We start from the raw sequence: 288,358 nt of genomic DNA, 5'->3' as shown, positions 1-288,358 counted from the left end.
TTCTCCTCCTCCTCCTCCTCCTCCTCAGGCCATACACGCTGAAAGGATGACAGGCAAGCAGCATGGGTACCCTCAGCAGTGGGCCAAGCTGTCTCTTCCCCCTCCTCCTCATGCTCCTCATGCTCCTCCTCCTCCTCCTCAACGCGCTGAGATATAGACAGGAGGGTGCTCTGACTATCCAGCGACATACTGTCTTCCCCCGCCTCTGTTTCCGAGCGCAAAGTGTCTGCCTTTATGCTTTGCAGGGAACTTCTCAAGAGGCATAACAGAGGAATGGTGACGCTAATGAGTGCAGCATCGACGCTCACCATCTGGGTAGACTCCTCAAAGTTTCCAAGGACCTGGCAGATGTCTGCCAACCAGGCCCACTCTTCTGTAAAGAATTGAGGAGGCTGACTCCCACTGCGCCGCCCATGTTGGAGTTGGTATTCCACTATAACTCTATGCTGCTCATAGAGCCTGGCCAACATGTGGAGCATAGAGTTCCGCCGTGTGGGCACGTCGCACCGCAGTCGGTGCACTGGCAGATGAAACCGATATTGCAGCGTGCACAGGGTGGCAGCGTCCGTGTGGGACTTGCGGAAATGTGCGCAGAGCCGGAGACAGAGGTTGCGAGACAGAGGTTGCGGAGGAGGAGGAGGAGGGTGGTTTAGTGGAGGAAGCATACACCGCCGCAGATACCACCACCGAGCTGGGGCCCGCAATTCTGGGGGTGGGTAGGACGTGAGCGGTCCCAGGCTCTGACTCTGTCCCAGCCTCCACTAAATTCACCCAATGTGCCGTCAGGGAGATATAGTGGCCCTGCCCGCCTGTGCTTGTCCACGTGTGCGTTGTTAAGTGGACCTTGGCAGTAACCGCGTTGGTGAGGGCGCGTACAATGTTGCGGGAGACGTGGTCGTGCAGGGCTGGGATGGCACATCGGGAAAAGTAGTGGCAACTGGGAACTGAGTAGCGCGGGGCCGCCGCCGCCATCATACCTTTGAAAGCCTCCGTTTCCACAAGCCTATACGGCAGCATCTCCAGGCTGATAAATTTGGCTATGTGCATGTTTAACGCTTGAGCGTGCGGGTGCGTGGCGGCGTACTTGCACTTGCGCTCCAACACTTGCGGTAGCGACGGCTGGACGGTGCGCTGAGAGACATTGGTGGATGGGGCCGAGGACAGCGGAGGTGAGGGTGTGGGTGCAGGCCAGGAGACGGTAGTGCCTGTGTCCTGAGAGGGGGGTTGGATCTCAGTGGCAGGTTGGGGCACAGGGGGAGAGGCAGCGGTGCAAACCGGAGGCGGTGAACGGCCTTCGTCCCACCTTGTGGGGTGCTTGGCCATCATATGTCTGCGCATGCTGGTGGTGGTGAGGCTGGTGGTGGTGGCTCCCCGGTTGATCTTGGCGCGACAAAGGTTGCACACCACTGTTCGTCGGTCGTCTGCACTCTCAGTGAAAAACTGCCAGACCTTTGAGCACCTCGGCCTCTGCAGGGTGGCATGGCGCGAGGGTGCGCTTTGGGAAACAGTTGGTGGATTATTCGGTCTGGCCCTGCCTCTACCCCTGGCCACCGCACTGCCTCTTCCCACCTGCCCTGCTGCTGCACTTGCCTCCCCCTCTGAAGACCTGTCCTCAGTAGGCGTAGCAAACCAGGTGGGGTCAGTCACCTCATCGTCCTGCTGCTCTTCCTCCGAATCCTCTGTGCGCTCCTCCCTCGGACTTACTCCAATTACTACTACCTGAGTGATAGACAACTGTGTCTCATCGTCATCGTCCTCCTCACCCACTGAAAGCTCTTGAGATAGTTGCCGGAAGTCCCCAGCCCCAGCCCCAGGACCCCGGGAACTTTCCAAAGGTTGGGCATCGGTCACGACAAACTCTTCCAGTGGGAAAGGATTCGGAACCATTGCTGCCCATTCTGGGCAGGGGCCCGAGAACAGTTCCTGGGAGTCTGCCTGCTCCTCAGAATGTGTCATTGTAATGGAGTGGGGAGGCTGGGAGGAAGGAGGAGCAGCAGCCAGAGGATTCAGAGTTGCAGCAGTGGACGGCGCAGAACTCTGGGTGGTCAATAAATTGTTGGATGCACTTTCTGCCATCCACGACAGGACCTGCTCACACTGCTCATTTTCTAATAAAGGTCTACCGCGTGGACCCATTAATTGTGAGATGAATGTGGGGACGCCAGAAACGTGCCTCTCTCCTAATCCCGCAGCAGTCGGCTGCGATACACCTGGATCAGGAGCTCGGCCTGTGCCCACACCCTGACTTGGGCCTCCGCGTCCATATCCTCTAGGCCTACCCCTACCCCTCAGCATGCTGTATTACCAGTAGTGCAGAAACAGAACGCTGTAATTAAATGTGCCGCTTATTGGCCTGTTGTTGGAGGCTGACTTCGCTTACGGAACGCACAGCAGAGCCAGGAAAGAATTTTGCGCAAGCCTGCTGTAACACTTAGTTGGCTGCGTATGAATTAGGACAACTACCCCCAGCAGAGACGCAGTACAGTCAGGATGGTCACAGGCAGCCCAAATAGATTTTTTTTCCCAAATTCTTTTGGAAAAGCCCACTGCCTATATAGACTGTATATGTCTTTCACTGTCCCTGCCTCACCACCACTACTGGTCCTGGACTATGTAAAATTACTGCAGACTGTTTCACTCTGGACAGGATGACAGCGCTGATGTAAGAGGCAACGCAGAGCCAGGAAAAATTTTTGCGCAAGCCTGCTGTAACACTTAGCTGGCTGCGTATGAATTAGGACAACTACCCCCAGCAGAGACGCAGTATAGTCAGGATGGTCACAGGCAGCCCAAATAGATTTTTTTTCCCAATTTTTTTTGGAAAAGCCCACTGCCTATATAGACTGTATATGTCTTTCACTGTCCCTGCCTCACCACCACTACTGGCCCTGGACTATGTAAAATTACTTCAGACTGTTTCACTCTGGACAGGATGACAGCGGTGATGTAAGAGGCAACGCAGAGCCAGGAAAGAATTTTGCGCAAGCCTGCTGTAACACTTAGCTGGCTGCGTATGAATTAGGACAACTACCCCCAGCAGAGACGCAGTACAGTCAGGACGGTCACAGGCAGCCCAAATAGATTTTTTTTCCCAAATTTTTTTGGAAAAGCCCACTGCCTATATAGACTGTATATGTCTTTCACTGTCCCTGCCTCACCAGCACTACTGGCCCTGGACTATGTAAAATTACTGCAGGACGCAATGCTCTGGACGCAATGCTCTGCACGGCCGATATACAAAAAAAAAAAGTGCAACACTGCAAAAAGCAGCCTCAACAGTACTGCACACGGTCAGATGTGGCCCTAAGAAGGACTGTTGGGGTTCTTGAAGCCTAAAATCAATCCTAACACTCTCCCTATAGCAGCTCCGGCATCAGCAGCACTTTCCCTGATCTCTGTCAGAATGCATCTGTGGCAAGCCGCGGGAGGGGCCGATTTATATACTCAGGACACCTGATCTCGCCAGCCACTCACTGCAGGGGGGTGGTATAGGGCTTGAACGTCGCAGGGGAAGTTGTAATGCCTTCCCTGTCTTTCTATTGGCCAGAAAAGCGCGCTAACGTCTCAGAGATGAAAGTGAAAGTAACTCGAACATCGCGTGGTGCTCGCCTCTAGTAACGAGCATCTCGAACACGCTAATACTCGAACGAGTATCAAGCTCGGACGAGTACGTTCGCTCATCTCTAGTGACTATGTATGTTGCACAATAGAGTCTATGTTGACAGAATACCAGTGAAGGAAGGTCACAGGAAGCACATTTTATCACTGGGTGGATCAATGTGACAATGCCCATGTAATATATTGCCAGTAGGGAAAGTTGATGACCTTATCTATAAATAGCAAAAAAACAACTTAAAAAAATTGTTCTGCACATTCCAAAATATGTGAACAAATAATGAGCAACACAATGCTGCATTTACAAGTTGCATTGTGTTCTTGCATACTATGTATTGTAGTGCGAAATCCATTTAAGCATTTGTTGACAGCTAGACTCAGGGCCATGGCATGAAGTAATGTAATGTAAAAGCTTAGCCAGGACCCACTGTAAACTAGATGGTGCAGAGTATGAGAACACAGCCAGATGACACAGGCGGTCCAGGAACATAGCGAGGCAGGAGAGGGATTCTAGGACATGTTAGTGGAAAGATAAAAGAGTGCATCGCCAAGAAATTCATTTTCGCTGTTACATTCAAACTAGCGTTTTTTCATTGCGTATAGTACGCGAGTAAAAAAGAATGCAGCAAGAGAGGGAAATCTAAGAAAAAAATGAAACCAGAAAGCCTGTGCATGACAGCGTACATGAGATACGCTATCATGCGCAAGCAAAAATCACTGCCATAAGCAGCGATACGCGGGTCCAAACCATGGTAAAATGCTGTGTTATATATGCAGCGTTTTACCACACGCTCCTGTGAGCCTGCGCTTAGTCATAGGCCGCCTGCAGACGGGCGGGTCGGATCCGGCGGCGAGAATTCTTCGCCGTGGGACCCAACCGCAGCACCTGCAGGCAGGAGCGCGTACTCACCCGCGCCCGGCGTCCTCGGCTCTTTCATGTGGCGGCTGCCGGGCAGCCAGCACATGCGCAGACCGGAGCCGCCGGCCGGGTGAGTGAGGTTTCTGTGCGAGGCTCTGCAAGCCCCGCACAGAAATAGGACATGCCGCGGTTTGTTTGTCGCGTGACATTTCGCGCGGCCAAACCACGGCCGTCTGCATAGGAGTGCGTATTGTAATACACTCCTATGCAGGCTTTTAGTGGCGGAAATCCCGCGGCGGGATTTCCGCCCGTCTGCAGGCGGCCATAGGCATAGACACAGGGCTATATATGTGTATTTTACACTATGCAATGGAGATGCAGCGCCCAATGTGGACCCTGTGTGGGATGGTATCAAGCTTCACAAAAATATCCCCTGCTCCAAGGAAAAATGTACTTATAATATATATAAGACCTAGTGCCCAGTTTGGACCCTGTGGGAGGTGGCAGCAAGCTCCATTCCCCACTTCCCAAAAGAAAATGTGAATATATACTTATGTACTGCATATATATATATATATATATATATATATATATATATATATATATATATATATTTTAGCCATCAAGAGGAATATATACTTATATACTGCATATATATGTATACTAGCCTTCTGGATGCTGACTTCTAATAAACTCTATTGTGTTTTGGTAAGAGTGGCAGCCGGTGATTAATGTAAGGCCACCTGCACCCGGGCGGATTTTTGCTAGGGGTTTCACCTTGCGCTCAATGCCGCCGGTGGCAGCAGCGCCAACCCCATTGAGAACATATAGTTAAGATCGCGATCACCTTGTAGGTCCAGGGCAGATGGAGAAGAAAAAGCAAGGGAACAACTTCATACAGAAAGGATATCAAATGTGAGTCACGGGACTTAACTGTACTGTATTCACTTATATAGTCTTGAAAGCATCGGTGTAGAAATGGTATCTACAGTACATTAATTTCTCCCTTAGTCCTCATGTCCACAGGCAGGAGGAATTCAATGAATGGCTGAGCGCTGCCTGTGATTGGCTTAGCGCTCAGCCAATCAGACACAGCCCTTTCAGGAGGCAGGGATTTAAAATCTCTGCTTGCTGAAAGAGCTTCAGTACAATGCAGGGAAGCCAAGCAGCTAGACGCGTCAAGCCTCGACAGCCCCAGAGAGGTGAGTATATATATTTTTTATTTTTATTACACAAGCTAGGGATGATTTTCAGGTAAAGGCTTATATTAAAGCCCTTCCCCGAAAATCACTGCAGTGGTTGCCTGCATCAGCGGTGGTCCCATAAAAAAAAATGGAAGAACATCGCAGTCCTCTGCCACAGCTGTGACAGCTGTTGCAGGCCACCATCACTGAACACTATATGAATATATGATGCAGGGAATGCAGTTGCTCCTGGGCCCAGGACCCATAGGGGTCCCATAAGGCCTATCTTCTCCATATAGTATGCCTTTGTAATATGAATAAAGCATTATTGTTGGGGGCACTGTTACAAATTCCGCATTGCAGTCCAGAAGCTTCAAGTTACATCTCTGATTTTATATATATATATATATATATATATATATATAGTGAGGTACTGAAGGGCGTGATAGTGGATGCTCGCTACATCGCCCCTAGGTTCCGTTATTATGCATAGTGGGACTGGAGGAAGTTCATGTCCCGCTGTTTAAGACATGAAAATCCAGGAGGGCAATGTAATCTCCAGCAAGCAGTTGCTGGAGGTTTTCTTTAAAAGTCTTTGGGCCGGGATTTTTGGAATGGATGTCAGGTTGGTAGTGGGGCCATCCATTCCACTTCCTCCACTCCAGGGTGTGTGCGAGGTCAATCAGCACAGGTGCTAAGGCTGAGCCAGTAGGACGTATGCATATAAATAGCAGTGTGCACTGACACAGGGAGAGTCTGGATGGCTGCTGGATCCTGGCAGCCTGTGATACCTGCTAGAGGTAGAAGCCCTGCTGTGTGTGCACCTGCTGAGCATGACCTGGACAGGCAGGGACGGCCTGTTATCCGTTTGTTGGACTGTTATTTTCTTGCCTGAAGCTAAGGCTGAATTTGTGTTGATTTTTCTGGACTGAAATAAATGCAGGTCACGCCTGCACTTGGACTTTATCCACTTGTTTCCATCTTTGACTGCCGCCAACCCGCACTCTACCGAGCTGTCCTCTCACAATATAATATAATTATATATATATAAGTATTATCATATATGTATATTACATTATGCAGAGGAGAGCTGCAATATCGGATCTTATATTGTCTGCACACTGTAATATATATATATATATATATATATATATATATATATATATATATAATTACATTATACAGGAGAGAGGTCTGCCATCGCAGCTCCCCTCTGCATAGTGTTAGAAACGTGTCGGACCTCAGCCAACAGCAGAGCTATGCAGAAATCTCAATGTCAGACGAGGTCCAACACTGGATTGAAAGGGTTAAGTGCAGCTTCACATGAGTGTATGCATATTTGTGCCTGCATGAACACTGTGTATTGGCGTACCAAACATTGACTTTCTGCACACGCAATGGCGTATATTTTGCTGTTTTTTGCACACGGAAGGCATGCGCATTTTCACATGCAAAAAAAATGCCACGATGCTCCCAGCCACTGAAATGGCTAATTAGTCTAAGGAGTTCAAGATGTGTTCTTTTCCTGCACAATTACACAGTACTTCATGCATCTCCTAACATATTACACACACATTTGCGCATCCCCATTGACTTTATGAGGACTTTTGGTGCTTAAAGGCACAGGAAAATAGAGCATGCTGCGCAATTTTTGCACGACTGAAATGAACAAGGAAAATATTTCAACCATATCCTATTTATTCAACATGTCACTTACTACTAATTTCTCCCTTTGGCCTCGGTCAGACGACCGTTTTTTGCCGCGATTTGCGGGTCGCATGACGGATGCGCATCCGCAAATTGCGTGACCGGGGCCAACGATTCACCGAAAAATCTGCAGCTAGCAGCGTTTTCGGCGAAACGGGCCCGATCAAAGGAGCGCTGTCCGGCCACTGAAATTCAATGCAGCCGGCAATACAGCCGGCTCCATTGAAAGCAATGGGCTGCCGGCGAGCGCAGGATGAATTTTTGGGAAGGGCTTAAACATATAAGCCCTTCCCTGAAAAGCATCCAAAAATGTGTAAAAAAAAAAAAAAATATATATATATACTCACCTTGTCCCTGCAGCCGGAGTTCAGCCGCGGCCGGCCGGCCGGCAGTTCTCCTGAACTGCTCTGTGTAGTATTCAGCAGACGGGGATTTAAAATCCCCGCCTGCTGAATGGGCTGCCTCTGATTGGTCACAGCCCTCACCAATCAGAGGCAGCTCTCACTCACCCATTCATGAATTCATGAATGGGTGAGTGAGTGCTGCCTCTGATTGGCTGAGCGCAGGGACCAATCAGGGGCAGCTCTCAGCTGTCATTCAATAGCTGGAGACCTGCCGGCCGGCCGCGGCTGAACTCTGGCTGCAGGGACAAGATGAGTATATATGTTTTTTTTATTTTTACACATTTTTGGATGGTTTTCAGGCAAGAGCTTATATTTTTAAACCCTTCCCGAAAATTCATGCCGCGCTCGCCGGCAGCCCATTGCTTTCAATGAAGCCGGCTGTATTGCCGGTTCCATTGAATTCAATGGGCGAACATCGTTCTTCTCTGCTGTGGCAGAGGAGAATAATCTTTATAGTATATGTTCTCAATGGGGTCGGCGCTGCTGCCACCGGCCCCATTGGGCGCATATATAGAACACAAGGAATCGCAGAACGCAGATAGGCGCGATCTGCAATTCGTTGTGTCCTATAATTTATCGCATATCCGCATAAGCGGACATGTGACCGATCCCATTGCGAAGCAATGGTTCTATATATGCGCAGGTCGCATGCGAATCCGCAAATCGTGGCAAAAAACGGTCATCTGACCGAGGCCTTAGAGTGCATTCAGACGAGCGTGTGCGTGCGCGTACATTCAAAGCAATGGGCTGCCGGCAACCCCTCCAGTGATTTTTGGGGAAGGGCTTAAAATATAAGCCCTTCCCTGAAAATCATCTCTGGTTGGTGTAAAAAAAAAATATATATATATATAAATATATATATATATATATATATATATATATATATATATATATATATATATATATATATATACTTGCTGAAAGAGATTCAGAGTAGTGCAGGGAGAAACCGCGGCTAGACAGGCCTGAGCCTCGGCAACTGAGGAAAGGTGAGTATATATATATTTTTTTATTTTTAACACATTCTAGGGATGATTTTCAGGCTTTCAATGTGGCTGCAGACGCGCCGGTCCCATTGAAAACAATGGGAGAACATTGCGATCCTCTGCCACAGCTATCACAGGGATTTCTTCAGCCCCACGGGGAGTCCCTTTTTCACTGAACACTGTGTCAGTGCTGTCACAGTGTTCAGTGACAAGGTGACTCCCCGCGGAAATGAAGAAATCCTTGCTTTACTCCTCGGGGAGAGTCCCATTGTCACTGAACACTGTAACAATACTGTCAAGGTTCTGTGACATGGGGACTCCACACTGGGGTATATTGACACGCACCACGGACCTATGGTGCACGCATATCCCATGTTTTGAAGGTGTGTGCGTTTGGATGCCTATAAAACACGGACATGTGAACACACCATAGGGAACCAATGGTTCTAATAGACGCGTGGTTTTGTGCGCACCTATGTATGCACATGCACATGCTCACGCTCGTCTGAAAGCACCCTTAGGCTTTATGTCCACAGGCGGGTGGGATTCCGTGGGCGGATCCTCTGCATGGCCGTGCGGGTCGTCCGTCTTCTTCTCTGTGGATATGGACGGCACGCCCCCGTACATGCGCAGTGGAGTTTATTTTTTTAATCTCCTGCTCTCCCGTGGGATCCACAGCACGCCTGCAGTAACAGTTGGGGGTGTGCCGCAGATCGGATGACTTCCATTGACTGCGGAATCGAAAGCAAAATAGAACATGCTGCAATTTGTTTTCTGGACCATAAGGTCCTCAAAACAAATACGCATGCTTTAATTATGCTGCGAGTGCCCATGATTGTATTATGGGCAGCTTGAACTGTGGATCCTCTGCGCGGGTACACCAGTTCAAATCCACCCATGAACATGAGCCCTTTCATTTTGCAGGAAACAATAATATTATACATCTCTGAGGGCATTTAACATACCAGAGCTATTCATTCTTTCACACTACTCCCTCAAATGCAAGTTTCAAAGATTCTCTGCACACTATAGTCCCTGGACAATGTAGGCAATAACAAAATTGCTGCATATTACTGAGCTGTACAGCAGACGTTGCTATAACAATGCCCCACCCCACTGAACTTTTTAGCTGAAGCTGCACCTCACAGATGTCCTACTCTTTCCACCATCTGCCTTGACTGTACATATAATATTGTTAATATTCAGAGCTCTCATCTCTTTCAGGTAATTTCCACTGCTTTCTGGTCCAAATTCCGAATAAATTGACTAAGCATTGCCCCCAGCCCTATTAGGAACGATAGACCACCTCTATGGTCTGGAAGACCCATTCCAGCATATTTTATGCTGTCCTTGTGTTGTTGTTGTTATTGTTGTTAGCTGTTTGGTTGTTCACGACCTTCGGTGACCCTAAGGCCTCATGTCCACTAGCTAAATGGAATTGCGGAATCCGCAGCGGATTTTGCCCATAGGGAAGCATTGGCCATCCGCGGTCCATTAAATTGATTTTTGCACCCACAGATGGCATTTTAAAAGAATTGCATTTTTCACGCGCAGGAGAAAAAACGCGGCATGCTGCATTTTGCCGTGGATTGGCAACATTGCAATCACATTGAGGCCTTAGTCAGACGGGCGTTTTTTCGTGAATGGGTGTGAGTGAGAGCTGCCTCTGATTGGCTCAGCGCTGAGCCAATCAGGGGCAGCTCTCACTCACACCCACTCACACCCACTGCAGGCCGGCCGCGCTGAACTCCGTCTGCCGGGACAAGGTGAGTATATATATTTTTTTTTCTTTTACACATTTCTGGATAAATTGCAAGGAAGGGCTTATATATTTAAGCCCTTCCCGACAATTCATCCCGCGATCGCCCACAGCGCATTGCTTTCAATGGAGCTGGCTATATTGCCGGCTCCATTGAATTCAATGCGCTGGACAGCTCCGGCCCGTTTCTATTGAAACGTGGCTAGGAGCCGTTTTTTTGGGCGATTGTTCGGCCCCGGTCACGCGATTTGCGGATGCGCATCCGTCATGCGATCCGCAAATCGCGGCAAAAACGCCCGTGTGACTAAGGCCTGATAGCAATGTGTGCAGATATCTGCATGCAAAAAAAATACCATTTAAGGCCGCCTGCAGACGAGCGGGTCGGATCCGGCGGCGAGGATTCTCGCTGCGGGACTCGACCTGAGCGCCTGCAGGGACCAGCGCGTACTCATCCGCGCCCGCCGGCTCCGGCTGTTTGATGTGCCGGCTTGCATGCGCAGACCGGAGCCAGCGGCGGGTGAGCCCCGCACAGAAATAGAGCATGCAGTAATTTGTTTGCCGCGTGATATTTCACGCGGCCAAATCGCGGCCCTCTGCATAGGATTGTGTTTCTTAACACAATCCTATGCAGGCTTCCAGCAGCGGAAATTCCGCCGTGGAATTTCCGCTCGTGTGCAGGCGGCTTAAAGCAAATCCGCACGCTTTGTATTTTTCTAGTGGACATGAGGCCTAAAGCCTCTCCCTCTCCATGTTTTTCGGTTTTGCACTGCTTCTTTCAGTTGTGTGATATCCATGCCACTATCAGCTCTGACAGTATCAGCCATCGTGTCCTTTGGCGGCCGGGTCTTCTTTTGCCACTGATTTGTCCAAGCATTATAGATTTTTCTAGTGATTCTGCTCACATTACATGGCCAAAATACGTGAGTCTGAGTCTGGTCATGTTCTCCTCCAGTGATGTATCGGGTCTTATATGATTCAGGACTTCTCTGTTTGTTACTCTCACTGTCCAGGGCATACGCAGCAGCTGTCGCCAGCACCACAGCTCAAATGCATTAATCCTCCTATAGTTTTTTTTCGCTGTCCAGCTTTCACATCCATACATGGCTATGGGGAAAACGGTGGTTTGCACTATCCTGTGTTAGTTGCTATACTGATATCCCTACTAGAGATGAGAGAGCACGCTCGGATAAGTCAGTTACTCGAGCGAGCATCACTCTTCTTAAGTAACTGCATTCTTGTCTGAGCAGGCTCGAGTGGGCGGCAGGGGTGAGCGGGGGGCGTCGGGGGTTAGCAGGGGGGAAGGGAGAGAGAGATCTCTCCCACTCTCTCCCTTGCTATCCCCCGCCGACTCCTCGAGCCTGCTCGGACAAGAATGCAGATACTCGAGAAGAGCAATGCTCGCTCAAGTAACTGACTTATCCGAGTGTGCTCGCTCATCTCTAATCCCGACTTTTCCAGATTTTGTCCATGTTTAGCCTCATGCTTTCCCCCAATGCTATCCTATGTTTGATCTCTGGCATAGATTTAACACCCTGGTCAATTTTTGAGCCAAGGAAGATGAAGTCTCGTTTGCATTCTATGACCTCATTGTCGCTTTTGCTTTGAATTTGGCTATTTGGCTATCTCACTTTCAGTTTTAATTTTACATATCAGCTGCTTCAGACCTGCTTCTGTTTCGGACAGCAATTCATAAACTGACTGTCCTGCAGTAAAGAAAAATAAATCTTGTTATTTGTATAGCATCAACTTATTCCGCAGCGCTTTCAGGTAATTTTTTTTAAATTTATTACCCCCCACCAAGCTGGGTACTCATTTTACCAACCTTGGAAGGATAGAAGGCTGAGTCAACCTTGAGCCAGATACCTGAACCATTCGGGGATTGAACTCACAACCTTCATGAGCGAGAGAATAGGACTGCACTTCTGCTACCTTAACACTCTGCAACATCTATATCTATGGCTATTGATGCAATGATTCTATGGGTTTCCCCCTTATCACCAAACTTTTATCATCCTTGTTTCCAGGCACCCGTACAATGACCTACTTAGGTATAGCTAAAAGTGATAATAACACATAACTCTACTGTGCCTGCACAAAACTTTATTTGGTCATTCGAGTTTCAGTTTTACCAGTGGCCATTGCCTGATTAATTGGGTGAGTTAGATGGCACACGTGCTATAGTATAATTGATATATCTCCACATAATATGATACTATGCGGGGAGATCTGCTGCCTGACCAAGTAATCTTGTGATAAGTGTTAACTTTCCAACAGGTACAATGATTTTAGGAGTCACTTGCCTTTATAAGAAGTTGCACTAGTAAACAGTCATAATCACAGCAAGGTGGCGATATGTGTGGGGTCCTCACACTTTGCCCTGAACTATGCCACACATCTGTATTGGTATCCATCATATGATTTTGTTGCAATGTGATGCATTATTTTGTCCATATGCCTGCATTTTATGCATTTTCCTATTTCTCAGATTCATTTACATGTGTCATATTGAGAATATGCATTGGAATGTGGCATTTTACTGCTGTTATTATAAGGGTATTTGTAGGCTGTCAGGGATAATCACATTTGTGCTTGTTAAAGGGTTTTATTGTGCTGTTTAGATGTACAATAAAGATGTTATATTTTTATGCAATATGTAGTATTGAGCATTATTATGATCATAGCAGCTATATTTCACACCACCTGTTCTCTTGTTGGCTTAAATAAGCCTGTAGTCTGACACTTCCAGGTCTGTAGGGATCAATTTTCAGCTGTTACCTTTCATTGCCTGTGATGATAATGAGTTAACAACACCTATATTTATATTGTAGACAACAAATGATGCATCATTCACAATAGGTGCTTATCACAGCTTATCCCTCTCCCTGCACCATGACCTCTGCACAGGTCACATAGCATGCCTACAGCTGTCTGGCTTGAGCAGTCTGCCTAGAAGTTGATGGGTCAGCTTCTGACCATTGTGTGAATGGCCAACAAGGCTGCTGCAAAGCATATATCTAAATGCTTTAAGAGCAGCTCAGGCAAGATGGAATCCCTCAAAGTCATGTACAGAGGATGGAATAAAACTATTCAAAAATCAAAAACTAAAAGACAATCCTCGACCTGTCATGTTTGACCTGAATATTTAGCATTTCTTACTCGCACACTACTTTTTTGCTGTCCCCCCAGGCTGTCTCTAGGAACCTCATTTCTATGTATACGTTTTGGCCTAGGGCAGCTCATAAAATCTTATTCTTCTATAACACTGTTACAGTGCTACAAACCAAATGTCCTACTGGCCAGAGTGTCTATTAACTATCTATATCTCCAAGATGCCATTCATGCATCCTCCCCATCAATCCTGAAACTTACTACTGCAAAACATCAAATTTTCCCGAAAAATCTTCTTCTTGCTTTTATGTATTGAAACCCCTCTGTTTTTTCATATGTACAGTACCTGTAAGTTAATGGCCATAATAAAATAGTAATCATTTGTGATTAAAGGAAATGTTGCCATCATCTTTTTGTTGATGATGAAAACAGATATTTATTTTTTTAAATAAAATATATAGTTTTGGTAAAACATAATTTTCTCATTTGCTGACTGTGCATACACTTGTATGACTCATATAAAGGGCTAGATCACACAACCTCCACAACCTTTTCACTCTGAGTCATAGTTGCTGAGTGGGAGTTACAATGTCTCACAGCATCTTTCTGTAATAAACTGAGGACACTCTCGTGACTGATGACAAAAACTCATTTTGTAATTTCCTGAAACATTGAATAAGCGCACTGGGGTCCTGAACTACAAAAATGCTGATGTTTCTGAGGGGGCCTTGATAAGGGCTTACTTCCTGGAATATATACAGTAAGATGGCAAATGCAAAACTCTTACGGTGCCATTTCTCGGAAACCCTAATTATTCTACAGTTTGCTATTAGCGTTCATCGAAAAATTACACTTTAGACAATTACTAAGTACTACATAATGGGAAATTGGTGGGAAATTAGAACTTATTCCCAAACACTTTTTTTTCAGTACAGGCCCACTGTCATATAAAGACAATACTTATAGTTCATTTCATTCTACTTATACAGGCAGATACATCGTTGGCTTGTTCAAACAAGAAATAGTTCAGTCTTTCACATTCTCTGTATAGGTGAATGAGAACAACTGAACGATTGCTCTTTAAACTGATATAGCAAAGTTTTACCAGCAGCACATGTAAAACCCAGCATAGGGTAGGACTCTTCAAGATACAGCAGCCACAATGACAAGGACCAAGTCCAAAGGTCAGGCAGAAAAAGATAGAGTGGCAGCATCAATTGGTGCAAAAATTCTTGTTTTTATTCTCCCATAGCACAGAAAAAATGTAGCGACGTTTCGACCTGCAATTAGGTATTTGTCAAAGACCTAATTGTAGGTCGAAACGTCAATGCATTTTTTTCTGCTATGGGAGAATAAAAACAAAAAATTGAGCGCTGTGTACTGAAAAGTGAAAGAGTAACTTTCAATCCGGGAGCTGGGGGGTCACGTGACCGCCAGGATTGTCTCCTACAGCAGTGCTACAGGGTCATCCTAGACCCTGATTGGTTCTGCCACTGACTAATGTCACTTCAGGGGTTGTTTTCTCCTATAACTGGGGCTCCTATGGATGCTCCAGCCACAGTGGGAAAGTACCAAATGAAAAAAAAACAAAAAACATGTGAATGTCCCCCAGAGGTCTTATATGATGTCATGGGGGACATAGATAGTAAAAAACACAATTACATACACGAGTAAAATAAAATTACAGAATAAAACAGCAATATATACATAAGAAAAAGTGGATTATACCCACCTGATAATCAGGTTTCCAGTAGTCTCCACGACAGCACCAATGAGATTGCCTCCTCCTGGTAGGACAGGAACATACTGAGAGGTTAAAAGCTCCCCCCCTTCCCCACTTTCCTCAGTGGATTCTAACGAATTGCCGGGGCAGGAGCTAAACTTAAATTTTTTCCCCTAACCGGGGTTTTTTAATTTTAAATTTATTATTTTATTTTTCTAGGGCGGGAAAGGTACGGGTGCTGTCGTGGAGACTACTGGAAACCTGATTATCAGGTGGGTATAATCCACTTTTTCCCCCAGTCGTCTCCACGACAGCACCAATGAGACGTACCAACTAAAGTTTATTAGGGTGGGATTGCTGCCGAGAGGACTTTGCGGCCGAAGGCCATGTCCTCGTCCTGCTGCACTTTTACCCTATAGTGTTTAGTAAACGTGTGGGGTTTTTTCCAGACTGCGGCCTTGCAAATTTGCTCGACCGAGGCTGAACTGTGTTCGGCCCATGAGGACGCTACTGCCCTTGTGGAATGGGCTTTAAGCGCTAACGGGATCTCCTTCCCGAGGGCTTTATAGGATTCTATGATGGCCAGGCGGATCCACCTGGCTATGGAACTTTTCGCTGCTTTGCTACCCTTATTTGGGCCACTGAACTGGACGAACAGGTTGTCATCCCGCCTCCAGTGGCTCGTTGTATCTATGTAGGTTAGGACTGCTCTCCTAACGTCCAGGCAGCTTAGGGTTCTTTCCTCCTCGTTTTTTGGGTGGCTGAAGAATGAGGGGATTATTATATCCTGGGACCTATGAAAATCTGACACTACTTTCGGCATAAAGGCCGGGTCTGTTTTAAATATTAGTTTGGTGTCTGTAATTTTCATAAACGGGTGGCGGATGGACAAGGCCTGTAGTTCGCTAACCCGTCTTGCGGATGTAATGGCTACTAGGAAGATGGTCTTGATTGTCAGCGTTCTTATAGGTAGCGCTTTGATCGGTTCGAATGGTACCGCTGTCATGGCCCCTAGAACCCAATTAAGGTTCCAGTCTGGGAACAGGTTTATGGGCCTAGGGCGTAATCTAGCTGCTGCTGTTAGGAACCTGTGGACCCATCTATCGTCTGCGAATTTTGTGTCGCAGATAGCGCTAAGGGCTGAAACCTGGACTTTTAGGGTGCTCGGGGAGAGGCCCATCTCTAAGCCCTCCTGCAGGAATTCTAAGATTAGCGGAGTGTCGGGGATAGAATCCCCGCGATCCCTTCCCTGTCTCCATGAGGAAAACTTTCTCCAGACCTTCTGGTAGATCAGGTGGGTCGTCTTTTTCCTACCGTCAAAGGGCTTCCTGGAGCGCCGCGCTGTAATTTCTGCCGGAGGACGAGGGGGACTGAGGCTCCCGCTTTGAACCCCCTATGGGCCGCCGCGGGAGGAACCTGGCCCGGGGGTTACCACCCTGATGTGGCGTCCCGGGAGTCGTCTGGCTGCGAAGGGATGACAGGGTGAGCCACTGCCTTCCGATCCGCCTGTATGCTTTCGCTGGCTTCTCCACCAGCTCCTCTCATAGATCCTGCCTCCTGGCAGGACAGGAAGACACTGAGGAAAGTGGGGAAGGGGGGGAGCTTTTAACCTCTCAGTATGTTCCTGTCCTACCAGGAGGAGGCAATCTCATTGGTGCTGTCGTGGAGACGACTGGGGGAAAAGAAAGTAACCCAAAGCCGACTCCAACCGAAACCGTCGCTATAAGCGTCCTGTAATCCAAAACCATACATATTATATATCAAAACGTCCGAAACAAAATGAGGAATACGTTACCATACTTTATTTTAGCGTAAATATACTAACAAATTTAATTGCAGAAAAAGATCAATGATAAAACTATCATTTATCAAAATTGTAGATAAATAAAGTGCAGTGGTATTGTTAGTGTTACCTATCAGTGTTGCTGGACCAGCATTTAAGTTTATAATGTATCTGCTGCTATGATTTAGCATGCATTAAAAAATGGCAACATGTCTATGATCCAGGGGAGTTTAGATCTGCTTACAATTATACACAAATGGACAAAAAATTATGTTGTAGGAGGAAATGTTTTACAGAAAATTATTTTTGCCTAAAAATGTTACTAAAACTAATATCAAATACATGATTTAAGAATCTGTAGACAAGTATGCTCATTGTGAAAAAAAAAATCAAGCACCTTGGAGTCGTCAGAATCGAATTAAACTTTCTATGTATGAGTGTAATATTGATATACAGTAAGTAAGTGATTACAATATCAGAGCAAAAGGGTAATTTATTGCTGAAAACTGAACACTTGAAGAGAGGCTCTAGTACAGAGTTGGGCCACCTCTAGCTTGGATACAAGATGTGATATGGGTGGGCATGGAGGTTCCAGTACCCTGTTGTACCGCCTCTAGCTTGGATACAAGATGTGATATAGGTGGGCATGGAGGCTCTAGTACCCTGTTGTACGGCCTCTAACTTGGATGTAAGATGTGATACGGATGGGCATGGAGGCATACAGTTTCTTTATGGTATCCTGTGGCATATCGGTCCACATTTGCTGTAACTGAGCCTCTAGATTGTGCAAACTTGTGTGCTGTCAAAGTTGCTGTCCCAGGTGGTCCCATACATGTTCTATTGGTGGTAAATCTGGTGACTGGGCATACCACAGAAGTGTAGCAATGTTGTGGAGGCATTCCTGTGACACCCTTGCTGTGTGCGGCCGAGCATTATCCTGATGGAAAATGCTCCTTGGAAGCCGCCATGAGAGGAACACATGTGGCTGCAGGATGTCCTGAACATATCGCTGAGCTGTCACTGTCTCTTGTACCACTACTAGGGGTGACTGTCATTTGTGATGGCCCCTCAGACTGTCATACAATCATTGAGGACAGTGTGCCACTCCTCAGGAAAGGAAGGACTGAGGCGCTTACCCCTAGATCATCAAACACTAACACAGTCATCAGTGCCCAAACGAAACCTGGAATCATTGTTGAAGACAACCTGGTTCCACTCTGTAGCAGTTCAGTTTTGTTGTTCACTGCAAACAGAGGTGACATTAGGTGGATGTCATAGGCATTACATGTAGAGGGAATCCTGAGACCAAATGTCCTTCAGCCAAGTGCCTGTAAATAATTTAGACAGACATAGGGGCCTGTAGCAATGATGCAACCTGTCTCTGGATGACAGACAACAAGAAAAGTTGGAGCTGTTCATGCTTGTCAGATGATCCTCTCTACTGGTGGTCTGTTGAGGGTGTCCCGTGCCCAGTTGCCTTGTGTGCTTGCCTTCACGCATCCATTGGTCCCAACACCTCCTATCATTCTACTCAAAACAAGCCAGGAGGCAGACAATTTATTAATCCAACGATCAGGCTTTTTGCATTTCAATAACCTGCCCACTTTTAAACTTTGTTAATTGGGCAAAATCTCTTTAATGACGTCATAGAGGAGTCTACACAAGTGGAAGAAAAAGGTCCACTACTCACAAATACGCTCTGAGAGCCTTTTTATAGGCTAAGGTTGGAACCACTTTTCGGGCCTCAGGTGACAAGACCGTTCATCTAATCACACCACAACTCTAAGCATTTGTATATCTGTTGAGATGTAACTGCATGCCGAGTTTTGCAGCAAAACGACAACTTCTTCTAGGTGCTTGATTTTTTTTGACAAAGAGTGTATTTAGCAGAGCTTACTTAGTGTATAAGCCATTCACATGCCCTGAAGGATTAGTTTTACATGGGATCACACGAAGCAGCTTTAATACTTTATGAAATTAGACACTATCTCATACAAAGAATTCATTGCTTGGCTCTTCGCAGAATTCTCCTCTGTTGCTAAGCCAGTGTAATATCACATAGTCCAAACAAAAACATGAAATATTTGAAAGTAGTTTTTCTTTTTATCTTATGTGTAGCAATGGTGACTAAGGCTATCTTCATCACCTGTGGGATTAGACCTGAGGTGCTGATGTGTTATTACATAACCTGTCTCTAAACTAGACATATCTTTAGATGCATTGCATGAGTTATTAAACAAACATGGGAAAAAGCATATACGTCCCTCAAATGTCTCAATGGATGTTGGATGTCATCTGTCAGATATCCATCTCTCAAAAATTGCACAGATTCAATATATACATTTTTTACTGGATAACTTTGATGGAGGCCTCTGATGTATACCATCTCTTGACCATGCGTTACTCATAGGCTTCCCTTAAAAAAATGTATATATATGTTTAATATATATATATATATATTATTATTTTTTTATACTGAATGGTACAAGGTTGAATTGAATTGGTTACATTTAAGTTAGTAGTTGGAAAAACATATGTCCATCAAGTTCAACCATGGGATGGGAATAGACATGGCTTAAAGGGAAGAGGTCTGAGAAACAAGAATTCCATAAATGTTAAAGGGGTATTCTGCTTGTAAAGCGAGTTTTCAAAAATGTATCCCTTAAAGGGGTTGTCCCGCGCCGAAACGGGTTTTTTTTTTCAACCCCCCCCCCCCCGTTCGGCGCGAGACAACCCCGATGCAGGGACCTAAAGAAAGCTTACCGGAGCGCTTACCTTAATCCCCGCGCTCCGGTGACTTCTATACTTACCGGTGAAGATGGCCGCCGGGATCCTCTTCCTCCGTGGACCGCAGCTCTTCTGTGCGGTCCATTGCCGATTCCAGCCTCCTGATTGGCTGGAATCGACACGTGACGGGGCGGAGCTACACGGAGCTACACGGAGCCCCATAGAGAACAGGAGAAGACCTGGACTGCGCAAGCATGGCTAATTTGGCCATCGGAGGACGAAAATTAGTCGGCTCCATGGGAACGAGGACGCTAGCAACGGAGCAGGTAAGTATAAAACTTTTTATAACTTCTGTATGGCTCATAATTAATGCACAATGTACATTACAAAGTGCATTATTATGGCCATACAGAAGTGTATAGACCTACTTGCTGCCGCGGGACAACCCCTTTAACCCCTTGAGTGGCACGCCCGGAAATTTTCCGGGAAGAGCTCCACTGCTCATAGCGATATAGCCCGCAAGATTTCCGGGCTATGTATCACTATGGGAGCAGCAGAGCACAATGCCACAAGCTGTGACAGTGTGCTCTGCCTGCACAGTCCCACAGAGAACAAAGCAAGGGCTTTGAAAAACCAGCAGAAGATATTGCCGATATGCCGTCAATCTCCTGCTTCTAAGTCTCCTGCTTTGTTTATAGGTTGCCATAGAGACCATCGGCTTGTAAGAAGCAAGCCGACGGTCTCTGTGGCAGGGAGAGCTGGTGCTTGGCTGTTAGAGGACAGCCGAGCACCAGCTCTTACAGCAGGGATCAGAGAAAACCTCTGATCTCTGCTGTGTTAACCCTTTACATGCTGCAGTCTATGTGACTGCAGCATGTAAAGGGCTGTCACCGCAGCATGTAAAGGGCTGTCACCATCGGACCCCCGGAAAGTGATCAGGGGGTCCTGATGGGTCCCTGTGGAAGTCCCCTAATAGGACAAAATTTAAAAAAAGTTAAAAAAACAAAAGTTAAAAAATTATAAACATTAATAAAAATAAAAACACTTGTCTCCCTTTACTTTGTAAAAAAATTAAAATAAAATCACACATGTGGTATCCGTCTGTCGTAAAGGACCCAGAGAAGGAAGTTAGTACATGATTTAACCCCTTAATGACACAGCCTCTTTTTTTCCCTTTTCCCCATTTCTTTTTTTCCTCCCCCCGTTTAAAAAAATCATAACTCCTTTATTTATCCATCGACGTCGCTGTATGAGGGCTTGTTTTTTGCGGGACGAGTTGTATTTTTCAATGGTGCTATTTAAAGTACCACATAATGTACTGAAAAACTTTTCCAAAATTCTAAGTGGAGTAAAATGAAAAAAAAAATGACATTCCGCCATCTTTCAGTGCGTCTTGTTTCTACAGCGCACAAACAGCAACATAAATCACCTGATAACTTTATTCTATGGGTCAGTGCGATTACTACGATACCAAACTTGTATAGTTTTTTTTTTTGCTGTAGTACTTGTATTTTTTTCAAAGACATTTAATTTTTTAAAATTATTTTCCGCTGCATCTTCTGTGCGCAATAACTTTTATATTTTTCCGTCGACGTAGTTAAGTGAGGGCTCATTTTTTGCGGGATGTCCTGTAGTTTACGTTGGTACCAATCCGGAATATATACGACTTTTTGTTTGCTTTTTATTGCATTATTTCTGGGAAACAGGGTGACTGAAAAAGTGCATTTGTGGCGTTCTTTATTTTTTTTTTGGACTACGTTCACTGTGCATGGTAAATAATGCACTACTTTGATCGGATATTTATGGACGCGACGATACCAAATTTGTATTTTTCTTTTAGGATTTAGATTTTTTTTATTATAGATATGGCAAAAGGAGGGTGATTTAAACTTTTATTACTTTTTTTTTTTTAAAGTGTGAAAAAGTCATGAAAAAGAAAAATAACTATTACAATTTGGTATTGGCATAATCGTAGCGGCCTGAAGAATGACTTTAATATATTATTTATACAGCTCAGAGAATGCAATGAAAAATAAAAATAAAAAACATGCCAGAATTACAGATTTTGGTAATGTTGCCACTAGAAAAAATGGAATAAAAAGCAATCAAAATTTTACATGTTCCAAAAAAATAGATAAATGAAGACTAGAGTTCATCCCGCAAAAAACACAGCCTTCTAGAGTGCCAGCAATGGAAAAATAAAATTAATACGGCTCTTGGAATATGGCGACACAAAAGCAAACCTTTAAAAAAAAAAATGCTTGAAAGGTACAAAAATAGCGAAACCTAAAAACTGTATAAACTTGGTATCGCCGGAATCGTGTTGACTCGGAGAATAATGTTATCACACTATTTATTCTGCATGTTGAACGCCGTAAAAATAAAATCTAAAAAACAAATGGCAGAATTTTTTTTTCCCCCAATCTCCCTACAAATGTTTTTACAAAAGTTATGCAATACATTATATATACCCAAAAATGATGCCATCAAAAAGTACAACTTGTCCCGCAAAAAAAAAGGCCTCATATCGCTGTGTCAATGGAAAAATGAAAAAGTTATGGCTCTTGGAACGCAACTGCAAAATTAGTTGAAATTCAATGATTAGACCATTTAAAAAACCTACACTGGTGGGTACGACAAGGTGGTAGGAAACCCGCCACTCAAGCGGTTAAAGACCAAGTGCGATAAATATACAGCACTTGGTCCTGGGCTTTAACTCCGGCCAATACCAAAAGTACAATGTGGGATTAAAGTTCCTGTTCCTACAATCAAGCAGGAGCAGGTCGGTCCTTGGCTGTCAGACACAGCCAAGGACCCAGAGGGGAAGGGAGAAGTGGTTTTATGTAATGGAAAAAAAAACACAGCAAAAACAATTTTCGTAGCTGAAGGGAAAAAAAGGGCAGTAAAACTAGCACATGGGTAAAATCTTTAAAAAGTGTCTGTTCCTTCAGGACCAAAACACCCTGGTCCTTAAGGGGTTATGATATAAAAGGTTTTTGCACCATGTTTCTGCAGAACTGGTTGTGTGTATAAATCATGCAGACATGACTTTCTTATCTGTGAGATTTCTGAACCATTCCTCAAAAACATCACCGACTGTCTGTCCGCTGTCTCTAATACTATGTCCTCCCTTTTTCTCAAACGTAACCTCTCTAAAACTGACCTCCCCGTCTTTCCGCCTTCCAACCGACCTCCACTCAACATCTCAATTCCAGTGTCTGGCACCATCATAACCCCCAGACAGCATGCCTGCTGCCTTGGGGTCACACTGGACACTGACCTCTCCTTTACCCCCCACATCCAATCTCTGGCCCAAACATGCCACATGCACCTCAGAAATATTGCTTAAATACAGTCGTTCCTCACTACGGACATGGTAAAGGTATTTGTGGTCGCCCTCATCCACTCCCGACTTAACTACTGCAACTCGCTATTCATTGGCCTCCCCTGCATTAGACTCGCTCCACTCCAAGCCATACTAAATGTGGCAGCTAGGCTCATTTTTCTATACAGCTGTTACTCAGATGCCTCTGCACTATGCCAGTCACTGAATTGGCTGCCCATCCACTGCAGAACCTAATTTAAACTCTTCAACCTCACCCACAAAGCTCTGCATGGCGCTGCACCACCATACATCGCCTCTCTCCTGTCCATACACCACCCAGCCTGCTCACTCAGATCTGCTAACACACTCAGACTAAACATCCTTCTAATACGAACCTGACATGCTCGCTTATAGGACTTCACCAGAGCAGCACCCATCCTCTGGAACACTCTACCCCAAAGCATCCGGATATTACCCGATGCACGAAATTTCAGACACGCCTTAAAAATGCACCTCTTCAGGGAGGCATACCAAATACCCTGACCTAGTCCCCCGCCCCTCCCTATGGCTTTCCACACCTTCCACCCTACCTATCACATACGACCTCTACCCCTGCACCCCCTTACCGCCCCACCCCGTTTTCTAATAACTGATTTCCACTTGAAATCCTCTACTGTCTGTACCACCCCCGTCCCATTTGTTTCAAACTAATTGTACCTCACATTGTAATTTTTGTATTGCTTGTATCCCATGCTTGAAAGCGCTGCAGAATAAGTTGGCGCTATAAAAAAAAAGATTATATTTCTGATATTTCCCCACATTGCTACTTTTCAAGATGGCTGCCGCATCCCTGCTGATATGCAGCTTGAAACTACATTCATCACAATTCCATGCGCTGTACTTCTCTCCTGTGCACGTCCCTGGCCATTCCTACTGAGCAAGCCCCACCTGTAGAGTTGGAATGCCTACAGGACGTATCCATGGCAACCTGCGAATAAACTATCCTGAAGTGCCAGGAGAAGGTGATGGTTAAAAGAGCTACAGACACAAAATCCAAAATAGAACCACACTGCAAACTTTAATAACATGTCATTAGCATTAATTTGACACCAACTTTGTGTAACTCAAATATCCCTTTACTGTTATTTTGTTCTATAAAATGGTCTAAGCCTTTTGTGAAGCTATGGACTGTTATTGCTGCGACTATTCCACAAACTTACAATCTTTAGGGTAAGGAAGCCTTGTCACCTTAAGCGATTGACCCTTTATTTCTCCAGAGCAATAATAAGTGAGATAGTATTCCCTGTACTTGATAAATTGAACCAGGTGCCCGCGGAGAACTGATTGCAGTCACCCAAAATCCATAAAAAGAATTCAAAGAATTCACTGCACTCATCTTACAGATCAATTACATTTTATTACCTGCAAGAAAATCCAATTTCAACTATTCCATCTATATATGACTATCATTAATTGAAGTATATTCGAATACGAGATGGAATAATTGAAATTTGATTGTATGCAATAATATTTAATCATCTGCAACAACAGTGCAGCCGTTTCTCCAGACCAGATGGTCTTTCTTTCCAAAGGTGCAATGATGTGAGGTGTCTAGTCATGTCTCAGGTACACCAACTATATCAATGTGTTCTTCCAGTACCCAGGGCTCAAGCTCAAACATCTTGTTAGATGTTTGGAATTTGTGAATATACACTTTAAGGCCTCATTCACACGGGCACTTTGTCTTTCGTCCAGCCGCTTCCTGGCTGAAAAACACATGTACGAGAGAAAGACGCAGCTAAATTTCACATTTTTTTGCCCATATATACAGCTGGGTGCAGCGTATATATGCCGCAGCCCGGAATTCTGTCGGCCGGGGAAAAATCCTTCAACTGGCTTAATAGAGCCAGTTGAACAGCGCTAGCTGCTAGTGCTGTTAAACCCCCGCCCTTTGCCAGCAGCTCCTGGCAATAGAAGCTCCCGTAGAAGCCTTTTGAGCTGCCGACAAGGCGAGGGAGTTTAGCAGTGCTCCCTCCCTTCCTCTCCCTTTGCCGGCAGCTCACATGGGCTTCTATTGGAGGCTGATCGTTGCCAAAAGGTAGGGCAAGACCTATATTTTTCCTTTCTTGGAAAAATCGGCCGCTAGATTCTGAGGCGTATGGGCTATCTTTGCAGCTAGACGATTTTATGCAACTAAACATCGCCCATCTGAATGAATGCATTGAAATCTAATGCTTAATATGGCCACAATTTTCGTACAATGTTTCATCACGCCAAAATAGCTGTGATAAAACGCTCGTGTGAATAAGACCTAAAGCTGCTGTCCAATTTTCCACATTCAGTTTCAGGAATGGAAGGTCTTGAAATTTCTCAATTTCTTGATCACATTTGTTTTAGTTGGCTTATAATACATAGATCTTCTTATTCACTGCCCTAGTTCTTCACCCAAAGTCCATTTCTCCACCTACCAATATAGCCTGACTACTTTCTAACTAGAGATGAGCGAACTTACTCGTTTAGGGAGTTTTTGCACTCGAGCACCGCTTTTTCCGAGTAACCGACTACTCGGGCGAAAAGATTCGGGGGGCGCCGGGGGTGAGCGGGGGTTGCAGGGGGGAGTGGGGGGGGGGGGGAAAGAGCTCCACCCTGTTCCCCATTGCTACACCCCGCTCCACCACGCCGCCCCCCGCCCCCCCCCCCAAATCTTTTCGTCCGAGTAGTCAGTTACTCGGAAAAAGCGGTGCTCGAGTGCAAAAACGCCCTAAACGAGTAAGTTAGCTCATCTCTATTTCTAACCTATCTATCCCCTTTTTTTGCCTTCTCCTTAGTTCAAATATTCTTCCACCTCTGATAGATTTCTCTTTGCCAGTACAACAGAGCCCCTCCTATTGAGATGCAAATTATCTGCAGAATACATTTGGTACCCCAATGAGAAATCAGCTCAATGCTCTAGGAACCCAAACCGTTCTAATGTAAACCAAGGCTTAAACTATTTAAAATTTTTAAAAAAGTGTTCATAATGTTTTAAAATAATAAAATAAGCAATACTCACTTTATCAATCCCCACCACTTCCGTTTTGATGATTCCTTGGATCTGCCATTGGTTTCCATACTTCCTGACCTCTGTTGACATGGACATTTGACTGCTGTAGCCAACCACTGCTCATTCTGGTTCTTATTGACATAGATATGTGACTGATGCAGTTTACTGCTATGGTCAGTGATTGACTGCCGCAGTCACATGCCCTTGTCAACAGGGACCAGGAAGTACAAAAACCAGTAGGGGTACCCATGAAACATCAGATCAGGAGCAATGGAGTGTCAGTAAGGCGAGTATTATTTTTTTTGTTATTTTAAGGCATTCTAAATGGTTTTTTTAACCCCTTAGTGACGAAGCCTGTTTGCGCCTTAGTGACTGAGCCAAATTTTGAAAATCTGACATGCATCGTTCAGCATAGCATAACTCCGTAAAGGCTTTACATATCCAAGTGATTCTGACATTATTTTTTCGCCACATGTTGTACTTCATATAGGTGGAAAAAATAGACTGATAGTATTTATGAATATTTATTAAAAGTGCCAATATTGGGAAAATTTTGAAAAAATTGTCATTTTTTCAAATTTTCAACTGTAATTACGCAAATATGTGCAAACATACTGTACAAATTTTTGCTAAGGTATATATTTCCATCAGTTTACTTTATTCTGGATGCACATTTGAAAAACTTTCGTGTTTTTTTAACCATTTAGGAGACGTACAAATTTAACATTACTTTTCAGCATTTTGAGAAACACTTTGTTTTCCTGCACCAAGCCAAGATTGCAAAGGCTCATGGGTGTCAAAATGATAGATACCACAACAAATAACCTGATTTTAAAAAACGACACCCCTTTATGTATTCACTGAGGGGTGTCATGAGTATTTTGACCCCATAGTTTTTTTTCAGGAGTTAATGCAATTTAGAAGAGAAAAATAAAAAATTCACATTTTTGCAAATATGTCATTTTAAAGACATATTTTTTTTCTATAGTGCACATGAGAATAAAGAATGACACCCTAAAATGGATACCCCTGTTTCTCCCGTGTTCATAAATATACCCATTGTGGCCCTAATCTTATGTCTGGATGCACAACGGGGCCCAAAATGAAAGGAGTAGTCAGTGTCTTTCAGAACATAAATTTTGCTTTAAGGCGTTTTAGGCCCCATAGCACTTTTGTAGAGCTCTTGAGCAGCCAAAACCAAAGAGAACCCCCACAAATGACCCCATTTTGAAAACTAGACCCCTTACAGAATTTATTTAGGGGTGTACTGCCCATTTTGACCCCACAGTTTTTGAATGAATTCAAGCAAAACAAAAGGAAAAAAAATGTGATTTTCGTTTTTTTGGCAATTCTGTCATTTTAAAAACTGCTTTTTTTGTACAGCACACACATGAATGAAGACTTGCACCCCAAAATGGATACCCCTGTTTGTCCCGTGTTCAGAGACATTGTGGCCTTAATCTTTTGTCTGGATGCACAACGGGGGCCAAAATGAAAGGAGTAGGCGGTGGCTTTCAGAACAGAAATTTAGCATGAAGGTGATTTAGGCCCCATTGCCCACTTGTAGAGCCCTTGAGTGGCCAAAACGACAGAGAACCCCAACACATGATCCCATTTTGAAAACTAGACCCCTTAACGAATTTATCTAGGGGTGTACTGTGTATTTTTGTACCATACAATTTTTGAATAAATCTAAGCAAAGCAGTAGGAAAAAATTCCATTTCTCATTTTTTTGGCAGTTGTATCAATTTAAAAACTGGTTTTTTTTTGTACAGCACACATAGGAATGAAGACTTTCACCCTAAAATGGATACCCCTGTTTGTCCCGTGTTCAGAACCATACCCCTTGTGGTCCTAATCTACTTAAAGGACACATGGCTAGGCCTATAATGGAAGGAGCACCCGTTGGATTTCAGGGTACAACAGAATAATTTCCAGGCCCCATTGCCCACTTCTAGAGCCATTGAGTGGCCAAAACGATAAAGAACCCCCACAAATGACCCCATTTTAAAAACTTGACCCCTTAACGAATTGATCTAGGGGTGTATTGCGTATTTTGACCCCACAGTATTTGAATGAATATAAGCAAAGCAGAAGGAAAAAAATAACGAATTTCATTTTTTTGGCAATTTTTTCAATTTAAAAACTGTTTTTTTTGTACAGTGTACATAGGAATGAAGACCTTTACCCCAAAATGGATACCTCCGTTGTCCCGAGTTCAGAAACATACCCAATTTGGCCCTAATTTACTTACAGGACCCATGGCAAGGCCTATAAAGGAGGGAACACCCGCTGGATTGCAGGGCACAACTGAATACATTCCAGGCCCCATTACCCACTTGTACGGAATAAAAATTGACACCTTAAAAAAATCCCCCCCCCCCCACACACACACACACTCTGTGCCCTTAGATAAAAGTAATAATATGAACTGTGCAGTATTTCCAAAGACAGGGGTAATTACAGAGGCTGGTTGGGATGGGTACATGGGGCAATAAAACCGGGTATCCCCCGTCCTCTCATGCTTTTTGGGGGTATTTCGTGACCTCAGTAGCGGGTAGGGAGTGTAAAAAGTGGCGCTCTGTGAGGCTCCGTAAGCTTGATGAGGTGCGGCGGTCTCGCACAGAAGACGCTCAACAAGCTGCTCCTGGAACTGCATGAAGGCAAGTGGTCCCGGGGCTTCTTGTAAATTGCGTATTACAGGTAGCAGTCTGAATAACGCCAGGCTCACGCAGCCATAGGTGAAATCCGCTTGCGGAGGCCCGCAGCGGATCCCAGCTGTGAGCCCGGCTGTGACCCTGCGCATGGCCACGTATTGTACTGCGCATAGCTGCCTACTCACAGGCGGTCATGCGCTGTACTTTTTTTTTTTTGTATTTCCCGCACCGTCGCTTAGCGATGACATGGGTACCCGCAGCCAGTATACAAGGTAGTTGCGTATGGGCTGCGGGTATATCCACGTCCATGAAGCACAATGGGTTCTATGTTGCAGATATCCGCGGTAAAGTAGAACCTGCTGCGTTCTCTTTTCTGCGAGTGGATTACGCAATTCCGACCCACTAATGTGAGCGGAATTGTGTAATCCAATGCGATTGATCTGCGTTTTACCGCGGATCAGATGAATGCGGAATCCGTAATTCCTATCCGGTCATGTGAGACCGCCCAAAGGTAGATCGCTACCTTTTTATCACGTGACCGGGGACCGCTCAACAAGATCACTGCTCCAGCCTCACGGCGACCGTTGGTCGCTGGGAGCAAGGAGATTTTAAATTTCTTGGGCTCCCCGACTCCTGCGCATGTGTCCAGCATTTTGCCAGCGGTCGCATGTGCAGAATCCGGGAAAGTTCATGGAGGAAGATCGCGTTGTGGTGCAAATACGGAGGTCTCCAGTAAAAAGTTTCATCTCATCTCACCGATCGCATCGGTGAGGGGAGATGAAACTTCACCTTATTTTTTACTTTTACGTGATCGCCATTATCCATTGGATAACGGCAAACACGTGATCAGGAACCGCTCACCGTGGCCCCCCATGAAATCTCCAGGCTCTCGGCTAAGTTTTGTAGCCAGGAGCAGGGAGATTTTTAAATTATCCTGGCAATCCACGGCTTTTGCGCATGCGTCTGCCACTTTGGCGATGGCCACATGCGCAGAAGCTGGGGTAAGGTCCGCGGATAAATCAGGGGGCCTTAGGTGCATCATTTCATCCTCCCTCACGGATTTAATCCGTGAGGGAAGATGAAATGTAAGCGTTTCAAACTTTTTTTTAAAAACGTTTTTACATTTTTTTTTACTTTAAATGATCACTGTTACCCATTGGATAACAGTGATTATCTCTGCAGTGACAACATCCCTCTGCTCCTGGCTACACATGGCAGCCAGCAGCAGAAGGATTTTAAATTTCCCGGGTCCTGAGCCCCTCTGTGCACGCGCCCGATGATTGACATTGGGCGCGCATGCGCAGAAGGGGACTCAGGTCCCAGAAGACCAGGACACCGCTGAGGACCGGGGGTGAGTATTTTCACCTCCCCTCATGGATCCGATCCATGAGGGGAGGTAAAGTTAACTTTATTTTTACTTTTTTAAAACTTTTTCGTGATCGCCGCTATCCATTGGATAGCGCCGATCGCAATGCTGGGGGGGACTGCCCGCAGCCCGGGATGACAGCTCCATGCTGTCGGCTACCTGCAGGCACCGACAGCATGGAGCTGTCACGTCCTCAGGCAAGTGGGCATTAATCCTAAGACTACGCATAAAACTACGTCCTCTAGGATTAAAGCCCACTTACTGAGGACGTAGTTTCCCGATGGGGCCGTCACTAAGGGGTTAAACACAAATGGTCGAACAACCATTAAGCCATGCATTTAACTCACAAAGCTCCAGCTGTCTTCGCTATGAAATAATGCTTGTGCTATGCACAGCAGAGGATAGAACTTTGGTGTTCCTTCCATTCAGCCGGGAGCCTAGTTTTAATTATTCTGTCGTTATAACACAATCTGTACACAAAAGAACTTTGCTATGTGCAACCACTCAAAGAGTCACAGAATCACACTCAGCGCCCACTTCTCTACAAACCTGGAACCAAGCTCTCCCCCCCCCCCCCCCCCCCCCGCTCCCCCTGCTCACTGCCGCAACTCACCTGTCACCTGCGCCGGCAGCCGAATCTTTTCTCTCGGGCGGGCAGGTACTCGCTAGGGGAAATGCACGCTCGAGCAATTGCCCTTAGCGAGTATGCTCGCTCATCTCTACTCTTAACACATTACAATAACTTTCTATGTCATAGTTTATTATTCACACTTTTAGTTGCTTTGCAATGAGTTGTAATAATATAATAGCTTTTTAATGGAGCGGGTGGTTCTCAGTATCCACATTAAAGGGGTTGTGTCATAAAAAAAATAATGTGCCAAAACACTGTGATCCGCTTGCTCTTTGTGGATATTCTAACGTTAGGGCTTAAACAGATGGGTGAATGTGGTAATGAGCTCGCCGCTGTGTTTTTGTACATGAACCTGTTTTTTTTACTATTTCCATTTCACACTATTGCGCGCAAGCTTAAAAAAAAAAAAGTGGGAAGATGGGTCATCATGCCCTATCTTTTTTCCATGTAGAAAAACTAAGTGTAAGAAAGATAGGGCAAGTCTTACCTTTTCTTGCAAGTAGTATTAACTTGCTAGAATCCCGCTAGTGAAAACAAAATGGTTTTGTTTTGCGGCTGGGATTTTCACGGTCGCAAAATTGGACGAGATCACGTCCATGTGTTTAAGCCCTTGGATGATTTTCTTTTTAAAATTCCTAATGGTCCTACTGATACATTGTAGCACGCAAGGACATTGATATATATATATATAATCCCTTCTAAGTCAATAGATCAGTCATCTTTATAGTAATGTCTTATTGGATCCCATTAATCCAATGCTGCATAAAAAATTACTTAAAGGGGTTGTCTCGCGGCAGCAAGTGGGGTTATACACGTCTGTATGGCCATATTAATGCACTTTGTAATGTACATCGTGCATTAAATATGAGCCATACAGAAGTTATTCACTTACCTGCTCCGTTGCTAGCGTCCCCGTCTCCATGGCTCCGTCTAATTTCGCTGTCTTCTGGCGTTTTTAGACGCGCTTGCGCTGTGCGGTCCTCTGCCTGGTGAATGGGGCCGCTCGTGCCGGAGAGCTGGTCACCGCGTCGTCATCGTAGCTCCGCCTCCGTCACGTGGTGCTGATCAGCCAATGAGGTGGCTGTATCGGCAGTGGAACGCGGAAGACAGAAGAAGAAACTCCACGGTGCACCATGGGAAGACCCGCGGTGCACCGTGGGAGAAGACCGGCGGCGCCATCTTTAAAAGAAGAAATGAAGAAGCTGCAGAACGCTGATGCAGGTAAGCGCAATGTGCTTGTTAAAAACTAACACATGCTTTCTTTTTCACAGGGCATAATGCAGGGGTCCATTTAAAAAAAAAATTTGCTTTCGCTGCGAAACAACCCCTTTAAATGAACATTATTCTGCACTATGAGCATTCTTGTTCTGTATATCTCACTTTCCTATACATGAATTGCCATAAACACGTCACAGAATGATTTACCAGCACGTGCTGGGTTGATTCATTAGTATTGCGTAAAAAAAATAGGGAACAGTATGTGAATTGACGTCATTATTAAGTAATATATACATCCCTCTTTCTATGTGTTTTCCTCTTTCTAACCTTGTCAATGTCAGCTATCTGTGGAAGTTAGAAATGTCAAGTCCTAGTGCAGCTACCGAGGGTGTAGTTATAGGGAGTGCAGAGGCAGCACTTCCAGGTCCTGACCTTAAAGTCCTCAAGTTTTAGATAAGGAATATCATTTTCAAATCATGTTTATTTTGCTTTTTTCTTTAGCAATGTTATTGCTTTTTATTTAAGTTTTTTTTAAATATTTTTATTAGTCCCTTAAACAGACCTTAACATTGAAATAATGTTATATTTAGGTCTCGGTCACACAAGCGATTTTTTAACGTATGTATAGGTGCGATTTTAAATTGCATCTATATAGAACCAATGGTTTTCAATGGAAGCGGTCACATGTGCGATTTTTGCATGCGCTTAAAATTCGCACCTGCAAAGGATAGAACATACATGTGTCAATGGATGTGGTCACGCAATTTTTCTTTACACGCAAAGTGTAATTTTTTTTCACGCACCTATGCACGCGCGTAAAAAACGCCCGTGTGACTGAGCCATCAATGGTAATATGCTGCTGTTATTCTATATGCTGGAATATTTTGTCTATACATAATGATATGCACATGTGGCTGATAAGGCATACCTGCAGCATGCACTACTACACAGCCCTGAGGGCCATTTATTAGATCTTGGGATCTCATGTCATGGAATTCAAATTGGGGAATTAAAGGGAACTGAAGAGGTTAATTGACCAGAATCATCTGTTACTTCATGAGTGCAGGTGTCAATCACAGCCAATGGGTGATCTCATAGGTACTATTAGGAGTAATCTGTCTATAGAGAATAGCTGACACAAATCACATTTTCTTTTCTTTCCCCCTCTGACATAGACGCCTATAGATGTTATCATGAGGCTATGGGTTTCTGCGTAGCTGGAAAGGACCCTTGGACAAGGGTTCCTTAGGCAGATGCTTCCACAGGTATACAGAGACTGGGTATTAGTGTATTTTGACGCCACCAGAATAACGGGTGGAGCCATGATACAGGGAGTTTGACAGGGGGCTGATGCCCCCTGTTAGTGATTGGCTGTCCTTTTTTGTTCCCTGTCTTCGCCAGTAGCCACCAGCAGAGTATATGATGCCGGCCCGGCTGTGCCTCTCCCTGGCTGCAGTCTCCCACCTCCTGCTGTGATTATCCATGACTGATTCATGCCACAGCGGCTGTGCCTTTGGGCAGCGGCAGCGACCCAGCTCCGCGCACCCCGCAGTTGTGATTGCTTCTAGCCCTGATTAGGCTCTCCCCACCGCCAGTCCCCCAGCTTAGCAGCATGCCGCTGGTTTCGAAGCTCCTGCTGCTGGCATCCTCACCTCGCCGGTGTTCGCAGTCCTACTGCTGTGCACGTCGGCTGTCACAGCGAGGGAGGTAACAGCGCGGCAGCCAACCACAGAGGAGCGGAGTGTCAGCGCAGCTATGCAGGCCGGCCTGGTGAGTCCATTCAGCGGAGGAGCGGACAGATGGGCTCTTTCAGGCCGGGCCGCCGGTCACCGCTCCCTCGCACAGCAGCGCTGCAAAGTGCAGATCGACCGGTGTCAGCTTCTTCCACGGCCTCGTCCGCTGCCCAGCACCACTCATAAGTCGCAGTGGCTAGAGAACCTGTGAGGGCGAGGACAGGGAGACTGCAGGACAGCCAATCAGTAACAAGGGGCGTCAACTCCCTGTCAAACGCCTTATATCTTGGCTCCACCTGTAATTCTGGTGGCGTCAAGATACACTAATACCCAGAGACTTTGGGGCTAGGTTCTTCACTTCTGAGTAATGTGATTTTTAGCAAACCAGATTAAGGCCAGCCAGTGATGTAAAAATGCATGAACAGACGCACAAATCTAACGTTTGTGCGCCTGTTTAGGCGGCCCAAACCCAGCGCATATACGCCAACGCTGCAATGCCTTATCTCCCCCTCGGCAACTCTCTTCATCTCTTCTCCCCTCTGGCTTTTGGGAATGGGAGGGGGCGGAACGAGGGTGGAAATGAAATGAAAGCTGAGCTCTGATTGGTTGCTATTGGCAACAAAAATTATAGGGGAAGTCGGTGAGTATTAGATTTTTAATTACGCCAGTATTCATCGCCTGATGCTGAAGAACGCTCATGCTAAATTTCACTCAGATTGGACCAGAACTGTGGATTTGTATACGACAGAAACAAACAGATTTGGCGTTTTATATATAGGATGAAGCTAGCCGTGATTGCCCACCGAACATTTATGGAAGTTGGTCATTAGCAGGTTAATATAATATTACTAATACATACTTCAGATTATTAATAGAGATGGGCGAGCATGCTCGTTTAAGGGTTCCCACGCACTTGCGTTTTTGTTAACGCGTTTGTCAATGGGACTTTCTAATGTTAAAAATGCAACGCAACTTGTGTTTTTGGTGCGTTGCATTTTTAACATTAGAAAGTCCCACTGACAATCGCGTTAACAAAAAACACAGTGTTAAAAAACGCAAGTGTGTGGGAACCCTAAGGGCTCCTTTCCACTGGCGAGGTAGTCGCACGTTTTCAGTGCGATGCTCAGTGCGAGCTCTCGCAGGAAAGACCCACACATATTGTTCTATGACAGCCTTTCCACTAGCGATGTTTAAGGGCAAGCTGCAATGCGAGGGTTAAAAATCGCAGCAGGAGGATTGTTTCAGCGTTTTGCAATTTTCTGTCGCCCATACAGTGTAATGGCAAAACAGATTCTCGCATCGCAACGCAAAAGCTTGTGATTTTGCAGCGTTGCGATGCGATTTTCTCGCAGCGATATTGCCCTAAGGCTGATGCTAGAGCGAGCATCGGTCTTCTCGAGCAACTGATTACTCGTCCGAGCATCAGCCTAAGTGAGCGTGCTCGCTCATCTCTAATTATTAATAAATCATAACAAAATAAATGAATAATCTTCCATTTGTAACATAAATTGTAATAGCATTTTTTTTACATTTCCACATGGAACTTTTTGACTGGTTAACCCCAGAGATTATTCCTTTTTTTAAATTTTTTCCAAGAGCCATAATATTTTATTTTTCTGTTGACATAGCATTACAAGGGCTTGATTTTTGTGGGACAAGTTGTATTTTTTAATGGTACCATAAAATATACAGGAAAACTTTAAAAAACTGTTTAAGTGGGCTGAAATTAAAATAATGCACTTATGTAATTTTTTGGAGGTTTCGTTTTTATGGCTTTCGTGGTGCAGTACAAACGAGATGTTATCTTTATAATGTGGGTCAGTGCAATTACGGCAATACCAAATTTATGTAGTTTATTTATGTTTTACTACTTTTAAAAAGTAATTTTCTTAAAAAATTTTTTCAATCCTCATATTCTGAGACCCATCATTTTAAAACTTTTTTTGTGTTGATTTGATTATTTGAGGGCTCCTTCACACTGGCGAGCTCGTTATCGGACCGTGCACAATTCTCGCATGATTTTCTTAACAGTGTGAAGCAGTCTAAAAGTTTGGGTTTTCTTCCGGACAAGCAGTAGTTTTTATTAGTACCGTTTTGGAATTCATACATCTTTTTGATCATTTTTTAATACATTTTTTGGCTAGCCAGGGGAGCAGTAAAAAAAAATGCAATTCTGTCATCCTGTATTTTTTTTTACGGTGGTCACTATGTAGGATAGTGTGATTTTTTAATACTTCTGATTTTTACAAACACGGCGATTCCAAATAATTGTTTTTTTTTTAATTGTATAGATTTTTAATGAAAAACATGGAAAAAGGGTTTTTAACTTTCGACATTTTAAAATATGCCCTTCTGTGGAGTATTCAGCAGCAAAATCTGCTCTGCTAATGTGCGAATTTTGATGTGGAATTGACTATAGCAAAACTCTGCAGCCAAATCCGCAGTTAGCAGTACGGAATTCTGGGATGGCACATTCCGTGACACTGTTCCGTATGACAGGTCCCTTAGACCTGCAGTGAGTTTTGACATCTAAAAAGTTAAGTGTCGCAATCTGCGCTAACTCCGGTCATGGCGGCTGTTGTGTGTGAAAGAGCAATGAAAAAGGTTTCATTGTAAATTTTGGTGCAGATTTTCACATTCATTTTGTTTCTGCTTTTTTTCCCCAAGTATATCTAAGTATATATATATATGACAGTGTGGGAGACCCTCATAAAGAGCAGCCAGCAGATACTACAGTATGTATGTATATATATATATATATATATATATGACAGTGTGGGAGACCCTCATACAGAGCAGCCAGCAGATACTACTGTGTGTATATATATATATATGTATATATATATATATATATATATATATATATATATATATATATATATATATATATATATGACAGTGCTGGAGACCCTCAAACAGAGCAGCCAGCAGATACTACTGTGTATATATATATATATATATATATATATATATATATATATATATATATATATATATGACAGTGCTGGAGACCCTCATACAGAGCAGCCAGCAGATACTACTGTGTGTATATATGTATATGTATATATATATATATATATATATATATATATATATGACAGTGCTGGAGACCCTCATACAGAGCAGCCAGTAGTCCTATATAGGACAGTGAGAAGTGTGAGGTAGTGACTGCCTCCCGCCGGACCCTGTACTCCCTGACAGGAGAACTGCTCCCCGGTGTAGTGGACGAAGAGCGGTGCAGTCAGTCAGTGTGACATGCAGACATGCCGTGTGTGACAGGACAGAGGAGGGCGCTGGGCCTGACCGCTGCATTGTGGGAGTTCCCACAGCGCCCGCTGCCCCTACATAAGAGCGTCCCGGGGAGAACTCAGCAAGTGTAAGGGCGCTGCTACCTCCCCGGGGTCGTCTCAGAAGCTGCAGGTAAGCAGACCTCATACTCTGCGGTATATACGTAGTGTGACTTACCAGAGGCTGGACACTTATCTTCTAATGGCAGCAACCAGTTCAGGACTCACAGAGGGCGGCAGGTGACTAGAGGTGGCACAGACACAGCTGGTGTAACTGGGCACACTGCATGGCTCTAGTCCTTCATACCTGGTGTAACTGGGCACACTGCATGGCTCCAGCCCATCACACCTGGTGTAACTGGGCACACTGCATGGCTCCAGCCCATCACACCTGGTGTAACTGGGCACACTGCATGGCTCCAGCCCTTCATACCTGATGTAACTGGGCACACTGCATGGCTCCAGCCCTTCATACCTGGTGTAACTGGGCACACTGCATGACTCTAGTCCTTCATACCTGGTGTAACTGGGCACACTGCATGGCTCCAGCCCTTCATACCTGGTGTAACTGGGCACACTGCATGGCTCCAGCCCTTCATACCTGGTGTAACTGGGCACACTGCACGGTTCCAGCCCATCACACCTGGTGTAACTGGGCACACTGCATGGCTCCAGCCCATCACACCTGGTGTAACTGGGCACACTGCATGGCTTCAGCCCTTCATACCTGGTGTAACTGGGCACACTGCACGGTTCCAGCCCATCACACCTGGTGTAACTGGGCACACTGCATGCCTCCAGCCCATCACACCTGGTGTAACTGGGCACACTGCACGGCTCCAGCCTATCACACCTGGTGTAACTGGGCACACTGCACGGCTCCAGCCTATCACACCTGGTGTAACTGGGCACACTGCACGGCTCCAGCCTATCACACCTGGTGTAACTGGGCACACTGCATGGCTCCAGCCCATCACACCTGGTGTAACTGGGCACACTGCATGGCTTCAGCCCTTCATACCTGGTGTAACTGGGCACACTGCACGGTTCCAGCCCATCACACCTGGTGTAACTGGGCACACTGCATGCCTCCAGCCCATCACACCTGGTGTAACTGGGCACACTGCACGGCTCCAGCCTATCACACCTGGTGTAACTGGGCACACTGCACGGCTCCAGCCTATCACACCTGGTGTAACTGGGCACACTGCACGGCTCCAGCCTATCACACCTGGTGTAACTGGGCACACTGCATGGCTCCAGCCCATCACACCTGGTGTAACTGGGCACACTGCACGGCTCCAGCCTATCACACCTGGTGTAACTGGGCACACTGCATGGCTCCAGCCCATCACACCTCCATAGCATTATCCCCACTGCTGTGGATACTGTAAGTCCAGGTCGGTGTGACTAGTTGGCTTCCACTTCTCTGTGCCATGTGTGTAATATACAGTATATAATGTCACAATGGTCGCCTACATTTATCATGGACTGGCTGATTGTTGATGTCATATATTAACATGTCCAACAGTCTGTAGTGTATTGTAGCTCTTATTGATGACCTGCTTTAGATAGCCCTGAGCCCACTGCCTGTATGTGCCCGTGCCTGTATATGTCACATAGATCGCCCTGTATATGATGCAGGTAAGATAGTGATTTGTATATGAGACGGCTCCAATGTCGGTGATGTCATCGCTGGGCAGATATTCTGTCTTCCCGACTAGGTTGAGATTAGACCTCTGTGGCCACTAGAACTGCACATCCGTCAGCTCCATAGTGAGAACTGAGTGCGAAGACTTCTCCGATGTCCGTGACCGGATGTTTTTTGATGCCAACATGAAGTTTTGCTGTGATTTTTTTATTTTTTTTAGCATTGACACATTTGAAAAATAAATAAAAAGTAATGTTCAGCGTTAAAAAAACAAACAAACAAACGGGCGACTGCAAACTGTAGCTAAACAGATGAACATGTCTGGAAAGGTTTGTGCACGCACGCCACTCACCTCTGTAGAACACAATGAAGCAAGGCCATTGATTTTAATGGGGACGTTCTTACAAATGTGTTTCTCGCGCACAATTCCTACGCACCTGAAAACTTAGGAGCTGCCTTAACCCCTTGAGTGGCACGCCCGGAAAAGTTCCGTGAGGAGCTCCACTGCTCATAGCAACATAGCCCGGAAGATTTCCGGGCTATGTATCACTATGGGAGCTGCAGAGCACAATGCCACAAGCTGTGACATTGTGCTCTGCCTGCACAGACCCACAGAGAACAAAGCAAGGGCTTTGAAAAACCAGCAGAAGATATTGCCGACATGTCGGCAATGTCCTGCTTTGTTTACAGGTTGCCATAGAGACCTTCGGCTTGTCAGAAGCAAGCCGATGGTCTCTGTGGCAGGGAGAGCTGGTTGTTAGCTGTCAGAGGACAGATAGGTACCTGCTCTTACAGCAGAGATCAGAGAAAACCTCCGATCTCTGCTGTGTTAACCCTTTACATGCTGCAGTCTATGTGACTGCAGCATGTAAAGGGCTGTCACTGCAGCATGTAAAGGGCTGTCACCATCGGACCCCTGGAATGTGATCAGGGGTCCTGATGGGTCCCTGTGGAAGTCCCCTAAAGGGACAAAAAAAAATAAAAATGTTTTAAAAAATTAAAAAAAAAAAGTAAAAAAATTATTAAAAAAATAAAAAAAACACTTGTCTCCCTTTACTTTGTAAAAAATCAAAAATACAATCACACATGTGGTATCCATGTGCGTCGTAATGACCCAGAGAAGGAAGTTAATACATTATTTAACCCCTTAATGACATGGCCCCTTTTTTCTTTTTTCCCCATTTCTTTTTTTCCTCCCCCCTGTTTAAAAAATCACAACTTGTCCCGCAAAAAACAAGCCCTTATATGGCCATGTCAATGGAAAAATGAAAAAGTTATGGCTCTTGAGACGCAACTGCAAAACTAGTTGAAATTCAATGATTAGACCATTTTAAAAAACCTGCCCTGGTGGGCACGACAGGGTGGTAGGAAACCTGCCACTCAAGGGGTTAATGCTCTGTGTGTTACGCAGAAAGCTGCCATAGAAGTCTGTTATATAAAAGCCACAGAAAGGGAGTAACGTGCGTGTAAGCTGACATGTGGACCGCAAACATTACATTACGCTGGCACGCGCATATCAGCCTGAGTATTGCCATCGCAAAACCTAGTTCATGCGCAAATACGCTCCGTTGTGGCAAGTGTAATTGCACATACTTGTAGAAGCCCTAATACCCGGTTTCCCTGAAAATAAGACATACCCTGAAAATAAGACATAGCATGATTTTCCAGAATGTTTGAGGATGCAAAATGATTTTTCAGGCTTTTTGAGGATGCTTGAAATATAAGCCCTACTCCAAAATTAAGCCCTGCTAACAGTTAATTTAAAAAGTCAATTTAAATAGTGTCCAGGCAGCTATACATGTAAAAAAGGTAAACCGTTTTAAACAAAAATTAATATAAGACACTGCCTTATTTTCGGGGAAACACAGTAGTGATCAAATCTGCAACAAGAACGGCGTTTTACGGGCGAGTTCACGTCTCATTATGCTTTTTGGCTTTCAATTCTGATATAGTTCTCTTAGGTTGAACACCCACTAACATTTTTTTTAACGCTGCGATATCGCTGCATTTTTTTAATGCGATTGTCAATAAGACTTTCTAATGTTAAAAACGCATCGCACAAAAAACGCAAAGCACCAACTTGTGATGCGTTTTTAACATTAGAAAGTCCCATTGACATATGTGTTAAAAAAAAGCGCAGCATTAACGCAGCGTTAAAAAAGCACAAGTTTTTCTTTTTAAATGCATACAAAATTGTGGCAAAAAATGCAACAAAATGCTACCTGTGAATATTTAACACATGGCATTTTTAGGAAAAACACAGCATTTATTCATGCATTCTTTAAAAAATGTGGGCAGATACTCGGTATAACGCCACGGTCATACGGGACCGAAATCCCATAGAAATCTCGCAGAATGACCGCACGGAAATACCGCAAGATTTCCGTGGCAGAAGTGCAGCTTCAAAAGTCATGCAGCCATCTCTCCCCATAGAGAGGAGAGAGGCCGCCACGGAAACGGCGATACAATCGATATGCCGCAGCTTTGGTTTCTGTGCGGCATGTCAATTTTAGCGTGGCTTGGCCGCAGTATGTGGACAAGATTTTAGCAAATCTCGTCCACTTTGCTGCTTTGTCCCGGGATAAAAATTGCAGGCGGAATTTCCATGCAGAAGGTGTGCACAGAAATTCCGCAGCAATTCCGCCCCGTGTGAACCCAGTCTAAGGAGCGAGGATTTATCAAGCCTGGCATTTCATATGTTAGTCTAAGGGCTCTTTCACATGGGCATCAAAATAGCAGAATTTTCCCGCAATTTGAGGCTGGATTCACACGAACGTATATCGGCTCGGTTTTCACGCCGAGCCGATATACGGTGTCCTCATCTGCAGGGGGGGGGGGAGATGGAAGAGCCAGGAGCAGGAACTGAGCTCCCGCCCCCTCTCTGCCTCCTCTCCGCCCCTCTGCACTATTTGCAATGAAAGGAGTCGGGACGGGGGCTTGGCTAAGTCTGAGAATTAGCCCCGCCCCCGCCCCGCCTTTCCCCATTGCAAATAGTGCAGAGGGGCGGAGAGGGGGCAGAGAGGGGGCGGGAGCTCAGTTTCTGCTCCTGGGCTCTTCCAGCCTCCCCCCCTGCACATGAGGACAACGTATATCGGCTGGGCGTGAAAACCGAGCCGATATACGTTCGTCTGAATCCAGCCTGATAGCGCAAAAAAAACGCACGAATGTGCAGTTCATGCTCTCCGATTGGTTTTTCACATTATCGATGTTTTCCCTGATGCTATCTTGCGAGAAAAAAAAAATCGCAGCATGCTCTATCTTGTAGTTTGCAATTTTTTACAAATTTTTTTGTAGCCCATGTTTCCCTATAAAGCATTTTTATTTATCGAATCGCACAAACTCACGATTTTCTTGTGATGTGCTGCATTTTTAACATTAGAAAGTCTAATTAACTTTCATGATAAAATTGCGCAATTCTGCAGTGATATCGCTGTCACCCATGTGAAAGTGGCCTTAAAGCGGTTGTCTAGTTACTGGACAACCCCTTTTCAATTGGGCCCTTGGGATAAAATAATAAACAGAGTGATCCTTACCCCTTTGTGGATGCTGGGATCCAGCACTGCAGCCCGCTGCGGTCCCGGCGTTTATAGCGACAGATGATGTCACAGGAAATCACGTGACTGCTGCAGCCAATGAGAGGAGGCAGTGTCACCGCCAGTTCTTCTTTCGGCAGACAATTTCTGTAGGCTCAGGCTCAGACGAGTGTATCTTGCTGCGAGATATTCCCATACGGCACGCAGTCAGTACACAATGTGCTGTGTGCCGCTCATCACCATGTACTTCTTGGCGCATATGCCTGCATAATACACACATGCTGTGATTTTTCTTGAGCACTTATTTTGTGCATGTCGTGTGAGCGGCACCTATGACAGATTGGTACGTTGTATTTTGCGAATATGCTGTACCGACATGCTCGTGTGAGCCAGGCCTTAATATTACATGCTGGAACAAGATGCGCTTAACTTATGGAGAGCTGCAAGCCTTTTAATGAAGTCGGCTCATCTCTGGCCGCTGTGTAGGCAGTAAAATCTATGCCAGTTATGAGCCCACTTTCCAGAAAAATGGTGATAATTAGAGATGAGCGAACGTACTTGGTAAAGCACTACTCGTCCGAGTAATGTGCTTTATCCGAGTATCTCCCTGCTCGTCCTGAAAGATTCGGGGAGCGTCGCTGCTGACAGGTGAGTTGCGGCGGGGAGCAGGGGAGAGCGGGCGGGAGAGAAGGAGAGAGAGATCTCCCCTCCGTTCCTCCCCGCTCTCCCCTGCAGCTCCCCGCTCCGCGGCGCTCCCCGAATCTTTCAGGACGAGCGGGGAGATACTCGGATAAAGCACATTACTCGGACGAGTAGTGCTTTACCGAGTACGTTCGCTCATCTCTAGTGATAATAAGCAAAAAGTTGCACTGAACAGGCACGGGACAAATTAGGCATAAGACTGACATCACAGGCCTCTCACTAGCCAAGCCAGGTCCTACTGCACACTGATGAGAGGGAAATACCCCGAAACAGCTGTCTGTGTATGGATTCAGGCTTGGTTGTCAATACCCAATCATTGTTATAACGAGTTGTTTAAAGGGTCTGACATTGATTTGCAGGAATACTGCCATCCAGTAGGTGGCGCTGCTGAGGTATTGTTCCATCTTCCTTACTTGCATATATTTCCCATAGGAGCATTCATGGCCTTATAAGTCTCCTCACTCGCCTTCTAGGTGTTCCCCTTAAGGAGTGATGATACCCCTTCTGACCCAAATCATGCCAATGTTTGGAGTCCGTGTGCTATCGGACGGGAGTACCGCCTGAGACTCTCTGACATAACCTGCATTATGGCTGGTGTGCACCTAGCCTAAAGGGAACCTGTCACATTCAACATGGGGGAGAAGTATACCAAGAGTGGCATTTTAAATGCCAGTCTTAATAATATTTCGGCCTGCACATGAGGCACCCACTATATGAACTGTACGTGTTCCTTCATATATTAGGCACATCTCGGCTCCGCCAGGTCCGATCTGGCCTACATTTCTGGTATACTTTACCCCAGTAAATGCGCTGGCCCAGGGCAGACACATTATGGTAGGAGAGGCTGAGCAGAGTGAAATATTTTCTGGAAAAAGAGAAAGTCAAGGACAACACATTTCTATCCAACTACAAGGCTGATGGGGACGGAAGCCATGCAGTTCCCTCCAGGTTTGTGTCTCTATGCCATATTCTGCAACAGAGCTATCGCTGGAGACAAGAACACAGTGTGAACACAGCCTTATGCCCCATTTATGAACAGTCGGCAAACAGCGCCCGACACTCGTCCCAGTGATGCTCGCTGCATGTGCTGTTACACAGGACCGGGTATCTCTGGCATCGCTCAGTCAACGACTGCTATTTACGCTGAACGGCTCGTCGTTCAGTTTTCTGCATGCAGAAGCTGAACAGTTCTCATGCAGCTGCCATCACACGGCTAAATGTCTGACCATTGTCTATGTGTATAACATCGCTCACTCTCCACCTCGCCATACCGTGCACATCATCTCCAGCCCTTTACCTTCTGTATCACCCCATTATCTGTAGTATGTAAGCTCGTTGGAGCAGGACCCTCACCCCTACTGTCTCCATCAACTGATCACTACATGTAACCGCTGTTTTTGTGTCCTTGTTTTTTGTATCTGTTCTCCCCTGTATTGTCAGCTATGCGGAATATGTTGGCGCTATATAAATAAAAATTATTATTATATTAGTCTACTCGGCTCCTCTCTATAACATGCTGCCTGCAGATAGGACAACATATTCAATGTGACAGCTTCCTTTATATAGCAGTGTAGAAAATGCCATTTCTGATTCTGTTATTTACCCCGGTTTGGTGCTTACGTCGGTCATTCACCTTTCCAGCACATTCTACTTTTCCTGCCCATATTTGGAGCATTCGGCTGAGGAGCTCGGCAGCGTGACTAAGCTTGTATCTGACCTGTACCTGTGGGAGACGTGTCTGCCGCCTCTCACCTTATCACTGCCACTGTGTACATCCAATCAGCATGCTGTATAACGTATTTATGGCAGTATGTTATACAGCACAAGGCTTTTTATTAAAGTGACAGTAACCAATAAATTGAGCATAACATTTCTAAATAAATTTCAACAGCTGTGACAATTTTGGGGCAATCCATGCTTTTTGTTTGGTTGACCTTACACAACCTGCATTTCAAGATATTACATGATTGCTATTTAAAATATGTAGAGTTAATCAATATTTACACGCACAATGGTAGTACATGTTTATGCGGATCCTAACGCCCCCTGTCCACGGCAGTTTATTCACCTGTGGTAAACTGCCGGCGAATCGCGCCGGCCGACGCTTCCCATAGCATTGCTATGGAAAGCGTCGGCACTAGAGATGAGCGAACGTACTCGGTAAGGGCGATTTCGCAATCGAGCACCGCGATTTTCGAGTACTTCACTACTCGGGTGAAAAGTACTCGGGTGCGCTGTGGGTGAGCGGGGGGTTGCAGCGGGGAGTGGGGGGGGAGAGGGAGAGAGAGAGGGCTCCCCCCTGTTCCCCGCTGCTACCCCCCGCTGCTACCCCCCGCTCCCCTCTGCAACCCCCCGCCCCACAGCGCACCCGAGTACTTTTCACCCGAGTAGTGAAGTACTCGAAAATCTCGGTACTCGATTGTGAAATCGCCCTTACCGAGTACGTTCGCTCATCTCTAGTCAGCACCTGTCCACAAGCGGAGAATCATTGCGGTGGCAATTCACAGCATGCCTATTCTCCGCGGTCAGCCTAGCTATTAGATAGAGCTGACCGGCGAAGATTTGCTGGCGGCTCCTGCTTCCGGGCAGCGGCGGAGCTTCGCCGCGGGATACCGCATCGCCCATGGACAGCCGGCCTTAGTGCGGTTCATGTCTTCTGTGGACAGTTTTATCATTCAGATATTTAGGAGTCGGGTCTAGACTTGCACATGGCATCTGTTTTTCTAAAAAAAAAAAAGAAAAATTAATGCTTTTTGGTGTTTTTTCTATACTTTTTTGTGCAGTCTGTTTAATTCTTTGAGGTCCCCTTCAAACGTCTGTATTCACAGAATAAGCATGTTCACTTGTGCGCTGCAAGTAAAGATGCACCAACTGCAATGGCTAATTAGTCTAATGACTTCCAGATGTGTTCAGGAGAACTGCCGGTCGGCCGCGGCTGAACTCCGGCTGCAGGGACAAGGTGAGTATATATATTTTTTTTATTTTTACACATTTTAGGATGATTTTCAGGGAAGGGCTTATATTTTTAAGCCCTTCCCGAAAATTCATCGTGCGCTCGCCGGCAGCCCATTGCTTTCAATGGACGAACATCGTTCTTCTCTGCCACAGCTGTTACAGCTGTGGCAGAGGAGAATGATCTTTGTAGTATATGTTCTCAATGGGGTCGGCGCTGCTGCCGCCGGCCCCATTGAGCGCATATAATAGAACACAAGGAATCGCAGAACGCAGATTGGCGTGATCTGCGATTCCTCGTGTCCTATAATTTATCGGACATCTGCATAAAAAGCGGCCATGTGTCCGATGCCATTGCGAAGCAATGGTTCTATATATGCGCAGATCGCATGCACAAATCGCACAAAAAAACGCCCGTCTGACCGAAGCCATAGAGGTTTTTAAAACTTCTCCAGTACATTATATAGTACATTGAATAGTACCAATGGAAAATACAACGCATCACGCAAAAAACAACACGCCCTCAGACAGCGACATTGATGACTTAAAAAAAGAGTTATGATTTTCTGAAGGTGGAAAGTAAAAAAATGCTAGGTGGTTAAGGCCTTGTTTAGATGAGCGTTTTTTTTTTTTGCGCACAAATAGACGTGCAAAAAGATCACTGGTCGCAGGGCAAAAATGGCGTGAACGAAGCTAAAGGCGCGATCTATATTCGCGCATAATTTGTTCGTTCATACCGTGGTGCGTGCTATGTGTTAATCCAGCTCCCATAGGAATTTATGGAAACTCCTGCATGTCACACACCACAGATAGGTCAGCTCCTATCTTTTCTTGCAGCACGCACCTTAGATGCGTGCATTGTAGCCACACATGTCCTATCTTTTGCAGGTACGAGTATTTTGCACATCTAAAAATCGTTCATGTGAACGCTTCAATAGGAAATCATTGGTTCTAATAGACACGCTCTTTTTGCGTGGCCATTTGTGCGCAAAAAATCTTTTTCATGCGTAATAGCACAGAGATTGAAATGTAAAAGAAAAAAAATGTTTTCAGTGGTTCATGCGCAATTCTGCTCTGTAGCAGTGAGCGTATTTGTGCTTATGCCAGTGTGAAGAGGCCCTGAGAGTAAATGGCAATGCTTACCAATCTGTACAGCACAGCCTCTGTATTATGTAACCCGTGTAATGTTGGGTGCGGACTCCTTGCCATAATAACAAACATAGGTTCAGATGACCCTGAGTACATGACATGCCGCACACAGATCTGCAACTCTGTAGCAGTTCCTGTTTTCAGCAATAACTTCATCCTTCAGCTTTAGATAAGAAAAAAGGAATTCAAAACAGTCTATAGCTTCCACCCAGAATCTCACATACTTGGGATTGAAAACCGTAGGTTCAAGGAACTAAAAGTTGGCACTTCCACACACAAAAAATAGATGCATACCAGTTCTATCAATGTTACATGTGACTGTTGACATGGATTTCGGCATGGATTCCGCATCAGGTCTGCGGACAAGCCACATCCCATGCATGTGAATGGGGTTGTGGAACACTCTTCATATGCAGCCGAAAAAATCTGGGCAGGTTTTTGGCATCACTGAGTAGTGGCCTGAAGCTGTGGTGTGGGTGCATGTGAATGACTGTTGTGAGGGGTTCCTGAGTGAGTGCCCCTTTGACTGCGTGAGTGACGTGATTGAACATCTTGGGTTATTGAGAGGCGAAGTTTAATTAGAGAGTTGAGAAAATGTAGTCGGAGGTGGTGGACGTTCCTCTGCAGAGCTAAGCGTAGAGTAACGGGTCGTCTGCCATGAGCAAAAGAAAAGGAAAGGAGCTGAGAAGCCTTAGAACAAAATAGAAAGCTTGAGTGAATGCTGATTACTGAATCGGGAGTGCATACCCCACAGACGGTCTATCAGATAACAGGGACTGAAGACGTCTAGAGTCTTGAGGGAAGAATGTCTCCTAGAAAGCGTGTAATATGGAAGGTATGGAAGAGAAGTGAAAATCTGTAAAGGTAATTTGTGATTTCTGCACAGCATACCACTTGTAGAGGTATCAAAGCTGGAAAAGTTGTGAGTAAAGTGCAACTGTGCACCTCCGGTTAGTTTTCTAAAAATTCGCTATTGGACTGGATTCTATTTCACGCCATGTGAATAGCGGCCTAGGAGAGGCACTGGCGTCACGTGATATTTAAATTGTTCAATTCTACGTTTTCCTTTTCACTGCGGACGCGCGAGCTAGGCCAAGCTAATGCCGCTTGCGGGAGAGATCACAGAGCAACGCATGACATTCATCTTGTTTCCCTGTGGTCTCCACCATCACTACGGGCCTCCCGCTTGGGTTGCCTCATTGCAACTGCAGAAAAAAATCAGCCACAGGAATAACTAACATGCTATTTAATTCCACGGATTCTGCAGAGAAATGCTATGAATTAGCCCAGTGAATGAAGTTGTCAGCCTTGGGTTTGTACTGTAGAGATACACTTCCGTGAAAGATCCCTTTGGTGTTACTGGTAGTTAATACAGTGCCCAAAAGGCTGAAAATTACCCATGAGGGGGTGTAACATAACTTAGCAGAATATCTTAGTAGCCAGTAAGCTGACACATAAACTTGGGCTATTTTAATTGATATCCACTATTTGGCTACTAAGATTAATCAAAGTGGCTGTTGGAGTGGTCTACCTTGTAGCAAAGATGAACAGTAATTTGCAACCGTTTAATGAAATATTCTAATTTTATAAGGACAGGGGAAAATAAAATTCATTTTTTACAGTTTATCTCATTTTTTTAATGTTCTTGTTCCACTAGATGTCTCAGTGGGTTGGGCATACCCTTGCATAGACGATAGAGAGACTGGGTGGAATAGGCATACCGACCAGGTTGACCATGGTTTAGGAGGGCCCTGGGTGACATGACAACCTCCTGGTTATACGGTAATCATTTAGAAGATGACTACCGGTTATGTCCCATATATACCTAGTTTTCCATCTTGTCCCGTACCCGTCGCTGGTATCAAAAGGGCCAACTAAAGCAATTGTTTGTCTGGCAATTTGCCTTATGTTGGCACAGTGTCCTTCAGAGGATAGACAGTGATATCAATTATATGTATTTTCTTTATGCTATATTAGTCTATAACAACAGACAGACAAGGGGAAAGGCTACAATCATGTTAAATAGCCCATACAAGAAAACATGGTAAGAATGTTACTTTCTGTTCAGTCAAGTAACCATAACCATCCCAAGTGTTAATGTGTAACCTGCATATGGGGCAAGGAGCGCATTACTGTGAGGCTTCCAGACATTCTTGGAATAATCTGTAAGCCCTGTCATCTTGTCACCTGCTGACAAAAGTTGCATTGTGAATTTCAGGGCCGCGCTGTATTAATTGCTTTATGGCACTTTATAGAGTTAGCCGGCAATCATGTTTGTATGTTTATATAGTTAAAACAAACGGTGTCAGTTTTCGGTTCACGATTTTATGCGCTGCGTAAAGAGATAGGTCTTGACCTATCTTTTGATGTGACATACAGCAAGCTCCCATAGACTTCTATAGCAGCAGGAAGAAAGGGAGGGGAGGGAGTTACCCTGTGTACAACGCTGGAAAAAAAACACAGTTCGCTATAATTAAGCGTTTATTGTCATTCTGAGCATTTTCTGCCAATCGTTGCTTGCCTGCGTAATTGAACAGGAAAAAGAACAGCAGCACCTCGTGTGTAGGGCATAAAATATACGAATAAAGATCGGGACTCAGTCGTGTCAAATCTTAATTTATGTGGTTATACGGTGCGTATGGGCAAACGTAAAAACGCATCCGGTCATGTGAAGGAGGCCTAAAGCAGCTTACTGGTGGTGCTTTATGGCTCAGTTACACGGGCGCCGATCTGCCCGTGTTTCTGCACGATAAGACGGCCACACCGGGTGCAGACGACTCTCTGTATGACCGGCTCCATTGCCAGCCATGTGTTCTATCTGCCGGCCAGTGCGGAGAGTCGTCCACACTGACAGTGCAGCGGTCTTATCCTGCAGAAAAATGGGCCCCGATGCTCCCGTGTGACGGAGCCCTAAATCACTGCGGGTAAGGACTTATTCACACAAGCTGTTTTCACGTCCCTGTTCTGTCTGGCTTTGCAACAGCACACTGACCCAATACAGTCACTGGGGCTATACAGTACAGACGTTTTTATTTTAGAGTTACTGTAAAAAACAAAGTCATAGCATGGTGCAATTTTGTTTATTTTATGCTTAAAGGGGGTTTTCTAGCAGTCTTTACTGATGACCTATCTTCCGGATTGGCAAAAAAAACGGTATACTCAGTGGAAGCACATCACTCCAACCCCTAATGAGAGCAGCACCTGCAGTTACCAGCACCAGCCACTACACAGGGGTTGGAGTCATCTGCTTCCTCCCGTATTGTATGTGTTGACTTGGAGACAACGGCACCTGAACAGCTGATCGCCTGGTTTCCGCTGCTCGGGATCCTGACCAATCAGCTATTGATGATCAATCCTGAGGACAAGTCATCAATAAAAATTGCCTGGAAAATCCCTTTTTTCTGTGTGCAGTATCTGGGAGATGCAGAGCGTAAAACTTCTAAAAAATGCAACATACATGTCATATAATGGCCAGAAACTCATATACACACATGGCTGAAGTTTTGAAATGTCAGGTATTTTGCTTTAACCCTCAATGCTACAGGGTGTACATTTATGTCCTGGAGGTTTAGGGTTTGTAAGGAGGGGAATTGGGAATCGATCCCCCTCCATACAATGTGGATGCTGGATGTTTACTTACAACCAACACCCGCCCACAACAGCTCTGATCAGCAGCGCCGCTGATTGGAGCTGTTAAGCCTTTTTTATTATGGCATTAATTGTCTTTAAATTTAGTTACTAAAAATGTTATTTAGCTTCTGAAATGTTTAGTTTAGTTGTCAGTGGCTTGTAGGTAAGTTTTTCTTTTAGGCCGGCTGCACACGGCCGTGATGGGCTCTGCCGTGGAATATTCCGCGGCGAAGCCCGTCACGGCGCCCCCCAGAGACCCCATACTTACCAGCGGATCCAGCGTCCTGGGTCCCGCATGACGCTTTGGCGTGACGCGCGCGCAGCGTCATGTGACACTCCGGCCACGTCACAAGACACGCCCACAGCATCACATGACGCGGGCGGCTGTGTCATATGACGCGCCGGCCGCGTCGTATGACGCGGCGGCGGTGGGTGGAGAGGCAATTTCACGCTATCTTCCGCTGTGCTACAGCGGAAGATAGCGTGAGCGGATGGCTTCCATTGACTGCAATGGAAGCCGGCCGCGCGTACACCCGCGGCAAATAGAGCATGCCGCGGGTGAGGACGGGAGATTTCACGGTACGGAATTCCGCGATGGAATTCCGCACCGTGAGCACTGAGCTATTAGGATCAATAGAACCTGATAGCTGCGGGCAACGCGGCGGATTTTCGCCGTGTATTGCGTGGCGGAAATACGTCCGTGGGAAGGAGGCCTTAGTGTGGAGTATTGCCCATGACAGCTCCATGCTTATTATACTGTTACATCTAACATAGTAACATAGTTCGTAAGGCCGAATGAAGACAATGTCCATCTAGTTCAGCCTGTCTGTGGACAAAAATAGTGCCATATTTTAGTGTTCTTCTGAAGGGCTAAAAGTCATTTTCTTATAAAAAGTTTCAATCCCCCTTCGTTTAAGGCCACATATCTGTAAAGTAAATGTTGCTTCTGCTCTAGGCTACAATATAGTGTGAGCACATTCCTGCGTTCGGAGGCATTCAGCACGGGTTATTGTGATCTTAGCTGCTTCTTATCACTGTAGCTACAAGTTGCATCACCGTGGGATATATTTACCTGTACTTTACTGTACATTCAGGTCAGGCACAATATTCACCATACTCCTATTGCCAGCGGACTCCCGATGTACACTATAAAAAGTTATAGCTCATAGTTATTGCATATTGGACCAAAGTATCTTTACATTTTTGCTGTATTTTCTGTATTTTGGTCACATTTCACAGAGAGGAAAACTCACAAATCTGTACAAATTACATTACACTGAATTGGCAAAACCACAAAAGGTGTGCTGGTTTGTGTACAAGGGAAGGTGCTACATTGGGCGTCACAACGTTCTGTATCCATATGTACCTGCTTATGTGGAGTGAACTGAGTTGCCAGTACATTGGCTGGGTTCCCACGGGGCGGATTCCCAGCGGAAATCCCTTGGTTTGGCCGCAGCGGAAAGAAAAAAGAATGGACGTGCTGCGGTCGGCAAAGCCGCGCCGCTGCCGCGGTTTCGGCCGGATTAACTGCAGAGGATTGGCCGTCCTGTGTGGACAAGATTTCTGAGAAATCTTGTCCACATGGCTGGCGAATCCCGAGATTAGCGGCCGCAGGCGGATTTGCCGCGGCGAAATTCTGGACGGAATTTCCGCGGCAAATCTGCCCTGTGTGAACCCAAGGCCGCCTGCACACCGGAATCTGGAGCAAATACCGCCCATAGCATGCTATGAAAAACGTGTTTTCCTCTACACGAGCGGAAATCAATTGCGATTTTCCACTTGCGGAGGAAAAATCGCAGCATGCTTTATTTCTGTGCGTATTCCGCACGAACGGCTTCCATTGAAGTCAATGGAAGCCGTCCGACCCGGATGTCATGCATATCAGAGTTTGAATCTACAAACCATGCGTAGTGCAGGAGTACCTGCTGACTAAGGACACTCTTACACACACGTTTCTTACAACGTCTAGCACGGTGTTTGAAACTCCCACTAAGAACACTGTGAAATGCCCCCGTTGACTTCAAAGGGGCTTCTGAAATGAGCGCTGGAGCGCAATGTTTCCAACGCTGTCTAGTCTATTGTAGTGCATTTAAGAGATGTTTCTTTTGTTTGTATATTTTAGCACCACGTCACCAATTACACTGATGGGGTACATTATAAACGCTGTCGAATGCGGTTCAAAACGCCATTTGAAAACGCTGCGGTTTTACTGACGCTTGCGTGAGACTCGCCTAACCGTAAACCCTAAGGCCGGTCTCATGCGACCGGATTTTTTATTGCGGAATCCGCGATTGTCATTCCCGCAGACGATCTGTGGTATTCCGCACACATCGAAAGAATAGAACATTTGCATGTTCGCTCAAATGAGCAGGTAGCGATTGCAATTTCCGCAAGCGGATTTTAAATCGCACCATGTTCTATTTTTTAGCAGGATCTGCACAGATGACTTCCATTGACGTCAATGGAAGCCGCCCGATCCGCAGCCCATCTGCAATTGACATTACGGATAGGCCGCGGGTGCCAGCGCCTAGCGGCGGCATGGAGAATGCAAATGAAAAAAAATCTTTAATGCGCATGACTGAGGGCGAGCGTCCGCGGTCATCCGCAGTACAGGAAAGCAAGGTACGCGGGGTCGCTGGCCAGGGTCAGAGACGGATTCTGCAGCGAGCTGCCGCAAGTGGAATTCCACCCGTCCATGTGAGACCAGCCTAAGAGTACACACATTATTTATACACTTTATTACTATGTGTTTGTATATTGGCCTTTTTTATGTTTCTAATATCTTTAAATAAAGGTATACATTTTATGGGGGTATCCCTTGGCAGTGACATATACTAGAGGTGTTAGTATAAAACCTCCATCCACTTTATAAGCCAAAATATATCCTTCAGCTAAAGAACTTCAGCTCTCCTTAGTTAACCTAAGAATTATAATAACCACAAGAGCAGTAATAATAATAGCCAGTGAATGTGCATGTCTATTCATACATTATCATTGGTAGCAGCCCCATCCGGATCCGTTACATCAGCAAAACCGCAGCACTTATCAGAGTCCGCAAACTTCTGTATACAGCCAGCTGGGAAGTTCAAACCGCTGCCCTTAAATACACTAATAGGAGAATTTGAACCCTTGGCATTCATGCTTAACCCCCTGAACGCAGCTCCATAAGCTTAGAGCTCCTTTTACACTGAGCGATTGTAATTGGTGCAAGCCAATTAAGCAGTGACATCATCACCAACTCCTTCGCGCTCGTGCAGCCTGTTTAGACAGGCAGATTGATTGTTGAGTCGTTCAATGAGAATCCTTCAGTATCGTTCAATGTTTCACATAAACGTATGTGAAAGACTGAACGGTTAGTGCTTAAACTGAACGAGAAGTGAACGAGCCAACGATGGGTTTTATACATACAATGAACGATGAGCAATAAGTGTACGATTCTTCTTTGTCTTCAGTCATTCGCTGCATTTAGACCAAACAATTAGCGTTCACTTTGGTTCATTTGAAGAACTTTTTCGAACAATAATCATTCGGTCTAACTGCACCCTCGGGGCTTATTCAGGCAAGCCGACTGAAGAATAAATGGGTGCAAGAGAACACAAATCATGCATGGATGTCTACTGACATTATATGGATAATAGGGCCAGAATTTTGCATGCTGAGATTCTTATATAATATATATATTTTTATTATTATTTATTTATTTTTTAGATAGGCTGCCGATCCATATGGGGAAAAATTAAAAAACACCTGGATAATTAGCCAGACTAAATACATGTGAAGGCCGTTGAACGATATGAATAGCACTTGCCTGAATCAGCCATAGTATGCCATTGGAAAGGTGCAATGTATTAGACTTTGTGCTGCTACTGGTGTATTATTGCAGATGGGTATTAGCTAATCTGTGGCTTTTTAACTGTCATATAAGGATGCAAATGTTTAGCGATATTTACATTATATTTAAGGATTCCAGACTGTAATATTAAAAATGACTACCTTGTCAATCCTCTTTTTACAGGAACTTCAACAGCATTATCCAAGGATGAAGCTCATTCTGCTGGCTCTATTTTTCTTCTTCTTGGGGATGAACAGCGATGTCACTGCTAGGAGGTCTCGTACAAAACGTGAGCTAGCCCCAGGACTGTACAGCCTGGGCATGAGAGATGCGGGCGGCTCCTACTGCCAGCTGAGAGAGTCGTGTTGCCCAGGAAGAGATGATGCCTGCACTGTGCCGTATCTGGATACTATCTGCTACTGTGATCTGTTCTGCAATAGAACTGTATCCGATTGTTGCCCTGACTTCTGGGGATACTGCTTGGGTATCAGCCCCCCGATAAGCATCCTGAAAGGTGAGTGAGACAACCAGAAGTAGATTTCAGTGTTGGGAACAAGTTAGGAGTTAGGATCTATTTGTGTGGCATGTTGTTAATGACACTGAGACATTAGAGGAAGAATGTTATAAATAAACACTTGATTATGTGCAGTACTATCTTTTATACTAGTTATGTGGGCTTGGATAACTGATTATAATTTTATATCGATCATTTGCATAATCATTAAATGTTAAGGCGTATGCCCAACCAAAATATTATGGTATGTCACTAGGATATGCCATAACATTATAATCTGTACGAGTCCAACCCCTGAGAGCCCTGCTCATTACAAGGACAAAAGGACTCTTCAATTGCGTCAAAGAGGCGTCTGGTGGTCAACAAGCTCTACACAAGGGGAAAAGAGATCCAATATACACAAGTCAGGAAGATGGAACAATACCAGCTATTGGAAGGCAGCATTCCTAAGGCTTGTCTAAAGAGTCTGACATTGACTTGCAGGAATGCTGCCTTCCAATAGGTGGCGCTACAGAGGTTTTGTAACATCTTCCCTATTTGCATATTTCCTAGAGGAGCATGCTTGGCCTTATAAGTCTTCACACTCACCTTCTAAGTGCTCTCCTTAAGGAGAAACTATACTCTTCCCAACCCACATCTATAGCCTGCTCACTAGCCAGGCCAGAAACCCCGAAACAGCTATTTGTATATGGTATTCTGGCTTGGTTTTTCAATTCCCAGTCATTGTTATAAGGCTTATCTAAAGGGGGTTTCTTAGACTTAAGCTATCCTAAGGATACATCATCAAGTAGTAATCACTTGTTGATCGGCAGGGTCCGCTGTTTGGGACCCCAGTGATAAGCTGATATCAGGCCAGCTGTCAGTAGGGACAGAGCCAAAAACTGACAGCTCCATTACCATTGCAGCTGCCAAGGCTGGTAATTGCAGGCACAGCTCCCATAGAATTTACACACACCAATCAACTATTGATGACCTATCCTGAGGCTAAGACATCAGTAGTAAAGTCCTAGAAATCCCCTTCTAATGTTCAAAAGACATTCATTGTGTATCGGGGATAACTTCAGTTTTTTAAGTTAATGTACTGGCGCAACCTTTATAGGTAAAATACTGATGTGGAAAGGGAAGATGCTGTCTATCAGTGCGGGGCATGAAGCTGTTGGGTTCCTCTCCTTTAATTCCATCCTGCATTATCATGTACATGTATGATGGGAGAATGTAGTACATTGCCCCATCACTATGTACTGAGCGAGCGCAGCTGCAGGAGAATGGCTCTCGCAGATTGCCTGTTGTGTGATATCACACAGCAGTACCTAATTATATTACAGTTAAAAGAACGGTATAATAGCTAACGACTGCTCATGAGAACATAGAAAATAAAAAATAAAAAAATAATCTACATTTTTTAAAATCATTTTATTCCATAAAAGCCCCAAAGTAGTAAACTACATACTTTTAATTACTGATACAATAAAGTCATTAGATATAGTGTGGAGGATCTTGCTCAGTGCGGTTAGAGACAGTGACACCAGGTTACAGCTCATACAGGCTTTATTGCTGTCAGCCAAAACTCAGGAAAGCCTAGCCATTTATATTCAGGCTCATACACAAAATTAAATCCTGCTTGTCCAGCACTAAATAAACCCTGATCACCCTGACTATAGAGGCGGCTTCCTACCAGCCACCCATCAAGACCTCAGTACAGTATGCTCAAATATCCCATGTGGTAGCTTCTATCCACAGCCTACCACCCAGTACACAGTGCAGGGCTACGCAGGCTGTGGGTCTCAGGAAAACCCCATACCGGTCCCAGGAAGGAAATGACAGACTCCACTGCCAACCTACCCATCAACCCACAAAACATCCATCCCAGAACCGACTTGCTGAAAAGTCCTAAACAGATTCTATTCTGCTTAGGAAACCATGCTTCTTGGATGCTTTGTATCTCATCCAGCTTCTCCTGGATGAGATCTACTTCCAGGGTCCAATCTATGAAGAACATCATCCTGGGGGAAACATGGTGTCCCTCCACACTCTCCCTGTTACTGTCTCACAATGGCTAAAAGTAACAGCATGATTCTAAAAACACCAATGTAGTTGTGAAAAGAAAAAGCTATGGCTGACAGATTGTGGGGGGTCAAAAACCTAAACAAAAACCTGCAGTCATTGACAAGCAAATGAGCCTGGTCCTAGGGTATAAATTACTGTAATTACATGGCAAACGTTTTGTCGGATTTATGCATTGTTTCCAACATGGATATTTTTTTAAGTAAAAGTGTAATGTCAGCCAAATAACAGGAAACTTTATGAAAAGACAACAAAAGTAAGGAAAAGTTAATCATGACCCCTTGTGACCCTGCTCAACCTATACACATATCGTCAATACTAGCAGCCAGGATATTGCTGAAAAGCAGGATAAATCTAGACAAATACAGACCGAAACTCAAAGTTGTTGGATTTGGTATATAATATGGCTACATCCAGCACTCAGTTGTCTACAGACTCACTTCCTTACTTAAGAATCTTGAAGGAGATACTTGAAAGAAAACAATATTAAAAAACAGACAAATCAGATGTACGGTGCACAACCCTGACCTCACGCTATTAGGACATGGCAGACAAATGTATTCTTAATCCATGTTTGATCTGTGTTTTATGGACCATAATACGAATCTAATGGAGATCTATGAAACTATCTACTGGGATGTATTTTACACAGCATCTGCTACTTTTGTTCATTCTGGATTAAAAATATGGCCAGTGTAGTCTATGGAAAGTGATTAAAGTATTGGTGAGTGTATATTTCAACCTCTGTATAAGCTGATCCTGCAGTCGTATTGCCATCCACTGGTCCCATATTTACTAAATAGATGGATGGACTATAACTACAGGATCCGACTACACAGGGATTGTTTGTAGCTATCGTCAAGACACTTTCTAGGAAAATTAAATACTCTTCTTGGAACTCCTTGACCTTCTTATTTATTCAATTCGAATGTGACTGCGATGGAAAGAACAATAACAAGTGTAAAATCACATACACACACATGAAAATATAGAGCCTACAAAAGCCTGTTTGTTCACTGATAAAGAGGAATTCTGCTGGGGACCGGGCTAGTTTTGGGAGGAGCACAGTCAGTCGATGGCAATAAAAGTTGGCTTTCTTCTGATTTTTTTTCTAAGCTTGTTTTAAACAACAACAAGAGCAATGAGTTTTATATGGTTTCTACATTTTACTTGAAAAGACACTAAGAACCCCAAAATATGTGAGAGGGGAAAATGCCACCTAAAACAATGTATATAGTGTCTTTCATAATTCTACAGCTGACATCACCCTCAACCACCCTCACAATGATGAAGATCGCAACGGATATCCCCATGAATCTGCATGTGTTACGTACGGCTTTGGCATGGATTTGATCTGGATTTCACCATTTACATGATATATTGAAATTATATTTCCATAAAACAGTATATGTGGATTTAAATGCAGAAGTAATATATGTAATAAAGAAGAACTCCCTAATCTGGGCAACTTGTCCTGTTTTAGAGTTAACTCACATCTACAGTATACAGTTCGTCAGAGGTATAATATACATTGGCAGATTTTTCTGACATATACCTCTGTATAGACCTCTCTGTATAGCCCTACATGGCATATGTCACCCGTAGGTTGCCCTGTTTAATGGACTACCATGTTTAAAAATTAAAAAAAAGAATACTTTGTGCATGCCTCTGTATGAAATAGTGCAGTGAAATATACCAATATCTGCCAGCTTGACGCATGCCAAAAGGACACTCTTTTCATGTAAATGAGGGCCTATAGAGCTTTGCTGGCGCAAACGGACATTACAAATGCAGTGTGAATGTAGTCTAGTTGCAAAATAGCTGTGCTTCTCAATCAGGGCTTTGTCGTATGGTGTTAGACAATTGCCCATCTGTTTTCTAATAACAGATGTTAATGATATGCAGCGAAGTGGTTGTCCAACTATGGATGACCTATCTTCAGAATAAATCATCAGTAGTTGATTGGTTGGGTCTGCCATCCAGGATCTCCACCAGCCAGCTGATCGCTGGGCTATACAGGCTGGTGAAGAAAACCCCTTTAAGTATGTCTAATTGCTTATGAATGTGGTTTCGTTTGAGACCATGTGAAGCAAAAATTGTATGACCTTTTATATAATTCCTACTATTATTCCCTGTGTCGGTGGCTAATCCTACTTACAGTTGCTCTTTTCTTCCAGTCTGTACCAAACATGGCAAAAACTATCCAAGTGGAGCAACTTATCAAGACAACTGCAATCGATGGTAAGCAGATATTACCTGGCATTATCCTGAATAGATGGAGATTTGCAGTTTTACTGCAAAATGGCACGATGTTTAAATGATTGTTAAAGGGGTATTCTTATATCGGCAAGCGATCACCTATCCCCAGTGTAGGGCAAAACTAGCTGATCAGTGGGGGTGCATCTACCGGGACCCTCACCAATTCAGAGATATCTCCCCATGACAGCAGTGGCCACGCATGCAGAACTTCTCCATTCACTTTCATTGGAACTGCCGGAGATAGCCGCGGTCAAGTGCTTGGTAGTCTCCGACAGTCCCATTCACTTTGATGAGATTGCCGAATGCTTGAACTCTGCTATCGTTGGCAGTTCCCATTGGCGAGGGCACATGTGCAAAGCCACCACTCTCAAAATATAAGGACACACAGGGGGAGATATCTCCAGCTCATTGGGGGTCCTAGCTGTCAAGCTCCCACCTTTCCCTGTGGGTTGAGAATAACTTGCTGAGTTGGGATTACCCCTGTAATGTCCACAGGTTTTTGCAGCTGGACAGCAGCCGCCACATGTGCCTTTACCCCCGATTGTTCACACTGTGTAGTCAAGTCATGTTTTATGTGCTGCAGAAAACAGTTTCATCACATTGAATGAAAATCCCATGAGGATATGTTCACACGTGGCATATTTGTTGGGAGTGTTTCTGCCACATATGCATGGATTTCTACAAACCCTATTCAAACGAATGAAACCGACCTAAAAGCTCTGCAACCTATGCGCTGCTTGCAGGCTCCTTATCGTCCGAGCTTCACTAGTTTTCTTGGTTGCTAAACACTACATTGTAGAGTTAACTTTATTATCATCCAAAACATACATGTGCGGCAATGAAAATGCAGAATATTTCCCACAATGCAAAGGATTCTCCGTGGGAAACTTTCTTCCAGTTGTATATATTCCATTACTCCTTCGGCCAGATGTGAATGTAGCCTCGGAGGAGACATCTTTACCCGACCTTATTGTAAAGCTGCAGGAAAATGCAAGGAAAAGTCTAAATAAATATGTGTTCTTGTGTGTGAGGGATACGTTGTATCAGACTGCCCAAGTCCTTCTTCTACCTCACTCTGTGACACTGGTTATTGTAGCTCTGCTCTGTATCGGACATTTCCCTCTCCCCCACATCATTTTCTCCAGAGACAGAAATCTAATTTGATTAGGAATTTTGATGAGCTGACAAAGGGGAAACTCACAAAGTTCTTTCTAAGTTGACTAGAAACTGAAAGTAGGACAAAGTATTTGCTCAGCACTTTATGTCTCGTGCTCCACAGCTATATGGCATGGCATACTTTCCACCTATGCAGAGAAATTGGTGCCACATGACAAGACATATCGGCATAGAATAATATGGAAGGAAAATGCTGGTCACATGACTAATAACGGGCTTATCGGCTGAGGAATAATACATGTCACTTTTATAGACAAACGCTCGGAGGACGTCTCATTTGTGGAAAATTCCTCACAATTTTCTAACTAGAGGGGCAGATTCAGACGAGCGTGTTTTTTCCCCCCCTCTGCAGCCGTGATAATCACGGCCACAAAACGGGACAAAACGACACCACTGATATCAATGGATTTCAGTGGTTCTATTTTCACATGAGATTTTCGCCTGTTAGTTGTATGGCCAGGAAAAGATCAGGCGGCACTTATCTTCCCACGGTTATCTTCAAACTCCGGTGCTCTGGCGCAGAATTATAAAAGCCAGCGAATGGGAAGGGGTTCCTCTCATTCAGGCGCAACTGCCGCCGAGCGTAGTTGCTCACACAGCACTCTGAATAAGCCCGAAGTGTGACGAAATGAAAATAGGTCTGACTTATGGCAGACTCACTTGAGTGTGTTTGCGCACGTGTTTGCACACACAGTTTGTGAGCGCAGTGTGCAGAGAATAGAACCCATTGTCTTCACTGGGTTCTTTTTCATTTTTTGCTTTTGCACGCAGTATTAAATTACGACTGGTGTATGAAGAGCCGGTCTTAATCAATCCCCCCAAGGGGTTTCTGCTTTACTTCCACAGTTTTCCTCCTGATAACCACTGGTGTCACTGGGCTTTTGCCAGTATATAATGATGTCATGACTGGCGTCTTTTCCTTTAGCTGTCACATTGAGTAACCGAATTCATCAGGGATGATATATAACAAAGACTCCTGACAATGACTGATGCCGACATCCTCCGCACACCGGAGTGACCTCATTATCCGCACTTCACAGGAACAGAATATGATTGCTATGAGCAGCGTATTCTCATGGCGCCGTCCAACCAGGAGGGACTTTTCACGACTCAACTGTCATAAGAATGGGAACCTCAGTTGTATTTCTAAACTTGTAGAAAAGCTTAACTACACATCTGCAAACTTGTAGTCCTGAAAAGCCAACCCTGCACTGTGACCCTAAGGGCTTATTCACACGTCAGGATTCTTCATCAGTATTTGTAAGCCCAAACCAGGATTGGAACCTACTGAGAGAACGTTTAATGGAAACATGTCAATTCCTTGTATTTTAGACCAGGTCCTGGTTTTGGCTTACAAAATACTGAAGTGTGAATCAGCCCTAAAGAGTACTTTTACACGTAGCAAATCATTCACCCAAGCAAATGTGTGAACAATGACAGTTTACTCGTGCAATCAGTTTTAACGCAGTTGGCTATACCAGTGAATGGGAACGACTGAACGATCGGTGTTTAAGCCGAACGATTAGGGAACAATCCACATGCTTGCAGAACAAATTCCTGTTCAGCGGTCAATCGTAGGCCGTGTTCACGCGGATGATTCATTTGAATTTAAACAATCAGCGACTTTTTTGAAAAACAGTCGTTCCATGTAGAAGCACCCTTACTTGGTGAATTTACATATAACCTACTAGCGCATACATTCATGTATCACTGTCAGTAGAATGGGTTCATATTTCTGTGCTCTACTGACCTATAACTGATCTTGACATCTACACTGCATAGTAATATTCTGCATCGGAGCCTCCAGCATAGACCTGCCATGAAATTCCTGACGAAATAGCGCAGCATGTACATACAGCATGCTGCGCTATTTCATCCGAGAAAATGGCGGATCAGTATGCTGGAAGCCACATGAACCCTATTCTAGTCAATGGGGTCTGTCCAGCACCGTTTGTGCCTGGATTATGTTGGATTCTTCACTTCCTGTAGTTTCATTGTTCGGCTGAGCGATTGGAACATAAATGCGGAGGTGCAAGGGACATAGTTCGGACAATACTTATATGCAAGTGGCCCCTAAAGTTATCTCCCCACCAATATAGCCTTTACTAATGACACTTATTAATTCTGGCAGTGTGCTTAGTGTGATAGCATTGCTCAGTCATGAAGGGTTTGTGAATGAACGGAGCTATGAGCCATTTAGGCTGTAATTGTATAAAAGTCTTAATATAATGTTTTTGAAAAGATGCAGAAAAATATCCATTATGAGGTGCAATAACGGACTTGCGGCTGAGATGATACTGTAGGTTTTGATGTCATTTAATGCTGTGAATCAGTGGGAAAATTGCTTAAATGATGAGATTCCCAGGATAATGCCTTTGCTAAACTTAGACTTCTGCATGCAGCCTTAAAAGGAAGCTGAAGTCTTGAAACACATAGCAAAGAACAATTCCTAATCCTTCTACCCTGGAGTTTGTCTGCCGCATAGCCAACTGTCTGCATGCAAACACAACACACTTGTTCACAGGACACTTCTTCTATCCACACACTGGCAGCTCCCAGTGTCCTTCTTTCACAATGTAAGTGCATTTGGGTAGGCTTCTACGTTCTGCTCTATATGCCGAGGTAATACGCCATCCATCACAACGCTTTGACAGATAAGAGTGATGCTAGACAGCCACAGTTCATACAATATCATTGCCTTTCTAGCTACACCACCATTCACAGTTCTCTTAACTTGTTGTATAGGTGTAGTATACATACTGATGATTTTATGTGGCAGAAGGACTTTTGTGCCTACTTAGTTTAGTTGCAACTAATGCCTCTGCATCCTCTATAATTACACTCATGGACCTGAAAATGAAGCCCTATTACCCAACCTGTGCCCTTAATGTGTCTGAATGAACAGCTACAGTACCTTGCAAAAGTACCCATTGTGGTTGCCCTACTTTATTTAATTACAACCTGGAATTAAAATGGATTTTTGGGGATTTGTACCATTTGATTTACACAACACTCATCAGTTTGAAAGGGGCAAATATATTTTTCTGTAAAATAAATCATAATTAAGTAATGAATACAGAGAACTTTATTGTGCATAAGTATTAGTGCCCTGAAAGTTAATACATTGTGTCTTCACCTGCCATCATAGACACAAGTATGTTGGGGTATGGCTCTATCAGCTAGGACAACTAGATAAGAGGACTTTTGCCCATTCGTCCAGGCAAAACTGCTCCAACTCCAAGATGGGTTGTATTGGTGTACAGTGGTCTTTGAGGCATGCCAGAGATTCTCCATTGAATTGAGGTCTAGGCTTAGACTAGACTATTCCAAGACATGGAAATGCTTTCGCTTAGACCCCTCCAGTGTACCTGCAATAGCAGTATATTTAGGGTCATTATCCTGCTGGAAGGTGATTGTTCATCCTGGTCTCAAATCTCTGGCGGACTGAAACGCGTTTACTTGAAGAATTGCCTTGTGTTTATTACCATCATTTTCATTTTGTTATAATAGATTTAAAGTTTCTGATATTTTTTTATCCCATTCTTGATCTGTACTACTTTATAACGTTGTCACTGACCTGTTTGGGGGGTTCCTTCGTCTTCACGTTGCTTGCTTAGTGGTGTTGTAGACGGAGGGGTATAATAGGTGTATTTATACTGACACTTTCATTGCACTAATTATGTGAGTTCTGAACTTAAAGGGGTTTTCCCACTATTTCAGATTGCCTCACAAGCACTCTGTCCTTCCTGGTTGCTGTTGACCAGGACATGTGACTGCTGCAGCCAGTCAATGACTGTATAAGGTCACCGCCGTGGCCAGTGATTGGCTGAAGTAGTCACATCCTGGTCAGCAACAACCAAGAAAGACAGAGTGGTTTTGAAGTAATTTTAAGTCATGGGAAACCCCTTTATTTGGTGGGTTATTTGGGGGTTTTATAGCGAAAGAGATGAACTTTTCAGCATTTATATATTTTTGCACGAGGTATTTTTTCTATTCCACTGTAATAATGTGGACTGCCTTGTCAGGTCCAGTGCATGAAGTCTAATATAAAACCCATTTTAATTCAAAGTTGTATAACAAAAAATCCCTAGGAAAAGAAAACAAAGGTGTAAATAATTTTGCAAGGCACAGTAAAATCTAGTGGCAGTCCATTCTACCAACAACTACATAGTATAGTCCATTGTTTTTGTATGACATGTTCACTAAGTAGGAGGATGTGATATTTGAGTGTCCACATTTTTGGCTATGTATTATATATAATATATGCTTTGGTACTTGTACTTGCAATACCTCTGTTTCCCTATCTGTGTTGTATATAGTTCCTATAATAGGACCATTTGCTGCTCTCTCCTATAGACATTAAAGTAAATGTCAGTCTGTCTGTATACCAACCTGGGGTTCAGTTAGACAAGTACCACATAAGGTCTCGGATTTTATTCCAATAAACCTCCATCTGATACATTTGTATGCACTATAGTCCACAGGTGTAAAATTAGTTATCAATAATGCTAATAAATGCCTTTACCTTCTCAGCACGTGCACCCCTGATGGTAACTGGTACTGTGAACAGAACTCATGCCTAATAAACCCAAGAATCATTGATGCTGTCAACAGAGGCTCCTATGGGTAAGATAAATGCCATGCCAATTGTGGATACATTTTAATTCTAGAATTTCAGTTGACAACAATCAATCAGCATAAAGAATGTCATTTAGTAATACTTCATAGTATACCTGTATTTTTTCATCTATGCCGCTCAAAAATGTATTACACTTTAAGGGGGCATTCATGTGTAGCTGATTTGTTGCGGCACATAAGATAGAGTTAAATGATAGAATTCCGTCTGCCTGCAGCCACCACTAGGAGGAGCTCCGAAACGTCCTGCATATGAATTTATTTCGATTCTATATTATAAACATAGAACATTGCTCCCTTTGTATTGTGAAATTAACCAGCACGGAGCTTGGGACTAAGGAAAACAGAATGGTACATATACATTAAATCCAATGAAGTATGGATTGGCAATAAACAATGATGTTGCTTTTTGTAGATGGAGAGCTGGTAATTATAGCCAGTTTTGGGGTATGACATTGGATGAAGGAATCCAGTATCGGCTTGGAACATCAAAGCCGCCTTCTTCTGTTATGAACATGAATGAGCTACATGTGAGTATACTATGTGGAATAATAGTACTTAGTGAGGAATAATGGTAACGTTAAATACTTTTGTATGAAGGAGACAAAAGTATTATAGAGGTGATGCCTTTATTGGCCATCCAGAAACATTATATATGCAAGCTGGAATTAAAAATACTAAGCAGAAAGTTGGCAAATGTGAAGCAAATAATGGACGGCTGATACAGATGATGAGGGAGAACGTTGGGTTTGTTGGAATTGTAATTACCAGTTCCAAGTTCCTCATCAATGTAGTAATAAATGCAATCAGACTGCTGTCTTGTCACAAAGGGTAATAATGTTAGCATGCTCCTGGAATGTGCCAGTCCTTCCTCCAGCCAGAGCTCTTTCCTGAGATTGGGGTCAGTGTGTGATTCTTGGCAGATCCCAAGAGGGGAAGCACAATACATATGTGTTGCAGCCAGCTTTTTTAAGGAACTTCCACTCAGGAAGTCCGGAGCCCACTCCACTCTGAAACAGTGCTAATAAAAAGAAGCATTGCTCGCTACTGTTGAGTGAACACCCCATATGCCATTCCTCCGGAGAAGGAAAGAAGGGGGAGATTCTGCCCTGGGATAGCAGACTGGAAAATTCCTTAAGTTGGGACAGATGAGGTCACACCGGACTCCTAGGACTAGACCCAATAACAGTCTGCCTATTTAGGAGATCTTTGTGTGTTCCCAAGTGTCTACGTCACGGTACATAGCTGACATTTTATTGAAGATTCAGGCAGATTTTTGTATTTCATGCTCTGAAGTGAAAAGGAAGATAATTGGGTTCTATCTGCTGGCATGTCCAAAGCATAGCTGGGTTTACACGGCCCATTTAACAATACTTGCTGTTCTTATGACTGCAATTACTTTTGTTGTGGTTTTTTTAGTAAAATTTAAGCTAATTTCTCAGCACTGTATAATTCTTGTTGCCCTACAGCTATGAAAGAACTACACATTAAGGAGCTTCATCAAGGCGTCAAAACAAAACGGGCAGCAAATTACGTCAGGAAAAAAGCCCCCTTACTTACCTGTTAAATTCTTGGTTACTTTAGTGCCATTGCTGCTGTAGTCACCATCAGTCTGGGTTTACATGCCAGCAGTGTTAAATGTCTCATTAGGTATGTCATATTACCACTGAGGCAAGTGATTGGCTGCAGAGGTCACATGCCAACATGGTACTTTATCTCTATAAATGGGACCATAGGAGCATCAATGTTGGAAAGGTGAAGGATTTAAAGGGGCTGTCCAGTTGCTAGACAGCATGCCCCCTTTAGTGCCCCTGTTCTTAAATAAGAAATAAGCAGTACTTATCTGTTTTCTGTTGCCACGATCCAGCGCTGCAGCCTGCTGTGGTCCCGGTGTTTGTTGTGACCATTGATGTCACCGAAAGTCAGGTGAGCTCTGCAGCCAATCAGAAGCTGCAGCATCACTGCTCATTTTCCTTGCATCAGCACTTACAATGTATCAGGAGTTCGGGACTGTGACGCTGCTGCCTGTGCCTACAGCAGTCATCTGTCTTCTGGTGACCACGGCAGCAACAAACACCTGGAGCACGACAGGTTTCAGCACTGGATCGCTGTGGCAAGGAACAAGTAAGGGTGCTTTTACAGGGGACGATCTGTAGGGCAACAGATGCCCAATAGGTTGTTCCAGCGACAATCATTCCTGTGTTTTTACACAGGAACCAGTGTTGCTAATGAATGTCGTTCATCGCTCAGTCAGTACATGCATTTACACCAAAAGATGATCCTGCTGGATCGCGGGAAACCGAATGATAATCGTTCCGTGTAAAAGCACCTTGAGGCTGCCTGTCCACGGGCATTGCGATATCCTGCGGAGCGAAGCCAGCAGACGGATCTTTGTCAGATCCATCAGATAGGCTCACCGCAGAGAATCGCGGCAATTCGCAGCATGCTGCAATTTGCCTCCGCTCGTGGACAGGGGGTTTGCGCTTTCCATAGCAGCGCTATAAAAAAGAGGGCACTGGGTTCCCTGCAGCCGGATTATCGCCGCGTGGAATGCAATGCAAAAACGCCCGTGGACAGGAGCCTTAGTCATACTACATTGACCCGATGTTTGCTACGGACCATCGCTATGTTTCAGAAGTGGTGGTTGTGAACTTCTAAATCTGCTTCATTATTTGGAGTGTCACTTTGTATTTGAGCAGATAGGTAATATAAAAAAAGCCTGCAGGTCTTTATCTGTTTGTCTGTCTTTCTCTCTGTTTGTCAGTCTTTCTCTCTGTTTATCTGTCTTTTTCTCTGTCTGTTTCTCTACTGCTCTCTCTCTCTCTGTTTCTTGATCACTCTCTCTCTGTCTCTCTATCACTGTCTCTCTCTCTCTCTGTCTCTCTATCACTGTCTCTCTCTCTCTCTGTCTCTCTATCACTGTCTCTCTCTCTCTATCGTTCTTGGTTGGGCAGTGTATGATGCACCTTAGCAGTGTATGCTGTGTTGCTTAGCAAAGATTCACTCATTCCAGTTACAGCAATGAGTTACAGCAAAGGGGTCAAAGTGCGGTGCAAGAAATTGCATGTAGACTTATTTATATTAGATTCCCCTTATTATTTTAGCACAGAGGCACTAAAGGGGGCCATGTTCTCCTTTAACAGATGAGTAATGTTTCTTGTTTATTTTGTTACAAGTTTTCTTCTTTCTTTCTAGCATTGCATTATTATCATCTCTACTAATCTTATTATTATAGACCGTGGATATATATGTATGGGGCAGTATGCAAAATATGGTCATTGAATTTCATTATGTAAAATACATTTACATTTAGTATATTTTTAAAGCATATCTGTATGTCTAAAGGACACTATTTTGGCATATGCTTGCCCCATATAATACTATAGGTAATAATGTATGGGGTGGTGTGCCCAGAGCCTTACCTTGTTCATCTTGTGCAGTTCTTTGGAATTAGAGATCAGTGTGAATCAGTGTGAGCAGTTAACCTGTTATACCCCTGTAGAACATTTTTCTAGTAAATTGATTTGCATATTCCCAATCTAATTAATGGGTGCAGCTAATGGCCATGCATGTCTGATGCATTGTAGATATTTTTTAAGCATGCATGAAAAGAAACAGGAAATAATGGACAGCTTTATGCTGTTCATACAAAAAATGTATACATGATCTTCACTTACTTTTATTAAGGAAAGGCAATAAGGCTCACTATGTATGGCATCCATCTGTGTACACAAGAATCCCCTTTTTCATATTTTTTTTGCTTGAAATTAAACGTATACATTTTTTGGGGGGGCAAAACATATGTTATGTATGTTTTGCCTTAAATAAACACTAAAACGTGGTGTATATGGAGTGCTACCCCATCTTCGGAAATGGCTGAGTTGCTTTGGACTTTTGGTACTGATGGATTTGTGGGAAACTCTACTGTGCAAAATTGCTGCTAGGTCAGGTGATATTACCCAGTTATTGTAAGGCTACTTGATGCCTTTATCAGCTACATCTTGGCTTATATGATGGATTTAACTTGCATCATCTAAATACTGGACACGATGACCATAAGAACCAGCAAAGAGATTCAGTAAAGTAATTCTGTTCTCCCAGAATGGCAGTTCCCATTTACTCATTCTCTTACCTGAAGCATACTTCTTCATTATTGACTTCTCAACTCTAATGTACAGGTGAACATGAACAATGAAGATCTGCCTACTTACTTCAATGCTGCTGACAAGTGGCCAGGAATGATCCATGAGCCACTTGATCAAGGCAATTGCGCCGGCTCCTGGGCTTTCTCGACTGCAGGTGGGCTACTAAAATCATTTCAGCTCCGCCAGGACATGACAGTTGGTTATTTTGTAGTTTCTTAACAAAATAATACAGATCTTTTGCGGGATGTGGTAATGATTATTATTATTGTAGATGTTTGTTATAACGTCTCACATCAACTTTTTAACTTTTTTTTTTTATAATTTTGGACTAATTAAACACAAAAAGAATTAGGTAGACTGAAGACCATTCAGGGAAAGGAAAGTGTGGTCTCTCCAGGCAGTCATGTAGTACTACATAATGTATGTTCAAAGAATCACAAAAAAAGGAAAATGTTTACTAACTTAACCTTTTTTTTAGTTAAAAATGAGCATCATTTAGGCTTTTCTACCTCTATTTTATACCCCAGACAGACAGTGTATAGCTGTGTAAACTAGTAGTAGGCCATCCATGGTGTTGCCTACACTGGTGGTAGAATACAGGTGGTAGAGTGCATGAAGTTATATTAGATCGCCTGTTGCATCAAGTGTTTGTTTATAATTGTTCTTCCAACTCTCTCCCCACAGCTGTTGCCTCTGATAGACTCTCCATTCAGTCTATGGGTCACATGACTCCCGCTCTGTCCCCCCAAAATCTACTTTCATGTGACACAAGGAATCAGCATGGATGTCGAGGAGGACGTGTAGATGGGGCATGGTGGTATCTAAGAAGAAGAGGGTACGTGAATCAAATACTCAATTATTTAAACATATACGATATCCTTGTACCTTCCAATTTAATGATTGGACTGCCAATGGGGTCCTACTATTGCAAGTGTTTCTTTCCTACCTATAAACTTCCATTGTTATTATTGTTATAATTCATTCTAAGTCTTTAGGTTTTTATTATTTTAACTATAGTATTTGGACTATGTTTGCATTTTTCTGCATTTTATGTGATATACTTACACCCTCGTGATTGGACTGGCGATGGGTTCCTTCTATTCCAAATGTTTCTTTCCTGTCCCCAAACATTTTATTATTAGTAATAATAATAATAATAATTTATCATTAGTCTTCTTATGTATTAATATCTTGACTGTTTGTACTATGTTTGAATGTTTCTGAATATATAGCTGTTACTGGCCATTTTATATAGTGCATTCTTATTGTCTGCAGGTGTGCAATGTTTCCTCCTTAGCGGTTCATAGAGTACACAGATTAATTCACTTATTGAGGTGTTTATAGATTATTGATATGCTTTTATGTTAAATCTGGAAGTCATTTTTGATAGAATTTAGAATTTTAAATAAGTACATTTCTCAATGAACTTTTGTTCAGTTACATACTTTCATTATATGACTTTATTCTCTTCTTCAGGATTGTAACAGAGGAGTGTTATCCATTTGTGGGTCTAAATGCAAATGGACCTGCTTCCCCCTGTATGATGCATAGTCGCTCCATGGGGAGAGGGAAAAGACAGGCCTCTAACAGCTGTCCAAACCCTTATTCATCCTCCAATGAGATCTACCAGTCCACACCTGCTTACCGCTTAGCATCCAGTGTAAGTTGACTTTCCTATTCTTTCAAGGGATTAGCATCTAATGTATGTAGATCTGTCTCTTCTTGATTGCCAAGGTAAACCTTATTCAACCCAACTAACAGTATCAGCTTATAATTTAAAAAAGTATGAATAGTTCATAAACCAGTGCCATCTTGTGAAACTGACTAGATTTCCAACATTGTGGTGTATAGCGTACCAAAAACGATTATCGCTCAAAATTCGCTCAAACGATGGCTTTTGAGTGATCGTTGCGTGTAACTGCTACCATCGTTTGCTTTTCGGCCAAACAATGATTTTATGTTGAGTTTAAAATCCGTCGTTCGGCTGGGCAGCTGATAGCAGGGACCGTATGCTGAGTTCTCCACGGGAGCGCTAATAACATTGTTTTTAGCTGCAGTCCCGTGGCAGAACAAAGGGGCTGTATGTAGATAACAGACCACCTGCTGTTCTCTGTATACAGCGAAGACAGGCTCATTTACATGCAAATGAAGCTAATAAGCTACTAATAGGCATTAGTGACCATTAGCAGCTTATGCAAAATGATCATTTAAACTCTCATTCTCCCTATCTTTTGAACAAATTTTGAGCGATCATCTTTGCGTGTAAATAGGGCTTAAAGGGGTGGTCTCGCGAAACCAAGTGGGGGTATACACTTCCGTATGGCCATATTAATGCACTTTGTAATGTACATTGTGCATTAAATATGAGCCATACAGAAGTTATTCCACTTACCTGCTCCGTTGCTAGCGTCCTCGTCTCCATGGTTCCGTCTAAATTCGCTGGCAGCTTGCTTTTTTAGACGCGCTTGCGCAGTCCGGTCTTCTCCATTCAGCACGAGCCGCTTCAGTGTGCTCCCCGCTACAGCTCTTCTGCGCATGCGCAGACGAGCTGTCACTGCTCGGGAGCGCGCTGAAGCGGCCATTCTGCACCATCCTCTGTTAGAGGAAGGTGCAGAAACTGGAGCTGCCCAGCGGAGAAGACCAGCCCAGCCCAGCAGCCCCGAGAAGCCTCCCAGGTAAGTGATGGGTCGGGGGGGGCTGCCGCTGCGCCGGGCTGCGCCGGGGGGGGGCTGCCGCTGCGCCGGGGGGGGGCTGCCGCTGCGTCGGGGGGGCTGTCGCTAGGCCGGGGGGGCTGCCGCTGCGCCGGGGGAGCTAGCGCTAGGCCGGGGGGGCTGTCGCTAGGCCGGGGGGGCTAGCGCTAGGCCGGGGGGGCTGTCGCTGCGATGGGGGGGGCTGTCGCTGCGCCGGGGGAGCTAGCGCTAGGCCGGGGGGGGCTGTCGCTGCGATGGGGGGGGCTGTCGCTAGGCCGGGGGAGCTAGCGCTAGGCCGGGGGGGCTGTCGCTGCGATGGGGGGGGCTGTCGCTAGGCCGGGGGGGCTGTCGCTGCGCCGGGGGAGCTAGCGCTAGGCCGGGGGGGCTGTCGCTGCGATGGGGGGGGCTGTCGCTAGGCCGGGGGGGCTGTCGCTGCGCCGGGGGAACTAGCGCTGGGGAGCCGGGGGCTAGCGCCGGTTACCTGCTGTCTGGTCGGCGGCTGCGGGGCGTCTGGTCGGCGGCTGCGATGCGTCCGGTTGCCATGGAGACACCGCTGGCGGCGTCTCGGGAGCGCGTACGTCGGGCTGCAGCGAGCGACTGGGAAAGAGCCGGCGGCCATCTTGAGGAAACTTTTATAACTTGCTGAAACGCTGGAACGGTAAGTACGAACCAGCTAGAAATGTCATTTACAGGGGGGCTTAGTAATGTGTACTTAATGGGGGGGACTGGGCAAAAAAAAAAATTAACTGCTTCCTCGAGACATCTCCTTTAAGAGTCTTCTCGTTAAGACGTAGGAAATGGAAGCTAAAGGAATATTTATCCAATTGATGATTTCGGCTGATAAGAAGCGCTAGTAACCAAGTTTTACTATCTGTCAGTATGAACATCTTTAGGACAGTCTGAGTTGTTTTGCAGTCTGCAGTACATACAGTGCATGTTCATGAGTTTATAGATATTATTTATGCAGCATCATTAACTATGGCACAATGTTATGTCCAACAATAAAGATCAGTTAACTGCCCTTGTGAAAATGTACAAAAGTACAAACATAGCAGTAAAAGTCCATGGAAAAGGTATTAAAGGGGTTGTCCCGCGGCAGCAAGTGGGTCTATACACTTCTGTATGGCCATAATAATGCACTTTGTAATGTACATTGTGCATTAATTATGAGCCATACAGAAGTTATAAAAAGTTTTTCACTTACCTGCTCCGTTGCTGGCGTCCTCGTTCCCATGGAGCCGACTAATTTTCGCCCTCCGATGGCCAAATTAGCCGCGCTTGCGCAGTCCGGGTCTTCTGCAGTCTTCTATGGGGCCGCTCGTGTAGAATGCCGGCTCCGTGTAGCTCCGCCCCGTCACGTGCCGATTCCAGCCAATCAGGAGGCTGGAATCGGCAATGGACCGCACAGAAGCCCTGCGGTCCACGGAGACAGAGGATCCCGGCGGCCATCTTCAGCAGGTAAGTATGAAGACGCCGGACCGCCGGGATTCAGGTAAGCGCTGTGCGGGTTGTTTTTTTAACCCCTGCATCGGGGTTGTCTCGCGCCGAACGGGGGGGGGGGTTAAAAAAAAAAAAAAAACCCGTTTCGGCGCGGGACAACCCCTTTAAATAACAGTGTATGCATAATAAGTCCTATGTTATTAAACAACTGTATCAGTAAAAAACCAAATTACACTTTGTTTAAAGGCCATTTACACGGATGATTATTGTGCACAATTCGTTCAAATGAACACATTTCCGCGATAATCTTTGCGTCTAAATACAAAGCCGTCATTTACTATTAGTTTACAGTTCGTTGGTCGCTCACTTTCAGTTGGCATGGATCAATTGCTGGATCGCTGACTCCTCGCTGTGTGTAAACGCACCCACTCAGTGTATCATATAGAATGTGAAGCGCTGAGCGAGAAGCCAACGGTGATCTCTGCCTGTCTAAACACTCTGCAACAACCTAGCGGTGATGTCGGCACCTGTAATGTCCCGTCTAAATGGGACATTAGCTGTGAAAATATTAGATAATATCATAATTTCCCCATTGTTTTTTTGGCAGGAAAAAGAGATAATGAAAGAGATATTTAACAATGGTCCAGTGCAAGGTATGTAGTCTAACGGATCTTTCTGCTATACTGTCCAATAGAGGAACATTTCTACTTTATTTGCTGGTTGAATAAACTCATGGGTAAATTATACTTTTTTGAGAGGCTCTCAGCCTGCAGTACATGTACCTCAGCGGGGGACTCTGGGAGAATGGGGAAAAAAATAAAACTTCCTAGTGTCCAGCAGAATTTAATTTCTGGTAGTTAGAGCGCTGCCATGCGAGGCGACATGCTTACACAGTAAGCACATAAGCTGTTAAAGCTCATCCAGCTCCGGACGCCAGCTCTCCTCCCAAGTTGTGCCTGCTCTGCCACGGCCTCTGCTATACGTGACCCCCTGCTGAAGTTATCATGTTCCTTCTCTTATACAGGGCTAAAGCATTGTTATGGGGGTCAGTAAACGAAGGAGTCTGTAACTTTTACATGCTCTTATATGGGGTCTGGCATTTTAGAGGTACAGTGGCTCAGTGGTTAGCACGGTAGCCCTGCAGCGCTAGCCTCCTGAGTTCAAATTCAAGTAGGGCAACATCTGAATGGACTTTTTGTGTTCTTCCCATCTTTGTATTGTTCAGGTTTCCTCCTACGCTTCAAAAAAGTACTGATAGGTCATATTGGCGTGATGCAATTTTGACAATAGCGTGTATGTGTTTCAGATAGGGAGTTTAGATTGTGAACTCCAAAGGGAACAGGGAGTGTTGAAAAATGTGTACAACTCTGCAGAGCTATATAAGCACCATAAATAAATATATATAGATCGCTCTACACTGGTTGAACTAGTCTGGGGTCTGTATACAGGGTTCGGCTGAGGTGTATATAAAAGGGGATATGGCCTGGGGTCTATCTTTATTTAGGGGGTCTAGTGTGTTGTCTGTATCCATTTTGGGGTCTACTGAAAGGAGGTCAAGTACTATTTGTGATACAGAATGTCATCTGTTGGAGACGTGTCTTAAATAAGCTGGGCATAAGGAAAAAAAGTTGTATCATGACACAATGCATTACACGACAGACACCGATGGCACCCAACCAAAGGCTTATAATGGTCTCCTTCGGGGTACTGACATGGTTTATGTCATTTTGACAACAACAATGCCCCTACAGTATTACATGATTCTTCCCATCAAATCTGAAGGAACTACAGAGCCTGCGACAACTGTGTGAGCATAGCCTTACTTTGCTAATGAAGCATATAGAAGTTCACAATACTATTTATCAGAGTCCACAAGATGCATTATAATACAGAGCAGGAGTTAGTGGGTTTACTGCAGGGAATAAATGGGAGTTTATCAAAGTAATTGCATTGCTAGAACCTGCTTCTCTTCAGTTGTTGGCTAGTTCAGGGCCATTAAGGTGAAATTCTCTTTAACTGATACTTGTATAAAATGCAAAGTTCACAATTGTTTGAGATAGGAATATAACACTTACTAAAGCCGGTCTCACACAAACGAGTCAGATTCCGCATGCGGGAGCCCACAGCTGAATCCTGCTCTGACCCCGGCCGGCGACCCTGTGTACCTTATGTTCTTGTACTGCGGATGACCATGGACGCACTCCACTGGTCATGTGCAGTACAGGTTGTTCTTTTTTTTTTTAGATTTGTTTTTCCCGCAGCAATGATTACTAGGCGATAATGCAGGTACCAGCGGACTATCCGCTGGGGCCTCCATTGACTTCAATCGAGTTCGCAGCAAGATAGAGCATACAGCGATTTTTCTTCCGCCCACGGAATTCTCAGTTTGTTTCTGCAAGAGTGATGGAAAAAGCAAACTAACATACCTTAAAGCATGCTGCTTGCAGCGGATCCTCCCTGCGGCCGCCGGCTGCAGAGTCCGCGATAGACATCCAGTCATGTGAGATCGGCCTAACTTAAATTTTAAACTTTTTTTTTGTTTTCCTTTTCTTTATCGTTTACAAATTCTTTTTTCTGCCATAGCTATAATGGAAGTGCATGAAGACTTCTTTATGTACCAGAGCGGTATCTATAGACACACTCCAGTGATGATCGGAGAAGAGGAGCGATACCGCCGTCATGGCACACATTCAGTTAGAGTCATTGGGTAAGTAAAGGGTGTGATCCTTTAGATGGATGGATATAAATGCTGACAATACGTAGGGAACTTAGTGCATTCATTATAAATAATTGATTATTCTAAAAAGTGATCTCACATTTGAGAGATTATGCACATAGGTGAATTTACCAAATGAATAATGGCCTTTTCACAGTGACTTTCATACTATTTGTAGTGTTGGATGTTTGACACCTATTCATCAGGGGTTTTCCAAGGAAATACTATTGATGACTTAATCATTAGGATAGGTCATCAATAGTTGATTGGCCAGGGTCCGCCGCTTGGGCCCCCAAGCTGTCAGCTCCGCAATAACAAAGGTCGGAGCGGAAGCCTCTGTCCTGACCTCCGTGTAGTGGCCGGCGCTTGTAACAGCAGGCATGGAATCAATAGGAGCTATGCTGCAGTTACAAGCGCCGGCCAAAACAAGGGAGGTCGGCGCGAAGGCTTCCGCTCCAAATACACAGAGGTCGGAGCTGAAGCCTCCACTCCGACCTCCTTAAAGTGGCCGGCGCTTGTAACTGCAGGCACAGCTCCTATTGATTTTAATGAGAGCCGTGCCTGCAGTTACAAGCGCCTGCCACTAAACAGAGGTTGGCACGTAGGCTTCCGTTCTGACCTCTGTGTTATTACAGTGCTGACAGCATGCGCCTGCTCAGCTGATTGGTTGAGGGCCCGAGTGTTTTACTGGAAAACTCCTTTAACTTTTCTTGAGTCACATGCGGCAAAATAAAAAGGTCTGTCCTGACCCCCAAAAGATATTTGGAAATTTTCTTGGATCATTCGTCTTCATTTTCCTCTCTTATTAATTATGTAATAACCTTTAAGTAGCCCTGATATAAATGTCTAGCCCTTAAAGCGTCACTAACTTGTCAAACAGCTTGTGTTTATATGATCGCCATGTGATCATTAGCAAAACTGCTATGTACTTTATTTACCTAAAATGCCGCTTTTATGCTGAAATATCCCTTTAAGTGCCGTCTCCCTTCCACCTGCCTTGCTGTCCACTGTCTGCTAACACTTGATTGACAAGGGAACTCTAGGAGGGTACAGTAGGTGATGAGTCATCATGTTTATTAAATTGTATGGAGAGAGCAGAGGGAGGGGGGAGAGACACACCGAGAGCTGCAAGTAGAGATAATGGTGAGATCTTCTGCTGTTTGTACACAGGTACACTGCTAAATCTTTCTGTTCACTTCTGTCTGATGAAGTTATGTCTTTGTGTGTTTGTGTGTGTAATAGGTATTTAAAAAGCAAGAGCTCTGTAGTTATATGTATGCAGTCTATGGACACAGGGCACAGCAGCAGTTCCTTCCACGAGTACTAAGGGAGGTAGATATATAGCCCGCACAAGGAAAATTGGGGGAAAATGCAGGATACAAGTAATATAATGGCCAGAAAGCGTTAATTCTCATATATACACACATAGCAGCTTATTCTTAAATGTTATCTGAAATCGCAGTTACGTGTTAAAGCGGCCGCACACGAGCGCATTTGTGGCCACAAAGTCTGCAGCCAAATGCGCCGTAAATAGAACCCATTGATTTCAATTGGTTCCTTCACACGTGTTTTTTTCCTGCACGCATTTCGAGTTGTACACCGAAGTCCCACGTCTTCTCACAATTGCGCAGTTCACTGTATGATATCGTGGGGTTGAACATTTGGGCCTACCAGTCAGCTGACCCGCCTACCAAGTCAGTTGGCCTGCTAATTAAGTAGTCTGCCCCACCTACTCAAACAAGATCCTGGCAACGCAAAAAAAGTACAGTAAAAAGCACCAGTACTGGTTCTGCATAGTGAATATATGTCACGCAATAGCGAGCATATATGTGCTTGTGCCTGTGTGCGGACACTCTTAAAGGGAACCTATCATATGACTAAAGCACCATAAACCAACTTAGGTGACTGTCTCTCACTAACGAGGTGACAGGGAGACAGATGCTGTATTTTTTTATACTAGCCTGCTTGCTGGATCCCGTCGTGCCCGCTGCTGCAGTCTGTGCGGCGCATGAAAATCTGACTCTTTTTTTACAGTCCTTTGCGCATGCTCTCCTTTACAATTCTATGGGAGAGCGTACACATGGGACTCTGAAAAGATTTAGATTTCCATCAGGAGCGCAGACGTCATCGGCGGGAACCTGGAAGCGGGTAAGTATAAAAAATGCAGCATCCGGATCCCTGTTACCTGGCCTAAAAGTACCATAAGTTAGTTAATGGTGCTCTCGGCAGGGGACAGATTCCTTTTAAATCTAAAACAGAATTCTTTGTAAGAAAACATTGGTTTGTCTGAATGACATTTGCTAAGTACATTTTAATGCAGAATAATAGCACTAGAATCTGCATGCTGGCTTTAGTGTCATGATGTTGGACTATGTCAAGTAGTTGGTAAAATAGGAAATGGCATACATGGTATGATCGTGCTCAGTGCCCACACCGAATACACAGCATGCACCACAGTACAGTGTATAATATACATTCATGGAAATAGATTCTCACTTGGAGATAAACCTTTAACCCCTTCATGACATGGCCTATTTTGGCGTTGAGGACCAAGCGATTTTTTGGTATTTTTCCATCTCCATTTTTCAAAAGCCATAACTTTTTTATTTTTCCGTGGACGCAGCCATATAAGGGCTTGTTTTTTGCGTGGCGAACTGTAGTTTTTATCGATGCCAATTTTGGGTACATAGACTATATTGTAAATTTTTTTTTTTTTTTTTTTAATGATAGCAGAGAGAGAAAACGCATCAATTCTGCCATAGATTTTTTTATTTTTTTTTACACCGTTAATCATGCAGCATAAATGAGACTTTCCATTTTTTCTGCGGACCGGTACGGTTACAACGATACCAAAATTCTAACATTTTTTTTAGGTTTTCCCACTTTTCTGCAATAAAAACCCTTTTTTTTGGAAATCTTTTTTCTATTCTAAATTGCTGCATTCAAAGTCACGTAACTTTTTTATTTTTTGATGTACAGAGCTCTATGAGGGCTTATTTTTTGCGAGACGAGCTGTAGATTTTATTGGTACCATTTTGGCGTACATACGACTTTTTTGATCACTTTTATTGCGTTTTTAGTGAGGCAAAATGCTAAAAATGAGCATTTTGCCTCAGTTTTTTAGCTTTTTTTTTAGCGTTTTTTTCGGTGCACAGTCAAAAGCATGTGCAACTTATTGTACGCATCGTTACGGACGCGACAATACCAAATATGTGGGGTTTTATTTTTTTTTTTACCTTTTTTTATGCTAATCTGAGAAAAAGCATAAAAAATTGTTTTTTTACTCTTTTTTTTACATTTTTTTTAATTCATTTTTTAAATCTTTCTTTTTTTTTACACTGTTTGTGTCCCTCTGAGGGACTTTAATCACTGCCCTGATGATCGCTGTCATAAGGCATGGCAGAGCTACTGCTCTCCCATGCCTTATCGCTCATACAGCGATCTCAGGCATAGGCAATACAGGACGCCAGTGTCTGGCGTCCTGTTGCCATGGTGACAGGCCGGGCTCTCGCGATGACATCGCGAGTTCCGGCCGGAGACACAGAGGGAGCCGCGCTCCCGCTGTGAACTCTTCCCCTGCCGCGATCTACTTATATCGCGGCAGGGAAGGGGTTAAAAGTGGCGGGCGCATCTCCGATGTCCCCCCGCTGCTGCAGCGAGACGCCGGCTGTGACTGACAGCCGGCTCCCGCTGCGGGATAGCGCTGGATCATATGTGATCCCGCGCTATCTCCAGGACGTAAGTTTACGCCCTGTTGCGGGAAGTACCCCGCTCCCAGGACGTAAACTTACGCCCTGCAGCGGGAATGGGTTAAAGACTGCTAGCACAACACAGAACAGTCGTGGCCACCAAACTTAAGACTGACACAAAGTTTCGCTTTCACAAAATGTGCTGCTTCAGTGTTTTTAGATCTTTTATTTGGATGCTTCAATTAAACACTTCATTAGTTTTTAAACTTTTATTGATAAATTCATCAAGTTTAGGCAAAGGCTCAATGTTTATCGTGTTGATCCTTTTTACAAGACTTCTGCAATTTGCTCTGGCATGCTGGGTATCAGCTGCCAGTCCAAATCCTGACTGATAGGAACTCATTCTTGGGTAATCAGTGGAGTTTCTTACAATTTCTGTGTTTTGCTTCTCCACCCACTTTTTGAGGATTGATCACAGGTTCTCAATGAGATGTGGGGAGTTTCCTGGCCATGGACCCAAAATGTCAATGTTTTGAACCACTTAGTTATCACTTTTTACTTTGTGACACGGTGCTCCATCATTCCGGGAAAAAGTGTTGCTCCTCACCAAATTGCTTCTGGATCGTTGGGAGAGGTTACTCTTGAAGGATGTTCAGATATCATTCTTTATTCATCGAAGTGTTCTTAGACAAAACTGTGAGCCCAACCCCTTGGATGGAAACTTTATCCCAGTCCTCTGCAGCCCAATCCCTGTACAGTTTTCTCTCATGAAGCCCCTTTCAGACTGTTTGGGACAGGGCTGCTCAAAGAATTTCTAGGCTCCACAAAAAATACTGGGTTCCCTTCAAGCAGTCAGGGGTGCTCAGAGAACTTTAAGCTCTGGGTGAACAGGAGCCAAGCAATAACTTATAGCACATAAGGACACTATGGAATAGATGGCCTTTACTAGTTTGCTACCACCCAATGGCTACTACGATGCAACCACTCTGAGTTCTGTTGACCCCCCCCTTCATGAGCCCATAGCAGCTGAATGTTTTGCCTCTATTTTATATACACCATTACCACTATGGTACATAAATATTTTGATGACAACCTCTACAACGTTAAAGCTTTTGGGGATTGTTTTCCCTGGCAACTTAAGTGACTTAAAAATTAATAATAAATTATAGCACTTTGAAGTGACTATGGGTTAATACAGAATATTCCTGGGGTTGCTTATGGGTTAACGCTGGGTGGTCCAGGGGTTAATGGTTTTCCATGGTGTTAACATGATCTGTGAAGGTAGTAATTTAAATTGGACAATGCCAAAATCCCTGGTGGTCCAGAGTAGTGAAGGGATCTATTCGGTTACTCATTTCATCAAGGTCCATTGAAGTGACTGCTGTCTGCGGTAAGTGCATGTGGGTCATTTACAGCATCAAACAAACTGTGTGAATACCAGATTATTCTAGGTATGCAGAAGCAAAACTTGTGACTGCCATATTTCTATCTATTTTGCAATATTTTAGGCTTCGGTGATTGTATTGCATAATTCAGTGTTTCACGATTTACATAAAGACCTGCAACAATTAAGCGATTTGGCACACACACAGTAAATATTCTGGTTCTTACGGATTAAAATACAGACAGTTTTCTACCTGTGTCCCAATCCGTCTAGCCTGCTTTGCTGTGAATTTATATGCTAGTGATCCTGGTGTCCCAGAATTTAGAGGAAGGGAGAGGCAGGAAAATTTAAAGTGATCTCCTGAGGGGACAAGGGGACATGTAGTGCCTTGTCCTGAACACTCATCTCCACCCAAAGGAGACTCTTAACACATCCTGCGCTACCCTTTCTGTGCTGGACCAGATTGGTGCCGGCTTTGTGATGTCTGGCCAAAAATAGTATTATAGGGCAGGTAGTGTAAGCAACGCAATTAATATAGAAAGGAGTATGTAACTTGTAGTGAAAAATGTGTCTGAGCTGCAGACGGCACTATAAACTGGATCTAGAGTGACCTCGCTAATTTGTAGCTTCTGTCTCCCAACATTCCACACACTGATTGCTCAAGAATGCTGCCGCAGTGGCACGCTCTAATCTTACCCATGGCCCAGATCTTGATCATATCTCAAGCTGTGCACATTACTATGGGAGCGTGGTGTCCCATCCTATCAGCTGCCACCTTCTTACATAACTATGAGACGAACTGTCAAACTATATGGAGACTCTTTGTAGCACGAATTTCAGCCACTTTAATCCCAAGCTGCAGTCCAGAGGTCTACATTGATCTACATATGACTCATTGTCACCGGTTAGGACTACAAGCTCGCCATGTAGCCCCACATCTCTGGGCCCTACCGTTAATGCTGCTATGGATTTTGCACAATATGTACTTCAGTATGCAGGCAAAAAAAAGTTTGGTGCTGTGTCCGCTAGTTCTGCTGCTCTCAGTAAGAGAGACCAAGTAATAAATCTTGTAGATATCTCTTTTAATGGCCAACAAAAGAGGTGATATTAAATAGCAAGCTTTCAAGTCTAACTATAGCCGGCCTGATGAAGAGGCCTAATTAGTCTTGAAAATTTGCTGTTTAACATCATATTTTTGTTAACCATTAAGATATATCTGCAAGAAAATTCTTCATTCTGTCTTGGTGAGAGCAGTAACATAAGATACAGGCATCGTTGGTAGGAATATTGCACATACTCCGAGGTACAAGGAAAATCTATTTGACTCTTTATTTCCTTTTTGTCTTCACAAGGTGGGGAAGAGAGATGGTTCCTAATGGACATGTACAGAAATACTGGGTAATATATGGAGTAATTTACTTTGATAGAAGTACAATAAATGGCTATTTTAGATGGTTGAACTGATTTTTACATTGCCTTTGTTTTAAAACATTATACCATTTTATACCAAGTACTACCTTGTCTCCCTGAAAATAGGTCCTACCCCAGTAATAAGACCTACCCCGGTTTTTGGGGGAGGCTTGAAATATAAGGCCTCATCCAAAAATAAGACCAACCTAGCTAACCTGCATAAAAATAAAAAATCAATACTCACCTGGTCCGCGGAGTCTTGATGGTCTCCGGCGGCGCTGCGGCAAACTGCATAATCCTCCCCGTCTGCCATATCAGCTTCTCTCTGGTGACAGGGCTTTGAATACCCCGCCTCCAGCAAAGTGATCGCTGTGATTGGCTCAGCTTTAGAAAGAAATAAAATGCTGTACATAAATCCAAAGTTGTTAACGACGTCAGTACCCACTCTCCTGACTTGACTGTATATAAGGTGTCTAATGTCTTTAAAGCATCACACTCCTTTAGTATTGTCTTGTGTCTAGTGCATGTTTCTCACTTGTGCCACTTTTTTTCTTATTTCTCAGTTGGTGGCTAATTCCTGGGGCAAAGACTGGGGAGAGAATGGATATTTCCGCATCGCTCGTGGTGAAAATGAGTGTGAAATTGAAACTTTTGTAGTTGGAGTGTGGGGAAGAGTCAGCATGGAAGATGTTTCACACAAGAAATAAGGAGCTGGCAAAACTTCAGGACTTTGTAAACTTCTAACAAGCAAATAATGGGATGTATGTAACTCTTTTCCTCCAGATCTTTCCACAGCCAGTATGTGGATGTCCTAGGTGGTTGGGTGTGTATTCAGCAAAGAAGGGGGGTTGTATTATCAGCGTGATGTGAGGGATTCAATGTCAGGGCATGTTACAACAGATTCTGTTATATAAGCTATTTACGCACAGTTATCACTGCAAATGGGCAATGAAAACAGGATGCTGTAACAGGACATCAACAAGGTTTCATTTTTAGACTGGCCAGTTAAACTAACGGTGCACCGCCCATCAGATGTTATCGCAACACATCCCTTGTACATCGGAGGTCTGGCACTCGAGAAACACATTCCTTATTTGTATAATTTAGGATGCCTCATTTGAAATCATCACATCAATTTTAGCATTTTTCTATGGTCAAATGAAAGCATTGCCACATTGGGGATGAGGGCAGGATATGTGGAGGACCTTAATAGAATTGAACTGACCCTGTGGTGCTGACACAGGGGAGATTCACAGCTTGGGGCTTTAGAGGGGATAACAGTGCGCATAATCCTATAATCTCTACAGGGATCAAAAGCGTATTGTTTGGGGCTACAAAGAAGGGGCATGCAGGCCTGTGAACCTGTCATAGACAGACATTCCCCGCCGGCCCAAAAACTGCAGGAGGATTGAGGCTTCCATGTAGGAGTCAGTTCCACCTAGGACCAAAGTTAACAATACACTTTATGGAATGAAGGCAAATAACATTAAGCCCAATGATATGTTGATCGGCTCAGTTTCCACATCTGCAAGATATCAGCTACTTTCTAATGCTTGATTAGAGTAAAAGATCATCTATGCCACATTACCATTGTATCCGCCTCACACAGCTTTTATGCCATTTTTTTTTTTATTTAATGCTCACTTTTATTAGAAACCTAAATGGTAAGGTATAAGAACACAAGATGTGAAATATATTTAGCTATTTATTAAGAGGTTTATATATAAAGACTGTTTCTATCATTTCAATACTCCCCGTACAATTGGATTTCTATTATGCATCGCACAACGATACAGTAAATGATATTTTCAACATTCCAGTTTGAATAAAAGTATTTTTTCCACCAAATATGCAAAATTGTGTTTTTAATTAAATTTAAAAAAAACCCCACAAAATTAAAAGTGTTTATATAACAAATGTTGGCAGAAGGAAAAACAAAACCTAATCATGCGTCCTATGATCCAATGCATACACATTTGCTGTTCACATCACATTAGAGCTTCGGTCAGATATATATCAGGGATACTGCTTGACATATACTGTGCCTCCAAAGGAAGACCCCAATGTATGCTAATGTATAGGCATTTAGTGGCATAGGTCACTATAGACTGCTAAAAAAAACCATACAGCGCAATATGCATTATTTTTGCAGGATGCCTCTGCATAGGAAAGTGTAGTCTACTAGCCTTCTCTATACATAAAAAGAAGAGGTATACGACCATAAACTGGCCCAATGGAGGGGAAAGGACACGGTTGGCCTCCATTGGATGAACCCAGCCCTATTTGGCACATACTAGTATGCTAGGAACTTCTGCTGTATATGCCAAAATTGAAAACCCCAATGTAATAAGAACATGATGCTTTATTGGAAATTTGCTTGGTGTTTGGTCCACAGAGAAACACTTTAGATATGTTCTGATCAGCGGCACAGCACACCCAAGCATGACTGTGTTCATGTCCTGATCACTGGTCTGTGAAATACCGACTTTCCTTCATAAACAACAGGTCACGTTGATGAGCAACCTCTGCGTTTGGTGTTAGAAAGCCCTCGAGTTCACATGCCACCTTTGTGCCAAATCCGAGCCCACACTGTTCCGCTGCACACCAGCACTGACAGCTCTTTATACAGTGCCTGGCGCATCAATGACCAACACATGCACAGACCGCTTATGTGGGCTCTGTGCATTTATTCATATGCACTACTTTTCCCAGAAGAGGAATGAAATATTTGAATATTCCCTTTTTGTTATGAGCCTTCATGGTTTCCAGCAATTGACGGACAGATTTAGCAATGTACAGGGCTCCAGTACTAACAAATCTTCCCCAGTGGTAAGGATACAGTAATAGTCAAGGTCCAGTATTTAAAAAATAATTGTCACATGAGTGGTTCCCAACATTTTACCCCTGAACACCCCCAGAGATCCCCATCTCTGATAATGTAATGTATTTTTTGTGCAGTGCTCTACTATTTTCCGACCGAGAGGTGTTCACTGGGTTGTCACGCATCTATGAGCAGTCATCTCCAACAATGACGGCTCGGGTAGCTGCTAGATTCTGGGGAATCCCTAACCAGCTTCTAGGAAAGCCAGCATGAAAACCACTGACCTAGATGATGCCAGAGGTGAATCTCTCAAAAGTCACAGATCCTGTGTTTACTCAGACTACTCTAGAGCGCCAGAAGACTGAGCATGGGTAACAAATGACGAGATTCCTCTGATTAAAATAGAAGTGCCCTGTGTGTTAAAGGGATTATCCTGCCTTTAAAAAGAAAAAATGATGGCCTATCCTCTATATAGGCCATCAGCATTTGATTGGTAGGGGTTTTCCACTCGGGCTCCCTGCCACGAGCTGATGGAAGGGACCACAAGTGCCGCAGCTTCTTGAGTATTTACATCTGAGCACAAACTAAATGAGACAAATCTGTATTCCATAAAATGGCTGCTATAAACAATACGGCATTCTGAGTATGAACGCAGTAAAGGCCCATTTACACGGAGCGATGATCGCTCAGACGACAGTTTGAGTGACAGCTTTGAGCGATTATTTTGCATAAACTATTAACTCAGCTACTTAATAGCAATTTAGTGTGAAGCTGAAGCCTTAGCTGAATGCAGTTAACAGCCGAGGGCTCTTATCTGCTTTCAGATCCTTTGTTCTCCGATGGGAAACAAATGCTATCAGCACTCCCCGTGGAGAACTGCTGATAAGGCTGAAGGACGATTTTTAGGTTGTCCTGAATTTAACGATCAGCTAGCAGTGCACGAAATGTGCACGATGGACGCAACTATTATCGCTCAAACGATCGCTTTTTAGCGATTTTTGAGCGATCATCACTCCATGTAAATGGCTCAAATGTAAACACTGAAGAGGCTGCGGTGGTCGCAAGGACCCTTCAAATCAACCAATTGGTTGGACATCCCTAGCGGCAGATCGCCACCCATCAAATATTGATAATCGGTCCTGAGGATAGATTTTTGAAAGCTGAATAACCCCTTTAACACTTTAATTGGGTGGGGGGGGGGGGGGGGGGAGTTATTGTAAATGACCTGGAGACTTCATATTATGTACTGGTTGATAAAATCTTTCAGCTGACTCTTTGGCCCCATTGGCCACGCCTTTTTATGGACAAGTTGGAAAAAAAAAGGTCTGAATGTGTCAGTAAATCACTTCCTATGTAGCAGACAGGAGTTTCTATACACAACATACTACAGGCATACCAGAAACATAACATTGAGCTATCCACACCTGATGTTCAATGGAGAGGCTCGTGCTGGTACAGGTAAAGAGCAGGAAAGGAGATATAGTACTGTGTCTAACTATAGAGAGGCTACTAGACAGCCAATCAGTGCATGCAATTCAGTTATACAGGGGTTTTACAAGTGAAATATCCATACTGACCTAATCCCTTCTTCCCAGTGCATCTCCTACACCAGTGGTCCCCAACTCCAGTCTTCAGGGACCCCCAACAGACCATGTATTCAGGATCTCCTATAGTAAGAACACCTGTGGCAATGTCTGAGGCACCGATGATAATTACATCACCTGTGCAACACTGAGGAAATCCTGAAAACATGACCTGTTGGTGATCCCTGAGGACTGGAGTTGGGGAACACTGTCCTACACCACATACACCCTAATGCACTTCATAACTGTATATACATAAAGCTGTATGAGCTTGTATCTATTACCCTGTTTGGTATAAAAGATAGCTGGATCATTGTATAGAACAAGAACTGCTACCTCTACTGTCCCTCCTATTTCCACATAGATAGTAAGTTCTTGCAAGCAGAACCCCAATCCCTATTGTTCAAACTGTTTATTAGTTTAATACTATCCATGGACCCTCTAAAGTGCTGCCGAATACACTGGCACGATATACACATTATCAGATCTTTCAAAACATCTGTTTTTATGAGACTCAATTATCCTTTTAGACAAACAGGGTTACAGATTTGCAATACTGATGCACTGTGGCCATAATATGTCCATGTAACGCTTTACAAAAACACTAGCGTGAGGCTAACCATGTTAACGATCCCGCAGGGTGCCCTCCTCTCCCAAATGTTAACCTTACATTTTAATGACAACAACATGTATTTTAATCCATGTATACATATACAGTATATTTATTTTAGCACTTCATTATTTGCCCGATAACCTCAGGGTTTGACAAAGCTTTGGCAGATACAAAATATGGCAAATGTTTGTAAGGTTTTAAAAAAAAACAAGCAGAACAAAAAACTGTGGTCCAAGTTTACATTGCATAAAAATTCAACCTCCCATGTACTAAGCAAATGCGTAGATAGTGAAGGAACTATGTGGAATAAATGGCTACACGTAATATGATAAAATGTAACAAATGCATTTTCTAAGTCGCCATGCAGTATTTTACAATATGTTTCCTTAACAAACTGCAGACTCCCCCTATTCCCCAGAGCACCTTACAAAGTGTACTGACCTGATCGGCTCCTACAGCTGGCAAAACATACAAAGTTTCTTCGATTCCCCCAGTGTAACATTATTGAGATGCTTGGAATGTAAACACATTAATGGCTGCAACTGATGTTTTCATGATGTGTTGGTTTCTTGTAGTGTTAAAGGGGTATTTCCATCTTAGCGTTTGATGGCGGAGATGTGAAACCGTGGGTGTTTCCGGACCAGCTTGGCAGGTGATACAGAAACCGTTAAGGTGGCGGCAGCTTTTTCTGTAACTCCCATTGAAGTGAACAAGAGTTATGGAAATAGCACAGCATAGTGCGCTATACTGTTTAAGTAACTCCTGTGTTACAAAACCAGTGCAGCCCACAGATCTGAAACACCCATTCCTTTCAATGGAAATTCCAGAAAAATATAAGGCTACCACCTCAACTGTTTCCGTAACACCCAGCAAGGTGGTCAGGAAACACTGATGGCCGGGATGGGAAAGCATGAAACACTGAGCCGGGACAACCCCTCTAAGGAGAAGAAGTAATAACTACCATATTACAATGATTTGGATATCCACTTTCTATTGGCAACGTGACATACTTTGCTATATATACAGCATGTCAGTAAGGTTGGCTTCACATCACTGTTCTTTCATCCATTAGTAACGGATCTTTTTTTTTTTTGCTAAACTGAAGCTAGTACAAGGTTTTAAAAAAAAAAAAAAAAAAAAAGGCAATTCCATCCAGTTTCTGTTTTTTTGGGATGGGGAAAGAAGCCCTGTAGGTCACGAGGAAACGGAAATAAAATACATATCATTGGAGATTTGACTTGATCAGTTTTTTCAGTTTTTCTTCTCTTAAGACAGAACAGGAAAGCAAAACATTGATGTGAAGCCAACCTAAGCAGGAAATCATTTACTATCTGTACCTGTATATATCTTATATTCAAATGATAATGCGAGGATTAAATAAATTTCTAAATATCAAAAATCAATACAATGTGAATGAAAAGGTAAAATGGAAAAACAGGCAATAGGTAACAAAGTAGCACAACATTGTTTTCACGACTGAATTATTAAACTCTGTCTCCCTCTAGAGGGTGAACTTTGCAAAGACTTCAAAAGAGTCGGGTGATGAACATACAGGCATTACCTTTTAAAATTCAGAGTTCTACAGTTCTATGTACATGTCATGGTGCATTAATACGGAGAAAGACAACAATGTACAAAAAATCTGGCATTACTGGAATTACCCTAAAAATGTACTAAGATCTGCATATAAGTATTGCACGCAGTCTTCACAAGGCTTTAGTATACAGGACCAAGAAGTGTGAAATAGACAATGACTTTACAGGAGGCGTGCTACAGAAATGGTGAGAAAATCATCATAGCTGAGCCTCACACTGCCGGCTCTCTGGGTATCCTTCTCTCGAAATGCTTCCGTCATGCTCTGCAGCTGGGTACAAATCTGAATAAATCGGTCAAGCTGGAGGCCTGGGTTTGCAGTTCTTACAGAATGGCGGGCCATAATTTGGAGGATAAATTGCGGACTGACGTTATATCCCATCTGAGAGAGAGCTGTGGAAACAACAAGAAGCGTGATGACAAGCTGAAACGCGAATAATAAAGGAACTGAAGACCGAAGCCTTCATCTTCATAGAATCATCACCAATTAGTGTGTTTTACAGAACAATTAGTGATTTATGCTGAGCCAGCATGTGATTCAGCGATTGGAACTAACAGCACAAGAAGACATACAGATAAAAGCAGAGAGATTTAAGACCGGCGTTACAGTCCGGTACGCCTCTCCATCTATAGGGCGCATCTCAGACAGTCCCTGCACATACGAACAAATCTATGGCAGCTGCGTCAATTTCAGGTATAATTTAAACTAGTTTAGGCCATAAATCAAGCATAAATGTGTCAGTCCGGGGTGGCCACTACTACTCTTGACATGCATGCCTTTTTTTCAGAAAGCGTAGATGACACAAGGTTGTAAAATTTATATGCAAGCTAGCCATGTGCCGAAATTTGACATTTTTATGCTTGTTTTTACTTGATAAATCTCCCCCAAGATTTCTAGTAACTAGCAAACGTGATATCTTGTGTAGGGAGTTAAAGTCCTTTCAACTCAGCCTGATGTGTCAAGCACCAATCCACAAGCGTGTTGATTAGCACTTGCTTACTTTCTCATTTTACAAGGGCTGAAGATCTATAGATGGGTTGTACCTCTCCCCATTCTCACGGGTAGATGTACAAGTGATCATCGAGTATTTTTCACAAGCATTTTCTCATTCGTCAACTGATCATTGTGCCTTTTGTACAGCCCGACGATCAAGTAAAGAATGGTTTGTGCCCGATATCCATGTAAAAGGGCTTCTAGAAGCGTTGTATAACGCACTTGCAGATTTCCAGTAGTTTACCCATGTATAATAAACCAGAGAATGTAGTTTGCTTTTCCTGTTCCTGGCCCGGCGTATCCATGGTGATGCCCAATGAAGGTTAGGGCACGGACAATGCGCTGCATCCTCCTCTATTATGCAGACATGTGCTTGCTCAGCAGCTTCTGACATCTCAAAGAGATTACTAGCAATATGACAATGCAAACTTCTCTGAAAAGTATCACAGTGTCACCATCACCACAACCACGCTCAGATCTGTACTCAGAAAGGCTCACTGGTAAAATATATATAGAGGGTTTACCTTGATGCAGCTCTCCCTGGCTGATGCTGCCAGATCGATCACGATCAAATTGCTGGAACATGTTCTTCCACTGCTGAAGGTATGTCCAGAGAGCCGAAAACCCAAACAGATCAATCCGGCCTGAGTGACTCCTATCAAACATGTCTGCAAAGAAAAAGTACAGCTCAGTATACACAAACTACTGAAAGTAAAATAAGATACCATATGTTCAGGAACTAATCAAATAAAAAAAAGGACACAGCCCTTTTCCCCCAAAACAACACCTATCCAAAAAATAAGCCCTAGCATAATTTTTAAGGATGCTCAAAACATAATCCCTACTCACAGTTCAGAAAAAAGTCAAATTTAAATAGTGTCCAGGCAAATATACATGTACAAAAGTAAAATCAATTGGCAATAGAATGCAGCAAGACAGAGAGACCCTTCACCAAGAAAAGCAGACATCCCCAAAGCACTCAAAAGACCCCATGAGACCCAAAACAATAAGGATTGGCAAGTGCCGGTCTCTCATACACAGATTGGGTATTCCCACTGGCGTCACTCCACTCCCATGCTCATTATATTAGAGTGTTGTGGCTGCTTCCAGTCACCAGGGGGAGCCAACCGCTACACTTGGCTGCAGTGAAACACGGTAGAGAGCTGCTGGCATGCCAAGGGACCTGACATCACGTAACGCGCCTGTGACAGGAGGGACGCCAGTAGGACTACCCCATCTAGGTGTGAGAGCCCGGCACTTTCAATCCTTCTTGTTTTTAATATCGGTAAATGTAGATGGAAAAAGGAAATAAGAGAATACAAGAAATTCATGATGGAATTCAGGAGAGTTATGATGAGGTTCCAGAATGTGATGACATGACTAGATTTGAATAAATGTTGATTTTTTTTGGTTCAGGAATAAATGTAGATTGTTGTTCAGGGAAAAATAAGACATCCCCTGAAAATAAGCCCTAACCCACTCCCTGATCCCACTGAAAATAATCCCACTGAAAATAAGCCCTAACCCACTCTTTTCTTATTTTTGGAGTATCAATTCAAAAATCACAGAAGAGGGATATATCAAAACAAAAAAAAGTCACAGGCTGAGGCCGTACTTACTGATCCGGAATACAAGGGCAGGTATAGACACCCCATTCCTCAGCGCGCTAGGAGGCAGATTGCTATATGGAGGAGCATTACACAGGTACAAAATAAACAACCACTCACACACCTGCCATATATTAGAGGATGTGGCTGCTTAGTATAAGGTCTGTTTAGACCTGCTGATTTGTCGTTTGAACGCGCCAATGTTGAAAGAGTTGGCTCGAGAGGCCTGTTTAAACAGCAGATACATGGTTGGCTCGTTCAAACAAGAAATCATTCAGTGCTTCACATTTAATGTATAAGTGAACGACAAAGATCGGCATTTAACTGAATGATTAGTGAACGAGCCAACGATCATTTGTATGCCTACAGAAAATAAACGATGAACGAAAAGCGAGTGATTTATCGTTCGATGGTTGGCTGCGTTTACACTGAACGGCTATGGTTCATTTTCGCTCGTTTGAACAATAATTGTACTCTGTAAAAGGGGCTTTATACCTGCACATAGATAAAACATACTAAGGGTGCCAGGCCAAACAATAAGTGTAGTGCACCATGCAGGCTTACAACCTCTTAATGATGCTCCAGGCGATAATCATATGGGACTGACACACTGTGTCCTTATCTACGTGCAAGTATGATACTAAGCAGCCCCCCCCAATATACGGAAAATATGGGAGTGGTTGTTCATCAGTATTTTGCACCTGTGTAATGCTCCTCCGTATAGCCATCTACCTGTCTGCATGCCTCATAATGCCCGAGGAGGAGGGGGTGCATGGCTGATAGTGAGCAGGACTGCTGAACATCAGGCGTAGCCCGACTAGTCTAAGAAGATGGGCAGTAAGTGAGGCCTGGCCACTCCTGGGAGGACAGCGTGTTGGGTATAAATAAAGCATGTGAGTTTTGTTCTCTATAGGCGGCTGGAAAGAGCAAATTGGTCATAGTTGGGGAAATCGGAGAGAGCCTGGTCCCTTCCCTTAAGAGCGATGGTGTAGTAGGGATGAAGAGCCATAAAGGGTGGCGTTTGTAAGCACACGGGGAATGGAGTGATGAGGCTGGGGGGCGGATGTGGAGAGGCAGGGAAGTCAGATGGGGATGTGTATCTCAGATTCCTCTTCTCCAAAGCCAAGTAACCCAAGTTGCTTGTTGAAGTAGGCTCAGCAGATCAGGGTGGTAGCAGGCACATGGCAGAGGTCAGGAAGTTATGACCTTTTTTTATAGTGGAAGAGGAGGAAGATAAGGAGTATTGCAGAAGGTAAAGGTGGAAGATAAGAAAAGTAACCAAGGGTCTTGCTAGAATATGAGGGCCCTCTATGACTAAACCGGATAAAGATTCATGTTTCACTGTCACCTTTGGACAATTAGATGCATTAAACTTTCAGCACTTTTTTCTAATTGAAAAGAGGTCTTGTAGTCCAAAAAATGCAGTACATTAAAAAGTAGTTTAACTCTTCACCAATCATTAGTTTTATTTATATACAACCAGAGAACCCTTCAGTGACTTTCTTAGGCCCAACGTCCATGGGCAGATTTGATTTGTGGAACCCGCGAGGGACATCTGCAAATCAAGCCACCCGTAGGGATGCATTAATATCTGCAAAACAATTTAAAGCATGCGGATGCGATTTTCCCAGCGTGCAGATCACAGGCACGAGAAGAAATGGCAGCGTGCTCCATTTTTCTGTGGATCCTGCAGGATAGCTTCCATTGAAGTCAATGGAAGCCATCCGATCTGCGGCCCGTCCACAGCGGTAACTGATCCGCAGGAAAGAAGATTTTTTAAAAATGGCACTGCATATGCCTCCGGCACTTCGCCGATGCATCCGCCATGCTGAAGGAAGAAGATCAGGTCCATGTCTGTGGGCACGCCTGGATTCTGCTGCAGGATTCAGCAGTGGACATTGGGCCATAAAGGGGTATTATGGTCATACTACTGAAATAGTGAGAAGTAGTATATAGAACTACCCATACAGGACAAATTGGTGTTTCCATCCCTAGTTCACATTTTATGTTAAGACATAGAAACTTACTTAACATCATGATACAGGTTTCATCATTAAATGCCGACCAATTGCAGTTGACCAGGGCTTGTTTCAGCTCTTTTAAAGTTATGTAGCCACTTCTATCAGAGTCAACGCTTTGGAACCAGGTATAAGCTTCTGGATCTACTCCTGGAGGCACACTCCCTGTGTGAGGAACAGAAGATAAAAGTTTATGCCTTGTGTAATGAAAAGGTTACAACATGTTCCAATATACTTCCTATATTTAAGAGCTCTTCTCATCATTTAGCAGGAACCTTCATTACTTACTTCTAGTGGATGAAAGTCTCTCGGTCCTATGATGGACACACACGTGCACGGCTCATTACAGAAACAGTAAGGCCTCACGTCCACTTGAAAAATACAATCCGCGCAGAATCTGCCGCGGATTTCCGTGGCGGATTTGCTTTAAAAGGTTATTTTTTTTACATGCAGATATCCGCACACATTGCTATTAATGTGATAGCAATGTTGCCGATCCACGAGGAATCCGCTGCAGAATGGAGCATGCCACGTTTTTTCTCCCGCGCATGGAAAACGCAATTCTTTTAAAATGATTCCCTATGGGCAAAATCCGCTGCGGAATCCGCAATTCCATTTAGCTAGTGGACATGAGGCCTTAATGTGAGCAGTGACATAAATGATGACTTCGATCCACTCAATACATTAGATTAAACCCCGTTAGGTGGCAGCGTCCTACTTATAGGAGAATCACTATTCATGTCTTTGCACGTTTCATCATATTTTCCTGGATCGGAAATCGTTTTTTCAAAATAATAAAAAATTGCCACTTAACGGGTTTTTAATGATTAGTGTTGTTAGATGTAGAGAAAATGGGGCAAAATGGGGCACTTTGCGGAGCAGTGTCATTGGATTAGCTGCACATATGGAGTTGAAAACTTCACACGCTTTTGATGTCACACGTCCGGTAGCATCAAATTGAATTGCGTATTTCAATCTTACCAGAAGGTGCTTGCCCATATTGTCCTTGCTGAGGAGCACCATACGGATTGCTTCTGGGTGCTCCATAAGGTCCACCTGGAGCATGGCCACCATAAGGCCCTCCCGGACCCCCTGGTGCAGAAGCACCTGGTATTTGCTGTCCATAGCCACTATTAGACAGCGGAGGTCCATACGGTGCTCCAGGTGCAGGTCCACCATATGTAGGCTGACCAGGATGACCACCTCCTCCATACTGCTGACCTGCATAATAGCTTCCAGGAGGTGCACCAGGAGTTTGTCCTGCAGAGGCATAACCCTGAAAGCAAGGAGACAGGTGATCAAACCAGTTTGTGTTATGACAACAATGAGTGCGGCTTCCAGAATAATCACAATGAAGTAGGCTTCTTATACAAGCACAGACTTGAAGAGCAACATTGCACAAGTTCCTACCAGTTGCATCCATAAGAAACTGGCTCACTTCTGCAAGCATGCATTTTATACAATCATTTTTCAGAAAAGGTTTAGCAAAATGTGTTTGCACAAGCTAGTCTGCTATTTTTTTCATATCTGCATATAATTAAGATGGGGAATTGAGCCAAAAGCTGCGGCTGCTCACAAACAACAGAACAACAATACCTCCCGGCGGAGGCATGAGCATATGGCACCATCAAGAAGTATTGTTTAATGAAAATTTCAATTAGACACCATAGAAACTGTGTGTACATATAGTTCTAGAAACATTACATTAGAATAGTCTTAATAACAGGAAAAACATTTTGTTGGAAAAGTGCTCATCTCAACAACTATACAGCGATCAGCCAGAACAGTAAAGCCAAGAGAATTGAGTAGGTCTTGTTACAATGGCGCCTACCAAGACATGGGATATAGAAGGCTGCAAATGATCCGTCAGTTGTTAAAGTTGATGTGTTGGAAGCAGGAAAAATGGGCAAACGTAAGGATCTGAGGGACTTTAACGAGGAGCAAATTGTACTGGCTAGACAACTGGGTCACGGCATCTCCGAAACTGCAGATTTATCTGGTATATCTGTGGCTAGAACCTACCAGGAGTGGGCAGAGTAAGGGCAAGCAGAGAATCAGCAACAGGGTCATGGGTGCCCGAGGGGAGCAAAGGCATCTGGTCTCATCCCAAGCCCGTGGAGGCAATGTGCTTCCAGCAAGCCTGATGTCCTGCCCTTTATGAGGAGGTTACTTTGCACTCTTGTCCTCCACATTCCCCAGATCTCAATTTGATTGGGCATCTGTGGGATTTGCTGGAAAACCAAGTCAGATCCATACAGGCTCTACCATGCAACCTACACAAATTATAGGGGTTGCCCCACTAAATTAATTTATGAGTATCCAACCTGTGGGGGACCGACCACTGGGATCCCCTCCGATCAGGAGAATGAGGGTTCAAAGTGTCCTGGAATGAATGATGGTCACAGCTGGGCACTACTGTTCCATTTCATTTGGAGAAAGCTGAGCCCTTGTACTTGGCTGCCACACAGTGATCGTGCTCGGGTGACCATCATTCCTGGACGACCTCCGTTCTCCTGATCACAGGGGATCCCAGTGGTTGGACACCCACAGATCAGCTACTTATTCCCTATCCTGTAGGCAAGGGGAGAAGTTAATTTTAGGAGTTCACGTCTTGGTGCCAGATACCACAAGACATTGCATTCAAATGAGGGAAAGTGAACAACAATCGTTCGGTCTACAATCGGGCCAACGACGAACGAGAATCGTGCACTTTTCGTTTGGCTTCAGTTTCAGCAACATTAAAAATCATTGTTCACTTGTCACTGCGTGTAAATACTTCTCCTTCAGTGTCTCACATAGGGATGTACAAATGGGAAGGGGGAACAAGCCCACAGTAGCGCCACCTATTGGATAGCGGCATTCCTGCAAGTCAATCTCAGACTCTTTAGACAAGCCTTATAACAATAACTGGGAATTGAAAACCAAACCAGAATCCATACACAGACAGCTGTTTCAGGGTGATTTTCCTCACCAGTGTGCAGTAAGTTTCTGGCTTGGCTAGTGAGAGGCCTGTGACGTGGGTCGGGAGGGGTATTGCTTTTCCTTAACCCCTTAAGTTTGCGGCCCTTTATTTTTTTTCCCATTTTTGTTTTTCCCTCCTCCCTTTTAAAGCATCATAACTCTTTTATTCAACCATCACCGTAGATGTAGGAGGTCTTTTTTTTGCGTGATGAGTTGTATTTTTTAATGGTACTATTTAATGTACTATATAATGTACTGAAAAACGTAAGAAATTCTAAGTGGAGTGAATGGGAAAAAAAACGAACTTCCCCCATCATTGGTAGAGTTTTCTTTGTACGGCGTACAAACTACTACAATAATGACATGATAATATTATTCTATGGGGCAATATGATTACTACGATACCAAATTTATAGTTTTTTTTTGCTGTACTATATTTTTTTCCAAAGATATTACCGTATATACTCGAGTATTAGCCGACCCGAGTATAAGCAGAGTCAATAGGTTTTACCACACACACACAAAAAAAAAAAAACTGGTAAAACTTATTGACTCGAGTATAAGCCTAGCTATACTCGAGTATATACTAGGTTAAAAAAAAACGCAATACTCACCTCCCAGCTGCCATCTGTGTCCCCGGCGCAATGGTCTCCCCGGCGGTCCGGCAAACTGATTGAGACTTCTCCCCGCTGTCATCTCCCTGCTTGGTTTTGAATTCCCCCACCGCCAGCGCTGCGTAACTAAGTGCAGTCATTGGATCGAGTGCTAGCCAATCACAGCCGGCGCTCGATAAACCAATCACAGCCAGTGATGTCATTCACTTAATGGCTGTGAATGGTTCGTGTTCGATCCAATCACAGGGCTAACTTACACAGCGCTGACGGTGGGGGAATGCAAAGCTGAGCAAGGAGATGACAGCAGGGAGAATTCTCAAGCAGCTTGCCGCACCGCCAGGGACACAGACGCGGGCTTGGAGGTGAGTATTGCAGTTTTTATTTACCTCACTCGATTATAAGCCGAGGGGGGCTTTTTTTCAGCATAGAAACATGTGCTGAACAACTCGGCTTATACTCGAGTATATACGGTAATTATTATTTACCATGTGCAGTAAATAATGTGTTACTTTCATAGATCACTTTTACAGATGAGGCGATACCAAATTTTTTTCGTTTTATTATTTAGGTTCTAAATATGGCAAAAGAGGGGGGTTTAAAACTTTTATTACCTTTCGTTTTTTTTTAATAATTAACAAAACTTTTTAAAACAAAATTTTTATACTTTTTTTTTTAGTCCTTAAAGGGGACAAGAACCTGCGATGGTTTGATCGCTCCTGTGGTATGATGTGATGCCATAGCATTACATTGTCCGCGATCTCACAGGCAATCTATCAAGCCATGCCACAGTGCGGGACCCCTGAACATCTACCTGGGTATTTAATTGCTGCGGTCAGAAATGATGGTGGAATTTAAAGGGTATATACCTCCGAAGAGCGGCACGGGTGCTGGCTGTGAGAAACAACTGGAACCCGCATTGTATGAAGCGGGATTGACCTGCGATCTCCCTCCATACATACCCTGAACCTGCAGGATGTAAATGTACGTCCTGTAGCATCAAGGGGTTCAGCAGAGCACCTAGAAGTTGTGTGAGGAGACTTATAAGGACATTGCACATTTCCCAGTTGAGCATCAAATAGGAAGATGGAGCAATACCCCTGCAGCGCCACCTAGTAATGTGGACCACCGAACGAGAAGTGAACCGATGATCTGCCCATCTAAACAGGTCACACAAGTTAGCGGTGACGACACTCCCTTGTTCAGACAAGAATCAGTTAGTGTAAAAGGGGCATTACTAGAATTAACTACAATCTACACCAACGTAGGTACACAACCAGCTAAAGGATGTGCCAAGTGTAATGAGAGGGATGCGCTTCCTAGACTAGTTCCACATGGGCAATTACGATTTTGGTGCGAGAAAGTCGCGGCAAAATCGTGTCTTTTTCTTGCGACTTCTGAGCGTCACTGTTTCTCGCAAAAGCGTTGCTGCTGCTCGTGTTTTCTCACGCGCTTTTTTCGTGAAAGTCAATAGGACGTTGTTGCATTGCGATGCGGTAAAAAGGAGGCTCCATAAGGAAACATGGGAGGTAAAAAAAAAACTGGAGATCGCAGAAAGATATAGCAGGGCGTGATTTTTTGCTCTTGCAACATCGCATGAGTGAAAACATCACAGATGGGCAGGAAACCATTGTAAATCATCATAATCTGCTTTTTTACTGACTCTCACAGCAAGCGAAAAATCACACGTTTTTTTTCTCGCCCGTGTGATACCATCCTTAACCCTTTCCAATCCACTGTCTGACATCTGAAGACATTATGATTTAAGGCTGTATAGCTCCGATGTTGGAAGACGTCCATCGGGGTTCTCTTACTGTATATTGCCAGCCTCTCTGCTGTCGGAGCCTATCCAACACGTCACCTCATGCAGTACTGGCTTTAGCCAGCAGATAGCGCTGTTGTATAATTGCAGAAAAAGAGTAAGCCCCCTAGGAAAACCGGGATACAAATTGGAATGGAAGGGGTTAATAGGATTTGGTGCATTTACCTCCCGCACAGCTTGGATTACCTCCAGCATATCAAATACTGCTTTCGGTAAATGTCCTATCTGGCATTCTATGCATTGTGTCCTGTGGTTTTCAGCAGTTTCGCCCCCACAAGGTCCGGGTGAGTGGAGACTGTGGTGCAGCTAGTCCTCTCTGTGCCTCCAACACAAGTCCCCCTATTCTCTTGACAGGTGGGGGTTCCAGCAAGCGAATGAATGGAACAGAGCAGTAAATACAGAACAGCTGCTATGAAGTGTGTGGCGTTAGGAGTGCAGACCAGCAGCACTGTGATGTAGCCACCGAGGAGGCTGGAGGAGCGCCGCCACACTGCTGCCCACCCAACAGGCTGATACTGATCCCAAGGGCAGTCCTTCCATTTTATAACCCTGGATAACCGCTGCCAGCCAACGGCATGTGAGCTCCCTTTTGTGGGCGACTTCCACCCTCTGCTAGGTCGGCACGGGGAGGACAATACACACGCGTGTGCCCAGCTGTCTGTGTGTTGTGTGCGGGGGACGCATGTGCAGCTTTAAAATTCCTATTCTAGATTTGGGGTATTTTAGACAAACTCTATATTCCTTCTGTGTTGGCATATACGGTGCAGACGGTGCACTGCAGGGGATATAGGCACTGACTCAGAGATTCGTTACCACGTTCCTTTATTCTCAACCCTCATCATCGGATGGTCCTCTTACGCGGGTCCTGTTCTCGGCGTGACGTAACGGGCGCTGGCTGACGCCTCAACCGCAGCTGGTTTCATTTTACAGGGGCCAAGAATGGAACAATGTGAGGCGTCGGTCACACGAACACAAATCTCATGTGACGCTCACAACTCCCGTTACTATGAGGCACACATGAGCGATGCTGTGGGGTAAAGCTAAACAATTAAATAAAATCACTTTGTCCTATTTTTCGGACCCCTCGGAGGGCGCCGCCTGCTGTTTTCAATGGGTCATCAAGCACATTGCCTGCCGTGTGACGTACCCACGAGTGCGATGCCAGTCTTATCATTGAGAACAATAGGAGATGCTTACCGATCCTCCACCGCCCGTGAAACAAGCGGCGGAGGATCGCAACTTCACAGAAGTGATGCGAGGCGTGGAAACCGCCTCACAGGTAAAAGGCAGGTTGAGCTTCTCGTCCCGCTATCACGCTGGCCTGTGTGACTGTACCCGCGTGGGGCGGATGTCTGATAGAAGGGACACGGACCCCTCCAGGGCAGACAATTACCCCCAATGTTGATCCAGAGGAAGGAAAAAAAAACTAATGAGCGAGAAGACAATTTTCCTCATTCTAGAGGGGAAAATAGTTCCTTGCGCCCTCCCAGGTGCCGCTGTACATGCGCCAGTGCCTGGAGGAACGCTAAGGCTGATAATTGGGGCGTGTGATAGGGCAGAAGGCTTCTGCGCCAACCGGTCTATTAAATGGCCGCCGGTGGCATGACCTGTCTGCCGTCACCTTCCCGCTTGTTCGGACCTGCGTTCTGGAAGATAAGTCCAAGAGGGCGGTGTGGTCCGCTACTCCACCAGCGGCCATGTGTAGCGGTGGTCCTGGAGAGGTGAGGAGACAATGGCAGCATCATTGGGCAGAGGCCATTACTAAGCCCCCACATCCTCTGATATAGACTCTCCTATAGAAGCTGCCCCTTTCCACACGTCTGCCACAGGCCCACCTCTCCTAGCGCTCCCAGGTCAGGCCGCCGCGCCCCATACACACACCCTGCCCCACCCAGCTCCGTGCCGCTCGGGCGGGGCCCGCTCACCTGGCCGTACGGATAGCTCGCCATGACCGCTCCCGGTGCGCCGCCCGACAACCGCAGTCCTGCTGTCAAAGTTCGGATAGGAAGTGACAGAATCAGCACATCACGGCGGCCAGTAACTGTAGTAACCGTCCAGTCACAGGAGCGCACTACCCGCTCGCTCTTCTGTCTCCTATCTAAGCGCCATTTTCCAGGGTTAGCTTCCATAGGAAATCTACAACAAACTGGTCTTCATAAAAATGGCGCCGCCCGACCTTCACTGTAAATGTGAAGGCGACGTCTCTTTACGTACCCGCGCTCTCTAGTGGTGGGATTTGGGAGGCCAACGTAAAGCGCAGAGGATTGTGGGTAGAGAGCGGAAGTGCTGGTCGGCCGCCTCCTCACACGTGTCCGGCAGCAGGATGGTGCGCAAGCTGAAGTACCACGAGCAGAAGCTGCTGAAGAAGGTAGACTTCATCAACTGGGAGGTGAGCAACAGGGCAGAGCTGAAGGTGCTAAACCGGTACCGCGTGCAGCGGCGGGAGGACTACACCGTCTACAACAAGCTGAGCCGTAACATCCGGGAGCTGGCGCGGAAGATCAAGGACCTGGACGAGAAGGACCCGTTCCGCGTGCAGAGCACGGCCCGGCTGCTGGAGAAGCTGTACTCCATGGGCCTCACCCCCACCCGCCAGAACCTGCAGCTGTGCGAGGACGTCAGCGCCTCGTCCTTCTGCCGCCGGCGCCTGTCCACAGTCATGGTGCGGCTGCGGATGGCGCAGGAGCAGAGGGTCGCCGTCACCCTCATTGAGCAGGGGCATGTCCGCGTGGGGCCCGAGCTGGTCACCGACCCCGCCCTCCTGGTCACCAGGAACATGGAGGACTTTGTCACGTGGGTGGACTCGTCCAAGATCAGGAAGCACGTGAAGACCTACAGCCAGGAGTGGGATGACTTTGACCAGGTGGCGTAGTGGGAGACTGCTGGGACTGTCGCCTTCCAGGACTCTGCGCGGCCCTTCCAGGACTCTGCGCGGCCCTTCCAGGACTCTGCGCGGCCCTTCCAGGACTCTGCGCGGCCCTTCCAGGACTCTGCGCGGCCCTTCCAGGACTCTGCGCGGCCCTTCCAGGACTCTGCGCGGCCCTTCCAGGACTCTGCGCGGCCCTTCCAGGACTCTGCGCGGCCCTTCCAGGACTCTGCGCGGCCCTTCCAGGACTCTGCGCGGCCCTTCCAGGACTCTGCGCGGCCCTTCCAGGACTCTGCGCGGCCCTTCCAGGACTCTGCGCGGCCCTTCCAGGACTCTGCGCGGCCCTTCCAGGACTCTGCGCGGCCCTTCCAGGACTCTGCGCGGCCCTTCCAGGACTCTGCGCACCGAGATGTAATAAAGGGGTTATTTGCTGTTTTTTGGTACAGTGCACCGTAGTTTGATCACCTGTGTCCATAGCAACCAGTGTGCGTGTTGTGTGCCGCCCATTAACGGGCTTGTACCGGAATTATCCTCAGGCTATGGGGGTCTTGCTGCAGAGAATAGGGTCACCCGTTGTGACATCACTAGCTGAGCATGTTGGCACCTCAGGACCCCTGTTCTTAGGATCAGCTGTCAGACCCCCACATTCAGCAAGTAATCCACTACACTGGGGGTGGGGAATAACTTGTAATTCAGGTACAACCCCTTTAATGTAAGTGAATGCATTTATCTTTTGAACGGGTTTTAGACTGAGTCCTCTGGGACTGTTGACCTATCCTCCAGGATAGATGGTTGTCGGGGGTCCGCGACTTGGAATCCTCACTGATTCCCAGCAACGCTGAAAGCAGATGGCATGATTAGCACTAGTGGTGCAGTTGGGTACTGCAGGCACAACTGCTATCCAGTGGAGCTGTGCCTGCACTACCCAACTGCAATGCTGACAGCGGGCCGGGAATCGACTCCTCATCGGAGATCCCAAGTTGTGGACCTCACGATTAATGATTGGTGACCTATCCTGAGGAAAACCCCTTTAACTTCCCCCCCCCCCCCCCCCCATCCCTACCCCAAATAGAAGCCGTGTAACTTACTGGAGTGGTGGTTCAGCCCTGATTTTCTGGCCTTGTTGTAAATGGGTAATCTAGGCTTCTCTTGCAGAGTCCATGGGATGTCATTGATAATGTCCCATTTTCAGGTCTCCTATTGGCTATTGTCATGCAGGTTATACCAGGTGACTGCTGCTGTAAAGGTACATGGGGGCCACAGGTCAGCAAGAGGGCATTATCACTAAAAAAAAATATTACAAACTGCCATCAATGTGTGTTTCCTTCAATCAGAAAGGGTCCTCAACAGCGGGGTCTGCTGCCTGATCCTCCTGTCTGCTGGAGCGGCGGGGTACCGGACCATACAGTGACTCACAACAGAGCTGCTGCTATTACATTGAATTGGGAGAGGGCTGTGCACCAGCTGGTCTGTGGGGGGCCTGGGTGTGGGACCCCCTCTAATCTGTTATGGATGGATGATCCTTGCTGTAGATCATCAATAGACTAGCACTAGAAAATCCCTTTACAATGGGACTGGGGCCCCATATAATAGAGGCGCTACCACTGCAGGCACCCCAGCATTGTGCATAGGTCTATCATTGGTATAGCTAAGGCTGCTCTCACACGGGCTACAGGATGGTGCGATTTGTAGCGCTGTAGCATCACCGGAAAGTCCCATGTCTGTGTGAGGCCCATGGTTTCCTATGGGTTCCTTCACATTAGCCAATGTTGTGATAAAATAAATCCCGTCCTGCTCTATCTTTCTGCGATGCCTCTTTTTTGGTGCCCATGTTTTCTATGAGGCCTTGTTTATTGCAGCGCAGGAACTTGTGATTTTCGTGCAATGCAATACATCTTTAACATTAAATATTCCTTTTTCACCATAAAATCGCAGGTAGGAGCGATGCGAGATTTTTCACAAGAAAAAGCATCACTGACGCTACAAAATCGTGTACAAAACTGCGGTATCACATTGATTCTGTAGCGGCGATATCACTGTCGCCCTTGTGAAAGCATATTGCCGCTAGAAAATCACAGCAATATTGCAACTTTGTAGCACTCTTTTGCTGGGATTTTTGTGGGTGTTTGAAATATTAGCCCTACCCTGAAAATAAACCCTGCCTACATTAGAAAAAAAAACCAAAAACCCTGCATCACCTAAGATGCGCTATCCGCTGCGCCGCACGTCTACTGAAGCTGACGCACTTGTCTGTAGTTTTTTAGCCAGCTTTTCCTGGTGAGAGAATTCAAAAATCCCACCTCCAGGAAGCACTGGCTCTGATTGGCTTATCCGCGGTGCTCGAGAACTAAACGCTGCAGTGCTGGATGAGCCAATCATAGCCATTCAATGTGATGGTGGTGATTGGCTTATTGAGTGCTGCAGTGATTGGCTGAGCAGAAGTGCCTGTTAGGTGTGGTATTATCGGGGCTTTTTTAATGTAGCTAGGGCTTATTTTTGGGACAAACTGAATTTCATACTGGAAACTTTGCACTGCACAAAAACCGCACTTGAAATGCGACAAAGGAAGGCTCTATAGGGGAACATGGGCTACAAAGCATCACAAATTGCAACTCTACAGAGCATGTTGTGATTTGATTTATTTATTTTTTTTCTCCCCTCACATTGTAGCAGCCTACAAAGCATCGCTAATGTGAAGGGACCCATTGGAAAGCATGGGCTTCACATTCAGTCGATCTGTAGCTCTGACGCATCGCGATAAAATAACGTAATTTTGTCGACCGCTTGAAACCGCCCTAAAGCAGACCCCCGCTCTACAATGGTCAAGGTCCACCGTTACTGCTGTAACTTTGCACCAGTGTATTAATAGCCTTTTAGTTGTTGGTGCTTTTTTTTTGAAAATCACTTGATATTTGTGCGTTGCGAGACACCCAAAGCTGGCATGAACATGAACCCTATTCTTTAGAATGGGGTCATCTATGTAAGCGGTTTTCTTTTCCCCTGCATCGTACGGCCAGAAAAGAATCGCCGCATGCCCTATCTTGCGCCGTTCCCTCTGAACACCTCGCCCATTGTTTCCAATGGGGCCTAGAAAAGCATTGCAGGGCATTTGAGTTGCGCAGGAGTGTGATGCGATTGGGAAGCGCTTGCCGATCCTCCGGCATGGATGACGGCTGTACCAGAGGATTGCTACTTTACTGCAGTGATGTTTGGGGATCCGCGGGGGTGTTGCACATTGACGAGTGTGATATCTGGCCGAGGTTCACTGCACAATATCGCATTCACTCTTACAATTAGCCTATGGGTGTATTCACACATCACTGATTTGCTGCAGATTTTGATGAATGTAGATATAACGGGCAGCGCCTCACGATGTGGTTAAAGTGTGCTGTGAAAAAATGGGCCGCGCCCGGTGTAAACAGACCGCTGACGGGCTGCTGCAGCGTTGATCCTAGTTTGCCCGTAAGACACTGGTTGCCTTCCACTTCACCTCTGCTCGCTGTTGGTGCCCTTTAATGACCGGGAGAGCGGCTGGGATATGTCTGAGGTACGGGAGACAGGAGGGGAATAAAAAGTTACAAAGAATCGCTTGCTCTGCGTGAGTGCTGGAAGAGATGGGGTCAAAGTAACAGAACTGTGCAGTGAGGGAGTCAGTGCCACAACAAACCTCACAAATGGAAGGTGACCTCTCACAATCTAATAAACAGTGGTCCCGGTGTCTTGCCTGATCTGTATTCCACTCTTGGTAGTACAATAGGACGATCCAAATAGTACAGTCGGTGCAACGCATTTCGGAGGTCTTTACAGCATACCTGCCTCCTTTTTCAAGCATAATAGGTAAGGCACCTTCTACATGGGCTGACAGTTGGGTAAACAACTGAGTGCTGACGTCAGCGCTCATGCAGAGCATTTACACTGGCAGACTTCACCACTGAATCACGGGCTTCTCGCTCAGCGCTTCACCTTCTATCACAGTGCTGAGCAGGGAGTGTTTGTAGAACGACAAGCCCGCGATCCAGCAATGCTTTTTAGGCTGTCTTTTTCAGTCAGCTTAAAAACTTGTGAACAAAAAGTGAGCGATTTTTGTGCATTTACAATGAACAATTATCGCTCAAATTCGTTTATTTGAACACATTTTGAGTGCTAATTGTCCCGTGTCAATGGTGGTGGTGGTCTGCACAATTTGTTTTTGAGCTAAAGCCAGAAGTAGGAGTCCTTCATTTATATTTCACCTTCCTTTTGAGTCTACTGCTGCCTATGGCTCAAAAAAATATCCAACTGCCACAGAAAAAACGTGCATGAAATCACACTTAGGGCTTTTTCACAGGAGCATATATCTGCCGCCGTCTTCACGGCCAGCTGATATATGCTATGATCTAATGGATCGGATTCCAATGCATCAGATCCCATAGCCATATTGCCGTGGTGTAAAAGCACCCGGCTGGCCAATATAGTTCAGAGCGCTTTTATACCAGGCCGGAAAGATAGTCCTGGAACTATTTTTTTGACCGGAATACGTCGGCTGCTGCATGGGCTCCTATGGGAGCCTAACGACAGCTGCTGGAGCTGAGGGGGAGTTTAGCAGTGTGGCTGCTAAACTCGCACCCCTCTGGCTATTTGCAATGGAAGAGGGCCACCCCATCCCATTGCTGGCTGCAGACAAGGGGTGGGAACTTGGCTCCGCCCTCTCCCATTGCAAACAGCCAGAGGGAAGGAGAGAGAGGAGGTGATCAAGGAAGGGGAAGACAGCTAAGCTGTCTGTACACCCAACAGCATTGCGGCCTCAGCGTATATGTGTCGGGGCTGTGCTGTCTGAACGGGCGCACAAACGTTAGAATTGTGCGCCCGTTAACTCGTTACGGCGTCGGCGGGTGCACGTAAAAACGCATATGACCATGTGCAAGGGCCCTTGCACATGGCCAAAACGCTGTGACCCCATTTATTAGTGATGCATCCTCAGGATGGGTCATCAATAGTTGATCAGCAGGGGTATAGCTCCCATTAACTACAATGGGAGTGAAGTCTTGTATTATACTAATGGCTCCTTTAACTGCACGTCAAGCCCCATCAAGTGCAAGGTAAGCTCCATCAAATTTTTTTTTTTTTCAAATGCATCTTTTTAAAAAAAAATCGGGTGAATCCAATTACCCATTAATCTCTACACATTAGTACATCCATAAACATAATATACATAAAACATATTAACCCACCCAAACAATGCAATTAATCAAAACCATATTTAAGCAAATCCTAATCTTCTTCCCCATCTCTTTAGCCCCTCTCAAAAACATCTTAAATGGAAAAAATATACATTCCGACCTGCAAAAAAGAAGGGCCAGGAAGTAAAGTAACGAATGACTGCAGGAAAAAACTTTTTTTTAACTAGTTGGGATTGAGTGTTCATGGCAAGAATCTGCATGAAGTCTATCAGTGAGAGGTTTGTTTGCAGCTGTAATCACTGGTTTGGGTGTGTCGCTGATATTGCTGAAGAAAGTCATGTGGGTGTAGTTAGAGATCACAACAGGACTGAGATTCTGATAGAGTAACACAAAAACGTGCCGTTTCCTTGTCCGGTCTTGGCCATGCCAATAACTGAATGCCAGTGCTCTTCTTGATGTCATATTTTTTAGGGTATACGCATATATAGCGGACATTTTCCACATGTATTTCCGCAATGTAATCACATGACTTTATTGTGGATTTTGGTGTGGATTTTCGTTGCTAGTTGCACTCATGAAATTTGCTATGGAATTCTGCCCCTTTTTTGCATGACTAGAATCCACTGCAGATCTCTTCCCCTCTGAATGAGGTTTGCTAAAACCCATTCACTTACATTGTGCTTTGTTGCAGAATTTTGTTGTGCAAAAGGCATGTGTGAATAAAAAAAATAATACCTGCTAATTTTTTTTTTTTTTACTGGCATTTTTTTGGGTGAAAAAGTGCCAGGAAAGGATAAACATAACTTTACATCTGGATGCGGGGTATTTAACGCAACAGGACGTAAACTTATGTCATGTGGATGGCATGGAATCTAAGCTGAGCTGGTGCCATCCCGCAGAAGGAGGTGGCTGTTACTGATCGCTGGCCTTCTGCTGCAACAGCGGGGATACAGAAGAACAGTGATCCCCGCTGTTAACCCCCTACATGCTGCGATCTATGTAGATCGCGACATGTAAAGCACTCACATTGGGATTGTGCTCCATTTGTGATACCATTAGACCCCTGCAATGTAATCGCGGAGGGCTGATGGATTGCCATGGCAACAGAATGCCAGTAACTGGTGTCCCATATTGCCTATGATCACTATTGTAAGTGATAAGTCTTGCAATGTCTTAGCAGAGCTGTTATGTTTCGAGTTCCCTACAAGGATGTAACAAAAGTAATTAAAAAAGGCACCAGTAAAAACTTCAGCTCGTCATGTGAAAATCAAGCCCCGACAGAGCTCCATCCATGGAAAGATAAAAAGATTATGGGACTTTGAATGCAGTGATGTAGAAACTATGTTAAGAATTGACATGTCTATTTTTTCCCCCTGAGGCTTATTATAAAAGCTCTGCCATATGAACTACAGCATGAATTCCCATTAGATTCAATGGGACATAAAACGGACGCAGATGTCGGCATTAATAAAGCTTTATGTGAGCAGGGCCAAAAGGTCGTCTTGATGTTTTAACGCCTCAGTGCTGATGGGGAGGTTCTACTGCCATCATGTGGTAACTTGCTTTGTTGCAGCCATTTGTAAAGCCTCACTCATACGGAGCACCACACAACTCAATCCCTCTGAACTCTTATTTCCCAACAGCTATGACATTTTTAGAATTGTTGGTAAAGGATGTGCAGCCTTCAAGCCATAGACACATAATTGATGCACAAATGTTTTTTTCAGTTCTCTTTCTAGAAAAGTGTTGGTAAGTTGTGGCAGTCTAACCCGGTATGGTTAGGTGACTGCACTATACTACACTATACGGTGTGGTGAAAAAGTGCACACGACCGCACTAATAGTTACTGTTGGGCTGGCATTCCACTCACCCAGCCTGTAGCTCCGGTCTGGTGGCAGTGCAGAGTCTGTGACCTCTAACCTGTGCCACAACCCCTGCATTTACGTGCAGATGCCAAGGTCAGCAGGCATTGACTCACCTGCTGCCACCACTGGATCCGGTCTTACCCTATTTTTTGCTAAGATACACTGTAGGCTCTTATAGACTCCTACGCGAGATGGAAAAAAAAGAGAGAAGGAGGGAGTTTAGCTGCCTCCAATGCTGGGAAAAGCTTATAGGTGCCTCTATTTAACTATTATAAGTCATTCCGAGGATTTCTGCAGACTGAGGGATTTCTGCGCTGCAGCATTTATTTTTATTTTTTGCTGATATGCCGCCCGTGTGAATTGATGAGAAAACACAGCTTAAAGGGGTTGTCCCGCGAAACAAAGTTGGGGTTATACACTTCTGTATGGCCATATTAATGCACTTTGTAATATACATCGTGCATTAAATATGAGCCATACAGAAGTTATTCACTTACCTGTTCCGTTGCTATCGTCCCCGTCTCCATGGTGCCGTCTAATCTTCAGCATCTAATCGCCCGATTAGACGCGCTTGCGCAGTCCGGTCTTCTTTCTTCTGAATGGGGCTGCTCGTGCTGGAGAGCGGCTCCTCGTAGCTCCGCCCCGTCACGTGTGCCGATTCCAGCCAATCAGGAGGCTGGAATCGGCAATGGACCGCACAGAAGACCTGCGGTCCACCGAGGGTGAAGATCCCGGCGGCCATCTTCACAAGGTAAGTAAGAAGTCACCGGAGCGCGGGGATTCGGGTAAGTACTATCCGTTTTTTTTTTTCAACACATGCATCGGGTTTGTCTCGCGCCGAACGGGGGGGGCTATTGAAAAAAAAAAACGTTTCGGCGCAGGACAACCCCTTTAAGCTCAGGACTAGGTAACAATTAATCTAAAGTCATGCAATTTTTTTTTTTCTAGCCACGAACGGTCGTGTGAAGGAGGCCTTACAATTACAATCGGCCTTTTAAAGACAACCATAAGGCTAATGTGGCTCTCGGTGAAAATGAGTTTGACACCCCTGCCCTACTGTGTGCACCCAGTAATGCAGTACTGAAAGTATGCCTGGAAATATATTGTATTCACTTTTTTGCTGCACCCATAAGAAGCGATAGAATTGCATCAATAGCAATTCCATAATTTAGTACTATTATCATGCTCACTCTTAGCTAAAAAAGCAATCTGCTGCTAATCTGTGGGGCTGCAAGGAATTTCACAGTGTACTGTGGTTCCATCAATGGAAAACAAGCTCCTTCTTTGCCATGTACAATCTGAATGATATAGGGCTCACACAGCATACATTTAAATGGCTTCAAAACGTTTAGTCATTTTCTTGATAGTAATACTGGCAATAATAAAGGGAGCTGGAGAGAAAGCATGGAGACATGCCAACTGCAGCAGCAACGGTTTGAAGGCTCATCCCCCTTCTTCAGTCATGTGCAGTGTGCTTCTATCACCAGTATATTTCGCAGTCATGTGATCTGTGACATAATCTGTTAGAAACATAATTAGCTGAATCAAATCAGGAAAGCTAGTACTCTTCATACTATACTTAAAATACAGAACACCATGTTCATCACTACAAGAAGCTTTAATATTCAAATTAGAGAAATACTGCAAAATTATACAGTTATATTGAACCCCTTAGGCCTCATTCAAACGACAGCTATTGTAGCTGTGTACAAAAACCACGACCATCTAAAGCATTGGATTCCAACGTATTCAGTCAGATGAACGATTTTGTGGGGCGTTAAAGAAAATCAGGGCGGGAAAAATAGGACATTGTTGACTGAAAACGGCAACTGATTTTATATGCAGTGTCAAGAGGTAGGTCCTGCCCTATCTTTTGGCAAGATATGCAGGAAGCTCTATTAGACTCCTATGGGAGCTGAAAAAAGGGGGGGGGGGAGGTGATTAGCTGCATCCAACATTGGGAAAAGATGACAGTTGGCTCTATTTAAGCACTAGCAGTCATTCCGAGGATTTCTGCTGATCGAGGGATTTCCATGCTGCAGCGTATTTTATTGCCATCACACGGAATGGCTGATAATACACAAATTAAGGTCGGGACTTGATCACAGCTATTCTTATTTTATGTGATTTTTCACCGCATACAGCCAAGCACAAAAACCCATACGGTTAGTCCTTAGGGTACACTGACATCTACCTGAAGTAAAAAGCTTATGACCCATTCCATGAAAGTTTCTTGCCACTCTTGTCTCACCCCGATATTTCCGTTATTCACGTTCTACTATATCACACTTTCCGGCTTTGAATATGTCCTGGTAGCTGAACGGCAGTCATTAACCTCAGTCTAAATGCCTGGGATGCCTGACCAGTATATACTCTTCCATATGGACAACGTAACATATAAACAACGTATTGGCTGGTACAGGTAGAGGGCCATTTACAAAATGCTTTCAAATGAACAGAATTGAGCAATAATCGTCCCACGTAAAAGCCAAAAAATCATTTACTATTTGTTCACTTCTCATTATTGCTAACTTTCAGTCAGCATAAAAAACACACTGAATCGTGGGTTTCTTGCTGCATGTAAACGCTCCCACATAGAAGCACTGCGCAAAAAGCCTGTGATCCAGTGGTGATCTCTGCCTGTCTAAATGCTCTGTATGACCTTCACGGTGACGTCAGCACTCGTGCAGTCATTTCCTTGACACAAAATACCCTTTGCAAACAATTAGATAATTTAATTAGATAAATTATCCCATTGGTCAGAGGTTTTGCCGCAGACCCAGCCCAAAATACCGGCAGCACTTTTTCTTCTGGCTAAAAGTTGGGCAGCTAACTGGAAAGCGAACAGACTGACTCCATTATAATCAATGGGGTCCATTCGGCGCTGTTTGGTTCCATCCTAAGACGGAGCAGAAGAGTAGATGTCTGAGCACAGATGTGAAACCAACCTGAAGCTGCCTTCACACTTCATTTTGCCGTGTCCATTTTCCATATGCGACCTGAAAGCTCTGCTGGTGCACACGTCAAATGTATTCATTGACCCCTTTCACCCTACAGAGGCGGAAAGAGATTCCCTTTATTCCCCATGTATTCTCGGGATATGTTTGTATAGAGTAGTGCCCTCTTTTCCATAAAACATGGAGTAAGATTTTTTTCCTAAAAGTACACTGCGTAATATACATTTTTTTTTTTGTAACATGGTAGTCCATGGGCAACAGTTGCCACCAGAGATGAGCGAATCTACTCGGTTTGGGTGTTTTAGAACTCGAGCACCGCTTTTTCCGAGTAACTCACTACTCGGACGAAAAGATTCGAGGGGCGGCGTGGTGGAGCAGTGGGGAACAGGGGGGAGCTCTCTTCCCCCCCCCCCCCCCCCCCACTCACCTCTGCAACCCCCGGCGCCCTCCGAATCTTTTCGTCCGAGTAGTGAGTTACCCGGAAAAAGTGGTGCTCGAGTTCAAAAAAACCCGAACCGAGTAGATTCGCTCATCACTAGTTGCCACTGTATGATTTCAGACATACTGTATACTGCAAAATACAGCGTGAAGGCATCTGATGGACGTCCATGCCAGTCCTTCAATCACTTGAGGCTGTTAGGCTAGCTGGACATGCAAAGTAATAAGCTCCAACCATTTTATCCAGGCCAATGGCTGCTGCCCGTGCATTCATATGTTCAAGGAATGCACACACCAAACATGTAAATGACTTTGAAACACTTTTCAAAGTCAGCTTGATAATTTACCTAATATATTCTCATAGATCTATCAGAGTTCCCCTTACACGCAGGCTTTTACTCCTCCTTTTACAGCACACTTCATTGTAATAAAACTGGAGGTGAAAAGGAAAGCACACGAAAAGCAATTGGAAGTAATATATACAGAATAGTTTTCAGTCTTGGAAGAAAAGCCTATAATGTATGAAAATAACTGTAATTGTTGTGTTACACTCTCTCACAGTGCGCTCTGCATGAGGATAATCTACTTAAGAGCTATGTGGAGTAAATAGGAATAAATAGCTATTTCAGGCACCTGGTGCTGCAAGTAATTGCAAATGGCCATTTTCCCACAATGACATATGAAGGACTACTTATATGCCGTCCTCAGGTGCCTCAAGGATATAGTCCCACAGGTGGAAGTGGCCTCTCCCAGGTTCTACAGAATAAACGGAGACACTATAGATCACCGCTGTTTACACTCTCCACTCCGTGCAGTTTCTTACCCTGTTTCCCTGAAAATAAGACATACCCTAAAAATAAGACATAGCATGATTTTCCAGAATTTTTGATGATGCAAAATTATTTTTCAGGCTTTTTGAGGATGCTTGAAATATAAGCCCTACTCCAAAATTAAGCCCTGCTAACAGTTAATTAAAAAGTCAATTTAAATAGTGTCCAGGCAGCTATGCATGTAAAAAAGTTAAACATTTTTGAACAAAAATTAATATAAGACACTGTCTTATTTTCAGGGAAACGCGGTCGTAATCCAATGAAAGTGAAAAATAGTGCAGTAAAGCTGAAACTGAGACCAAGGTCCGTAAGATTATACTTGCCACGTGGAACAGCAGTGGTTTTTACTTTAACCCTTTCCAATAACATTTCCCTGCCACCCACACACTCCCCAGTTCTTATTTATTTTGGATGGGAAAGTGCACTGTAGATTTCTTGGAATTACTCACCAGAAACACATAAAAATGATGTCATGATGATTTTTGGTAGTAATTTTTTGAAAATTAAATGTGAGTTATGAGTGTTTAACATCGGGAAGAACATTTGTAATAATCCTGTAAATATATGTATAATGATATAACATTTATATAGTAACACTATTTAATTCTAATTTCTCTAATAATTATCTCTCTATCTCTGTAATACAGCGCTATACAAAGGCATCCTATAACTGCATACAATGTGTATTGCACATATTTCTAAAGGCCCTTTTACACGCAACGATTATCATGTAAAATTCATTTAAATGGCTGAAAATGAGCGATATCGCTACATGTAAACGCGGGCATCGTGCTCTTTTTGTTTGAACGATGGGTTTTAGTTCACATAAAATCCATCGTTCAATGGCTGAAAGACATTTGGATGTATTTTGCTCATCTTTCAAAAGACTGCAGAATACACAGTGTACTACTTATATTTTGCTTTGTACACATAATAAGTACACTGTGTACTCTGCCATAAGGAGAACAATAGAATCTGCTGGCAGATGTTTACATGACTAGACATGTTCAAACACACACCCAGTCTAGCAAACAACTCCTGGAGGGAAGTCCTTTTACATGCAAATGAAGATTATTAAAGTGTTAGTGGACATCAATTGTTTGAAAGATTATCTTTGCCTGTAAAATGAACCTTAACACTATGCAGGATAACTCTAGGATATCTGAGGCTGTCCTATAATATGCAGGACAGCACTCCAATGGAAAACTATTTTGTAGTATACAGGACAACTATTGTTGAACTGTCCTGCATACTGTAACATACTTATACAGAACAGTCTCCAACATTGGAGAGCTGTCCTGCATAGTGTTAGAAACATGATTCAGACCTCGCCTGACATCGGAGCTATGCAGGGAAATCTGAATGTCGGACAAGGTTCGATACTGAATTGGAAAGGGTAAATGCCTGCTTGTTGATCACCTTTGTGAGTATAATACAAGAAACGTTTTACGGATCCTGGTCCCCGTGTCAGCTGTGCTGCACCATGTTGTTCCACTCTCTCTGAATACGAAGAAACTGGAGAGTGTGCACAGCGGTGATCTGTGGTCTGTCCGCATATTCTGTGGAAGCTTGGAGAGGCCACTTCCACTTGTGTGACCTGCGGAGCGCATGTAACTACTCTGACCCTATTTAACACATAGGGATTGTTGTTAATCTTCCTGGTAGCTGAAGCATACACCTCTCTGCAAAGTTAATGGTTAGTGGTTGAAAGACAAATGATTTGCTGATTACACCAGACAGTAATTAATCAACCAGCAACTATTTGTAGCTGAGTTGCAACAAAGTGACTAGTGAACAGATTCTTCTTCTTCACCCAGTTGGTGGCCGTGTTTATATGGAACGACTGTCACTTATATTCCTTCTACTGAGCGACTATTTGGATGATAGTTGTCCTGCCTAAAGCCACCCTACCTGTGTAACCGGATTGGGCTGCAAGTACCGCCTCATGCTTCCAGTAGTGACAAGGATGCTAGCAAAAGTAGAGAAGAAGCGGTCAGGAGGGATAATGAACTGTCTGCGGCCACAACTACTCCCTTTTTCAAGGGTGTCTCACTGTTGCCTATCCAGTGCACTTGTTGTCACTTGCCATTGCACCACACTGAACTGGGAGATGAACAGCTGAGCAATGGCAGCTCTATGGGAACGGGTGATCGTATTAATGATCATTTGTCCCCTAAGATAGTATGAATTAACCTGTGTAAATGCCTGTTAGACAAGTGTCAAACTTGTTGATTGGAGCTCATCTACCAGAACAAATTGCTTTGTGTAAAATTACCCAAAGGGCTCATTTTTGGTCCAAGAAACTGTTTATAGCATTGCCTTTTTTATTTGTTGAAAAAAAAGGCCTCAATAATTTCACAGGTAAATACGGAGTGGATATGCATTTATGTGATCTCACCGGCTTTCATAGGCTATGCAGTCCATAATACGGACCAAAATAGGACTTGCTTCGTTTTTTCCACAAGTAAAACGCATACCCCAGTGCAAATCAATGGGGTTTCATCTGCAAGGCGTTGTTAGGGTATATTTACACATTTTGATTTACTTTTTATTTTCAGATATCTCTTTAACTGAAAAATCCATTTTTTGTTGTACTTCTGAATAGGATTTTTTCCATGGCTTGTGCTTGGATTCATGCAAGAACATCCAGATGAATGGGACAATCGGAAATGTCTAAAACAAATCTGACATATTCTCCTACCTTGGTCACTGTACGGTGGTATTCAGTCACTGCTGATACTGTTCAGTCACTGTGTGCTCATGTTATTCAGTTATTGTATGGCAATATTCGGTCATTGGTGGTATTCAGTTATCATATAGAGTTGTTGTCCAATCACTGTATTAGGCTATTAGGTCAATCCACCGTCATGGATATCTTTTTCTGAGAATTATGACTCTGAGGATTCCAGATCTTGGGGTCTCTGCATAACACTGATGTTCGATACATGTTGCACGCACTTACCTCCCCTTGGTGGCAGACACCCGGCTCCGCCATCTGCATGGTCTGTGACAGCAGCCCAGAGACATGCACTCACACACATGGCCATGATCTTAAAATCACACTGTGCGCTAAACAAAGTGTTCCTCCTCCAATCATTTTTGAGGCCTGGTTATATCAGCTTCCCCTCCCCCCCCTGCGTAGGAAGCCTGAGTATTTTGGGCTCACTCAAGGTGCTATTTATTGGTTCTGAATCCCTGGTTCGTGACTAAATTCCCGTTCCCACTCCTGATCATGACTTATAATACTGACTACGATTTCTGCCACTGCCTGCTCTGACCTTTTTTACTGCGCTGATTCTGTTCTACTGACCCGATCGCTGGCTTGATCCTTATGCTGAAGTATGCCACGTGCCTTCACCTGAATTGTCTGACTATACTCCTCTTCAAACCCTCAGGTACCACGCCTAGGTCTAAAGTAGCTGCCACAATACTAGGACCACTTTCTGAGTAATAGACTGGGGACCCCGCAGTGCAGCCCACATCCCAGTTGGTAGAGTTAAAGGGTGAAGACTGGGTGCTTCAGGTGTTGCCTCAGGATTTGGCCCAAAGCTAAACCAGTCGATGGCATTGTGGATTTGCGTTTGCTGATCCTCATAATACATCGAGTGCTGCTTCCAAGTTTTGTTCTTTTGCTGTATTAGCCACTTGTATGGTGGTATTCAGTGATTGTATGGGGCATTGTTCTGGCACTGTATTGGGGTATTAGAAGGCGATGATGGGTGTTAATACTGCCTAAATTATGCACATTATGATTTATGTTCACGCTAAACTGCTTTTTTGTGTAAATGTTTGAAACTTCACTACTAAAATAATTACCCTTTAGTTAAACTTACGATAAGAGCAGCACCTCCTGCACTAGTACCAGGTTCCTCTTATAGGATGTATTAGTTATTAGTATTATTTATAGTACCAGTGTTTCTGGTGGCGCAATGCGCCACTTATAATATAGTGAATGACATCATCACATGGTACTCACTAAAGGACCTGTGATGACGGTTGGAGTTGGTCAAAATATTGAAGGACCTGTGATGACGTCACCATCATGTGATCAGGGGCTAAGCATGTAACTCACTCAGTCACTCACGGACAAGTGGTCGTTAGTACCTTAATTCAGACAAGCAAGACAGACAGACAAAACTCAAATGGAAAATGAACCCATTTATTTGAATGGGTTCTTTCACATGAGTGATTTTTCACTTAGATTGATGGTCTGAGTTTGAAAAATCACAGCATGTCCTATTTATGGGTGATTCTTGTTCAAGAAGCGACGATTATTTGCTATTGCAGCAAAGAAATTGCATTGCACTTGCAGGCCATTGGATTTACATGCAAGTGCAATGCATTTTTTAACCATTTTAACCATTTTAGGTATTGCAGAAAAATTGTTGGTAAACGAGTATGTTGTAGGCCAGATTTTCACTGACCTACATCACAGTCGCCCATGTGAACACACTCTTATGGTAGATGTTTTGCAGAAATTTCTATGACTGAGGGTTTCTTCACATGGGTGTATGCACAACTACGCTCGCCACTATGGAGCGTAGATGCGCATGAATGGTTTTTTCTCAAAGTATTCAAACTCTCGCGTATAGCACACTAATTTGAATAAAAAAGCAGGAAAATAGGTCCTGCACAATCTTTCTCGCACATAGTATTAATGGTCGAGAATTCCCTCTAGTCAAAACGAAAACATTAAAATCAATTGTTTTGTCCCGTTATGCGGCCATTACGGGACACAATCACACCTATCTGAGGGCTTATTCAGATAGCCATGGGAGCAACTATGCTTGACAGCAAAGAGCTTAGTTGCGCTTAAATGAGGGGAAGATCTTCCCACTTCACTGGCTTTTTAAACTCTGCGCCAGAGCGTAGGAGTTTTAAAAAAAACGCGGGAAGATAGGTCCTATCTTTTAATTGTACAGGCAAGAATCCCGATAGTGAAAACGAAACCACTGCAATCCATTGAAATCAGTGGTTTTATTTTGTTTCGTTATGCGGCCATGATTATCATGGCCATATAAGGGGAGAAAACATCTAAATCGGCCCTGAGAATGAGTTCCATTAATCCAAATGGATTTGTTTCTGCATCAAGCACTTGGATTTCTGCATGGCCCATTCACATAAAACAGTCAAAGAAACATCAGTGAAAAATGTGTCATGTAAATATATGCTAAATGTGCTACTATTATAAATATTGATATATTTAGTTTTTTAACTTTGGAGGAAAAACTTTTTAAAAAAATTATACTCATCACAAAAAAGACAAAAACCATAATCTTCTACTGAAGACTTTCAGATGTATGCTGTTCTCTACATGATAACCAGAACAATATATTGAGAGTTCTACCCTTTCTCAGTTTATGATAACTGAAGTGCAACTTTGTCACCTCTGTGTCACAGGGATGCCAATTTGATGGTTTCATCACATTTTAGACCTTTGCCTTGATTTCACTCTGTTGGTCAACTGTTTTATTAGGAGGCTCAGGGACAGCTAAAGTCATTCTCTCCAAGCATCCTTAAAAAGAGCACACAAAATCTCAGTTTCCTGGATTCCTGTATCTTCCCTATGGGAGTAATATTGGTCTTAAATGGAGCTAGACCTGGATTGTAAGGTAACAGGGCAACTATTACGTGAGTTCTAGCTGCTGCCGCTAGCGCTTGCAGTTTCCTGCTAATAGCCAGGCTGAACTTTCCGGTGCAGAACCACAATTATCTCTAAATCATGGGGGTTAATGGCCGTGGTGTAGTAGCACCCTTAGGCATGCAAAAGATTAATTCATGAGCCTTTGTAACATTTTATGCATATACATTAGACTAAATTCAGTGCTCTAGTAATGTTGGACATACACTGACCAGTGCAGTCTGAGATTAGTACAATACTCGGCAATACTGCAGAACATTTAATAGACAATCAGATAAACCACAAAGGACACCAAGTTCCAGAATAGTATAAATTATATTTGATTTTTGTAGTTGAACAAGTATCTACATAACAGTTCTCTGCACAACAACGCATCTGTAGAACATTGGTATACAGCTGATACACAAATATCTCCCTAACAATTCATTGGATGGAGAGCGGGTCGTCACAATTATAGAATTTTTCAGGAATGAGTATCCACCCATGCTGTATGGCTTGAAGAAGAGTAATATAAAGGCGGACATGAGGAAGTATCCATCTTTACAGAGGAAGAACCATATTCCAAAAGAATTATACAATGACATAGAGCTCAACAAAAAGACTAAAGTATGTTTCCATGTTTTCCTGCATACATACTTAACACGCATGGCAATAGCATTCATTGGTATACAGTAAATGTATATGAATAGATCATTCTCAGAATAATGTCAGTTTATATCAAGTGTGTTTTTACAGAATTTATAGAGGTTCTAGCTGATGGAAACTAGCACTCCCAAACTCAATGGATTGTTTCTGCTGTATTGTGGCCATTATTACATGTACTAAGGGAATAAATACACAAGGGCAAATCTCTTATTTAGCTTGCTATATCTGTAGAAAATTGGCACTCCCTAACAATATAAGAATGGTTTCCCATCTGCGCTCAGGGTTCTGCGTCCAAACGACTCCGTCTATGGTCAGTGTCGAACAGACCCCATTGACCATAATGTGGTCCGTCCACTTTTCACCCAGCTGCCCGGCTTTTGGAACCGGAAGTTTCGACGTAGATGTGGAAACTAGCCTAAGAAAAATAATCCAACACGTTCAATATATTCCTCAGCACTGTGGGATTCCAGTTATCCAGCAATAGTGGGATCTTTCTCTTATTTGGATCTACATAAGACCTTTTGGGATTACTTCATCAGGGATTAATAAATACATTTTGTATCTGAGTGCTGGATTCTTTTTCTTATATTATTTGGCTGGTGCCAGAATTGTTGAAACCAAAAGTTTTACACAAACCCCAATTATTTTTATTTTAAGTGGGCGGGGCTTAGCATTAGGCCCTTGCCCACTCTTGGCCTGTCATGTATACTGTATTTTATGATAGAAAGTTGTGTAAATTATAGTTGATATCTAGTTCATGGCTGATGTAGATTTCGAATTTGAAGCACAGAGATGCAAAAATGTATTAAGAGGCTTGTTTGTGGCTCTTAATAAAACTTTACTTAGATTGTTGTATGAAATGTTGGTCTAAGAAACATGCTACAAAGAGTGAGAATAGTTTAACTTCACCTAATACCTTGTAATGCCTTACATATAATCCACTGGACACAATTTTTACAACTTAGTTCTCATTCTGGCCATGCAGAGATTAATGCCAGCAAATCCCGACAAAATCAGAGGCATCCTCCTGGCATTCTAATGCAAGAGTGGCCAAAGTTTGTCAGTATGGGATTTACATTTTGTGAAGTCTAAGTTCGTTATTTGTGGCACACAGAGGACGTTTCTATAAATTGTTTTCATATCCTTTCTTCAGATGTACTAATAATAATAGCAGCCACAGGTAGTTACTTATTGCACTTGCTCCTCAGTCATGTCTTTTTCAAACATGACTATACCACTCCTCTACTCTTTGCTAGGATGTATATTTACCATCGTGGAATTTGTTAGAAACAGCAGGTCATAGTTTAAAGCTTTAACGCAATCCTCTGTCCTAGACAAACCAAGATGGTCGCACCATTTCTCTCACTAGCTGATACACATTGTACATTGATCATGTACAATGGTAGAAAATTGACAGTCTAAGACTCTACATGCTGCCTTGATTGGCCAGTACTGCCCACATCAACAGCTCTGGCCAATCAAACAGCATGTAGTGCCTTAGTCTACTAGTAGACAATCAATGTACAATGTGTATCAGGTAGTCAGAAAATCGGTGCGGCCACCTTGGTTTGTGCGGCCAGAAGGTTACTTTAAGAGTGACCAACATCAAGCTCTCCCGATTCCTGCAAATAACGATGCTGTGTTTGGCTATGGCCTCCTCCAGACAGCAGTATTTGGTCAGTATTTTATATCAGTATTTATAACCCAAAACCACAAGTGGGTCTAAAATACACGCAAATCTCTCCATTATATGTTCTCTCTATAGGTTCCATTCCTGGTTTTAGCTTACAAATACGGATACTGAGCAAATACCACCATCAGAATGAAACCTTACACTGGTCTAGTCTGTGGGATAAAGGTCTGCGGATTGTCCCCAACAGCAGATGTCATGCCTATTGTTGGTAGATTGGGGAAGACCTCTTACATGTAGGGATAGTTTGGCTCTAACATGCAACTGCAGTTTCCAGTTGTTTTTTCCCCAATAAGCATTCTATGGAGACTAAAGTAGAATAACTAGTTTCTACAGAGCTGAAAGCTATGTTTGGGCTAAGACACTATATGATGCCAACATTTGTTTTGGGGGTCTACTTATTGTCATATGCTCAAATGTACTGATATAGCTCACTTACTTTCATCTCCATACAATTTTACACCAACATTTGAAGTCAAAATTGTAAGGCAAATGTGGCAAGAAAAATCTGGAAGTCCTGCATCACTGATAGTGTAATGGAAAGCGATCCATAGATTTCACCATATGTTAAGCCACGCTCATTGATATAAAACTGGCCAACTTCAGCTTCAAGTAAAATTGTGCAATTTTTGTGCCATTGGCAGTTTTATGTATGCATATAATGGGTTACATATTTCATACTCTGATGTAATTGTACAACCTGTGTTTGTTGTTAAAATTGGCCTGCTCCGTGGTTGGGTGTCAAGGACATCCAGAAAAAGGAGAAGACGAGAATGGGCAAAAGTTTAACATTCTAATGATATCAATGTAGTTTAGAAAGTGAACTAGAAAATAATGCGTGATGTTACTGCAAAATGGAATTATCCTGAAAATAACTATCATGAGGTAATGTAGAAGATCTACACAAATTTGTATTTTTTTGTATTTGATAATCATATTAGTTTTTTAGGCAATGAGGTGTATTGTTTTCCTTCAAGAATCATACAGTTTGATGAAGTGCTTTGAGACAACATAGGCAGTACGGGAAACAGAAAAGTAAAAACTAAAGAACGAAGGGATGCAGAACCTACTAACTGAGATAGAAATAAGAAAAACTATACAAGGTGCATGAACATTTCATTCTCCTTTTTTTCCAGAAAATATATTGTCTTGATACTGAACAATATATAGAAATAAATGTATCAAGAAATGTACTGATGGTCACTCTGGTAAGGAAAGAGCACAGCTGTTTCAATGTGATCCAGTTGTTGATGGTCTGAAGATAATGGCTTCTTATCGTCCTGGTCCTTTCATGCTCTTTGGTTGGTATTCTTGCACTGACATCATGCTGTAACAGTCTGACGGATTGCATCTCCCAGTATCACCTGTGTTACCTTTTGGCCCTTGCTGTCCTGGGATGCCAGGAATTCCTTGTTGACCCATTGGTCCTGGTGGGCCCAATTTGCCATAACCAGGTGGACCCTGTGGTCCTGGATTCATAAGAGGAAGAACATCATAAAGAGTTACAATTTGAAAAACAGTCTTAAATATACAATTTATAATTTGGTTCCAAAAATGTAGTTTATTATGATAAAACTCTATTTAAAAAGAATTTATCAATTCCGACAGTCACAAAGGCAATCATTATAAAACCAAACAACAGACTGCATAACTATTCATGTCTTCAAGGCACTATTTAGTAGAGGCACCTTTAGGGCTCAGTCACACGGGCACACCCGTGTGACTGCAGCCAGCAGACGGCCGTACCTGAAGACGGACGTCTCTCTGCAGCGCCGGGAGGAAGACCATGTGACCGGCTTCATTGCCGGTCATGTGTTCTTTCATCAGCGCTGTAGAGAGACGTCCGTCTTCAGGTACGTCCGTCTTCTAACTGTCAGTCACACGGGTGCATCGGCGCCGGTGTACGGGTGCCGGTGCGCCCGTGTGACTGAGCTCTTAGGATTAATTGCTGCCTTCAACCTTTGTGGATACAGTAAATCTCAGCTTTCAAAGTATGGACACTGCATTTTGTCCTGTTCCTCTTTATGAAACTCCAAGTTGCACCAAGGTATATGGTAAATGAAATTGAACAGCTACTTTCCAGTCGAGCCACAATTTTTTTTTATAGAATTATGATTTAGACTTGAAGGGGTTGTCCAACTACAAAAAAATGAAAACAGCTAGGCATGGTGGAAAATAACAAAGGAGACACTGCTTGTTTCTCTTCAGCCCCCAGTAAACAGCTGTGCAGCTGCGGTATGTACGTCCAGTGATAGTCAGGTAACCACAGCAGCCAATCAGACGCCACAGCTTCACTATCTGAACTCCTGGCATCATGGCACCTAGGACGTGAGTGCTGATGCTAGGAGTTTGAAATGGTGACACTGTGGCCTCTGATTGGCTGGAGTGGTCACCTGATGTTCAACAGATGTGCATACTGGGTGCTGGAGAGAGGTAAATAGTGTCTTTTTTTTAAGTTATGCCCAGCTGTTAAAATATTTTTTGTACAATGGAGTCTCTTAAAGTACTATTGTTTTCAGCCATTCCAATGCAATTCTAGCGGCATGTTTGGGCTGATAGTCTTGCGGAAAATAAATCTCCCAAATCACAGTTCTCGTTCAACCTGCAGCGGGATTTTCCTGCAGAAAATATCCATAGATTGCTTCATCCCAAAAGCATGTTGCTGCCATTACCATGCTTTATGGTGGGGATGGCATTGTTTTAATGGTGTTGTGCTTAGCTTAGGCCGCCTGCAGATGGGCGGGACGGATCCGGCGGCGAGGATTCTTGCCGCGGGACCCGACCCGAGTGCCTGCAGAGAGCAGCGCGTACTCACCCGCGGCTCAGGCTGTTTGATGTGTCGGCTTGCCGGGCAGCCGGCGCATGCGCAGACCGGAGCTGGCGGTGGGTGAGTGACGTTTCTGTGCGGCGCTCGCAGAAATAGAACATGCCGCGCTTTGTTTGCCGCACGAGATTTCGTGTGGCCCAACAGCGGCCGTCTGCATAGGATTGCGTTTGTTAACGCAATCCTATGCAGGCTTCCAGCGGCGGAAATCGCGCGGGGAAATCCCGCCGCAGAATTTCCGCTCGTGTGCAGGCGCCTGCACACTTAAAGAAAGTCTGTCACCATTGTTTTGATGCCCTCTCTGACAGCAGCATAAGATAGGCATGCTGATCGCAGCCCTGTGTTTGCTGTATGTATACTGTGCATTCAGTAGTTTGGGAAAAAACATGCATTTTATTATATTAGTAGCAGCCATGCAGAGACCACTACAAGAAAAAATCCTCCATATTTATTTGCTCCTGTTAGCCCCGACCACCCACAGGGCTAGCCACATCAACCCTACTGCCCATCCACTGATTGACAACTGTCTCTCTATACACAGTAAAAAGGAGACAGTTGTCGATCGGTGGATGGGGAGTGGCTGGGACTAACTAGAGCTCATGAATATCAAGAACTGGTCCTCTATGTGTTACTGATACAAATAAAATGTGAGTTTCTCCCAAACTGCTTCATGTGCACATAAAACTGACATATGGCTGTAATCAGCAAGCCTGTTAATATCTTATGCTGCCCTCACAGATGGCAGCATAAGGGCGCCTACACACTGGCGTTGCCGATTTTCGTGCGTGAAAAACGCAGCGTTTTCCGCTGTGTTTTCCGCGCGTTTTCCGCGGCTTTTTCGTTAATTTCCATTGACAATCATGGGTGCATTAAGAGAAAAATAAGGAGACATATGCAACTGACAGTTCCTATGTGAAAAATTGCATCGGACCGGAAAAAAACCCCCAATGGACAAGAACACATTCTATACTAATTGCTCTTCAGAAAAAACGCAAAACGCAATTTAGCATCGCAGGAAAAAAAACGCCAGTGGGTAGGCGCCCTTAAGGTGATAAAAGATTCCCTTTAAATATTACGGATCAAATTTTGGTTTTGGTGTCACCAGAATAAATCAGTGTTTCAGAGCCTTCCGCATGCCTTTTTGCCAAACTTGCCAACTCTCTCTAAATATTCAGGAGATTCACAGAAAAAATGGCTCCTGGAAGAGCTGGTAAGTTTCCCGGGTGACACAGGTCTGTTCACTTCCGAATGTTCCTATCCTTCCCTGTGCTCACAGGCACCTGATGAGGTAAGCGTCTGTGTGTGCATCCACGCGACTAATGTCATCCTGGAGGAACCATTCGTAAGGCTCTAAATCCTGCATCCTGCCTGCTTACTGCCTCCGGAGGCTCTGCAGGGTACAGTGTGCTGTGCAGTACCTCTCTTTCTGGAAGTTGACCAATTAAAAAGCAGCCAGAAAGCCAAGGGAAGGAGAAAGAACTGCAGCGTAATTACTATAAGGTGGATACCCCTTTAATCAAGTGGAGGAGAGAAGAAGACACACATTTTCTAAACAAAAGGAATGCCATATGTTTAGGTGGTCTGGTATGTGGTCTATATCCATTTTTAGGTGTGCTAACGGGGGTTCTATGCACTATTTGTGATTTAAATGCCACAAGTTGGGGCATATCCTTAAAGGGGTTGTCTCGTGAAAGCAAGTGGGGTTAAGTACTTCTGTATGGCCAAATTAATGCACTTTGTAATATACATCGTGCATTAAATATGAGCCATACAGAAGTTATTCACTTACCTGCTCCGTTGCTGGCATCCCCGTCTCCATGGCTCCGTCTAATTTCGGTGTCTTCTTGCTTTTTTAGACGCGCTTGCGCAGATGGGTCTTCTCCCTTCAGCTCGGCTCGGCAGCAGCGGCGTTTTGGCTCCGCCCCTTGTACGCGTCATCGTGTAGCTCCGCCCCGTCGCATGTGCCGATTCCAGCCAATCAGGAGGCTGGAATCGGCACATGTGATGGGGGCGGAGCCACGCGATGATGCGTACAAGGGGGCGGAGCCAAAACGCTGCTGCTGCCGAGCCGAGCTGAAGGGAGAAGACCCATCTGCGCAAGCGCGTCTAAAAAAGCAAGAAGACACCGAAATTAGACGGAGCCATGGAGACGGGGACGCCAGCAACGGAGCAGGTAAGTAAATAACTTCTGTATGGCTCATATTTAATGCACGATGTATATTACAAAGTGCATTAATATGGCCATACAGAAGTACCTAACCCCACTTGCTTTCTCGAGACAACCCCTTTAATAAATGGGTGAGAAATTTTGTATCCTGTGCTGTGCGGGCCTCTGAATGTTGCCACTTTCATATCTCCCCTCCCTTAAGCCAATTGTAGGTGAGATGCTATATGAATCTCCTTTTCAATAGTGGATTTCTATTTGCTACACTCCCATTAGTTGTGATTTTTAAAGCAGTCGGGCATATATTGCATGTAAATGTACAGCCTCTCCCATCTCTGTCACAGAAGCTTGTAATTTTTTCTGAATGGCCATAGCCTTGGTAGCCTCTCCAACCAGTTTCCTTCTTACACAATGTTTTTAAGGACAAACTGCTGGAGGCAAATTGACCTCTTTTGCCATATTCTTTCCATTTTTAATGACTAACTTAACCATTCTTTAGGGTATATTCAGGAAATCACCTGGTATCTATTCTGTACTGAAACTAGAGATGAGCGAATGTACTCGTCCGAGCTTGATACTCGTTCGAGTATTAGGGCGCCCACCCACTGGCGTTTTTTTTACCTGCGTTTGCATTTTGCGTTTTTCCTGCACAGGCATAGAGATAACATGTGTTCCTGTCCACTGGCGTTTTTTTTTCGGTCCGTTGCGATTTTTAACATAGGAACTGTCAGTTGCATATGTGTCCTTATTTTTCTCTTAATGCACCCATGAATGGCAATGGAAATTAACGGAAAAGCCGCGAAAACGCCGCGAAAAACGCGCGGAAAAATCGCGGAAAACGCGCCGAAAACGCTGCGTTTTTCACGCACGGAAATCGCAAACACCAGTGGGTGGGCGCCCTTAGGGTGTTCGAGATGCTCTTTACTCGTGACGAGTACCACGCGATGTTCGAGTTACTTTCACTTTCATCTCTGAGACGTTAGCGCGCTTTTCTGGCCAATAGAAAGACAGGGAAGGCATTACAACTTCCCCCTGCGACGTTCAAGCCCTATACCACCCCCCTGCAGTGAGTGGCTGGCGAGATCAGGTGTCACCGGAGTATATAAATCGGCCCCTCCCGCGGCTCGCCACAGATGCGTTCTGACAGAGATCAGGGACAGTGCTGCTGGTGCCGGAGCTGCTATAGGGAGAGCGTTAGGAGTATTTTAGGCTTCAAGAACCCCAACGGTCCTTCTTAGGGCCACATCTAACCGTGTGCAGTAGTGTGGAGGTTGCTTTTTGCAGTGTTGCACATTTTTTTTTTTTGTATATCGGCCGTGCAGAGCATTGCGCCCTGCAGTAATTATACATAGTCCAGGGCCAGTAGTGGTGGTGAGGCAGGGACAGAAGACATATTTATTGAATATAGGCAGTGGGCCTTTCCAAAAACATTTGGGAAAAAAAATCTTTTTGGGCTGCCTGTGACTGTCCTCAGTGTACTGGGTCTGTGCTGGGGGTAGTCGTCCTCCTAATTCATACGCAGCCAGCTAAGTGTTACAGCAGGCTTGCGCAAAATTATTTCCTGGCTCTGTGTTGGCTGTTACATCACCGCTGTATTCCAGTCCACAGTGCAACAGTCTGCAGTTATTTTACATACTCCAGGGCCAGTAGTGGTGAGGCAGGGACAGAAGACATATTTATTGAATATAGGCAGTGGGCCTTTCCAAAAACATTTGGGAAAAAAAATCTATTTGGGCTGCCTGTGACTGTCCTCAGTGTACTGGGTCTGTGCTGGGGGTAGTTGTCCTCCTAATTCATACGCAGCCAGCTAAGTGTTACAGCAGGCTTGCGCAAAATTATTTCCTGGCTCTGCTGTGCGTTCCGTAAGCGAAGTCAGCCTCCAACCACAGGCCAATAAGCGGCACATTTAATTACAGCGTTCTGTTTCTGCACTACTGGTAATACAGCATGCTGAGGGGTAGGGGTAGGCCTAGAGGACGTGGACGCGGGCGAGGACGTGGAGGCCCAAGTCAGGGTGTGGGCACAGGCCGAGCTCCTGATCCAGGTGTATCGCAGCCGACTGCTGCGGGATTAGGAGAGAGGCACGTTTCTGGCGTCCCCACATTCATCTCACAATTAATGGGTCCACGCGGTAGACCTTTATTAGAAAATGAGCAGTGTGAGCAGGTCCTGTCGTGGATGGCAGAAAGTGCATCCAGCAATCTATCGACCACCCAGAATTCTGCGCCGTCCACTACTGCAACTCTGAATCCTCTGGCTGCTGCTCCTCCTTCCTCCCAGCCTCCTCACTCCATTACAATGACACATTCTGAGGAGCAGGCAGACTCACAGGAACTGTTCCAGGGCCCCTGCCCAGAATGGGCAGCAAGGGTTCCGAATCCTCTCCCACTGGAGGAGTTTATCGTGACTGATGCCCAACCTTTGGAAAGTTCCCGGGGTCCAGGGGATGAGGCTGGGGACTTCCGGCAACTGTCTCAAGACCTTTCAGTGGGTGAGGAGGATGATGACGATGAGACACAGTTGTCTATCAGTGAGGTAGTAGTAAGGGCAGTAAGTCCGAGGGAGGAGCGCGGAGAGGATTCGGAGGAAGAGCAGCAGGACGATGAGGTGACTGACCCCACCTGGTTTGCTACGCCTACTGAGGACAGGTCTTCAGAGGGGGAGGAAAGGGCAGCAGCAGGGCAGGTTGCAAGAGGCAGTGCGGTGTCCAGGGGTAGAGGCAGGGCCAGACCGAATAATCCACCAACTGTTTCCCAAAGCGCCCCCTCGCGCCATGCCACCCTGCAGAGGCCGAGGTGCTCAAAGGTCTGGCAGTTTTTCACTGAGAGTGCAGACGACCGACGAACAGTGGTGTGCAACCTGTGTCGCGCCAAGATCAGCCGGGGAGCCACCACCACCAGCCTCACCACCACCAGCATGCGCAGACATATGATGGCCAAGCACCCCACAAGGTGGGACGAAGGCCGTTCACCGCCTCCGGTTTGCACCGCTGCCTCTCCCCCTGTGCCCCAACCTGCCACTGAGACCCAACCCCCCTCTCAGGGCACAGGCACTACCGTCTCCTGGCCTGCACCCACACCCTCACCTCCGCTGTCCTCGGCCCCATCCACCAATGTCTGTCAGCGCACCGTCCAGCCGTCGCTAGCGCAAGTATTGGAGCGCAAGCGCAAGTACGCCGCCATGTACCCGCACGCTCAAGTGTTAAACGTGCACATAACCAAATTTATCAGCCTGGAGATGCTGTCGTATAGGGTTGTGGAAACGGAGGCTTTCAAAGGTATAATGGCGGCGGCCCTGCGCTACTCAGTTCCCAGTCGCCACTACTTTTCCCGATGTGCCATCCCAGCCCTGCACGACCACGTCTCCCGCAACATTGTACGCGCCCTCACCAACGCGGTTACTGCCAAGGTCCACTTAACAACGGACACGTGGACAAGCACAGGCGGGCAGGGCCACTATATCTCCCTGACGGCACATTGGGTGAATTTAGTGGAGGCTGGGACAGAGTCAGAGCCTGGGACCGCTCACGTCCTACCCACCCCCAGAATTGCGGGCCCCAGCTCGGTGGTGGTATCTGCGGCAGTGTATGCTTCCTCCACTAAACCACCCTCCTCCTCCTCCTACGCAACCTCTGTCTCGCAATCAAGATGTGTCAGCAGCAGCACGTCGCCAGCAGTCGGTGTCGCGCGGCACGGCAGCACAGCGGTGGGCAAGCGTCAGCAGGCCGTGCTGAAGCTACTCAGCTTAGGAGATAAGAGGCACACGGCCCACGAACTGCTGCAGGGTCTGACAGAGCAGACCGACCGCTGGCTTGCGCCGCTGAGCCTCCAACCGGGCATGGTCGTGTGTGACAACGGCCGTAACCTGGTGGCGGCTCTGCAGCTCGGCAGCCTCACGCACGTGCCATGCCTGGCCCACGTCTTTAATTTGGTGGTTCAGCGCTTTCTGAAAAGCTACCCACGCTTGTCAGACCTGCTCGGAAAGGTGCGCCGGCTCTGTGCACATTTCCGCAAGTCCCACACGGACGCTCATACCCGAAGAGGAAAGGGGTTCGAGAGTGATGCTATACCTGGCGGACAAGCTGATGGTAAAATTCCCATCCGACAGCGCTAGTGGCAGAAGGCGCAGTTCCGAGGGCCAGGTAGCAGGGGAGGCGCGGAGATCAGGCAGCATGTACAGCACAGGCAGGGGAACACTCTCTAAGGCCTTTGACAGCTTTCTGGCTCCCCAGCAAGACTGTGTCACCACTCCCCAGTCAAGGCTGAGTCGGCGGGAGCACTGTAAAAGGATGGTAAGGGAGTACGTAGCCGATCGCACGACCGTCCTCCGTGACGCCTCTGCCCCCTACAACTACTGGGTGTCGAAGCTGGACACGTGGCCTGAACTCGCGCTGTATGCCCTGGAGGTGCTTGCTTGTCCTGCGGCTAGCGTCTTGTCAGAGAGGGTGTTTAGTGCGGCTGGGGGAATCATCACGGATAAGCGTACCCGCCTGTCAACCGACAGTGCCGACAGGCTTACACTCATCAAGATGAACAAAGCCTGGATTTCCCCAGACTTCTCCACCAGCGGTCAGCAGCGATACCTAAACAATACATAGGCTGCACCCGCGGATGGAAGCATTGTTCTCTATCACCATCAAAAACGTGGACCTTTTAGCTTCATCAATCTGTGTATAATATTCCTCCTCCTCCTCCTGCTCCTCCTCCTGAAACCTGACGTACTCACGCCGAACGGGCAATTTTTCTTAGGCCCACAAGGCTCACTCATATAATTTTTGTAAACAATTTTTATACGTTTCAATGCTCATTAAAGCGTTGAAACTTTCACCTGAACCAATTTTTATTTTAACTGGGCTGCCTCCAGGCCTAGTTACAAATTAAGCCACATTAACCAAAGCGATTAATGGGTTTCACCTGCCCTCTTGGTTGGGCATGGGCAATTTTCTGAGGTACATTAGTACTGTTGGTACACCAATTTTTTGGGGCCCTCGCCTACAGTGTAATCCAATTAATTTTTTGCCCACCTGCATTACAGCTGACGTTACATCAGCTGTGCTGGGCACTGCAATGGGATATATTTATGTACCGCTGGTGGGTTCCAGGGAGCCTCCCATGCTGTCGGTCCACACGAAGTTGTAACTACATGTGTCCACTTCTAAAGAACCCCAGTCTGATTGGGGCATGTAGTGTGGGCCGAAGCCCACCTGCATTTAATCTGACGTTAGCTCTGCTGTCCAGCGCACTGCAATGGGATACATTTATGTACAGCGGGTGGGTTCCAGGGAGCCACCCATGCTGTAGGTGCACACGGAATTCCCATTGCGGAGTTGGGGATTCCCAGTTGTACCTGCCTGTGACTATTTATAAAAAACCGCGGTCTGACTGGGGCATGCAGACACCTTGACAGAATGAATAGTGTGTGGCACATAGGTTCCCCATTGCTATGCCCACGTGTGCAGCTCCTGATGGCGGTGGCACAGGATTATATTTCTCATTGCTTCTGTACAGCATTGTGGGCTATCGCCCTGCCCCTTTTAAAGAGGGTCGCTGCCTAGCCGTGCCAACCCTCTGCAGTGTGTGCCTGCGGTTCCTCCTCATGGCAGACGCACTTATAAATAGACATGAGGGTGGTGTGGCATGAGTGCAGCTGAAGGCTGCGCAGGGACACTTTGGTGTGCGCTGTGGACGCTGCGTCGTGCGGGGGGTGGGGGGGTGGGGGTGGGCAGCATGTAACCCAGGAGAAGTGACAGCGGAGTGTCATGCAGGCAGTGATTGTGCTTTGTTGGAGGAAGTGTGGTGCTTAGCTAAGGTATGCATTGCTAATGAGGGCTTTTCAGAAGTAAAAGTTGTTGGGGGGGGCCACTCTTGCCGCTATTGTGGCTTAATAGTGGGACCTGGGAACTTGAGATGCAGCCCACCATGTAGCCCCTCGCCTGCCCTATCCGTTGCTGTGCCGTTCCCATCACTTTCTTGAATTGCCCAGATTTTCACAAATGGAAACCTTAGCGAGCATCGGCGATATACAAAAATGCTCGAGTCGCCCATTGACTTCAATGGGGTTCGTTACTCGAAACGAACTCTCGAGCATCGCGATAATTTCGTCCCGAGTAACGAGCACCCGAGCATTTTGGTGCTCGCTCATCTCTAACTGAAACTCTTCAGTCAGTCTATCATTGGCTTATAGACATCACAGCTCACCATAGCTTATTTGCCAGAGCAGAGCTATCCTAATCCAGTGTGGCTCTTGCTGCCATGGCCTAGTCATGTATTACATGGTCTGCCATGTACTACAATGGTCAGTACATAGTATTACATTTTCCCTGCAGCCACCACTGCAGGGGCAATATATAGTCAGCCACAATTTTTTCTGACAATATGAGCTGATCGGCATGGGTAATGAAAGAGTACCAGTGTAACGTTGGACCTGACTCTTTTGAAACTTGGTTCTAATGAAGAATATGGTTCCAGCACAACAATGGAAAGGGCTTCCTTGGAATTCAAGGCCAGTGAGGGGATCATTACTGATGCAATGATGAACAGGACTTTCTGAGGGATTAATACCAAAATGGCTTTGACTCCATAGCTTGTGTATATTCAGTTGTCCCATCCTTAGCTTTACTACTCCATGCCTTGCATGCTACCATCTTTCGGAGCGGTGATGAGGAATGAAATAAAACGTTAGTATAGATGGCTTCTGACACCAGATTGCAGTTTGCCAAATAAACTTTAATTAAATACCCTCACAGTTTCTTACAAATATCTGCACCACAGCGACTTCAGCCTCTTTAGTGGCAACAAGGTACACTAGAGTGGGTACGTCAACATAACACTCACACTGGTCTCTCAGGCCCAGTTTCTTGTCTGACTGTCAAAATTTAGCCTCATTATCATAGAGGCACCAGACACCAAATGAACCCCTCTTCTCACTTCTCTGACCGCAGGAGAACTCTTCTCTCCCCTTTCACTCAGTCTCTCTGTCTTGTAGTTCTTTCTTTCTCTCTTTCTTTAACAGGCCTCACTTCCCCCCAGTAATGTATAGGAGCGCCCTACTTTTTGCTCACTGTGTCTTATTTCTTTCTCTCACAACTGTACACCATATCCCACCCACCTTCACAGAGCAAGGGTTTTCTATAGCTGGCCCTTCCGTCCCACACAGGTGATTCTCCATACCCTACTGTACACCATTACAGGACAGGACACATTATTTTCTTAAATACAGAGCATTTGTGTATAACATTTATTAACTACCCTTTACAATAGCTTCATTTTATACAGAGGTTGCCCAGATGAGAAAACCTCTTTAAGTAGTTTTAGATGTTCTTTAGAAGAATTTGTGTCATTCATGAGAAGAAATTAACTTACAAAACAGTTGGACCTTATGGATGCAGATAAATTTACTTAAAAGCCTTTACTCATTAATTATACATTCAATTATTTTTTAGTTTAGTAACTGTAAAAATAGGGTGTCACTTTGACATTAGATTTTTTTTCTGTTCATTAAGTCAGAAAGCATAACTTAGGATCTACTTAAGATTAACCTGATCAATACAGAGAACGTGATTTACCTTTTCTATGCAAACCACACTTTATACTTGATAGATGATGATACAGTTTGTATTAAATTATTAACTTTTTATGCACAGCAAAATGACAGTAAACAGTACCTGGTGGTCCAGGTGGACCCACGTCACCCATCGTGCCAATACCATTTGCACCTTTATCACCCTTTGTTCCTGGTTCACCTAGAATAATAAAAAAAAAACACGTGCACATTTAATTGAAACTGAATAAAACCTACTAGTTTTGGCAATAAAAAATGTTTGTTGCTGTTAGTCTTATGTAAAATATAGACATACTGCAAATATACACAATTAACATACCTCTCATACCGGGGGCTCCTGGTCTTCCCTCACGTCCAAGCTGACCTGCAGGTCCTGGTGTACCTGGTAAACCTGGCCGACCTGGAGCTCCATCCTTTCCAGGAGGACCTGGTCTTCCAGGCGAGGCAGCCACTTCTACTGGCGTCTGCATTCGTGCATAATAAGCCATCCGTTCTAGTTGAACAACCAGCATTTACGTGAGAAAAGAAAGTTTGACGTTTTACTTATAAGTTATGATTTCTCTCCATATCAAAGTTCATGCAGACCAAACCATACCGTCAAAGAGTCTGATCATCTCCTGTCGAATCATCCTTCTAATTTCATCATAATTAATGGGGTCTGCCTATTAATAGTAAATAGTAAAGTGCACATTCAGTAAGGTTCATAATAACCTCAATCTACTAGAAATGTCATGCAGTAAAGGTTTTTTTCTAGGTTTTAACATTGATGGCTTATTTTTTTACAATAAGTCATCTACGTGTAATTGGTGAGGGGCTAACCTGAGGAGCCTCAAAGGTAGCAGAACAAGGCAAGTGCCTTCAAGTCAGTGGCCAGACACTGCCACTGTTTTCCATGTGGCTGTGTTCATTCACTCGCATAGAGGTGGACTACATACAATACTAGACACAATCCCAAACAAGAATGACTCTTTAGGTATGCTGATTAGTGGGGGTCCTGGAGTCTGACAACTGCTTACCATTATTCCAGCTGATCCTGGATTTCCTGCAGGACCAGGTGGTCCAGGAAGGCCACTAGATCCCCTCTCTCCAGGAGGTCCCCTAGGTCCAACAACTCCTACAGATGAACTCTTTTCATAACCATCTCGATAACCATCTCCAGGTGGTCCAGGCCTTCCTCTCTCCCCTTGAGGTCCTGGAGGACCTTCAGATCCAGGTTCACCCTGAATGTAAGGAATAAAGAATTTAAATGTATTGGAATGAAATGCCAAACGTGATAAATATTAGTTGTCCTCTCACCTTCTCTCCTGGGGGTCCATGAATGCCAGGCTTACCAGGAGAGCCCTATTAAAGAAACAAAAATCTATATGATTTATGGAAGCCTGAAACCATTATCAGATTAATCCCTGTGCCCTGCTGTCTTCTCCTCTGGAGCTGTCCTGCTGTATCTTGATGCCTCCTTATCCCCTCCTGCTTTGCAGCTGCTGAATGAATTCTGTAACATTCGGCAGCGGTTACGCCAATTCCCATCTTCAGCAGAATCTTCTATAGCAGAGGCCCTCAATCTAATGTATTGCCCATGGGTGAGTACCATGAAATGATAATATTGGGCACTTTGCTAATCATTTGAAAAGTTAAGATCAAAGGGATCTGAAAATTTTTGTGAAATGCCATGTACCGAGTAAAAAATCTATTAAATACAAAAACATTCAAGAAGCCAACCGGCTGTACTTCACATAAATTGCAGTGCGTCAACCTATAAGCTGTTATCCGTGTTGTTCGTATTGTATCTTTTGTCTACAATGATTTTTTTCTTGACATTTACAAGCTGATTCAGCAACTGTGCATAATATAGAAATTGTAACAACCCGTGCGCTCTTATTGTCACTGTGTAAAGCAAGTTGTTCGCCAAGCAATGAAAGACATTAAATACTTTATTACAATCTCCCAGTAACATACACATATTTTTGAGAGCTTTCATGTTTTTTCTGGACTGAAGAGCGAAAACACATCAAGAGAACATAATTATCAAAGGCAAACAATTTCTAATATTTCTTCGGTAATGTAAGTCCTCAGTCACACACCACTTGTTTTCTACACAGCAAAAATACAACCTGGTAGAAGAAAACAGAGTTTATACTCACTAAAGTAGGCCAAATCTGTTGCTTATTGTGTTTGCGGAAATGTTATGGATTTCACCCATTTTACTGATATGGGTGAAAAATGTAGAAATGTCAAGATCAAAATCTATATACAATTCTACATGCTCATACATGCACATTTTTCGGGCTAGGCTGCGGACATGCATGTGTTTTCATGTAGAAGAGGGAAGACTTGTTACCATTCACTTTGAATGGCCGTGCACACTACACAAATAGCATAGCTGCGCTTCTATAACTCAGCAGCGCTACTACATCGGTTCACTGCTTACACATACTGCTTAGGGCATCTTAAGATGAGCGTATGAAATCAATGCTTTTGTTTCATCCTGTTATGCGGCCGTGATAATTACACATAATGGGCCAAAATCATACCCTTGTGTGTAAGCCCTTAAACACACATTACAAACACAAATATAAATGATACACACATACCTATACATTGAACACACATAAATTACACACAAATACATACATATGCAATGCATACATATTACACATGCATAGATACATTCATACACAGATATCACACTTCTACATATTACCCACATACATACATATTACACTCTGAGGGCTTTGACAGTCGAGCATATGCGCAAATACGCTCACCGGAATGGAGTGCATTTGCATATGAACAAGGTTTAGAGATTGCAATATTAGGCTGTTACACGTGTGTCTGCACATAGTACTGTAATTTTTGCGCTCACAATGCCAGTTCACACGCACATGTTATTCTCTTTCCGTGGATTAGAATGGCTATTTAAAGCCTAACAAGGACCAGCTGTCTTCTTTTTCCTGCGTTTTACTCAGTGTCACACCCTTCTCCTTACTTTTCTTTTAACCTGCCATAGACTTCTATGGTAGTTTTCCACATAGAATGCAAAAAGGTAGGGCAGGTCCTATCTTTTGTCGTGCTCAGGAATTGCGCGCGAGAAACATGCTCATGAGAACAATCCCACTGAAATCAATAGGTTCAATTCATCACATTTTGCGGGCGTGAGTTTCACGCTTGCAAAATTGTGCGAAAACACATTTGTCTGTTTAAGTCCTTCATATACACATACACATCATACACACATCAACTTCAGCCACAGACAGTTTTTTTTAGTACCATGGGTCTCTAGGAACGGTTAGAGCCTGGCATAAACTTTACTTGAAATGAAGAATTAGTAATACAAGGCAGTTAACTTGTAGACTTCACAGTGCAGGTAAACAAACAGACTTCAAAGATCAATACCTCCACATGGCTCTCCTAGACTTGAAGATGCCCATGTGTGAACAGAGATTAACGACTTGTAGTACCTCCACCTAGCCTTAGAGATGTGTGGGTGTGACAGACAAAGGGTGTACCTCTACGCGGTGATCCAGACTTTAGACGGCCATGTAGGAAAAAAACTACTCAGATAGTGCCTCTGCACTGGGCTTTGTAGGGACAAAGTCAAACTTACTGGTGCTCTCTCTCTCTCTCCTTAGGGCTCACTCCATTAACATCCAATCACATACACAACGGGAATCTCTCTTTTTCTTCCATGCTTCAGCACAAAGGGCCAAAGGTGCCCTCATGTGCCTGGACCTCTTGCATAACCAAACTCCTAAAGACATGGACTCCTTTTTTGCTCTCAATCACTCCTATTTATATCCTCTCTCATACAATATGACGTGAAAGACTTGATACATTTACATGCAGGCTTTGGATTTTATTAAACACTTAACCCTTCTAGCGCTGCAGCTGTGCAACATGCATACTGGAAATAAGACAGGGTTGTACAGTGCATCAACATAGGACATACATAAATGACATTTATGGAGGGGACCAGGATGAAGTACTGGGTCACTACACATAGACTAAATGTTTTTTAACATTACATACCTCTTTGCCTGGTTTTCCATCTCCTCCAATTTCACCCTAATAAAACCAAAGAGAGATTTTCACCACATATACTTAAATTTCCCCTTTAGAGCACGATTACATGACAGCTAGTGACCACAACCAGCAATCGCAATTTGCCGATAATTCCGATTGCAGCCCGACTTTGTTTAATTACCTTACAACTAGCATAAATCATTAGATTGCTGGTTGCACATTTACAATTAACTGCTCACAAATTGTTGGGTGGTCATTTTAATAATTGAGATACTCACAACAGAGCCAGGATGTCCTGGGGTTCCTGGTTCCCCAGGAAGACCCATCATTCCTCTCTCACCAGGGGATCCTCGGTCACCCTTCAAACCCTAAATGGGAAAGAAAGAGTCAATACTAATTTCCATATTTTTACAGTTTCTAATAATAAAACAGTTGTAAGACCTTACCAGCCCTGGGGGTCCTGGGTTGCCTGGTTGTCCTTGACTTCCTGCCGGTCCCTAGAAGTAAAGTTACAAATTACTAAGCAACAGGAACATCATGATTGTGCATTTTAGCATACAAATGATATCGGTTCACTTACTAGGTGGCCTGGGGGACCTGGACGTCCCTGTGGACCCATTGGACCAAGCTCTCCCTAGATATAATTTATATTAATAGCATTTTCCACAAGGATAAATAATCTACAGTTTTTAGAAATGAATGAAGTTGTGAGCTTGCCTCTGCTCCTGGCCTTCCCGGGCTTCCTTGAGGTCCGGCAGGCCCACAATCTCCCTGTGACGAAGATTAATAAAGGAGAATTAATTTGGCACAATTAATGTGTACTTGGACCTGGAGTGATACAAATGCTGAATAGTGTTTAATAATTATACCTTTGCTCCCGGCAAGCCCATGTGTCCTGGTTTTCCTTTGTATCCCTACAATAAAAATATTCTTAACTTATTTTGTGTAGGGCTCAACTTCAAGAGCATAATGCTCCAATACAAATACTAAAGTCAACTCCAAAATGAAGATGATATTTTCGCCAACTAATCTCATAGATTGCACTTGAGTTGTATTGGAATTCCCATAAATTGTAGCTAAAATGTACAAACGCAGTTCAATAGATGAAGTCACCATACTGAAGTATGTTTAATGAATACCCTTAGACCAATATCAGGGACCAATACCAAACTTGGCATTATGCATTAACTCACTGGAATGCCCTTAAATCCTGGAAGACCTGGAGGACCTTGTTCTCCCTGTAAAAAGAAAAGGACAACATAAAATCAGCTAGTAGCATGGTATATCATTGATACTTCAAGCTAGAATTGCACACACGTGTACGCAGACTGAAATTTTACTAACAATATTTTAGCTACGCAGAGCAATTATTCTCTTAAAGGAATTTTCCAGCTCTGACATTTCTATGGGGATCTGCCCTCTGGGACTCCAGCTCATCAGCTGTTTGCCGGGCCAGCTGTCATGCTGTATAGAGTTAAAAGTAGATAGCTCCATATTTTATTCAATGGCCCAACATGGTATTGCAGGCACAGTTCTCATTGAAATGAATTAGGTTTAGATTTGAACTATAATTTACACCAATTTCTGCTGAACTCCATTCACGTTTCTCACCAAAGTGATGAGAGAGGTAAAAAAATGCAAATTTTAGTGCATAATTATTAAATTCCCTCCATTATGACTGAGTGGCTTATGATGCTGCAGGTCCAGTGAGCACTTTTTTTCTTTACAATTATTTACATTTTCTACAGCATCCCAACTGTTTTGGAATTAGGGTTGCATTTGTCTTATCAGAAAGTGGATTAAAATAAATTCTACAGCCAGAGTGCTGATAATTTTTGTCTCACCCTCGTATATATGGATGGTAACTACACAGACGTAAGATGCATGTTCAACAGAGCCAAATGGGCATGCAACTTGCTGAACAATTGTCAGCTGAACTCTCAGCTGAGCAATCGTCAATATGACAGTTATCATGCTGAACTTTGGGGCCGAGGTACTATAGCATGAATGGGAGTGATATAATTCAATTTGCAACCAAACATTTTAATCTCGTACATACCCTTATACCAGGTTTCCCAACTTTTCCATCTAAACCTTCAATTCCAGGAGGACCCTAAATAAATGAATACAAAATGATGCTTAGTGGTATTCTAGCACATCACATATTCATTGTCTAAAAAAAAAAAGTACTTTACTTGAATTCCAGGTGACCCGGGAGAACCAGGTGGACCACTTAGTCCTGGAGAACCCTGTTGTCCCTCTGCACCCTGCACAGACAAAAGAATATAAAATGACAATAATGTCCTTGGTTTGAAAACCTTATAAAAAAAACAGTAAGAAGATATCAACTGCACATCTGTCTATAAGGAACATAATTAGTTATACTGATCCATCTTCTATCTCTATCGGTTATTCCATTGCTTCTAGTCTTTCCTTGTACAAATGAGAATAGGGCTGATCCCTCTGCAGTGTGACAGCCCTTCAGATATTTGTAGACAGCTATTAGGTCTCCTTTCAGCCTCCTTTTTTGCAAGCTAATCATTCCCAGATACTTTAACCGTTCCTCATAGGACATGATTTGCAGACCGCTCACCATCTTGGTAACTCTTCTCTGAACTTGCACAAGTTTGTAAATGTCTTTTTTTAAATTGGGGTGCACAGAGGAGGTCACAAAATTTCAGATTAGTTATGACTAAGGAAGAGCAGACGGGGATAAATACCTCATGCGATCTAGACTCTTAATACATCCCAGAATTGTGTTTGCCTTTTTTGGTTCTGCATCACACTGTTGACTCATGTGCAGTCTGCAATCTATTAGTACATCCATCTTTTTCAAATGTGCTGCTGCTTAACCCAATTCCTCCCATTGTGTATTAATTTTTCTTGCCCAGATGTAGAACCTTGCTTTTTTCCTTGTTAACCCCTTGGTGACGACCCATATGTGTTTTAACATCCTGGGTGTCTGGGCTTTATTCTATAGGGCTGTGAAAACGCGTTGGCCCTGTAGACTGAAGCCCAGGGGTCTGTGATTATGCTCTCTGGAGTGTGCGGTCCCCAGTTACATGATCACTGTAATTTAACAGATAATGACGATCATGTGAAAGTAAAAACAAAAAGTTTAAAAAGTTAAAGTTTCATCTCCCCTCACAGATCCGGTGGGAAATTTAAAATCTCCTTGCTCATGGCTACCAAATTATCTAGAAGCCTGGAGATGGCGCCGCCGAGCGGTCTACGGTAACGTGATCACCAATAGATAATGGCAATCATGTAAAAGTTAAAAAAAGTTTTAACAAAGCTTTAAAAATTTAACTTTCATGTCTCTTCACAGTTTCAATCCTTGAGGGGAGATGAAATTACTTACCTAAAGTTTCCAGCGATGTCCCTGACTTGGACCTACTGCAGGGACCTTCCTCCGTTCCTGTGCAAGTGCTCTGTTGGCAAAGTGGCATAGTTGGGGAGGGGCAAGAAATATAAAATCTCCTTCTCCGGCTACCAAAAGTAGCCAAAATCTGGAGATGTCATTGGGGGCTGTAATGCGCAGTTCCTGGACACGTGACCAGTCACGAAGAAGTTTTTAAAAAGCTCAAACTTAAAGTTTCATAAAACTCCTTACTAGAGGCCTTCGGATTTTTCCCCCTACATGATCATCCTTCACGGACCCTTCCTGGCTTTTGCGTATATGCCCGCTGGTAAAATGGTGGATACATACGCAGAAGCAGACGAGGCCCTGGGAAATCTCCTTGTTCCTGGCTACCAAAGGTAGCTGAGAGCCTTAAGCAGTAAGTAAATTTTACCTTTTCAGCAGGTGGCCCAGGTGGTCCGGATTGTCCTGGTTTTCCTGGAAATCCAGGGGGTCCCTGAAATTAGAACATTCTCAGATTTTTTGACTTCATAGCAATACAAATACCATACTGTTATATGACCCTATGCTTGAATGCCCAGTTTGACACATGGTACTATATGACAAAGGGTGTCATAAATTATCTCTTGTTACTTACTTGAAGCCCAGGGTTTCCGGGTGGACCTGAAAATCCCTGTGATTAGAAATAAAGAGAAAAGCTACAGTATAATGTATTGCGATTGTCTTAACATAATCCTCATACTTCACATTGTTTACCCATGCGTTATATTTGGGATATGTCTCAAGACTGCAACTGTTGTATAAAACACACCACACCATCACCCACAAAAAGGATAGTGTATGTCTAGATGTTTCCAAGAATTATAATATCTAAAAAAGGACAAGACTGGACTCACAAGCATGTACACTGAAATTGTGTTTATCAATGGCGAGATCTGGTGATTGGCAGGGGAAACCCCAAGAGGGGTCTTAAATGACAACATGGAGGACAAAGATGTTAAAAAAATTGTTACAAACATAAGTAAAAAAAACTCCAACTAAATAAAATAAGAATATATATAGGGGTAATAAAATAAAAAAGAAAATGGTCCACCGTCAAAGCCAAGCAAAACCATCGCCATATGCGCCCTGTAATCCATGACTATACAAATTACATATCAAAATGTCCAAAATGTAATGTACTAACTTTAAAAATAAACTATAAATGTAAAAATTTTTTTTTAGCTTTTTACCCTAAATAAAAGTAAAGGAATATAAATATAATATAAAGTATAAAAGAATAACGCTATATGTTATGGAATAAAAAAACAGCAAAAATAATTTTGGTAGCTGAAGAAAAAAAAAGGGCAGTAAAATCATCACATGAGGAAAATCCCTAAAAAGTATCTGGTTCTTTAGGACCAAAAAAACCTTGTCCTTATAGGGTTAATTGTGCAGGAGAAAATAAATTCATTAACCCATGATTAATTACTCATATCAGGAAAGAAAAAGTTTTTTTTCAAAAGGGTTATCTAGTTCTGCATATGGATACTTTAAAATGAGATCTTAATGTTTCGTGATGTATGTCTAGCTTGATACGAAGTAAAGCAAGATGTGCGCTGCAAAGTGAAGACAAGATATAAAGTGGCCTACAATGGCAGATCTCAGTCTTTTAACTTTCAATACGTAATGGACGGGCACACCTTCATTCAATGTAGCGACTACTTACCTGATCACCTTTCTCTCCAAAACTTCCTGACAGTCCTCTTTCTCCTCTTGGTCCCTGTACAAGTATATTAAAATCCTGTCACATATGTGGTCATTATAATCAAGTTCATGAAGTTAAAATTGGAAACAAGATATTACCGTTGGTCCAGCAGGTCCAGGAATGCCAGGAATACCAGGAGCACCCTTATATTTGGAAAAGGAAGTAATTAGAAATATTTTTGGAGAATGTGTTGAAAACGTTCCATACAAGATAAATATAAAAATATGGTGTTAATTGATCTTTTTGAAGCTCAATATCAGAAAGATTTTGTTTGTAAGGGTGCTTTCATACAGGCGATCTTCTCACGTGATAACTGACCAATTGCAATATGGGCAGATACTGTGTATGAAAATAGAGATGAGAGAGCATACTCGCTAAGGACAATTACTCAAGCAGGTATTGTCCTTAGTGAGTACCTGCCCGCTCTGAAGAAAAGATTCGGGTGCCAGCGCGGGTGAGCAGTGAGTTGCGTGAGTGAGCAGGGGGGAGCGGGGGGGGGGGGGGGAGAGGGAGAGAGAGATCTCCCCTCCGTTCCCCCCTCCTATCCCCCGCCGCTCCCAGCCCCCCGCCGGCACCTGAATCTTTTCTTCCAAGTGGGCAGGTACTCGTTAAGGACAATACTCACTCGAGTAATTGTCCTTAGTGAGTATGCTCGCTCATCTCTAAAAATGACCAATTGACTGGTCAAGTGGTTTTTCTCTTGGACTGATGGTCAGAGATAGAAAAATCGATTCAATTTTTGAATGATTCTTGTGTAAGAATTGCCTATTCTTTCCTATGGCAGGTTAAAAAAAATCGCACCAAACTAGTATGCAAACGTCATGCAATTTTTCTATTCTCACCATTGAAAAACTATATGATTTTCGCAAGCATGAAAATCGCATTTACTGCAATGCATTTTTTTTCTCCAAAGTGAATCGCACTTGCAAGAGTGCGACATCAATCCAAGTTTCTCGTATCAATATCGCACTCAGTGTGAATTAATCTGTCCAGCAACAATGCAATTTAAGGACTTACTGATTCTCCTTTTTCTCCTGATGGTCCAGTGTATCCTCGTTCACCTTTACTACCCTGTAAAGCATAAGTTCAGTGCATTCAGCCATACAACACTTAAGGGTGTACCATAAGAGAATCCTTTATGCTTTGATGCACTAAGAAGTCTCTAATATAACTTGGGTTGCCATATTTTTCATTGGTACTAAATAAATAAAACCTACTGTTAGTAAATTTATTATTTTAAGCAACCCCCCCCCCCCCCCCATCCCCATCCCCATCCTATATTTTATATGCGGATGCAAACATGTTGGGAAGAATTGTGGTGGTTTTCTGCATTGAAACTTCTTCCTTCCTGGAGCGGTCTACAGATGCCAGAGGCACTTTTATACTGCAAACAATTTATACTGGCACACCGCACTTTTATTAAACACTTCAATATGTTATACAAATATTAAGGGACGAACTCAAGACTCATTATGAATCCTTCTTACCTTCTTGTTGGCTACGCCTGCTAGATGAGCTTTGGTTTGCAATAAGGGGCACATTTTATAACAAAGTGACACTCAATTTAAAGCAATTATCATATTCAATAACTTGTTCTTTTTGCAGACAGCACAAAGAACATGTGGTGGATGCTGATGGACCGTCCAATTACTGTAAATGATAAAGTATTGGAACATGCTCCCACAGGACTTTGTAATGGCTGAAAGAGTGGATAGATTAAAAAATGCATTAAGCATATTCCTTTGGAAACACAATATACAGAGTTACTGGTATTAATGTAGATTTATGATCCAGGAATATACCTGATTTAAAGTTTTTAAGTAAGGCTTAGGAAAGAATTTTTCATCTCTGGCAAGTTATTTTTTGCATTTTCTCAATTAAAAAGGGATTGGGAAGTATAAATTCTTAAAGCTAGTGGGCTTGTCAATGTCAACCTACAATCTTTTAGTTCTATATATAATATGGCCATAGTATCTTAAGATTATGCTCATACAAGTCACATTTGCTACGGATTTTCCACAGCAGATTTCACTTCTTCAATCGAAGCGGTAAAGTCTACTATGGATCCATGTCAAAATCTACCCCAAATTGTTTTTGCTAATTTTCCTACTGCGGAAAATCCACAGCAAATCTGCCATGTGTGAACAGATCCTGAAGGAGCTTTTATATGGGCTGACAAATTGTTTAGATTCCTATGATCAGTGAGGATCGGGCTGATAAATTGGTCAGACCCCCACAATCAGTGAAAATCTGAATGATTGTCGTTCAGTGTAAAAGCATGCACAGACTGAATGATGAATGATAATTCTTGCGTCGTTTAGTTTATACATGCCTAAGAACCAAATGACAAATTGGCCTGTGAAAACAGGCAGTCGTTCATCAATGAAAGCTGCCTGTTTATTGTGAATGGAGGTGGGAGGGCCGCAACAATCTTGAGCCCATTTAGCAGCCATGCACTGAGCGATGATTTTTCCTGTGTCAAGGCACAGGAACGATCACCACTGGGACAACCCATCAGGCATCTACACCCAACAGGTTGTCCTGTGTAAAAGTACCCTAAATCAGAGGACACCCAGTTAGGAATGGTTGAAGCATTTATAATAAAGACAAAGACATCTTCAAGGCTATGTACCACCACTTTTAAGGTTAGCTGTTCCTTTCTTTAAAATAACTACTTACAGGGAGTCCTGGGGGACCCAAAGTTCCAGGATATCCAGGGAGACCAGGGGGTCCCTAAATCACAAGAAGAAGACAATTCACACAAGTGTCTGATTGTGGATAGGAACATAAATTGTTGGCAAGTTCATATCATTTGTATTTTGTCAACTTTCCGATGGGCTATGAGAGTACAGTCACGCGGTGGAATCTGGGTCAAAAAAAGATGAAGCCACCAAAAATGTATTTTTTTTTTTTTTGAGGATCTATGTAAATAGATTTCTTTCACTTACAGATATCTTGTTAATGTGGAGGGAGAATCACCAGCATCGAATGGGTCAGGCTGACATTCCTGGTGACCAGCATTAGTAAAATTCCATTAAGTTTCATAGTAAGTTAAATGGATAACTGTAATAAATGTTACAGTTTTTTGGCTTATTACCACTATAACGTGAATTAATGATGCCAGTAAAGTACTAGTTTGCAAGTAAAAATAAAACGCACATAAAATTAAGTATTTCAATGTTTGCAGTCTTTAAGTAGCGCTCATGTAAGGCTTATTTAAGCAGTGCATTCCTAGCAAAATCCAAACAATAAAAATGTTTTATTACATTAATTAGGATCGGAGTTTTGAAGAAGCTACTTTGCATAAACATAATCGTGAGTGATCTGCCATGTGAAGTGTGAAAGAGTGGCGTCCTACCAGTATAAACATGAAACACACAGTATTACCTTCTGAAATATCAGACGAAAAGATCAAAATTTATACTGATATGAATAATTTCTTCAGTTTTCACACTGGCGTATTTTGATCAGTATTTCACATCCATATTAGTAAGCTATAACCAGGATTGAAACCAACAAAAAAAAAGTATAATAGAAAAATTTGTACTTCTGTGTTTTGCGCCCCATTCTGGTTTTAGCTTACAAATACTGATGCTAGATAGTAGATACTGATCAAGATCAGGCCATGTAAAAGTAGCCCTAATATTTTACCTGCTCTCCTTTATGTCCATGAGGCCCAGGTGGTCCTCTTTCTCCTTGCATACCCTTGAAAAATAAGAGATATTATGAATTTCTGTCTGATCATTTTCCCCAGGAGTAAACTCCAGATGTTACCGTCAATCTGGAGCTTCATTCCTAGTGTTTGGAGAAGAATTAATACTTACCCATTGCCATGATGGGAGATAAGAAGTCCTTAAAATTGTATCTTTTATTTGGCACTTGCTTACAATTACAAACAATTGTAATCAAGTGTAAGTCTTCTATATGTCCCAATTTTGTTTTCTTATGAAAAAATTTGTTTACTAACAATTTGAAGACTAAATCTTCCATTGGAAGATATTCTGTCATCAGTGCAGCTAGATATTGTAATTTTCATCTTAAATCAAAAATATCAAGTTAGCATCAGGCTAATTATCAGTTAAAGAGGTGAGATTAGACATTTTCCATAGAAGAATATCAGTGACACAGGTGGCAGGGGTTGTAAAAAGTACATAACACCAGTTACAAAAAGATGAAGGGATGTGTATCAGGCTATATACTTAATTTTGTTGTAGGCACTATGAGCATTGGTGCTCAAGAATAGCAGAAAACTATTTAAATTGAATATATTAATGAAACGTTGATTAACATATATTACAGCAGATGCACTATTCAGTTATGGATCATGATGTTTTAACATGAATTTTAAAGAGTCAGCATGTACTAAACTCATTAAATCACAAATGCTAGAATAGGTCCATTAAATGAGATCTGGCAATGGTTTTTAAGTAGGCATCATCATAGCTCTTTGCTTGATACAGACCCCAGACATATAGTATAGTAAAAGCTACACCAAAGACGGCAGAATAAGGGATCCCACTCACCAAACAACAAATACAGAATAGAGCTAGGTTAGGTGAACAAATATGTGTCAAAGACTTGACTAAGACAACGAGACATTGGGCTCACAGGGACATGTGAGATTTGATGACAAGATGATGCTTTCACATTATAGTAGAGACATAACACTTAACAAAGTGGTGTAAGGTTGAGGAAGGAAGTTCAAGGGTACAAATGATTTACTGAACAAATGTAGTGGCCAAATCTGGTCCTCAAGGTCTACCAGCAGTGCATGTTTTTCCGTTCTCTTCTCAGACTCAAGGCTGAGATGTCACACATGTTACTTGGTAATACAGCATTGCCTAGTAGTCTGAAAAACCTGTACTGTCATGCAATCTTGAGGACCATCTCTATGGCCATTATACTGTAAGAACCTAAATGAAAATCAACCGCATAAAAAGTCAGGTGATACAGAAAAAGTAAGGAACACGGAAAAAAAATGTACTTCTAAAAAGTAATATTGACAGATTAGTTAAAGGGGTATTCCAGTTATGCAAAGTTGGTATCAAATGAAAACTAATCAAAAGTTGTTTGCAGTGTGGTTCTACTTTGGATTTTATGTCTGTAGCTCTATAAACCATCACCTTCTCCTGGCACTTCAGAAGTGTGTATACACGAGTTGCCCTGGATACGTCATGTAGGCATTCCAACATTACAGGTCAGGCTTGCTCTGTAGGAACAACCAGGGAAGGCTTTTTTTGTATTCAGCTCTTTGGACCAGATTGCTGACCAATAGCATGGCAGCGCTTAGTGGGCACATGTACAGAAAGGAAGTACAGAGTGGGGAACTGTGAGAAATGTAGTTTCAAGCTGTATGTCAGTAGGGATTCGGTGTCCATCATCGAAGATAGTGATGTGGGGAAGTTTCAGAAATGAAGGACAGGATAAGAAGGTAATGGCTGCATGTTTTTTGCCTATAAACATCTTTCATATGTGGAATTTTTGAAAATTTGCTTCACAACCAGAATACCCCTTTAACTATCCTGTCAGTCACTTTTCTCCAACCTTTACTGGTAAACTAAAACTCATCATGAAGATAAAATCTGTAATACTTTTGTTTTATTTCAATGGCTTGGCTAGCTTTCAAAACTACTGAACAAAAAAAGAAAATCAATGTTCTGCTTATAATACCTTATCACTTCTTATATTGTTCTTTTCTCGCTATTCAACTATTTATCTACATAAACACACTTGTATCTTCAAGAATAGGAAGACAAAATGGTATGGGAATGTAAACATCTGAAAAAACAGAGAATATGGCAGTTGGAGGAGATTTTCAGACAAAGACGGTGAATCTTGAAACACAGTGGATAAAGATTGTCTCACAAATGATAAGACTTTGGGCACATAAGGGGTGAAATCTGAAGTTGCATAAGCTGTGGCACAAGAGGTAAGTTTATTGGCACAGCGTTTGTGAAGTTATGTGCATTGGGGATTGAGGATAAGCGAGCTAGCAGGTGGGAGGAGAGTTATATTCTTACAGGTAGTCCGGGGGAGCCAGGAGAGCCTGGAAAACCTGAGGGCCCCTGAGGGAAAAAATAGGGGTATCACAATCCAAAAACCACTGTCGGTGGAAGGAGGAAGAAGAACACCCTGTATCCAAGAGAGCGAAACAACCTGACCCTCTGGAGCAAGAAGCATCAACATTGTTATTAACACTGTTATAGTTGTTAAATGTTACACTTTGGACAAAATTGAATGGATATTTTCTTAAATTAATCATCCAAATACCATTATTTTACAATTTTCAAAATGTATGATTTCATGTGGTCCATGGCTGTTTATTCCAAACCACGAACCTCATATATTTTGAGAATCAGTTGTTGAGTCTGTAAACAAATACCATAGTGATCGAGTGTGATGTGCCATCTCTATGGGCAAGAAATACTTGACCTAATACAATATTTACACAATAACCTCCTGTTCATAGTGGTAGATAGTAGACAAAATAAAGTGAGACTTATTGGGTAAATATCACATTTGGTTTGTACTTTCCCTTAAGGAGCTTAATAGTTCCCCTTGAAAAGCATAAGGAGGCACATCATATGTGTGGACAAATCCCTACTCTTTTCCAAAGCAGGAAAGCTGTCAAGAGAATATGTTTTTTAAGGAAGCATGAGACAACATAAATATTGCTTACAGCGCATACCTCATGATTGGACCAAGGTTGAGCAAGTTGTCGAAGTCATTCAGTCATTGGGTATGAATGAAGCATTGTTTAGTAGAACATATATTTCTCATTGCTCACACAATAACACCGATATGTTACAACTCTTTCCAATCGTATTACACATTATTAGTTATACTTTTGTGCAATTACTTACTGGTGGTCCGGGAAAACCTCTTGCACCTGGAGATCCCTAGTAGAGACAAATCATAGAATGAGACTAAGGAGGAGATTCTATAAATATGGTCAGCTACAGCCAAGTGCAGGGTCCTTACATCTTCACCCTTTAGACCAGGTAATCCTGGGATACCTGGATCGCCTGGACATCCACCATCTGGCTCATCTCCCTAAATTGTGGAATATTTAGAGTTTTTGTATGGTCTTTGGATCAAATAGTACAATGTGCAGAATACGTCGCTGACCAAAATAAGTACTACTTGCTTACCACTTCATCAGTCTTCTCAAGACACTATAAAGTACAAGAAAATATTATTAGAAAGAATACTTTAGAGTATGGAAACAGATGTTATAGGGTTAATGGAATTAGTTTAAAACTGACACTTAAAACACAAAAGCTCATAATAATTAGCACAGTCTTTAAACATAACCTTCAGAGATCCAATACTTGGTTACATAGGTTCTATACAAACACTCAATGTGTCTGTGACTTTCACCTTGATGTATAGCATTACTGAAAAGTCATTAAAAACACTGCAATCCCACAAACAAGCGTTACAGTAAACAGGACACAGAAAGGCACTAAACATAATGTACATTATTATTATTCAGTTATTCGAAGTTAGATTGCTTGGACAATAGAATTTTGTTACAACATAAATAAATGCCTTCACAAACAATGTACAAAAGCAATATGACATCTGTTACATACATACATAGCTAAAAGCTAGACACAGCTAGTGCTCCTTTTGAAAAACCCTATGACCTTGTCACATATACACGTCACATCACCATATCATACACACCCCTCTAGATCTTAGAACCTAAGTAATAGCCATAAATCAACTGTATCATGATTCATACTGGCCAATGTAAATTTACTGTTTCTGTAGAAACTGGAAATATGAGACCAAGGGCCCTTTTACAAAGCCCAATGTAAGCCACACAATGAGTGCAGATCAATGATTTGGGGGCTTGTGTCTAATGTCTTCAAAGGCCAATGTAGACTGTTTGGTGGATGAATCCCGTACACTTTCACCATTGTACTGCTAACAATGAAGACTTTGTGGCAGTCCAATAGATGAGATCAGCAGACAAATAAGTGTCTGCTCACTGGTCAGCTGATTGCTGTCTTGTTTCCACAGGGCAATAATAGGGATCGAGCACTCATTAAGTCCCACCGAAACGTCCCACTGAAACGAATGGAGCAGTAGCGCGTATGTGCAACCTTCCCATGCATCCATTATTGAACACTCCAGACCCCATACTCGGTGGGGTGCCAGCAGTAGGACCCTACCAAGCAACTTGGTATTCCCTATCCTGTAGATAGGGGATAACTTCTATTGGTCGGGAACCACCTTTAATACACAATATAGCCACTTGAATACCCATTAGAACTAAAAACACAAAATGCTTTTTAAAGGGTATAAACAGCATTCTAGTACAAAGAAAAACTATTTTAGATATTGAGCCATGTATCTTGAAAGGTTCAAATTGTACTATATATGTAAGCTGAACCTTGGATTGATAATTTTTGTATTGCTTTAACATGCATGCACATGGAGCTGTAGGTTCTGAAATCAGTGGGTGTTCCCATGCTATCAATAGTCCAAACTGAGCTTGCTTCTCCTCCCTTAAGAGCTTATTCACACGAGCGATATTCTCAATTGAGTTTTGTGCAACGTAATATGCACAACACTCGCACGAATGTGAAATCAATTCTTTTGAATGGAGTTATTCCCATAAGCGTTTTTTTTCCTTGCGTCACTGCAAGGAAAAGAAATTGCAGCATGTTCTATCTGTGGGTGTTCCCATGGAATGCCTTGTCCATTATTTTCAAAGGGACCTTAAAAAAATGCAAGTACCATGTGATGTTTCCTAGTGAATTAAATGGGAAACACTTGCGATCATGTCACATGTATTAAAAATATGCGCTTGAAGATTGCAAATTCACAGAATTGATGCAAGGCGGTTTTTAATTAAAAAAATGCTTTGCAACGCCATGAAAAACGATTGTTGGCAAGCGCGATATCTGGTCGATCTTGTGTTCACCCAAGTGAACGTAGCCCAACTCTTTTACATTTACACTACTACAGATGTTAATGCTGTGACTTTTGTGAGAATAGCAGCTCAGAAGTCTCTTTGACTACATGATTGTAAATACGTAGTGTTTAAATGTAGCATATAAGGGAGATGGAATAATACCTCCACAGTGCCACCTATTGGAAGGCAGCATTCCTTCAAGCCAAAGTTAGACTCTTTATACAAGCCTTGTAACAATGACTGCGAATTAAAAGCAAAGCTAGACTCCACGCACAGACAGCTGTTTCAGGGTATTTGCCCTTCATCAGTGTACAGTAGGAGTCTGGCTTTGCTAGTGAGAGGCCTGGGATGGGGGTCAGAAACGCTATCTTTTCTCCTTACGGAGAGCAACTATATATGGTGAGTGAGAAGACTCAAATGGCCATGCACGCTCCTCTGGGTACATAAATGTAGCATGTAATTCTGGAGTAATAGCTGGATATACCAGGTGGACACGGGTCTAAGCTATATACATAGGATATTTGTCTTGTTTTTCATTATTTGGAGCAAAAAAAAGATGCATTTAGCCTCTAAGGAATAAATATATTTGAGCATATAAATCTACTTATTGTATTAAGATTATATAGTTGAACACAATCTGAGCACATCTAATAGAATTCCTTACATTGTCAAGCAATAACAGCGGAAAATCACACAAGCGCTCTCATTCACATGACAAGGTTGTTCACCTATGTACAACATCTGCATACCCTCTTACAGTCCTCTGCTCCAGAAGTCCCAGGTTGGCCTTGTTCTCCTTTTTCTCCTTTCATGGCGACTGGAGTGTTCTGCCCATTGGCACAGTCCCCACAAATACTCTGTATGAAGCAGGGGGATATCAGATAAACTAGATCACCCCCATAAAGTGTCTGGTCCTTTGTTCCAAGGATTTCCCACTAGACACACAAACTTCAAAAACAGGCCACTAAACAAATTAAACCTTTGTTGTAGTCCCACATTCCTTTTAGTCTTTCCCTATGACATCCTCACCTTCAGGATATCAATGGTTCTCTCTGCAGCCAGGGCTTCCTGCGAAAGAAAAAGAGCCTGTTAGACATTTACATGGGGGGTTTAAGACACGTGGGACACACATAACTGCACAGTGACCCTGCAAAGCAAAATGGCACGATGGGAACACCAGAAAAGGGGAGGCAAGATGTGCGCATGTCACAACTGCCCTACGTCTTCTGTGTGACGGGTTAGGGGTACATGTAGAGAGTGTGGCACTGACACACAGCAAAAGCACACCAGCGCTCTATACCTACCAGTTCTCCTGGCAATCCAGGTGGTCCTGGCATACCATTGTGTCCAGGCAAACCCTACAGTCAAGGAAGAAATCTCGGGCTAAAGCATGTGCCATATGTCTCCATAATCTGCATTGTGTGCCTCCCATACACTCATATAATGCACTATCAATTCCAAAAGCAAAGTGCTAGCGGGACACACAAGGCAGAAATGAAGGGGTACTCTGCTGCCCCATATTGTGCTAGTAGGCACTACTATAGTACTCTCTACAGATATTCTATAATACAATACTTATCGACAGTGTTTTCATATTTGAGCTGGAAGGCTGCTATTTGTGTTGATAGGTCTGACTATATATCAAAGGTAAGCAAAAAGAAATCTCTACTCCAAATGGGAAATGACATTCTATGCAGAGGCTGGTGTACTATGAAAACCACAAATGTAAGCTGAGGGCTCACACTGGAGCTACTAAATGTAAATTTCTTTGGATATTCTGATTTCCTTAGGAGAGAAGTGTATCTGCATAACTGTCTTATAAAGTGCTGTTTAAAGAGGACCTGTCACAACTTTTAACGTAATTTCAGTAAATACTTTAATTCTTAATGAAATAACTATTCTGGAGTATCTTTTCTTAGAAGTCGGTGTTGTACCGCTCTTCTGTTATTCCTTCTAGAACTTTCTGAATAAATTGACAATTCAATGTATGTGGGGGTGTCCCTACACTGTCAATACTGATTGGACAATGTCAGACTGTAGGAACAACCCCCCCCCCTCCCAACTGGTCACACCCAATTGTCAATTTATTTATAAAATTCTAAGAAGAATAACAGAGGAACGGCACAACACAGACTTCTAAGAAAATAGAACTGTTCCAGAATGTTTATATTCTGGGGAATACAATTATTTACTAAAACAGACATGTCAGAAGACGTAACAGGTTCTCATTAACGTCCTCCCTACTTTTGCTCCACAGTGTAGTAAGGATGAGCAAATACTCTAAGCTCCATTGCATCCAAGTAATGAATTGATACATTTTCTGAAATCTCCCGCATAATGTACTATTATACATTGCATTGGTGATATACAGAAAACTGTGATTCTGTGTTAGAAGAACAGATTCTCCTTACAGGCTTATTACACCCAAACCAAAAATGTTATGAGTGATGGCAGCTAACCCTAACATCTCTGTTTCACAATGGTAAGGTTTGGAGACATCACAAAATCACTGTGGTCACGGGTGAATCTCATTGCTTGACTAAAAAAATGTAACGGTTGGTTGAGGTTGCCAAAAATGTTGTCAAGAAGAGAAACCTAACGAGTGATGGTAGGTAAACGATTCTTCATATCACAACTTTTCAACTTACATGGGGGCAATGGAATATTGGGGTTAACAGCAGCTCAAAAAAGATTTTGTGTACGCTTTGAATAGAATTAAGCTTAACTATATTGTCTTTTGGCATTTCAGACATTGCATTTCTAGATTTATTGCCTTTTTGAAGCTAAAATTTACAAGCATTTTTTGTCTAGTAGTTACATAATGGCTCAAGCTTATTCTGTAACATCCACCCAAATATAATCCCACATAATAGACATTCTCTTAAACTCACCTGCAACTGGGCATGCAAAGTCATGCATCATGGTGATATCTTCTGTATTATATCTAGTCAGGCCCCCTGAGTGTTCAATATCTATGTCATGCTGGCTGGAAAAATGTTGCCAATAACAGTATTATCATGCATGAATATTCCCACTATAAACTTTCAAGGGGGACCCAGTGCTTTCCTTCCATCCTATATTAAGAATACGGCTCACCTGGTGACCGGGTAATCCAGGAGGACCAGGGGGTCCAGGTGGTCCAGGAGGTCCCTGAAACAAAGCAGATATTTGAACAGCAAACATTTATGAGGAGACTGCAGACATCTGAAAATGGACATGATTAAATGAAAAACTATAGTATGTATATGAAAAAAGAATAAGTACATTGATTACTAGAGATCAGTTGTTGATCCAGGGATTTATTATGATTTTTGAGTAAGGAAGGAATTTTTTGCCCTAAAATTAATAAAATTGGCTTCTACCAATTTAGCCTTCCTCTGGATCAACATTGCAGGATAATAGGCTGAACTGGATAGATGTATGCCTTTTTTCAGCCTTACAAACTATGTTAGTATTGTGATACCTAAATTTGTTAGCACAAATCCACAGCTCTTCTCCCATCTGTTACCACTGCTTTAGTCTTCAAATGAAAATCTACACTGCATATTGGTCAATAAATCGTTGTCAAAACTGCTGATATGTGAATAATAGTTTAGTAGCTTCTGTAATGTATCTAAAATGTTTTTGCATAGCATATACACTAATCAGCCATAATGTTAACCCTTTCCAATCCACTTTTGGATTCAGGGTTTCCTAAAAGGCTTTCTCTTTTTGCTGTTATACAATGGTGCCATCTGCTGGCTAAAGCCAGTGTGTGTGGGCCAGAGAGGCTCCGACAGCAGAGTGGCTGGCAATAAACGGTAAGAATACTCTGTTGGATGTCTTCTCACATTGGAGCTGTGCAAGCTTCAATTAGAATGTAGGAAGATGTCAGACAGTGGATTGGAAAGGGTTAAAACCTAATATTTTGCATATCTCCCTCAGGCCACAAAAAATAACTATGACCTACCAAGACATGGATGCCACAAGATCTCTAAAAGTATCCTATGGTATGTGGCACCAAAACATCAGTAGATCTTTTTAAGTCCTGTAAATTGGAAGGTGGGGACACCACAGATGTTCAATTGGATTCAGTTCTGAGGAATCTGGTGGCCAACACATCACCTAGAACTCATTGTCATGTTTCTCAAACCATTTCTAAATAATTTATAGAGTGTGGAAGGGCACATTACTCTGCGGAACGAGGCCATTGCTATTAGGGAATACCATTGCCATGAAGGGGTGTATTATGCTTGCAACAAAGTTTAGGTAGGTGGTATTTGTGAAAGTAACACCCACATTAATGCCAGGATCTAAGGTTTCCCAGCAGAACATTGCCCAGACCATGATAATACATCTGCTGTTTTTTCTTCTTCCCATAGTGCAGCTTGGTGCAATCTCTTCCCCAGGTAATCGACACACATGCATGCATTGTCCATATGGTGTAAAAGAAAATTTAATTCATCAGACCAAATAACTTTCTTTCATTGTTCCATAGTCTGTCCTAATGCTCACATGCCCAAAGCAGGCACTTTTAGTGATGAACAGGGTCAGCACGAGCCCTTTGACCTATCTGCGTATTCTGACATCTTGCTATCATAGCCAGCATTAATGTTTTTAGCAATTTGTGCTACAGTAGCTGTTCTGTGAGATTGGACTACATGGGCTAATCTTATGGCTGATTGGTGTACATCATAAAGAGCAGTATGGGCAGTATAGAAATAATTATTGGTATGGTTTGAGTGATGAATTCTGTAATACGGAGCAATTTATTTTTATTATGACAATTTATTTTTTAAATGTGCCATCAAATTTATTATGCAAATACCTGGGTTATCCAAAGACTGCATTAGTGGCAAAAAGGAAAAATATCATTAGAATTATGTTGCACTTAGATGTAAATAGAAGATGAAAAGCAGAATTTCAAAGGGGTTGAACACTAAGATTTTTCTGGTGCTGGCCATTTGTTTGCCACTTACTTATCGTGGTAATATGAATTCCATCAACCATGGGCACCATAGATGTAACAAAACCTGAATGTGTAAATTCACCCTAAATCAGAGGAGTTGTTGGAACATCAAAAAGTTTATTAAAAGATGAGTCATGCAGATTCTTACCATATGTTCTGATTCATAGAAAATGGAAATTGCAAAAGTAAAGTGATGGTTGTTTCTAAAGTGGTAAGACTGTTATTCTAAGTGTATGATATAGAAAACTGTCCTTCACAATCATGGATTTCCCTTTCCTAAGTTTATAAGTACTACCGCTGCTTATTTTATATGGAATTTCTGTAACAAACATATACTGTAGCTGTTGGGCAAATCATTGTTTTTTTTAAAGATGATATAAAAGTAAGAAAGAACTGATGACACATAATAAGTATATAAGAAGATCAAACTAACATAGTCATAAAACTGACCTGAATTCCATAACGCCAGACTTGACCATTCTCATTATTACCCTGGGGGGGGGGGGGGGCAAAAACAAACTTGGTAAGACGGGAAAAGGACTAAGATGTAAATTATCATTGAAAAAATACTTACCGTGTCTGGTCCAAGAGGGCAGGAACATATTCCCTGTTCTCCCTAAAATTACACAAACATCCTGCTATGAAAATCAAATACTTGGTCCAGCTTACATTTGTCTTTGTACACTTTAAGGCACAATGGTGTACACCTCAACTATGAGAAACCAGCAGAAATCTTGATTTAATTAAACCAATAATGCAGCAGTTGTGATATCAATAGACATAATATATAAGAAAAGCCTTTTATGTTATTGATCCTTCAGTATATGCACAAAATACGTGCAAGATAGATTTTGTACACTTCAAACTCGCACTTTATTTGACAGAACTAAACCCTAACTAGTGTACAAGTACAAGTAGTATACATGGCATAACCAGAAAATGTTTTCTCTCTATATTGTGAGTACTAGCCGTATTGTTCACAATAGTGACATAGCTTCTATTGTTATGTCTGATCTTTTTTAAATGGATGCCAGTGAATCCCAATGGACCTTCTGGGTTTTAATTTTGTCTATATTGTGGTTCCAGTATTTCCGAAGGTACAAATGTCAGGAAGCCTAACGAAAAACCTCACTGTTGCCATTAACACAAATGTGAATACAGCCTTATTTCTGTACTCTGCATGATTATAAAATAATGCACTTACCCTTTCACCTTTGTCCCCCTTGTCACCCTAGGGAGAGAAAAGATACTTTATTTATTACTTCATGTAATTTATTAAAGTGAACTATAGTGAAAATAGAACAAACATAAAGATGAAGATACATCAAATGTATTTGTCTACAATAAGGTTCTGTTATTAGTATGACCCTTCAAATGGTGTAGCTGCTATGTAGTATATCAGAACTCTACATTTACAAAGTTATTTGTGAAGAACGAGAGTCATTCATTAAGAAGAACAAATCAATAATCTAAAGTTGTCTTTATATAACATTCTTAGTGTGTGCTAAGTTGGGTTATTTCACACTACAGCTGAACCAGTTGACTGCTCAATCCTTAGGCCGACCACAAAAAAAAATTCTAGAACAGTTTCAAGTCCGTTGGTCCAGAACCTTGACAGTAAAAATAGAATAAGACTAACTGGTTGAAAAAGATATGGGACTGTGACTTACTGGTTTACCATGACTCCCAGGGTATCCTGGTTTGCCTGGTGTTCCATCCTGTCCCTTTAAAAGAAAAAGCAAGTATAACATATTTAACCAATATTTTGTCTCTGGGGCTAAATAATATTTATTCATGGTTTTGTTCAGCCTATATATTTAAAATACAAGACTTGAGGAAATAAGAGGGAATACCATTAAGAAATAAAGAATATTACATACCAACATATTTATATCAATAGAAAATTGCCTCAGTGGAGCATGGATAAGAAAAATAATCCAGCACTCAAGTAAATGCAAAGAATATTCATTAAGCCATCAGCGAGACTTTCTGTGATTTCTCACTGATGGATTAATAAATATACTTTGCATTTATTTGAGAATTGGATTCTTTTTCTTATATACTTACATATTTAAAGGGATTCTGTCATCAGGTTCATGCTCCTGAACCATGGGCAACATGAGCTCTGGACAGGTATGCCCATTGCTCCCATGTATGTTTTATTCCGAAGCAAAAAAATAAAAAATTCTTTGAAGTTTGACTTGGGAATTGAGCTCCAAGTCACAGAGGCAGGCCGCGCTAGCCTCTCACCACCCCAATCATGTAGACTGACAGCTTTCTCACTAAATACTAAAGGGATGAGAACTGTCCGTCTACATGATTGGGGCAGGGAGAGGCCGGCATGGCCTACTTCAGTGACTCAGAACTCCATTTCCAAGTAAAACTTGAAAGTATGTTTTTTCTGAAATTCCACAGTGTTTCAGAAACATACATGGAGGCAATAGGTATACTTGTCCCGAGTTCATGCTAGCTAAGGTTCGGACAGTATGAACCTGATGAAAGAATCCCTATTAATAGGTTGGAAAAAAAATGTCCATCAAGAACAATCTTCATCAGCTCAAATATACGTAATTCTCAATGCTTAGAACCACAAAGGTCGTTTGTGATAAGATAATCTTCTAAGCATGTTTTGAATGCTGTTATAGTGTCTGCCATTACTACCTTTAGGGGTTGGGCATTTCAAAGTCTATCTGTAGAGAACCTTTTCCTATATTCATATCTAAATGCTTACATTAGGTAGTTGTAAATTTTCAACTTTCCATAAGGCTGCTTGAATGGATTTACTCTGAAGCCTTGGTTAATTTGTTTTTCAATGAAGTCTTATATTGGTATCAAGGTACTGAGAAGTGGAACTGTAATAAATGACCTGTTTGTGCATCCCATTCATGCTCTAGGGGGCGACATAACCTTCTTGCTAGAAGTATTGAAACTATAGCTACCTAATTTATAATGCCAGAACTACTGATATGTATAATCCAAAAGAGATCGTTCATATTTGATATACTACAATGTGTAATAGCTATTTACTATTGACATATTTACAGAATAAATTGTTCATTTGACTAATCAATGTATGATTGCTGGTGCTCCGAACCCTGGGCCCCCAGTCATCAGCAAAATGAAGAAGTCCTTTCATTTGCCAATTTCTGTAGCTCGAGTCAGATCATCAATTCAGAGTCACAGAATACTTCTTTAAATGTCTGATATCAAGCTAAAGGTTTACACTGCATTATATATACCAACATCCACTGTACTTACTGAGGGTCCCATGGTTCCCATGCCAGGCATTCCAGGAGGTCCTGTCATCCCTTTTTGTCCAGTACTGCCCTGCAGAATATAGTCTTCATTAAATTCAATCCACTGCCATATATATTTGTTTCTTTTTGTTCTTTGATATTGTGTTATTTATATTATTTTCACTTATTATATAAGGATGTAAAGAGATGATTTATCGTTAGGCAGAATACGTTGAAAATTTGTGGTCTGTGAAATATTTTATATTTTTGCATCAGCAACAAATTTATATGACTTGAATGAGAAGATCATCTACTGACGAGGCACAATAACATATACTTGTATGAATCCCATATCAAACACTAGTATCCCCTACTGACCTCTTTGATATGAAAACCCAACAAAGCCTCAAAAGAGGAATAATAGGCTAACATTTAATTTATTTCCTGTCTGGCATCATTTAGATTGTACTCACCTTATCACCTTTAGAGCCAGCAAATCCAGGATGGCCCTGAGTGCCTGGTGATCCCTATAATTATTAGATACATTATTTGCAAAATATTCTGTACAATTAATTAACACATTAATAAATGGTGTCTGAAATGTGTTCACATGGCCATGACATGGGCCCATGGGCATTCCAAGTGTGGCCATATGGTGCCTACATGATATTACACGTAATGCTGTATAGCCGTATTCAGGATCCCATGCTTGTCTCTATTTGTAGATGTAGGATCATGAACGTTTCCGCTCATAGTTTCCTTGCAAATTTTAAAAAAAAACTCTGTGTGTTTGCGTATATTCAGACGCCCTGCATATGTATTATGGGATTTGGAATATGGCTATGTGCAAGAGAACTACATTCAAGATTATACATGACAGTGCCCAGTGCATGATAGTACTCACTGGTTTTCCAGGTAGGCCAAAATCTCCCTTTTCTCCCTAAGAAATAGAAACAATTGATGTCAGCATTCATACCTAATGATGATGATGATTATACTTACTGACCACCTAATGTTTTTAAATAAAATATTTTTTATCAAGCAAATTACTTAAGTAATCATTTTTGTACTTGCCTGTGGTCCTCGTTTCCCTATTCCTACAGGTCCTGTGTCTCCCTAGATAGGAAAATACATAGTACTTCAAATACATACTTCTAAAAAGAAATACAAAAAATAAAAATGACGAGAACTGTCTAAACGTCTTTGAGATGACCTCAGATTTTCAACAACTTCTCTGCATATTGATCCGATAATCTACCAAATATACAATATGCACAGTCTAGTTTGTATAAGTTTATAGCCTTGCACCAGTCAGTTTGTAAACCTGATCCCGATCTGCTCAGGAATGCCCAATTTAGGGCATATTTACTCCATAAGCTCCACACTAGGACCAGAAAATCCCAAAATGCAGGACAGTTGGGACATGTGTACTGTAGTCCTAATCAAGGCATTGTATATATGGATTTAGTACCTTCTTCACATGTTTGGGTGAATTTTCTCTGGATATTTTCTTCATTGTCATTCTGCATACTGTAAGGTTCCACTTCTAGTTAGATTGGTCGTAATGTACAGTATGTGTGTAAGAATGCAAATTCAATTGTGAACAGCACTATGTACAGTGACTAATCTGTGTGAATTCTTTCCAACATACTCTACGGCATGCAACAGATATTATCACCATTCACAACCACCCCCTATCCTCAGTGGGGCTCAACTCTAATAAGGCCAGTGAGAAGAACCCAAGGAACTCAGAGAAAATGCACACAAACATAGGGAGAACATACTGTATAAACACCATGCAGATGTTGTTCTTGGTCTGATTTGAACCCTCGACCCCAGTGCTACCAACCAACAGTGCTGACCACTGTCCATAGACGATATAGAAATGTGAGAAGCTGTAAGTAAGGGCCTGGATCACTTTATTTTATAATAAACTCTGTAACTCACTTGGGCTCCCTTTATCCCAGGTGGACCTTGAACACCAGGTAAACCAGGTTGACCCTAAAAAAAGACTGTAGTTATGGGAAATCTGTAGTGAGGTATTGCAGATATTTTAATCAGGTATAACTTACCGGCCTTCCGGTTTGTCCCACTCCTGGAGGACCTTGATCTCCCTTAGCACCTGACTTTCCAGGTACACCAATACCTTCTGATATTCCATTTATTTGTACTGGACAGGATTCACAGGCGTCTCCCTATAAACATGTGAGACCGCTGAAAGCCCAGAATCAATACAACAGTCTCTATAGAACTTATAGTATAAGAGGTGTACACTAATCCTTTACTCTACACTTTTACTTTAGGTCTGACCTACAATACTAGAAACAGCCCAAGGTCATGAGTGGTGCTGCTCCCTGAATAAAACTGACCTTTTTTCTAACCTTGGGAACTCCTTTGAGTGTGACAACACTGCACACTTACAATGTATAGCTATTAATTACCCAAATTGTCTAGGCCAATTACACAGGCCAATGCTTGATAAAAGATCACTCAAACAATAGTTTGAGTGACAGCGTTGAGTGATTATTTTGCATAAACTATTAAGAAGCTAATCAGCTACTTAATAGCAATTAAGTGTGCAAATGAAGCCTTAGCTAAATGCAGTTAATAGCCCGAGGGCTCTTATCTGCGCTCAGATCCTTTGTTCTCCACGGGGAAACTATGCTATCAGCACTCCCCGTGGAGAACTGCTGATAAGGCTGACCAACGATTTTTAGGTTGGACTGAATTTAACGATCAGCTAGCAGTGCCCGAAAAGCGCACGATGAGCACACATTTAGACGCAATGATTATCACTAAAATGATCGCCGATTAACGATTTTGTTTAGCGATCATCGGCTGGTGTAAATGGGCCTTTACAAGTGAAGAAATATATACATCAAGTCTCAATTTGTTTACAGTTTTTGTCAGAGATCTACATGCTTCAAATTGTTGCATAGACACAGGCAGGGGCATAACTTAAAGCTTCTGGGCCCCAATGCAAAACCTGTAACAGGGCCCCAAACTATAATGCTTTATTCATAGTACTGGGCTTCCTATATGCAGAGGAGAGGCCTTATGGGCCGCCTAAGGCTCCTGGGCCCGGGTGCAACCACATCCCCTATAGTTACGCCAGTGGACACAAGTGCTTATAGAGCAAGTGTTGCCCATCGAAAAGCCGACCTACAATGCATGACTAATCTGATCTGGTTGGCTGACTTTTTTGTGCTGAAAATTGTGCAAACAATTTATACATAAAATGCATGTTTGCAACAAATTAGATGACCACACCACCAAAACTGAGAAATACTATGCATAAGGAAAACATATAAGAGGAAGCTTGATGGTAAAACTGTGCATCAAGGTCTGAAGAGGTGCTTTTTGGGCACTTAGCTGTTACTTTTTTTTGTCTTATTGTATATTATTTTGCTTGATATTGAAGGCTTACTGATTGACTTAAAACTAGCTGCATTGCATGTTCGCTTCAGCCAACTGTGTGATCACTGGTATATTTGTCTGTGATTGGTACCTTTCAAGTTTAAACAATAAAGACATTTCATGCTGATGACAAATTTGTTTTGTGTCATTGTGGTGATTTAGTTTTATGTTGGTGCATGGCATGGAGGTTAATTTGGACATGTATTAAAAGTCATCCACTTCCATATGGAATACTTTCATATACATATTTTAGATACTGGTTACATTTTACAAATGCTCCCCGTGGCATGGCCTACAAAAAAATTTCCTTATCAAAGAACAATTTAAATAATTTGTGCTTTGTACTGTAAATATAATAGAATCCATCCTAAGAATACATACCCATCTGCATCATATGCTCACCTTTTCACCTTTTAATCCAATAGGTCCCTGAATTCCAGGTTCACCGGACAAACCTGGTACGCCTGCTGCTCCTGGTATGCCTGAATCTCCTGATGGGCCAGCCTCACCCTACATTACAAGTAAATATTATGACTTATAACAGCTCAGCACCGTTAACAGTTCAAGGTCAACTAAGAGTTTTTCCATAGTGGTCTGATTATTTCCACCTTTGTTGCAATTTTGCACCACTTACCTTTTGTCCTTTCGTGCCAGAGTCACCTGGAATACCCTGGAGATTAAACAATAGTAAACCAGTCAAAATGACAAAATTGCAAATGTGTAGTTTAATGTGCAAAGCTAAATATTTCCACTATTTTTACCCTAAAGCTTATTATCTGCTTAATTTCATGTATAGATCACTCAGCCAATTGCTAATTTACAGTTCTGCACATGAAACTCACATTTTTTCCTGGTAATCCAACCCCAGGCTCCCCTGGCTCGCCTTTCTCTCCTGGAGCTGCAACAACAGTGCTAGGCCGGACTAGCTCAGCTGGACATGCGGTGCAAGGTTCTCCCTACAAAGAGAAGCAGACTGATGTGTGAGAGAAATCCAAACTCTATCATGACAAACAGCAAGAACATAAAAGATAAATGGCAATAAGTGATTTCTAACCTTATCTCCTTTTCGTCCAGAAGGTCCTGTGTTCCCCAGTCCTCCTGGAGAACCCTGTGAGATAGTCAAGATGCTAAAGTTATTGCCTTTTAACACACTGATCGATACAAGCCTTTATGGTTAAAAGTTCATTTGTTAATATTGAGCTACTACAGACTAAAGGACCAATCCACCACCATAATATCTTTTCCAAGTATCCAGTGTTACGCCCTTAACCCTTTGCAATCCAATTTTGGATTCAGGGTTTCCTAGGGGGCTTTCTCTTTCTGCCATTATACAATGGCACCATCTGCTGGCTAGAGCCAGTACTGTGGTATGTGACATGCTGGAGAGGCCCCCTACAACAGAGCGGCCAGTAATATACAGGAAGAATACCCTGCCGGACGTCTTCCGACATCGGAGCTGTACAGCCTTCAATCAGAATGTCTGAAGACGTCAGTCAGTGGATTGGAAAGGGTTAAAGGAGTATTGCCACTACCTCCTGGTTTCTGCTGACCATGACATGTGACTGCTGCAGCCAATCACTGACCACAGTAGTAACCTTCTATAACCATTGATTGGCTTAAGCAGTCACATGTCCTGGTCAGCAGCAACCAGGAAGTACTGAGTCGCTGCAAAGCAATTTTAGCTAATGGAAAACCCCCTTTAATGTGCACTTAGTGTCGTTCATGCATGGCCAATATACACAAATTACTTACTGGTATCCCTGCAGGTCCTTGTTCACCAAGATCTCCCTATCAAAAGAATATCACAACATCAAGGATGAATTGATCAATGCATCAGAAACAACTTCAGACTTTTTGCAGGCATAACAAGTCTCCACACTAATGATACATAACTATTAAACTTATACTTTCCATTTGTTTTGCAATTACCTTTCCTAAATTAAATAACTAATTGACTCAATTAATAGGGAAGGTTTTCCAAAGACTCTAATTACATAAATTGTACATAATGGGGAGTTAAGCGATAACTTTAACATTCTCATCATTTCTCAGAAGAAAAATATTTGTGCGTAGACTACTAATGCCTGAACTTCACTACCAGATCAGAGATTAACCCTTTCCAATCCAATGTGTATCCTGGTTTTCCTAGGGGGGCTTACTCTTTTTCTGCCTTTATACAACAGCACTATCTGCTGGCTAAAGCCAGTACTGCATGAGGTGACACGTTGGATAGGCTCCGACAGCAGAGGGGCTGGCAATATACAGTAAGAGAACTCCGATGGACGTCTTCCAACATTGGAGCTATACAGCCTTAAATCATAATGTCTTCAGAGGTCAGACAGTGGATTGGAAAGGGTTAATGTTGAATCGCTAGGTAATTTCTGTACATGGTCATTAGATGAGAGATATCTATAGAATGATGATTTTCTTGAGTCTGAGGCGGACATACCATATGTGCAAGAGTGCCGCACAGGGGCTTAGTAAGTAGGATTTGATTGTATGTGAAGGACGTAGGGTCCTTTTACACAAGACGACTATCGCTCTTGAGCTTTTACACAGGAGGGATGAGAAGGAGAGATTGCTTTCGCCTGCCCGCCTCCATTCACAATAAACAGGCAGTCATCATAGATGAATGACCGTTGGCTTGCACAGGCCAATCACCGTTTGATTTTTTTGCATGCACAAACTGAACGGCGAATGATAAGCGAACAACTAATATTGTTCAGTCGCTGGCAGCATTTACACTGAACAATTTTTGTTCAGCTTCCCATGATTCAGCGAGAATCTGAATAAGTCGTTCAGTGTAAAAGGGCTCTAAGCGAATGAATTCCATGGCTCCCAATTACCAGTGGGACATAAGGAGGATGCTGTGAGATGAGCTGTTGGAAAGCAAAGGGTTCACATACTGTTTGTGTAAATGAGTCTTCTGCTGTCTTTGTACATACCTGCCTTCAGCAATATGTACATGATTGATAAATGGGAAAACTCCACTTTTTACTATACCACTATATGATATACAGTCATTGATATTGTAAATTTACGATACCTTTTCTCCTTTGGCTCCAGATAACCCAGGCACACCAGACTTCCCCTGTTTCAAAAATGCAGACACAAAGAGTTTATGACATCTATGACTACTGTATACTAATGGGGATCTGCACCATGCTCACTCAGATACCCCTGAGACACAACTTGCAGTCTACATTGCCAATATCATGCAGGTATAGATAGAACAGAGCTAAATTGGTTGTGTATCTTATTGTGCATCATGGTAATTCACATAGGACTCTTTACCAGCAATATTATGGAAGACCCCAAATTTGAGCTGTAGTAACACAGCATAGGCCTAATGTACATGTATTCTAGTATTGGCGTTACTGCAATGCATGCATCATTGTGTGAACAACAGAGATGTTTTAGCATAAGTAATCTTAAAGTTTCTAGAATATGAGCCTTGGCCAAAAATGATCCCATCACTGCTTTGCAAGTTGTTCTTTCTTGGAGCACTATTGGTAGATATTAACCATTGCATACGGGTAACACTCCACAAGACCTGCAATTTTGGAGCAGCTGCCTGGATACACTGGGGTTGGAGCGGAAGCTTTCAATAAGAGCTGCACTTGCAATTACGAGAGCCGGCTGCCACACGGAGGTCAGAGCAGTGCTTCTGCTCCGACCCCAGTGCATCCTGCTTGTCGCTTCCTGGATAACCCTTTAAGCTTGCCTATGTTTCCTGACTCTAACATATCAACTTCAAGAACTTAGTTTTGACTTGATACCTGAAATGTTCCACCACTTGCTATTGCTATTGTCATGGGATAATCACTACTATTTACTTCATGTGTCTTAATACTATGGCTAATCTATGCTTATGGTACTGATAAGTCAGGAACATTTAGCATTTGACATTTAGTACACTTGGCATTTAATGGATTTGGCATTTGGTAATCTTATTGTAACCACATTGTAAAGATTAATACACATATTTCTTGTAAATAAAAGAAATGAAAAAGTTTGTACTAATGGTGCAGCTTTTTCCACATTTACAGCGGTTAGCATGGAACCAGTTCAAATTCCAGACCAATATTCCATTATTAAGACTTTAGCAGCAGTAGTTTGTATGTATGCATATGTCTTTTTGATCACTTTTTATTCACATTTCTGGGGAGCTGCGATACAAAAAAAGGGAATTCTAGCATTCTGTCCTTTTTTATTACAGCCTTCACCGTGCAGGATAAATATTGTGATATTTTAATAGTTTGGACTTTTATGTACAAGGTGATACCAAAAATGTATTTTTTTTATGGGGAAAATGGGAAAAGAGGGGTTTTAATATTCTGTTGAAAAAACTTTGTTAAATCTTTTTTTATGTTTTTATTTATTCCTCACAGGGGAGTTGAACTTGCGACCATTTGATCACTTGCACTTTATACTTCACACAAATCACTTGACTGGCATCTATGCATGGCAGTCCGGGGAGCTATTAGTAGGCTTGCATCGTGGGGGGTGCCGATGGGGCTTGGGAAGGGACCCAACCTCCTGCTGACTATTTAGACGCGTGTTCAGCTTTGACCATGGCATCTAAACAATTAACTGCTGTGACTAAAGCTAGCCTTGTCTGTGATAGTTACTGATGGCTATCAGCTGTCGAAAATAGCTGATAGCCGCTGGACATGGAGTGGACTTGGCTCTTGAACCCATCCCATACACACTTTATGACTGCATTATGTAAACTTACATTAGGTGGTCGAGAAGGGGTGAATTACTCACTAACGTTTCAAACGACTTGTGCTTATGTGATAGCCAATGTGATAACTAGTAACATTGTAAATCATTTTATCTATCTAAATGTAGGTTTTTGTGCTGAGAAATCTCCCTTCTTTCTAATTTGCTGTCCACTACCTGTTGTCATGTGTAGTCTGTTTCTAGTAAAAGAGCACAGGAAGTGGGGAGGGATAATGATTGCTCACAGAAGTGCAAGGGGAGGAGAAGGGAGATGAGATGGGGAAGAGGAAGACAGAAGTAGAGACGTATAGAGTTGCTACCTGCAGCTAAGAGGGATTGTTTACTCTGTTATAGCTACTGGAATCACATCTCCACTGCTCAGTATTTCTCTAGTACTCTACATGATGATGATATTTCTATGTGTGCGTATTACAGACAGCTAGCACAATCTGCAGTTTTCTCTGTGCACAATGTATAGAACACAGCATAGCAGCAGACTCTTCCCACCAGCTTAGATATAACTGAGAATTAGAGATACAATCTGCAGAGGGGAAACGGGTAATAAATGTAAGATACAAGTAAGATAATGGATAGAAACAGTGCTATTCCTCATGTACACACATGGCAGATCATTCTGAAAAGTCATCTGAAGAGTTAGGTACACTTTAAGTACAGAATAATATGAAGGTTGGAGATAGGAGGCAGATTTAATATGAATTTTTAGTTTTTAAAGTGGATCTATAGTAATTAGAGATGGGCGAGCACGCTCGTTTATGGCTGATGCTCGAGGGAGCATCGGTCTTCTCGTCCGAGCAAATGCGGGAAGGGGGGGAAGAGCGGGAAGGGGGGGAGTGAGAGAGATCTCTCCCCCCCCCCCCGCTCCCCCCCCGCTCCCTCCCGCATAATCAGTTACTCGAGAAGACCGATGCTCGCTCGAGCATCAACCTTAAACGAGCGTGCTCGCTCATCTCTAATAGTAATTGTATGTTATTCATGATCATTACGGTTACTGTATGAGATTATATTAACCATAATTGCCAACTTTTAGAAATTTATTTCGAGAAATGGAAAGGAACAGCAAAAATTCTTAGCACAAAAACACTCTTTTCCACAGACTATGCTTTCTTTTTTACATGACATGTTCCCTATTTACAGCTCATATAACCTGGCCACAGGCACTAAAAGGATGAGGGTGTGGTACCTGATAAGGGGCACTAAGGAAAGGGGCACCTAGAGCAGGGGCCCTTGGGGCAAAAACTGCAGGGGACACAAAGATTGGTAGCTAGTGGATTGAGTGTTGGGCAAAAAGACTGTTCCTGCGATCATGACTATACTAAATAGTATAGCATGGTGCCACCCCCCGAATGTTCATTTGGATGCTGGGGCTGCTCATCCATTACTCTTAGCTACATCACTGGGTCTCTTATCTGTTCTTTCTATACAGCACTAGAAGCTGGGGATATTACTAAAATCATCAGGAGCACAAGCCTCAGGTGCCCCCACCCCAAAAAACAAAAAATACAACATTGTGACACAGCTCTAGTATACCTCTAAATAATGCAATCATCAAATAATATTCAGATACCAGTTCTACACAGTGATAGTGATTACAGTGCAGGTACCTCAAGTGATCACAACTGATGTCTTCTCTGATTGTAGTCACGTTTTCTTCTGTATTCAACCCAAAGCACCATAAAGACTTCTTCTAGCCATGATTCATCTCTACACATAAACTCCATATCCTGCAGATACTTCCAATGCTTTCTACACAGAACTAGCCCTCCCTTCTTGCCCCACAAAATAATGTCTTCATGCAGTAATTCCCCCACTGTGAGACCTTAAGTAATACCTCCTTTGTGCCCCACAGTAATAAGCTATTTTTCTGCACCACAGAAGTAATGTGCCCTTTGTGGACCCCAAGCAATAAGCCTGCTTTGTGGCCTTGCAGTAATATTGCCCTATTTGTGGCTCCCACAGTAATAAAAGCTTTGTGTCCCACAGTAGTAAGCCTGCTTTGTGGTTCTATAGTAATAGTGCCTCTTTTGTGGCCCCTAGGGTACTAAGTCCTTTTTGTGCCCCATGACAATAGTATCCCCTTCGTACCTCCTACAGTATAAGTTTCTCTGTTGTGGCTTTTACAGTAATAAGCTTATTTTGTGCCCCCAAGTAATGAACTTGCTTTGTGGCTCCTACAGGAATAGTGCTTTTTTTGTGCTGCCCACTGATGTAATCTGTGCCTGCGCTGTGAATATTACATTAATAAGCTCCTCTCTCACAGTTCTTGGTGTCTCACGGCTCACTGAGCCTGGCCTAGCATGGCACTGTGTGTATCTTCTGTCCTCCTCTCCTGTCTCTGGTGCCTCAGAGTAGGATGAACCAGAGAAAGGCGAGCAAGATGGAAGATGCACACTACCAGTCGCTATGTAGAAAAATGTGGTATTAGGAGGGCGCTCCAGACGGAATCCAATGCACAATGTAGGCACCGAAAATATAAAACAATGGAACTTACCCGGTGAATAGTGAGGTCTGTCAGAACCCCACTATCACCTCCATATCCAAGTGGGCCTGTAATAATGTATATATACTCCTGTATATATATACTGCAGCAATGATAACCCTTGCTTCACCAATCCAGGGGGGCTAGGTCCGGAGAGCTGCTGATATTGTGGGTCCTATTCTAAGATAGGACCCACTGTAAAAAGAATCATAAATGGTTGCACATAAGTGCAAAAATATCAGCGCTACTTACAAAGACTGTAGTAATCAAAAGGAATCCAAAAAATGATAATAACAAAAAGGATTCTTTATTTGGATATCCTGTTTGTGCTTGATAAAGTCTTTTTAAAGACGAAACGCGTTGCACCTAGGACTGTGTGTCCAAATAAAGAATCCTTTTTGTTATTATCATTTTTTGCATTCCTTTTGATTACTACAGTCTTTGTAAGTAGCGCTGATATTTTTGCACTTATGTGCAACCATTTATGATACCAGTCGCTATGTGACAGACCAGGAAGTATGTGACAGAAGGAGCTCATATTCACATTGCAGGCACAGAATTAAGGTACGATTCGGTACAAAGGAGGATATTAAGAAAAAGCCATGCTTGGGACACTTGCCAACTCTTCCGGGAACCACCTGGATATACCAGGAAAGTTGGTAGGTATGGTATTAACCATCTGTAGATTTATTATATTAGCCATTTTCCAAAAAGCCATGTAGTTAAATCAATTTATGGTTTAAATTATTTTCTTTTTGCAAATTCTGTACAGACAACTGAAGAAACTCATCGCTTTGTTTGAGCCTGTGTTTTGACTACCAACTTGAGAATCATATATTAAGAATACAACTAACTATGTCCACATTAAAAGAACAGGAAGAGTCACTAACCGGTAGGCCAGTTTGACTAGCTCCTTGATGTATACCAGTAGGAATCTCTTGGCAAGAGCCACATGACTCCCCCTAAAACAGAAAAAAGTGTGGAGTAATAATATTCTTAAAGCGGCCCAGATTGCAAAGTATAAAGCCAAACAAATAATTATAAACTCATGCAGAACAGTAGATTGAAGGTGAGTTCTAAAAGAAGACTTTTTATTTTTGGGGCCATACAAGAAATCCATTTTCTTCCTGCAGAGTCAGTATAGATAGTGCAGCAGGGTGTTGTCCATTACTACAGCTGCAATAAATAGAAATTAAAGAGACATTCCAGTGAGAAATATTTATCATCTATCCCCCCTCCCTTACATATACAATGAAGAGGATTTGTAATGGAGGGGTGGTCGTCGGTCAAACATGTGTGCTGCCTCTCCATACAAACTGTATGGCAATGAACTAAACACCTGATTCTCAGAGTTTGTTTGGAGTGGTAGTGTGCTTGTTTCAGTGCCACTCCATACATATTCTACTTCTCCAAGGTCAAGTGGTTGGTAGAGACAGATATGAATGAATGGGGATCCCAGTACTCGGATCCCCACTTTAAAATTCATTACCTTTCCACTGAATTTTCTCAATGGAATACCCCTTTAATGTTCAGATAAATGTCTCTAGGAAGTGATGAGTACAGGTCTCGCTCTCAGAGACTAGGCTGTGACATTAAGGGCGAAGTTAGACGAAAGTGTATTTGTGTGCGCGTATATACGCACAAAGACACTCGTCTATTAGAAACATTGATTTCCTATGATGTGTTTACATGTCCATGTTTTACAGGTGTGAAAATACTCACACCTGTAAAGATAGAACATGCATGCACCCCATAGGTCAGTGCTCTGCAAAAAGTCCCGTGAGGATGAAGGAATCCCCATGGGGATCATGGGGATGAAGGAATCCCCTGTCACAGCTGTCACAGCTGTGGCAGAGGACCGCAATGTTCTCCCATTGCTTTCAATGGGGCCGGCGCTGCAGCCATCCCATTGAAAGAAATGGGATGCAGGCATCCCCTGCAGTGATTTTCGGGGAAGGGCTTGAAATATAAGCCCTTCCCTCAAAATCATCACTAGCTTGTGTAAAAAAATATATACTCATCTCTTGACGCTTGGCTCCCCGGCACTGTGCTGAAGTTCTTTAAAATGAGAGCTGAGTGCTGCCTGTGATTGGTCACAGTGCTCAGCCAATCACAGGCAGCACTCAGCTGTCATTCAATGAATGGCTGAGAACTGCCTGTGATTGGCTGAGCGCTCAGCCAATCAGACACAGCCATTTCAGGAGATGGGAATTTAAAATTTCCACCTGCTGAAAGAACTTCAGTACAGTGCTGGGGAACCAAGCATCAAGATGCGCCAAGCCCCGACAGTGGCGGAGAGGTGAGTATATAATTTTTACACAAGTTAGGGATGATTTTCAGGGAAGGGCCTATAGTTCAAGCCTGCATCCCTTTGCTTTCAATGGGGCCAGTTGCTGTAGTGCCAGCCCCATTAAAAACAATGAGCTTCGGTCACGCGTATTTTGCACATCCATGCAGCAATTTTTTTGTGCAGCACGGATGCATCAAAATACACGCTCGTCTGACCGAGAACTAAAGTTGCATCTAGAGCCTTATCTATACGCGTAATATATAGTGCTGCTTTTCAGATATACATATATATATATATGTATATACATATATATATATATATATATATATACACATATATATATACACATATATATACATACATATATATATATATATATATATACATACATATATATATATATATATATACATACATACATATATATATATATATATATATATATATATATATATATATATATATATATATATATATATATATATATATATAAGATACCAGCAGTATAATAAAGAAGTCATTAAATCTTCCAAACTGACTGTTACAGTTGGCACAGCAAAGCTCACAAGTAAGCTGCGGTGGGTATGCTCTAGTAGATAACAGTGAAAACTGTTTTTAACAAGTGCTGCACCTACAATTTCAAGCACCAGCCACTACACAGGGGTCAGAGCAGCAGCTTTGTTCTGTACCCCTGTGTTGCAGCTCTGACAGTGGCACCCAGTCAATTGATGAACCAGGGTCCCACACGCACCCCAGCTGATCAATAGTATTTTCCTGGAACCCCCCTTAAAAATAATATGTCATTTTCACATGACGCATTTCCACTTAAAGATGCTGCTGTTTCAATCCCCTTTTAAATTGCAGCTACCACCATCATGATGACCTGATTCTGGGAGTTCTCTTCATAGAGTTAGTGTACCATTGCCAAGCCTGTACAATGTACATATACAAGTACAGTAGACCACTAAGCTGTTCTGCTTTGTATTTACGAAGCTGTAGCAGGAGCTGAGATTCTAGTAATATCAGTAATGTCCATTGCATTACTTGGAACTGTTTACAGTTGGCTCTTAACCCTGCATACCAACTGTGGTATTCCCAGCCAGGGCTTCGTGTTGCTGACCACAAATTTCTCGCTAAAAGGAAAAATATTCAATGCATTTTGACGAGACCTGTAATTTAGTGTAATGTAACATACTGTACTATTTAGCTGTTTTTTATGTTCTCACGATTCAACAAAAGATTGCATAGCTCAGTCATTTAGTCACTTAGATCCCATTTTGTAGCTTGCCTCTTTACTGCCTCTTTGATATAAGGCTATATTTAACATCTTACCTTTTCACCCTTCAATCCATTTATGCCTGGGGTTCCCTGCATTACAAAAAGGATAAAAGGGGTTTATTTAATAAGCTAAACGTTTACATTCTTTAAAATAGACCCTTTCATATCAGATAACTGAACCTTTTGTTCATTTTTAAAGAACTGAAAATACAAAGTATAGAGCAGTCCGTCAAACTCCCTAAAAAATTATTTTTGCATTTGCTCATATCTAAGGCTAATTAACGTACGATTGCCAGTGGGTGATGTGACCAAGACTCTGTTATTCTGTAGATATGTGGTGATGTCCCACATTATAGAGCAGAAATAATGATATATCAGTATCAGAAGTTTACCCCTGGGATTTCACATGGAAATAAAGCAGTTGGTCTGCAGTGCATCCATGGTTTAAGATATCTTGCATGTTTTTTTTTTTTTTATCACAGGCCAGGTAAAACCAGCACCTCCAACATCAGCTAAATGACTCAAGGTTTCTATATCTAATACACCTACTAACTATACATTTTTAGAGAACTGAAAATATTGGACAAAAATCCTTCAAACTTCCTAATAAATAATGATGCTACATAGTAACATAGTATGTTAGGCTGAAAGAAGACAATGTCCATCTAGTTCAGCCTGTTTCCACTGCCACTTGTTGATCCAGAGGAAGGCAAAAAATACCCCAATGAGGCAGAAGCCAATTTAGCCCATTTGGGGGAAAAAGTAACCTACTTAATAGGCAACACCTAAATAAGTGAAACAGCCAATTCTTCCTCCTTCTGTAGATACCTTTTTGTGTCCGGCATAAGACGTAGCATTGTCACTTTACCTTTGCTCTCTCAGACTCCATTTTACTCTTCGCATGGAAAATCACAGATATCACGCTGATTGTGGTGATACAGCTGCCAAGACAACCGTATGACACTCAAAGAATCTTAAGGCCCTTTTACAGACAATGATTATCGCTCAAAATTCGCTCAAAAGCTGTCTTTTAAGCAATAATCGTTGTGTGTAAATGTGCGCCCATCGTGCACTAACCGTGCACTTTTCGTCCATCGCTGACTTCAGGTCCGCATGAAATCCTCGTCCTGAGGGACGATAAGATTAAACGGACCACACACTGTATTCCCCGTGAGCAGTGCTAATAACAGCTGATAACATTCTTTAACAGCTGCTGTCCCGTTGGAGAACAATAGCGATGTATTTAGAGAACAGAGCACCCGCTGTTCTCTAAATACATGCAATGAAGTACTAAAGGGCTGATTTAGTACCTATGCAAAATGATCGCTCAAAACTGTCAGTTCTGATGAATTTTGAGCGATCATCTGTGTGTGTAAATGCAACTTTATGCACAGGACCTCTTAATTAGAATAGGACTTGTGCACAGGGCTCCTCAACGTGCTACCTGTGGAGGAAGGGAGCTCAGCATAATCACCTTTTATGTGTTATATACAGCACTGTGAGTGTGAACGGAAAAAGTTCAATAGAAAAATATTCTAGGCATAATTTTGTTACAGTGTAGCACTATTAGGCCTTAGTCAGACGGGCGTTTTTTCGCGCGATTTGCAGATCGCATGACGGATGCGCACCCGCAAATCGCGTGACCGGTGCCCGAAAATCGCCCGAAAATCTGCTCCTAGCCGCGTTTCATTAGAAACGGGCCGGAGCTGTCCAGCGCATTGCATTCAATGGAGCCGGCAATACAGCCCGCTCCATTGAAAGCAATGCGCTACGGGCGAGTGTGGGATGAATTGTCGGGAAGGGCTTAAATATATAAGCCCTTCCCTGCAATTCATCCAGAAAAGTGTTAAAATAAAAACTATATATATACTTACCTGCTCCCGGCAGCCGGAGTTCCGCGCGGCCGGCCTGCAGTGGGTGTGAGTCAGACCTGCCCCCTGATTGGCTCAGCGCTGAGTCTGACTCACACCCCCTTCACACCCACTGCCGGCCGCCGCGGCTGAACTCCGTCTGCCGGGACAAGGTAAGTATATATATAAATATATTTTTATTTTAACACTTTTCTGGATGAATTGCAGGGAAGGGCTTATATATTTAAGCCCTTCCCGACAATTCATCCCGCGCACGCCGGCAGCCCATTGCTTTCAGTGGAACCTGCTGTATTGCCGGCTCCATTGAATTCAATGGGCAAACATCGTTCTTCTCTGCCACAGCTGTTACAGCTGTGGCAGAGAAGAAGGATTTGTCTACTATATGTTCTCAATGGGGTCGGTGCTGCTGCCGTCGGCCCCATTGAGCGCATATAGAGAAGAGAACAGGAATCGCAGATCGCAGATAGGTGCGATCTGCGATTTCTTTTCTATAATTTATCGGACGAGCGCATAAAAAGTGCTCATGTGTCCGATACCATTGCAAAGCAATGGTTTTATAAAATCGCCGGACGCATGCGCAAATCGCGGCAAAAAAACGCCCGTCTGACTAAGGCCTTAAAGTGTAATACCCTATCTGTTCTATAAGCAAGTTGAAGTGACACACATAGTACATAGAAAAATAGCCATGGCAGCATGCCTGTACAGTAGAGAATATACAAGACTGAATTGATTATTATTCCTTCTCCAAGTCATGCCAGGTATACCTTTTCACCTTGTGGTCCTTGTTCACCTGCTTGTCCCTGCAGAAAGAAAAATATAAAAGCATAAGCATGAGGTTTTTTTTTTTTTATTAAGTCACTATACTGTTATCAGAATCGTCTAACTGGCCTTGTGTTGATGTACTTGTCTCACAAAGTATATTATTGATAATTAAATCCATCCCATAATTATAAACATTTTTTGCATTTACACTTATTAAAAACTGTAATTGCTTAAAATCTCCTCTGACAAGCAGAGAAGGCGCTGGAGCTTCAGAAGCAGTGGCTCATCACACCAGGGATCCCTCCAAATACCGAGTAGAGCAGAGAGAGAGAAGTAGGACTGAGTATTTGTGACCAACTAGGAACAATTACTGAGGTGGATACAGAATAGAAACAGCAGGTGGCGCTATTCTAACATTAGGCCTGGGATAATTTTAATACAAAAATGTTTACTAAAATGGCCTAGATTTACCTATAAACAACATATTTGTAAGAGAACGCATTTAATTTTTGATTTGTTAGTTTATATCAACTATCCTTTTCTCTTGCCCAAATCATAAAGTGTTGTGTTCAATAGAGATATTTAAACGCATTGATGAATTACTAGTTTAAAGCAACTGCCCAGTTATGACTTCAAAAATTATATATAAGTCTGTATCCATAAAGGATGCTTACCTGCTATTGTCCTCGGCACTTGGCACCTTACCTGCTTTTTAGCTTGGTACCATTTGGGCAGAGCTGTGATCTATAGCTGGCGGTACATATTAACCAACAACATTGAAGCATAGTCCTTTACCACTATCTTCACATCTCCTGAACGTCATATCGTGTCATACCAAGTGCTAATGCCGCCAACACCAGTCCAGCATTGTCCAGTGTTGAAACAAACCCTCATGTCACCACAGAGGGTTCAATGCCACCGTGAAGCTAGTGCAGCTTACATGATACAGCGACAAGCCACAATTTCACCTCAGTCCCCAGCTAAAGTTTGTAAATCTCGTGCAGCAGATATGTGAAAGCTACGAGTGAACATGTCTTCTTAGCGAGCTGCTGAAGTTTGTAAATCACGTGCAGCTCACATGCGAAAGCAATGTAGCAGAGCTGTGTGTGTGACGTGCATGTAGCAGAGCTGTGTGGCGCATTGCACCACCAGAAACACTAGTGCTATAATTTCGTAATAATTACTAGTCTGTTTATATGGTCCAAAGGTTGTTTAATTTTTATGCTTGGAGAAACTGAACTCTGAACAAATTATAGTATCGTTCAGATTCCGGCAAACCAGCAGGGTCATTCAATTATCATTCACTGTAAAAGGGCCTTTAGCTATAGTGTCTACAGAGAGTTTGAGACACATCTACATAATCGCTGGTTCAGGCTGCTGCTCTCTCCCTCTTTTTTGCAGTTCTGCCCCCCTTCATATCTGCTGTCTATTACAGGCCCACCAAGAGGTCAATACATGGAGAGATGATGTCTCTTACAACTAGGACAAAATGATGATTTGGTCATTCTGCATTCGTTACTCACGGTTAGTCCTGGCTCTCCAATTCCAGGGCTACCCTTCTGCCCCTTAACACCTGGCACACTGATAGCTGCTGTGCCATCAGAACTGACGGTTGGGCAAACTTCACATGGATCACCCTGCATAAAGAAAACTATTGGTGGTACTCTGTATTCGTACTGTAATTTAAAAAAAACACAAATATAAGGTAAATTTACCTTTTCTCCTTTAATTCCAGAGTTTCCTGGTTTTCCCTGTTAAAAAATAAATAAAAATTAAATTACAGATTCGGCTAAAAAAAAAAGCTTAAATCATATGCTTATTATAGAAACAGCTGATGGACATTATTTTACAGCACCTCTAAAAGCATATATCTGTCCCAAAGTATGAAACGAGAGAACAGAAAAAAGGTATAGTTCTCAGATATTCCAGAACCAATTGATATATGGATACAAATTTACAGTACATAGAAACAATATACTGTGTGCAATCCTATACAGTTTTCTGCACACATACTTCAAGGCACTTTATCACATATAGTGGCCAACAAACTGTCACCTATACACAGCCAATCATAAAATCATAATACATAGAGCTATAAACCACCTAGTAGACAAAGATGAAAAGTCTACTGTGTCCTGCCTTAAACCATAGTTCACCATTAAACTTTAGTTTATTTACAACCTTGTATATATTTTGCTTTATGCTTTATTTAGTTGGCTGTGATACAGCTCTATGTGGAAGTTGTGTATTTAGCTCCAAAGAAAGAAACTAATCCTGTCAGGGTAATAAAGGGAAAGCTTTTCCAAAAATTGTCCTGTGAGAGATGGCTACTATGGCCAGTTATCAGGTTTCTGGTATAAAGCTCCAACATCAAGCATATTATGTCCCCACTATATCACGTCCTATGTACCCAGGGATGTTGAACCAGTGTTTCCAAGGCTGTGATGCCTTGGGCAATCATTCCTATGTCTGGTGGATGTGTTCAATTGTCCATGCATTTTGGAAACAGGTCTTATTGCTACTCTCTGCAATATTTGGTAGGCAGTTTCAACTCAGTTTTTCTATAATTTGATAAATTCCCAGGTACTAACTTCAAGTCCCACAAAGGAATCCAATTTATAGCTATGGTCGCAAAATCCACATTGCTTCCAAGTGGAGTTTCAATCCACTGTCTATTGAAAAGGTTAAAATTTAATCTCCCTCGTTATGCTTTTGGAAAAGATAAATGGCACAGATACGGGTCCCAGGAATGCATGTGATGCCTTCTGGCTCCTCTGGAGTGCTTCCTGTGTTCCCTCTAATGTTTCACACATTATATCAATATGTACATAAAGTCAGTCAACTGTCAATGGTAGTTTGCTAATTGGTTACAGTTCCTTTCTAGTTTTTGTTTCCACTATTACCAGAAGCTTTCCTATGCAAGGGTAGACATTTGTTGCAAGACAATGCTGTATTTTATATCTTTATAAAGGCCTATTCAGACACAACTATTATCGCTCAAAATTCGCTCAAAAGACGGCTTTTGAGCGATAATCGTTGTTTGTAGCTGCACTGACATCGTGCAGTTTGCGTTAGCCGTTGCTCATCATTGTCTTTCAGCAATACTCAGGTCAGCGTGGTTATGGTGATACAGGGCTTAATAGGCTTGATTCAGCCTGTGGAGAGTCTTCAATAGACCCAGTTTGCCACAGCAACCATTGGCTCACAGCGAGCGTGTCGCAGGGAGCCAATAAGGCAACACAAGTGGGGTCCGCCCTTAAATTTACTGCCTTAGATAACAGGGTCAAAATTGACCACAGCATCTAAGAGGTTATATGTCAGATTCAGCTGTTTAACACAGCTATCACCCGTTGGGTATTGAGCAGCTCAACTCCTGGGCCCACTCCAAACCCACCCTACCCCCCACCACCGCCAGAGGGCATATATGTAGATAACTAAGATAACTAATCCAGTGGTGCATCCTGTGTATGTTATACAATGTATAGTCCATAATTATACACAATAGAGGATATAATGTGCATGCATCTTATTATTTGGCACTGATGATGTTATTTATCTATAAATGACCTGTTTATTATGTTTCCTTCTTTGGTATATGGACTTATTTTTATTTAATGTTTGTTTATACATAATATTCATTGGTACTTTAGGTTTTTTGTAGGTTTATATGTTGTGGATTAACAAGTGCCATTCATTGTTTTTTCTTGATATACTCCCAGTCATTACACATACATGAGGATACTCATACTTGGGCAGATGATCTGCTAATATTGGTTAGTTTTTTCTATACTTGGATTGGGGATAAATGTCTTAATAACAGATAGTTGCTATGGAGTATAATGTGTGCATCCATCTTTTGTGTAAATGACATTAGGTATATATCTAGGAATACTGACTGGTTTCCCCACAGATCCATCTTTGCCTGGAACTCCTGGTTGACCCTGGTGATGGAAAAGAAAATAGTAAGTACCAAAATACCAACATTGGCCACAGAAACATTCATGTTGTAATCACTTGGTCCAGGCAGTATTCCCACCCACACCCACTGCTGCTAGTGCTGGTTTATGTCTTCACATTCCATCATACCGGGACAGCGAGGTCCTGAGCTTATTGCCTTATTGCAACATTATCCATTGGTTGTTTTCCCCTTTGCTTGCTTACAGACACTGCTGCGGGGCGCCCTGTTCAAGGTATAGAACGATTAAATTGAACTGAGCTGCTGCCTAAGCTGCAAGCGTTGTGTCTATGCAATGTATACCCTTTTTTGGGGTGTGTTGAATGAAAATGTAGAATTCCACTGCTATTTTTATCTATCTTTCGCCGCATGCTCTTACGTTTTGTCCGGGAGGACCAGGTGGACCACCGGGACTCCCCTAAAAGTATGAAAATAATGACATATGAGTTTACATGTAACAGAAAATGCAAATATTTTAACACATTTTAAATGACAGAAAACTTGCAATCGTAAATATTTAAAAGGGTTTTCCCACTGTAAAAGAAAAAAATGGTTGGCCATGGCAAAAAATATAAAACAGACCATACTCACCTGTCTTCAGTGCCCCCAGGACACAGTATGTGCGTCTGGAGAAAGTGAGATGACCACTGCAGCCAATCACTGTCCCCAAATCCTGGCATCATGCCTCCAGGGATATGAACGCTGAGTTTGGACGGTGATTTTGCATCCTCTAATTGGTTGCAGTGGTCACCTGACATGTTTTTTTTTAATTGGCATACAGAAAATATAGCAACTATTGTCGTATTTAAAGTAACTCCAAGCAAAGGTACTTCTATATTATTTCACCCAGGCATTGTTCACATCTGTGCTTATCCTCCCTGCCTGAGTTTCTTTTTAGACTTCCATACCTTTTGATGGCAAGCACGATGCTGCTACAACAGATCGGAAGCAATGTCATGTTTCCATTCTGAATGGGAACCATAGCACAGATGTGAACAGAACCTTGAACTAGTATACAGTATATACGTTATAAAATAGAATATAGTCCATCACTGACTGTTAAATTTACACTATTACATTTTTTATTTAGTTTAGAAACATCATGGATCTGAACTTCATGAAGTCTTCAAAGAATAAATGGCACTTATGATCAAGGCATACAATCCTGTCAACAGTCAGGGATTAGTTGGAATATGTTATAACATGAAATGCCTCTAGAAGAATTCGACAACTCACCGGTTTTCCTGCTATTCCAATTCCTGGTAGTCCAGGTTTTCCTGGAGGTCCTGGCTCTCCTGCAAGACCCTCCGGACCTACTATTCCAGATTCCCCCTAATGTAATGCAATCAGAGAGCAAGGGTATTGATGTAAGAAATTGGCAGGTATCAAGCAAATATCAATATGTTTATTTTCCTCATCACATTACATATATATCACCTATGCATATTTTCTATAATCTGATCCTAAATTCTCAGGCAAAACTGTAAAATGGTTATACATGGGTTCAATCAATACCCAAAAAGAAATGTTACATTATGGCAAACTTAATGATCATTTCTTTACTTATTTGTCTTTCCTCCCCATCATGGTCATATAGGGGAAGATTACTGGCCACCACTCTAAACACATTTTGTGTCTTTGTGTAGATGTGTAGCTAGGCATTCCTTCACCTGGGGCAAAAATTCAGTTTTCTGTCCTAACTTTTGCATCAAAATACCCTAAATGAATAGCTTGTTGCCCCCTTCTAGTCTCATGCACTCACGGCACATGCCTCGCAAACTCAAAGTAGAATACCAATGATGGAAGTGTTACATTTCATTCTGTGAAGGCAAAAGGCATATAACAAATATTGCATATAACAATAGGAGAACCTCAAATCATGACCTGTTGGGAGATCGTGAGGACTGGAGTTTGTGAAACACTGATATAGGCCCAATGTCCACAGGTGGATTTTAATGATAAAATTCGTGTAAGTCTCCTGTGTGGGAGATCCACACCTCTAGCTGCCCATAGGGATGCATTAACATCCGCATGGCAAGTAAAAGCATGCGGATGTGATTTTTTTCCTGGCCTGCTGATTCCATGTGCGGGAAGAAATGACAGCATGCTTCATTTTCCTGCGGATCCTGCAGAGATGGCTTCCAATGGAGTCAATGGAAGCCGCCCCCGCTACGGCACAGGCGCAGCTGTCACTGTGGACGTGCCGTGGATCCGCAGGAAAGCAGGAGACTAAAAAACAAAAAAGAAAGCACTGGGCATGCGCCAGGTACATCGGCCGGTGCTCCCGGATGCATCCACCGTGCTGAAGAAAGAAGATCCAGCCGGCATGGCGGAGACCTGCGCTGAATCCGGAGAGGTAACAAACTGTCTTTTCCTCTCCATGTCTGCGGGCAGGCACGGATACCACTGTGGGATTCAGCAGTGGAATCTGTGTGTGCAAGTGGACATGTTCTTCTACATGTGACCACTCTAATGGTTCGAAGCAAAGTTATATAATAAGTATAATGATTTTCAAGCTCCTTTAAATGATGTGGTGTCACACATTATCTGAGCTCGGGAGCCTCACAAAGCCAACTTGTTAAATGGTAACTTCAGAACACAGCACAAATATAACAGACCGTCACTTACCTTTTGGCCTTTTGGTCCCACCACACAGATTTCACCTGGTCTTCCCTAGATTAATAAGAATACAGTTTCATTATTTTTATTATTTCTATTGCTCTTTTTTTATATACACTATTTTGTACAGCCATATTACTGCTATTATTTAAAGAGCATTTTCAGTAGGTCTCTCTACTCTATTTGATTTGCTTTGTACACATGACATTATAACCTACTGTATATGCAATGTAAAAATCGGGTTTCTACGAAGACCCATTCTCATGTGACAGAGCAATAGATCTGCCCAGAATTAAGCATATCCATAATAAGTAGTTGACTTCTAGCTCTAAGAACCTACGAGAATGCTCCCAATAAATACATATGGGTATAACAAAAGCAAACAACCTACACAGAAAATTACCTATACAAAAACGATGCGAAAGATCTATCTTCATTATAGTCAAAAATTCTATCATCAAGCGTAGTTGAAGGTTTGTGGTGTGTTATTATGGACTGAGGATCTGTATACCAATAAATCCAATTGGTGTTACATTGTTTGTTATCTGTATTAATTTTGGGGTGTATACACATGGGGTATGTGTTCACATTGGGGTGTTAGTTTATGATATATATGTCAATTGTTTCAGCTTGTATATTAACATCTTGCATGCTTTTTGTCCTCTGTAATACAATGGATATATGGTATGTCCCATTTGTAATTGCCTATATATGGTATGTCTTGTATTTCGTCTGTCATCAGTATTAGCTTTCATTGTATTATATTATATTTTTGGTATATTCATGGATGTTATTTATATTGATTCTTGTATTTACACTCTATATTACTTTGGGCATGTATGACATGCTGGGTTGATATAGTTTTATAGCCAATATTCTTCATTATGTTCCTCATATTTAGTAATTTCTTGGTGCCCTAATGCACGCGCAGGTTCCGTGCAGTTCTCGATGTGTTGTATATGTGATGAGGCTACTGTTGTGCAGTTGCCATGGTCCCTGGATGCATTTAGTGTTGTGTGGTAGCGCGCCGATATATTTGCTTCACTGCGTTGTCATGTGACATGGGGGCTGGCTGTCGTCATCACGTGCTTCCGTTTGCGTGGCATGCTGCAGGACACAGTGGAAATGCAGGTGATGAACATCCTGAACCAGGCGATTTAATAATGTGTTATAAATTCTTCATCATTTTAGTTTACTTCAGCCTCCCGATGAAGCTGCAGCGAAATGTGCGTCAAGATGTGTGTGTGTGTTTGTCCCTCCAGGTCACCTCCATGTCTAAGGGCGGATTCAGATGGCTGTAGGCACAACTATGCTTGCCGGTATGGAGTGTAGTTGCACCTGAATGAGGTTTTTCTCCAGCCATTCAAACTTTGTGCCAGAGTTTGAAAAAAATAACAGGAAGATAGGTTCTGCTTAGAGATGAGCGAGCACCAAAATGCTCGGGTCCTCGTTATTCGAGTCAAGCTTTTTGTAAAATTCGAGAGCTCTATTTGAGTAACGAACCCCATTGACTTCAATGGGAGACTCAAGCCTTTTTGTATGGGACCCGCCGGTTGCCAAGCTTTTTTTTTCCCCCTGTGTTCTCTCTCTCTCTCTCAGTCTCCGCCAAGCCAGCCACAAACTACCGTTGACGTGCGCAGCGTCGCAGCGGGGAGGGGTCAAATCTGACACGTCAGCGGCGGGGAGGGGCCAAAACTGGGGCGGGGTGGAACACAGCGTGATGCTCGCTTGAGTAGTGAGCACCAGTATGCTAATACTTGAACGAGTATCAAGCTCAGAAGAGTACGTTCGCTCAACTCTAGTTCTGCCCCATCTTTCCCACATGTAATTAATACTTCATGCAGGAAAGATAGGGCATTTCCTTTCTTTTCTCGGCTGTACTATTAACGGACAAGAAAAAAGCTAGTGAAAACAAAACCACTGACATCCATTGAAATCAATGGTTTCATTTTGCCCCGTTATGTGGCCATGATAAGGTGAGAAAACCACGTTCATCTGAAACTGCCCTAAGGGTATGCTTTATTGGTTTATGCAATATCAATTTGACTATCATTATCTTTACCTGTATTGGTTTATGCATATCTCTAGTTCTTTATGTCCATGTGTTCTTAATATTTATTGTAAGATCTATACTCTTACATATTTATCATGGACATGTGTCTTGGCATTTTTCTGCCCATCTACTGGGGGACCAATGCTTGTAGTATCTTTATATTGAGAGGCTGTTTTAGCTCTATGTCTCGTTCCTGTAATTGGCCTAGAATTTATCACTTTTTTGATTATAATAAAGACCGATATTTTGACATTATTTTTGTATGTGTATTTTCCTGTGTAGGTTGTTTTCTGGCTACAAGATCTTACAATTCATTCCAAGCTACTTGGTCAAGTTCCTGTTAATTTCAGGCAACATGCCTCTGGGAAGGACCCTGCTGTCTGCCTGGCAAAGAGCAATGTGTTCAATGTACAGTATATTGCAGTTTCCTGGGTGAAAAGAGTGGCATAAAAACCCTGCTTGTGTCCTGTACATAACCTGGAACCTGCTGGCAGGTAAGCGGAACATAAACTATTTTATTCCCTGCCAAACGTGTACATTCCAACAACTGCCTCTTATACCAACATTGTGCCCATTGCTGCCAAAGACTGGCAAAGTAATGATAGTTCTCTTGGAACCTTTTGCCTTGGCAATGTCCTCGCGAGGTTGTTTCAATTACTGGAGCAACATTTTCCTTCAAATCCTGCTCAAAACTTTCAATCTTTTTCAGTAGATGCTAGAAGAAATTAAGTAACTGTTCTGGATGGAGATGATTAATACAAAAAAAGTCTAAAGATACAGAATACTCACATCTTTCCCAGCAGAGCCAGCTGTTCCTTTTAGTCCAATGTCTCCCTTTTCACCCTTCTGTCCCTAAAAGGAATTATCAGCAGTGATTACCTTACAGGCGGGAAGCTGCTGTGCTGTATAGTATTTTGCTAGATCAACAAATCTGACTTACTTTTTCCCCTAGTGGCCCAGAGGGTCCTTCATCTCCTCTTGGACCCTGTTTTCAATAAGATAATTAATGCCATTAAAAAAGTTATTATGCATGATAGGAAACATAGGATTCACAGGTGGAGTCATATACACCTTATATTTCTATGAGGATAAAAAAAAATCACACATCTATGGAAAGTATTTCTGCAGTGGAAACTTTCCACAACATTTTGTACATGTGTTGTGGATTTTGGATACAGAATTTCATTATAGGCTTTAATGCTATTTGAAATTCTGCACTGAAATCTGCAAGACATAAGGTCAATGTTTAGAATGTTCAAGTATATCCAGACAGCGGATTAATAACTATAGTACTGTGCAATGCATATGATGGAGGTTCAACAAAATCCTATGAACATGTACTGGAGAAAAAGCCTACGCAGGTTTGAGGATATGCTGCTAGTTTACAAATGTATAAAAATACTTATCTGCTAATTTTTTTCTGGATTCAGCACAGATTCCTCAAAGGGAAAGTTACCCATGAAAAAAGGGATTGTTATTTTAGCAAATCCCTAATCAATATATACACTTTAAGGTATTTATATGTTTTTCCCTAGAAGAGTTCAAGAAGAAGCTTTAGCCCTTTGCTACTTTGTGGATAACATCTACTGGGCATTTCCAGGGTGTGGCTTGCTGGGTACCTGCTATGATTGACTACATGATTGATCTTTATGGTCTTTACTGTTATATTTTAGTTCTTTTAGCACTGATAGTTTGCTAACTAATGATATCTTGCTCATAGATTGCTTATACTGCCAATTACGTTTAGTGCCTAGCACCCTCTAGTGAGGAAATGATGGCACTGTGACAAAAGTCCTAGTACTTGTTTCTTTCATATACAAAAGCAGAAACAAGTTGATGGAGCAATCAGCTGGAAGTTGAGCAGGAACACTAAGGATTCTTTTGTTAAAGTAATGAAGCAGTTTGGACTGTATGGTCAGTGACATTTTCCTCTCGGTTTCCCTCTTTGTTCTCATCCATGTCGGCTGTGCTAGTTTACAGTAATAAAACACTGTGTGGTGTCAGATTGTCAGATTTCCATTTTTTTCCTTGAAAATGACATGGAGAGCAGCAGCAGAGGATGAAGCATGTCGCCTTAACAGAATTTGGGCTGAGTCAATTGTATCATATGTTTGAAAGTGATTTCCAGAACAGGTTACAGCTTGTTAAATGCAATGCAGACGAGAATGAGAAGTGGACGACGTGTCAGCTCCCAAGGATATGATCAGAGTGTCGTTAAAGGCTGTTTCAAACAATGCTGCTCTTAGGAAAAGGGGATACAGAGAAATGCATTCAGGGGAACTTGTTATATTATCCTTATTGTATAACTTGAAAAAATATAACATCAAAGTAAGCAGAAGTAAATCACTATCATGTCAATGAAAAATTTAGGGTTGATGTCACGAGCTCACCTCCATTCCCCGCTCTCCCTTTTCCCCCTTAACACCTTCAGCACACTAAAAGAAAAAAAGTTTGTTAGATTTCTACTATTCTGACATTAGTCACATTCAATCACTCAGCCGCATAGCAAACCTCGAATCTTCTAACCAGGGACAGACTTACTATATATACAACTAGTGCAGTTGCCCTTGACACCTTAAAAGTAGCTTCCTACTGTTAATTAGATTGCATGTCAATGACTGAGCTAATGAATTTATGGCTTATAATTACAAGCAACTGGTGGAAGAAGCTGCTGATTGCTAATGATTTTGCTTTCTGCATTGCTGCACTGCTTCTTCTTTTCTGAGTCTCTAGAGGTCTCCCAGATGGATTATTATCTCCTCATTTGCTGTTCTCCAACCAAAGGGGTGGGGGTGGGGGGGTTGCCAGCACTCACATCACATATCACCAATGAGGAAGCAGTGCGCCAGGATCACATTCCCCTCATTTTCCAGTGTGGTGGTGGACCCTGCTTGCCTACATATGAAATGTGTATGGATGGTGGGGCCAGCCCAGGCACTATTATTGCAGATTATTAATATGGGCTGTTTGGATGGCTGTGGGCCACCTGGAGCCTTGGGCCTGGGGCAGCCGACCCAAATACCCCTATTATAATCCATCATTCATTGAACTCACCATCTACTTATAATACTGATTTCTTTTGTTTCTGGATTATAGGCCCCAAGGTGCTGGAACTGGAATGAGATTGCTACCCCTAAAATCACTTTATTTCTACTGCTGGTTTTCTTTAACAAACTACCTTGTCTCATACTTACCTGTAGAGGCCCACCTGCTGAAGTCCGGATGCAATCTGCACCCTATGATGAAAAAGATGTTTATGAATAAAACAGAGAATACAGTGTCAGATCTGTCTATAGAATTAGGCTACTGATACCTGGAACATGGGACCCTATGGATATGCCAAACATATCTATAAGAGTGCCCTTCGGACATATGCTGGGTGATACACGTCAGAATACTTTTCTTTTTACTGTATACAAAAGCATAGTCTGCTGTACTATTCTATAAAGAGGGATGTAGTAAAAATACTTGTACATGAGATTCAATTGGTGAAGTATGCAACTATATTCCTATACAGTAGTATATATCTTAGCCTTCCATTGGAGGTATATGTCAGAGACTTTTCTGACTGCTACTCACCCGCTCTCCTCTCTCTCCTTTTGGTCCATATGACCCAGCTGGTCCTCTTTCCCCTTTAAGACCCTGTGATGAGGCAATACTAAGTTATCACATGAGCAGATTGCAAACCTGTGCTGAGATTCAATATATTTACTTAGGAGAGATATTTATTCTAATGTCCCAGGCCGGCTTGTGTGTCTTTTTACCTACCAATAAATGTCAAGTATTTCTGCCCTTTGTGTGTTACACCTGAGTGCCACCCTGTATTCACTGAGGCAGAGAAATCAGCTATATACTATACACTTTCACTGTTCTGATTCCTTAGGGAAATAAAATATAAAATATAGCCTTTATTAATTACTACAAATTAAAAATCTCAGGCACATATAAAGATAACACAAAATTAACTAAAACCCACCACCAAAGTCACACTTAACCAGGCTGCCATTATTATTATACGTCTGGTCTAGAGAAAAATCATGTCCCAGACAGGTTATCATTTTAATACCTATTTCAGGTGTATCAATATTACACCGACTGGACAATTCAATGTGTATCTTTGCTCATCAGACTCGCACCACTCTGGAGTAATCTCTGAGTAAGTAAGGTTTATTTGTCGACCCCCACTGGGTACATGTACTCCGATGTGTGGTCTTCATATGAAACAATTATCAAATAGTTCTCCTAAAACGTATATGGAAGTGTGATCATGTGATGATTTTGTGCGCTATATTTACAAACACACTGCAGTTCATGAATATTTATCAGATGGTCATTTCAGCACTCAAGATCCCACTCATACTCATGAGGTGATGTCCAGGGACACCAGTGCTAAAGTAGCTGGAAGGGTATTTGTGCATGTAATATATATTATTTCCCTAAGGAATGAGTGCCACCCTGGAAATAGCTGGATTATTAATCAGAGATTCTACTCTTTACTTATAGGCAGAAATAAAAAAAGGTGAGCTGTATTTCTAGGGTTTGTGAACTTTTGAACATCTTATATCATTCTGATATCTCAGAAACAACCGAGGGGAGGTCTGATAGGCACATGAGCAAGAGACTTGACAACAGATGCTGTGTTGGCAGGCTTACTAATGCCAGTTTGCAAGGTATGATATATTGCCTTGGATTTGAGTGGGTTACAGTGTGCTAGCTGGTGGAAAGGACAAAGCCTAAGGGGCTCAGGCATCCCTTTGGATGTTTCTAAAAGTTAAAGGATAACATACAGCATGGAAACTGAAAGGTACAGCAGAAAAACTAAGTTCAGCCGCTTTCAATTCTATGGTTTTATGTATCAGAACATAACATCTGGTCTATTGAAGGTCTCAATATTTGTTAAATACAACCTCAGATGAACCACAACACATGACAGATTGCACAATGTCAACAAATACTAGGCCAAAATGCAGAAGCTGTGTGAAAAATAAAGAACATCCTTACTGCTTCCATAGGAATTAAGAGGGTAAGAGTGTTGCTAATCAAATGCCCTTAATTAATTGATCATCAGTAAGTGTGACCACCACTATGAAAGTAGAGGTTTTGACAGTTTGCTGGTCTGGAGCATTCAGGTGTGTGTTGACACAATGCCAAGGAGGAAAGACACCAGCAATGATCTAAGAGAAGCAATTGTTGATGACTATCAACCTGGGATAGGTAAAAGGCCATTCCCAGATAATTTTGAGTCTATCATTCTACAGTAAGAAAGATTATTCTCAAATGGAAAGCATTCAAGACAGTTGACAATCTTCCTAGGAGTGGGCGTCCCAGAAAATTCACCTGAAAGTCAGACCATGCTCAAACAAATTGCAGGAAATGGAAGAGCTACATCTCAGACTGTAAAAGCCTCAGTTAGGCCTCATTCCTATGGTCAGGTCGGATTCCGACTGTGAGGTCTCACAGTGGAATCAGACCCAGTGACCCCCAGAGACCCATACTCACCTGTCCGGATCTGTCGCAGGTGGGGTGAACGGCTTCCATTGACTACAATGGAAGCTGTCTGTGCGATTTTCCACACAGAATAGAACATGCTGTGATTCTCCCCTGCGAGGGGAAAATCGCAGTTGATTTCTGCTCATGGGCAGGGGAGAATCTTTTAACCTAGCATGTCTATGGACGGACATTGCTGCGGAATTCGCGGCAGGCATCTGGCTACGAATTCTGCAGCGAAAATTTGTCCATAGGCATTGGGGCTCAGCATGATAAATGTTCAAGTTCATAACAGTACAATTAGAAAAAGACCAAACAAGTATGGCTTGTTTGGAAGGGCTGCCAGGAGAAAACCTTTTTTTTCTAAAAGACATGACAGTACTGCTAAACTTTACAAAATTACATTTGAACAAACCACAAGACTTTTGGAACAGAGTCCTTTGGACAGATGAGACCAGAGTGGGGATGTTAAAAAAACATAATGCGCAGTACCACGTTTGGCAAAAACCTAACACAGCATATCAGCATAAACACCTTATGCCAACTGTCAAACATGGTAGTGGAGGAGTGACGATTTGGGCATGTTTTGCAGCCACAGGACCGGGCACTTTGCAGTCATTGAGTTAACCATGAACATCTCTATATAACAAAGTATTCTAATCAAAGCAATAGGTCAATGATCTCAAGCACACCAGCAAATCTATATCAGAATGGTTGGAAAAAAAATGACTCAAAGTCTTGCCATGGTCCAGTCAAAGTCCAGACCTCAGTGCAACTGAAATTATGTAGTGGAACATTAAGGGAGCTGTACATATACAAATGCCCACAAAACTCAATGAACTTAAGAGAATTGTAAAGAAGAGTAGGCCAAAATTCATCCGGTACAATGTGAGAGACTGATAAAGTCATACAGAAAATCATTACTTTAAGTTATTGATGCTAATAAATGTGGTTCTACAAGCTACTGACTCATGGGGTGTACTTAATTTTTCACAAACTACGTCTGCATTTTGGTCTAGTTTCTATTAAATAAGTAATGACATGGTGTAATTTGTCATGTGTTGTTGTTCATTTGAGCTTATATGTTACCTAATTTTAAAGGGATTGTATCATCAGAAAATGACCTATTATATAAATCAATTTTTTATGTTAAACATATTTTTTAAGAATTTGGTGATTTTTTTCTTTGACTTTCAGTCACAATAATCTATTTTTTTTTTTAAATCCTGAAATCCTGCGTTTTTCACACTGACTGCAGAGTGTAATAATAGTCTGATACTTCTTGATCTTTAGAGAAAACCTTGTAGCAGTCATCTCACTAATGTCACAGCAGGATTACACTGAAAGGTAACACCTATATTTAGATAACACAGGATCCACCATTCACAATAGGTGATCAGCTGTGACTATATACTTCCCCTCTACAAAATGACCTCTGCACAGGTCACAGAATATACCTAAAACAGTCTCCTATACAAGTCAATGGGTCCCCTCCTGTCCATATAAATGGCCCGTGAGGCTGCTGTAAAGCACATCTCTAAACTCTATTAAATGCAGCTTAGGGAAGATGTGTGCCTCAATAATCATGTATAGAAATGGAATAAAAAAATTCTACACTCAGAAAATAAAAGCAGATTAGAAAAATGGAATATGCTTCTCTATCTCATTTTAATTAATAAATTAATTTATGACGTCCTCCTGATATATAAATCCATAGAATTCAAAGAGGGTGTACTTAGTTTTTCTCATAGCTTTAGTTTATTTTTGATTGAAGTGGGAGATACTGTATACTTTATCTAGACAGATTTTGGATATGCTTGCTAACCCCAAAGCAGTTTGTTGACATAGAGCTTACAAGGTATAAACTTCATCAACGACTTCCTTTCTTCTATTATCCACTGGATTAACCAATTGCTCATAATGAAATTCCTGGTTTCTCCAGAAGTGAACAAATGTTTCTTTTCCGAATGTCCTTCTTGCCTTGTGATGTAGAGGAACATGGTGGGATTTGATCTCAGCACTTCCACTCTCCCTTCCAACTATCGTAAACAGAAACTCTCTGTCCTGCCTTCCTGGGTTGTTTATATATGTTTCTGCGCACAGTTAAATGTTATCATGATCTTAGCTCATATAAACAAGCAATAAATAGGATTACTCTAATAAACTGCATGGCTTTTCAAGTTGAAGCTAAGACATAAATTAAATAAAAAATGAAAATGGCCTTTATTATCCAGTTAAGGTCAAGCTCAAATTTTATTACGAAAATGCTTATCTGGTAGTTTTGTTATCATTGTAATAAATTATCGGTTATTATCGGATTACTCGGCATGGGTATGTTCCCTATTTAAAGTATATAATTCACTGTAAGGAATGGATATTTGGTGCATGGTGTGGTTTTTCACTGTTCTCAATGATACCAGCAGTTCGTCTTGCTCTGACCATCAAATCTTCCATCACAGAAATGTACTGTTTGCTATTACCCTTCATGTAGATCACAGTAGGAAGCTCCTGATACTACACACAACCCACAGTAATCGCCAACATAGATAACAGTTATAAGTGCGTTGGCGCACAATAACAGAGTGTCTGCCAACCAGGGCCCCCCGCAGGAAGCTCCATGTTAAAACCTGGGAATAGTGTTTTGGCCTTCAGCTTATTCAATGAATCTTGGCATGGTGTGAACAAAAAGCAATTCATCAAGTCTGAATCATTTCTGCCCTCACATTGACCGTCTACGATGATACTGAGATTAGTGCACAATGAACACTACGGAAAATTTGTTCCAATGTTTTGTTACCCAGCAATATAGCAGGTAGAATGAGAAATTCATGCTGTTAAAAAATGGGGTTCTTTGCACATGCCACTCGTGTCAGAGGAGTAGCCATAAGGATGCAGAGGTAGCTGTTCTGTAACCCCTCTGTTATATAAGAACGAGAACACAATAGTCTACAGGGAGAGAGCAGGGACTCTGAAATTCTGCGGAGTGCTTCTGAAGAGCTGCCAGTAGAAGTGCAACAGTCTGTAGGGAAGATTCTGGAGAGAAGCCCATGGCTGCTGCACTGAGGAAACAGAGACTGCCTGTTGTCTGGAGTCGCAAAGAGGGATATAGAAAGAGAGAGTTAACGCAATATCCCTGAACTGGTGGGGGGCATCTGGACTATGACCGGCAGCAATGGAAATGATGCAATGGTGTCATACTCCTGACCTAAAGAAGCCTGGGTCAGTGGAAGTAGTGACTTCATTGCAATGCATCCGTAAGTGGGGCCAGCCTTTAACAGATAGGTGTGCACACCAGAAAGGCCTGCATTGGGAATCAGTGCCAGCAGTATGGACACAGGACTTTATGCAGTTTTGTGTGTTCAAATACAGTTTAAAGACATTCTTAAGGGATTGAGTGGGCATTGATCACTGAAAGTGAAGTGTTAACTCTTTAAAGATGAACTATATAACATTGTGTGATTTATATTTCTATTTCATATGATTAATCTGTTTGCAGCATTATTATTACTGTTTTTCCAAAGCTGTTATTAGTTCATGTTACGCGCAAGGAATTAATTAGCTAGCCATGCTAGCGGCAGGTGACTCTATGGTAAAGGTTGATTGTTTACTTAATATACTATTATTTGCTTGCAGATTTCTGCTCTTAAATATTGCAATTTTTTGTAACTCCTTCTGTGGCATCATATCATGAATCTGCATCCACACAGCTGCGACAAATGCAAAATTCCATGACCTATGAATTAATTGGCTTCAGATGCAAGAGGAGGAATGTGTACAGCTAGATAGACATAATTAATAATGTGGATGGTCACATGACATACTGACACTTAAAAAAAGAGCTGGCAGCAGTGGTTGCAACATGTCTATAATTCATAAGTTACTTGTCTTTGCTTTTGATGAAAATTCTTGGCAAAAAATGTCATAATGAATCAAATAAATACATGTGAGCCTTTATCGGGTGCAGATGTGATGAAGTTTTATGTCTCAACTTGTTTTCTTGAAAAAAAAATCCTGTTGCTTTTTACTTCTACTAATATCATACACATAAAATATTCCTTTAAACCCTTGGAATTAGCATAAGGTTCATAGATTATATCAAATTGTCTTGACATCATCTTCCTTTATGTCAATTCATGAATTTCCAGTGATTTAAGTTTCTCCCATTTGGGCAGCTATACAGAGTATTTCCATCCCTACACACCACTTATAAAGTTCATAATACATCAAAAGACAAATTATGTCTGGTTTTATTACTCTGACCCCATTACACAGTGTTTTGTAACTTCTGTGAATCTGGGGATCATTTTCATGACTGCAAATCTTAGTTCGTAATATTGAGTGATTATTAGAGATGAGCAAATATACTCATTTCGAGTAATTACTCGATCGAGCACCGCGATTTTCGAGTATCAGTACTCGGGTGCAAAGATTCGGGGGGCGGGGGGAGGCGTGACGGAGCGGGGGTAGCAGCGGGGAACAGGGGGGAGCCCTCTCTCTCTCCTTCTACCCCCCACTCCCCGCTGCAACCCTCCACTCACCCACAGGGCCCCCCCAATCTTTTCGCCCGAGTACGGAAGTACTCGAAAATCGCGGCACTCGGGCGAAAAAGGGGCGTGGCCGAGTGGGCTCGCTCATCTCTAGTGATTATGCATTGTTTGCAATTACATTCAATGATTGTGGCTAAACAGCAGTCAAGTACCTTATCCCCTTCCTAACCACCATGTGACTATTTCTTGTGCCAATGGAATATGAGTAGATATCCTCCGCAATAAATACGCAGTAAATACGCATGCAAAAAAACGCAATCAGAGCCACACACAAACAGAATACGCAGTGTTTCAGTCCGTGAATACGCTGAATAATTTGAGAGAAATATAACCGAACTATTACTGGTCAACAATTTTTTGTAGTCAGCTTAGTCCTAGAAACCCCTTAAATATTTTTCCACTTATATTGAAGTGACACTTACCTGCCTGTAGTCACCAGGCTCTCTTCTTGACCTCTTTTTGTATATTGGGACCACATTGGCAATGCGCCAATCCAGTGGTACAATCCTGGTCTCTATAAAGTCTGTGAATATTAGAAATAGAGGCCTGTCTATCACGTCACTTAGTTCCCCTAGGACCCTTGGGTTTATTCCATCTAGCCCAAATGATTTGTCGATTTTAATCTTTTTTAGCCAGCTCTGAATTTCCTACTGCTTGAGGCAGTTCTCATTTAGTGGTGGGTTCATTTTATCCACTTGTATCGCATGTGTCATTTCTTTTTCTCTCATGAATATACTTGAGAAAAAAATATTTAAACTGTGTCATTGGTGCCAATGTGTACCATGACCACTGGATCCTCAGCAGCCCTTCCCAGTAATCTGTCAACCTGATCCACGATGTATCGAACTCAAGCACCAGGAAGATAACGCAAAATTCAATGACCCCGGTCTACGTGGCAGATTGCCCTGTCTGTTTCCCTAATAATTGAGTCCTCCAGCACTAGGACCAGTCTAGCCTGCCCTGCATTCCCCTTCTTACTGGAGCAGTCTTCTCCCTGGGGGTCAGAGGGCATGTTGTGCTGCAGCAGTGCTAACACTGTAATGGCATCCCCCTCATCTGACAACTTTACATACTGGTTAAGGGGGGGGGGGGGGCGCAGTTCAGGACTAGCGTCCTGGGTTTTCTTCCCTCTACCCTGTCTGTCACCCAGCTAGCTACCTGCTCATCCTGCTCTCCTGAACTACCTTCCTCCCCCACATCTACCCCAGCGAGTGCCTGCTCAGTGAGCAGCAAACTCCTTTCCATATTGCCAATGTGTCGTAGTATTGTAAGTCCTTCATTCAGACCCAGAATCTGGTCTTCCAAATGTTATCAAATCTTGTACAACAGTATGCATCCTTGACCGGCTGTTTAAGGATTGTATACATTGCACAAGATGTGCACTGGATGGCACTGCCAAGCATGGAGCACATTCTAGTGGGGCTCTGCAGTTGAAAAGCCCCCCCCAAAAAAATGAAAGTCAACTAGATCACGCTCACTCATGTGCCTCCGCCCGTTTGCGCCCACTTACGTGCCTCCACCCATTCGTGCGCTCTCACTGACCTCTACCTGTTCCCATCATTAAACATGCCTCCATCTGTTTGCTCCTTCTCATGTGCCTCTGCCCATTATGGCGACATTGTACCAAGTATATGTGAGTAAGAAGAATATTTTTTAGTGTACATGTATTTATATCAGACAACTACAGAATGCTTTCCTTATTTCAGCCCATTTTTTCCCAATTCAAATTTACAAAATTAGAATATATTGGTTTAATTTTAGTAACATATTAAAGGTTTATCTGTCCTGCAAAAAATGAGAAACTAGGTATATTTGTAGACTATGAAATAGGAGAAAATATAGTAATAGTATTTCCCCTCACAATGTAGTATTCTAAAATGTTGTCCAGTGTATTTAGATATTGATGACCTTGGTGATAATGAGGCTTAACTGCCAAATCACATTAGTCATAAAATTATAAAGCTAACATTAGTCATAAAATCTTGACGGGAGGGAGTTGACTGCTGAGACTCCCACAATTATGAGAACTGGCTGTTTCATTCACAATAAGAGTTGGTGGCACATGTGAATTTAATAAGATTTACTGTAACTGCAGAGACCCTCATTAATTAAGGTTTGATGGACTATCCATTTGATAGGTCATAAAAGAACATCTTGGGAAAGCCCCCTATAACTCTTCCGATCTCCCTTATTAAGAAGAGAATACTGTGGGAAATCCTTGCCAAATATTTATTCCCTGAGAGCAGACACCTGAGTATGTGCATAGAATATACTGAAAGGAATTCAAAGAGTATGGGAGCCTCACTTATAATATCATTACAAACCCATTACTGGTTGGAACAAGATAATCTTTATATAATTTGTTCAAAGCTAACAGTTATACAAAAATATTACAAACTTAAAAGCAAATCTGTCATAGAACTGTATATAGAAAATCAGGAAATAATCACTAGAACCTTCTTCAAAAAAACAGACACAAATAGTTACCTTAGTTATAAAAGTTGTCACGCGAAAACATGGAAAAATAACATTCCCTACGGTCAATTTACCCGCCTGGGAAGAAATTGCACAAGACCGAATGATTTCATCAGCCAATCAGACATTTTAAAGAAACGTTTCAAAGAAAAAGGTTACCCCAACCTATTAGTGGAACAAGCTTACAAAAAAGCTCTGAAACATAGGGAAGAAGAAAACACAGAAATAAGAATAGTAAAAAATAAAAAGAAAGAAAAAGAAAAAGGAAAATTGTCAGATGGTCAACCGAGATTCATCACCAAATACAGTGTTCAGCATGATAAAATTCGAAAGATTTTTCAAAAACATTGGAACATCCTTAAAGAGGATCCATTTCTGCAAACCCCACTTGCTTCCAATCCAACCCTTACATTTCGGAAGAACAAAACCATTAAGGAATTGGTAGCTCCTTCTTGTCCACATAAACATATTCAAAACTTTAGAAAAAAGAAAAAAACTAAAACAACAGGAAATAACACCATCTTAAATAATATAAAAGGTACTTTCAGATGCGGTAACCCCAGATGCAAGTGCTGCGCCCTTATTACCCACGGCAGAAAAGAGGTAAAAGTCCATTTGGACAGTACAACACATCATATTAAAAACCTACTTAATTGTGCCACTAACTATGTAATCTATTACCTGGAATGCCCATGCGGGCTAGGTTATGTAGGGCGCACCATTAACGCATTGAGAATACGTATTGGACAACACAGGAACAACATCACTAAGGGCTTTCTCAATCATAATGTATCACGACATTTCCTTTAACATCATAATTGCGATTTCACCGGCTTAACAGTAACGCCGTTAGAGAAAATTCATTCAAAAAACTTTTCCCTTCTAAAAAGAAGGGAAATGTACTGGATTTATAAAGTGAAAGCCTTAGCCCCATTTGGGCTTAATGAAGTTTTAGAGAAGAATATTTAACTCTTGTTTTTAATACATCATTTCTAACTGTATTGTCAATTTTCATTAATTGTAATCAATAGAATGATCATTTTTTTATCAATTGGTATTATCATGTGTCTATAGAGAATTCATTTTATGAATATTTATACCAAAAATAATTATTGCCATAAGTAATTTTAGCTGAATATTTATTGCTAAACCTATGTATATCTGTTTGTTGTGCATTTTCCCCCATCCCCTCTTTCCTTCCTCCCCCCCCGACCATTCCATAGTTTACAGCCTTGTACTCATTAAATCATTGCCAGTCATTAATTTCATAATAATTCATTATAATAACATATTCATTTAGACTAGTTCCTATAATTGTTTTATTAAATTATTAATTCATTACTAAATTAATCCACAATTATGATTATAACAGTTCTATTGATTAGCCCCACGGAATAGAGCTGTTACAAACTGCCGGTCATGTGACTCTCATAGTTGCGTTATTACTCTATCCAGTCACATGCCCCCCGAAAGGATGGGGCACGCTCTGCTTATGTCATTACGCTCCCAATCATATCTCCGGCATTTACGCAGCACAGCACGCTAATACAGCGTGACCGCGCTCACTACAAACCCCATTCATGAGGATGACACGTCACGGAACTCCCACGTGACCGCGCCAACCAATTAGCTTCACCAGGCTTCATTACACGGCACGCCAATTCAGCGTGATAGTAACACACATTAGCCTCTCCCTCATTATGACGCGGTGCGCGGTCCCCATGTGACCACAACGCGCCGCTAAACACACCCCCAGTGCCGTATCTCTACACAAAACTTTGATTTCCTAACATTCTGCTGCTCGTTTTTTCTTGCAAACCTGATAGTTGTCTCTGGGCCCCTTATCCACACATATTTACTTATAATTGCCCAAATTTAACTTTTATTCCATCCTCCAGTTACTGTAAGGCTGGCCCTTCCCCCCATCACTGTCATACATCATCATAGTAAACCCCGCCCACAAAATGGCGCTACCCACGGATGCAACGAGCACTTTCATTTTCGATTTCATTATAAATGTGAGTACATGTTTGATGTTTTTTATGTATCATATGGCTTGAGAAAGGTGTCATTGGCACACCGAAACGCGTTGCCTGTATAATACGTCATCCACAATCGGTGGATTGTTTAATGAAACCTTGGATTTTATCCAGTACACCGACGTGTACCATCATCTGTGATTGGAGTCTACACTTCAAGGAGGGGGTTTCTGTTTCCACACCCCCCCCTCCTCCCCAGTAAGTGTCTTTCTTACTCTATCACTTGCCTTTATGCTTACCACTAAAGGAAAAGTGTTCTTCATACAATACAAAGTACCTTGTAGCGTTGTGACGATTTTCTCTAACAATATTGTATTATATATTTCTTTGTGAGGGTTACCCTGTATTAGGGAACCCTTTTGAATGTCCTGCAGCTATCCTGTTAATTCGTGGATTGGGTACTCACGGAACCCCAGTGGAGTGGAGTTTTTTCGAAAAAACCTTGTGGCGCATTCCTATCCTACTCATCTGTCATCGGACTACGCTCTCCTATTAAAGGGCAGCATATTACAGGAACAGTAATATGCTGTAACATGCATCCTTAATTGGTTCAGTCCCAAGGTATTTGGGGTCCTCAGGATCAGACAGTTTAGCCATATTTAGTACAAGCTAGTTGAATGGCTATAACTTTTTTTGTTCGGCTACCAATGTGAATTTTTGAGTCTTTTTTCATGACCAATTCTGGTTTCTTTTGTATCAGTTTTATGCACACAGTTTTGTCTTTTTTTTTTTTTAGAATTTTTAGACTAAGGGCTCAGTCAGACGGGCGTTTTTTCGCGCGATTTGAGGATCGCATGACGGATGCGCATCCGCAAATCGCGTGACCGGTGCGCGCAAGTCGCCCGCAAATCGCCCGAAAATCTGCTCCTAGCCGCGTTTCATTAGAACCGGCCCGGAGCTGTCCAGCGCAGTGCATTCAATGGAGACGGCAATACAGCCGTCTCCATTGAAAGCAATGCGCTGCAGGCGAGCCAGGGATGAATTGTTGGTAAGGGCTTAAATATATAAGCCCTTACCTGCAATGCATCCTAAAATGTATTAAAATAAAAAAAAATTGTATACTCACCTTCTGCCGGCAGCCGAAGCTCCGCGCGGCCGTCCTGCAGTGGGTGTGAAGGGGGTGTGAGTCAGACCTGCCCCCTGATTGGCTCAGCGCTGAGAGGCAGCAGTCACTCACCCATTCATGAATTCATGAATGGGTGTGAGTGTTTTCAGCCTCTGATTGGTCAGGGCTGTGACCAATCAGAGGCAAATCATTCAGCAGGCGGGGATTTTAAAGCCCCGCCGGCTGAATAGTGCCGAGAAGCAGTTCAGGAGAACTGACAGCGGCGGCGGCTGGACTCCGGCTGCAGCGGAAAGGTGAGTATACAATTTTTTTTTATTTTAACACATTTTAGGATGAATTGCTGGGAAGGGTTTATATATTTAACCCCTTCCCGACAATTCACCCCGCGCACGCCGGCAGCCCATTGCTTTCAATGGGCAAACATCGTTCTTCTCTGCCACAGCTGTTACAGCTGTGGCAGAGAAGAATGATTTGTCTTCTATATGTTCTCAATGGGGTCGGCGCTGCTGCCGCCGGCCCCATTGAGCGCATATAGAGAAGAGAACAGGAATCGCAGATCGCAGATAGCTGCGATCTGCGATTTTTTGTTCTATAATTTATCGGACGAGCGCATAAAAAGCGCTCATGTGTCCGATACCATTGCAAAGCAATGGTTTTAAAAAATCGCCGGACGCATGTGCAAATCGCGCGAAAAAACGCCCGTCTAAGGGCCTAAGGGCTCAGTCAGACGGGCGTTTTTTCGCGCGATTTGCGCATGCGCATGCGTCCGGCGATTTTTTAAAACCATTGCTTTGCAATGGTATTGGACACATGAGCGCTTTTTATGCGCTCGTCCGATAAATTATAGAACAAAAAATCGCAGATCGCACCTATCTGCGATTCCTGTTCTCTTCTCTATATGCGCTCAATGGGGTCGGCGGCAGCAGCGCCGACCCCATTGAGAACATATAGAAGACAAATCATTCTTCTCTGCCACAGCTGTAACAGCTGTGGCAGAGAAGAACGATGTTTGCTCATTGAATTCAATGGAGCGGCAATACAGCCGCTCCATTGAAAGCAATGGGCTGCCGGCGTGCGCGGGGTGAATTGTCGGGAAGGGGTTAAATATATAAGCCCTTCCCAGCAATTCATCCTAAAATGTGTTAAAATAAAAAAAAATTGTATACTCACCTTTCCGCTGCAGCCGGAGTCCAGCCGCCGCCGCTGTCAGTTCTCCTGAACTGCTTCTCGGCACTATTCAGCTGGCGGGGCTTTAAAATCCCCGCCTGCTGAATGATCTGCCTCTGATTGGTCACAGCCCTGACCAATCAGAGGCTGAAAACACTCACACACCCATTCATGAATTCATGAATGGGTGAGTGACTGCTGCCTCTCAGCGCTGAGCCACATGAGTGAGGCATGCCTCTGATTGGCTCAGCGCTGAGCCAATCAGGGGGCAGGTCTGACTCACACCCCCTTCACACCCACTGCAGGACGGCCGCGCGGAGCTTCGGCTGCCGGCAGAAGGTGAGTATACAATTTTTTTTTATTTTAATACATTTTAGGATGCATTGCAGGTAAGGGCTTATATATTTAAGCCCTTACCGACAATTCATCCCGGGCTCGCCCGCAGCGCATTGCTTTCAATGGAGACGGCTGTATTGCCGTCTCCATTGAATGCACTGCGCTGGACAGCTCCGGCCCGTTTCTAATGAAACGCGGCTAGGAGCAGATTTTCGGGCGATTTGCAGGCGACTTGCGCGCACCGGTCACGCGATTTGCGGATGCGCATCCGTCATGCGATCCGCAAATCGCGCGAAAAAACGCCCGTCTGACTGAGCCCTAACTGCGTAGTTTGAAACTAGTAGCAACGTATGCATTTTATGAATGACAGTTAATTTTCCTGATAATCATACGGAGTTACCCTAAAATAGACTTTTTAAGTCCATCATTATATGCTTTATATACTATAAATTTTAATTTATACATGGCTATTTTAAGGTAACTGGATCAGGAAACCTGTTTTGACAGTGGGGCAGTTTTTTGGGAGGTATTTTATGTGTACTGTTTTTTAGATAATTTTTTTTCATCATTTTATGGCCTGTCGCTCAGAGGTAAAAAAAAAATACCATTGGGGGACTGTCTTTTTACCCTATATACATCCTCTGTAACTGAGACTACTCAGTAACTCCAGTTATAGAAATCAGCCCAGTTATTGTGACTAATGTCACTGTTGGGGCTATGCTAGGTCTGCTTCGACCCAACAGCATCCCCATCTTTCCAGCATCGCCGCAGTCTTGTGATCACGTGACCAATTGATGCAGCCACTGCCTTTGGTCTATACACATTGCTCACTGAGTGCTGTGTTCTTAAGAGAAGAGTAGACAGTAGTGGTGAAAACCCCTTTCAAGGTGCTTGGTGCATATGTTTACAATGACTACCAAAATATTAGACTAAGACCAGAATACCAACCTTCGCAGAGTTTTAGTAACAACTTGTGCTTCTTTAATCAGGGATTACTTGTGAAACTTTGAGTTACATAACAATATGAAAAATAATTGGAACAGCACCACGTTAATATGGACATTACAGTAAGGCTATCTTCTAACAGGCAAGCTCAATATGTGGCCGTGAATCCCTCCCCCACATTGCGCTCCCCACCATGTGAAACTACAAGGAATGTGAGGTGTTTTCATAGGAAAACAGCCTTGCATCACTTCGGGGATGTAGAGATCTGTGACAGCACGCCGGAGGATTGCAGGTTTTCTCCTATTGCTTTCAATGGGTCTGCTGCTGATGCGAGATCATGCAGCCGGATAGAACATGCCGTGATTTGTTTCCTGCATAGCATCGCATCACAGTGCCATACGGGAAAACATCGCTGATGTGTATGACCCCACTAAAAAGAATGGGGTTCATATTTGCGCAAAATATGTGCATCTTAAAACGCACAAATCTCACACGATTTTATCGCCCGTGTGAAGCCGGCCTTATGCAGGGTGATCAATTTGGGAATACCCTGACTCCGCACAATAAATCCTTAAAAATGCACCATAACAGGCAGCATACCATCCATTAATTATTTGTATTGGTCCACACAATTCAAATAATACATTATTTGGGTTATAATGTGTAGAGGCCTGAGAAAGGCCAACACATCAGAGCCAAAACATCTCATTATATACATTGTATGCAGCTGCAGGTTAGGCCAGGCGACAGGGAGGCATGTGGATTACAAGAAAGATAGCTGTTAGGGCTTCTAGTCGTCTGATAGGTAGCAATAAAATGGTACTCAGACAAAAGTATATTAGTTACATATTTGAACATACAATATGAAATATATATCAAGCAAATACATTTCTACTATATACACTTACCCTGGGGCCTTGTGGTCCAGCTGTCACCTACCCAAAAGCACAAAAATACAATTAAGAATGTATTTTCATTATTTATTCAAAAATGTTAAAAAAACAGCATATTTGACAGTTAAAAAGTATTTAAATACACATTATTATATTTTCAAGAGTTTGCATAGAACACAAATGACACTAATGCCTCAAAACAAATTACTGTTGTGCTAGCTGAAACAATATCTGTCAATATTGCCACAAACTATATAGAGATAATAAACAAAAGTCAGCTGTGCTCCATTTGTGAAAAACTGCAGTAAGGTTCTAGAAGACTGCAATTGTGGTGATTTGTCACTTTGTTGCAGTTTTTCACAGATTTGAAGTGCGGCTGTTTTTGCTTATCATCATTTAATGTCTATTGTGTATTTCCTCACTAAAATTAAACATTTAATCACCATTCTCCTTCCCCCTCCCCTGTTCGGATCCACAAATCCTCAACACATAATTATGCCATCATTTTTCAATTAACAAACATTATTTGTACAAGCCCTATTCTAGCTTTTACTTAATCTTAAAATGTGAATTTTATGAAAACAGTCCATTTGTCCAAAAATATTTTTGATAGCTCTGTAATGATAGGACGATCAGATGATCACTCTAGTAATAACAATTTTTTTTACTATTTCCATTATATTATTAATTTTAAGAATCTCAGTTGAAATCCATGAACTCATAATTGCCGGACAAACTAGGTGTATTATTTCGGATTGACCTTCCATACTCTTCCTCCCCAAGTCGTCATAATGAAAAATTAATAACCATGATTATTATTCATGGAGTATCCTAAAATATTAAAAATGTCTCTCTTCATCTCATCTCAACTTGATCTTATTTTCAGAATTCCCAAAATGAGTGAAATAGTTGTGCCTTGAACAAATTACATTTAGGACATTTGCTTTTATAATCTTTAATATATTTATACACTCTAATTCCATCCATGTTTCTGATATTATGCATGTCTCAATCACCTCCAGACTCTTTTTGATCTTTTTTTTCAATTTCATATGTACTTAGATCTAAACCCTAATCCTCTTTTCACTATCTAGTAGTCAAACACAGTCTCCTGTTACTATTACTCATTTATTTAAAATATGTGATATTGATATAATAGTGTCCTTTTCACCCTTTTTTCGGTCATAATATTTATTCAATAAGCTAATAGTTTCCCAATATGAAGTGAATGCTTTGTATATTGAAACTGTGAATAATAAAGATATACACCATCCTTTAAATTATATCTGCTTTTAACTCTTCCTAAGAGAATACTGCACCTGTTTCCTAATTTTGGCAGTATATTATAGTGACAACACTTACAGATCTTCATTCCCCTGTTCCCTTAGGAAACACAATTATTTTCAGATATTCATCCATTTTCTAATAACCCAAAATATGAATCACGCATTTCCCTTGTTTTTTTTAAAATCCACATTGTAATAGTGTCCTTGAAGAGAAATCTGGCACTATTAAACTTCCCCTCGAACTACCATACTATAATGTGTGGATAGCTGAAGATACAGAGGTTCCAAAGATGTAATTTATATCTCTGGACTCACTTTCACTCCATCCAGTAGGCCTGCAAACAACACATGCTCTGTATTGGAATCTCTGCAATATAGTATGGCGGACTCCCAAATGCTTCATTACCATCCAAGGAAGACTTTATTATATACAAATTAGCTGTTTTAAGTGAATCTGTAATCATTTCTGAAAAACAGGACCACTTGTGCTAGCCTTATATTTACAACCCCAAACAATTATTTACACTTTTAACTCTTTTCTCTGCTGTCCAATGTCCCTTCCCACATTTCTCATCTCAGCTGAGAACTTTGCCTTCCATTTTAAACACAAGAATGACAACCTCCAAGAAAGCTTCAACCTGTAGTCCATGCAAGTACTCCACACAATTGCTCAGTGATCTTCCCCTATAACCTGTTTCTCTACAATTACCTATGAAAATCTTTCCACCTTACTCTTAAAATCTCATCTTGCCACTTATACACTTGACCCAGTCCCATCCCATCCTCTCTCCAGTTTTACCACTGTATTTATCACAACCCTAACTCAATCTCTTCAACCTACTATTCACCGCTGGCATCTTCCCTTCATCTTTTAAACATGTAACCAACAGATCCATCCTCAAGCAACCATCCCTCAACCCGTCCTCTTTGTCCAGTTTTCGTCTCATCTCATTACTTCGTTTGCCTATAAAATCTTTGAGCAGCATGTCCACCTTGAATTGTCCTTCTGCCTCTCATCCAACTCCCTCTTTGATCAGCTACAAACAAATGTCTGACTCCACCACTTTACTGAAACTCCCTTAGAGGGGTTGTCTACACTCTACTATTTTTTACAGTTTTTATTTAGTTACTGAATATAAAATCATACAATTTATTAATATATATGTATTTAAAATTCTGCTCAGATTTCTTTCTTATACCAGAGCAGTGGCTCCTATCTGCACGGTAGAATGGTATAGCCCATAGATAGGTCTATCCATAGTAATGGCGTCAGTCATGTGACCCCTGCTGCTCAACTCACACTGATCAGGTATCTAATAGGTGACTAGTAGTTTATAGAGGAGCAGAACTCACACAGTATTACAACCTGCAGTGTCATCACATCTGTCAGTGTCTGTGGAGAAGCAGCTCTTACATTTTCTTTATTAAAAACAACATGACAACACCGCCTGGAGATACTTGTGTCTGTGTTTTCTTTAACAGTCACTGTTAAAAAAGCTAACTCCTCAAAATAAAACACAACTGTCCCCGGCAGTGCTCTCTTGTTTTCATTCATAAAGTCAACTGAAAGAGACAACCACCACAAAAGAGGAAATGGTGGAAAATATAAGAGCTGCTTCTCCACAGACACTGACAGACGTGATGACGCTGCAGGTACTGTGTGAGTTCTGTTCCTCTATAAACTACTAGTCACCTATTAGATACCTGATCAGTGTGAGTTGAGTAGCAGGGGTCACATGACTGACAGCCATTACTATGGCCAGACTTGTCCATGGGCTATACCATTCTAAAGTGTGTTGGAGTGGATTTTCCTGTGTGTGCCAACATTGTGAGAACCTAGAGATAGTGATCGCACATTGAGCTGACATACCCAAGTTGTCACAGTTATTATTTTTTTCCAATCAGCTTTACTTATTTTTGTTATGTTTTTTTCATTTGCTTTGTCTATTTTTCTTGTTCTCTTGAGCCTAGTTTCAGCTGCCTTTTATCAAAACTCACACAGGCAGAAAACAATCAAAATTAGACAGGTTGAGACGTGAAGCATGTATTCAGCTCTAGTGTTCTTCATAAGAAGCTGTCTGGAGTTTCTGGAAATCTAATGCAGTCTTGTAACAATTAATAACTTCTTTTTTTCATAGGGATGTCTGGATGATTTAAGGCACACCCTAGCCTACAGACTAAATAACAAGGAAATGACCCTAAACGCAAATAACGCATGCAGAGAGATAGCCACAGCCTCACTGTACAGCACAGGTAAGTACAGGCTTTTTACATACTACCCCTCCCATTAGTTATAAGTACCTGGAAAAGAAACACACAGCTGCTTTTGCTCAAATATTTTTTTTTCCATCTTAAGTCAGCAGTCTACATAGTCATGTAATTAATCAACTCATGTTATGTATGGCCATCATTTCGAAAAACATCCACAGCTGTTGCTTGTCTTACTGCTTTCTTGCAATACGGAGCACAATGGCGTCCAGTTTCTTTTAGTTGATATTAGAACATTGCTGCCCAGACCACTACAGCATTATTAGGCTGAGCTCCCGGTGATAATGTACTTTTACAGCATCTTAGTTATATGTGGATCTCTACAGAGAAGACTATGGGAGCATCTACAGGTTTTAGATAATGATGAGCTAAATCTTCATGGAAGCTGGGTTGATTCAGTACCATAGATTTGTTAGACAGAGTCAATTGGCACATTTAATCAAGGTCAATTTACATTGGCCTATAATTATTACAGTTTTCTCATTTCGAATTATGACAGTAATTGGCCAGTATAAATGAAAGAGACCAAGGATAAATACTAAAGTTATAGCTGATGAATTGCATCGCTGTAAAAATAGACATTAATTAGCAATAGCTAGGCATTGCTGACTAGTGCACAGTTCTTATGAGAACAATTGCTAGGCAACAATGATGATCAACACCTGAAAGGAAGGAATTCCCTCCCTTCTCGAGATTCTCCATCAGACCTCTGGCCATGAGTTTCCAAACTCTGTTGGCTGTTTGTCTTTTAAAAAAAAAAAATCAACAAGTCATTTTTGAAAGCAGATCAATGAGATAGATCACCAGAAAATTCCATCATATGTGCTCTAACAAAGACAGAGGCAGATTTAATATTACAGGCGCCAATTTTCTAGTGTAAATTGTGCAAGAAACCTTTCATGCTTTGCTGAGTCCAAAAAGCTTAACTTTGCTTAAATGCGACATCATGCGGTAAAATTTTGGCTAAAAATCTGGCTAAAACTATGCCAACTAATAAGTGGTCTAAGGTTAGACTAAATAATCCAAAGATTCACCAGATTTATTATTCAGCGGAGTCACAGTGATACAACTGCTCATTTTAAGACTGTCTAGTCTTAGTTTTCAGGTCTAGTTACTAGACACTATAAGTAGATGTGCGCCATAGACCAATTCGTAAATGTGGGCTGAAAATCTACAGCTGGTATTTTAGCCAGTATGCTTAAATGGAATGTGGATTGGATGAATCGGATATATGTATATATATATGTATTGTAGCAGGGCAATATCATACTGGCCTGCAGGGGCCAAGGAGAAGGCAGAAGATGAAAATGTTGAAGCAAAGAAGGCCACTAAAGTAGAGATTAGGAAAGATGTCTCAGAAGTTACAGGTGACAAAAGTCCTGTAAAAGAAGTTGCAGAGGTGATAGCTAGGAAAGCAGCAGTTAACGATCAGACTGAAGATAGTTAAAGGGGTTGTCCCGCGCCGAAACGGGTTTTTTTTTTTTCAATAGCCCCCCCCCGTTCGGCGCGAGACAAACCCGATGCAGGGGTAAAAAAAAAAAACGTCCAGTACTTACCCGAATCCCCGCGCTCCCGCGACTTCTTACTTACCTTAGTAAGATGGCCGCCGGGATCTTCACCCACGATGCACCGCGGGTCTTCTCCCATGGTGCACTGTGGGCTCTGTGCGCTTCATTGCCGATTCCAGCCTCCTGATTGGCTGGAATCGGCACACGTGACGGGGCGGAGCTACAAGGAGCAGCTCTCCGGCACGAGCGGCCCCATTCGGAAGGGAGAAGACCGGACTGTGCAAGCACGTCTAATCGGGCGATTAGACGCTGAAATTAGACGGCACCATGGAGACGAGGACGCTAGCAACGGAACAGGTAAGTGAATAACTTCTGTATGGCTCATAATTAATGCACAATGTACATTACAAAGTGCATTAATATGGCCATACAGAAGTGTATAACCCCACTTGCTTTCGCGGGACAACCCCTTTAAGAACACGCAAAAAAATCTAAACGTTGTTAGTGTTTCAGAACACGAGGAAAGTGCAAGTGATGGTCCCACACATAGAGACCCCCGAGCCTGGAGTTTTTACCCTGGAGGGCCAAAGGAAGAATAAGAAAAAAGTGTGATGCGGCCTACGGCCTTTATCAAAGGGGGGATATGTAGCAGGGCAATGTCAGACTGGCCTGCAAAGGGTGGTAGATAGGCAGTCTGGTAGCTAGAGAGAGGAAAGGTAAAGGTTAACATTTGATGGGTGTAGCAGGAAGTGGCTACAAAAGAGCCAGTTTATGCCAGAAAGAGGGGAGACATTGGCTGAGAGAGCCAGAGAGATGTTGGCTGAGAGAGCCAAAAAGACGTTGGCTAAGGGAGGTGGTGAAGGGAGCCGCTTCAGGGACTTGGAGCCTGAGGTCCGGTGCGGACCAGCTGGGTCTGTCACCCTGTCTCATAGAGAAAGACACCTTCCAGATGCCCTAGGCGGGGTCAGTGGCAGGACCCTGTGGGTTGTGAACCCTAAAGCTCTATGGACTGTGTATGTATAATATACCTGTATGCTGTGGAATAAAGCTGGCAGAAACCAGAGTTAAAAGAAACTTCTGTCTGCTGGAGCATATTTGCGTGCAAGGTGCACCACTTCCTGACCGTGTGGACCGCAATCCAGAGGCGAGTAAACCCTGAGTAGTCACTATATATATATATATATATATATATATATATATATATATATATATATATATATATATATATATAATGTATACAAGCTAGCCAATCCTTTATGCACATAAAAACATATAGACTGCAAGGTTTAATAATGACTTCAGCATTAACTTGGCCTGAATTAAATTAAAGCACACCTGTATTTTGAACAGGTTTTCTAAAATACACCAGGTTCCCCTTACCCACTCATTTGCTGCTGTCTGCATTGTTTCATGTTTTTATGTTCTCATTTTCAGGTGGCAGTATCTGAATGCCCACCCCTCTGCAGTCCCAGGATAATTGTAAGAATTTGGCTTTCAGAGACATTTTGGCCAAATGGTTAATAAACTCATAATAATGTGCACACTCACTCACATACGCACAGAAACTTGTGCGGTAACAGTAAGAGAGGCAGAAAACGTGGAGATTGCAGACACTGTACAGACACATCTGTCAGCCTGTGACTGCATAGGATTAGCCTATGAAGATAGCCCCTCCCGCACAGCTAAATGCCCTTTTACACACAAAGATAATCACTCAAACTGCCGAAAGATTAAATGAAATTCATGCGAGCTGCCGACATTTTTGAATAACAAATTAATTGCTGTAATCTCCTGTGTTTTCCACCAGGAGTTGTCTGCTCAACTGGGAATGTGTTTGGTGATTCTTATTGCATAAAAACTTTGCCCAGCTGAGCAAACATCTGGCCAGTCACATTCCATTGTTCTCCTGGAGGCTGAGTAAACACTGCATTCATCGAATATGCAAAGCAAAACAAAGCTATCTTTTAGCCCCTGGAAGCATTGAAGGAACTGCATTCAAACTGAAAGCATTTCCAACGACCAAATCATGGATTTTATGCCAGCCTAAAAGCTTTGGCTAACAATAATCGAACGAGTAGTGTACGACTGCCCGCATTTACATGTAACGATTATTGCTCATTTTCAGACATTTGAACAAAATTTGAGTGATAATTGTTGTGTGTAAAAGGGCCTTAAGAAAACATCCCAGCATTCCATTAACCACAGAAGCTCAATACCTAACAAGGACTGTGGATTGAAGAGGAGCTGGGAGATACCTAGTGACAGTCACTTCAAACTTGATTTTCAGCGTTAAAACAACAATATTTTTTAATTAAAGTATATTACAAGATTGACAAGAAACACACAGACAATTACATGAGCATATGTTGTCTAAAATGTTAGTGTCCGTTTAAAATTACCTACTCACTATAAAGGAAATTGAATAGACATGCATACAATGAGTACAGAGTAAATATTGGCTAGGTTACTTACATTAGGTTCTGGAAGCCGAAATGCACATGATGCACACTGTATTAAAAGAAGAAAAGATGGTCAAAGCTAGGCACAGAAATGATGTCCTATAAAATTTTCAGAACCTAAAGCAAAAGCGATGGGAGGTTTCTCCTTTCATGATAGATGAAAAAAAATTGGTCTTCTTCAGCTTCCGAAAAAGATGCCTTAGAGCTCATCTTATTAAGGCTAGGTTCACACTAGTTATAGTGTTTTCCATTGTTCAGATCCATCATAGGAGTCAAACAATGAAAAGCCTGAAGTGATAATTGTGGCACATGATGAGTATGCGCAGCACCCCTGATTGACCTTATTAACTATAATGGGGTCTATGAAGTATTTGTCATGCCCTCCAGAACTTTGTCTGGGATTTTGTGTCAGATATGCGCCATAAGTGCATGGGCCTCCGACACTGGTGTAAAGATAGCCTTACATGTATAAATATATGTTTGGTCAATATTCTCTAAGAGATTTAGACATCTACCATACATAAGAAGATGTTTTTACTGTTTTAGTAGTCAAACTATGGAATACTTTCCAGATGCTTATCCAATGTCAAATGGCATTAATGGTTATAATTAGCTCCTTCACAGAACAGGATTTACATATATGCCATCCAGTGTCAGTGAGTGTATGAAGCGGGCTCGGGAGCCAAGCCCACTCCTAGTGCGTGTTAGCTCTTTAACAGTTGTCAGATAGTACTGTGTCTGTATTAGGACATGCTCAGAGAGTCAGAGTCAAACATTGCATTAATGAAAGTTTTACACCTGACTATGACAACAACGAAAATGACACTGACAACAACTATGATGACAGTAACAATGACACTGACAACTATGAGAATGACAACAACAATGACACTGACAACGACTATGGTTGCCAATGATCAAGTTATTTCTTGGCCTGTTGTCAGTGCAGCAAGACTCATCATCATCACAATTGCAGCAGGAAGTCTAATAGGCAGCTTCTCACCCATTGATTTCAATGAGAGCAAAGCTGCTTATTAGTCTTCCTGCTCCGACTCCAATGATGACGTCTGGCCCCACTGCACTGACAGCAGGCTGAGAGATTAGTTGATCATCAGGGGTCCAGAGCAGCTGAACCCTATCGATGTTTAACTCTGACTATGAGCAAGTTACACATGAATTGAGTTGATAAGGCAGCTAGGAAGCACATACATTGAGGCTTATGTACTGAGAACAGCATTTCACATGCCGTTGTCATTGCTGTTGAGTCAGGTGGAAAATGTAATGTTTGACTCCACACGTCCTAATATGAACACTGTAGGATAGACGGTCATTAATTCCATTGTCTCTTCTTGTACCTTGCACTGGCAATCCCTAGAGTTCTGATTTATACAGGAAAAAAGTAATTTGTAATTTAAAAGATTTATAGGCAGACCATAACTTTTTATTAAAAGTAAATCTATAAATTGTGCCCTTCCCTCAACGGCAAACTAGGCAATCACCTATTCTTTCCACTGTTCATTTAGCCCCTGCATCTTCTACATACATTCTTGGTCCTTTCACAAAAAGTCTTGATGTGATCCAAAAATGTTCACAGATTCAGGATCCTGTGTGAGTAATGTGCAGAATTTGCTCACAATGTGGACATACCCTTGTATGACCCTTGCAAATACGGACAAAAATATTCATCTAAGCTATTGTCCTGACTGCTAAGCATGGCCTGAATTAACAATGTGCATCATGGAAGTAAAAGTAATCTAAACAAATTACTGAGTCCAAAAAGTAATCAGAGTATAGAGTTTATTGAAACGGTATTCATCAGGCAAATTAAAGAAACAATGAAGTTGTGCCGACGGCTGTTTTCGGCAATGTTTGATTGTTTTTGAATAAACTATGGGGGATATTTGTGAAACTGCCTAAAACAGAATCTGACTTTCTTGCCCATAGCGACCAATCACAGCGCAGCTTTCATTAGTGAGCTGGTAAAATGAAAGATGATCTTTGATTGGTTGTCAGGGATAACAAAGATAATTTATGTTTAAGACACTTTCATAAATCTGCTCCCATGTGTTTATATTTAGGTTTTGAACTCTAAAATAAGTTTTTTCATTCCAAAGGTTTGTGCTTTAGACTATGTTTACACAGTACTAATTTCTGTGAAACTCCACGTCAGAAATCAGTGTTATTGCCACAAAATTTTGATGGAGATTTTCACTTATTTCAGTCTGCAGATCCTCACGCAGATTTAGCCAAGTCAATAGGAAAAATCTTCCTGCGGATCTCACGTCAAGAAGTGACGTCATTTCTTTTTTTCTGGGACACTGATGTAAAATTTACAGATGGAAAATGATGTGCTAAGTAGAATATGGCGCGGATTCCCATTGAAATCAATGAGAAACTTTAGGACAGATTTGATGTGGAATCTGTATGGCAATGGCGCTGATGTGGCGTTCAATCTGGGGGCAGGATGGGGGCGGGAGCTAGTATGCTAAGCAGTCAGCAATGGGAGGGGGCGCAAGGCAGGGCGGAAGCTTAGCAACTAGCTGTCGCCCCGTCTCGCCCTCTCCCATTGCAAACAGCTGGCAAGGAGCGGAGCGCAGGAGGGAAGGGAGAAGGAATTTAGCAATCACACTGCTAAACTCACCGGAAGCTGTCATAGGCTCCCATAGCAGTCTATGGCAGCAGCCGTATTTCAGCTGGGAAAGATAGTTCCAGGAAATGCGCTAATTTGGCCAGCCGGGCGCTTTTATGTGGCTGAAAATCACTTATCTGATCTATTGCATTGGAATCCAATGTATCAGATGGTAGCGTATATCGGCCAGCCGTGAAAACGGCGGCCGATATACGCTCGTCTAAAAGAGCCATAAATTGGGTATTGTCACATTTGTAATGACCCATGTAAAAAAGTTAGTACATTATTTAACCCACATGTTGCATGTAGTGAAAAACATATTTACAAATATGGAAAAATAGCTGATTTTGCATATGTTCCCTCACAAAAAGGTAATAGAAAGTGATCAAAAAGTCATCAAGAAGTACAACGATGAAAAAAAAATATGTTAGGGTTGTTACAGTGTGGCGATTGGAAAAAATAAAGTACATATCTTTAAAAAAAAAGTGTGAAAAAGTTGCAAAAAACGTCTGTATAAATTTGGTACTGATGTGATGGTACTGACCTGCAGAAGTAATTTAGCTAATTTTTATACTGCACAGAATTGCAGATTTTGTTCATCTAGACTGTAGTAAAAATGGGATAAAAAGTGATCAAAATGTTATATGTTCCCAAAGATGGGATCAATGAAGACTAAGAGCTCAGTCACACAGGCGCATCGGCACCCGTACACAGGCGCCGATGCGCCCGTGTGACTGAGCCGTTACTGCAGAAAGAAGACGGCCGTACCTGAAGACGGACATCTCTATGCAGCGCTGATGAAAGAACACATGACCGTCAATGGAGCCGGTCACATGTTCTTTCCTCCGGCGCTGCAGAGAGACGGCCGTCTTAAGGTACTGCCGTCTGCTACATGCAGTAACACGTGCGCCGATGTGACTGAGCCCTCAAGCTCATATCGCAGAAAGTAAACCCTCATATAGATCTATCAATAGAAAAATTAAAATGTTATGGTTTTTGGAATGTGGCGACACAAAAGCAAATCTATAAAAATTTAAAAAAAGGTTTTTTTGTAAACACAAAAAAATTGATATCGCCAGAATTGTATTAACCCTGAGAATAATGTTATTACATTATTTATTCTGCATGCTGAAGACTGTATTCAAAATAAAAAAAAATGGCAGAATTAGTTGTTTTCCCAATCCCCTAAAAAATGAATACAAGTTATAATAATAATAATAGCACCCCAAAATGGGATTGTTAAAAAAAAAACAACTTGTCCTGCAAAAAACAAGCCCTTGAATAGCTATGTCATTGGAAACATTGTGACTTTAGAAATACAACATTGAAAAAAACTGAAAAGCTAGTTGGTCATTAAGGCTCAAACAGGGTTCGGTGCTACAGTCATGAGATAACAGGGAACACAGAGGAGCTTTTTACCATGGGGCACAAGGCTGGGCTTTATTACCATGAGGGCTTATTGCTGTGGGGCACAAGGGGTAAGAACTCTTCATGGCATACATAGAACACATAAGACCCCATAGCAAAACTCATAATGGGGTTCTCCAAAAATGTATATATAATATATTTATATATATTCTACATGGTGATTCTCTTGATAGGAAACCCAAACATTCCTCAACAACATTTTAATTTTGTATGTAGTTCACTATAAAAATTGACATTGACGAAGATTTATGAAAACTGTCTAAAAGCAAAACTGTCTTTGTTGCGCATAGAAACTAATCACAGAATAGCTTTTATTTTTCAAGAGCACTATGAGGAATGAAAGCTGAGCTGTGATTGGTTGTTTCTGACAGTTTCTCTTACCATGCGATGGTTGCTGGTCCTCCCGGGGCGGCGGTGTGCGGGGTGCCGCGGTTGGGGCGCGTCCCCTGGCTTGTTGTCCAGCTGCCGGGGGCGCGGGTGCCTGGCTGGCGTGGGTGGCGTGGTGCTGGTGGCGCGCGGCGCCGTGCACGTGCGCACCTATGAGTGCAGCTGCCATGCACGAGCTTCCTTTTATTATGTTCTATTGGGAGTTGGCTGTCTCCCTCTCTCCACCCCTGGGCAGAGGCTTTTGTTTAAAGGTCGGGCAGAGACTTGCAATCACTGCCAGTTATTGGTTTCCCTCAGTGTGCTAGCTAGTCTGCCTCTGTTGGTCTCCTCCCTCTGTCATCTTCTGTTATACCTTTCTATTGTCCGCCAGGTTTTTTCATCTGCCTCAGTTCTGCTTAGTATTGTTCGTGTTGGTTAATTACATCTGCCTTTTCTGTTGGTATTCTACCCTTTCCATCCAGGTACGCCAGCATCCCTTTTTCGGTCCCTAGTGAGAGTAGGGACCGCCACCTGGGGTTAGGCAGGAGTGGAGGCAAGCAGGCAGGGACAGGGGTTGTGGGTGAGATCTAGGGCTGGCGTATCAAGGGTAGTATACCGTAACACTTTCAGAAATCTCTTTTTATGTCTATCGAACCATCATACCTCTCAATGAAGTAGACTCTACACAGGATGTTGAGACACGACCGCCAAACAGGCCACAAAGGTGCTCATTCAATTGAACAGTATGTGTTCATTGTTCGTGAATATTGGCGATTGGCTTCATAGTGGGTTAAACAATGTCAAAGGGTATTTTGGTCCCATATTCTTTGATCAAACTTACCATAGAGGTATACTTGAACATAATCAGTAAATTTATGAATGAGTTGACAGAATTAATGCAAGGTTACTTTCAACAAGATGGTGCAAAATGCCATACATCTAGTGCAATAATGAAGGACATTGAAAGTTATTTTTGTGACCAATTAATTTAGAAAAATCTGTGGCCGTCAAGATCACTAGATTTGACGCCATTGTAATTCTTTTTGTGGGGTTTACTGAAGGGCCATGAGTACATCAATAAGCCATGAACAATTGACACCCTGAGGGCTTTAACAGATAGCATTAATACACCTGCTGCTACGGAGCGTATTAGCGCATGAACCAGGTTTTTGTTTTTTTTTTAAACCTATTCAAATGCTATTGCACACGAGTTTGAGAAAAAAACTAGAAGATAGATCCTGCCCTATGTTTCTCGCACGTAGAAAAACTACGTTTGAAAAAAATAGGGCACTTCCTATCTTTTCTCGCGCGTAGTATAAACACGTGAGAATCCTGCTAGTGAAAACTAAACCTATTCAAATCAATAGTTTGGTTTCATCCTGTTAAAGACACATTACAACAGGAGGGTGCTGCCATGTCACATAGGCAGATGTCTTCACCAATATGCAGACTCACATACTAAAGCGCTTAGATGCTGGAGGGAGACATTTTAAGCATATGCTCTAGGCAGACCTTGTTTTACAACAAACAAGGTACATAGATATCACTTTTCATAGGAAACCATACAAAAATTTTAAAAATGATTGAGGAAGGCTTGGATTTCTAAGCAAGAGAATTATCCTGTATAAGACAACTTTTATTACATGGTGGGCTTATATACAGTGGCTCAGTTTAGTATGCCTCCTAATAATGCAGTCACCAAATAAAACTTAGATACCAGTTCTACACAGTGATAGTGATTTCAGTGCAGTTACCTCCAATGATCACAGGTGATGTCTTCTCTGATTGGATACATCTGTTTTAGTTTTTCTTCTCTAACGATGCCCAGGCTGCCATGAAGATTTCTATCTCTGCACACTCTCTTCATCTGCTGCTACCATGAATGCCCCTCTCAGTGCCCCCATATTACTAGTGTTTCCTCTGTGGCTCATCAAAGTAATAGTGCTCTCTATATGCCCTCACAAAGTAACAATGTCCCCTCTGTGACGCCAGTTAGTAATAGTAAACCCCTCTTTGCCCTCCTTAGTTAATGCCCTCTTTAGTAAAATCCCCCCCTTTGTTCGATAATTAGTAATAGTGGCCTCTGTGCCCTAATTAGTAATAGTGCTGCCTGTGCCCCCTCTGTTTCTTCTGAACCCTGGCCAGAAGTAGAATTATTATTACTCAGTTCTGTGCTCTGATGCCGCTATATGTGTACAACCTCATTCTTCTCCCAGCTCCTGCTCTTAGAGTACTGTGTGTTAGAGCTGGGAGGCGGAGTTAGGTTGTACATAGTGCATGGCGTGAGACAGCAGGAGTGAGTGATTATGATTCTACTCCCAGTCAGGGTGCTGAAGCCAGTTATGGTGTGTGGTCATGCAGAGCTTGGGCCATTCGACCTCAGGCCCTGCTGCACCACTATCCACATAACAGCTGTGCAGTATGCTGACATTGATGGAATGCTACTGGCCAGTTTGGAGCGTTGAGGTGAAGAGCTGGCTTGCAGTGGAGCAGGCAAATGGGAAGAAAATGAGCTCTGTGAGGAGTAGAACAACTGCACTGAAGGAAAACAGAGCAGTATGGGTGCAGCTGCATCCAGAGAGATGGAGCATGATAAGAACAAGGTTGGAATAAGTTTTTATTATTTGTTGAAGGATAGAAAAATCCCGATTCCATTCAAAACACTTTTGACCCTGCCTCTGATATTATTATTTACAGTGCATACCGTCTACAAGTTAGACTCTTTGACTTTACATCTGTATTATCTGAATTCTGCAAATGGATGATGTACATGCATGTTGATGCAAGTAATATACTCACCTCGGGCGGAAGGTCTACAGACATCCCATGAGAAATCTTCTCCCCCTACATGTGAAAACAAAAGATATTAAAATATTAGTCCAATACTCTACTGTTGGTGAAAAGGAGTGATAGTCTATGTTGAATAATAGCATTCTGGTGATATGACAGTCTGTATTTTGTGAGTGAACTCACAAATTAAAATATTTTTCATTCCTTTCTTATACTTCATTTCTGCTTAGGAATGATTTGTGCCCACACACAAGGAACAAAATATCCATTCTTCTCTATTCTTGGATGCTGTCTACTTGCAAAGAAGCAGGACTCTTTCCTTCCTTTTTTTTGGCTTTATAAGACTCTCCCGCCTCTTGTCAATTCCGATCTCTTCACCCATATTTTTGGCAGAGACTGACAATGGAAAATATGATCTATTGACGCAAGTAGCATGAATGGGGTTCTTCTAAACTATTACACACAGGTTTCCTGCTCTCTATCATAAAGAATGGAAATGTCTGTTCTGTAGGCTACTCTTGAATGATTTGTAGATGGAAGTTTGAAGATGATCATTTTATCTACACTCTTTACAAAACTCTGCATGCAATTACATCTGAGGCAGATATGCAAATGATTACAGTTGTAGTCTGATTAGATGAACGTTCTTGCCACCTGAAGTCCTAAACATACTTTCACTCTTGGCCTTATGAAGATTCTTTCAGATGCGACTTATGTCTAGTGGACCTCTTTTTCTGCTTGTGTACAGCTTGTTGACCACTAGACATGCCACTACAATGCAATCAAAAAGATTTCCCCCAGTCAACAGAGTTTTAGAAAGGGAATACAAGAAGCTGCATGATCGTATCAAAGAACTGCCCACCTGGGCCTTTCTGACCACACTGTTAGGAGGTGTTGGGACCAGTGGATGCGTGAGGGCTCCAGTAGAGAGGATTGTCTGATTGTCCGACAAACACGAGCAGCGCTATCTATTTAATTGCCCACCATCCAGAGACAGGTGGCATTATCATTACAGGCCCCTGTATTTGTTGGATCCATTTCCAGGCAATTGGTTGAAGGACATTTAGTCTCACTGCTGCCTCTGTTTGCAATGGTGTTGTGAACGACAAAACTGGACTGCTATGGAGTGGAACTGGGTTGTCTTCAGCGACGAATTTAGGTATTGTTTGGGCACTGACAATGGCCATATTCGTGTCCAGGAGATCTAGGGGTGAGCGCTTCAATCATTCCTTTGCTGTAGATCAGCACACCGCCCCCACTGCTGGTGTCATGGTCTGGGGGCCATCACATATGACAGTTGGTCACCCCTAGTAGTGGTATGAGGGATAGTGACAGCTCAGCGATATGTTCAGGACATCCTGCAGTGTCCTTTCATGGCCGGACTTCCAAGAGGCATTTTCCAATAAGAGCTTCCCAGAAATGTCTCCACAACATTAACACACTTGCATGGCTGCCCGATCACCAGGTTTATCGCCAATATAACATGTATGGAACTATCTGGGACGCCAACTTTGACAGGCCACAAGTTTGCATGCTCTAGGGGCTTAATTAAAGCAAATGTGGACTAATATGCTGCAGGACACAATACGGAACCTGTATGCCTCCATGCCTGCCCGGTTCCAACCCTTATCTGTGCTAATTTAAGATCTTTGTGAATGGCAATAATCATGCATTTACTGTCCAACCTACTGAATACTCAGTAACATAGGTCTTACAGCACGTATTAAATTTAGTACATAGTAAGTATGAGGATATTTGTATAAGTTCATAACTCCTGTTCATTTCTATGGAGAGAAGATATACTTGTTCAACCACATTTCCATTGAAAATGACAAACAGGACCCACTCATTCTTGAGACCAGCGTCCCACCAATCTGACCTTCATAGCATACCATTAAAGTCTACTGTCACATATGGATTCCTTGTGCCTATTAAGTCATCGGGCCCTGAGCTAGTGCATGACTTTTATAGCTATAGTTGCAGCCAAATAAAAATTTCATTATAAAAACTTGATAGCGACAAGAAAAGAGTAGGAATTCTATTCATATGCCAAGCACTTTAGATAAGAGCGCTGTATGTGGGTTGAATCTGCAACCTATTATCCAGACAAAATGGAACCAAATGAACAATTATGCAGTTATTATATAACATGTTAATTATCTCCCTGTGCTGAAAAGTGTCACATTCTTTTATATATATAATTGAGGTTTATAAAAGGCATCACATTGGAAGAGTATTAGATTTCTTGTATTACTAATGTCTACTGGTTTTTCTAATCTTACACGTTACAGGGATTCACTAGCATATTTGGTACTTACAACTACTAATGGCTCTCCTATAAAAGAGTGAATTGGCGAAATCGGCCTCCTTGCTGAACAGAGGTCCAGTCCTTCTCAAATTGAACTATGCTCCGAGATCGAAAATAGCATTTAGTCTGACCAACTGTCATTTACACATGAGTGCTTATTATCTTTAAATGCAGTTTGGCCACTTTCACAGGTCAGTATGAATATTTTGTCATTTAATATTACAGAAAAAGTTGACTAAAACTGCAGTTCCTATTAGAGATGAGCGAGCGTACTCGGATAAGCGGTACTCGCTCGAGTAATTGGCTTTATCCGAGTATCGCTGTGCTCGTCCCTGAAGATTTGGGTGCCGGCACGGAGCGGGGAGCTGCAGGGGAGAGCGGGGAGGAACGGAGGGGAGATCTTTCTCTCCCTCTCTCCCGCCTGCTCTCCCCTGCTCCCCGCTGCGACTCACCTGTCAGCCGCAGCGGCACCCGAATCTTTAGCCCCGAGCACAGCGGTACTCGGATAAAGCCAATTACTCGAGCGAGTACCGCTTATCCGAGTACACTCGCTCATCTCTAGTTCCTATACATTTTAGCAATTACCGAAACAATGGTAAATTAGCCCTATAAGGCTATTTTCTAAAGCACCAATACGGACCCCATTCAGAAGAATACATGAACGTTTTTTTTCCTGCATCGCAACGCCCTACCTTTGAGTATGCCCTTGCATCGCCCATTATTCTCAATGAGGCTGGCGGCAGCATCGCACCACATGCTAGGTGCACGTGGTACGATACGAGGTTTCCCTATTTAAAACAATGGGAGGATCACTACTTCCCCAAAGTGATGTGAGGCGGTTTTGATATAAAAACATCTCGCATTTGCGAGGATATTGCATGTTGGCGAGCACCATATCACAGCCTGATATTGCACTCAGCAGTGGGAAGTTAGCCTAAGGCTAGTTTCACACGGGCGATTGCAATCTTGCCGTGAGAAAATTGCGACAAAATCGCAAGTTTCTTCCTGTGATTTTTGAGTGTCAGCGCTGATTTTTCTCACAAAAACATCGCTGACAAATTCGTGCTTTGTGATGCGATAAAAAAGAGGCTCCCTAGGGAAACATGGGAAATAAAAAAACAAGAGCATATCGCTTTTTTTTTCACGCTGCATCATATGAGTGAAAACATCGCAAATGTGAAGGAGACCATTGAAAAACATTGGTTTCATAATTCTGCGCTTTTGCTCACTTTTGCATCGCGCAATATCATCTCCCGTATGAAACCACCCTTAGGGCTCCTACCCACTTGCGTCTTTTTAGCACTGCGATATTACTGCGAATGTCAAGGGGACTTTCTAATGTTAAAAAGGAATTGCACAGAAATCGCAAAGCACAAACTTGCGATGCATTTTTTTAACACTTGAAAGTCTCATTGACAATTGCGTTAAAAAAAACGCAGTGATATTGCAGAGTTAAAAAAACACAAGAGCCCTAAGGTGCGTGTGTAAACTACATGTGAATAGGAGCCATTGATGTCAATTGGTTCATTCTCATTAATATGTTTTGCGCACACGGAAAAAACAGGACCTGCTCTATTTCCCGTATTTGTGCAACAAGGGCCCTACAGAAGTCTATGGAAGGTGCGCAAATGTGTAGTATGCTGCTCAATTTCATGAAAAAATAAACCCATCTGGACATCTTGAGGCTAAATAGGCTTTTAAATCATGGAAGGGATGTGTCGGCACATGGGAACTGGCTCTGCATACACAAAAATTATAGTACTATGCGCAAATCTACCTCATCAAACCTTGTTCACTGCATAAATATGTTGCACCGAAGCATGCGTAATTGTGCATACAGTCATCTGAAGCTGCCCTAAAATGCATTTCCGGAATTACACTCCGATACCCGCATGTCTAAGCACCCGCTTGTGACAGCGCCTTTAGTGTATGTTCACATTTCACTGGTTTGCTGCAGATTTTGGTGCAGTTCTGCTGCATCATTCATTATTTCACTTAAATCCAAATTGAATGGGATGTGGCAGATCTGCCCCTAAATCCACGCCAAAATCTGCAGCGAATCAGCTATGTGTGAACGCATCCTAAGGGCAGCTTTACGCAGGAATATCGTTCACCGACGTGTTTTTATTATTTTTCTTTATTATAGTTTGATAAAGGATGCTGTTGTCCAAAATATCGCTACACTTTTTTCAGAAAAATTATGCATCTGATTACATATGGAACCTTTTATTGTGGATTAAAATATATTTTTTTGTGCATCCTAATCCCAGAAGTCTGTGGTGCATTTTTTTAGACATTGGGTGATTATAGTAAATGTGACAGTGCGTGGCCTATGCCTCTTAATGCTGGGCCCACTTTTTGAAAAAGAGGAGTACAGTATAAGTGTCAGAGAGGTTACAATTGGCTGAGCCATGGTATTGATTGGCCAATTCATAAATCCCGCCTCCACAACATGATGACTATGATTGGTTCTTAAGCGCTGCTCAGCCAATTAATGCACTGCTGGATGAACCAATCACAGCAATTGCATTGTTTCTTCGAGCGCTGCATTGATTGGCTGAGCAGTGCTCAAGAGCCAATCAAAGCCATAGCTTCCTGGAGGTGGGATTTATGAATCCCGTAACCAGGAAGAGATCTTCTGTAGGCGGCCAAGCACTGCAGGAAGCCTGCTGGAGCTCCGGAGAGCAGCGGAAGGGTGTGAACCGAGCCTGTTGGGTAATGTATTGCTTTTTTTAATGTAATGTAGCTAGGGCTTATTTTTGAGATAGGGCTTATATTTAAAGCCACTTTGAAAATTCAAAGAAATCAGGACAGGGCTTATTTCAGGGTAGGTCTAATTTTCAGGAAAACAGGGTAATTATAATGACCTTGGAATACTATAAATTCTACAATATGTTTACTTAGTATATAGTATGGTATACAATCCTATACATCATAGTCTACCAACTCTGATTTATCTATTCTACATCATCTTTTCCCAATATATAATAGAGTACACAATGCATTATATTCTATCTCTTTAAGCAAGTAGTTTCCTCCTTGAGCTACCTTAAATCAGGCTCTTCCTTGGCACAATTGCTGTGCATATTAAACTCAGGAAATTACATTTCTAGGACAGCTTTATCAATTTCATTGCAATTTCTGAAGGCGTTACTGGTGAGATTTTTTTAAAGATATAGATCCGTGGTAAAAGTATAGCAACTGCCTTGTGAAAAAATATATGAAATGTTTAGACTTTCTATGAAAATGTTATAGAACTTGCAACTAAGTAACAAATTTGTCATTCAAAACCTAATTCTAAATACATTAACTTATTGACCAAAGCGAAGATATGATTATCCAGAAATCCTTTGTGTTCCATGGAGCATTAACTTCGCAAACTGACTTAAAGTGATGTGTAAAACGGCTGGGTAATGCTTGTCATTGCATTAAAATACAACTCATGCCGTCTGGTTCTAGCAGGGGGAGGAAGAGCACAGTCATGCACCTATTACTCTGCAGAGCTCTCCAGTTTCCACTCTCACTGGCGTCAGGATAGGAAAGACAAATGTGTATATTTTTCAATCCTATTGCTCTAGTCCAGACACAAATAGGCTCAAACCAAGGCAAATATTCGAGTCCCATAAATATATTAAATGCCAAGAACAAGACTAGAATGTCCCAATTCAACGGTTGGTCTGCAAAGGGAAAGTATTGAAGACATCGTATTCTATTACAATAAGTAACTTTACTGATAGCTCCCAGAGCCAGCATCATTTTATTGTGTTTTATTTCTGGTGGTACAAGGTTGCCAGGAATTATTCAATCATTCTATCCAGCTCATTTGTTTCCTTTCCCTGGCTAGTTTATTAAACCGTATTCTCAAGCACTCAAGATAAATGATTCCTGCTTTGTCAGCACAGAGTTGGATCACTGACTGGTGGATTCCCATCCAGCCCTCTCACCACTAATGGTTTCTGAGGTTTGCATAAAACTTTTTGGAAGCCACATAAATCCCTCGCTTTTATATCATCGCTCTTTCACCCTCCCTTCCATTTTCATTTTGCTTCCATGCTCATTTTTTATATTCCTTGTGTCTGCGTGCTGCATAGAATCGCGCACAATATGTTCCCAACACAAGGCTTTTGTTTACTGTATGCAAAATAAAAATGGAACAAAAGCAAAAGAATCAGGAAAAAACTTTTAGGTGAAATTCACATTTTCAGAGACCAACAAAAGAGGGGCCGCATACAATATATGGGCTAATTTCATGACAGTGGGCAGCTACACATAAGACCAACATGTTGAAGGCTTTCCAGGAAAAACCTTACTGGACTTTTGAGACATGGATGGTAGGAACTAGAGATGAGCGAGCATACTCGCTAAGGGCATTGGCTCGAGCGAGCATTGCCCTTAGCGAGTACCTGCCCGCTCGAGACAAAAGGTTCGGGTGCCGGCGCGGGAGAGCGGTGAGTAGTGGCAGTCAGCAGTCGGGAGCGGGGGGGAGAGAGGGAGAGAGAGATCTCCCCTCCGTTCCTCCCCGCTCTCCCCCGCAGCTCCATGCCCGCCGCCGGCAGCCGAATCTTTTGTCTCGAGCGGGAAGGTACTCGCTAAGGGCAATGCTCGCTCGAGCAATTGCCCGTAGCGAGTATGCTCGCTCATCACTAGTAGGAACCATAGGCCCTTATGGGTGATCTAATAGACAGTTAGGAGCACTATTATTTTTTAAAGCAGTAGGCTTGCAGGGTCCTTGTACAGATTGCATACCACTGGGCACAACAGAAATACTAAATGACAAATTTGGTTTATTAGTTTTCAGTGGACTGTAACAACAAAGCATTAAAAACGTGAATAAAGCAAAGTAATCAGTGAGAATGAGAGTATTTCGCTTATTACACTCTTAACTAGCAATTAGAACTTAATTTGTAGGTTTATCTTTGGAGAAACTACATGAGTACATTAGAGGACAAGTTAAATAGTACTTCACTGATATTGTGTCATTATCAGGATTGTTCCCTTTAGCAACAGAAGTGTTCTAATAAGACACATTAAATCCCTTGCAGTCAAACTGGCAAACTTCAATATGTGTTTATTCTGAAACGCCGCAGTGTTTCAGACTAACATTTACACGATGTGTCCCAGGTTCATACTGTCCTTGGTCCGGGCACCGGCGGGCTGTGATTGAGATTCTTCAGATTAAATTTAACCTTTAGATGAAGGAATATCTAGGTAAAGGTAAAGTTCCCTGGTGCAAGCACCGAGTTATGACTGACTCCTAGGGTGACGTCACATCGTAACGTTTTCTTGGCAGACTGCTTTTGCAGAGTGGTTTGCCATTGCCTTTCCCAATTTTCCATTACCCCCCAGCAAGCTGGGTACTCATTTTACTCAGGATGGAAAGCTGAGTCAACCTTAAGCCAGCTAACTGAACCACATGGGGATTGAACCCACAACCTTCAGGTCGTGAGCGTTTCTGCTGCCTTAACACTCTGTGCCACCGTTGTGCAAGGTTTTCTGTATTTGGCACATGATGTGCACACATGGCGCCAAAGAAACCCAATTAACTATAATAGGGTCTATTGGGTTTTCCTCATGTCCTCCACCATTATGCCAGACATTTTATTGTTTTGAGGACATATCAGTCACTGTCCTTAATGTCATCTATAGCTGACACTGTTATGGGAAATGACTGAGGTATTCACTGTTATGAGGGGCTTCTGTGGTAGACGCAGTTTTAATTATCCTGTGTGGCTGACACTCTTATGTGGGCATATGTGGTTGACATTGTTAAAGGGATATTCCATTTTTTATTTTCTTAATTTATTTATTAAACAGGAAATTATACAATTTTCTAATATACAGTACTATCTATTACAGCAGAGCAACTTGCACTCTTTCTTTCCCTGGCAGTCCATGTACTGACAGCACTAGGAATCACATGACCAGCTGTGCAAGTCAGTACTGTGAGTCAGGGCTCCTCCTCTGACCCCTTCCCCTGCATTTTCCTGTGTGTCCGGCATCTTCATTAACCTTTTTGTTGCTGCAACTCCACTAAATATGCTAACCCTTGAAGCTTAGCAAAGCTCTATCTCCCCCTCGGCTTCCAAATGTCTGTTCTCACTCTGCACAGTCTTCCCTGAGGCCCAGTAAAGCTGTCATATTAGTGTCTGGTGGCTGCAGAAGCTCTCCAATAAGCTCCAGAGATAACTGCCCATATACATAGTCAGTGATGTCACTGGAGCTCCACGAAGTGTCCGTTTAACAGAGGCCTGTGATAGACGCCCTACAGCGGTCTCCATTGGCCTCTGTTAAACAGATGTTTTTTGCAGGACTCTGAGGAATGGAATAGTGTAGCCTACTACCAAAGTATACCTTACAAATGGAGGCCAAAATGATACTCTTTTGGCCTCCATCTAGCAAGAGAAGACTATCGATATGTTTAGCCCAGGGTTTCCCAACCCCAGTCCTCAGGAACCACCAACAGGTCATGTTTTCAGGATTTCCTCAGTATTGCACAGGTGATGTAATTATTGTCGGTGCCTCAGACATTGCCACAGGTGTTCTTACTATAGGATATCCTGAAAACATGATCTGTTGGGGTGCCTTGAGGACCTGCGCTGGTTTAGCATGTACGTCAGAAGCTTCCCTGGCATACATACTACACTTAGTCCAGAAACACAGTGTGAATGCTCATTTGGGCTGTATTCCCAAGAGCGCATATACACCGCGTTTTCACACCCGGGGGCATATACGGTACCCATGTGAAGCATTGGTTTCCAATGCAGCCGTTCACATGGGTGAATATACGGCACATAAATACATGCGGCAGCGAGAAAAATACAACATATACGCAGCAGGAGCATATACGCTGAGCCAAAACATAGTTCTGGAACTATGTTTTGGCCAATAGATGCTGGCGGGTCCTACAGATTCCTATGGGAGCAGGGAAAGAGAAGGGAGGGGGAGGCATTTTTACAGGTGCCTTTATATAAGCACTGAAAAGCTTCCCGATGATCTTTGCAGAGCGAGGGTGGAGATGAACCCAGGATTGTATTTTATAGATGTCATTGCATTGTAAATCATTCTGTATACCATTCTGTCCAAGAACATACAATTTGGTACAATAGAAAATTGGATTTCAGCTTTGCTGCCACAATTACAAAGGTTTCTCTAATAACTCATTAATATTCAACATGATTAATCAAAAATTAGCTCAGAGAGTTTTCCATAAGATTCCTGCACACTGCGGAGTCATGTGTAGAGAGTTGATAAACTGATCTGGGAAATCATTGACTCCTTAGAGTATTATGCTGGGATAGTATAGCCATGGAAGTAAGCAGCTTGCAGAATTAGGTGCTAGTTGTCACTGAGGTAGCATGGCTGAGAGCACTATTAGCCTGGGAAAGAGCTATTTCTGGGAGGTCTATGGGGCTGTGAAAGATATCAGTCTGGAAGCAAGCCAAAGTATGTTGGGTAGGGCTAGACTCAAAGCCCAGGAAGGCCACAGTTGAGTTAATGAGGGGTTGGTTGAGACAGCATCCCAGAAGGGACTATAAATGGATTCTCCTATTTATTACCTGTTCTCAGGATAAGCCATCAATTGAGAAATGGCAGGGGTCTGCCGCTAAGGCCCTCCAGGGATGAGCTACTTTCCTGGGATGGTGTCTTGATGTATGGAGCCGTCTTGCTGCAGGAAGCAGGCAGCTCCATACATTGTGCAGTGGCCTTGGATGGCACTGCAGCCTGAGCCCTATTGAAGTAAATAGGACTCAGCCTTTAATACCAATCCAGGTCACTGCACAATGTACAGAGCTGATTGCTTCCTGCAGCAAAACAGCTCCATTCACAAAGACACCAGCCTAAGATAATAGCTGATTGCCAAGGAGCCCCGGGTAGTAGACCCCCTCTGAACTGCTATAAAATAAGTCATGAATAGATAGAAGTGGGAGAAGCGCTTTAAGGAGTCAACAGTGTGGCCAGGCTGTAAGGAAAGAAGGTAGGATTCTGGGCTACATAGCTACACCAATTACCAGCAGAAAGAAGGAGATTGTGATTCCACTGTATAAAGCTCTGCTAAGACCACATTTGGAATACAGTGTTCAATTCTGGAGATCTCAGCTACAGAAAAACAGGCAGTGATCTTTTATTTCCATGGTGGTACAGTTTGCACTGAGAATAAGACTTGCCTACTATTACTACTAATTGCCTGTTTATTTTTCCATACGAGACATTACAAATGTATCAAATGTACTCAATAGTTTTGATCATATGATGAAGAGCAGCACATGCTCGAAACACATAGGAGAATAAGATCATACTGATTACTAGCAATTTTTTTTAACCTATGTAATTCATAAGGGAAGATAGTTTAAATCAATTTCGGCAGTGCTGGAAAACTTTTACTGCTATTGAATATTTTTCCACTCGAATGTCCACTAAGGAACATGTGCACCCTCCCAAATCCTGCAATGATGGAATTCATGATGTGTAACAGCCTAGTTCAAGTAAGCTGACTTTTCACATTCTTATTCAGTATTATAAATTTATATCACAGGTGAGAAGAATTGGTATTAGTATACTCTTATTTCTTACTAGGAATCCCATTTTTCCTCTTTACTAAGTATTAAGTAGAAGGCTGGAGAAAGGCAAACATGGCCTAGATGGCCTGATGCCCAGAAACCTTTCAGCTGTGCATGGGTTGTGATACTTAATGTAGGTGGGATGTGGGGTGTGAAAGGATTTGTGAGCAAGACACAGCGCTGATATTTTGTTATTAATTTATCAGAAGCCAAAGAAGGGATATAGAGAAATGACGAGCCTTGGGATAATGGGCTTAAAAGGTATGCTCACCACTGTGACTTTTAGAACAAATCCGCAGGATATTTTCACCTATTACATTATATGGGGCAAGAGATGTTGGAATATGAGCTACGTTACTGCACATAATTGATAGGACATGATAGTTTTGATGCACTTTTGCACTTGTTGCTTTATTTTGCTATTGTCCAGGCTACACAATGTTTAATGTCATGATTCATATATCTGTCAAAGGTGTGAATAGTTAAATGTCTTATACAGAAAGTGCACAACATTCTTACATAGTCACAGTGCGCACAATGCCACACCTGCTTAGAAAATGTATGCCGTTCACATGTCACTAAGCGGAGAATCGGCTCTTCACTTTCAGCATTCAGATATTTCCCTCACGCAGAGCTGGCAGAGAAAGGGTATCTGTAAGTGATCAAAAGCAGATTGGCACATTGACAAAGGGAAATTTGGCAGGCTCCTGGGAGATAAGGAGTGGCAATTCGAATGCATCCAGAGTTACACGTGGGAACAAGGTGTAAGACTCATGCACAGAGCCTTGCATGCAAGCTACAGTATCTGGACCGATGCCTGCAACCAACTCACAGCCTACTGTGTTACTAAATATATAACATTTCTAAATAATATGGCAATCCGTAACTGCCATACCAAGATGGATTAGAAGGTGGCATACAAGCATTTGAGTTGCAGATTCCGCGATCACCAATGATGATTTGTGGGCATTGAAATGCAGGGACTTTTGCTCACACTGGCAGGTAGGAATTGTGGATTCCACTAGCGGAAGAAAAATCATGGCATGATCTTTTTAGCAGCAGATTCCACACATATGAGCGCCATTGATCTCTATGGGTGCATTTAATCTGCAGTGCATACGGAATAACATTACTGATGGACACGGATTTGTACGCACATGGCTAGGAGACTAGATACAAATGGTATAAAGAAAGCAGGAATTTGTTGGCAGACCATGCAGGATGGAGTCTGGGGAGAAACAACAACCGTCACTTGTTCTTCTGGGCTCTTCCTCCACAAAAAGAAGTGTTTTTTTTTAAAGTGGTTTATACTACTTCAAAAAAAGTAGTATAAAACCAGCCAAGTCAGGAGAGCAGTATCCTGTTCTGAAGGCTCCCAGAACATCTCTTGCCACGACAGCACAAGAGAATGTCGCTTGAGCGATACAAGGGTGTTTCTAGGGGGTTGGACAACTTTCTGATGTCATTCCCAGCTTGCATTCGTTCTTCCACGTGGTTGATACGCTGTCTTTAAATGTGCATCTTGGCAGGAAACTGCACATATACAAGACCATATGCAATTCTCTTCCGCAATCATTCGCAGGTCTTCCACTGCGGATATCTGCAAGCAGAATCTGACCTGCTCATTTGAGCCTGGCCTAATTTGGACTTTGACCGCTGTTATGTGAATTCTGTGGAAACCTTATGTGTATAAAAAATTTATAGATATTATTTCCATAGCCATTGCAAATGAGAAATTATGGCTCAGTATACTAAGACTCAGTTATCCCCATATTGTATTTTCATGATAGAGTTGGATAGATGAAGCACAAGAAAACCTGAGCATAGCATGCTTACATGGTAAATTATAGCATTTATTTGGTTTAAAGGGGTATTCTCGAGACCAAAGTTTTTTTAAACTTTTACCCATGTGCTAGATGGGTGAAAACTGATAGATCCTAGAGGGCCGACTGCTGGGATCCCCACTGATCCTGAGAACAGGACTGCGGCTGTTCTCCAAGGGAACAGAGTAGAGGTCGAGCAGGCATTCCATTAATTTCAATGAGAGCGCCAGAGATTGCAAAGTGCTTAGCTTCCTGCTTTGTGCTCGTCAATCTCTACCACTCCATTCATTGCAATGAATGGAGCAATGCACTGGCACAACCTTCGCTACTTTTCCTTGGAGACCAACTGGACCCCTGTTCTCAGGATTACTGCATGTTCTAGCGGTTGGAGCCTCACCAATGGATGGGTGAAAACATGGAAAAAACATTTGGTCTCAGAAATGCCCCTTTAAGTATCAGTCCACAACACAAGACATCATAGAGCTTATGTATGAAGTATTTGTAAGGTAGAACTAGGGTTGATTTGGCCAAACAAACAATGCTAACTGCTAACGCCATTTTTATGACCTATCATTAGTCTTACATCTGTCTTTCCTATCTACAACAATTGTTAAATAGGTCGCATGACCCAAACTTTGTACGTCACTTATATTAGTATGCAGGTAAGTTTTCCCTAGTAGATGTATCAGCTCAAGATTGTTGTAGATGGTTTAAACTTCCATATGATAAATACTACCATATGTAACTGTAGTGACACATTCAAATAAACAGGATGTTCAAAATCTTGAAGTATTCTGCTGGCTTGGAACATGCTAATAACATGTGTTTCTACTTAATAATCAGTAAAATAACGAAGTGATGACAGTTTTAATGGTCTTCATAACACATTTTCCTTTTCATTCATATATGGTTTTGTGTCTACATACCACTACTATAAATGTTCCCACAATAATAACTAATATAACAAGCTTGCAAAATTTTGAAAACAATAACGAAAAAATTTCACAAGGCCGCTTAACCATATTTTCAGCAACAATTAATCTATGGCTTTAAGGGTATATATCGAAATTTACCAGAATTGTGTCAAAACCCATGTGGCAAAACAGCATGTACCGAAAAAATGGTAACTTGCAGTAAAACTAGACATGGTTTTATCATGCGTTTTTTGACTGCCTGCCATACTACTTCCCTACTACTCATTCACACGGCTTCTTTATATGGCTGTTATAAAGGCCTCTACTGTATCTCCGTATGCTTCCAATTTCATAGGGATGCAAACAGTTTTTTCTCTGTTCAGTTTTGTACTATACATATGGAGCATTGCTGCTAGGGGAGAATATATCAGTATATATAGAATGTGTACAGCAGCCATATGGCCTCCATGCACTGCCATACAAACTCTCTACATACGGCTCTGTGGTCTGCAGGAATCTTATGGAAAAGTCGCTGAGCTCATTTTTGATTAATCACGTTAAATACTAGTGAGTTATTAGGGAAACCTTTGTAATTGTGGCAGTAAAGCTGAAATCCAATTCTCTATTGTACCAGATTGTATTTCCTAGGACTGAATGGTATACAATGCACTGGCATCTATAAAGTACAATCCTGGGATCAAAAAGGAGCAAACTGAAATAGTTTTCTCAAAAAACACCTCAGTCTATTGTTCTTGTGTGAAACAGAAGCCATTTCCCAAGTCAGATTGCCAAGAAGATTCCATTTAAAGGTTTTCAGACTGCAAGTTATTTCAAGTACTTTCTAAAAAGAACCTTAAAAAAGAAGCTGAGAGACCAGATACGCAGAGAAGAAGTACGTCAGTCAGAAAAACAAAAGCTTAAGGGCTTAAACAGACGACTGTGATTTTGTCCCGTCTTGCAGGTGTGAAAATCATGGCTGCAAAACGGGTTGAAACGAAAACATTGATTTCAATGGTTTAGTTTGGACTAGCTGGATTCTCACAAGTTAATACTACGCACGAAAAAAGATAGGACTTGCCCTATCTTTCTCGAACATAGTTTTTCTACATGCAGGTAAAGATAGGGCCGGACCTATTTCCTGCTTTTTTTTACCTGCACAATAGCGCAAAATTTGAACTATGAAAACCAAAAAGGATTTTGACTGGTTCATGCATCAACACGCTCCATAGGGGCGAGCATATTTGCGCATGCGCCCGTCTGTTTAAGCCTATATGCTGTGTTCACATGTTGATGTACCTCTAATATGACTGCACTTATGTGCACACCGAATCCTGAGTTGTCTGTTTTTCTAAATATTATACGATGAATACCAGTGTAATCTGCAACAGTGAAAATATAACGTAAAAGTAGAAAAACTAGAAACAGTAAATGGGAAATGATTCATTGATGGTTGAAATAGCATATTCTCAATATAACAATCCAAGTTTTGCAGTGCTTCAATGCAAAATTGAGCATGTAAGCAGGGGCATAAGTATAGAGGATGCAGGGGATGAGGTTGCACCCGGGCCCAGGAGCCTTGGGGGGCCAATAAGGCCTCTCTTCTCCATATAGGGAGCCCAGTACTATGAGTAAAGCATTATAGTTGGGGGCCCCATTGCAGGTTTTGCATTGGGGCCCGGGAGCCTCAAGTTACGCCTCTGCATGTAAGGCTGCTTTCATAACTATGTTAGGATGCATTCAGGGTTTCAGTCTCTCTGCTTCATTTTTTGAAATAAAACTGCAAAAAGTGATCTGTCTGCAGCATTATTTTTCTGCACAAAGAAACGGAAATCTGATGGAACGGAAACAAATGGATTCCTTTCCTTTTGCTTTCTGTTGTTTTAAAACACCATTAAAAAAAATGGGGGAAAACATCCGTATTTCTGTTTTATTTCAGTTGCTCTCCACCGAAAACGGAGCAGAGAGATGGAAACCCTGAATTGAGCCCTACACAGGTATGAAAGCAGCCCGAGTCATATGAAATTCAGGAATGGTTTCAAAGCAAGTGAAGCCCCCTATAATGCTTCCACCTCTGACCCTGATGACAGCGGGACAGATGATCAGATGATGGCCAGGAATCCCAAGCATTGGATCCCTAGAGATCAACAATTGAAGACCCATACTGAGGAAAGGATATCAATAGTATTTGACCAAAAAACCCTGTTACACCCTTAGGGCTTATTCACACGTCCGTTTATCGGCTGGATTTTCACGCCTGGCCGATATACGGTGTACCTTTCTGCAGGGGGAGGAGGCTGAAAGAGCCGGGAGCAGGAACTGAGCTCCTGCCCCCTCTCCGCCCCTTGCCACTACTTGCAATAGAGGGGACAGGACGGGGCGGGACTTAGCTCCCCCCTCATCCTGCAGCTCCCATTGCAAACAGTGGCGAGGGGCGGAGAGGGGGCAGGAGCTCAGTGCACTGCTCCCGGCCCGCCTCCTCCCCCTGCAGAAAAGCACATCGTATATCGGCCAGGCGTGAAAACCCAGCCGATATGCGGACGTGTGAATAAGCCCTTAAAAAGCTGTTGTTGTATTATCTTAACACAGCAAAAACACTGTAAAGCTATTGGAAGGGCATATAAACTGTTACACTTTGCTACATCTGTAACTTATCCATTCTCCATAGTGACCCTTTTTTACTGGGCGGATTATCCTTTAACCCTTTCCAATCCAATTTGTATCCTGGTTTTCCTAGGGGGCTTACTCTTTTTCTGCCGTTATACAATGGCGCCATCTGCTGGCTAAAGCCAGTACTGCATGAGGTGACACATTGGATAGGCTCTGACAGCAGAGAGGCTGGCAATGTACAGTAAGAGAACCCCAACAGACGTCTTTCAACATCGGAGCTGTACAGCCTTAAATCATAATGTCTTCAGAGGTCTGACAGTGGATTGGAAAGGGTTAATTGCAAAAAGTTATCCTACACCCATAAATATGGGGATATTGATGAAGTGAGAATAATGCCATTGAGAAAAGTAAAAGATCTGCATGTACAGTGGCCATACTTGTAGAGATGTAAGTTACCACAAGTGCTCTTCTTGATGGATGCCGTCTTTGAAGCCTTAAGAGTAAGAAGTGTGAGAGCGGGAGTCTTGACAACTTTTTATTTTTATTTTAAATAAAACCAAATTATAGGATGGATCTAAGATCAAGGGAATAGGAAAGTATTTAAGGAGATGAAAAAGGGATTTTCAACGGTTAGAAGTAAGACATAAAATACTCACATTTGGGAAATATGCAAAGCATTAGGCATGCTGTGCTCACTAAAACCATGCCTTGCTTCTATTTGGGTCCCTAATGCATGAAGAAGCTCATTTGGATAAATCAATACCTTCCGCTCTCACAAGGGCATTAAACAACTAGGGAAATAATGATGCAGCACTCTTGCGGTAGAACCCTGAGAAGAGATCACTGAGAAGACCTTTTGGAGTGAAATTTTATTTCTGTTCAAAACTTTTAAAAATTTATTTCTCCAGTAAAATCAGATCACAAATCAATCTGCAAGGCAATCTGTTGTATAATTTGTTCCTAATCCATAGACCTGAAACATACGTAGTTACAAATATAGCTACAAATAATGTTAGCGGATACATATGTACAGCTCCAAAAACTAATCTGATCAGAAATCCATCTGCAAGTCAATCTGCTGAATATTTTCTCTATATCTGCAACTTGTGTTCCCTGCATAAAGCATGCACTAATAATGGTAGCAAATGTACCGTTTCAAGAATGTCAAGTTGTCATATTGTAATGGGTTGTTATCGTTTATTCGAAGCCAGTTCAAAAGGGGTAATAGAGTTTTGACACCCCCCCCCCATCTTGAAACCCTGCTATTGGGAGAACATAACATACTTTCTGTGCAGTATTAAAGGGGTTGTCCCGCGGCAGCAAGTGGGTCTATACACTTCTGTATGGCCATATTAATGCACTTTGTAATATACATTGTGCATTAATTATGAGCCATACAGAAGTTATAAAAAGTTTTATACTTACCTGCTCCGTTGCTGGCGTCCTCGTCTCCATGGTTTCGGACTAATTTTCGGCCTCTGATGGCCAAATTAGCAGCGCTTGCGCAGTCCGGGTCTTCTGCTTTCTTCAATGGAGCCTCTCGTGCAGGATGCAGGCTCCGTGTAGCTCCGCCCCGTCACGTGCCGATACAAGCCAATCAGGAGGCTGGAATCGGCAATGGACCGCACAGAAGAACTGCGGTCCACGGAGGAAGAGGATCCCGGCGGCCATCTTCACCGGTAAGTATAGAAGTCACCGGAGCGCGGGGATTCAGGTAAGCGCTCCGGTAAGCTTTCTTTAGGTCCCTGCATCGGGGTTGTCTCGCGCCGAACGGGGGGGGGGGGGGGGTTGAAAAAAAAAAAAAACCGTTTCGGCGCGGGACAACCCCTTTAATAAAGTATTGTGAGATGCCTACTGAAATAAATGCATATTGCGTGTTTTCAATAAACTAGATTGATGTGATGATAGCTACGCAGACATAAAATGGGTTCATTCACATTTGCGATGTTTCCTTGCATGGCACTGTGTGGAAAAAAAAAATCACAGCATGTTCTTTCTTTTTGGGGTGCCGGCCCTACTGAAAACAAGGGGAGAACATTGCGATCCTCTGCCGCGGCTGTGACAGTTGCGTTGGCGGATTCCTTCAGCCACGCAGGGATGCTAGGCTGTTCCCATGTGCAAACGCCTTGCATCCAGGGATTTCCACATGGATTGCGAAAGCAATATCAGTCCATGATTCACGGCCTAATATCACCATCACCAATGTAAAGGAGTCCTGAGTCTCCCTAGCGGTGCTGTTGGCTAAAGCACAACAGCACCACTAGACTTAAAATAGGAACTTTGACTTTGCCTGACACCACTCAATGTATCAAAGTCAAATTTTATGATTTTACGGTGATGGTGAGGATGTCACAAATCTAATGACACCAAAATCATCCACTAAAGGTCATGTAAAGGGGTCAAAGTGTGGTGCAAGAAAAGCCTGTAGGCTTTTTTATATTGGATGCCAGAAAGGTTCAAGAGCCATACATCAAGCAGCTCTGAGTCTAGCTGAAAAGGGGCTCCCATTTGCTGAACCCCTTTTATGAGCCCAGTTTGTGCTAAATATTTGAGTTATGTAATTATGGACAACTCTTGTAAATCTCCTACAGAAGCTGCCAAAGATGGACAGATGCAATATCCACTATCCACTTTGCCAGGAGGGCTTCTAGATGATCTCTCACAGCTTTTGTGCAGTACTAATAGTTCTTTTTATACATGATAACTTTTATTGTAGGCTTCATGTTTTTTTCTTCTGACATTCAGAATAAATACCGTAATAAGAATAATATTCCTTCAATATGGCCTGTCTGATAATCCATTACTTGTTTCCAGAACTGTCGAATTTTACAATAGCAGTAAGAAAAACTGAGCAATAGAAAAACAATTAATTATAGTGATTAGAGATGAGCGAGCGTACTCGCTAAGGCAAACTACTCGAGCGAGTAGTGCCTTATGCAAGTACCTGCCCGCTCGTCTCTAAAGATTCAGGTGCCCGCGGGGGGCGGAGAGCGGCGGGAGGGGGGAGAATCTTTCTCTTACTCTCCGCTGGCACCTGAATCTTTAGAGACGAGCGGGAAGGTACTCGCATAAGGCACTACTCGCTCGAGTAGTTTGCCTTAGCGAGTACGCTCGCTCATATCTAATCGTGATACATTTTATGCTAATATTATATTTGATTGTATTCTTGAAAGTTCTTTACATTTACCAGAGAGTGTTATATATTCCTATAGAACCATCCAACAATTGTCCATATCTGATAACCTGGAACAAAATATGGTTCGATTTGTGGCAGATTAGGGGATTTTACTGTATTAAAGATGATATGAATGCATTATACCAGTAATGACCTTCTGTATATTCATAGGTCCCATTTTCAGGTGTACAGAATCTCATTCTTTTCCTTACCGTTTTGCTCAGTGACTCCTCCAGACAGAAGCATCGTGTGGAACTCTGTTGCTTGGATTTTGTAGGTATTTCAATCAAGTTGGTATTCTGTGCGCTCTCAGCCCCCTCTACATTGCGTCTTGTCTTTGAAGCCTCAGGGTTGCACTGTATTATATTTTATAAAAGAAAAGAAGGTTATATGATTTACTTCAGTTAGTGATGTATGTGTTTAGTCAGAGAGGTATATGGTAGAATGGTTACTAATGATTATTCACTATACTTTCTTCTCTCATAGTAACAATGTGCCATAATGCTACATAGGATATATAGTAGTTCGCTTCATACTTACACCTGTGGGGAGGATCTCACAACATCCTTCTTGCATTGCCATTTGGGGATCACAGTATATAAGGAATTTCTGGATATCAAACTACATGAAAAAAATGAACATAAAAAGTGTAAAGAAAATTCAAATATACCATAAAATTCTAAAATGAAGAAGAAACTGATAAACTCCTTCTATCGTAAAACTTACATTTACTGGTTCTCCTTTCACCATGTCCAGCCCAATAAATGTGTGGCCTTGGTTATTTATGGGTTTCCGGGGGTTAATAGGCTTACTAGATATGAAGCTACAGTCAATGTGAATGGATACCACCCTCTCTTGTACACTCAATACAATCTTGTGCCACTGGTTGTCAAACAAAGAATACACTCCAGGTCCTGTGAATGTGCAACCCACATATTCTTCATCATGACCGCTGGCACGAAATTCCAGGCTTCTATCCTTGCCATTGACACCTAAAGAGAGCTACAGAAGATGCAAATGAATAAAATGCATCATATAAGCAAAAAGATAAAATCAAAACCAGTCATCCACAAATAGTTGAATAGAGTCATCAACAATGGTCCTTAGCTAGGACAGCACATTTCATACTGGGTCAGTTTCAAACGGCCATAATGCGGGTGCATTTTAGGTTCCATATTATGGCTGCAGTATCTGGATCTTCACCAGTTCTACTGAACCAGGTTTAGATCACAGCTCAGTAACACAGTAGAGGTCTGAATAATGAGGTTATAATACAGATGCTAAAATGCAGTTGCACTACTGCTATCTGAAACTGGCCTTATAATGATTTCTAAAAATGCCAGGCACTCTACTTAACGCTTTTTGAGCATTACTAAGCTGCAATATGTCATCCTGACATTTCCATCTCAGTGTGTGGCACCATCATAATTCCCAGACAGCACGCCCGCTGCCTTGGGGTCATACTCGACTCTGATCTCTCCTTTACCCCCCACATCCAATCTGTGGCCCGAACATGTCAACTGCACCTCAAGAACATAGCAAGAGTCTGCTCTTTTCTCACCGCAGACACGCCTAAAAAGCTCACTGTTGCCCTTATCCACTCTCGCTTTGATTATTGCAACTCGCTGCTGATCGGCCTCCCCTGCTACAGACTCTGCCCCCTCCAATCCATCCTGAATGCGGCAGCCAGGCTCATCTTCCTGTCCAGCCGCCACTCAGACACATCTGCCCTGTGCCAGTGGCTGCACTGGCTCCCCGTCAAATACAGAATTCAATTTAAACTCACTACCTTCATCCATAAAGCTCTCCATAGCATTGTGCCGCCCTACATTGCCTCCCTTATCTCAATCCACCACCCAGCCCGGCCCCTATGCTCTGCTAACGAAATAAGAGTGAGTGCCACATTGAGTCGAACCTCTCATTGACACCTCCAAGACTTCCCCAGAGCAGCACCAGTCCTCTGGAATGCGCTACCCAAAACTGTCTGTGCAATCCCTGATTCACAAAACTTCAGGCGTGCTCTAAAAACGCACCTCTTCAGGGAGACATACCATATACCCTAAACCAAACCCCTCTGTACTCCGCCTGATAACATGCTCCCTGTCCTACTGACTGCAACCCCTGCTAGCCGCCATCAACCGCCCACAGCAGTCACACCGATTCAGCCACCACATGGCTTAATATCTGACCACTGTTCATGTGTATAGCATCCCACACTCTCTACCCCGCCATACCATGCACATCTCCAGCCCCTTACCCTTGTATCACCCCCCTATTATCTATAGCAGTGGTCCCCAACCTTTTTGGCACCAGGGACCGGATTCCAGCAAGACCATTTTTACAAGGCCCGGCAGGGTTGGGCGGGACATGGGCGGGGCTTTGGTTATATAGGGCGGGGTTATGAAGAGGGTTGGAGTTTAGTCCATTCTTATTTAATTATGACATTTAGAATGTCCTGGCAGTACACACATAGGGCAGTATATAGTCTATCCACCCTCCCCCCCAAGCACATACATAGGGCAGCATATAATTTATCTCCCCCCCACCCCTCAGTAATAGACAACCCCTCCCCTGTAATAAGTAGCCCCCCCCAGTAATAACCATGTCCACCCCCCCGTAATAAGCAGGTCCACCCCCCAGTAATAAGCAGGTCCACCCCCCCCCCGTAATAGGCAGGGCCCCACCCCCAGTAATAGGCAGCGCCCCCATTAATAAGCAGCCCCCTTCCCCTGTAATAAGTAGCCCCCACACCCCCAGTAATAAACAGCCCCCACAGCAATAAGCAGGTCCCCCCCAGTAATAAGAAGTCCCCCCCCCCCAGTAATAGGCAGCCTCCCCAGTAATAAGCAGCTCCCCCAGTAGTAAGTAGCCCCCATCCCCCAGTAATAGGCAGCCCCTTCCCCTGTAATAAGTAGCCCCCCCCCAGTAATAAGCAGCCCCTTCCCCTGTAATAAGTAGCCCCCCCAGTAATAAGCAGCCTCCCCAGTAATAAGCAGCCCCCCCCCAGTAGTAAGTAGCCCCCATCCCCCAGTAATAGGCAGCCCCTTCCCCTGTAATAAGTACCCCCCCAGTAATAAGCAGCCCCTTACCCTGTAATAAGTAGCCCCCCCCCAGTAATAAGCAGGTCCCCCCAGTAATAAGCAGGTCCTCCCCCAGTAATAGGCAGCCCCCCAGTAATAAGTAGCCCCCCCAGTAATAGGCAGCCCCTTCCCCTGTAATAGGTAGCCCCCCGTAAGAGGCAGCTCCCCCCCATAATATACAGCACCCACCCCTTAATAGGCAGCCCCCCCCAGTAATAGGCAGCCCCCCCCTAGTAGTAAGCAGCCCCCCCAACCCATATACTTACCTCCTCCCTGCTGTCGCTCTCTGTCTGCTTGCCCTGACGTCAGCCCGGAACGCTTCCTCCTGAGTCCTCTCCTGCGGAACTAATGAGCAGGGGACTCGGGGAGGAGAATCCTGGCTGCACAGACGTCAGTGTGTGCGCCGGGATCAACGCGATTACCAGCGGAGAGCTGCAGCTGTGAGTGGCGTCCGCACGCCGCGGGCCACAAAACACAAGGTAGCGGGCCGGATTCGGCCCGCGGGCCTTGTCTTTAGAGCAAAATTTCCCGGCGGTGCCGCGGACCGGCGCTAAACACCCAACGGCCCGTCCCCGGTCCGCGGCCCGGTGGTTGGGGACCCCTGATCTATAGTATGTAAGCTAGTTGGAGCAGGACCCTCACCCCTACTATTTCCATCAACTGATTACTATGTAACCGTGGTTTTTGTATTTCTGTCTTACTGTATCCCCCTGTCTTTGTAAGCGCTGCGGAATATGTTTGGCGCTATACAAATAAAGATTATTATTAACTACTGTATATGCATAACTTTGGTATTGCAAATAATATATTATTATTTCAATACAATACTTTTTAAAAGAAAGTAAGTGACTCACTTTACAACAAATGTTCTCCTATAGAAAATCAGTAGTAGTAGGTTATGGAGAAGGTGGATGGTACCTGTGGGTATCCCTGATGGTCACCAATTTGAAATAGATACCAGTCTTCATCAGTTGTTTGCTTCTTTATCAACAAAGTCATGACTACCGTGAACTCTTGAGGCAATCCGCTTGGAAACACCTGGCTATGATAAAGCAAATAATGTACCAAGTTACAAATTTCTAAGGTGATCATCTTCCCACAATAACTTGCAACATAATTAAAGCTGTTGTCCAGTTGTAAGCTATTTATTTATTTAGGACAGGTCATCAGTAGTAGATTGGTGAGGGTCCATCACCCAGGGCCCTAGCCAAACAGCTGTTTGCCAAGGCCATCACAGTCTTACATCGAGATGATTTCTGCAGGGAGCAGACAGCTCTCTTCTAACTGCAGTGACCAGGCTTGGTATTGCAGCCCAAGTTGCCATTCATTTCATTGCAAGCAATGCCAAGCCTGGCCACTACAGTAAGAATGGAGCTATCTGTTTCCTGCCAAAATGAGCTCAGTGCACGAGAGCACTGGCCCAGAAAACTGCTGTTCAGTGGGGGTACTACATGACAGATCCTTGCCAATCTACAATTGATGACCTGTCCTGAGGATAGACCATCAATAATTTACAACCCCTCTAAAGGGGTTGTCCAGTTTAGCAAACCCCTTTCCAGTTACCCTTTTATGTATTTAGGATCTATTTGAGTGAGATGCTCTGTAAGAATCTTCATCTCTTGGTTAGAGTGAAGAGAGTTTACAAAGAGTATATCTAGCTCTGGAGGAATTACACAGACAACTTAATGATTTGAGTGGCAACTGTGTAATGCTTAATTTTCTCTGTGGAGATAAACTGAACAGTTACAGCCAGGTTTCCTCATGCATTACAGTTGATTGGTGGGGATCCCAGTGGTGGAACACTTTGTGATGTGCTTATTGTATTGGCTCTTTCTAATAAATAGGAATTGTACAAAGTGGACATCCCCTTTAAATGTCTGTTGCAGATTATGTAACTTTTCTTTACACTCCAGAAGCAAATAAGGAGCCAAATTAAACGCAAGGGAGACTATGAACACATCTCTGCTTGCAGAAGATGTAATCCACACTTTGTTGAATGTGTGACCTGTTGAAATTTATAGTCACGGGTCTCTGCTCAATATCCATTAAGAGATCAAAACTTCTACTAAACAAGTAGGATATAAAATAAGAAAAGTGCAGACAGTTTGCACAATGCTGGCGTTTTATTGGAAAGGAAAGCCAAGGATGGTGATTTAATTACAGCTTAGAGAATAGTTAATTACGCTTGCAATCTCATTATGATGTTGAGAGAATTTGGCTCTAACTAGGCCTGCTGCCTCTGGGGAATTCTCAAATTTATTGCAGTCACTCCTGGCAATGAAAGGGTTGATCGTGTGTGACAGTAACTCTGATTATAATAACAACGTCTCTCAAGATAGGACCTTGGGCCTATGTGCATTGGAGCTAAGTAAACACAAGCATAAATTTGAATGCAGTTTTATGGCTGCATCTCATAGTGCCACTTTATGGCCTAGATTACCCCAGAAATATATGGTCATCTCTAGCAGTATTTCTCAACTCCAGTCCTCAAATGCCCTCAACAGGTCACGTTTTTGGGATTTTCTTAGTATGGCATTAGTGATGTAATTATTGTCAGAAATTGCCACAGGGGAAATCTCTATAGTACAGTAATCCCCAACCAGTGGCAAAACAGCCAACATGGCTTGCAGACCCTTATTGGTGGGCCCCCCATGAGAGTCCTGAGTTATGACCATATGTACTGGTAATTGATACTCTTGAAGGCCTATCCTAACCCCAAATAGTGCCAATTCAGATGGCATAATACTAGTGGCACTGAAATATTTATCAGCAAATGTTTGCAATTTCTCTGTTTCTTGATTGTCCACATCTAGGCTATGGCAACACAGCGACTTTGGGTGCGACGTACTTTGCATGACCAAAGACCATACATTTGCATTACTATATCACATCTTAATGTAAGCAAATGCAGTTGCACTGCAACTTGCCAAAGCCACGACCTGACAATTGCAAGTAATGCATCATGCTTGGATTTCTTGCGATTGTTGGGTTGCAGGTCTCAATGCCACCGCATTCACTTACATTGGGATGTTAAGTAGTAATCCAACAATACGATCTTTGATATGATGTGCGCTGTGGCCAAAATCACAGTGTAGTCCTAGCCTAAAAATGTCTCTGTCCCATTTTTAGGCTGAATGTAGCTCCTGACCATCACTCAAAGTTGAATGTGGCTCACAAGGGGTTGGGGACCTCTGCTATAGGGTATCCTCAAATCATGACCTGTTGGGGTAGTTGAGGACTGGAGTTGAGAAACACTGAACTATAAAACACAAACCTAATCATGCTCTGTGAAGGCTAATACCAGCAGATAATTCAATTCAATTTCTAAGTTGTCCGTATTTCACTTATTTTAGAGCCTATAGTTTTCAACAATCCATAAAGTAACACAGTCAAAAGAAGCTATACTTTTTGAACGTTGATCACAATAATTCACTTAAGTACATATTTACATTTAGGATGGTCATATGAAATGTTCAGAGCAATCATGATGTTCTATATAATTTCCATGATGATCTCACAAAAACCAATATGTATATTTACTTTCACTGGAAAACAGCATTTTTATAATTCTAGGCTCCTCTGAACCCTGATTCATCTATCCAAAGCCATCTGGGAAAATTGCCAAGAGTAAAAAAAATAATAAAAGCTTGCAGTTCTCTGTTGCGTAATGAGTTGGAGAGGTGCCTGGTCTGATACTGTGCCCGAGGCTCACTTTCCAGGATTAGGAAGGGTTTTACGAGTCGCTCAAATAGCTGCCTTCAGGGTGTACACTTTAAGACTATTAATCGCAACAGTTGCTATATCACACTGGGGTAATAGAGGTGGCATTTGATTAAGACCATCTCAAACAGTTGCAATGGACAGTGTATTAAACTTACAAGAAGAAATATTGCTAAGAGTCTGGGCATGATACGGTAAAATATTAGAGCTATCCAAAAGTTGGACTCACGCTGTCTGTTCTACAAGACGATCCCCTCCAAGTCTCATGATCAAAGGTCCTTTGGGGTTCCGAATCTTCTTTATAGAGCTCATTTTCTGGAGAGAAAATCTTCTGATCAAATTGAACCCTAGGTGAGAAGTTAGAAAGAGTATTTTGCACATTTTAATATCTTAGTGTTTGGCATGATTAACAGTTTTCTTAAAACTAAATGCAATTATGTCTTTGTGTTGTAGTGTTATAGGAGCTGCATTTACCTCTAGGAGACTCACAATCAGCATGTGTCTGGTTACATTACAAACATGAATTAATGTCTCTCTGCAGGCTATACATGTCAAGATAACGTTGCACTCCCTTCGCAATATTGCTCCTATTTATCAGAGTTCTAAGAGAGGTTCCTTGTGCACATAATGCTGAGGCGGATGAAAAAAACTGTACATAAAGCTTTCCAGTAAATCTGTAATTATTGACTATGACTGAGAAAATTTCCATGTGTCACGGGGGCTTCAAGAGGGGGGAATTAACATATTTAGAACGTACAACCAAAACCTTAGCCAGAGGTGTAACTTGAAGCTCCCGGGCCCCAAAGCGAAATCTGTAACAGGGCCCCCAACTATAATGCTTTACTCATAGTACTGGGCTCCCTATATGGAGAAGAGGGGCCTTATGGGCCCCCTATGGCTCCTGGGCCCGGGTGCAGCCGCATCCCCTGCATCCCCTATAGTTACGCCCTTGCTTAGGCCCTCATCAGGACTGGCAGTCCAGCTGTATATTATGCCTGTCCTGTTTTATTTTTTAAAGCTACACATGAAGCTGAAATAGGGGGTAATAAATTTGGGGAACATTATTTAGACTGGCACACTGTTCCAGAGTACGCCAGTTGGAACTGGTGGGATGCAGAGTATCTTTGCAGGCCATGTGTCTATTGAGAGCAAGGCTTCTGAACAATTCCAGATTGCACTATACCTGTACTTATGCATTATCACATCTTGACATGTTACATCTCATTTCACATTACCATATAACTCTAGAAGTGCCTAGAGCTCTACATAAGACTTAGACCTTAAACAGATGGGCATGGACGCAATTATGCTTACCGCTACAAAACGTAGTTGCACATGAACCAGGGTTCTTTTTGGGATCTTTACGGAGTTTTCAAACGGGCAAGAATGACACTAGTGAAAATGAAACCATTGAAATCGATGGTTTCATTTCATCCCGTTATGCGGCTATGATTATCAGGGCCGCATAATGGGACGAAATCACACCCATCTGTCTAAGTCCTTAAAAAGGACTTACGAACTCCATTGGTGTGGCTATTTTAATAAATTCTTGCATTTGCCATATAATAATTGTAATCTGTATTGTGCTGTTCCTTTGTCAGGGTGCATTGACATGGGCAACACGCACCCAACATTGTTGGACGTGACTCGCATTGCACGTGACTCGCATTGCACAGCACACGGACACTCCATCTGTGTGCTGTGCCATGTACGAGACCTCACATCTGCATGTTCTATTCTTGTGCGAGACCTGCACAAAAAAAGAATATGCTGCAATCTTTCCATCTCACAGGACTGCTGTGAGAGAAAAATCGCTAACGTAAATACACCCATTAATGGGTTGTATTTTTGTGCATCTCGCAATACACAAAATTTGCACAATTTTCTCGCCCATGTAAATGCACCCTCACTCTTCCTAGAAATTTATGAATGAATTGACAACTGGGTGTTACCCTTCTCTTGACATAGGTTTAAAAGTTTCCACACCATCTGATATTGTCAGCACTGATTGGACAATGTCAGACCCCCAGCTGGTTAACCCAATTGTCAATTTATTCATGAATTTCAAGGAGGAATAACAGAGTTCTCAGTTGTAAGTTCTAAGATGACTAAGCGCCTCCCCAAATTGCCTCCATGGCTAACCTAGCCGGAAAGGTGGCAGCTCTGGACAACATGGCCACCCTCTGAAGCTGCAGCTTTGCTAACACATCTTCCACCCCCCAAACTGCATGTAAAAACAGTGCCTCTTCCCATGCTTTAATTCACCGACGAGCCAAGAATAATACAATTACTCTGCTTTTCTGCTTGGAATCTCTGAAGATGACACTGTGCTCTCTGCTTATCCTCTGAGAAGCAGAGATGAAGCAGTAGATTATATTATATCTTCCTCACTAGCCGAGGATCCTTCTGCAGTGCCAAAAAGAAGAGGGGCAGCACATGCATACCTTCTGTTGCAAACCTATGAAGGCGGACGCACTGACAGGGGGTGGGACGTAAAAACACTAGGTCACGCTATTACTACAAGTCATTTAGCACATAGATTTTGGAGCTTCTCAGAGGTCTTGGCATCACAAATTATTCTTTACTACATGACATTCACTTCAACTTTTTCCACTGTTAACTGCTCTGTCTGGATAGCTGCTCCAGGATCACATTGGCCATCGGACCATATTGATTTGTGATTGTAATAAACCAAGATCTAATAAGACGAATCAGTGCAATGATCATGTACTTTGGGAAGGAGTAGACAACCAAAAAAGTATATGTAATGCCAGAACTGCAGTAGAACCCAAAAAGTGCATTAAAAAACCCCAAAAGATTGTCCAGTTGTGAACTATTAATGGCCTATCTGCAAGATAGAAATAATCTTCTGGGACTCCAACAGAACATTTGCAAGAGAAAAAGCTCAAATAAAATCAGACGCAGAGCGGATAATACTCTGAAAAAAACAGGTTTGATTTCTGGAAACAAGTAGATAATTGAGAGATAGCAAAGGCATGAAAAATAGGATAACCTCTGCGGGGTCCAATCTTGCATTTCACATAACAAAGACTATATCAAACAGGTACTTCTTGACATGTATATCTTGACACATCTCCTGCATGATATTATAATGGTAGAGCTAAAAGCCTAAAAGCTAAAACTTTGCTTTCAGTCACTCACATTGATAACTTTAAGAGAGAAATTAAGGGAAAAAAACATCAGAAGTTTGTTAATAGTAGGAACTTTAAAGATTGGACAGGTGTATACTAAGAAAAACTGCACCCATCCTCAGCAGAATAAATATACAGACATTTCGGAGTCTGAGCTTTCAGAATCGTATACAGACTTCAGAGGGGCAATACAAAAAGGAAAATAAAAAGCAGGAAACTTTATCGTAAGCGCGCCCCATAGTCTACAAAATATAATTTAATATAGACTCTCAAAAAATATCTCGATCCCTTTGGTGAGAGTGGACAGAAGTCATGCACTACTTCAATTAAAGAATTTACATTCCACTGTTCTGGGGAGTATGCCCTCAACTCAAGCTTTAAAAAAAACCCTATTGAAACTACGTTGGCAAATGTGGAAGGATGTATTTCCCTCCCCTTCACATTGTTGTCAAATGTCTCTACATCATCAGCAGTTTCATTTTCACAACAGGGGGTGGCTTTAACCAGGGGCGTAACTATAGAGGATGCAGGGCATGCGGTTGCACCAGGCCCAGGAGCCTTAGGGGGCCCATAAGGCCTCTCTTCTCCATATAGGAAACCCAGTACTATGAGTAAAGCATTATAGTTGGGAGCCCCGTTAGAAGTTTTGCGTCGGGGCCCGGGAGCTTCAAGTTACGCCCCTGGATTTAACCATTACCCCCCCTGCAAGTACCAAGCCCTCGTTCTACTATAAATATTGCCTTACCCCAGACGGCTGCAATTTTTTTAGGTCCAACTATCATGCCACAAAGAGAAAGGGAAAAACAAGGAAATCGAGGACTCTCAGGATGAGATGCAGGTTCTAAACCATGTCTACATTTAGGCCCATTTCAAAATACACATCTTTCTTGATAACAGCTTGATAACATAATTGTTATGACTTTTGAGGGGTGACGGTGGTCCTCAGAGATTCATCACACAATGGCAGCAATATATTTATAGCTCATCTAGAATCTTAGGACTCACCTTATTTCTCTTTCTGTGTCTAGTGGCAGGATGGTGCCTGTCATTTATATCCTGTGGGGTGCAGTGGAGAATACTACATAGCGACATGTCTTTACTTATCTTTTTTTGTTAGTGTTTTTGACGCTCCTGTTTCTTGTCTAAGTGTCTGATATTTTGAACTAAACATGCAATAGTAATTTCCTAAGCTGCTGGCTGAGGAAAAAAATCAGATTCTTTCCTTATAGTTAGTGTTTCCCTGAAAATAAGACCCTGCTTTATATTAATTTTTGCCCAAAAGAGGCACAGGGTATTATTTTCGGGGAGCTCTTATACTTACCTCAGCGGGTCCCTCACGCTGCCCCCCAGCATTCTGGCAGGCTTGCTTGCAGTTCTCAGCACTGACAGAACATCACTTGCTGGTAATGGGGTTTGTAAACCCCACCTGCAGTAAGTGATTGCTCTGATTGGTTCTCGAGCACAGCGACTCAGCCAATCAGAGCCAGTGCTCGATAAACCAATCACAGCCATTCAATGAATAGCTGTGATTGGTTCATTAAGCGCTACAGTGTTTGGCTTAGCAGCAGTGCTCAAGAACCAATCAAAGCAATCGCTTGCTGGAGGCAGAGTTTACAAACCCCGTTTCCAGCAAGTGATGTGCTGTTAGCGCTGAAAACTGCAAGCAAGCCTGACAGAATGCTTGAGAGCAGCAGGAGGGATCAGGATGGCACCTGCTAGGCGAGTATTGCTTTTTTTTCACATAGTGCAGCTAGTGCTTATTTTTGGGGTAGGTCTTATATTTTAAGCCCCACCCCTCTTCCTCCACACCCTGAAAATCATAGTAGGGCTTATTTTAGGGGTAGGTTTTTCTTTCTAGGAAACAGCACATGTTCAGCCCTTTGGGATTGAAGTCTGTGCTGTGCAATGTTCTGCAGAGCACCACAGCTGAGCAAGCGCCAGTATTGTTCAAGGATTGGTCTATTACTGACATAGGTAAGCAGCTGATTGCACCTTCCTTATATCAGTTCGATACCTCTTCCAATAACAACGTGATTTAGAAATGGAATACAGGGATTAGCGGTTTGGAATATTTGCTTACTCCCTTCTGACACGTAAAGGGTCCCTTTGCTTATAGCCCCAGTATGTTTGCCCTGAGGTCACTGAATTAGTAGCGAAACATATTGGGGAGGCTCTTCATGTTTCAATCATGACTCCACATGCTCAGCTTCTACAATTACTGGCCTGGTCCCCAGCTGCAGTGGGTGATGTAGCACAACTTTATAGGAGAGCCTATACAGACCCTAGCTACTTAATTAAAGTCTATAATCTTGGACCACCGGAACTATTTTCTAGAATAAAAGAACACTATTAGATTGCTTAAATGCTTTGGCACTTCTAAGAACAGATCTATAGTCAAATCTAATTAATTTCTATGTGACTTGAGTTATATGCATACGGAAGCAAGCATATTTTTTTTCTGTTGGCTATCATTTTGTGTTTGAATAAGAAAAAGTGTGCAAATGCAATTTGTGTAAAAAAAAAAATTCCCTCCCCTAGAAGGAGATGTCAGAATTTAATAAAGCTTTCTATGTGTGACAGTAACATTGATAAAAGTAAATGATTACAATATCAGGGCAAAGGGATTATTTCCTGTGGAAAACTGAACACTTGAAGGGAGGCTCTAGTACCCTGTTGCACCGCCTCTAGCTTGGATACAAGATGTGATACAGGCGGGCATGGAGACTCTAGTACCCTGTTGTACTGCCTCTAGCTTGAATATAAGATGTGATACGGGCGGACATGGAGGCTCTAGTACCCTGTTGTACCGCCTCTAGCTTGGATTTAAGATGTGATGCAGGTGGGCATGAAGGCTCTAGTAACCTGCTGTACCGCTTCTAGCTTGGATACAAAATGTGATATGGGTGGGCAAGAAGGCTCTAGTACCCTGTTGTACCACCTCTACCTTGAATGCAAGATGTGATACAGGTGGGCAAGGAGGCTCTAGTACCCTGTTGTACGGCCTCTAGCCTGGATACAAGATGTGATATGTGTGGGCAAGGAAAGTCTAGTACCCTGTTGTACTACCTCTAGCTTGGGTACGAGATGTGATATGGCTGGGCATGGAGGCTCTAGTACCATGTTGTACTGCCTCTAGCTTGGATGTAAGATGTGATATGGGCAGGCATGGAGGCTCTAGTATCCTGCTGTACTGCCTCTAGCTTGGATGTAAGATGTGATACGGGCGGGCATGGAGGCTCTAGTACCCTGTTGTATGGCCTCTAGCTTGGATACAAGATGTGATATGTGTGGGCAAGGAGACTCTAGTACCCTGTTGTACTACCTCTAGCTTGGATATAAGATGTGATATGGCTGGGCATGGAGGCTCTAGTACCCTGTTGTACCGCCTCTAGCTTGGATACAAGATGTGATATGGGTGGGCAAGGAGGCTCTAGTACCCTGTTCGGCCGCCTCTAGCTTGAATTTAAGATGTGGTGCGGGGGGCATGGAGGCTCTAGTACCCCGTTGTACCACCTCTAGCTTCGATGTAAGATGTGATATGGGCGAGCATGGAGGTATGCAGGTTCTGTATGGTATCCTGCAGCATATCGGTCCACATTTGCTGTAACTGAACCTGTAGATAGTGCAAACTCACACGCTGTTAGTATTCCAGATGGTGGTAAACATGTTCTATTAGCAATAAATCTGGCGACCAGGCAGCCACAGAAGTGTGACAATGTTTGGTAGACATTCCTGTGACTCCCTTGCTGTGTGTGGCCGAGCAGCATCCTGCTGGAAGATGCCTCTTGGAAGCCACCATGAGAGGAACACATGTGGCTGCAGGATGTCCTGAACATATCACTGAGCTGTCATTGTCCCACACACCACTACTAGGAGTGATCGACTGTCGTATGCGATGGCCCCCCAAACTATCACAACAGCAGGGGGCAGTGTGTCTCTCCATAGCAAAGGAAAAATTGAGGCGCTCACCCCTAAGTCTCCAGGCACAAATATGGCCGTCATTGGTGCCCAAATGAAACCTGGATTTGTTGCTGAAAACAATTTGGTTCCACTCCATAGCAGTCCAGTTTTGTTGTTCATGACACCACTGCAAACGTAGGTGACAGTGGGTGTCAAAGGCAACACATGTAATGGGTACCAAGAGACTAAATGTTTTTCAGCGAAGTATCTGGAAATGGTTTTGATAGACACAGGGGCCTGTAACAATGGTGCTACCTGTCTCAAACAGTTGGAGCTGCTTGTGGTTGTCGAATGATCAGCCAATGTTTTTTACTGGTGCTCTGTTGAGGGCATCCTGAGCCTGATCAGCTTGTCTGTGTACCCTTATGCATCCAGTAATTCCAACACCTCCTAACAGTCTGGTCATAACAGACCAGGTGGCAGGCAGTATGCAAATACGACTATCCAGCTTCTTGCATTCCAATAATGCACCCCCAAAACCCTGTTAACTGGGCGAAATCTCTTTGATTGCATTGTAGAGGTGTCTAGTTGTCAACAAGCTCTACACAAGCGGAAAAAGAGGTCCACTTCATACAAGTAGCCTCTGAGAGCATATAAGCCAAGAGTGGAACCACTTTTAGGGCCTCAGGTGACAAGACTTCATCTAATCACACCACAACTCCAATCATTTACATATCTGCCTGAGATGTAACTTCAGGATGAGTTTTGCAGCAAAACAACAACTTCTTCTAGGTGCTTGATTCTTTTTTGGCAAAGAGTGTACATGACAAATGCAAAAAGTCATATACTCTATATGACAAGTGTTTCAATGTGAAACTAGGAAGCCTAGGTATTTTGTAAGTTAAATCCAAGGCAATAACGCTGGTTAAGAAATGAACATCCAAAAATCTGGCAGTAGGTAACTAGCAACTGTGAAATATATGGCAGAACAGTTCACTGTCTGCTGCAGAACACAAGAATGATTATTTTCATTTTCTTTCAATCTACATATGCCCAATGAACCGGGACAAAGATGCTTCATGATCCGTATTACTTAATATCTTTAATAAACTGCATATTTCCATTGTGCTTTCAATGTATACAATGCTGAAAAGAGATTGGTACATAAGTAGAAAAATGTGTATACCACCGCTTGACATCTTATTACTGTTCTCTTGGCATCAAAAATTTGTGCCGAGTGGCATAAACCTACAGAGATAATGATCTACAGCAAGGCTAAAAAATACAGTTAAGAGCCAGCCGCAGGCAGCAAATAATGTTGTTGGTTAGCAGAGAACACTCGCCTTTGCAATGATACATACATCACAGCATGTCACCTTCCAGACACCTACAAATAATCTGCCGGGACTCCTACAGAACATTTGCAAGAGAAAAAGCTAAAATGAAGAAATCAGACGCAGAGCGGATAATACTTTGACAAAACAAGTTTAATTTCTGGAAACAAGTGGATAATTCAGAGATAGCAAAGAAAAATAGGATAACCTCTGCTGGGTTTACATCTTGCATATCCTGTAACAAAGGCTATATACAACACAGGAACTTCTTGACTTGTAGATCTTGACACATCCACTGCATGATATAATGCTAGAGCTAAAAGCCGAAAACTTTGCTTTAAATCCCTGACTGTATTGAAATATTTAGGAAGCTCATCTTTTGGAGCCATTTGAGCTATTATGATGGAGGAATTGCATTATAAGCAATTCCATAACCTACATTTTTACAATCAGTAGAGGTCATAAGAAAAGTATACCCATCTGCACTGTGCAGTCTTTTCAATGAAGAGAAGATCTATCAAGGGCATAACTAAAACGGCTGCAGAGAGTAGTTGCACTTAGGCACTTGAACCACATAAGAAGACAACACTATTATAAATGGCACATGAAGTTGAGAAATTAAAGTGATGACAATCAATATATTTCTGCTTTCTCAACTTTTTGACTCAAATATAAGCTGCTGCAGACTGTAACCGTATTCTTCTGACAGTACTAAGAAGGCAGCCACAGGAAATTTGCCTTTCTCCGAAGTGTTGCAGATAGGCTTTTCTTCATCTGAAACAAATGTTCAGCTTGCTCCCCTAGTCTTGTATTAGTCAAAGCAGAGTGCCTTCTTGCTACCCATGCTTCCCCAGTTATGCCCCTTTTTGCCACTCCCACACATTGCCTCAATTAATCTTAGTAGTAACATGAGCAATTCAGATAATAGATATTTGGCATCAAACAGTTCTTAATGCAGTTCCCAACACTCTAAACTATTCCAAATGGTTTAATGAATACCTCAGTCTGAGGATCTGTCCTCAATAGATCTGAAAATTGTGATGTACCAACTGTTTAGTCGATCTATTGCCAATGCCTCTAGCAGTAGGTGGCTCACAGACTGATGCTACTCAGGTTGTACTATTTTACAGTGGCAAGCTCTTTGAGGCTGTCTGCCTTCATAAAAAATGTCAGCTACTACTATACATGATCAAGAGATATGACTGGCATCAAAGCAAGACACTGGGGACCGGGCATCCCTTTTCTTAATTGTAAGTTGAAGTGGAGCTTCCTGCTGGCAAGTAAAAAGAACCTCCAAAGTTGTCTGTCTCTGAAGTAATGAAAGCCAATTACGGATGATACAGTATAAGCAGTCAGCAGGACTTCTTGTCTCAGTGATCCAAGTCTCTGTCAAAAGGATATCCTTTGACAGCAAAGTTTAACTGGTTCATCATTTGCTAGTGGTGGACTGAATGGTGTTCTATATCTGCCTGCTGTCCCTGATTGGAAAAACTATGCAATCTAGGCACCTATCTAAAGCTATCATTACTTCACTAACAGAAAAAATGTGATTGTTCCCAGCAAGAGAAACCAAGTAATCTTGTAGATATACCTTTTAGTGGTTAACAAAAAACATGATGTTAATGCGAGCTTTCGAACCTCTCAGGGTCCTTCCTCGGGCATAATGGAATAGATCTGAAGAGGCATGTATATATATTTATATATATATATATATATATATATATATATATATATATATATATATATATATATACTTATAACAAGGCACAGACATGGATGTGATTAATTTGCACTTGAAAGGATACTACAACAGGATGAGTACAGACATAAAAACATGCATAAAAAGTCCTCTGATAGACAGACAACCAGTTGAATAGAACAGTATTGTGATATCACGAATCCTTGCCCAAGGACCTAGAGACCTTTCAGTCCATTCTTTCCTTAAAAGGCTTTTTCAGGGAGAATACTATGGATGACTTATCCTCAGGATAGGTCATCAATAGTTGATCGGCTGGGGACCGTCGCTCAGGGCCCCTGACTGATCAATTGAGCAGGCGCATCCTTTCAGCGGCGTAAATACACAGAGGTCGGAGTGGAAGCAACGGAAGTTTCCATGCTGACCACTGAGTAGTGGCTGGCGCTTGTAACTGCAGGCACAGCTCTCATTGAAATCAACGCAGAGGTCGGCACGGAGACGTCCACTGCTTCCGCTCCGACCTCTGTGTATTTGCAGTGCAGACACCATGCACCCTCTCAGTTGATCGGTCAGTGTCCCAAGCGACGGGCCCCAGCCGATCAACTATTGATGACCTATTCTGAGGATCGGTCATCCATAGTATTCTCCCTGGAAAACCCATTTAAATTCATAAAGCAAGAAAAGGATAACAGTTGAATATGGATTTTTTCAGTCTTAATTTTCTTGCTATATACTTTTTTTCCTGGGCCTCATGCAGACGTCTGTATCTGGGATCTAAATTGTACAGATTTGGAATAATGTACCCATAGAATTCTATGAGGTTTGCAGTACTATTGTGTGAATCTGATGTTCACACTAAGGGACATGGAAAATTTGGGGGACTCACAGTGGTACATGAAAGCTCAACACAGAAACACATAGACTACAATATGGGTCCATTCTCTGTACTATAGTAGATCTCCATGCCCCGTTTGCATGAGGTTAAATTAGAACCAGATTTTTAATATATCCATGTAAAATCATGATACAATAAAAGGTGATCCTGAAGAAGTTACAGCTTTGGCAGCATCAGAGTTTTCACACTGCTCACAGTGTGAGTATGACATTCACATCTAATGGTGGCTTTACACGGGCTGATAGTCGCCTGAGTACTCATTCAAAAGAACGATTATGGGCAACTGTCATCCTGTGTATAGAATCTGAATGGAGGTGGGCGGCCGGAAGTGATCTCTAGAGCACTCCACCTCCACTGGAGTGATAATCATTGGGATGGCTGTCAGGAGCTTAAGCGCTTGACAGTTGTCCTGTGTAAAGCCACCTTAAGACTTACTTCCTATATTATTCTTGGGATATCCTGAGTGCTCTGTATTTCTTTGATTTGTTCTATGCATCTCTGGCACTGTTAGTGCTAGCACATTTTCGCGAGCTAATAATGGTCTTTATGGTTGGCCTATCATATTATATATATGAGCAATATTTCACATTATTCTTCTCTATGTAACAGTTTATGCATTTTGGTATTAATCATTATAATGAAGATTTATTTGATAATCTTTATTGTATAATCTGATAAACATACTATCATTTTTGGTAACCATTACGATGTTGAGTAGAAGAACCCATTATTATGATCCTTTTTATTGTTGTGATATACTTTTTAATTGACATACTATTAGAGACCATCCATTTTTTATTTCATTTCAACTTCTTGTTTGCCTCTCAGTACATTAAAAGCCTACTAAGGCATTTTACTGCTTGCTGGAGAATGGTATACTGTAAAAGATAACCATTAGCTGTATATCTCATTTCCGACATACCTGTGTTGTTTCCATTTTCATCTCCTCCTGTGCTGAGTCCTTCACTTAGTAAAGTTGGGCAGCGATTATCTATAAAATACAGAATTCACGTATCTCATTATTTCTTGCTTTGACTGGTAAATTCTCACACATTTAAATAGTGTATATGATGAAAACACATCAGAGTTTAGTGATTACAGAGGGCTGATTTAAAGATGAAGTAGTATTAGTTTCATGAGAACAGGTATTTGCATCTGACTATATTTAATTGTTTGTAATTATTATATTGCCCCTACTACACAAAGCATTGTCTTATAGAGCTAGAAGACAAATCACTGATTTCCAAATAATCAGAAAATGATCATGAAAAATAGTCAATTAAAGCTATAAATGATGAGAATGTTTGAATTTGAGTGATTTCTGTAAGAATTTAAAGACTATAGTCTCCAAAGGGATGCTGACTACGAGCTGCCATAAAACAGAATATATTCTATTAAATCTAAAATAACTCTACTGCTTTGGATATTATTATCAAGAATCCTCACATCAAAAGATACATTTTCTGATAATATTCTAAGAAGTGATTGTTACCTGGATAATTCTTGACTATACTCAAAAATAGCCTCTGCCTCAAACTACCTTAAATGAGCTGAAATCAGCATACTGGGTTAAGACCCATACAAAATCATATTAACAATACAAGAAAATGGCTAATAAAATGGTGAAAGCTATATTTTCAACATACACGAAAATAAATAAAAAAAAACAGTCCAAAAAAGCACTCCAAAAACAGTAAAGGATGTATATTCAAGAACCCAAATCTCTAACGGAATACATGCTAAGGCCATGGCGAGTGAGTTTAAATACAGTATTTTCCTGTTCTTTTAACAGCAAAACAAATGGATTAGTTTCACAGAAGGAACTGGCTAAAAAACACCCGTCAAATCCACCCTCCTCCTTTTTTACTGTACCTACCTGTGGTAGAACAGATGATTTAAAAGGGCCACTTAGGCAAAAACACATTTTTCTATCCCTGCACCCCTCACCTGGTTGCCTGTCACACCCTGGAAGTCTCCCCTGTGTACTGCAGCTACTTCAATGCAGTGCAGCCTCCTGAATTGAGATCTGCTCTATTATAACTGTGTGACAGGAGCTGTGTGATCAACTACAGTAACTGTGATAGGAGTGTCTGAGTCCACCCACCATAGTGGCCCTTTAAACTTTCTCCTAATCCTTGCTTTTTTTTTCTTTTTTCTTTTACTGTATGTCTTAGCCTTTTTGAGGACCACCCTTCTCAAGATACTCATATCAAGAAATTTATTAAAACTGTGTTTATATTAATGTCTACGGTTTTTCACTAGGTAATCTATTTGGACCTACGATGTTTATTCTTGGATAGCTTTGAGCAACTCAAAGATAAGTTGCTTTTTACATCTGCTATAAGAATTTGGTCATTTGTTTTGGACAGTGGAGGACCCCATTTATTATTATTTATTGTAAAGTACCATCAATTCCAGAGTGCTGTACATATAAGAAAGGAGGTTTAAGTCCATAAGATAAAAAAAGCAAGAACAATATGCAAGGCCAAATGAGTGATAGACTGATAAAGAAAGAGAAAGAACTTTACATACAAGGGCCTAAAAATCTGCAAGGGAAGGAGACCATAGGTGGGAGTAGAAACTGCTCATATGGTTGTATAGTGTCAGCTGTGTTTTTGTAGGTTGCAGGCTTTTCTATAGAGGTAGGTTTTCAGGTTGCTTTTGAAGGTTTTGAAAATGATGGAGAGTCTTGTCATTTTGGATAATGTGTTCCAGACAATAGGGAACACACGAGAGAAATCCTGGAGATGTATGTGTGAAGAGCAAAGATTGGAGCAGAGGTCTTGTGAGGACTGGAAATTACATGTGAAAAGTTGTGAAATCAGATTAGAGACATGCAGGCTAGAGAATGTGGACGGCATTGTATGTCATTGGTAATATTTCAAATTCAACTTTTTGGCTAATGGACAGTCACTTAAGGGTTTGGCAGAAGAAAGGGAATAATGGGAGGAGAGATGAACTAGTCAGGCAGCAGAGTTGAGGACTGATTGGAGAGAGAAAAGCATGTTAGAGAGGTAGCTACAGACGAGAAGGTTGCAGTAGTCTAGGTGACAAATGATGGGGGCCTAGAATTGCATTTTGTTGATGCAGGGTCGAGGAAAGGTCATAACTGAGCAATGTTTTTGAGTTGGAGGTGGCAAGAGTTGGTAAGGGCTTGTATGTATGGTTTGAAAGACATGGCAGAATGGAAGGTTATCCTGAGACTTGTGGGACAGGAAAAAGTATGAAGCAATTAACTGTGATTGAAAGGTCTGGGGAGAGTATTGAGCAGGATGGGGGAATGATGATGAATTTGGTTTTCTTCATGTTAAGTTTTCAAAAGAAGAAGGAGAAGTAGGAGTATATAACAGACACTCTGGAATTCTGGATAGCAAAGATGTAACATTTGGGCCAGAGAGATAGATTTAAGTGTCATTTAACTTTTCTACCTGTCAAAATATTCTTCCGATTCTTTTGAACCTTTGTATCAAACGTAATTTAATCCAGTGACAGTAATCACAAGATCATTGTTGTAGTCATTCCTTCCACACAATTCACAATGGAAAGACTGCATATATTGGATGTGTCTGGATGTCTAAGCATGTATGCTAGGTAGAGATGAGCGAACGTGCTCAGCCCCGCCCCTTTTTCGCCCGAATACCGCGATTTTCGAGTACTTCCGTACTCGGGCGAAAAAATTCGGGGGGCGCCGTGGCGGCGCGGGGGGTTGCAGCGGGGAGTGGGGGGGAGAGGGAGAGAGGGCTCCCCCCTGTTCCCCGCTGCTACCCCCCACACCGCCGCGCCTCTCCCCACCCCCCGGCGCCCCCCGAATCTTTACGCGCGAGTACTGAAGTACTCGAAAATGGCGGTACTCGGGTGCGTAAGTACTCATTACGAGTACGTTCACTCATCTCTAATGCTAGGCCCTTCTGACTCATTTGATTCTTCTTCTTATTATCATATTATTTTTCTGTAAATGGATCCTTAAGGCTGGGTTCACACAGGGCGTATTTGCCGCGTAATTTCCCTGCGGTATTTTGCTGCAGCAAATCCACCTGCGGTTGCTAATCCCGGGATTAACCAGCCATGTGGATGAGATTTGTCAAAAATCACAGGGTGGACAATCCGTTGTGGCAAAGCTGGCATTAGCCAATGCTGCGGCGCGGATTACCGGGACACAGCACGTAATTTTTTTTTTCCATTGCAGCCTCGGTCCTCTCTATGGGAGAGCCGGCCACAACGGAAAAGCATGCAGAGAAGCAGCTCCAAAACCCATGACCAAGTGCAACGCGTTTTGAACCTGCGCTTATCCCGTGGGAAACTCTCGGTTTTTCGCTGCGGTAAAACTGTGAGATTTCCGTGGTGAAACTGACCCATGGGAACCCAGCAAATAAGGGCACATGGACAAATTCAGAAATAAACACTCATGTCAAAGCGATTTGTCTTGGTTTAAAATGTTGCCATTGCTTTTGTTTTACAAGATCCATGGTGGGGATGACACTTATGTAATGATCTGTTATGGCTATTTTCCCATTGACCTATACCGTAATATGCCCATCATTTTTTTCTACTACAAATTGTGGAACAGCGCTTGATGTTACAAATGTGAAGCACAATAGCAGATATGTGAATAATATAGACGTCTAGAAGATGATTTGCTGTGTTTTTTAACACATTATCAAGCTTCATACATGAAGCTCATTACTTGGAATAGAATATAAAGGGACATATGTGTGTACAGTTATACTATGCTGCCCCGTGTAATGATATTGTGCCTAACAAAGCATAAAACATCTTGTCTCCCTAATCAGTGGCCATCAGTGTATATGTGCAAATACATGACAAATACTTAGGAAGAGGCAGAGGAAACACTTCCCTCATGAATACAGCATTATGGCTCTATTAGCAAAACAACTGTTTTTTGTGCCATTTGAGCTAACAGTGCAGCAGACATGTCCCTAGAATATGCCGCCCTTATATAGGGCAGTATAGTATGGTGACAGATCCACCGTAAGAGCTCTGTTATATTTGTTTTATATATATATATATATATATATATGACTTTTTAGACTGTTGAGAGACCTTGATAAAGGCCAGAGTTGGATCGCAACAGTGGAAGCAACACTGTCATAGAGCAGTGATCCTGAACCAGTGTCTCGGGAGCCAGATGTGCCTAACTACCTGTCTGTGTGGCTTTCCATTGGAGTCCTGAGTTATGACCATATGTACTGGCAATTGACACTATCACATGCATATCCTAACCACCATACAAATATTTATAAGAGTATGTTTGCACTTTTACATTTTCTTGTTTCTCCACATTGAACACTTTCAAATCCAGTGTCGGACCTCAGATTTCCCTGCATAGTTCCACTGTCAGACAAGGTCCAATATTTATTTTTAACACTATGCAGAAGAGCGCTGCGATGTTGGAGTTCTCTTCTGTATAAGTATATATTGCAGCATGCAGAGGAGAGGAGTCCGACATCTCAGTTCTCTTCTTTATACGTATATTACAGCATGCAGAGGAGATCTGTGATTTTGGATTTCTCTCCTCTACATACAAAAGAGTGCTCCAATGTCGGACTACATAACTCACAGAAAAAAAGGCCAAATATGCATTCCCTGATTCGTTGCAGGACAGGCTAAATCACCATGTTCCCTGATAGCATGCAGACAGACAGATTGTGATATGAGGGAGCAATTATTCAGTGCAGACTAAAATGCAGCCACACACCTCAAACCAAATGGGGAGAGCGGTGACTGCAGACAACATAGTCTGCACATGTGAACTGATACCAAAGAAGTCAGCTTTAGATACATACACCACACTATACAGGACTACAACTGACATTGGGAAAGCAGTGGATTGCCCTGTATCACCACAGTGCACTTCACTGGCATGACACCCATGCTGCTTCAGCATCTATAGCAGACCGCATGCAAAAAAATACTGCTAACTGCAGGTGTTAGTTAGCATTTTGGCCAAAACACGTAAGCTGACGGGCCGTGACAAGGCCACCGTGCATCCGCCAGTACCTACTCTATCTCACTATTAAAAAGATTAAAATTGCAATCTGTCTCTCTGCATGCTATCAGGGAACATGGTGATTGAGCCTGTCCTGCAATGTATCATGTGATGCATATTTGGCTTTTTTGTCTGTGAGTTATGTCTTTTTTACATTTTTTCTCCCACCTCTGGGATTTTAATCTAGTGCAGGTGACAGGGAAATTAGATTGGAAAGGGTTAAGCTAGGTTTACATGGAGACTTTTGAATCAAAACATGTCGCACAGCTGAAGATCACACCATGGCCCAACTACATCAAATCCTAATGGAAGTGAATGTGGTCACATAGAAACTACGGCATGAAAATTGTAAGAAATCTATTAGGTTTGGATTTCTTGTGATGGTAGAGTCGCAGTTGCGGCAATTGCCTAGTTGCAATGTGACCGCATTCACTTAGAATGTGATGTTAGAGTGCCATGGTGCGATCTTTTGTCTTGTGAGATGTATCATGTCCAAAGTCGCTGTTTAGCCCAAGACTAAAAAATCTCTTTCCTCCATATTTGAATTGAATGCAGTTCCCGATCATCACTCAAAGTTGACTGTGGCTCACAAGGTACAAAAGGTTGGGAACCGCAGTCATATAGCAACATCATACTTTGTCTTTTCCTTTATTATGCAATAAAAGTTTATTAATGAGAAAGTACACTTGTGCAGAAGTCAGAATAACAATGGTACTGTATGAAAATGTATACCATATTATGCTAACAGTGGCATAATGAAATATCTTATAAATAAAACATTTTAATACAATCAGAAGATTATTTCAAAGTTAAAGAAGGAAAGCACAGGCTGTGTAGAGGAGACAAAAGACTCCAAATATTCTCATATCATATATATCTGTATATCTGTAAATAGGAATCATACATTGTGGCTGTGGCATGATGGTGCAAACTAAAGAACTGCTCCGGAAACATATATTGGAGGTTGAGGGGTTTAAAAGGTAGGCAACCAAAGTTGTAACAGACTACAATACCCAGAGAATTTGGGTTATTAATCTTGAATTGAATGGTGACCTAACACATATACATAAATACATGTAAATCAGTGGTCAGAGAGTCCTCCCATGATCTATATATACCCAGGACTATACCTATGAAGAGGCCTATCCCCTATATCTAGAGGAAAGAAAGTTTCTACGCCAACATAGAAGGGAGTTCTTTAATGTAAGAGCAGTGAGACTATGGAACTCTGTCCGAAGACGTGGTGATGGCGAACTCACTAAAAAGAGTTCAAGAGATGCCTGGATGCCTTTCTTGAATATCATACCATTACAAGCTATTGTCACCAGATTACTGGAGATCGGTTATTGATCCAGGAACTTATTCTGATTGCCAAATTTGGAATCAGGAAGCATTTTTTTCCTAAAATGAGGAAAATTGGCTCAGCATCATAGGGTTTTTGTTTTATTCTGGATCAATATTGTAGGATAATAGGCTGAACTGGATGGACTTCTGTCTTTTTAGCCTTGCAAACCATGTTACCATGTTGAAGAGAATCTGTCAGCTGAAACCCACTGCCAAACTGCAGGCATCATGTTATAGAGCAGGAGGAGTTTTATAGGGAAAGATTCAGCATTATTCATTTGAACCTCTACACATTCTTAGCTAAATAGTCCCATGGGCGGTCTTATCAGTGATTGGCAGCTGTGTATGATTATACATACAGGGGTAGCTGCCAATCACTGATAGGACCGCCCATGGGACTGTTTAGTTAACAATGTGTAGAGGTATAAATGGATAAAATACAAGTTATACTGAATATTTCCCTATAAAACTATATATCAATCTGCTCAGCTCCTCCTGCTCTATAACATGATGTCTTCAGTTTGGCATTGTGTTCAAGCTGATAGACTCCCTTTCACAAAGAGACTGTGCCATTGATGTCGCTGTATCGAATGCTTCTCCTGTGGCACCCTCAGTGCTGTCCACCCGCAGATGTGCTATAGTTGATAGATCTTACCATGTAGCCGAAACTTAAATGATGATACCATATAGAAAGCTTTTTTCCAACTATCTCCTTTTTTCCCCTAATTGTTCAGAAAGCTCATGCTTGGAGGAGAATTAGAGCAAATATACTTCAGTAGGATTCACTGGCAACACATTGTTACATTTTAAATACCTGCTACAGCCGGCTTACAAGGTCATTCTGTGCAGCCCATAGCAACTGGGACAGACAAATTTGCATTGTGTCTGCGTATCCTGGTACAGAGCTGCATAGAGAGGCATTATGAGATTGTATGTAAGTTATACCTATGTTTTTTTAGTTATTAACTGTTAATTATAATTACCATTAACATTTGCCTTATATTTGTATAAAAGCTGTACATCAAAGAACGTAACCCAGAGATGCAAGTTCTATCATATAAATGGAGAAAATCATGAATGTTTTCTTTAAGAAACAGCACCACACTTGTCTATTACACTTCAGTTCCTTTAAAGTCAATGGGAAGGAGTTACAATACAACACAGCTTGTGGCGAAATGCGTCATGAAAGCTACTATGCTTTTTTAACCCTATACAACCCCTATACATACTAAAACAGATCAGGTCTACTAGGCAGTAGTGGTACATTACCTGTTTGAGGTAGGATTCCTCCATTGCTGTACAAAATGCAGCTGGTCAAGTAAATTGCAGATGTCCAGAAAAACCACATGTTTGCGGTCATTTCTTTTGGTTAGCCCTACCAGATCTAAAATGGGAACAGAAAGTTACAACATTACATTTCACATGTTCACAGATCTTCAAATGATTATTATTGGGATTTTGAAATTAAAGTTGAAAGTAAAGCCAGCCATACACTCGGAAATTGTGTTGTTTCTGATCAAGGTAAGTCTGACTGACTTGACTACAATGAGTTATGTGTTTGCTTCCTGGCTGTTTATGGCAGCATACAGTTTGATTTTGCTGTACAGCTTCATTCCTATATATGGTGAGAAGTAAGTTTTTATTGAGCTGATTACAAAGTGTCGGCTGCTGGGACCCTCTCACAGTTACGTCTGGGGAAACCTGGCAGTTAGGGCCCCTTCACACTGGACAACTGTCGGGCGCAGACGCACCCCACTGCCCTCCCAGTAATAAAAGCTCCTGTGCATTTACACAGGAGCGATCAATGATCAGTGAATGGAGGAGGAGTGAGCCTGAGATCACTCCAATCGCCCACCTCCATTCACAGTAAACAGGCAGTCATTCATAGATGAATGACTGCCTGTTTACACTGGCAGATTGTCATTTAAATTTTATGCCTGCATGATCTGAACAACGAACAAATTATCATTCTTTGTTCAAATCACACAGGCATTTAGGTTAAACGATTATCGTTAGATTTCTGCGATCCAGCGAGAATCTGAACAATAATCAATCAGGGTAAAGGGATCCTAACTTTTTAAATTCATACCAGCAACACCATAAGATAAATTAAGCATTACACAGTGGCCACTGAAATCATGGACAGGACAAGCCCTCCAGAGCAAGACATGCTCTTTGTAATCTCTTCACTCTGTCCAATAGTTGAGAATCTTAGGAAGAGAACCCCCTCAATTAACTTTGAACAGCGTAATAGGGTATAAATGGTAAATGGGTATAACTAGTTAATGTGTTTTCTCAATGTAAGGTTATGCACATGGGCAGAGGAAATACATGTCACCATTACACACTAAATGGGAAACCACTGGGCAAAACTGACATGGAAAAGGACTTGGGGGTTTTAGTTAATTGTAGGATTAACTGGAGCAACCAGTGGCAGGCAGCTGCTGCCAAGGCAAATAGGATCATGGGATGCCTCAAAAGAGGTCTAGGGGCACATGATGAGAACATTGTTCTTCCTCTTTACAAGTCACTGGTCAGACCACACATGGAATATTGTGGACAGTTTTGGGCACCGGTACTCAAGAAAGACATATCAGAGCTTGAGCGGGTACAAAATCAGAGATTGAGCAGAACTGGATAGACATACGTGTTTTTTCGGCCTTACATACTATCTTACTATGTAAACTGGAATTAAGGCACTTACTCATATATTATTATTAAAAATGCTCACCTATTTCCCAGATGTACCTCATACCGATGGCACATCACTCAGTCACTTGGGCTGGTAACATTAACAGATCTATTAATCAATAATTTGATGATGATGTTATGTGGCCATATGCTCACAGGCAGTCATGGAGATTTTCATTGAACAAAGGAATTAATTTTTGTAAGCATTAAGAAGTGATATTCCCAGAATGCAGTTTGTCTTTAGCTGCATTTCAGTATTGTTTGTCTATCAGAATGCGATGTTAGTGCTAACATAACCTTAACATAGTGTCACACTTATCTGTGGTAGGTGATTGACAGTTGGTTCATCCCAATTCAAGGCAGCATGGACACATTTTGTGGCTAGCATTGTATAGGTCAAATTTCTGTTGTATCATGAACACTGAACATGCTGTGAGTTTCACTTTATACTTTAAGTAAACGTCACTAATTTGCTCCAAAACTAACTTTAGATTTGGTTGTCTTCTGTTGGACCTCACTAGTCCTAATGTGTGGGGGCCCTGTTACTGTGTCAGAACCTGATCTTTCTTGTCCTCTATCTCTTTCATAAAATGACAATGTAAAAGATCCTTTTCCTATACTTTATTCTGTATTTCAATAACTAACTCTGATGATTTTAAAATGTTTCTACCCGCCAGCAATTTTTTGTTTGACTTTTCTGTTAAGTTGTTGTAGGGTTCTTCCCACCTCAAGGTTTTATGGCCTATCAAGTCTCAGCAACTCTCATTCATTTCATTCATTAGTGTGCCCACCATAATAGTCCTGTTCTCCAGATTAAAGCTAGTCCCAGAGCTACGATCTCCATATTGCTCTAGGTACAACCCTTAAAAAAATTCCCATGTTTATTGGATAACATTACAGAGGTTGTCACCTTATCCATACCAGCTTATCAGGGGTCCTTAATGTTTAGAGGTGTGACAGCCTTGGCTAACTACAGATGTCTTCTTCTTGGTTCTTGGCTTGAGGTATTCCAAGATGACTGGTGTGAAATGACCAGGAAAAAGTTTTATGTTACTCACAACATCTGAATATTGCAAAGATGTTCTTTTACAAAGCTGGTTACTTCATGCCAGTCAAATCAGGATATCTGGAGCCAAGAGTCAAGGTAGTATAGGTAGGAAGTATAGACCTATATACAAGGGAAATAGATGTAGCTCGGCATAATTAGGCAGAAATGAATGACAAAACCTAATTGAGCTGTTAAGGTAACTATACTAATTTTCAGATTATCAATGAATTAAAAAAAAAAATAGATATAACTAAGCAAAGACTAGAGCAGAAGAGCAATGCCATCACATGAAACAGTGCAAGAGGGTTATATTTGAAGAAGGGTTTCCACATCTTAGGCATGCACAGGATATACTATAAATGTCTGATAGATGCGCCTATGCAGGTACCTGAGGCCTACAGCCTTCTCCTGCCTGTGGAGGGCAGCCTCTGACTGTGGCATACAGGGTGCAATTAAATACAGAGTTGGCCAGGATTATCGGAACAACCAAGCTTGCCATCCTACGCTGTTTCTGTAACTATAATAGAAATGAATGGGAGTTATGAAAACAGTGTAGCCTGTTGTGGATATGCAATACTTGTCAAAGATGGGAATACCCATTATAACTTTATGGTAGTTGGAAAGGCTCTTTACCATACACAATGTGAGAGTAATTCTGCTTTTAGCAATATTTAATGCATTAAGACCTCCTGCACACGAGCGGAAATTCCGCGGCGGGATTTCCCGCGGAATTTCCACCGCTGGAAACCTGCATAGGATTGCGTTAACAAACGCAATCCTATGCACACGGCCGTGATTTGGTCACGCGAAATATCGCGCGGCAAACAGACCGCGGCATGCTCTATTTCTGTGCGGGGCTCGCAAGCCGGCACATCAAACAGCCGGAGCCGGCGAGCGCGGGTGAGTACGCGCTGGTCCCTGCAGGCGCTTGGGTCGGGTCCCGCGGCGTGAATCCTCGACGCCGGATCCGACTTGCCCGTCTGCAGGCTGCCTAACTCTACATAAAACATAATACATTTTAACATTACTTTCATAACATCTGTGTCATTTGTATAGATTTTTAAACAAAAATTCTAATGGTTTCCTTGGAAACAGACAGTAGTTTTTCCTGACTTTGCTGTCAGACATATGACCTCATTGCTCAGGTTACAGTCACACCTCGGTTAGGTGCCCGAAAGCAGAACGGCTGCATAGGGTGCTCTATCTGGCCAAAATGCTGGAAATGAATGGAAGTCTGCTGAAACAAAGATGAAAGCTTGCAGCTTTGCTCTCCATTTCACAAGTGTCAGCCTATGAGGCCATTCAGCTTTCCGTCTGAATCTTGTCTTCAACATGTTATATGGAACCCTAGGACAGGAGGCCTGGATGGGCACCCGAACATAGCGTGACTGCAGCCGTAGCTGTTTTGCTTTGGATTTTGTTGCCGATTTTGGTGCAGATCTGTAGCAGATTTCATCTGCTCAGTTTGTATTCAGTTGAAAATGTGAAATCTGTTGCAGGTCCACACCAAAATCATCGTTTTCGCCGCGTTTCCCGCGATTTTTCCGCGCGTTTTTCGCAGTGTTTTCACGGCTTTTCCATTAATTTCCATTGACTTTCATGGGTGCATTAGGAGAAAAATAAGGACACATATGCAACTGACAGTTCCTATGTTAAAAACGCAAACGCAACGCAAAAAAAACGCCAGTGGACAGGAACACATGTTATCTCTATGCCTGTGCAGGAAAAACAGGTAAAAAAACGCCAGTGGGTGCTCGCCCTTAAGAGTAAAGGTATATTGACAGGGCAGAATTCACATCTTTTTGCCATGGGTTTTGGTGCGGATCTTATTTTCCGTGTTGGAATTGTGCATGTGGATTTTTGCCCATTGACAGGGCACATTGTGCCTACAGATCCATGCCAAAACCTGCGGCAAATAGTCACGAATTTTGATGTGGTTTTTGAGGCAGAACTTTGCAGTGTGAACATACTCTAACTGTAACCTGGTTGTAGCACCAATACAGTATTATAAAGACTAGAGATGACACGGGAAAAGCCGGGATTTAAAAAAAATAAATTGCACTGCGCATGTCCGACGGCTCTCCTTGCAGACCATCCGCAGTACAGCCGGCCAAAGAAAAAGCAGGTACGCGTGGATGCTGGCTGAGTACAGGGTCAGATTCCGCTGCGGGATTCCACATGCAGAATCTGACCTGTGCAGCCGGCCTTAGTGTGATTTTCCAGTTTTCATCAACAATAAAAATGACTATTTATCACTTTATCTGTTATTGCTACAATGGCTCATAATATGACTCATAATAATTGATATATGCAAGTGGGTCTTTATTAGTAGATACCTATCCCTGCACACAATGGAAGTTGTAGAATTCTTCAGCTGGAAGAACCTTACAGATATTCTGCACAGGAGCAGACTAGAAGACTCATGAATTACTTTATACTACACCTGGGAGAGACTAATTCCAGTATGTGCTCAACTAGGCCTGAGGCTGTAAAAAGGAATGTGCAGGAAATAAATTGGATCAGAATTCCTTGTATAGTTTCCATCTGTAGTCACTGCCATAGGTTGGCTGAGATTTAAATATATGAACTATATATGAATCTAAATACAGGCAGACGGTGAAATGGTTAGCAGGGCACGTTTTATGTCACTAAGGTGATCAGCCTGTCCTGACAGATCTCTCCCACAGAATTAACAGGGACATGCAGGTAAATGCTTGTTAGGATTCCTAGGTACACACTACCAGGCCCTGGGCGTATGACCTCTACTCATAAAACATAGGAAAGCCATAATATAGTAATAGATCACTTAATGGAACAGCAATGCTAAAGGGTTTACTAAGTTATTAGTATTTAACAGGAGTGAGTTCACCTACATGGTAAGACATGCCACAATCTTAACGAGCATACAAACTATAAACTAGAAAAGGAAATGATTCTAAATACAGTATGCGTCTTATACCTTTCTGGAGAGCTAGTAAAGTAGGAGTCATAATGGTAGACATTTTTATAAACTTCCTGTCAGTAATCCCCTTGTAGAACACTATCTTTAACTATCCCAAGCCTCTATCTTAGCCTCTTCTCAGCCTGCAGTGACTAATCACAGGAAACATAGCTTGTATTCAACCACACAGCAAACGCAAATACTATATAGTTTAGGTTTAATTTCTCTAATATAGGTTTTTTGTCATCCCCTTGTCTACATGGTATTATCTGAATATATATCACATATCTATCTATCTCATATCTATCTATCTATCTATCTATCTATCTCATATCTATCTATCTATCTATCTATCTATCGCATATCTATCTATCTATCTCACATCTATCTATCTCATATCTATCTATCTTTCTATCTATCTATCTATCTCATATCTATCTATCTATCTATCTATCTATCTTTCTATCTATCTATCTATCTATCTATCTATCTATCTCATATCTATCTATCTATCTATCTATCTCATATCTATCTATTTATCTATCTATCTATCGCATATCTATCTATCTCATATCTATTTATCTATCTATCTCATATACTATCCATCTCATATCTATCTATCTCATGTTTGTCTATCTATCTATCTATCTATCTATCTATCTATCTATCTATCTATCTATCCAGCCATCCATCCATCCATCCATCCAAAAGTTATAGGCATTATATTATATCCAGAAATTGCTTCCTTTGAAGCCAGATAATTTATAGCATCTCATATCATATCATTTTTATTTGCAAGGCATTCTTATAAGTTTATATAAGAGTGAGAAATTAGCAGAAGAGTAGAAAAGTCCAGTAAGGGACAATGCGTTCTGCAACTGAGGAATATCAAATATCGTGAGCCTACTCCCTCCCTTTACTTACAGAGATCCAATAAATTGCAGAAGTTTTAAGGTTTTCTAAATTTCATTGCGTTGGCAGGTCTGATGTAATTATTTTACCAGAAACTGTTTCCATAGGAGGATCTCCAGAAAGAGGCACATGAAAAGGCTATTTTACAGGGCTCTGCTTTACGAATAAGCTTTTGTTCATTGAAGAAAATAAAATGCTGTATGTCTGACCAAATTCTTATTCAGCAATAACCAATAGACTATATATTTGCATTATAAAACATGTAGCAATGTAACCACTAGTAATCAGTAGATGCATTGCATTATGTATGAGTTTCTATAAACAATTTATTATAAGTAGATGCATGGAAGAATGGTAACTATTAGTAAACTGTAGCAAACACTGCAGTAGTAAAGTTATCAGTGGAGTATATGGCACTATAATCAGCTCAAGTAGTTTGAATTGTGCATGAGTTTGAAAATAACCATGACATTTTATATACATACGTTATATATCTGTCATGTATGTTTCCAGTATAACTATATACATCATAGTTATACTGGAAATGTCCAAATTCATGTTCTGTAAATGCTTCTCCAATATCAGAGTCACTATCAAATAAGGGCTTTCCCTGATGCTGCCTTGTGTCTGATGTCCTGAGGTTTAACATTCACAACCAGTTCAAGAGATGATGCCAAGTGCAAGTGTGGACGCTGCCCTCACCGTACAGTAGCACAGAGGCCACACATCATTCAGACTCACCGTCTTTGGGGCTGACCTTCCTCAGATACAGGATTTTGTATCCATGTTGCAAAAAAAAGTTTGAAGCTGAGCGATATTTCCCCTCTGTGCTGAAACTTCACTCTGAAACTCAGTCTTTCCTTCCCCTCCTGTCTCCTCCTCCTTTCTCAAACTTATTTTCCTCCCCTCTTCTTCCAAACTCTCATCCCCCTCCTCATCCCACTATCTTTCAATCTGTTCATCTGGCTCTCTGTTTTCTTTTATCTCTCTTTCCACTGCTTTCTCCAGTAGTCCTTCACGTATGCCAGCGTGTACTATGTCTCCAAGGACAACATAAGATAACTTTTCCTCTTTTTTCTAAAAGACCTAACACTGAGAGGAGTGAAATAAATATGTGAACAAGTTATAATTGACTGAAAATAGGAACACATAAACCCAACCAAGCAATACGAAATAATTGTAACTAACAATACTACTGTACATGCACTGACTAACATTACGTGTTATGAATACATGTCAAGTGCCAGTTATATGGTCCTTACTTTTGTCCCAAGTGCCACTAATAATATTACTCATGAGTAGTACTAATACCTATATAAACATGTAGTGATGCCAAGCAGTGCCTGAAGGGTGCATTCACATGTGCATGTGCGTACATGGGTGCGCACAAACTGCGCGTCCACGTACGTGCAAAAACATGCATAAATGCAGGTCTGTGCCCAGTGAAAGCATTGGGCTGCCAGCAACCCCTGCAGTGTTTTTCGGGAAAGCGTGTTAAAAGTAAAAAAACATATACTCACCTGTCCACCGCTGCCGGGGCACAGGCACAAGTTCTCTGCTTGGTCCCCGGCAGTGTAGTGTAGTTCTTTGCAGGGGAGTCCTTGGATGTGAAAGGCAATGGGCACGGACCTGCATTCACGCGTGTTTTTGCACGTACGTGGATGCACGGTTTGTGCACACCTGTGTTAGCACACGCTCATGTGAATACACCCTGGAAAATCAGATCCGCTGCAGATTCTACATGTAGAATCTGCAGCGGGTCCCTCCTGCCCCGCGGACATGAGCGCTGAAAATAGAAATTTAAAAGCATTTACCTTTCCGTAGCGGGCGGCGAAGGTCAGCTGTTCCTCACGGCCGGATCTTCATTTTCGGCCGGCGGATGAATTCCTGACGCCGGCGGCACGTCGCCGGCACGTCGTCACCGTGCCGCGCGCATGCGCCGGGCACATCCGCCGAGCCGAAGCAAGGGAGATGCGGCCGTGAGAAAGAGCAGAGCTTCGCGGTCCGCTGCGGGTGAGTAAATGCTTTTAATTCCTATTTTAGGTCTCCCGCGGATCCGGACGGCTTCCATAGGCTTCAATAGAAGCCCGCGGGAGCCGTCCCCGCGGGAGACCCGCATGAAAATGGAGCATGGTCCAGATTTTTTCATGCTCCATTTTTTTTTAAATGCCTTTTATTGACGATCCGCGGGTATTTATCTACCCGCGGGTGGTCAATGCATCCCTATGGGGTGCGGATCCGCGCGCGGGAGATCCGCTGCGGATTTTAAATCACATTTTGCCCGTGGACATGAGCCCTAAGGCTTCTTGCACACTGCAAAACTATGTAAATAGAAAGTATATAGTCTGAACATAGAGTCCATATGGCTCTATATTACAGGGGCTTATTCTATACTAAAAAAAAGGATTAGGCATGTTGATCTTCAAAATGCCCAACACAATATCTGCAATGTTCATTGGACAGTCAGCCATTCCCATCAACATTGGTGAATTTGGCATACTTATGTAGTGGCTCACTAGGCCAGGTATTATGAGAGAGAGTTGGGGTCAACCTTCACTAACTTTCCACCAACTGCTAACAAAAGCTGTTGCTAGAAGCAAAGATGAAAGTTACGGGCCATACGCTGTGAGATCCCAGTTCGCTGAAGGCCACAGCATGACTGGAAAAGAGGAAACTTTGGAGTAAATGGTTCGAGAACCCCAGAAGGCATTGAGCTCAATTAAAGAATAGTTGACCCAGGTGAAAGCTTGAATGGGGCCACCCCTGATGGAGAGGCCCCGATATGAGGGACCTAGTATCTGTTTAGATCAACACCCAGGGGCAGGAGTTAAAATCATCCTCCATCCAGGAGTAAAGGGAAATTCTGCGAGGGTCAGAAATTCCAGTTTTGGTGATGTGATGAGAGAGGCCACTTTGCAAAGGTCTGCAGGAGTAGGGTTGCATGACAACTGGATGAACCAATGCTTCGAACACTTAGTTGCTAGTTGTCCAATGATTCAGGCAGGATTTTAAGTAAAGCAAGTTGACTGTCTGATATAGGTTTGCAAGTAATGACCAGAAGCCTTCTATAAGCCAGTTCCAATATCAGGATTCACATAGATGAATGTGCAAATATGTGGTCAAGACATTGGTAAGAAAGTAGTCATTATCTTGTGCAAACCTTTCAGAGATGATGTTCTTATGATCCTGAACATGAATACACTTCTGGAACTAGACCAGATTATGTTTGCCAAACAAGGGCCTGGATACTGGAAACAAGTATCTTCCCATTGGCCGACATAGAAATCCTTCAAGCGACTGATACAAGCATGTGGGCTACAGAAGAGCATACCCAAGCATTGGGCAGTGTTAGAGCCTTACCCCACCTCCCTGACATAACACTGTCCTGACCTTACCAGTCAGGATGCATCAGTGATTAAAGGAGTTGAAGTAATCACGGAGCCTGTGGAACTTAGTAATTGGGCAAAGATGCCCCAGTGGCCCAGATGTTAGCTTTAGTTCAAAATGGAGTCCCTGTCTGATGTTTTAATTTAGGGTCTGAAAATGTTACTATAGAACCTAGAGTAGAAATTGCCAAAGTTTACGTGTATCAAGGTAAAGTGATGGAATGACAGAAGTTGTCTCTGGCCCCAGTAGAGAGTAAAGCATGGACCTTGGCTGTGTCCACAGAAGAGAAAAAAACTCTGACACATTTGCCTGGCATGATGAAGATTTTGGGTTCACTGATGGAATTCAGTATGAAATACTGATAGGATACAGCCTCCATCTAAGAACGGTACTGGCAGATCCCTCCAAAACCATACCAGGAGGTAAAGAACTTGCTGACCCAGATGCTAAACTCCAGAGTTATTCAGAGTAGCTCTTGGGCAGCCCCAGTGGTACTTGTGAAGAAAAATGATTGAAGTATCCAATTTTGTGTGGATTATTGTAAACTAAACGCCTGTACCATCCAACATTCCTACTCAATGCCACAAATTGAGGAGTCCCTCTCTGCTCTAGGGAAAGTCAAGTACTTCTCAACATTCGACCTTACTAGAGGGAAACTAGCTGGTGTCCGTCACAGAGTAAGACAACATTCATCTTACCTATGGGGCTATATGAGTTCAACTGCATGCCATTCAAATTAAGTAACGCTCCCAGTACATTCCAGCAATTGATGGAGAAGTGCCTTGGGGATCTCAATGTTGAAGCTACACTTTTAAAGCTTAAACAGAAAAAGTGTCACTTGTTTCCACATCAGATTGAGTACTTAGACCACACTATTTTCAAAGACGGGGTTCTGTCGTCCAAGGACAAGGTGGTTGCCGTACAGCAATGCCTAAAGACTCTGCCTGAGTTGAGAGCCTTCCTCGGTGTAGCCGGATATTACAAATGAATGAGCTGTTAAGATGGATGGCTGTTGGCCCAAACAATACATCTCATGGGGCAGGGCCCAAGAAGAGGCCTTCTGAACCTTGAAACAAGCTTTAACCACAGCCCCCATTCTATCACATGCCTATTTTGACTAATCTTTCCTATTCTATATGGACAGCAGTCCATGTAGGCTGGGTGTTATGCTAGCACAGATGCAAGATGGACATGAAAGAATATTTGCATATTCAAGCTGGTCCTTAAAGGACTCAGAACACGACCCCAACAAGTACACCTCCTTTAAATTAGAATTGCCTGCGCTGGTTTGGGCCATGAAAGAGAAGTTTGCAGAGTACTTAACTGGGGCCAAAATATATGTTAGAATTGACAAGAACTCACTGCTACACCTGGATATCGTGAGACTAGGACTGTTAGAACAGCAATGGATGGCCCAAGCCGGGCCGCAAAGTACAACATTTCTATCAGCTATAGATGAAAGACCAAGAATACGAATGCTGACTTTTTTGTATCATGAGTGACTCTTGAGATTCCTGTGAGGCAAGTATATGACTGTTTAGAAGAGATAGAAACCCCTGACTTCCAACAATTTTACTCAACTACAGTGGCGGCACAGACAAGTGTGGACGCCCGACCCCCACAGGCATTGCTGATATTGCTGGGTATTTCAAGTCAAGGACCCATTGAAACGAGTGGCAACTTGGCCTGCAATACCAAGCTTGGCCACTGCAGTAAAAATGGAGCTGTCTGCTTCCTGCAATCAGCTCAGCATATGAGCATGCTGGCTTTGGCAAATAGCTGTTCCTGGGTGATTTACCCCCAATGATCTACTACTAATGACCTGTTCTAAGGATAGAACTTAAATAGTTCACAACTGGACAACAGCTTTAACTGTTCAAAAACTTCAAGTCCTGTAGGCTTAACAAAAGAAAAAAGAAATCTTTCTTGTGTGGTTCCCAGTCTGTATTGTGGATGTTTTTTCTAGATATTGAAAAGTGATTAACACAGCAGTCTGTGGCAAACAATACCTTGTCTATCGCAAATACAGCTGTGTTCGCTTCCCGCTTCCATGCTGACTCAGTGCTTTCTCACTTGTCTTCCACAAGCAAACGTTTATGATGTGACAACTGTGGATACAAAACAATCTATAGCGAAGGGTCTAGGCCAGCTGACAACTCATCAGCTTGACACACACACAGATATAAGCTTACAGGGTCCTAATTGGAAACATTTAGAATATTTATCTCAAGAAATTAACTAAAGATTAATTTTAAAAAATGGATGCGTACATACAGTCTATAACAGCAGTTTTCAACTCCTTAAAAATCATCATATTTGATTAGAAGATAATTCATTATTTTTCCGATATTCTTTTTTAATAAGTATGTCTGAAGTTCACCAGGCAGCAGCAGAGTCACGCAGAATCCAGGCACAAGGTTGGCATTTGGTCCATGTTTTGCAGATGGTAAGGGTGCCTACACACTAGCGATATTTTTTCTTGTGATGCAAGAGTGAGTAAAAACGCAAGCCTCGGATTGCTAAGAAAATTCTGCGTTGTCACTCATTGTTTTAAATGGGGCCAGCGGCAGCTGCGCCAGCACCATTGAAAACATAGGGAGTACAATGAGGGATATCGTAGATTTTTCTCTGCGCTGCAAGGCTTGAGTGAAAAATTGCAAATGAGTATGAAACCATTGAAAATCATTGGTTTTATAATCATGTGTTTTCACTTGCTCTCGCATTGCAAGAAAACATATTGCTAGTGGGTAGCCACCGTAAGGCCTCGGTCACACGGGCGTTTTTCCCCGCGATTTGCGGATCGCATGACAGATGCGCATCCACAAATCGCGTGAACGGGGCCAAAAAAATTGCCTGAAAAATCTGCTCCTAGCCGCATTTCATTAGAAACGGGCCAGAGCAGTGCAGCGCTGTCCAGCGCATTGAATTCAATGGAGCTGGCAATACAGCCGTCTCCATTGAAAGCAATGGGCTGCGGGCGATCTCAGAATGAATTTTCGGGAAGGGCTTAAAAATATAAGCCCTTCCCTGAAAATCATCCAAGACTGTGTAAAAAGTAAAAAAATGTATATACTCACCTTGTCCCGGCAGACGGAGTTCAGCCGCGGCCGGCTGGCAGTTCTCCTGAACTGCTGTGAGTAGTATTCAGCAGCCGAGGATTTAAAATCCCCGCCTGCTGAATGAGCTGCCTCTGATTGGTCACAGCCCTCACTAATCAGGGGCAGCACTCACTCACCCATTCATGAATTCAGAACTGCCGGCCGGCCGCGGCTGAACTCCGTCTGCCGGGACAAGGTGAGTATATATATTTTTTTACTTTTTACACAGTTTTGGATAATTTTCAGGGAAGGGCTTATATTTTTAAGCCCTTCCCGAAAATTCATCCTGAGATCGCCTGCAGCCCATTGCTTTCAATGGAGCCGGCTGTATTGCCAGCTCCATTGAATTCAATGGGCAAACATCATTCTTCTCTGCCACAGCTGTTACAGCTGTGGCAGAGGAGAATGATTTGTCTAGTATATGTTCTCAATGGGGTCGGTGCTGCTGCCGCTGGCCCCATTGAGCGCATATAGAGAAGAGAACAGGAATCGCAGATTGCGCCTATCTGCGATCTGCGATTTCTGTTCTATAATAAATCAGACGAGCGCATAAAAAGCGCTCATGTGTCCGATACCATTGCAAATCAATGGTTCTATATAAAAAGGGCGATCGCATGCGCATGCGCAGATCGCACCAAAAATCGCCCGTCTGACCGAGGCCTAATACAGAATGAAAATGTACATATTTATTCACATGGCCATATCTTTCCCAGCCATATAGCATGACCTATTTCAGTCCATTTTTACCTCTGTTTTTGCATTTACTGGTATTATTTTCTATTAAGCTAATATGTATTTGCAAATACAGATCAAATATTGACGATATATGGTTATAATTAGAGATGAGCGAACGTGTCCGTAACGGACACATCCGCACCCGGACACCGGCTTTAGCGAACACTGGAGTGTTCGCGCGTAAGTGTCCGGGTGCCGCCGGGGGGCGGGGAGATGCGCGGCGGCGCGGGCGGCAGTAGCGGGGAACAGGGGGGAGCCCTCTCTCTCTCCCTCTCCCCCCCGCTCCCCGCCGCACCCCCCCGCGCTGCCACGGCGGCCCCCGAACTTTTTCGCCCGAACACCGAGGTGTTCGCAAAGTTCGGTGTTCGGGCGAAAAAGGGGCGGGGCCGAACGTGTTCGCTCATCTCTAGTTATAATGTTATCTGTAACATCTCCATATTACAGGTGTGTGACAATACATTTGTCTGAAACTGGCCTTATAGTTGGTTTTGACATAAATAAAGCTTTTCTGGAAAAATTCTAAACTAGATGTGGGCTGCAAAACTAAACTTATGTTCACATGCAATGATCCTGTCAGAATTTCTGCATGGATTTCTCACCTAAGGGCGGCTTCACACGGGCATGAACAAGGCGCTTTATCGTGTGCGTGTTTGCACATTTTACTGTATGTTTTTTTGCATGCCCCGTATGTTTACATATTTTGCCCTGATTTTAATGGTTATTTATCCTAGTGATTCCCAGATGTGCTCATTACCCAGTGGAATTGCGCAGTGTTTACACATCCTGTTGCTTATTTGCGCAACCCCCATAGACTTCTACAGAGACACGTGTGCAAATGTGCACAAAATAGAGCAGCTTCTATTTTTTTGTGTGCGCAAAAACAGAAAATGTGATATCAATGGGTTCTATTATCTGCATTTTGCGCGCATACATTTTTTTCACGCAAAAGCGTGCGCAAATACGTCCGTATGAAACCGCCCTAAATCCTGTCAGAAGACATTTACATTCTGTTGAAAATGCAAGTGAATGAGGTTTTTTATACCCACTTCACACTTTCAAGGAACTATGCACTTGGGATAATGAACATGCTGTGGATTTAAAAATGAAAAGCCACAAATTAGCTCCATTGGAAACAATGTGTCCACATGTGCAGGGCTTCTTTCACAGTCTCCCCAGGCCTGTTGTTAAAATAAAAGCAAATATGTAAAATCAGAAAGAAGCAATATGCCCACTTGGTCCCTTATCGCTGGATTCAGTTGTATTCAAGTTCTTAAGACATGAACAGAGATGTAAATTGTGGTGGGTCAGTGGAGTGCAAGGGAGACCAGCCTGGTTAACCATCCTGCTGTAAAGTGCCTTCTCTGTGATGCACACACAATGATGGCATCACACATATTTTGCTGGTTTTTTAAACAAGCGTAAACCCATCATCATCTATCACTGGGGAAATTTGTGGACATTCCTTTCATTCAAAGACACAATTTAATGCAATTATATTCAGTGGGCTCTATGTTGGGACCTATTGTATTTAGTGTGGAGATGTGATGTAAAAGCAATGCGCAGAAGACAGTGGAGAAGTGTTGTTGCTGGGAGAAGTCATCATGAAAGTCTGGACCATATGGAGAAGCAAAGGAAAGAGAACAGCTCCAAACAGAGAAGATGTCACAGGTTAGTTAATGAATATCCAGTGTTTATTTTGCCTATGACTGTCTGATCCGTACTGTAGTCATGCATATGGATGATGGGTGATAACATTCTAGTCTTTGAAACAACAACTCTCTGCATATCTTTACCATTGCTGAGATTATACTGGGAGGTATAGTTGGCAATGTGTTCTCTAAGAATTCGGACTCTAACAGCATTATTATGACCACTTTTTGGCAGGTCGATCAGGTTCAGCCGTTGAATTCCGCTGTAATGACGTGGGTACTGCGCTCCCGCAGATCAGCACAATCTCTGTCCACTACTCGCATATTAATCTCGCAGTTATATCTGTGTCCGTAACAAAGAGAAAATTGATAATAGCTGTGGCAGGAATAATGGTACATTACATGCACATAAGCACATATTTGCATTCCTCATCTAACACAGAACAGATACCCATGTCACATGCACCCCTTCCCATTTGAAAATGTAGACTTCGTTCCATGACGTCAGCTTTCAAAATGATCACCATGTTGTACACTGCCCATTTGATATTTGCCATCTTCCCCTTAACAACATGCCACACACACAAGATGGCATTCCCAACTACTGTTTTCCATTTATCCAGGTGTCTCCATACCTTTGGACCACCCTGTATAGTTTCTGCATTCATCTATACTGTAATATGTCCCAAACAGATTATTTTGTTCTATCTGTCCAAGCATTTCTGAATGATGTCACAATCCGGACCTCTCCTCTTCCGGGAGCCTACGGAAAGAACTACAGACACTCCTCTCGTCACACAGATGTTCTCTCTCCTACACATATGAGTTAACCTACAATCCCTATTTCCACGTAACTGAAATCTCTCCAACCACGTACACAGCTCTGAATACTTAATGCAACAATTTCCCATGATCATGTTTCAACAGATCTAGAAAACACAAAGACCTTAGACTTAGGTCTGACAGTCTCCAAAAAGTGAATGGAGTAGTTTGGGTAGACTAGAACCAGAAGTATATGTGTGTGATAGAGGACTTTCCCTGCAGTTCACACCTTTTCTGTTCTGCCTATGACTGAAATACACATCTTTTTTCTCCATTATGGGCTCCTGACTGTTTACATCTTAGTGTAAGATGTTGGCAGAAGCCGGAGCTCTTTTGGACGACACAGATATTCACCCCTCCCTATGTCTGCTCCAGGGCCCCCTCTGTGTCTAGATCCAGATGTGCTTTACACATTACATTATTCTCTCTAAACTCCCGGCTCTGATGTCAAGGGGTTTGTGTATGAAAGCTGGTTCAATTAAAGCATCCCAGCGTGGCACTGGTTTACTGCTCCATATTTGACTCTTTATAAAAAAAAACCCTGAATCCTGGACATGTGAAGACACATGAACTGTAAAAACTGCACATAAAGTGCAATAAAAACAGTGGTTGTTGTAAACGGGTTAGGTAACTGCTCCACTTGTCCAAAATCTACCTCCCAGGCTTCCTTAAAATAGCTCAATTTGAATGTGTGACAGTCCTATATTCTTTTCTAACCCTCAATGTTTCCAAATCTGGAAATCTGGAACTCTAAAAAGAAAAGCAAAGTCATAGTAAGGAGGTACTTACCGTTCCTGACAACGTGGAACTACAGCACTTACTTTATGCATAAGTGCATTATTTTCAAAGTTACATAACTTAGTTAATAGTTATGAAATTTATAACAAGGTTAATAAGTTTTTATAATAACCTGTCTTTGTGAGTATTCTTTACATTTGTTCCTCATATAGTTCAGTGAGATTTTTAGGTGGGTATAAAAAACTGTTCTGCATCCCAATATTACCTGTGCGGGAGAAATTCATTGGAGCCTCAGGCTGAGTACAGTACTGGTAAGTCTCACAGCCTTACAGTCTATAGTAATTTCTCTGCTTTACGTTCCTTGTCTTCTTCATCCAATTAGGAAAGTTGACAGAAGCAGGTATGGGTCTTGTCATTCAATCCACATACACCCAATGGCCACTGTATTAGATTCCACATGTAAAAAAGGTAGAACCAGCAGAAAAATCCAAGGATTAAACAAAAAATGATATATATATATATATATATATATATATATATAGAGAGAGAGAGAGAGAGAGAGAGAGAGAGAGAGAGAGAGAGAGAGAGAGACAGATTTAAAAAATCATAAATGCAGACATGAAGAAAATAGTCTACGCATTTGAAACACCATACATCGTGTTCTTACTTACAGCAATCACAGCAGTAATCACTTTATTAGAGACACTTGGGGTATTACCATTCGAGCTTCCCTGAGTTGAAATTAACCATGTTACCCCAGAGTGCAGCATAAAACTAAGTGAGCATGTTATCCATGGAACATTTTCAGTGTGAATCCACATTAGAATGTGAAAATTGAGTATCCTGAGTGACTTTGAATGAGGCAGTGTTATTGGCGCCATCCTTACCAGGGCCAGTATGTGAAGAACTGTCAGACCCGCAAAGGTGCAATCAAGAAAAAATATTCAGCAAATAGGGTACTATGGACATAAGCAACTTGTCAGTGAAAGTGGGCAGAGGAGGATGTCAAGAATTGTTCTGATGGACAGGTGGTAAACAGTCAAACAAATTGCAGCAAAATACACGTTTGGTGCTCCAACTAACGTGTCTGAATACACAGTCCATCATTTCTTAGCATAGATTGGCCATAACAGAAGCTGACCAGCTCAGGCCATTGCCATTCCAGAGAAACCGAAAGGCAAAACTCCTGTGGGCAAAAGAGAACAAAAATTGGATTACTGAGCAGTGGAAAAACATCGCCTGCTCAGATATATCCAGACTTCAGTTGCACCATGTTGATCGGAGGGGCAGAATTTAGCATACGCAGCATGAATCTATGAACTTTCAGCTGTTCATAGCCTTTCAGTACCTGCATCTAATTTGCTGAACTGCAGGAAGCTCTCATGTCCGCATGGGCCAATATTCCTGTAAAATTATCTAAAACACCTAGTGGAATGTAGGCCATGGTGAATTGCTGCAGGGCTCTAGGCTCAAGGAGGTACAACGTTATTTTAGTTGGGTATCTCTAATAGAGTGTTTTTAGTGTATATGGAGTGCTTTTATTCCTTTGCAATCCAATTTTGGATTCAGGGTTTCCTAGGGGGGTTTCTCTTTCTGCCATTATACAATGGCATCATCTGCTGGCTAGAGCCAGTACTGCGGTATGGGACATACTGGAGAGGCCCCCGACAACAGAGCGGCCAGTAATATACAGTAAGAATACCTTGCCGGACGCCTTCTCACATCGGAGCTGTACAGCCTTCAATCAGAATGTCTAAAGATGTCAGACAGTGGATTAGAAAGGGTTAAGAGAGGTTCCGCTTTAACACAATCATGGATAATACAATTGCAGTAAAACAGAAAAACAATGAGGTGAATTTACTAAGGGCTTATTTAGATTAGCATGTCCACTTTTAGTTCATGAAAAATAGAACAATTTTAATCCGTATGTATGTGGCATGCGTATCCATTGCAAGATTGGTTTTTTTTTTAGGCCCGTCTGTCATACATTTTACAGAAAGACGGATGGGACAAAAGTGACATAATAGGGCCTTCGGTATTATTGTACCTTGATGCCACCGGAAGTACTGGTGGAGTCAAGATAGAATGAATGTGATCGGCCCTGCTCCGTGTTCGAGGTCCTGCGGTGTGTCAGCAGGCTCCGTGTTGAAAGTATATAGATGTGGCAGCATAAAAGGGTGCAACTAGTTATTCAACATGAAAAAAGAACTTTATTAATCCATGCAGCTAGTTCAGGCAATGTTTCGGCCAGACATTGGCCTTCATGAAGCCTAAAAACAATGATACCATCATCGCGATTAAAATATATACAGACAATTACATATCTAAATGTGCAACTGATAAAAACGCATTTGTGGAAACAAGACATACATATAACAACCATATAGCACTAGAGATGAGCGAACGTACTCGTCCGAGCTTGATACTCGTTCGAGTATTAGCGTGTTCGAGATGCTTGTTACTCGTGACGAGTACCACGCGATGTTCGAGTTACTTTCACTTTCATCTCTGAGACGTTAGCGCGCTTTTCTGGCCAATAGAAAGACAGGGAAGGCATTACAACTTCCCCCTGCGACGTTCAAGCCCTATACCACCCCCCTGCAGTGGGTGGCTGGCGAGATCAGGTGTCACCCGAGTATATAAATCGGCCCCTAAGTCCGAGGGAGGAGCGCACAGAGGATTCGGAGGAAGAGCAGCAGGATGATGAGGTGACTGACCCCACCTGGTTTGCTACGCCTACTGAGGACAGGTCTTCAGAGGGGGAGGCAAGGGCAGCAGCAGGGCAGGTTGCAAGAGGCAGTGCGGTGTCCAGGGGTAGAGGCAGGGCCAGACCGAATAATCCACCAACTGTTTCCCAAAGCGCCCCCTCGCGCCATGCCACCCTGCAGAGGCCGAGGTGCTCAAAGGTCTGGCAGTTTTTCACTAAGAGTGCAGACGACCGACGAACAGTGGTGTGCAACCTTTGTCGCGCCAAGATCAGCCGGGGAGCCACCACCACCAGCCTCACCACCACCAACATGCGCAGACATATGATGGCCAAGCACCCCACAAGGTGGGACGAAGGCCGTTCACCGCCTCCGGTTTGCACCGCTGCCTCTCCCCCTGTGCCCCAACCTGCCACTGAGATCCAACCCCCCTCTTAGGGCACAGGCACTACCGTCTCCTGGCCTGCACCCACACCCTCACCTCCGCTGTCCTCGGCCGCATCCACCAATTTCTGTCAGCGCACCGTCCAGCTGTCGCTAGCGCAAGTGTTGGAGCGCAAGTACGCCGCCACGCACCCGCACGCTCAAGCGATAAACGTGCACATAGCCAAATTTATCAGCCTGGAGATGCTGCCATATAGGGTTGTGGAAACGGAGTCTTTCAAAAGTATGATGGTGGCGGCGGCCCCGCGCTACTCAGTTCCCAGTCGCCACTACTTTTCCCGATGTGCTGTCCCAGCCCTGCACGACCACGTCTCTCTCGCAACATTGTACACGCCCTCACCAACGCGGTTACTGGCAAGGTCCACTTAACAACGGACACGTGGACAAGCACAGGCGGGCAGGGCCACTATATCTCCCTGACGGCACATTGGGTGAATTTAGTGGAGGCTGGCACAGAGTCACAGCCTGGGACCACTCACGTCCTACCCACCCCCAGAATTGCGGGCCCCAGCTTGGTGGTGGTATCTGCGGCGGTGTATGCTTCCTCCACTAAACCACCCTCCTCCTCCTCCTCCTCCTCCTCCTACGCAACCTCTCGCAATCAAGATGTGTCAGCAGCAGCACGTCGCCAGCAGTCAGTGTCGCGCGGCATGGCAGCACAGCGGTGGGCAAGCGTCAGCAGGCCGTGCTGAAACTACTCAGCTTAGGAGATAAGAGGCACATGGCCCACGAACTGCTGCAGGGTCTGACAGAGCAGACCGACCGCTGGCTTGCGCCGCTGAGCCTCCAACCGGGCATGGTCGTGTGTGAGAACGGCCGTAACCTGGTGGCGGCTCTGCAGCTCGGCAGCCTCACGCACGTGCCATGCCTGGCCCACGTCTTTAATTTGGTGGTTCAGCGCTTTCTGAAAAGCTACCCATGCTTGTCAGACCTGCTCGGAAAGGTGCGCCGGCTCTGCGCACATTTCCGCAAGTCCCACACGCACGCTGCCACCCTGCGCACCCTGCAACATCACTTTAAGCTGCCAGTGCACCGACTGCTGTGCGACGTGCCCACACGGTGGAACTCTACGCTCCACATGTTGGCCAGGCTCTATGAGCAGCGTAGAGCTATAGTGGAATACCAACTCCAACATGGGCGACGCAGTGGGAGTCAGCCTCCTCAATTCTTTACAGAAGAGTGGGCCTGGTTGGCAGACATCTGCCAGGTCCTTGGAAACTTTGAGGAGTCTACCCAGATGGTGAGCGGTGATGCTGCAATCATTAGCATCACCATTCCTCCGCTATGCCTCTTGAGAAGTTCCCTGCAAAGCATAAAGGCAGCCGCTTTGCGCTCGGAAACAGAGGCGGGGGAAGACAGTATGTCACTGAATAGTCAGAGCACCCTCCTGTCTATATCTCAGCGCGTTGAGGAGGAGGAGGAGCATGAGGAGGATGAGGAGGAGGGGGAAGAGACAGCTTGGCCCACTGCTGAGGGTACCCATGCTGCTTGCCTGTCATCCTTTCAGCGTGTATGGCCTGAGGAGGAGGAGGAGGAGGAGGATCCTGAAAGTGATCTTCCTAGTGAGGACAGCCATGTGTTGCATACAGGTACCCTGGCACACATGGCTGACTTCATGTTAGGATGCCTTTCTCGTGACCCTCGCGTTACACGCATTCTGGCCACTACGGATTACTGGGTGTACACACTGCTCAACCCGAAGAGGAAAGGGGTTCGAGAGTGATGCTATACCACAGGACCCTGGCGGACAAACTGATGGTAAAATTCCCATCCGACAGCGCTAGTGGCCGAAGGCGCAGTTCCGAGGGCCAGGTAGCAGGGGAGGCGCAGAGATCAGGCAGCATGTACAGCACAGGCAGGGGAACACTCTCTAAGGCCTTTGAAAGCTTTCTGGCTCCCCAGCAAGACTGTGTCACCGCTCCCCAGTCAAGGCTGAGTCGGCGGGAGCACTGTAAAAGGATGGTGAGGGAGTACGTAGCCAATCGCACGACCGTCCTCCGTGACGCCTCTGCCCCCTACAACTACTGGGTGTCGAAGCTGGACAGGTGGCCTGAATTCGCGCTGTATGCCCTGGAGGTGCTTGCTTGTCCTGCGGCTAGCGTCTTGTCAGAGAGGGTGTTTAGTGCGGCTGGGGAAATCATCACAGATAAGCGTACCCGCCTGTCAACCGACAGTGCCGACAGGCTTACACTCATCAAGATGAACAAAGCCTGGATTTCCCCAGACTTCTCTTCTCCACCAGCGGACAGCAGCGATACCTAAACAATACCTAGGCTGCACCCGCGGATGGAAGCATTGTTCTCTATCACCATCAAAAACGTGGACCTTTTAGCTTCATCAATCTGTGTATAATATTCATCCTCCTCCTCCTGCTCCTCCTCCTGAAACCTGACGTAATCACGCCGAACGGGCAATTTTTCTTAGGCCCACAAGGCTCAGTCATATAATTTTTGTAAACAATTTTTATACGTTTCAATGCTCATTAAAGCGTTGAAACTTTCACCTGAACCAATTTTTATTTTAACCGGGCTGCCTTCAGGCCTAGTTACCAATTAAGCCACATTAACCAAAGCGATTAATGGGTTTCACCTGCCCTCTTGGTTGGGCATGGGCAATTATTTTGACCTACATTAGTACTGTTGGTACACCAATTTTTTGGGGCCCTCGCCTACAGTGTAATCCAATTAATTTTTTGCCCACCTGTAATGGGATATATTTATGTACCGCCGGTGGGTTCCAGGGAGCCACCCATGCTGTCGGTCCACAGGGAGTTGTAACTGCATATGTCTACTTCTAAAGAACCCCAGTCTGACTGTGGCATGCAGTGTGGGCCGAAGCCCACCTGCATTTAATCGGACGTTACCTCAGCTGTGATGGCAACTGCAATGGGATACATTTATGTACAGCCGGTGGGTTCCAGGGAGCCACCCATGGTGTGGGTGCACACAGAATTCCCATTGCGGAGTTGTACCTGCCTGTGACTATTTATAAAAAACCGCGGTCTGACTGGGGCATGCAGACACCTTGACAGAATGAATAGTGTGTGGCACATAGGTTCCCCATTGCTATGCCCACGTGTGCTGCTCCTGAGGGAGGTGGCACAGGATTGGATTTCTCATTGCTTCTGTACAGCATTGTGGGCTATCGCCCCGCCCCTTTTAAAGAGGGTCGCTGCCTAGCCGTGCCAACCCTCTGCAGTGTGTGCCTGCGGTTCCTCCTCATGGCAGACGCACTTATAAATAGACATGAGTGTGGCGTGTCATGAGGGCAGCTGAAGGCTGCGCAGGGACAGTTTGGTGTGCGCTGTGGACACTGGGTCGTGTGGGGGGGGGG

General features: G+C 42.8%; 4 protein-coding genes across 4 annotated transcripts; 2 read left to right on the top strand and 2 right to left on the bottom strand.

The window, feature by feature from the left end:
* Positions 1-37,116: 37,116 nt before the first annotated feature.
* Positions 37,117-84,534, top strand: TINAGL1 (tubulointerstitial nephritis antigen like 1). Its single transcript, XM_066575041.1, has 12 exons — positions 37,117-37,248; positions 54,748-55,078; positions 59,320-59,383; positions 65,111-65,203; positions 65,628-65,742; positions 69,391-69,511; positions 70,042-70,192; positions 70,834-71,017; positions 74,095-74,140; positions 76,071-76,194; positions 82,629-82,674; positions 83,250-84,534. The coding sequence occupies exons 2-12, from the start codon at positions 54,772-54,774 to the stop codon at positions 83,391-83,393; spliced, it is 1,395 nt and encodes a 464-aa protein (XP_066431138.1). The 5' UTR covers positions 37,117-37,248; positions 54,748-54,771; the 3' UTR covers positions 83,394-84,534.
* Positions 84,535-87,782: 3,248 nt separating this feature from the next.
* Positions 87,783-101,385, bottom strand: PEF1 (penta-EF-hand domain containing 1). Its single transcript, XM_066575042.1, has 5 exons — positions 101,235-101,385; positions 94,897-95,191; positions 93,925-94,080; positions 90,815-90,958; positions 87,783-89,689 (listed from the first exon to the last, which is right to left on the bottom strand). The coding sequence occupies exons 1-5, from the start codon at positions 101,256-101,258 to the stop codon at positions 89,460-89,462; spliced, it is 849 nt and encodes a 282-aa protein (XP_066431139.1). The 5' UTR covers positions 101,259-101,385; the 3' UTR covers positions 87,783-89,459.
* A 174-nt stretch (positions 101,386-101,559) lies between these two features.
* Positions 101,560-102,623, top strand: IMP3 (IMP U3 small nucleolar ribonucleoprotein 3). The gene has a single exon (XM_066575044.1). The coding sequence runs from the start codon at positions 101,633-101,635 to the stop codon at positions 102,179-102,181; it is 549 nt and encodes a 182-aa protein (XP_066431141.1). The 5' UTR covers positions 101,560-101,632; the 3' UTR covers positions 102,182-102,623.
* A 16,738-nt stretch (positions 102,624-119,361) lies between these two features.
* COL16A1 (collagen type XVI alpha 1 chain) lies at positions 119,362-272,325 on the bottom strand. Its single transcript, XM_066586861.1, has 71 exons — positions 272,189-272,325; positions 265,125-265,239; positions 257,427-257,495; positions 245,757-245,874; positions 242,726-242,849; positions 239,454-239,729; positions 239,268-239,348; positions 238,940-239,083; positions 219,352-219,396; positions 212,143-212,178; positions 204,624-204,650; positions 189,233-189,295; positions 188,848-188,889; positions 188,044-188,088; positions 186,594-186,638; positions 186,443-186,505; positions 183,610-183,654; positions 182,218-182,313; positions 181,361-181,399; positions 180,923-180,967; positions 178,742-178,777; positions 178,550-178,663; positions 177,029-177,064; positions 174,448-174,483; positions 171,716-171,787; positions 166,650-166,694; positions 165,356-165,391; positions 164,658-164,711; positions 164,446-164,559; positions 164,238-164,273; positions 164,006-164,113; positions 162,259-162,381; positions 162,134-162,187; positions 161,261-161,302; positions 161,091-161,126; positions 160,660-160,713; positions 160,209-160,277; positions 158,621-158,674; positions 158,155-158,181; positions 157,525-157,566; positions 157,401-157,442; positions 155,099-155,152; positions 153,307-153,360; positions 153,032-153,070; positions 152,752-152,859; positions 150,228-150,251; positions 150,058-150,129; positions 149,940-149,975; positions 149,097-149,141; positions 146,728-146,781; positions 145,756-145,809; positions 144,094-144,147; positions 143,175-143,219; positions 143,038-143,091; positions 141,967-142,002; positions 141,763-141,825; positions 140,164-140,235; positions 140,028-140,081; positions 139,162-139,206; positions 138,838-138,882; positions 138,686-138,739; positions 138,549-138,602; positions 138,415-138,465; positions 138,247-138,336; positions 137,975-138,010; positions 135,245-135,289; positions 134,965-135,168; positions 134,544-134,610; positions 134,268-134,441; positions 134,052-134,129; positions 119,362-122,869 (listed from the first exon to the last, which is right to left on the bottom strand). The coding sequence occupies exons 2-71, from the start codon at positions 265,213-265,215 to the stop codon at positions 122,673-122,675; spliced, it is 4,782 nt and encodes a 1,593-aa protein (XP_066442958.1). The 5' UTR covers positions 265,216-265,239; positions 272,189-272,325; the 3' UTR covers positions 119,362-122,672.
* Between the last annotated feature and the right edge of the window lie 16,033 nt (positions 272,326-288,358).

Source organism: Eleutherodactylus coqui, chromosome 1, assembly GCF_035609145.1.
Source record: "Eleutherodactylus coqui strain aEleCoq1 chromosome 1, aEleCoq1.hap1, whole genome shotgun sequence".
NCBI lineage: Eukaryota > Metazoa > Chordata > Amphibia > Anura > Eleutherodactylidae > Eleutherodactylus > Eleutherodactylus coqui.
The sequence above is the reverse complement of the archived record's forward strand: the minus strand, read 5'-3'. Positions and strand labels throughout refer to the sequence as shown.

What these genes read in the sequence shown, in the direction of transcription:
- TINAGL1 (XM_066575041.1), top strand. Translation starts at nt 54,772, where the DNA reads ATGAAGCTCATTCTGCTGGCTCTATTTTTCTTCTTCTTGGGGATGAAC. An exon ending in GTCAACAGAGGCTCCTATGG is followed by an intron (nt 65,204 to 65,627) that starts GTAAGATAAATG and finishes TGCTTTTTGTAG; the next exon opens with ATGGAGAGCTGGTAATTATA. An exon ending in TAACAATGGTCCAGTGCAAG is followed by an intron (nt 74,141 to 76,070) that starts GTATGTAGTCTA and finishes TTTCTGCCATAG; the next exon opens with CTATAATGGAAGTGCATGAA.
- PEF1 (XM_066575042.1), bottom strand. Translation starts at nt 101,258, where the DNA reads ATGGCGAGCTATCCGTACGGCCAG. An exon ending in CGAGCTATCCGTACGGCCAG is followed by an intron (nt 95,192 to 101,234) that starts GTGAGCGGGCCC and finishes CCTTGCTTTCAG; the next exon opens with GGTTATGCCTCTGCAGGACA. An exon ending in AACCTGTATCATGATGTTAA is followed by an intron (nt 90,959 to 93,924) that starts GTAAGTTTCTAT and finishes TTTTCTTTGCAG; the next exon opens with ACATGTTTGATAGGAGTCAC.
- IMP3 (XM_066575044.1), top strand. Translation starts at nt 101,633, where the DNA reads ATGGTGCGCAAGCTGAAGTACCACGAGCAGAAGCTGCTGAAGAAGGTA.
- COL16A1 (XM_066586861.1), bottom strand. Translation starts at nt 265,215, where the DNA reads ATGACCGCAAACATGTGGTTTTTCTGGACATCTGCAATTTACTTGACC. An exon ending in AGGAGTCACTGAGCAAAACG is followed by an intron (nt 219,397 to 238,939) that starts GTAAGGAAAAGA and finishes TTTCACATGTAG; the next exon opens with GGGGAGAAGATTTCTCATGG. An exon ending in CTGGACCTGCTGGACCAACG is followed by an intron (nt 143,092 to 143,174) that starts GTAATATCTTGT and finishes ATACTTGTACAG; the next exon opens with GGACCAAGAGGAGAAAGAGG.